The following is a 288,358-nucleotide window of genomic DNA, read 5'->3' as shown; positions in this document are numbered from 1 at the left end:
AATTAATAAAAAATACTGCCTTCAGTGTTAGAGTGGCTTATATACTCATTCGTTCATTCAGCAAACATCTAGCAACTTCAAAGGGTGGATACATTCATTTAGATACTTAGGGGTATATTTAGAACTAGAAGACTTGGATTTATCAGAAAACAATTTTTCAATACAATTTTTCAATTTCATGTGCTGGCAGCATTTGGAGATTTTTCTAAGGTCATGAAACAACATTATTTAATGTACTTTATTTCTAGAATAGCTTTAGATTGACAGAAAAGGTATGAAGATGGTACAGAGGGTTCCTACATACCCCTCACACAAATTCTCTCATTATTAACATATATATTAGTATGGCACATTTGTTTTAATGAATAAACCAATTGTTGCTGTTTAGTCACTAAGTCATGTCTGACTCTTTTGTGACCCCATGGACTGTAACCCACTAGGCTCTCTGTTCATGGGATTTCCCAGGCAAGAATATTGGAGTGCGTAAGACATTTCCTTCTCCAGGGGATCTTTCCCACTCAGGGATTAAACCCACATCCACTGAATGGGCAGGTGGAATCTTTACCACTGAGTCACCTGGGAAGCCAGTGAAAAAACCAATAATGTTACATTATGTTAATCAAAGTTTATACTATACTGATACTTTGTTAGTTTTTACCTAATGTCCCTTTTCTTTTCAAGAATTCCATCCAGGATACCACATTACAATTACTCATTGTACCTTAGCCTCTTCTCGACTCTAATCAGATTTTTCTTGTTTTTGATGATCTTGAGAGTTTTGAGGCATTTTGAGACAACAATTGAAAGTTGTCTGATGATTTTCTCATGATTAGGTTGGGGTTATGGATTTTCCAAATAACCATGAGTAGTCATCGAAAAGCAAAGGAGAAAAGGAAAGATATAAGCATCTGAATGCAGAGTTCCAAAGAATAGCAAGAAGAGATAAGAAAGCCTTCCTCGGCAACCAATGCAAAGAAATAGAGGAAAAGAACAGAAAGACTAGAGATCTCTTCAAGAAAATTACAGATACCAAGGGAACATTTCATGCAAAGATGGGCTCAATAAAGGACAGAAATGGTATGGACCTAACAGAAGCAGAAGATATAAAGAAGAGGTGGCAAGAATACACAGAAGAACTGTACAAAAAGATCATCATGACAAAGATAATCATGATGGTGTGATCACTGACCTAGAGCCAGACATCCTGGAATGTGAAGTCAAGTGGGCCTTAGAAAGCATCACTATGAACAAAGCTAGTGGAGGTGATGGAATTCCAGTTGAGCTTTTCAAATCCTGAAAGATGATGCTGTGAAAGTGCTGCACTCAATATGCCAGCAAATTTGGAAAACTCAGCAGTGGCCACAGGACTGGAAAAGATCAGTTTTCATTCCAATCCCAAAGAAAGGCAATGCCAAAGAATGCTCAAACTACTGCACAATTGCACTCATCTCACATGCTAGTAAAGTAATGCTCAAAATTCTCCAAGCTAGGCTCTAGCAATATGTGAACCGTGAACTTCCAGATGTTCAAGCTGGTTTTAGAAAAGGTAGAGGAACCAGAGATCAAATTGCCAACATCTTCTGGATCATGGAAAAAGCGAGAGTTCCAGAAAAACATCTATTTCTGCTTTATTGACTATGCCAAAGCCTTTGACTGTGTGGATCACAATAAACTGTGGAAAACCCTGACCTGCCTCTTGAGAAACCTATATACAGGTCAGAAAGCAACAGTCAGACCTGGACATGGAAAAACAGACTGGTTCCAAATAGGAAAAGGAGTACGTCAAGGCTGTATATTGTCACCCTGCTTATTTAACTTCTATGCAGAGTACATCATGGGAAATGCTGGGCTGGAAGGAGCACGAGCTGGAATCAAGACTGCCGGGAGAAATATCAATAACCTCAGATGTACAGATGGCACCACCCTTATGGCAGAAAGTGAAGAGGAACTAAAGAGCCTCTTGATGAAAGTGAAAGAGGAGAGTGAAAAAGTTGATTTAAAACTCAACATTCAGAAAATGAAGATCATGGCATCTGGTCCCATCACTTCATGGCAAATAGATGGGGAAACAGTGGAAACAGTGTCAGACTTTATTTTTTTGGGCTCCAAAATCACTGCAGATGGTGATTGCAGCCATGAAATTAAAAGACACTTACTCCTTGGAAGGAAAGTTATGACCAACCTAGATAGCATATTCAAAAACAGAGACATTACTTTGCCAACAAAGGTTGGTCTAGTCAAGGCTATGGTTTTTCCAGTGGTCATGTAAGGATGTGAGAGTTGGACTATGAAGAAAGCTGAGTGCTGAAGAATTGATGCTTTTGAACTGTGGTGTTGGAGAAGACTCTTGAGAGTTCCTTGGACAGCAAGGAGATCCAACCAGTCCATCCTAAAGGAGATCAGCCCTGGGTGTTCTTTGGAAGGAATGATGCTAAAGCTGAAACTCGTGTACTTTGGTCACCTCATGCGAAGAGTTGACTTATTGGAAAAGACTCTGATGCTGGGAGGGATTGGGGGCAGGAGGAGAAGAGGACGACAGAGGATGAGATGGCTGGATGGCATCACCAATTCGATGGACGTGAGTTTGAGTGAACTCCGGGAGATGGTGATGGACAGGGAGGCCTGGCATGCTGATTCATGGGGTCGCAAAGAGGCGGACACGACTGAGTGACTGAACTGAACTGAGTCATATGAGTAGCTTTCATAGTCAACAAAAGAGTCTGAAATGCAGTACTTGGATGCAGTCTCAAAAATGACAGAATAATCTCTGTTCATTTCCAAGGCAAACCATTCAATATCACAGTAATCCAAGTCTGTGCCCCAAATGCTAATGCAGAAGAAGTAGAAATTGAATGGTTCTATGAGGACCTACAAGATGTTCTACTGCTAACACCAAGAAAAGATGTCATTTTCATCATAGGGAACTGGAATACAAAAGTAGGAAGTCAAGAGATACCTGGAATAACAGGCAAGTTTGGCCTTGGAGTACAAAATGAAGCAGGGAAAAGGCTAACAGAGTTTTGCCAAGAAAACACACTGGTCATAGCAAACACCCTCTTCCAACAACACAAGAGATGACTCTACACATGGACATCACAAGATGGTCAATACTGAAATCAGATTGATTATATTTTTTACAACTGAAGATGGAGAAGCTCTATACAGTCAGCAATAATAAGACCAGAAGCTGACTGTGGCTCAGATCTTGAATTCCTTATTGAAAAATTCAGGCTTAAATTGAAGAAAGTAGGGAAAACCACTAGACCATTCAGGTATGACCTAAATCAAATCCCTTATGATTATACAGTGGAAATGACAAATAGATTCAAGGGATTAGATCTGGTAGACATAGTGCCTGATGAGCTATGGACAGAGGTTTGTAACGTTGTACAGGAGGCAGTGACCAAAATCATCCCAATGAAAGAAGGCATGTAGTTTATCTGAGGAGGCTTTACAAATAGCTGAGGAAAGAAAAGCAAGAGAGAATGGGAAAGCTATACCTATCCAAATACAGATTCCAGAGAATAGAAAAAAAGAGATAAGAGGGCAATGAACAATGCAAAGAAATAGAAGAAAACAATAGAATGGGAAAGACTAGTGATCTCTTGAAGAAAATTGGAGATATTAAAATTGGGAAAGAAGTATGTGAAAGCTGTATATTGTCACCCTGCTTATTTAACTTAAGAGCAGTGTACATCATGTGAAATGCTATGCTGGATGTCTCACAAGCTGGAATCAAGATCACGGGGAGAAATATCAACAACCTCAGATATGCAGATGATACCACTCTAATGGCAGAAAGCAAAGAGGAATTAAAGAGCTTCTTGAGCTCAGTTGGTAAAGAATCCACCTGCAATGCAGGAGACCCCAGTTCAATCCCTGGGTCAGGAAGTTCTCCTGAAGAAGGGATAGGCTATCCACTCCAGTATTCCTGGGTGTTTCCTCTATGGCTTAGCTAGAAAAGAATCCACCTGCAATGTGGGAGACTTGGGTTCAATACTTGGGTTGGGGAGATCCCCTGGACAAGGGAATGGCTAACCACTCCAGTTTTCTGACCTGGAGAATTCCATGGAGGTCCATGGGGTTGCAAAGAGTCAGACATAACTAGACTTTCACTTGAAGAGGGTGAAAAAGGAGAGTAAAAATGCTGGCTTAAAACTCAACATTCAAAAAACTAAGATCATGGCATCTGGTCCCATCACTTCATGGCAAACAAAAGGGGAAAAATTGGAAGCCGTGACAGTTTAAATTTTGAGGGACTCCAAAATCCCTGAAGATGGTGACTGAAGCCATGAAATTAAAAGACACTTGCTCCTTGGCAGGAAAGCTATGACAAACCTAGACAGAGTATTAAAAAGCAAAGACATCACCTTGCCAACAAAGGTCCATATAGTTACAGCTGTGTTTTTTCTAGTAGTTATGTACGGATATAAGAGTTGGACCATAAAGAAGGCTGAGCATGGAAGAATTGCTGCTTTTGAACTGTGGTGTTGGAGAAGACTCTTGAGAGTCCCTTGGACTGCAAGGAGATCCAACCAGTCAATCGTAAAGGAAATCAACCCTGAATATTCACTGGGAGGAGTGATGCTGAAGCTGAAGCTACAATACTTTGGTCCCTGATGCGAAGAGCTGACTTATTGGAAAAGACCCTGATGCTGAGAAAGATCAAAGGCAGGAGAAGGGGATGACAGAGGATGATATGGTTAGAGTATCCCAGACTCAGTGGACATAAGTTTGGGCAAACTCTAGGAAATAGTGAAGGACAGAGAAGCGTGGTGTGCTTCAGTACACCACGTCGAAAAAGTCAGACGGGACTTAGCGACTGAACAACAGCAATATGGTAGTTTTATTCCTAGTTTTTTAAGGGATCTCTGTAATGTTCTCCATACTGGCTGTATCAACTTATAGAGGCGAGGATGAATCTAGAGTCTGTTAGACCTAGGCTCTGTCATACAGAGTAAGATAATTTAGAAAGAGAAAAAACAAATATCGTATATTAAGGCTTATACAAGGGCTTCCGCGATGGCGCTAGTGGTAAAGAACCTGCCTGCCAATGCAGGAGATGTAAGAGACACAGTTTGATCCCTAGGTCAGGAATATCCCCTGGAGGAGGGCATGGCAACCCACTCCAATATTCTTGCCTGGAGAATCCCATGGACAGTGGAGCATGGGATTGCAAAGAGACATAACTGAAGCAACTTGGCATGCAAGGCACACATGTGGAACCTAGGAAAATGGTACTGATGAACCTATTTGCAGGGGCAGGAATAGAGACGCAGACATAGAGAATGGTTGAACTTGAGGACACATGTGGGAAGGAGAGGGTGGGGCGATTTGACAGAGCAGCACTGACATATACACGGCTACCGTGTGTCAAACAGATGGCTAGTGGAAAGGGGCTGTATTGCACAAGGAGTTCAGTTCGGTGCTCTGTGATGACCCAGAGAGGAGGGTGGGAGGGTGGGCAGGGAGGCTCCAGAGGGAAGGGATATGTGAATACATAAAGCTGATTCTCATTGCTATACAACAGAAACTAACCATTAACAGTGCAAAGCAATTATCCTCCAATTAAAATTAAATAAAAAAAAAAGAATACCAGTCACAAAAATGGAATGCACATTCAAGCACCAGAAGACAGATGTCACAAATCCACTAAGGGGATAGCGGGTATACAGTTTCCTAACTCAAATGGGGAGAAGGCAATGGCACCCCACTCCAGTACTCTTGCCTGGAAAATCCCATGGATGGAGGAGCCTGGTGGGCTGCAGTCCATGGGGTCGCTAAGAGTCGGACACGACTGAGCGACTTCACTTTCACTTTTCACTCTCATGCATTGGAGGAGGAAATGGCAACCCATTCCAGTATTCTTGCCTGGAGAATCCCAGGGATGGGAGAGCCTGGTGGGCTGCCATCTATGGGGTCACACAGAGTTGGACACGACTGAAGCGACTTAGCAGCAGCAGGGGCAGCAACTCAAATGGCCCTCAATGTCAGACACACGTCAGAACTAACTGGCAAAATGCCCACATGACACTCAGGGTGCAAACAGGAAGCTTGCCCGGGCGCAACTTCACTTAGGTTCGACACTCATCAGCTCGTCCAGATGCATGCTCCTCCACCAAGGAAAATCATGAGTTGGTAACCAGTGCCAAGCAGAGCAGGTGAGAATTAGGGAGGAGCCCAGAAACGAATGATTTCGGCAGCTACTAGGAACTACCCCACGATCTCCCTTTCAGGGCCAGCTAGCCGTGAGGCAGCAGGCTCTTCACAGCCCTCCTAGCGTGGTGTCATGGCTGTGGCTCAACCGGGGAAACCCGGGCAGCCAAATATCGCGAGAGAACAGTCGCCCCGTGTGGGGGCCGAAGCTGTTCCCCAAAGTGGGGTCCAATAAAGAGGCAAGGTTGGTTTGAAGGAAAATTTGCTTTATTTTAAACGCCGGCAAGAGCTTTTATAGACAGAGGGAGGGGGCTACATGCATAAACAGCACAGTGGGCTCTGACAGTCATGGGAATTATGGCAGCTCAAGTCATGGCTACAGTCTGGTCATTATGTGGTTAACTTTGTCCTCCTGGTGGGGTTTCAGTATCTATAACAGGGTCCCTAACCTCTGGACTGCAGACCAGTACCTCCTGTAAAATCAGTGGCAGCCTTAGATTAGAAATGAAGTGTACAATACATGCAATGCGCTTGAATCATCCTGAAACCATCCCCTTCAACCCCTGGTCCCCATGGAAAAACTGTCCTCTACGAAATCAGTCCCTGGTGCCCAAAAGGTTGGGGGCCTCTGATTTACAACATAACTCCAAGGATAAGGCTCAGAATATTATCTATAGCCCTTACTGCGGCTGCTGCTGCTAAGTTGCTTCAGTCATGTCCGACTCTGTGCAACCCTATAGATGGCAGCCCACCAGGCTCCCCCGTCCCTGGGATTCTCCAGGCAAGAACACTGGATTGGGTTGCCATTTCCTCCTCCAGTGCATGAAAGTGAAAAGTGAAAGTGAAGTCGCTCAGTCGTGTCCGACTCTTAGCGACCCCATGGACTGCAGCCCACCAGGCTCCTCCGTCCATGGGATTTTCCAGGCAAGAGTACTAGAGTGGGGTGCCATTGCCTTCTCCACTATAGCCCTTAAAGAGGAACGAAAGTCCCCTGACTAGGCTTAATGACTAAACTATTATTAATCTTGTTGGATTGTTTTCCTTTGTTTCTGCATCTTCTCAGTTTTCTGATTAAACTTATGCTTTGGTTTACGTTTTTCCACAGACAAAAGGCAGGCTGAGAACGTGGGAAGCAAGGGTCATAGAGTCCAGTTCCATTTAACTAAGACAGAAACCAAGATCTGGCTGAGAGTTGTGCTGATTGCTACAGAGGTGACATTTCTTCTATGCTCTCTCACTGACAGAGTATAGAAATATGTGTGTGTATACTGGACTGATGCTGAAGTTGAAGCTCCAACACTTTGGCCACCTGATTTGAAGAGCTGACTCATTGGACAAGACCCAGATGCTGGGAAAGACTGAAGGCAGGAGGAGAAGGGGATGACAGAGGACAAGATGGTTGGATGACATCACTGATTCAATGGACATGAGTTTGAGTATGGGAGATAGTGAAGGACAGCGAAGCCTGGCATGTTGCAATCCATGTGTCAAAGTGTCAGACACAAATGACTGAACAACAACAGTACTAATCCATGTATATACACAAATTGATACATTTTTCTGTATGTGACCAACCATATCTTTATTTTTCTAAATATGAGTTTATGCTCCAGCTCTATTTCATCACCATCATATGGATCATCCCAGACTCCTCTCCTTGTTTATCAGTAAACTCCCATTCCAACAGTGAGAATCCTGCTTGCCCATCTGCAATACATTTATCCTATTGTCCGATTCTAGGATTTATTTACAGCAGCATCAGAATTGTTAATACTTACCCCCATGGGAAGCAACTCTACCAGCTGGACTATAGTGCTCATGTATATTTCTTTTGCCCTTAGTTTTACAAACTCTATTCATTTGCAAAGTTACTTACGTTAACAACCTGCCCCTTCCATGGTGTTGTTTCACATACATTTGTAATACAGTTAGATCCTTTGGCCAAAATCTATATTCCCTTCTGGGATCCCCTGACCTCCTAAATGATTTCTTAAAATTTGCACACATTAAACTGTACTGTTACAAAATGAAAAAAGTAAAAATAAATAAGCTAAGTGATCAACTCATGCAATTAAATGCAAAGAAAGCAGAAGGAAGAAAGCAATAGAGATAACATCAGAAATTAACAAAACATAAAGAAACAATTTAAAAGAGGAATAAAATTAAAAACTGCTTTTGTGGGGGAATAAAACAATTGACAAGCTCTTGGGAAGAAATAAGACACAAAATGATAAAGATATAAAATATTTAAAGAACATAATACTATGAACAAATGTGAAACAGTGCATTTGGAAATTTAAGTAAAATGACAAATTTTAAAGAAAATACAGATTAAATTTTGCTTCAAGATAAAATAGAAAACCTGAGTGAATACTATAAGTAAATAGAATAAATAATCACATTGCTCCAAAAGAAAACAGAACCATATAGTTCACCAGTGTGTTTTATCAGGGAACCAATAACTCCTAATAGTCTACAGATTGTTTCTGAGGATATAGAGAGAAGGAAAGCTCTCTGATTAATTTTGTGAAGCAAAGAAAATCATTATAAGAAAACCAAACAAAGGCAAAAACATTCTTATTCTGGGACAATAAAGCATAAATCCAAGACAGATTTTTTTTTGTTTATATTCCATATATGGTTTTATAAATAACTTTATATCCTCTGTGTATTTATATAGATACACAAAGGTTTTTTTTTTTTTTTGCAAATATATAAAAATCAGGACTTGTAAAAGAAACCAGATGTTGGCATAAGTTTATATTTTATCTTACCCAAAATGCAGATTCAATAATCATTTTTATTATATAGTCTTTAAAAATACTCTCCAATTCTTAGTTCAGTCTTCTATAGATCCCTTGAGAGTAGTTTCAATTTACTTCTTATGGTTACTTCATTTAACCAGAATTTATAATGAGCATGAAATGGGATTTTTTAAGGTATTTGCTCAAGCTCCCAACAGAGAAGAGAGCTATAACATTTAATCCCGAGAGGATCAGACTCTGCCCTTGCTGGCCCAGTCTCTGCCCTCACTGATGCCCGCAGTTCAGTCCCCTACCTGAACACTCCAAAGAGCTGCCTGTGGAGGAGAAAGTCTCAAGATGGCTTGAAGATGTTTGTTGTTTTCCCTCCAATTGTTTAGGAGCGCTGGGTGAATACATAAGAGACATTTTCCTCGCTATTCTTACTCCTCACACAAAACTGATTAAAATTCAAGACACATGTAGACTGAAGCACTGCTTTGAAATGACTTGGTTCCTTGCTCTCATTGTTTTAAGTGGGTGGAGGTTTATGAGGGTGATCGCAAAAGAGAAGGCAGGCGATGACCTGCTTTTAACCCAACTTCCATGTCCCGTGGACTCAGGGACAATTTCTACATGGAATCTCAGCTTTCCTTGCTAATGTCAATTTGATTGGTATGAAGCAGGAACACAGATCCTCCCAAAGAGTGTTAGATATAAATGTTAATATAAAAATCACTTAAACTGGGCTTTAGAAACATTTCCTTTGAAATTACAATCGAATATAGTTACCCGGTTGTCAGTATCATGTGTGTGAAACCCTCAGCAGTATTCCACACTGTGGTGAGCACGCCCACAGAGACACTGATGAGGCTACAGAAAAGTCAAGGTCTGAAAGTACTTATGAGTGTTACAAACATTTATTCTGATACTTGTTCAAATAGTAGGTAGACTGTTTTCAGGACTGTTGCAGTAGATGTAGGGACTTCTGCAATGGGGTAGCGTAGTACAGAGAGAGTGCGCTTAACTCCAGATACAACAAAGACAAAACGGGATATACAGTCAAAGAGCAGGGTGGGAGGAGGAGTCAGGGGAGCAAAAACTGTGATGAGAGGATGGTGATTCTTGGGTTTCCCAGGTGGTGATAGTGGTAAAGAACCCTCCTGCCAATGCAGGAGACACAGGACGCGGGTTCCATCCCTGGGTCAGGAAGGGCATGGAGGAGGGCACGGCAACCCAGCCCAGTATTCATGCCTGGAGAACCCCATGGACACAGGAGCCTGGTGGGCTACAGTCCATGGGGTTGCAGAGAGTCAGACACGACTGAAGCAATTTAGCACACACGCATGGTGATTCCTGCTAAACTGATCTACTGAGATTCTTGTTGAAAGCAGGCTGGGGTGAAAAGTTATTATCTGGCAGGTGGTAAGGGATGAGAGTCTTCCCTAGTAGCTCAGTCGGTAAAGAATCTGCCCGCAATGCAGGAGACGTGGGTTCGATCCCTGGGTCAGGAAGATCCCTTGGAGAAGGGCATGGCAACCCACTCCAGTACTCTTGTCTGGGGAATTCTATGGACAGAGGAGCCGGAGTACAGAGGCTACAGGCCTTGGGATCGCAAAGAGCTGGACATGACCGAGGGACTGACTAATTAAAAGGCTGAGAAGTTTGGCCTGAGTCTTCCGATTCTAGAATGAGGGATTCCTGCTAAACTGACCTATCAGGATGCTGGCTAAAACTGGGCGATGCAGGCCCTCCTGGGATGGAAACAGAATATCCAGGACTAGGCAGCTCAGATAAGCCTAATGAGAGGTCAAAGAGAGAGTTTGTCACTTGGGAGAGGATGCCTATATACAATAATGAACACAGGAGACGTCAGTGATGATTCAGGCCTGAATTTGAGGATGGTTTAATATGTAACTGACAGAGGCCATCATTGTGTGTTCAGATTGATACACATTTCACACATCTGAGGAGAATGTCTGGGAAGAACCAATGTTTAAAGAAGAACGAGATCAGTACCATTTTTCTAGATTGTACATACAGCGTTAATATACAATAGTTCTGCTTCTCTCTCTGGCTTACTTCACTCTGCATGACAAACTCCGGGTGCATCCACAGGCAGGAATGGAGACGCAGATGTGAAGGGTAGGCATGTGGACACAGGGGCGGAAGGGGAGGGTGGGCGAGTTGGGAGAGGAGCACTGAAGTATGTGGTAGTGTTGATTTCGTCACTAAGCTGTGTCCAACTCTTGGCGACCCCATGAGCTGTAGCCCTGCAGGCTCCTCTGTCCGTGGGATTTCCCAGGCAAGAATATTGGAGTGGGCTGCCATTTCCTACTCCAGGGGATCTTCCTGGCCCAGGGATCAAACCTGAATCTCCTTCACTGCAGACAGATTCTTTATTGCTGAGCCACCAGGGAAGCCCCGCATGTGAGTGAAGTGAAGTTGCTCAGCTGTGTCCCACTCTTTGCATTCCCATGGACTGTAGCCTAACAGGCTCCTCCATCCCTGGAATTTTCCAGCAAGAGTATTGGAGTGGGTTGCCATGTCCTTCTCTAGGGGATCTTTCCGACCCAGGGATAGAACCTGGGTCTTGCATTGCAGGCAGATGCTTTACCATCTGAGCCACCAGGGAATCCCCTGTATGTATATTGCTGCTGCTGCTAAGTCACTTCAGTCGTGTCTGACTCTGTGCGACCCCATAGATGGCAGCCCACCAGGTTCCCCCGTCCCTGGGATTCTCCAGGCAAGAACACTGGGGTGGGTTGCCATTTCCTTCTTCAATGCATGAAAGTGAAAAGTGAAAGGGAAGTCGCTCAGTCGTATCCGACTCTTCATGACCCCATGGACTAGAGCCTATCAGGCTCCTCCGTCCATGGGATTTTCCAGGCAAGAATACTGGAGTGGGGTTCCATCGCCTTCTCCTGTATGTATACTGCTGCTGCTGCTGCTGCTGCTAAGTCGCTTCAGTCATGTCTGTAGGTAAAATAGAGAGCTAGTGGAAGCCGCTGTCGAGCACAGGGAGCTCAGCGTGGTGCTCTGTGGTGACTTCGATTGGTGAGTGGGGGTGGAGCGGGAGGGAGGGAGGCCCAATAGAAAGGGGATACATGTATGCGTAGAGCTGATTCACTTTGTTGTACAACAGAAACTAACACAGCATTGTAAAGCAACTATACTCCAATTCAAAAAAAGAATGAGATCGATAAGGGTGGGTCCCTGACCTGTGGCTGTGTTTGCAGACGATGTGGAAGGTTTGGCAGAGAAACTGTAGATGTAGTTGCAGATGCGCTACAAGCATGATGCAGGAGAGGTGTGGTTCTGTGCAAATATGATGGAGATTTGTGCAGATGGCTATTGTGTGCTTGAAAAGTGGTAAGCCCTAACTGAGGTGCGCTAAGAGTAACAGACACGCTGAATTTCCGAGCTGGGTATGATATAAAGAATGTACAGAATTTCAGTTGTAAAAATTAATTTCACTTGAAATGATAATAATTTTGGTATGTTGAAATAAAAATATGGCTAAAACCTAAAAAAAAAAACAAGAATGAGCTCAAGTTGACACAGAATGTGGGCCCAAATACCAAGTTCAATGAAAAAAGCCAGTTGTAAAACTTGTCTGTTTAGTACAATCCCATATTTGATAAAAATGAATGGTAATAATATTAGTTTATATACAGGGAAGGAAAAAGTATTGGAATGCAAATCAATGTAAACTAAGAATTGTTAAAAATAGTTTTTTGGGGGGAATAGAATTAGAGTGAAGTTTCAAGTTATGTTTTAGAAAGTTTTTAGGTCGTGTTTTATTTTTTATAACAAACCCTACCTTAGCAATTAGGAAAAAAAAATTTTTTTTAAATGAGGGAGGGGCTAAAGGGGCAACAGAGCCCTCATCTCTTCCTGGCACTGTCTAGGAAAGAGTTCAACCAAGGAAACCATATCAGCTAACTCACCGACCCCAAAAGTGATTCTGGAATCTTCTTATCAGGTGCCGTTTCCCCAGGCAGGACACAGTTCACCAGCTTCCAAACTGAGACTATAGTGGTGGCTGTGTGAGCTTCTTAAATGCCAAGTACGTAGGAAAAACTTATATGGGAGCCAAGGCATAAAGAAGTGAATCAGGAGACTGTCAGCAAATACTCAATGTGCCAATAAAGCAAGTCCTTAGTAGAATGAGCACAAGTCCAGCAAACTTTAAAAGTAAATTTGTACCAGTGGATTCCTGGCAAAGCACAATCAGGAGTTCTCTCCCAAAGGCAGGAAGTGAGAATTGCCTCTTCTCACGTTGGCATTATTTATAGCCCTGGGTCTGATTGTGGGCTGTGCTCCTTATCAGCTGTGTGATATCAGGGGAGTTACCTAACCTCTCTGACACCTGGTTTCTTCATCAGTAAAACATGGAAAATATCGACCTCAGAAGATTGCCCTGTGGATTATCACATTATGACTCAGCTCAGGGCCCTGCACATAATAACGGCCCAGTAAATATCTCCCATGAGCAGAGCACTGAAATACATACATTGCAATTGAGGAATAGATAGCTAGGGGGAAGCTGCTGTTCAGCACAAGGGGCTCAGCCTGGAGCTCCATGGCAGCCTAGAAGGGTGAGATGGGGGTAGGGGCGGGAGAGAGGCTCTAGGGGGACGGAACGTGTGTACACTTAGAGCTAATTCACGTTGTTATACCGAAGACACCAATACAACATTGTAATTATCCTCCAATTAAAATTAAAAAAAAAAACCATAACAAAAGAAAGAGAATATGTACAAAAGCCCAAACAACCACAGACAATTCTATATGCTAAAACACAAAATAAGGGTTTATTGGTCTCACATTACAGACACATTTTATCATATGTAAGCATTACAGCAAGTTCTGTATAATGAGATACAGAAACAAACACCAAGAAAGCTTGTGATATAGCATAAGACATCCTTAAATGGAGAAATTCTACACAGGAAGAGGAACCTAGAGATCCTTGTGTGTTATTTCTCTTCTGTCTCTAGCTCTTCATATGTATCCATGTCAAAGATAATTTGTTGATAAATGTCCAGGCTAGCCTTTAAATACATTTAAGCTTTCCCCATGTTTATGAATTTTCTCCTCCTTGTATTCTATTCTATAAGTTCACTAATAAGTATAGAGCTCACACCACACAGATGGAAATAGAAGGATGCATACAGTTGGAGCTAGAGGTGTATCCAGTTTTTATTCACTTTGTGACCTTGAGCACATTATGCAATTTCTTTGTTCTTTGTCTGTTCAAGGGAAATACAATAATGTCTTCATCTCAGGGTTGTTATGGGGATTAAGTAATTGTATTTCACATGCCTGGCACTCAGTAGGAGCTTAAAGGTTGTTAGTTTCCCTGCTTTTCCAAAAGGAATCTTAGAGATCATCACCCTTCTCGTTTGACAAATGAGAAAGCTTAAGACCACAGAAGTTAAAAAAAACCCACACATCTGAAGTCCCATTTCTACACTCTTTCCTCTGCTGTCCTTTCTCTTATTAGCTTGTTTAAATTCAATAGAGAAGAGAAAACTCAGTGGAATCAAAAAGTATTCTTTTCCTCTTTTTAATATAGGTAAGCCACCAAGAGACTTTTAAAGTAGGAGTCAGTTTTATGAAAGGTAATAAGTCGTCTAAGAACTGTTCTAAATCCTCAGAGATATTAAAAACAGAAGTTCTGTTCTTCCAAGATTTCCATAGCAGACGTAAGTATTCTGTGTGCTTTGGCACCAAGAACCCCAGCACTGAGTATTTATCTGCACATTTCAATTCAGGCCTCCGGAATTTCTTGCCCATGGAATTGGCAGAGGAACCAGGCTTCAGTATTCAAAGTGGTCAAGTTTGCGCAGACACAGCTGTATTTGAAGTCCAGCTCTCTTCCATTAGTCAACAGAACTTGCACAAAATGCAAGTAATTTAAATTTAAGTGTTGAGATCTTACCCTGCTTTCATATCTGTGTCATCTTTTCCCAAACCTGAAGATCACCCATGGATAAGCCAAGAGAACCCATGATCATGTGCATGACGGAAAAAAAGCAAAATTGGGCAACCTGTAATTTAGCTCTTGGCCTCTTCATTTAAGGAAGAATGGCAAGCTTTATTCAGCAGAAAGGAGATATTCAATACTGCCATTAAAAATAGCTAAAAGAGTCTGTTATTTCTTTAAAAACATGTTTTTAAAATAACATATTACCATAGTAAAATTGGTTGAATTTTGTTTTTTAAAAAATATGTATATTAATTGATCTCTCTCAGTTGTTTCAGTCTCCTCCTTACCAGTCTCAAGTCAAGTTCTTACTCTGTTCAGAAGCACCAGGAAGCCTTAACCATCACTAAGGCCACTTGTGGCCGCTGATACATGGAAACACAGCCACTGGAAATAGGCTGTATTTTTGACTATACCAGTTGCTCTTAGCAAATTGCTAACACAGAAAACTATATCGGTTCTTATAACTCTTAATGGTTCAGCCACAGTCTGCTTATTTTTGTCATAGGGATCTACAGAAGGGCACAAAATTGGTCAAATAAAGGCAGAGGCCTATGAGACATCACTGTGGCTTTTGAGGGTAACAAATGGCTTCCAAAAACTGCTTGTTGCTTTGGCATTGGGGAACTTTTACAGCCTGCATGGTAAAAGTAGCTATATGTTAACTTTCTTTAACAGGTCTAAGTTCATTTTATAGGAAGAGACAAGACTGAACAGTCAAACCTCTAACACTGCTATGTATTAATATACTTGGTTCTGTTTATCACAAATGATTTTTCTCAGAAGCAAAATCCTGTCCAAGTTATAACTAAATATGCACATTTAAGGGTCTTGTCAAGTGTATCTTAAAATAATTGTTTTTGTTATTCTGTGCTGCATATTTATGCAATGTAGGAAGATTACACCAAGGGCTAACTATCGACCAGAAATGAACATTTGCTCCTTTCCAATAGTCATTTGACTGGCTATTAATCTTGGCAGTATTTATACAAGAAGAGAGAGACTGGAAACATTTTGCTTCCTAAAGCTCACCAGTTTCTGACAATAATACTGGACTCAAAAACAAAACAATGTATTCATCGCTTCTCTTATTAATAGTTGTAAGATGGCTTTTTTTTTAACTGTTCTATCTGGATCTCATCATGCATAACAAGAACCCATATTCTGTGACTTCTCTGTTTTACACATTAGTCTCAATTTATAAAATTATTTCAAATTCTGAAGTCTCGGGACATGTCCACATCCTGGGAGGCTGCTTGACGTGCTTCTCCAAAATTTCTAGTCTTTAAGTTTCTAAAAGTTTCCAGAAAACCTTACACTTTTCTGAAAATTCTCTCCTGTAGAGCAATGGGATGAGGTGTTACATTCATTCTTGTTTCTGTTTTTGAAGGAATTCTTTCCAAGGACTCAAGTGTCTCACCTTGTACGAATCTCCTCCCCTCTAACAGTTGATGCCACACGATCTTCATCAGTATTTGGATAAAGACAACATAGAAACATAACTAGGGCCTTGCACTGTTCAGTCTTGGAACCAACTATTTTCCCATGATGGTGATTGATAGCCTTCAATTTCTTTTATACTTTAAAAGAAAATTAGAAAATATCTGAAAGAGGTATCAGAGTGGATATGAAAAGTCATTCTAAGTAACTTCATCTCTAAACTTTGATTACTAAACTTAGTTCTCAAAGATGGAGGAAGAGGAATGCAAATAAATAGAAATGAAGGACGTCTTACCCAGATACATGATCAATCATTCCTAGCAAATAGTGTGATGCGATTTTAATAGAGTGGGTGGTGATCTAAGTCAAATTTTCTAGTGTCAGGTTCTGTGTTGGACAGAATCCAAATTCTTAATAAAATTAAGCTATGTTAGCTCTCTCACTTTCCTTGATATCTCAGGCCAGTTAGAGAAAGAAAAGTACAGAAAAACTATACTCTTCTGGAAGGCTTACCTGGTGGCTCATTGGTAAAGAATCCACCAGTTAATGCAGGAGATGCAGGAGATGTGGGCTGATCCCTGGGTTGGGAAGATCCCTTGGAGGAGGGAATGGCAACCCACTCCAGTATTGTTGCCTGGAAAATTCCATGGGCAGAGGAGCCTGGCAGGCTATCGTCCATGAGTCACAAAAAAGTCAAACACGACTTAGCAACTAAACAACAACATATTTCCCTTCACATGCCGTTTCCTCTCTCTCCTCTCATCTCTCCCATTTCCCACCTTCAAAACAATAACAGATACCCAAATCCCAAGCCATTGCATATTTTTCTGGCCAAAACTCTCTGGGAGAAACACAATGATGAGTGTGCCCCGATGTCTCCCAGGTCCCCCAGACAACTTCAAACAAAGGACAGCTGAAATCTGGCCACGGTCACTCTGCTTGGTCCTGGGGGAGGACCCAAAGCGACTTCCCAGCTGACTTTACCTCCATTGCACTCTATCTCAGTGGGAAAGGAAGTGTATGGAGATGCTCCAAATGGCCTTGCTCCTCGAGTTAGATGCTAGTTTTATTCTGAAGCCAGTCAGTGAAGAGAGGCAAAAGCGTGTAGTCTGGGTAAGCTGTTGCATGCCTTGTGAAGACGTGCTTACAACGCACTGGGTGATCATTAAATGGAGAGTGCAGGGATCTGGGGTCTGGTCTCGGTTTGACCTCAACACCCTCATCTACATAATGAGAGTTGAACCAGATGATCTCTAAGAGGTGTTAGTAAAGTGTTGGAAGAGATCCCAATTTGTTTCCGGTCAAACAGATTCCTTGAATTGTATTTAAAACTTGTGTGTCCGTGTTTTCATTGAAGATGAACTATTCAGAACCATTAAAACCTGTTTCAAACTCTAAAGTTCCTCTAAGTGATTTTTTACTTGAAGTCACTCTTCATTTGGCTTTTCAGGATATAAAATCATAACTTTTTCAAGTTTATTCTTAGGAACTAAAATAAGCAATGCATATGTCCTTTCCAGCAGTAATATTTTGATGAATGTTTTAAAAATTAATCTAAACATTGATTATAAAGTATTTTAACTAGGAAAATCACCTGCTATGTACTTTTTAAAAATAGATTCTAAATAGTTTTAGGTTAAAACAATTGACTAATGATGTTACAGCCTCTGTTTGTGTGCACATGTAAACCTAGATTAGAATACTTTGTTTCTAAAAATAACAGTATTTTTTTTTACAAGTTTGAAGTTGTCAGTTAAGGTTACACACATATTCTTAAGGAAATTTGAAATGGTCTGTAAAAACAAGTGGCTTTGAAATCATAAATACAAAAAAATTTTTATTTCCTTTTGGAAAATGATCCTTAAATGACTTTTCCCCCCAAGAATCGGTGATTTATATTCTAGTAAGCATTTTGGAGTCGAAGCAATTCCACTACTGACTTGTTTTGACTATGAGAAATTTCTTTTCATTTCTCTGGTCTTCAATTTATTTTTGAGCCTAAAAAATAAAGATACTGAACTTGAATGAAGTATTCTCAAAGATCCCATCTACTCCATGGTATTATGGCTGTTCTTGGGATTCTAAATGCCCTATTCTCAATACAGCTATTCTAGAGCTTAATGGAGAAAAGACAGTGCTTTCATATTAGCTATGTTCTAGTTCTTTTATTAATTACGAACAAATTTTCCTTTCTTGTCCTGAGTTCACCTGAATGCTCCTAAAATCTAAACACATCAGGAAATAAGAGAGCTTTATTTTTAATAGGTTGCTCTCTTCCTTTATGAGTGAAAGAAGTTTCACAATGTGTATTTAATTTTCCTATAATTTTTAAAAGGCAAATTTCTCTGGGACCATGAAAGAATTTTCTGATATATCCAGACTATATAGAAACCACCATTCCATCTGGCTGAAAAGTAAAGGCTTCTTTAAATTGACTTGGCCCGGTTCCCAGGCCTTTAGCAATATCTGAGAATTAAGTCCATCACCTTCAGAAGCTACAATAACTCTTGGATTCACTGTGGTCCCATTTAGCACATTGCTCTATAATAACATAGTTGTGAATAATATGAGAAAGCTGATTCTCCTTCCAAAGGCACTGAATTTATAACTTAGGATAGAACGTCTCTGAGACAGTGTCAGTTTTAAAGTTCTTTCAAGTTGGTTAGTTACTAGCCATTGGGGACATGTTCTTTCTTCCTTTTCAAAAGTTATTTCAGTTGTCAAACTGTTTCATACAAATATGGTACATTTTGTTTTGATACCTTAACACTCACGAATTAGAGGACACATTTTTAGGGGGGATATTCTCTGCTAAGGAGGTCTTTTCATAAAGACCACCACTTACACTCCCCAAGCCACAGTGATTCTGTACGCACAGGAACGCTGCTCATGCATGCCCACCACGGGAAAGGAAGGCCAGCACGGAGGTGAACGGTTGTGGCTAAGGAATTACACCTGTCCCCCTTGTAGTTACAGAAACATTTTGTAATTTAGAATCACAGAATTCTACAAAAGACAACGTCATATTGTAGAAGGTATCCTATAACATCATCTTATCCAAATCTGCCACACCTAATTTTATAAACAGGAAAGAGGGACAATGGGAGGTAACAGGTGTACTTGAAGCCACACAGCCTAGTTGACTTAAATCCCAGACTCTTGCGAATCCTTCAAAGTTCTCGTGACACCTCATGTGGAGAACCTGTGGAGAACCTGTGCAGAGTGAAACTATCTAAAACTGCTCCTTGCGCAGAATTTTTGATGAATGGTTTCTATTATGATTTGCCTACATTTTACCTTATATCTAAATTACTTCTTAAAGATTTGTGAACAATCAAAGCTAAAAGTATGAGACCACTGATAACTTCTAGTTTTCTCATTATAGTCCTAATTGATGGTTGCTCCGCTGCTTCCACTAGAAATCAAAACAGTTATTTTGCTAACATTCAAGCAGTTGGAAAATTTTGTCATATCCCAAATTTTGTACTTAAAAGAGATGCTTATTTTTAAAATAGAAGTTTTTTTTTCTATTTCAGGTCATTAAGGAATACTTCTCGAGCTATAGTATTCGGGGCTTGTCCTTTTAAGTCCATTGGCGTGCTTTCAAGTCTCAACAACTAGCTCCTATTCAAAATCAAAATACAAATTGCAGTAACTCTCTAATGCCACAGTAAGTTTAGAGAGATGGAGCATACCTTCTGTTAGAAAAAAGTCAAATCTGGTGCCAAATTATAAAAAGGCGCAGTTTTGGGGACAGAACGGAAATTGAATACACCGAGGTTGCTACTTGGGAAAATGATCAGTATATAATCTAATATCTTTAATTTTATATACATGAATATAATGTATGTCAACTTTGTACATGAGATACATATAGTATTTAAACATTTTACTCAACAGATAAGAATTTACAATAACAATATAACTGACTAAAGAGCTGTCCACTCAATATACTTAGATCTGTACTTTAACAGGAAAAGAATTGAATAGTTTACAATCATAGAAACACTGACATTTGAAACAAGACTTTATAAAATAATTTATATATATATATATATTTATATATATATATCCTAGCATCTATTGAGAGGAATGATTTTCATTTGTGGCTGTGTGCAATGAATGGCATATTTTAAATTTTTAGGTAATAAAATAATTTAGAAGCAGTCCATGCAGTGGTCAAAGCAAGGGATGGCAGTTCCTTCAAGACGTCCTCTCTGACATCAGCGGACATCAGACACACACGCGGTACCACTGGGGCACACTCAAACAAGGCTCCTCCAGCAATTAGTTACATAAACTCCAACACACACCCGTTGATATCCTTCCTTCCGTAGTACAAGTATAGGTCACAACTTCTCTTAGCTGGGGGAGCAGTAGTCAGTTTCTGCTTAACGTGACTCTGTCTCTCCTGAAGTTCTACGTGATGCATCTCCATACGAGGTGACTAACAGACCTTTCTGGTTTTCACCACTTTACTCTGATACTTCACAGAGTGCCCTCCATGTCCTGTGACGTAAACATCCAGCAGGTAAGATTTTCCAGGCTGAAGACCTTTAATTGTTTCTGTGGTCACTGCTTTTTGCAGATTCTGACTGTGGAAATATTTACAGAGGACCTTCTCTGATTTCTTCCTGGTATCTGGGCCCAGGCATTGGTTTTGCTCTCTTTTCTTCTGGTCTTCATTGTAATTATCATCCACTTCCTTTTTGTAGATGCAAAACTTGTTCCTTTCCTGGGTGCCTAGCCAAGCCACCGTGACCGAAGAACAGGTGCGGAGCTTGTCGAAAGCTTTGATGCGCCTGTCTTCAGGAAGAGAGGGAAACGACTGCTTACTGGGCCGGGTGGTAGCCAGTATTTTCAGCATAGACGCGCCCTTCTTGTTTCCCTTCAGTCGGATGAGATATTTGGCTTTTGGTTTTCCTCTCAGCTGAAACTGCCGAATGCCTTCCACATTCTGAGACAAAAGGAGCTTCCCATCTCTTCTCACTTGGATTTGGACGGCGTCCAGACAAGAGTGAACGAAGAAGGTGACCTTCTGGTGAGACGGGACAGGGGCAAACCGTAGAAACTTTGCCCCCTTCCTTTTAACGAACACATCGGTGACTTTCCCGTCCTTCAGCTCCACCATCTTCTGTTTGGCTTCCTCCTTGGTCCTGGCAAAGGTACCCAGGTAAGCTGTGCTCATGTTGCTGTCGCTGTTAGCCACGAAGACGTCGAAGTAGTACTGCGTGTCGGGTTTCAGATCGGAGACGGTGAAGATGTTCTTGTTTCCTATGCAGACCTTCTGAATGTCCGCCTTGGGCCTCGAGTGAGCATGCCGCCCTAATTTTGGGGAAGGCTTCGTCAGGAAGCTGCGCTCTTTAGCTGAGTTCTCCAAAGCAAACCCGAAGTGAGCAAAGTCGAAAGGGCTGAAGTCCAGGCCGGGTTTGGGGGCCATCATGAAAGCGTCGTCCGCACTCAGCTTGGCTTCCACCGCGCAGAGACTTTTAAAGTTGTGCTCTCTGCTGACGACCACACAGTACTGAATGGGCTGCTTCAGCACTGAGGCGGTGGGGCTCGGCTTCCAAGCCAAGGTGACAGTGGTGCGTCCCAGGGACGTGACATCAACTCGCGGGTCGTAAGGCAGTTCAGGGTAGGGCTGGTCAGACTCTGGAGTTGTGGTGGCATAGACTTTGAAATGCGTGTCTTTCTCTGTTGAAAGAAGCTCCAACTGATATAAACCAGACGGAGAACTAGAAGATATGAAATACTCCACGTCGTTGCCTTTGTAGGAGAATAGCTCCGTGCCTTCCTCATTAATGATCTGCTGCTTCTGCTGATCTAGAGGCTCAGGATCACCTAAAAGACACAAAAGAGGCACAGGCTACACGTCAGTACGTATGCACAACCTTAAATGGTGTTTGTAACAATTCAATTTAGTTTTTATCCATTATAAAAAGAATACATGTTCCTGTAGAAAACTGGGAGATACAAGAAGATAAAAAGACTATCCATTAATATATGATCTGGAGACAGTCCTTTATTAATAGTTTGATTTCTTTTTTTTTTTAATAGTTTGATTTCTATCAGGTTTTCTTCTACATGTTTCATGCAATTGATACTATTCCATTTTTCTCTGTAACTTTATAACATTTATTATCATGTATATAGGTACCCAGAGAAACCTCCCTTTTTTCTCATTTATTATTATATAATAGAAATAATACAGTTGGTTAACTTTTGAGCATTATAATAATGCTCTTATATATGTAAGGCTTTCTGATTTTAAATGATTTCTTCAGAGTAGACTCCAATTAGTGGAATTTTTAGGTCAGAGGCTGCAAACCTCTTAGAGACTAATCCCTACTGTCAATCTGCTTACCAAAAAGATTCTACCAGTTTGCACTTGGATGGCTAGCCATTTAACTAATTTCACTTTTATTTGTAGGACCAGACAGTCTCATTAGAGATAGATTATAAACCATCAGTAAGAGGATATAATTTTCAGTGTGTAGAACACTTGCCCAGGAGGAATGAAGGGAAAGCATTGAAACTAAAATGTTTTCTTTATTTTTGTTATCAGATATCACACAGATATCAGTGTGCACATATGTGAGAGGACCCAGAAAATGACTGCATAGCCAGAGCAAGTAGATCTTTCCCAACCAAGCACAGGTTGAGAGTGAGGTATGTAGAATTTCATAGTCCTAAACCATGTGATGAACACAATCGTCACATGACTATTCCTTTTCTGTCTCATCGCTCCCCATATGCTGTTTCAATATTTTCCTAATTACAGTTCCCCCATCACTGTAAATATCCAGCTTGCTAACATCCTGTCACACCATCAATCTCAAGCCTTACTTAAAGCTAGGATGCCTTTGCCCCTTAAGTGGGGGTGAGGGTGGGGGGGAGCCGTGGGCAGCATCAACCCAGGGCCTCAGACAGACTCTACTTATTTCTTTGTATCTCGTTATTTGCTTTCCATCATCTGAATCTTCCTTAAATGCCTAACCGACTCCTCCTTCTGACTTTCTTTTCATCCTGGACTTTCAGGTGGTGCTAAATGCCCTTCTGTTCTCTCTTCCTATCTACCCTTTACTCCCCAGAGATCAGATACTCTCATCCTGGTTGCATATTAAAATCACCTATAGGGGCTTTTAACACACCAATGTCCAGATCACACACCAAGGCATTTAAATCACAACCTCTGAGGCAGGATCCAGCATCTAAAGCCCCACTGGTGATTCCAAGGTTCAGGCAGGACTGCAAACCACAGCCAGGGAAGCTAATCTGAACCTCTTGCCTTTCCCTGCACCTTCAGTCCCCACACCTGTCTCAGTCTTTTTTTTTTTTTTTTTACCAAATCATGGTCATCTGATGTCATCCCCATTTCCCACATCTCCTTCCTCAATGCCCAACTTCTCCTATGCATCCATGCTGTTCTGTCTTACGAAGAGAAGGCTATATGTCTCATGTCTCATGTCTTTCAGCCATCCATCTATCCAGAGGTCTGGGACCAGATCTGTCGGGGTACTCACCTGAGCCTTCCCCGCTTGCCTCCTCTGGCAGCTCCTGGAGGCTCAGCTTCCACTCTAAGGGTGCATCGCAGGGCGTCACTGTGACGGACAATGGAGTGTTGTCCTCTTCAACCACAAAGAAATACCTGTGTGAGAGTGGACCACTTCAGACAGCTTGTCCTCACACTGAACAACTAAGAGTACTGGAAAAATCACTTGGTTTAATTTGTGTTCATTTAACAGAAAATCAAACTGGCTATCTGACACAAATCATGATACTTTCAGCATTATTTGTGGAAGTCCATAGCCCAAAGTTCTGCAACCAGATTTACCATCAACACGGTATCACATAATTAGATGTTGAACCAAAATGTGTTGATTGCATGTTACTTGGGTTAAGAATAAACAATTAACCCAGTTTGGGGGTGTTATTTAGCCCAGGCCCTGCCAGTGCAATGTAAGTCACAACAAAGGAATTTCCAGGGACATTACCCTACAGGTACTGCATTTTCCATAAATTTAGTGATAAATTTATAAGATATGGAGGGCACTCTAAGGCACTAACTATTCCAAAAGATCATTTTTACAGCTATGCCCTTCTAGAATGGATGTTGATCTCTAGCAAAATAACACTATCATCATGTTTTTACATTGTTGATGTGGTTCTGTTGCTTAGTCGATCAGTCATGTGCAACTCTTTGTGACCCCATGAACTGCAGCATGCCAGGCTCCCCTGTCCTTTACCATCTCCTGGAGTTTGCTCAAATTCATGTCCATTGAGTCAGTGATGCTTTCTAACCACCTCATTCACTGCTGCCCCCGGCTTTTGACTTCAATCTTTCCCAGCATCAAGGTCTTTTCCAATAAGCCAGCTCTTCCCATCAGGTTTTTACATTAGTGACTTTTACTCACAGCTTGACTATTCCATATCTTTTTGGAGAGAGGTATCTAATCACCATTTGAGAAATATTTTTAAAAGGTAAAGATTACTGTGTTAGTCAGTGGAAAGACACGTTTCTCTATCACTAAGATTTTCTGTTAATGTAAATAACCTAGTGATTTTAAAATTGGACTTCCCTGGTGACTCAGATGGTAAAGAATCTGCCTGCAGTGCAGGAGACTTGGGTTATAATCTCTGGGTTGGGAAGATTCTCTAGCTAGGGGAATGGCTACTCACTCCATTATTCTTGCCTGGAGAGTCCCATGGACAAGAGAAGTCCCATGTGGGGACTCCAGTCCCTGGGGTCACAAAGAGTTGGACACAACTGAGCGTGTCATAAGAGTTGAGTGATTTTAAAACAACATTTTGAAAGATTAAAGCATTCTGCTCTACAAATTCTCCTTAGATTTTTTTAAATGATGGTCTCAAAAGAACTTTTTAGGGAGAATAAAAAAATATTGCCTATGTATAACAATGCTATATCTTCTTCTTCTGAATAATTTAGATGATTACGTTTATCTTTCAAAGCCCATAATCTTGCAAGGGCGGAAACAGTAGTTTCCTCACTGGTTTCACCTCCTAGGAATGGTACCTCCTCACTATCTCTTGCCTTTGGTTCTCTCCACATGCACCCCAATACCTTCTCCCGCCTGACCCCCACATCCGTTGGCTCTGTCAGCCTCCTTTGTGGCTCCTCTCCCCTCCCTGATCTCTAGCCCGCCAGGTGAGCCAAGGCCCCGTGTCAGAACACTTTTCTACCCATGCTCATGCCCTGTGTGAGCTCACCCAGGCTCACAGCTTTAACCTCTTGTATGTTAATGGTTCCCCAATTTAAACTGTCAGCCTGAATTCTTTTTTTCTCATATAATTGAATTAATGCATTTATGTCTGCTCTGGGTCTTTGTTGCAGTGTGTGGTCTTTGCCTAGTTGCAGCACAGTCTGTTGAGGAGCACAGGCTTCTCACTGAGGTTGAGTCTCCTGTTGCAGGGTATGGCCTTGAGCTTTAGCTCACTCGGGCTTTAGCAGTCGTAGCTCCCAGGCTCTAAAGCGCTGGCTCAGTACTTGTGGCGCACGAGCTTAGCTGTTCCATGGCATGTGGGATCTTCCTGGAGCAGGGATAGAACACCTGTCTCCTGCATTGGCAGGCAGGTTCTTTGCCACTGAGGCACCAAGGAAGCCGCAGCCTGAATTCTTAACTAAGTTTTAGAAATAACTATTTTCTTCTGAGTTTCCCTGGTGGCTCAGCTGGTAAAGAATCTGCCTGCAATGCAGGAGACCCAAGTTCTATCCCTGGATCAGGAAGATCCCCTGGAGAAGGAAATAGCAACCTGCTGCAGTATTCTTGCCTGGAGAATTCCATGGACAGAGGAGCCTGGTGGGCTATAGTCCACGGGGTTGCAAAGAATAGGACACAACTTAGCGACCAAACCAAATCTTCTTGCCATTTTTCCTTTCCTAGATAATACTGAAAATTTCAAACTTAGGGTGTCTAATCCAAACTTCTCATTCTCTCCCCCAATCAGCCTCTCTTGTCTCTTCTCAGTAAATGACAACCCTAACCTTCCAGTTACTCAGGACAAACATTTTAGAGTCATTCTTGATGTTTTCTTTCTCTTCCACTCCACATACACTGAATCAGCAGACATTTCTTGGCTTCGTCTTGAAAACATAGCGACTCTATCACTTTGTTCCACTTTCTCTGTTAACATCAGATCCAAGTCATCGTTTTTTCTTTCTTGAGCATTGTAGTAGCCTTCTGAATGGTGTTACTTCTACTTTGAGCTCCTCAGTTTATTTATCTCCTTCCAGAAGGCAATATCCTTATAAGCCTAAATCTGAACACACTTGCTACAAGCCCCCCAAGAGCTTGTTTCATTCAGAGAAAAAGCCACAGAACTTGCCGTGATCTGGGTCCCCAACCAAACCTCTAAACTCGGCTCCTCCATCCATTCCCTTCTTTACTCAGCTCCCTGCTCTCTTTGGAGTATTTATGGCACACTATTGCCTCAGGGCCTCTTACTTGTTGTTCCTCCACCTGAGATGTGTGAGTTGGTCCAAAAAGAAGTCTGAGTGTTGAAGAATTGATGCTTTTGAACTGTGGTGTTGGAGAAGACTCTTGAGAGTCCCTTGGACTAAAAGGAGATCAAAGCAGTCAATTCTAAAGGAAACTAACCTGAATATTCACTGGATGGACCAATGATGAAGATGAAGCTCCAATACTTTGGCCACCTGATGCAAAGAACTGACTCATTGGAAAAGACCCTGATGCTGGGAAAGATTGAGGGCAGGAAGCAATGGGGACAGCAGAGAATGAGATGGTTGGATGACATCACCAACTTGATGGACGTGGGTTTGAGCAAACTCTGGGAGATAGTGAGGGACAGGGAAGCCTGGTGTGCTGCAGTCCATGGGGTCACAAAAAGTAGGACTCCACTGAGCAACTGAGTGACAACCACCTGAGATGCTCATCCTCTGGCTGTTGATCTTACTTGATCAGTCACTGCATCACTTCCCTTCTCAAGCACTATCTCACCACAGACCTACTCTGACTCTTTATAGAAGATATTACCTTCCTACTTGTGAAGTTCTCCTACTCTTTTCTTCAAAGCACTTATATCACTACCTGATGTATTACTTATGCATTTGTTTATTTTTTTTAATTTTCCACCTCGCCTGACTAGAATGCATACTATAAGAGGGCAAAGCATTTGGTTCAAAACTTAGGGAACAAAATAATTCTTCATAAATATTTGTTCAGTTAATTAATGAATAGGTTTAGCTTTTTGCTTTCGGAAAAAAAGTGCTTAACTGGTCAGAGAGCCTGAAAATTCCTCAGTGGTGGGATCTCTGCCAATGTCACGGTCATGTCATTATCCCTTTTGCTTTCTGTGCTTGGACCACGTAGGGCTTCTTTTGTTTTCCAGACTCAATCCCATCTTTGAGCCACTGGGATGTTTTCTCTGCCTGAAACACACCCTTTAGTCCTTACTAATATATATGAAAAAGTAAATAATTTTAATTGAAATATAGTTAATGTACATGCCTTTACTCTGTGTCACTTCTTCACTTCACTTTCTCTTACTGGTGTGGCTCAGGTTCTCTCACATTCTCTGAGTGTCCTACACTTTTCACTTGGGGCACCTGTTTAATTTGTGTAATGTATAAACATACATTTATATTATTATTTGATTTATCATTTTCCCGACAAAGGCCCATTTAGGGTTCATTTTCCATGTCATTTTATTCCTAGCATTTAGCACAGATTTCTGCATGCAGAAGGTCTTGATAAACCTTTTTAATTAATGAATTACTAAACGAATAAATAGAACAGAAGAATCATAACACCCACCTTATTCTAGCCTGAAGATACCTATGCTTAGAATCTACCTGAAGATACAAAATCTGAATGGAAATATATGTCCCCCCCCCACCCCATTCAAAGATGAATTAGGAATTGGAGGGTGGACTTAGGGCTGTAGAAGGACAAATAAAGTGAGGCCCCTATAAAAGTAAAAACAACTTGTTTAGAATAAAGATAGATGATCATCCAGGCAAAATAACTAGATGATTGAATTGTTCACAGTATGGAAATTTTATGTACCTTAAGCATCCATAAAGATGGGGGTCAAATGGTTTAATTTTCAGTTCAGTCAGATTTGGACAGTAGAGTTTTGTTCCTTTGGCCAGGTTGCATAGGTGATATTAAGCACATAAATACAACTGAACCTATCTACATTACAAAGAATTAGGTAAGACAAAATAATTTCTTTAGCATCATGTAATATAAAAGGTATTCAAAATTTTCTGCTTTTGTTTTTGGTTTTTACGTGGGTAGCAGAGCTAACCCGTGCTGAAATCCATGTGCAAGTTCATTTATTATCCTTCTCATTTCAGTCAAGAAAGTAGTTTGTTTCCCAAAGTAAGCAACTGTGTCTTAGTAACTTGAATACAGGCCATAAGCAACCAATAACAAAGAAACAATGCCTGCATTCCACAAGGTAATCATTATACGTATAAAACTTCAGGGAGTCCCTCTAAGTCAACATTTTCATATGGAAACACTTATGATTTAGGGATAAAAGATAATCTGAATAAACTTCAGCAATTTGACAAACATGTATTGTCTACCAGGCACAGCACACTTGTGGAAGGGAGCTGCGATCAGAGACGATAGGATATGATTTACGAGCTTCAGGTATTCACTGGCTAGTGAGAGAGGCCGAAATGTGTTAAATATGCTCCAAATTATAATGCTGGAGTGAGGGATAAACACTCCATGCACCATTTAGACTCTGGAATTTATGTATAAACATAAGAATAATTAATGAATCTGTTTTCTTTTGCTGTTCTTTGCTGCCAAACTTTATCTGGAATTTCATCTTTAGCTGTAATATCAACAATGCCTATGCGTATCTCCTGTCACATGTTTTAGCTCTAGAAATGACTGTGGCTTCAACTCTTTAACTAGTGCAAGTTAACATTACATCCAAATGGAGATATCAAAGTCTCCAATCATTGTTTGTGGAGAAGAAAAGACTGAAAGAATGAACAAATGAAAAGACTGAAAACACAGGAGGAAAGGAGCATGTGTTGTTCTGAAATGTCTTATAATAAAAACTTGTTACTTGGAAGGAAAAAAATGTAATTTTAAGACAGCTCTTAAAACCAAAACTTATTTAATTTTTAAGAGACTGGAAGATCAAGGATAAACTATTTATTTGATTAAGTGATATGATTACATAATAAAGAATGCTGTCTTTTCAAGAATGCTGCAAAGCAGTGTACAAGTCCATATGGGAAATCAAAGAAATCGTTAAAGAAAAATTTGGATTCACTCAAAAATTTCAAGAGACAAAAGGATATAAAAAGCAAAATGGTTTGGCATGAATTCAGCTGATATTTAAGACTAATTTGAATCATTAGAACTGCCTTCCCTGCCCTCCCCTGTTTTCACAGACTAAATCTCTGTAAATACTAAGACATCAAGTTCCTTCAGTGTAATTATCCTTGCATTTTGTGCCTTTACTTATTCTTATGATGTCCTTGAAAGAGCCATAATTATTTTATGTATTACTGACAAATCAGTTCCTAATCTATTACCTTCATTAAAATGAATAATTTCATTCAGGTGGTGCTGAAATGATACCCAAACAACAGGTCACATCAGTCACAAGTAAACTTATTATTTACTCTCATTCAGACTGTCCAGATGGCAACATGACTCTGCCACTCGGTGGAAGGAGAGAACCACCTTCCATTCTTTGTGTCAATCAAAACTGAAGTGACAAGAGAAAAATGCCCTAATGATCTGCTATACCTCAATCTTTGGAAAATGAATTGTTGATGATGACATACAGTATTATCCTTTAGAATACCAAGGCGCCCCAGGTTAAAAGGAGAAATTGTTTTTGAAATATGATAAAAAGGAGTTTGGGCACTGCAAAATAAGTATCTTTAAATATATGTAGTTTATATGATATATATATATATTTGTATGATCTATATGTAATTTTTAAAGGTCAAAATATTTAGAAGCATGATATGAACTCAATTTGTTGATGTTGGTATGAAGATAAATGAGCAGTCACTTCTCATCACTGTTTGGTTTGATGCTTTCAAAACCCTATCATATTGATCAAAGAAATATCCTTATAAGACAGTGTAAACCCTTGAAGAATCACATGTATTAAACAATTTCATTTATCCTCCAGAGTCATGCTTAGAAATTTCCTACCACCCAGAAGAAAAGAAAATCTGCTCTCTCCCCCCAAAAGATCACAGTCAGTGAGAATCAAAGAGCTACCTGGTGACTAGAAGTGGTACTACCATTTTTTTTTCCTTCAGTTCAGTTCAGTCGCTCAGTCGTGTCCGACTCTTTGCGACCCCATGAATTGCAGCACGCCAGGCCTCCCTGTCCATCACCAACTCCCGGAATTCACTCAGACTCACGTCCATCGAGTCGGTGATGCCATCCAGCCATCTCATCCTCTGTCGTCCCCTTCTCCTCCTGCCCCCAATCCCTCCCAGCATCAGTCTTTTCCAATGAGTCAACTCTTCGCATGAGGTGGCTTTTTTTCTTACTTAGAGAAAAATACACAATGCTATTCAGACACTGGGCTTCCCTGGTGCCTCAGATGGTAAAGAATCTGCCTGCAACGCAGGATAACCAGGTTCAATCCCTGGATCAGGAAGATTCCCTGGAGAAGGAAATAGCAACCCACTCCAGGATTCTTGCCTGGAGAATTCCATGGACAGAGGAGCCTGGCGGGCTATAGTCCATGGGGTCACACAGACTCAGACACGACTGAGCGACCAACACTTTCACTTTCATTCAGAGATTGATTGCAAATCATCTAAACTAAGTAAGTCTAAACGTTTACTTTCTTTCTTAGAGACACCCTTTCTGAGTTTATTGATAAAGGAAGTACTGCAGGGAGAATACCTTTTAGGTGTGTCTCTAAAGAGATAACTGCTAATTTCAGCTCCATCTGGAATTACTGACGAATCATGAAAAAATGCCTTGTCTCGAATTTGCATCTGAAAGAGTTCCTCATCTCGAGTAGGCAACTTCTGGGTCCTTGAGCTGAGTGGTAACAGCAGCCACAGCATACACCAGTGGAGAGGCACCATCCTGGGGCGACAAAAATAATTGCTTATGTTAATTCTATAGGCAAAACACTTGGGCAGTTTGCAAACTTTCTGATGGTTAACACTATTTTGGTTTCCACAGAAAGAACTGTATTATGTACTTTGGATACATACACATGAGCTTGAGGGCAACTTTGCTGGTTTGTTTTTCAAAGCATTTCATCGAGTTGATGATGAATTCACCAGAATTTCAGATACTAAACAGATTTTGAAACACAAGAACTCTTGGTGCATTAACTTCATTGGGTATTGAGACAGAAAATCTCCCCTTCAGTATGGCAGAAGTGGTCACTATAGATATCTCCATACAACTGCCTCAAAGCTTGAAATTTGACACAAATCACAGAGACCCATTGAGAGCCAGAAAATTACCACTGCATGGTTATTTTTATTCTTCCTTAAAATTTGACTAAGGATCCTACATATATAGAAATATTCTTAGTCCGCAAATCGAATTTTCATAAATCAGAGATTTTAAGACATTGTAAGTTTAATTTTCTTATAGGTGAAACAATTTGTCCAAAATCACAAGGGGAGCTATTTGCCAGTGTCTAGTATTACAGATTTACCAGACTCTTAAACACAACATTTATATATAAACCTTCATCATATTAAAAAGCAAGCTTGGATTCCCACTTCAAATCAAGAAAGACCATTGGAAAGTTGTATAGTTAGGTCATCTGCCTTAATCTCTGGCAGAGTTATGTATTTACCATCCCAGTCTAGTGTTTTCATTGAGTTACATTTTGGCATTAATCACTGACTTTCCATTAAAAAACATAAACAGTCATGGATCACCCTCTAGGGCCCCTTGCTGGAGGGATGTTTTCAAGGACACCATCTTCTGCATGTTCTTCTGCATGCATCTTCTGCATCTTCTCCCATCTTCTGCATCTTCCTTCCCTGAAGGAAGCTTCAGGTAGGTGAGTTTCTTTTCACATCAAGTGCTTATGAAAGGCTTTGCTTCCTTTGAGGATTTGGTGCCAGTTTTCCTCAGGAAAAAACCTCTGAAAGGAGTTGTTTTCCCTTATCTCTTTGACAACATACATCAGCGAATTCAAGCATTAGGGAAATATATTATTTTTACATTGAAGTACTTTAAATAGTGCGAGAGTCAAATGCAAATATTTACGATAATTTGAGATGATTTGAATGCCAGTTTTGTTTCTAAAAGGCCATTGCTATAGCTATGAGGTCACTTCTACTTAAACCATCACTTGACTTTAATTTTATCTTTCATTGCTGTAGCTATGAGGTCACTTCTACTTAAACCATCACTTGATTTTAATTTTATCCTTCTTTGAGGGCTACCAAAAATATATTCATACAACTGAACATATTTTTTGAGGAGAATATGCTTTTCTTTTTTTTAAATGAGAGTTTGAGAAGTAATTTTTCCCAGTGAGCTTGCTTGCTCAGAAACTTCATGTAACTTGCTTTTTCAAAAGTCGTTATCTATCATTGCTCTGTAATTTTCCATATAAAATATCTGCAGTATTTAAGAGTTATTGTGTGCAAAATACACAGGCATCCCTGGTGGCTCAGAGGTAAAGAATCCACCTGCAATGCAGAAGATGTGGGTTTGATCCCTGGGTCGGGGAGATCCCCTGGAGAAGGAAATGGCAAACCACTGCAATGTTCTTGCCTGGAAAATCCTATGGATAGAGGAGCCTCGCAGGCTGCAGTTCATAGGGTCACAAAGAGTTGGTCAGATATGACTGAGCATACCCACCTGCATGTGCAAAACATGGTGCTAAGTCCATTAACTGCACTATTGCATTTAATCTTCACAGTAACCTTATAAGTATGTACTAGTCTTGTATAAGAATAAACCTCCTTTAACATAAGCAGAGAAAGGATGTAAACCCAGGAGAATCTGACTGCAAAGCCCAAACATTTATCCTTTATAATCTCTCTCAAGAAAGCAATAGAGGTTCTTATTTCCCATCCTTATTTCTCAATTGTATTGAGATTGAATGAAAATTCAATGTCACTAAATGACTGAACGTTAAGAAAGTTGGCTTTTTAGTTTCAGCTCCTAATTAGAAATGTAATCTTAGGCAATTCACTTCACATTCTGGACCTCGATTTTATGAATGGTTTGGATGGAAGGTTTTTCTAAAATCTGAAAATGAACAATGACTGAGCACTAAAATCCTCTTCCCAAATAGCTAGCAGATTCCCTGGTGGTTCGGACGGTAAAGAGTCTGCCTGTAAAGTGGGAGACCTGGGTTCGATCCCCGGGTCAGGAAGATCCCCTGGGGAAGGAAATGGCAACCCACTCCAGTATTCTTGCCTGGAGAATCCCATGGATGGAGGAGCCTGGCCAACTACAGTCCATGGGTCACAAAGAGTCAGACACAACTGAGTGACCTCACTTTCACTTTCGGAATAAAACTAGCCCTCTTTAAGTTTCATTAAATAATCTGTTCCTCAGATACCCAGCTGACTGTCAAGGAGGGGAGCTCCCAAGTGTGGCTGGGGGTGTTAACGGGAGCTCATGTGACTTACTTAGACAAATGTTATATCTATGAAAGATGGCTTGGCAGATCAAAATCAAAACTCAGTGAACCTATTCCAAATAAGTAGGGACATGGTGGAGAAAACTGAATGGAATCTCCACTCATGACACCTAATCCCTCCCCTTCCGATGCCCTTTGTTCTATAGCTAACAAATGTAAAATCCAAATGGGATTTGATACGCTGCTCCTGTAAAAGAGGTGGCAAAGATAAAGAACCTGATAAAGAACCCGCCTGCCAATGCAGAAGACATAAGAGACATGGGTTTGATCCCTGGGTCAGCAAGATCCCCTGGAGGAGGGCCTGGCACCCCACTCCAGTATTCTTGCCTGGAGAATCCCAGGGACAGAGTAGCCTGGCAGGCTACAGTCCACAGGGTCACAAAGAGTTGGACACGACTGAAGTAATTTAGCACACACCCTGTAAAGAAATACTCATTATTTCAACATATATTCAGTTTACTTTTCAGTGGCATCTCTGAAACTGTAGCAGAGGAGTCCAGATAACAAGATACATCTCTTTAGAAATGGTTAGAGTTTGACTTCCATGCCAGGGAAGCACTTGTGTGTGAGATACTCAGGTGTATTTGCCCTAGAACCACTCAAGGGCAGCCTTCTCTCATTAGCCCTGTATTTGCCCTGAAAGCTGTCAACAGCACACAACTGAGCAGGACAAGCTGCCCAATGCCCCAGGATATCTGGGATATTTAGGTCAGCCTCAGGGTTAGATGGCTAGCTAGTTATGACTGGTGGGAATTTTTCCAGCATCCTCAGCTGCCCATGGGAGGAACTTTCTCTTATTAAATCAGCTAATTGTAAGAGATGAATTTTAAATTAATAAGAACAATTTTAATAAATTTTGCTGTGTATGTGATTCATGCCAGGCACTCTTCTAAGTGCTTTATATCTATTATATAATGTTAGCAACAGCCCTATGGTATAGGCAATATTTTTATCTCTCCTCAAAAATAACCAAATTGAGGCTTGGACGAGTATGATCACATAGTGATTACAACACAATATGAGGAATGTAAAGTCTCAGAAGTGACTTTAAGGTAAATATGATTATTGTACATTCCTCAGCATCAGCTACTTAGCGATGTAATGCTAGGTAAAGTGAACAACTTCAGATGATAGGCTTATGCAGAGTAAGTGTTAAAGATAGTTCTCCATGGGACTCTGTACTTGTCTGTGCATAGGTGGGAAGCAGAAGAATTGACTGCTTTCGTTCCAGATTACCATCTTTTCAAGGATGTTTGTGTAATTCATAGCCTTGAAGATAACGCTTCTGGAGCCAAGAGCAGGTGTGATTATTACCCATTATGAAAACCTGAGTTCCCTTAGCTCAGGGCTGCTCTCTTGTAATAATCTCCACTGTATGTACTGGTGCCACAGGTGCCCTTTGAATCATCCTGTGAGATTCGGGGGTCAGGGAGCGAGTGGCAGAAAATGATGCTGCTGTGGATCTGTGGCTCCTGCTATTACTCTGAGTAATAAAGTCCTTTGTCACTGACCCAGGAGTCTCATGCCATCTAACATCCATGAAAATATGGCAGGCTAACTTGCTAGCTCGCAAGGAGGGTAAAATCTCAAACACTTTCCAGGTCTTGACCCCAAGCTTTTACTTGTTAAGTTACTTTACTGGCTTGTTGACTTTACTGGCTCAGGTAGACATTTGTATTTAGATAATCGCCCACAGAGAATAGACTAAACTTTATCTTTTGCTTTCTTTATACAAATATCATATTTCCACAGCTTAAATTTTATCAGGCCACACTTTCTGTTTCTGAAACAGTTTCAACCATTCTAATTGGTACATCAGTTATGGGAAAAACAGACACTTTTCAGAAAAGTGTTTAAAATCAGTATGCTTCCTTTTATTTTTATTGTACTTACAGGAGAAGATGGGTGTTAACTGAACTTATCATTTCACAAGGTATGTAAACCAAACCATCGCGCTGTATGCCTTAAACTTACACAGTGATGTATGTCAATCATTCTTCAACAAAACTGGAAAAAAGTTAGAATGATTCATCCAGACACTGGAATTTATATCTATAGGATTATTGTTTTCAGAATGTTACTAATAGCATTTATCTACTGCTGGGGGAAAAAACATACTCAGTTATTAGGGAAACCTAATAATTTGTTCAATTTGATCAGGTTATGGGCAGAATTTTTCTAACAAAATGTATTTAAAAGGAGCATTGAATATAGTTAACCAAAAAACTATTATGCAGACATATTGTGTATGTTTTTACAATTTATATTCACTGATTCAAGTTTAAAGCTTTATGTAAGCATTGTTTAAAGGATGAAATTTTATAGAATTTTTTTCTCTACCAAAAAAAGTTCTTAAACATTCAACTTAAGAATTAGTCACTTTAAATAAGTAAGGGAAAATACATTCTTAAGAATAAGCTGTGGGTAAGCAAGTCTATAACAGAGTTTTCTTCTAAGATTACAAAAGTGCCCTCTAATGGCATAACTATTCCTTTCATTTCTTTTTGCTCCTTCTAGGTACCTAGAGCTCATCTAGGTTTAAAGTTTAATGTAAATAATATTTCTCAGAATTTCTCTTTCAGAATTATTACTTCTGTAATGGGTAATATGGTGGGTAATCTAGTAAATGTGTCTGCACATCAAGAAATCTTGCTGTGTTTCTACAATCAAAGGTCTATTTCCAACAGAAGTACAATGTTGCTAAGATGACTGCAAATGTTTTTATTTTGCTAGACAGAGTAATCAACTTGGTTGCAAAATGATTCTCAGCCCAGAAAAACTAAGTGGTATTATACTATTAAACTGAGAAGATTGAAACTGTTTCAGTTGTAAAGTTCTGATGAATCAGGTACATGGATGTTAATTCAAAACTCTGAGATTGTTTGTTCAGGCAGAGGCTTTCTCCATATTTGACACACTCCTTCCTATCTTACCTAGGCTGAGGTGAAAAAAGAAAAATGACCTAATGATTTTATATACCTCGGTCTCTAACCTAGATTACTGTCATTTAGATATTGGAGATGAGAAACAGTTTTATCCTTTGGAGTGCTAATGCATCCTAGAGTCAAAGAAGAAATTATTTTTGAAATATAATTGTTCAATGAGGTGTATCATGTATTCTATACTTAGAAATACATAGAAAGGTAGAGAGAGGTTTGGACGCTGAAAGGTAAATAACTTTAAATGTTATTAGTTTATAGGATACATATACACACAGTTAAAGTAAATAATTCAGACACACTATATGAATCCCATTAGTTGATGCTGTGGGTGGGTGTGTGTGTGTGTGTGTGTGTGCGCGTGCGCGCACGTGTGCACGCTAAGTCGCCTCAGTCATGTCCAACTCTGCGATCCTATGGACCACAGCCCGTCAGGCTCCTCTGTCCATGGGATTCTCCAGGCAAGAATGCTGGAGTGGGTTGTCACGCCCTCCTCCAGGAGATCTTCCCAACCCAGGGATTGAGCTGCGTCTCTTAGCTCTCCCTCTCCTGCATTGACACATGTGTTCTTTACCGTCAAAGTTGATGTTAGAGTAAATGAGCAGAGGTTCTAAAAGAAGCACCTTTTATACACGCCATTTTACTTCTATATTTGCTGCCCACTCTCTGGAACGTGAGTGAGCACTACCGCTCTAGGAGGATGGAGAGGGACTGCTTTAAATGTCTGAGGATGTGATGACTGGAGCTGCTTCTCCCACTTGCTCTCCCAGCTTCTGTGCTGGGCCCTCTGTTGCCGGCCCTAAAGAGGGAAAGTGGAGAGTGGACCACAGAAGATGAACTGAGGGCTAGTTTTAAAGAAAATGCCAGTGAAGAGATAGGAAGCATTTGTATTCTTCTAAAAGAGGTAGGGAGTGGAGCAGCTGATGGGTAACTAAAGACACAGAAAGAATTCTAAGACTTTATTTCTGGCATTAACTTGAACTTTTTATTCTATGGGGCTTTCAGTATAGCTAAAAGAAATAGTCAAATTGACCTGGCATATCCTTTTCCCACACACCTTGAGAATTCTAAAATAGTCATATGGTAAGCAAGAAAAAAACTTAAAGGGACCTTGAACAATTTATCAATGTACTGACTAAAAACCCAGGATGACCCTGGTCACCACAGAAAAACCACAACAGGCCGAAAAGCAAATAAAATGCTCCCCAGGGAGTCAGTTGCAGCTCCTCCACTGTCGTTTTGCAAAATTTATCTCCAATTACATAGTCAACTTGGTTAAGCCACTGATTCACTTAGTGAAAATGAAAATGTACTATTGGAAATGGTGTAAACAAGGATAATAAGTAAATAAGTCTGGTTAATTATTTTTTCTTTGAAATATGTATTAAATGCATTTAACCACAAATCCTAATTGAGAATCTTGTCTTAGGAGTAGAGAGATATTTCAAACCACTAAAAAGCTTGCATTTAATATTTATAGACTACTGTTTAGTTACATTATCTTACTAATGTAATAAATTTGCAAGTCTGGTAAATAAAATGTTCTTTCAGGTTTTCGTGGAACTGTCCAAGGCTTTCTGAATAAAAGATGTCGTACAAATTAAGGCATCGTGACCTTTCCCATTTTTGTGGACTCCTCAGAACAGCAGCCACAGCTCTACCCGCCTAGGAGAAACATGATAAAAGCAAATTCCTCCATCACCTTCCCACCAACCAAGGTCCTGCAAATTCCCGTAGAACATGTGAACGTATTTGTAAAAAATGTCATCAAGCTCTTATAGACATTACACGGTATAAGACTTAATAAGATCAGATTCATCAGGATAAATAGGCCACAAGTAGTACACAATCAGAAAATTCGAGTCATTAAGATTCACTTAAAAACTATCCAGTGTGCCCAACCGTGTGTCTGCTACAAACATGAAATAAATTTACAGTGACCAAAAAGAAGGATGAGCATTCTGAATTTACTTGAGACAAATGCATCTGGAATAAATAAAATCTAATGTTTAATTACAGACACTGGAAAGTGCATGATTATAATTTAGTGAGGATAATTTTAAGGAAAGGTCTGCCGCGGAGATTTCTGTTCTTTTCTTTTCCTTTTTAAGTGCAAACATTTAGTCTTTTAACTTCTATTTTTAAACTCGAGGGCATTTGTTTTTGTTTGAATCATCCATGCCACATCTGATAATAAATCTGAAGCATCTGATCTAGCTGTAAAGAAAAAAATGTAGCTTTGGTCAGGGGAAAGGCCCCCCATGTCTGCCAGGATCTGCTCTGTGAGCAAAGAGGGGTGGGTTGTGGCGGGGCAGGGGTGCCAGGGGGTGCTCTGTCTTTGACAAAGTAAGATGCCCATCCTGGCTCTACAGATTCCCTCAAGACAGAAAAAAAAAAGGAAAAAAAAAAAAAACAACTGAATTTCCAGAAGCTGTTTTGTTCTCCTGTCTTTTGTAAACAATGAGAATATTAACTGAAATTAATCGGTTGTCCCTGTAAGTATAGACAGTGTCTGCCATGGCTGAAAATTTGAGGGAAACAGCATATTGTGGTTTGTATGTTTCCATATTTGGTAAGGGTGAAAGCAGCAAGTAGGAGTCAGGGCCCCCGGTCAGCACTGAATGGTTCTCTGCCCAGGCTGGGTAAGCTCCTGTTCCCTGATAACCTCAAATGCAGCTGCAATATTTCCAACTCCTATGGCCTTATAGAGCAGAGCCAGCCTTGGGCACAGAATTCATAGGCTAAAGCTCTCTAAATGCGGGCTGTCATTACAGAGTGGAATGATTATTAAGGGTTTTAGAGTTCATTATGTCAATAATCTATGGATTAAGGACCTTCACAGGCATTTCAATGGCAATGATTCCAACCTCCTCTACCACTTCTCTAAATGATTGCCAACTTTCATTCTGGAAGGAAATTAAATTAGTATGAAAAAGCAATGTAAAATTAAAACATGCCAAAGATCTGAATAAAGTTTCCATTCTGTCATCCCCTCCCCTCTGATCTTCATGGTATGCAGTTCACAGCAGGGCCAAGGCTGGGGCACTTTAATTTTAAAAGATAGCCAAGCCTACATAATAAGAATAGCTTGAAAGAGGATCAGGTTTTAAATGAAGTAACCTTGTACTCCAGCACCATTAATGCCAATAGAATAATGAACAATAGAAACGGCCAAAATAAATGTACTACAGATACAGAGTAGTCTTTGATTTAAGAAGCCAGATTCATTTTACCAAAGGAAGGAGTTAATCTCCTAAAATGCATCTGATAGGTGATTCAAAGGTATGATAAATTCAAAAGCAATTTAGAAGATAATGCAAAGTAAAACTGAAACAAGATTCTAAATCTCCTCCTCCAATCAAAATTTCCTCTGTAGTTACAACTGTAATAGCTGGGCTCATTTTCACTATCTTAGAAACTAATGATTCCTGGAATAATGAAAGCTCCTAAGGGAGGAATAATATGCTCGGTTGCTTTTCTTACTTTAGTTTGGCAGCTAAGCCTTATTTCCTGTTGATCTGCAACAAAATGGAAATGACTTCCCGTGCAATGTTCCCCAAAGTTGTTCATAAACGGCACACGCCATCCTCGACAGAAATTCAGCTGATGGAACGTGGCAATGTGCCAACAGCACCTAGCAGCATCACACATCAGCCTTGAAGATGGGATATGAACTGTCATGGTCAGCAGAGTCCCTGCCGTGTGGAACATGCCAAAAATACCCTGAAAGTATAATGACCTTGACTACCCCCCCATACCGGTCCACTGTTTAGCACTGAGTTGAGTTGATGTTAATTATGCATAAGAGTAAGTGAACATCTACCAAGAGGGAAAGGGTGGCTGAGATTATAAACAAGCGCTAATGAGAGCTGGAGTGAAAAATCCCTAAGAACTGGTGAGGAGAGAATAGGACTCAATGGAAGTAAGAGGAGAAGAATTAACTAGACTCAGGAAAGGGAGATGGAGGTAGGGAGGGCAGGGAATTGATTCAATGGAGAACCGCATCAGGAAGAGTTAAACAAACGTCAGCTGAGCCCCTGCATGCACTGGACGCTGAATGATATGCCACTTATACAAGACTTCCTCTCTTCTTGAGGTATTTACAGTCTAGCAAGAAGTGAGGAAGAAAATATTCTTATGCAGAGGCAAAGAGAGATCATTACGGAACTAATGGCAAAGATCTGTAAAAGCAAAATGCACCTTTCTAAAGGGTGTGAAAACTTAGCTAAAAGACTATAAAGTCCTGTGGTTTACAACCTATGTTTCTTAGCCATTACTGAAATTCCCGGGATGAGTTTTGAAGAGGGTCCTTAAAAGGTCACCTCGTGTGCCTAAGACCATGGAGAAAGACCCCAGAGGCAAGGACAAGTATTTCTTCAAGACAGGCTACTGTTTCAAAAATCACTATTTTCTTTTCCACACAAAATCTCTGTCCCCTGCCATCCCCAAGGTCAGGAAGCATGGTTCAGGGGAAAAACCACAGACTGAGAGTTAAGACACATCCGCCGCGGGCAGGAGAACTATCCATGATGATGGCTTGTTCTCAAGGTACCCTGCGGCTGTGGATCCATCTAGGGTGAGTCCATCCCATCTCTTACAGAAGCCGGCAGCACAGGGCAGAAGCGAGGCTCCTCCAGGACACACTGCAACTTGGGTTCCTCTGTATCTAATTCTCAGGCAAGAAAGAACAGGCTACGGACAGAGTGAAGGAAAACCAGCCTGCTTTTATGGAGACATGGCCATCCACTTTATGAAATGAATGGTTACTGCTGTAGGTTTACCTTGAGAAAGGTTAACCTTTCCACAACCACAGTAACAGCATAGAAGAACACCAGTGTGAAAGTCTATTGGCAAGTCAACCCGATTCTCCTTTCCTGGAGATGATCATTAACACACTAGAAGTGGGTTGTTGTAGACTTACTGGAGATTGGGACTATAGTATATCAGTTACAAATTTGATACTTTTACAGTTATTTCAGCCTATAAACGGAGAAGGCAATGGCACCCCACTCCAGTATGCTTGCTGGAAAATCCCATGGACAGAGGAGCCTGGTAGGCTCTAGTCCATGGGGTCGCTAAGAGTCGGGCACGACTGAGCGACTTCAGTTTCACTTTTCACTTTCCTGCATTGGAGAAGGAAATGGCAACCCACTCCAGTGTTCTTGCCTAGAGAATCCCAGGGACAGAGGAGCCTAGTGGGCTGCCGTCTATGGGGTCGCACAGAGTCGGACATGACTGAAGTGACTTAGCAGCAGCAGCAGCAGCATCCTATCAAATAAATTCCTGTAAAAGCTCCAGGAAAGGAACTTTTCAGGAAGATACTCCATAGATTTCTTAGGACACCAAAAACAAGATATGGTCAAAGGAGCTAAAACTCAAAAGAACGAGAATTTTCTAAATTCTGATTCTATATTCCAAACCAAAGTGGATAATGTGAGAGTCAAACTGTTAGTAGCCCAGCCATGTCCAATTCTTGGGGACCCCACAGCCTGTAGCCCACCAGGCTTCTCTGTCCATGGGATTTCCCAGGCCAGAACACTGGAGTGGGTAGCCACTCCATTCTCCAAGGGATCTTCCTGATCCGGGGATCGAACCCAAGTCTTCTGCATTGCAGGCAGATTCTTTACTGCCTGAGCCTCCAGGTTAATAATATGATTCAAAAGAAATATCCTAGGAATATATAATCTACTTATGAAGACAAAAGTTATATACCCAGACACCAGAGTCCAGTCACGTCCATATCACTCATTCACTGTCTTGTTCCTTAACATATATGCAATGAGTCCTTGCTGCATGCCTGGCACTCTTCTGGGAACAGGGATGACCTTGTGAATCTATGTTCTAGTGTAGGTGACAGCAATATACAGATGCATAAATAAGAAAACACTATTGGCTGGTTTTCATTGCCATGCAGAGAATTAAGAGGCCTGTGGGAAAGATAGCGTGGTGATGCCTACTCTAGATGTACATTTATTTAAATACTTTATTATTTTTCTGGCCGCACCATGTGGTATGTGAAATCTTCTCTGACAAGTGATCAAACCTGTGCCCCCTGCATTGGAAGCGCAGAGTCTTAACCACTGGACCACCAGGGAAGTCCTCTAGATAGTATATTCAGAGAAGATTTCTTGGAGGAAATGGCATTTACTCTGAGATATAAAGGAAAGGAAGCCAGTAAAACAAATGTCAGGGGAAAGAGCATTCCTGGCTCAGAAACAGCAGGTGCAAAGGCCCTAAGGTGGCACAGGTGTGGGTACCGCCGAAAGGAAAAGATATCCATGCAGAACAGAGTGGGTGACGGGGAAAGGTGAGGCAAAGGGAACACCACACACAGCCTTGCAAACCGTATGAACAAGTTAGGATTCTATCCCGAGTGTGATGGAAAGCCCTTTAAGCAGGCCAGGAACCACGATCATGGTTTTAGGACAAACTGTGTCTATTACATAGAAAATGGATTTGGGGGACGGGATCATCGTTAAAGCAAAGACCAAACTCATCTCTGTAAGAGCAAAAAGAACCGATGAAGGGAAAGCTACTACAGTTGTTAACGGTAGACATGCTGATGGCTTAAACCTCATGGCAGAGGTGGAAAGGAGTGGGGAGATTCAGGATGTGTTTAATATGCAGGGTCAACAGAATGTGCAGGTGAGCTGGAGGTAGGGAGTGAGAAATCAAAGGTAACCCCTTGATGATGTGAACCTAGATACAAGAAAAGGACAAAACATAAGTAATGGAGAGATGAAAGAAATCAGAGAGAAAGGAGATTAGTCAAGCAGAATTTCAAGCTGGCATCAAATAGTTTTTGAGGTGTTGGCCGTCTTAGATGCAGTTTTTAAGAGCTAATTTTTATACTAGATAAAGTATTAGAAAAAGGAGAAACATAAAGATACACAGGCCAGGATGGGAAGTAGCTGGATGTGCGGGTTGATTTCAGTTGTCAGGTTGGGAAAAGGTGGTAAGACATTCTGGGGAGAGGCAACACACACACACACACACACTGGGGAGAGGCAACACACACATATGCACACACACACATGCACACACCTGCGCACACACACACATACACGCATACACACTGGGAAGAGGCAACACACGCACACACACATGTGCACACACACGCTCACACACACTGGGAAGAGGCAACACACACACACACACATGCACACACACATACACGCATACACACTGGGGAGAGGCAACACACATGCACACACACACACATGTGTATACATACACGTTCACACACACTGGGGAGAGGCAACACACACACACACGCACACACACATACGCACACACCTGCGTGAACACATATACACGCATACACACTGGGGAGAGGCAACACACACACATGTATGCACACACACATGTGCACACATACACACTCACACACACTGGGGAGAGGCAATACACACACGCACACGCATGCACACACACACACACATACACACATAGACACACCCACCCACACCCACACCCCAGTAGTTGTTTCTTTGAACTTACATTTCGAATGGAAGCACACATGATATTTGAGGCCGCCTACTTTATCAAAAGTCCTGGTAAGGGGCTGTTTTTAGTAGTGAGCGGGAAACCAAGGAAGACAGATATAGAAGTTATGAAGAATATTTGACAAGAAAACACTGCAATTTGGCATATATGACCAGACCTCTTCATAAGCTGTGTCCAAATGCATAGACAAAATAAAACTTAGAGCTTCCTAATGCACCCAAATCTGCCAAGTGTCACCTAATGGATGCTCCCAGGCCCTTTTCTGGCACAGTACAGGAAGTGTAGAGGAATTCCAAGACAGAGGGATAAGATGAGGTGGACTCCACAGGTGTGGGCAAGAGAGAGGCAGGCTGTGCACTCACTAACAGGCAGGAAGAGGCAGTGGAGAAAGCAGCGATGTGACCCAGCGGGTCCCTGGACAGATGCCAAGCTCTGAAGTGTGCCAGTCTGAGGGAGGAAAATGAGCCCTCTTTTCAGACATCCTGTAATACACGTATTAAGCAGTCACTAACTACTGGTTGACCAATGGGCCAGATTTAATAAGGAGTACCTCTTCTGAACTGAGACCATCACTATTTGTTTGGTCCCTGCTGGGTCTCCGTTGCTTCCCCGGGCTTCCTTCCGTTGTGGCGAGCGGGGGCCACTCTTGCTGTGGAGCATGGGCTTCTCTTCGGGGCTGCTTCCCTTGCTGTGGAACCCAGGCTCTAGGGCAAGCAGGCTCCATAGTTGCGGTCTGCAGGCTTACTTGCTTTACCAGGTGTGGGATCTTCCCCAACCAGGAATCGAACCCACGTCCCCTGCATTGACAAGCAGATTCTTAACCACTAGACCACAAAGGAAGCCCCTTGTTGCTGGTTTTTTGTGTTAGTGACAGCAAGGATATAAACCAAAAGATGAAAGCAAAATACTGTAGCAGGATTCTAAAAATCCATCCATCTCTTGACTCATGCATCAGCAACAACCTTGAAACTTTCTGTCCTTCCCATCTATCCCAGGGCAGAAATACTACCTTCTCAAAAGAACTTCAAAATCTAAAAGGTTTTTTTTTAGTTCTACTCATCATACTAATAAAACCAGGTACTTCAGTTATCCGAGTTCAGAGATATTCCTGTTATCAGGACAAACCTGGTTTTAAAACTTGCTTTGGCAATTCTGCCAGCTCTGTCTGCTGAACACATGGGCTGCATCTTCTATAGGTTATGATCAAAGAAATCTTTTATACCCGAGCTTCTAGTGATGTAATAAAAAGTGATATTCATCCACAAGGCAGTGACAACAGAAACCTTTCTAGGAGAGCAAGCATGGTGGAATTGCAGAGCTCACTGGCTGATTCAACAAACAGTTATTGGGCACTTACTCTGTGCTAGGCACTCCTTGAAGTCTGGAAATATAGCAGTGAACAAGATACTTGCGTGAGGTTCTCATGCTTGCAAAGCTTACACTTTGTTGGATTTAAGAGAGGCTCCACATAAAGATTCCTGAGAGCAGGAGTACTGTGATGCAAATGAGAGCGGTGAAGAGGCTGGAGGAGAAGCCACAGAGAGGGGAAGGCTGGAGGGGACAGAGTTAGCTGAGTGGCCGGGAAGACCTCTCTGAGGAAGCGTTGTTTCAACAGTGACCTGATGGAGAGACTAAGCCCTGAAGAACCACCGAATATTGGGCCTAGAGGGGACCTTTACAGATAAGGAAACTGAGGAAGACAGGGGAAGGGCCTGCTTCGTCTCCCGGGCTTCACATTCAGGAATTTGCCTGCATGAACTGGGCTACCCTGTGGCTCAGTGTTAAAGAATCTGTCTGCAGTTCAGGACACTGGGGTTTGATCCCTGGATTGGGAAGATCCCCTGGAGAAGGGCATGGCAAGTCATTCCAGTATTCTTGCCACAGAAAATTCCATGGACAGAGGAGCCTGGTGGGCCACAGTCCATGGGGTCGCAAACAGTAAAACCCTCAGCCACCCAAAGGTTTGCACCCACACGGGCAAGCCTCAGGGACCACAGTGACAATCACATCAGGTGGGGAACAGCTGACCAATGTTAATCCCGAGGTGGGGGGGTGGTGAGGAAGGGCAACACCATGTTTTTTCAAGGTCCATTATCAGATGAAAGAAAGATTAGAAGCTCTGTGGCTAGCCCAGCTAGTCCAGGGGCTGGCAGGGCATGACAGGGAAGGAGACTGGAAAGTGGTGAATTACTTATCTGATAAAGCCGTGAAACTGAACAGAGCACTTTAAAAAGTAGGAGGTGTTCCGACAGAGAAAGGATGCTGCCTGACTTTCCCTAGGGAGATTCCTAATAGGATTGCAGCAGTGTGGTGTTTATTTAGATGGCTTGTTATCTGAGCTCTCTCTGTACACTGTCAGAAAGTGAGCTGGTGTTTATTAAGTGCCTATTGTTGAGTTCCTTCGGGACTTTGAAGGCGGATAAGGCAGAACCACAGTTCTCCTGTAAAAACCAGAGACTTTGGTTCTTCTGTACTTTCTTATCTCACTTGAATTATAGCTATTTTTGGTTTTTTCCTTGTCCCTAAAAAAAAACTCTTCATGAGGCTTATATAACATAGGTTTACCCAAGAAAGTGCCACTTAGACAGAAATTACCTTTTACTCTTTATATCCTCTATGTAGACTTTTTTAGTTCTTGCACAAATAGGCACTAAATAAATATTTGCTTAAATTTACTGCTTTCGAGAAGCTTATAGATGAAAGTAAGGCAAATAACCTCAGATATCAGATGACACCACCCTTATGGCAGAAAGTGAAGAACTAAAGAGCCTCTTGATGAAAGTGAAAGAGAAGAGTGAAAAAGTTGGCTTAAAGCTCAACATTCAGATAACTATGATCATGGCATCTGGTCCCATCACTTTATGGCAAATAGATGGAGATACAATGGAAACAGTGGCAGACTTAATTTTGGGGGGCTCCAAAATCACTGCAGATGGTGACTGCAGCCATGAAATTAAAAGATGCTTACTCCGTGGAAGGTAAGTTATGAACAACGTAGACAGCATATTCAAAAGCAGAGACATTACTTTGTGAACAAAGGTCCATCTCGTCAATTATGGTTTTTCTAGTAGTCATGTATGGATATGAGACTTGGACTATAAAGAAAGCTGAACACTGAAGAATTGATGCTTTTGAACTGTGGTGTTGGAGAAGACTCTTGAGAGTCCCGTGGACTGTAAGGAGATCCAACCAGTCCATCCTAAAGGAGATCAGTCCTGGGTGTTCATTGGAAGGACTGATGCTGAGGCTGAAACTCCAATACTTTGGCCACCTGATGTGAACAGCTGACTCATTGGAAAAGACCCTGAAGCTCGGAAAGATTGAAGGCAGAGGGACAAGGGAACGACGGAAGGTGAGATGGCTGGGTTGCATCACCGACTCAATGGACATGAGTTTGAGTGACCTCTGGGAGTTGGTGATGGACAGGGAGGCCTTGCGTGCTGCGGTCCTTGGGGTTGCTAAGAGTCGGAAGATAATTTGAAATGTCTCCCATTAGAAAGATCCCTAAACGTTCTGGGCCGTGCAAGGCCACTGGGGATGGTTGCTGGCTGCTTCCTCCAGGCTGATTGCTAGCTCCAGACCCATTTTCCTTCCTTTCCCAGGCATCTAACCCTCAACGTGTGGAGTGGCCAACCTGAATCTGGGCTCTGTTACCGGGAACCCTTCCATACCATCGCTACTGTGGGCAAATTAAATAGGTGGGACCACTCTGAACCTTGGTTTCCAAGTTTGCTGTCTGAAAGGGCACAGTACCAGAGACACAGTGCCATTTCAGACAACAGACCTGGCGAGACTGCTGAAGGGCTGCCTTGAAATCGGTGCACACTGGTATTACTTCAGCAGCACTCATCCTGCCAGCTGCTAAACCAGGAACCTCAACATTCCCTGAGGTTGTGATCCCCAGGTTGCATGACCCATCACATCCCGCCCCTCCCCTGCTATATCTCCTCTCAAAGGCGCTCTCTCTTCTCTACCCAAATGTCCAGCACCTTGACATCCACTTACTGACCCTCCCCTGCCTGCTCTCACACCCGTGTCCCCTGGATCTCTCAGTCCTTCTACACAGCACTGCTCGGTCCCCTTGATAAACGAAATCGATTCCATTCTTCTGCTGAAAAAAAAAATCATATGCTTCCCATGAAGCAGAGTCTGAAGGCCACGCCCGCGAGGCCCTTTGGGTCACAGCCCCTCTGCTCCTGCAGACTCACTTCTACACCCTCCCGGCTCCAGGAGGACCTGCCACCCCTGCGGCTGGGGCACCCCCGCCCCCTCTCTGGGGGCAAACTACGGCGCACTCTTCACTCCAGTGTCTGCAACCGCAGAGAAATCGAGCTGTGCACTTTTCTGCGCTCATACTCCTACTGCAAACCATTTTGCATTCTGTCTGTGTGTCTTCTTGAGACCCCAAGGGTGGCAAGCCACGCGCCCCCTCTATAGCGGTGACACAGAACCCACTCCAAGCAGAAGTGCGTGACGTTTCATGGGTGTGTCATGGACAAACGACAACAACACGGACAGTTGTTGCTGCTTTATGGAATCTGTTTCACAAAGGATAATAAAAGCTAAATAGGACACAAGTTATGAAAGCCTTTGACAATTTTCTTTTCCCCAATATCTGATGATCCTGAAGCTTTACTCCTTCCTCCCCGCCAGCAGTTGTTTTGGTAACGACAGCACTAAAGCCTGCTTGCTGCCAAAGAGGATTTGGCTTCTGTGCCGAAGCCAGGACAAAATCACAACAGTAATGTAAAAAAACTGTACTCACGATCCTGTAATCCAGTGATAGGTGGGTGAGACAGATATACCAGCGACCTTAAACAGTGACCATGGTTAAACACTAGATTAGTCTTATTTCCAGAAGAAAGGGGGCACACGAGTATCTTGTTCTGGTAAAATGAAGTAAAAGTATTTAAACTCTTTGGCCTTCAAATCCAAGGCCCAAAACAAACTGTACACTCAGAGCCACGCCTGTGGAGAGAGAACGTTCTTCAAGGACACCGAATATGTGTGCTCGGTCCTGTCTGACTCTTTGCGACCCCGTGGACGGTAGCCGGCCAGGCCCCACTGTCCCTGGAATTATCCAGGCAGGAATATTGGCGTGGGTTGCCATTTCCTGCTCCAGGGGTTATTCCTGACCCAGAGATCGAATCAGTGTCTGGCTCCTGACAATCTAGTAGCTTAGAGACTCTCGTCTTTCGCTGTCTCATTCTCCTGTCTCTTGCTTCTATCAATTCAGGATTATATGTTTCTACAAATACTTGAATTTAAGTTTTGGTTTGTTTTTCTACTCTCTTCCATTCTCCCCTGTCGTGCAATTTTTATGTATGTATTCATTTATTCATTCACATTTGGGGACTGTTAAGAAAGTTACCTAAAATAGAAAATAATCACTGGACTTAGAGGAAGAGGATCAGAATTGGAAAAGTTCTGACTGAACAGTTATTGGTTTTTGTACTTTAAGCAAAAGTGCAAGCCTCTTACTTAATCTCTTTGAGTTTCAGTTCCCTCATCTACAAAATGAAGACAATTATTCCCAGGATTATAATAAGATTAAAAATGGTAGACATGTGTGCTCTTTTAAAAGTAAAGAAAGTTCTGTTCATTAACAAATACTATAAGCCAGCTGTCCAATTTTATTCAACAGCAAAAGACACGTTTTGACTTGCTCTTAAAAGAGAGATATGAGGAGTTTCAGCATCAGATTATTCTACCTTTATTTACCTAATCGATCAGGTAAAAGGTTAGGTTCCTATTGAACAAGAGACTGACTAGAAACACAGAGGAAAGGGTGAGATGTTAAGTTTTTAACAATAATCACACAGACAGTAAGAAATGGTTATTATTCCTTTTGTTACCCTAGATATGCCTTATCTGAAGACATCAATATTGTTTAATAAAAAAAGGTGGGCTATAACTGATTCAAAGGTGAGTGTACGCAGGCTTTTTAGGCACTAGATCCAGCAAAGGCTTTAAGAGGCATGTGTTGAGATGAGAGAGCTGAGGATTAGGCTCAGTTCCCGGGATGTTCTGCATTATTATTTCTGGATTAAGGGATGACTGAAGAACAGGACACTCAAAAGGCAGACGATGCAGACAGGCCTCATAGTCACTTGTAATGAAGAGCTTATAGCAAATTATGATGAAATAATATAAACATATACCCCTAGAACCACTAGAAAGATGACAGCCTACAGAATACTGACCCAGTATGGGAGCTCACACCCACAATTGTTTCATTCCTTCCTCCCCACCTCAAAAGTAAGAGATATAGTTAGGTGTGGCTTTCAGTCTTATTAATATCTTTTTAAGGGAATCATTAAGGAAAAGCTGCAGCTGGTGAGTCTTGGGGGTCAAGGGTGTTCATTACAAGATAAAACCCACCAAGACAAAAGGATGTTTCCAAACTGCCTCTTTGTGGTCCTTGCTTTTGTAAGTGTGAATAAACTTTAAACATAGAGTTTTTTCAATTATAAGACTAAATTTGGTGGCTGAAGCATTAATATGGGTGTGTGTGTATAAATATTTTCATTCTTTGAATTTACTTATTCCTCATTGTGTTTTAAAGGGCTTTAAAAGTTTAGGATATTTGGAATATGTGGTATACATGTCTATAATAGCTCTCATTATTCCACTGAAATGTGCAATTCCATCCAACTTTCTTAGAAATCACTGTTTTTAAAAAAAAAAAAAACCCTAAAAGTTGGACTAACTTCAAATCTTACCTCTCAAAAATGTCACATTATGAGTAAAATAATAAAATAATTGTAGTGTAGAATTACTATTTTTTTTGCATGCTGAGTCACTCAGTTGTGTCTGAGTCTTTGTGACCCCATGGACTGTAGCCCACCAAGCTACTCTGTCCATGGAATTTTCCAGCCAGGAATACGGGAATGGGCTGCCACCCCCTTCTCCAAGGAATCTTCCTGACCCAGGGATCAAACTGGTGTCTCCTGCATCTTCTGCATTCACAGGCTCACCACTGAGCCCCAAATCAAGTTGCAGGGAGAAATATCAATAACCTCAGATATCCAGATGACACCACCCTTATGGCAGAAAGTGAAGAAGAACTAAAGAGCCTCTTGATGAAAGTGAAAGAGGAGAGTGAAAAAGTTGGCTTAAAGCTCAACATTCAGAAAATGAAGATCATGGCATCTGGTCCCATCACTTCATGGCAAACAGATGGGGAAACAGTGACAGACTTTATTTCTGGGGGCTCCAAAATCACTGCAGATGGTGACTGCAGCCAGGAAATTAAAAGAGGCTTGCTCCTTGGAAGAAAAGCTATGACCAACATAGACAGCATATTAAAAAGCAGAGACATTACTTTACCAACAAAGGTCCATCTAGTCAAAGCTATGGTTTTTCCAGTGGTCATATATGGATGTGAGAGTTGGACTGTGAAGAAAGCTGAGTGCTGAAGAATTGATGCTTTTGAACTGTGGTGTTGGAGAAGACTCTTGAGAGTCCCTTGGACTGCAAGGAGATCCAACCAGTCCATCCTAAAGGAGATCAGTCCTGGGTATTCATTGGAAGGACTGATGCTGAGGCTGAAACTCCAATATTTTGGCCACCTGATGTGAAGAGCTGACTTGTTTGAAAAGACCCTGATGCTGGGAAAGATGGAGGGCAGGAGGAGAAGGGGACAACAGAGGATGAGATGGTTGGACGGTATCACCGACTCGATGGACATGAGTTTGGGTAAACTCCGGGAGTTGATGATGGACTGGGAGGCCTTGCATGCTGCAGTCCATAGGATTGCAAAGAGTCAGACATGACTGAGCCAGTGAACTGACTAACTACTGATGTTAATAACGGACTTTGCAGCTTACTTATTTTTCAGTACTAAACCTACCATGGTTTTTTCTGTGGTCATGTATGGATGTGAGAGTTGGACTGTGAAGAAGGCTGAGAGCTGAAGAATTGACGCTTTTGAACTGTGGTGTTGGAGAAGACTCTTGAGAGTCCCTTGGACTGCAAGGAGATCCAACCAGTCCATTCTAAAGGAGATCAGCCCTGGGTGTTCGTTGGAAGGACTGATGCTAAAGCTGAAACTCCAGTACTTTGGCCACCTCATGCGAAGAGTTGACTCATTGGAAAAGACTCTGATGCTGGGAGGGATTGGGGGCAGGAGTAGAAGGGGGCGACAGAGGATGAGATGGATGGATGGCATCACTGACCCAATGGACGTGAGTCTGGTTGAACTCAGGGAGTTGGTGATGGACAGGGAGGCCTGGCGTGCTGCGATTCATGGGGTCGCAAAGAGTCGGACATGACTGAGCGACTGAACTGAATTGAAACCTACCATATATATTTGGAATATGTTTCAAAATTAGAGGGTATATGTTTCTAATACACTTATAACTCATTTTTTAATCTTTAATTTTCTCATTAGACTCCACTTTGTGAGGAAAATGTTTTATTGTTTCTTTTTCCAGACAACTTATTTCTAAAGTATGTTAAATCTTTGTCTGTTACACACACATATATACATCAGACACAACAAATAGTGTATCTTAGTGCATTTTAACATCTAGATTTGGATGGCTGGTCAGTGTAACTATTTAAGAGGAGGGCTAAAGAAAGGAAAAGAGATTTGTCTACAAGAATTGATTCCATAGCTATAAAATGAAAAGTGAAAGTGAAGTTGCTCAGTCGTGTCCAACTCTTCGCGACCCCATGGACTGTAGCCTACCACGCTCCTCCGTCCATGGGATTTTCCAGGCAAGAGTACTGGAGTGGGTTTCCAGTACTCCTAGCTACATGCAGACTTAATAAAGCAAAGTGATGAACTAGTTTGCCTTTTGTGATTGGGGTAGAATCTGTGCAGTGTTTGGGGATGTGGGGAGACAGGAGAGGTTTACACCAGACCTTATATACAGTCAGCAATTTTTACCCCATTTCACTTTCACTTTGAAAAATTCTCCTTATTGAAAAGAAAGCCCTTAGCCTTCTCAAAGGACAGGTGTGGGGCATTATTTATCTACTTATCCTTGCTTAAGCTTTGTGTTATTTTAAATTGAATGTGTTTGCTCTCAAAGAAAAGTTGTTTAGCATGACCTTAAACACAGATTTTAAAGTGGAAAATGTAATCATTTTCCCCTAAAAAATTTCCTAATAAGTTAAACTATCAAAACAAATATCAAATAAACAAAGAAACAAATAAAACAAATAAAGAAATGTAGCACACAGGCAGCCTATGATTGAGGCCTTGTGGACTTATACGATAATAATGCTATTTTTTAATCATTAAATTATTTTAAAAAATTAAGCAGATTGTGTCCTTGCAAATTAATTTGGCAATTAATCTAAATTTCCCTGCTGGCTCAGAGGGTAAAGCGTCTGCCCACAATGCGGGAGACCCGGGTTCAATCCCTGGGTCAGGAAAATCCCCTGGAGAAGCACATGGCAACCCCACGGCAGTATTCCTGCCTGGAGAATCCCATGGACAGAGGAGCCTGGAAGGCTATATATATAGTCCATGGGGGTCACAAAGAGTTGGACACTACTGATCGACTTCACTTTCACTTTAAAAATTTAGCTATTTCTATCAATTTTACTTCTGAAACCAAAGAGTTATCACTTTATTTTAAAAGTTTGTAAGTTCAGATAAGTTTATCTCAGTTTGTCTGAAATTTGAGTCTCAGATTTCTCAGTAGGAGGATATAATAACTTCCTCACTGGGTTCCTGTGAAGATTAAGGAAAATGATAGATGTGGAAATACCTTACAAACAGTCAAGGGCTATGATAATATTAATAAATAGAATCTTTTCCATTCACATTGTGAAATCCAAAGCACAGAAACAACCTTAATACATTAATAACTGACTACACTGTAAAACTTCTGAAAGTCCCTTGGACTGCAAGGAGATCCAACCAGTCCATTCTAAAGGAGATCAGCCCTGGGTGTTCTTTGGAAGGAATGATGCTAAAGCTGAAACTCCAGTACTTTGGCCACCTCATGTGAAGAGTTGACTCATTGGAAAAGACTCTGATGCTGGGAGGGATTGGGGGCAGGAGGAGAAGGGGGCCACAGAGGATGAGATGGCTGGATGGCATCACAGACTCGATGGACATGAGTCTGAGTGAACTGTGGGAGTTGGTGATGGACAGGGAGGCCTGGCATGCTGCGATTCATGAGGTCACAAAGAGTCGGACACAACTGAGCGACTGAACTGAACTGAACTAACACTGTAAAACAATAAAATTAAAAAAAATTTCAAATGGGGAAGGAAATGGCAACCCACTCCAGTGTTCTTGCCTGGAGAATCCCAGGGATGGGGGAGCCTGGTGGGCTGCCGTCTATGGGGTTGCACAGAGTTGGACACGACTGAAGTGACTTAGCAGTAGCAGTAACACAATATATGTTCTTATGAGCATGAAGATGAGACTTTTTTAACTCTTAAAATACTGAAATATTCAGAACATAATGGAGTACAATAGCTGATTATTGATAACAGGAATTATGAGATGTTTGCACAAATAAGAATACTTTTGAAGATTATGATGACTAATGTAACTGAGGCTTTTTCAGCTACCTGTTCACCTACTTTCAGTATCTCTGGCTCTGTAATGTGTTATCTCCAAATCTCCTAGAGTTGCAATTAAAAAATATATATATATATATATATTTCATTTATATAAAATAACTTAAGCCATTCCATACTGAGATAAATATCATAATTAATTATAGTGGATTCAATTGTATATTTTAATTTTTTTCTAGTTAATTTGTGAGCAGAACTTACTTCTTGTAAAGGCTGATTAGAATGTCATTTTCACTTCACATTATTTTTACTTCATAGAAGCTATCACCTTGGCTATTTTTTTAATTGTTCAATGGCCTTACGATAAGGTGAGTAACACTGTCTTTTTCAATAGATATATTAAATAATATTAACAAAACTTATTTTCCTTCTTTATACATAAAAGTAAATACAAATAAAGCATCTTCTACCTTCTCCTTTCATCATAATGAGACATTGTGTTTCTGTAAAAAGGAGAAAAGAACACATAGGGAATGCTGGTCTACAAGACTGACATTATTAGAAACTGGATAACTAACTAGTCAGTGTAATTTTAGAGGCAATGGGAATCCTCTGCCTCAGTGGTTTAAAAGAGTTTCCTATATCTTTTAGTTAAAATATTTTAAAATCAAATATTGATGTGTTTTTAAATCAAATATTCACTGGGTCTAACCTTGTAAAAACAATACCAAATGTCCTTTTCAATTCCTTGACATCAAGATTCTGTCTTAAATTCCCACCAAAGTAGGATGAAAGTGAGTTACACAGTTTGTGGGACCCAATATAAGATCTCTTATTCATAAATAAAGAATTTCAAGATTGCAACAACAGAATTTCAGCAATGGCAGAGCATTCAACTGAGCACTGCTGCTGCTGCTAAGTCACTTCAGTCTGTGCGACCCCAAAGACGGCAGCCCACCAGGCTCCGCCATCCCTGGGATTCTCCAGGCAAGAACACTGGAGTGGGTTGCCATTTTCTTCTCCAATGCATGAAAGTGAAAAGTGAAAGTGAAGTCGCTCAGTCGTGTCCCACCGTCAGTGACCCCATGGACTGCAGCCTTCCAGGCTCCTCCGTCCATGGGGTTTTCTAGGCAAGAGTATTGCAGTGGGGTGCCATTGCCTTCTCCGCAACTGAGCACTGGGGTCTCCTAAATGGAGCCCAAGAAGCTGGCCCTGGGTGTAACTTACACTAGAGTATAAGAAACCGAGCATGGATCACCAGAGGAAGAGAACATAGAAGAGGTATGTAAAGGTAGGCTGTCTAAAGGAGAGGCTGAGAGAGCGCAAGACACACCCTCTCTAAAATTCTGTCTTAAACTAGCCACATTCCAATCTGGCTTTATCTAGCTATTAACATCTTTGGAAGATATTAGCCAACTGCTGATTACCCTGTTTCCCATCCCAGGGATATTTTCATATTTATAGAGGACAGTGAAAAACAAAACTACTTTAAAAATGAACAATCAAATATTTTCAGGTGGTGTTTTAGTACCGTGAGAGACCTCGTTGAGGCAGGGTCCCCATTAGCTCTCAGGACATGTCTTGGAGGTCCTGTCTGTTACTTTATCCACTAATACAGTTAATTCTGCTACTGCAATTGTTAGAGTGTTAAATTTGCATCTCCCGTTAAACAGGCAATTTTATTTTTCCACAGAAAGTAATGTATTTTCATAGCGATTTTAGCAAACTCTGAAGGATCAGTGCTAGAACTGAGATGCTCTCCGGCTGAGACTTGGAGGGGCCAGAGTCAAGTGGCTGCTGTGTCTTCTGTTTGCCGGGTGTTATAGCCAGCACTGCTGTTTCTGATCTCTGACGCCACTGCTGGCTACAAATATCTCTTCAATTACAGGATCTAGTTACTTCTGAATCAACCTGATCCGAAGCTTTTGATAGTATCAGGGAATTTTAGTGAATGTTATTATTTAATGTGAAATTACAACACTTACTGAGTACTATCAACATATGAACAACATTTAGATTTAAATCATGATATATACACTAGTATTTATTATTTACCTTTAAATGTATTTTAAACAAGATAACTCAGAAGGATCAAGTACATTGATGATCATGGGTATGTGTTTGGTATGACCGATAATTTAATCAGAAACACATTTTATTGCTGGAATAAAATGCATAATGTTACACTTGGCAATGCCTATGGGCTTAGAGTACGTATGACTTGAGCAAAAGAAAATAATGAAAGCCATCTCCTAGGTTCACATGCATTGCTGCTGCTGCTGCTGCTGCTGCTAAGTCGCTTCAGTCGTGTCCAACTCTGTGCAACCCCATAGACGGCAGCCCACCAGGCTCCCCCATCCCTGGGATTCTCCAGGCAAGAACACTGGAGTGGGTTGCCATTTCCTTCTCCAATGCATGAAAGTGAAAAGTGAAAGTGAAGTCGCTCAGTCATGGCCGACTCTTAGCGACCCCATGGACTGTAGCCCACCAGGCTCCTCCGTCCATGGGATTTTCCAGGCAAGAGTACTAGAGTGGGGTGCCATTGCCTTCTCCGCACATGCATTGCTAGGGTTTACTTTTCATTGTGATGTGTTAAAGTTGTAACCATCTATCTACTCCAAGAGGCACCTACCTTGGAGAAATTAACCCTAAATAAATCAAGCTCTTTTACATTAGAGTTTCCCCTTTTAAACATAATATTTCCATGTAAGTACCACAGCATTTGTCATTTCATCAACTGTCAAGATATGATATTATCTATCTTTGCATACAAACACTTGTTCATAGTTTCTATAACTTTAAAAATAATCATGGTGATTTCCAAAAGAAGGTATCATGCCTCACAAATCTTTCTAATTACAGATTCAGTTTTTACTACTTATTTTAGAAAATGATAAACTTTCATATTTTGTCTAGATCTATATATATATGGAGGTTGCCACAGAGAGAAAGAGGTAGCTATGAAATCTTTTGTTGTTAGTAAAACACCCATTTGAATATAACCCATGTGTTTTGGCTATATCTTTTGATTGTGGAATACATTGCTGTTTGAGTGTGCAGCTGGAAGAAGAGGGCTTTGACCTCAATTTCATGTTAGAGAGAAGACAGACTAACAGACAAAAACTTAAAACAGTTATCAGTTCCTTTAGTATCGGCTGAAACCATTTAGACTATTGGTTGAAATCATTTCAGCTGGAAAACAGACACGAGTACATATTGCTAACTTGATTTTTGTTATTTGGTTATTATATATGCAGAGGCAGTGTCTAAGAGAAAATGGTGGACTTCCCTAGTGGCCCAGAGGGGAAAGAATCTGCATGCAGTGCAGGAGATTCGGGTTCAATCTCTGGGTTCAGTCTCTGGGTTGGGAAGATCCCCTGGAGAAGGAAACGGTTACCCTGCAGCATTCTTGCCTGGAGAATCCCATGGACACAGGAACATGGCGGGCTACAGTTCATGGGGTCACAAAGAGTTAGACACGGCTGAGCGTGTCTTACGAGTTCCACTCAAATGAGTTGATTTTCAATCCTGTATAATCAATTTTTGTTATCTTCCTTTCAAACTTTATATAACCCCATTATTTCTAAAAATGTTTTTCTTTTCTTACAACTATGCAAAAGGCAGCAAATTCTTTCAAAAGAATAATTTTAAGAGACATTTGATAATTTAACTATATACATTCTGCCACATTTTTCTTTCTCAAAAGAGTTGTTTCAGAATTTTTATAAGTGAAACTGAAAATAAATACTTCAAATATATGAAACATTAAATATGTGTCATTTCCAAATATGCTACAAGGAAAAATTAACAAATGAAAGCCAAAATCTATTCACCAACTTACTAAAATAAATCAGTTTCCAAAGGATCCGGAACTTACTGAAGGAATAACATGTAATCTTGGAAGTTTCTATACTTATAAACTTGAAGTTTGCAGACTTTAAAGCAAAGTTTAAATCAAATCTAGCTTGGTGAGTTCTTTAAAAAATTGACACTGTAATGGGACCCAATATCCAGCTGTTCTGTGGTCAAATCTGTTTCTTCATCCCAAAGGGAAAAATCTGCAGAAACATATTGCTAGTTTGCTTTTATTCCATACTGATCAAATGCCTTACTCTTACTTTTTAAAATGTAAAACAAGCAATGCCTTTTTTATTTTGGGTGAATTAATATTATATATTTCATATATATATATATATGCTCCAAATATTTCAAAAGACTAAAATGTCTGGATGTGTTGGTTTGCGGTTTTTGGTAAAAAAAAAAATCAAAATGGAGGGGGCAGATATAGATATAGCATCTTTGAGTTTAAGAAGTGTGTTTAGGAAGTAAGCAGCCAAGAAACCACCTGCTTCTGACACTGGCATGGGCATCGGTGGGACACAGAACCATACATTTTCAGGTGTCAACTCAGAAGTGGCAATAGATACACACACATCCAAATAAACACAGATTTCACACTAAAATGGTGCTGGTTTCCCAAGGAATATAAACTGAATTTATGGTCAATATACCACTGTGTGGCTCAATAAAATATTAGCAATTCTGTTTTTCCATGTCATACTATATGATTCTTTTTTTTTTTCTTTAACCACAATGACAACAGCAGCAGTATTTACTTTTCTTCCTAGGTAGAAATTAACGTGTGGAAGCACAATTGCATGCATCTGAGGTATCGATTTGCATTGCAATACAGAGGAAAAATAATGCAGAACTTAGACCAAATTCAGTATTTAAATTGCAAAGTATTTTTAAATGGAGCAATACAGAGGAAAAATAAAGCAGAACTTAGCCTAATTCAGGATTTAAATTGCAAAGTATTTTTAAATGGAGTATTTAAATGTTGGAGGACTTGAATTTTAAAATCTGTTTCAACACAGATTTGGTGTGACTGACTATCCAACTAAAACTTTTTAAGCTGTTGCTTCTATTAAATAATTGTGAACCAACGAGGAAGAATAAATTACATTTTTCAGAATAATCATTCCAAAACAAATATTTAGAGTATCAGATACTGTTTCAAGGTCAAATGAATAATCTGACTGATCTTTGCAGGTTATGCTTGCCTTTGACCCAGTACAGAAGATCATAGAGCACGCTCTCTTTCTGGTGTCTGCCTAAAGGCTATTGACGTTGGCAAGTTTCATGTATTACCAGGCTGCTACTATGAATGCACTGGTCCCCAAAGCAACACCTGACAAGAAGACAGGGAGCAAGTAAGTTTCAGAGAACACAACCTGGTTACTATAGCCAACCACCTAATCATGGGGAAGACTAAGGAAGAGGGATTAGAATAATTTAAATCAAGGCAAATTATGTGAAATCACACTACTCATACTGTTAATTCAGACATAACTGTTCATTCCTACTATCTACTCATCCGTCAGAGCAAAATGAAAAATAAGTTATCCTAAAAATGACAACAAAAACACAATTGGCTTTAAAATAAAAATTCTAATGTGTAGACAGACTGAATAGAAAAATGAACACAGGAAGATAACACAGAAACACTTTATTTCTATCTTTCCCCACCTTGGTTTCAAATCATGGAGCTTGACAACACATTTCCCCCACTATCACACAGTCTGGTCAGTAAATCCAAGCGACAAAATGAAAATCTGAATCACCAGGCTCATGAAGCCAACTGAAAAAGTTGCAACATTGATATCTGACCCACTGTGGCTACCTCAAATGTAGCATTCCCTTATATGCCATTATTCTTTACTCTTTAACATTCATACTTTACTACCTGAATGTTCAATAAACTCAGGACAAATAAACTGAGGAAGGGGGCTTCTCTCATTCACAGAAAGGTATTTTTCAATTATATAACTTGTTACATTTTAAAGAGATAAAAGCTGTATCTGCAAGTGATTAAAAGATGTTTTGTATTCATGGTTTCATCTCTGCTGAAATAAATGTGTAATTTAAACCACACATAATTCATAGCCATTGAGGCCCATTACAGAGTTCTAGCTTCTTTTTTATGATAGTTACTAATTAAGACAGTGCTACTGCCACGCTGAGCCTGCGACTTCGACTTCAACATACAGGTTTAATGAATAAAATGTTCTGACGTAAAAAAGGAAAACAATAATACAGACAAAGCTGCCAGCTGTTATGTTTCGAGTGTGTGGTAAAGATTAAGTACATTGACTGAAGTTAAGAACTGCGCAAAGGAAAAAACTTATTTCTTTTTTTAAGGAAGAAGTGAAGGGCTTTTGAGAGTAATACGAAATAGTATTTCTCAAAATTTCTGGGTCCCTCATTTCCAGCTCCCCACAGCCACTCCCACCCCGTCAAGAATTTAAACTCTTCAGAGTCACTTTTAAAGGATAAATGATGGGATATTTTAATATAATCCTGAATATAGGTTTAGATTGAAAATGGGAATTGGGACCATAATTAATTATGTTGCCAAGTTTTTTGAACTTTAAGAAGACAAATTGAGGCAAATGAGGACATTTATATGACTGCAACCTTATGAAAGTTCATGGGTTAAAACTTTGGTAAACTGACAGAATCTTTTTGACATTTGATTAATTCCATATGCAGAATGAGTGTGAGGAATTAATATCCTTTTGGTGTTTTCACTTTCTGAAACCACTGTAATAAGAGACTGACATAGAATCAAAACCAACTATAAACACAGCCTTCAGCTAGGGTTACGGGCCTTATTATCACTTTTAATAAACAATAATGAGTAATAAATACCGATAGCCCTCAGTACACTCTGGTCTATTCGCATCTTTGCTCTCGCATCCATCCGTCACGTCTTTCAGGATAATAAAACAATTCAATCCCATCAAATGCCGACAACCGCTCCCTCGGGAGGGATGTTTTATCTCTACTTCTGCGAGCCCGGGGAGGATTTTACTTGTTTGAAGGGGGCGGAGAATGGAGCGGGGTCCTATTTATTTCCATTGACGACTCCCCTGGTTCTCACAGGCGCTCAGGGATCGGGTGGGAGGAGAGGAGGAGGAGGTGCGGAGATTCCCTCCTTCAGAAAAGAAAAAAAGGTTCAGGAAGCGAGGCGGGAAGAGGAGGGGTGGAGGGGGGAAAGAGAGCTTAGTGTGTTCGGAGAGATCAGCAACGAAAATACATACACATGTATTTTGTGTGATTTAGCGGGATCGAAAGATGAGAAATAAAAAAAAAAATTACAACCCAACTAAGTTGCTAAAAAGAATTCTGTTACACCAATTAACAAACACACCCAGAAACATTTTCTCAGGTTCATTTCCCGCTCAAGGTCTCGGTTTCTGGGAGCGACTTGTACCCAGAAGAGGGAGATGGGCAGCGCCCCGAAGGGGACCGGGAGGGGACCCGCGACCCGCCCGAAGGCCAGCTGAGCCGAGCGCAGAGGGGCCCGAGTTGAGCTCCGCGGGCCTCGGGGACCCGCGCGCAGCGGGCGCGGGGGCTGCGCGGAGTCCTCCCGCCTCGACCTCCGCGGGAGGAAGTGTGCGGTGAGAAGGGGGCACCGAGGGAGCGGAGTGGACCGAAACCGTACCCCTAGAGCAGCAGTTTGCGAAGTGCCCCCAGCTCCAAGAGAACAGCTGGGACCTGGAGCCGCTCGTTCGGATTCCAAAGGGTCAGGGCCGGCCCGACTGCAGCCCGAAGGGCGGGCGAACCCCGGCTCCCGCACAGACGGGACTGGGGCGCTCCATCTGCGGCGGGAAGAAGCGTGCCCTCGATGGCAGTTTTGCTTTCCCGGCAAAAGTAGGATCGGGTCACCGGGCCACCCCGCTCGGCTCGGGGAAGTTTCTCTGACGATGCTCGCCTTAACCCGCCAAGGACGCCGGAGGAGCCGGAGCGGTGGGAGGTCCTCCGGGGCAAGGCCGGGCAGAGACCACGGGACAGTCCGCCAGGAGCCCGCCCCTCGCACCAGCCAGAGCCCTGGCTTCTCGCTTCACGCTGAGACGCGCCCTGCGAGACCCCGGGTCCCGCAGGCTTCCTGCAGCGGCGGGCGGAGGGCACGAACCCGGGGCTGGCGGGCCAAGTCGGGGGGTTAAGGCTCCGCGGCTCCCAGGACGCCGCCGCACCCCGGGCACCCGCTCCCGCGTCCCGGGCCTGAGCACGCTCTCCCTGCATCTCCGGGGCCGCCCAGCGCGAAGCCCGCCTGGGGCACCCGCGGGGACCTGCTCCACGCCCCTGCTGCCCTCAGCTCCTCGGGAGCCGGCGCCCTCGCCCAGCAAGGACCGAGCGCCCGGCGGGCCCCGGCATAAGCGCCTCGCCCTCTCCCCGACCAGCCCGCCGGGGTGGGCACTCCTTGCGCCAGGTCTCGGGTGGCGGGGCGAGGCAGCGGGACGTCGGCTTTTTCTTTTTTCCTCCTCGCTACTTACCTTGCAAAATGCATATTTTTCTGAGGGGAAGAGGAAAGATCCCTCCCCGAGGTGTGGTGTGCGAACAAGTCCACGTCCTAGGCTGCTCCGGCCAAGATGCTGAACACCGGTACTCAGGAACCACAAGGACTTGGAGGAGGAGGCAGATAAAAGAGGGGGGAAAAAATGAAATCGCCCGAAGTGTCCTAACTTTGCGGCCGGCGCTGCAAACTTCAAAGGCGGGCGACAACCGGCGGCGCGCGGCCGCCGAAGTTGCTGAGAAGTAGAGCGGGGCGAAGCGCGGGGCCGGGGGAAACCCCGGGGCAGAGCGCGCGAGCGGCGGGAGGTCCTTTTAAAAGGCCTGGGGGTGCGGGGGGCCAGGCGGCCGAAGGAGGCTGCGGCGGAGCTGGGAGCGGCTGCGGGCTCGGCGGACGGCCGCTCGGGACGCCGGCGCCAGGCTGGAGCGCGGCGCGGGGAGGGTCGGGCGCACCCGGCGGCGGCGGCGGGGGCGGGGGCGCGGCTGGGCTCGCTCCGCTCTCTCGCGCCGCTGAGACGGGAGTGCTGATCTCTCCCGAGTGTCACTGCTGAAGCCCGGAGCCGCTCCCCGCCCGCCCCGCCGCTGCCCGCCCGCCCCCTCCCGCCTCTGCCCACCGTCTCCCGCTCAGTTCCTCCCTCCCTCCCGCTGCGCGCCATCGCGCGCGCGCGCTCGCACACACACACACACACACACACACACACACACACAGACACACACACACACCCGGCGACCCAGCGCTCCTCAAACGGAGACCCTCGCGGGCGGCATCGCGGGAGACGTACTTTCCTCCTGACCTCCCAGCCAGCAGCGAAGCAGAAGGAGGCCCGCAGAGACCCGATCAGAGCTGCGAAACCCAGAGAGACGCGTCCAAGGGCATCGGACTGTCAGGGAGACCCGGGTGCACAATAAGGGGGAACTCGTGTTGATTTGGGGGCGGGGTGGGGAGACGAGCTAAAATCGAGGTTGGAGGCGGAAAGCATAGTGTGCAAACTGTGCATGCATGTCCCACTTTTCCCCCGGCCGCCTGCCTACCACAGTCTTCAGCCGGGGAGCGCTTCCCCTCGGCGCACTCAGAGCCTCCTCCGGTTGGAAACTCAGCAGCTGTTTTAACAATCGAAAAGAGGCCCTACGGGACCAGTGAGAGACAGAGCAGTGTGTGAAGCCATTAAGGCTGACTAGGCAATTATGATAAGAAGTTACCTAATTAGCAACCTGGCCTGGGCACAGGAAAACGTAGGGGAAGCGAGCGGGGTGGTGTGCAGAAAACCTGGGTGATTTAGTGATCTCACTTTCGCAACTGCGAGCCTAGTTTTCTGCAAACCTGGTTTTTAGACCCTTGGATTTTAAGTTCCTCAGAACATACAGTTTGTTAAGATATAGCGTCAGTAATGAAACCATGAAAAATACTTGCTCGCTTCTCATTGCCACGGAAAAACAAAGATAAGATGAAAATCAGCCTTACCCAGATCATATTGTTCTTAAATACCTGGTCACCAGAGAGAGCAGTCCAATGCAACTCCTTAAGTTTTGTGTCTCCTGGATGAGAACAGTGCAGTAGATGGATTTATTAAACTGATTTACTTCACAAAATCACTTTATAAAAGCCTTAGAATTTTTAAACGCTAAAAGGGACGCTGAGATCATTGCACATATATTTTTAGCACATGAGACAATGGAGGAAGTGGATCTCTGCTCAGAAGATCTGCAAGAATGACTTCTGCACTTTTGAGATATGGTCCCAAACAGGTCACTGGAGAACTCAGTAACACACCTTTATTAAGTGCCTGTTGGTGATGGGTTAACTGCTAAGTCAAATCTGACTATTGCGACCTCATGGACTGGGGCCCACCAGGCTCCTCTGTCCATGGAATTCTCCAGGCAAGAATACAGGAGTGTGTTGTCATTTCCTTCTCCAGGGGATCTTCCTAACACAGGGATCAAACCCTGGTCTCTTTTGTTTCCTGCATTGACAGCTAGATTCTTTACCACTGAGTCACCAGGGAAGCCACTGCTAAGTGCCTGCTGTGTACCATATATGTCTTGGTGCTGATATTTCAAGGTAGGAGATAATGCTAGCCTTTAAGAAGTTCACAGCCTGGTTGGGGGACAGAAGCATCAGTGAAAATGTGATTAGTTCCATAAGGTATGTTTGTGCCTGTTTCCGTAGGAATGTGGAAAAAGAAGCAGCTGACTCCCTTTTAAAAGTTTCTCTTAGTAGAGATTTTAGTTTAGAGTTCTGAAGAATGAGGAAGAGAATCCCAAGCAAACAAGGAAAGAGTTCCTACAAACTGAGAGAAGCAAATGAAAAAGTCAGAAAAGCGTCCAAGTACATGGCTCGTCCTGGAAAGTGGCAGAAGTTAGGTGTGGCTGAAGCAAGCAAGGCCAGGCCACACCACACTCTTTATGCCCAAAGAGCCAGAACTTTCTGTAGGTGGTACATGGTTGGGGAAACCACTAAGGGTTTTAAGCAAGGACAGATTTTAAGGTTTTCAAATGTCATCAAATCCCAGTTTTGAAAAGTTACCCCTGGAATCACTGTGAAAGACAAGTAGATAACAGTGAAGAGGTCTATTTCCAGAGAGAAACTTAGGCCCCAACTAAGGCAGTTGAAGCACCAGTGGGAATGTTAGGACAGCTCAGGAGATATTTAGGGAACTATAGCAGGACCTAGTGATTGATTGGACACGGAGCGTCCTGGAAAGGAGGAGGAGTCTAGACTGCCTCCCCGATTTCTGGCGGGGGCACACGGGCAGGCATTTGCCAACAGACACAGTGTGTAGAGAGGAACAGTTTGAGGAGGGATGGGATGAGTTGTCTTAGACTTGTTGAGCTCGGGAGGCCTGGGGGATGTCTGGATGCAACACCGTAAAAGCAGCCAGAAACAACATTGCTAGCACAGAGGGTCCAAGCTAGATGCATCCATCAGGCGTCAGCGGCGTTCAGGTGTCTCTTGAAGCCAGAGAGCAGGGGAACGCGGTCAGACAGGGAAGACTGAGGAAGGAGCTGGCAGAACACTGATGTTCTAGGGCTGGATGGGGTGAGAGCAGCCTTCCAAAGAACTAGATGGGAGACCTGAGAGGGAAGAGGAGGCCAAGGAGGGGCAGTGCTGATGGAGCCGAGGAAGCAGAGGACATTTGACGAGGGGGAAAAGTGGCAGGGGGATCAATGCAACCAGGCCGCGAGGGGACTGTGATCCCGTCAGCAAGTCTGAGATCTGGACGTAAGGAATCATTTCTGTTGTATGTGTGCCACGGGCCCAGGTTACAGCAGGGAAAGAAGGTGCAGTTCGTTATGAGGACAGAGGGTGAAGCTCACTTCTGGAGTACTTTGGCCCTGGAGGGAAGGCGAGAAATGGGTGGCGAGAAAAGTATTTTCCTAGTTGTACTTTTGTTTGTTTTCCTTGTGTGACACACCTGTTCCTAATTTCACAAAGCTGAGGGAGAAGCAGGTGGAGAGGGAGAGTCTGTGAGTTTCTCTGAGGATCAGCGCCTGCCTCAGTACGGTGGTGGCAACAGTACCTGTCCTGTGGACCTCACAGTATTGGTGGAGGGCAGATAAACACGGCATTGAGATGGTGCTTAAAACTGCTGTTGGGAAGGAGCCGAGTCCATAGACATCGAAGTGACTTGTCATCGAGTCAGCCAGTTAATGACCGAGTCTCTAGGGAAAGTTCTGTAAGAGCTTGGTGAAACATATTTTTTATGAAAGTTCTCCCAAATATCTCTGATTTTGAACATCAGGATTTGCATATATCAATGTAGCTGTCTTAAATATATGCTATTGGCAAATCCAATGGCATTGTATATGTTTATGTTTATATATGTACATATCCTCAGTGTGTTTTGAGACATTTGGGTGTGATAGTTAGAACATGCATTATTTAGTCAGACTGACTAGTATTTAATTCTAAACCCTAGTAATTATTTGCTATGGGACAAGGTTAATCTCACTGAGCTTCAGTGTTTATTTTTTTCAAATATAAAAATGGAACAAATTATAGCTGACTTACAAATGTTTTGTGAGGATTAGGTAGTAGACTGTATTCAAGTATTTCAAAGATATTTGATTATATTTCAACTTACTTTTACACTATGAAATTCATAAATATCCAGTCGTTGGGAAAAAATTAAAAGTCCAAAACTTCATAAACTTAAAAGTGTAATTAAAGACTTATCTAAGAGACGTCCTCGTCCAAGCCCATGTCTTAAGGCAGCAGTTCTCAAAGTGTGGTCCGCAGACCCCAGGTAGGGGCATGAGACCCTTTCAGGGAGGTATGTAAGGCCAAAGCTATTATCATATTAACTCTAAGATGATAATTTGCCTTTTTCTTTTTTTTGCTGTGTTGCCATTTCCATTAATAGTACCAAAGCAATGGTGAGTAAAGCTGCTAGCACCTTAGCACAAATCAAGGCAGTGACACCAAGATGTCCTAGAAGTTACTGTCAAATCCATCGTCACAAATGTCAGTATCACTTAGGAATATCTTCGATAAAGCCGTGAAAATTATTCGTTTTATTAAATTTAACCCTTGACCCTGTCTTTTTAATATTCTTTATAGCAAAGCTAGTGGAGGTGACTGAATTCCAGCTGAGCTATTTAAAATCCTAAGAGATAATGCTGTTAAGGTGCTGCACTCAATATGTGAGCAAATTTGGAAAACTCAGCAGTGGCCACAGGACTGGAAAAGGTCAGTTTTCATTCCAATCCCAAAGAAAGGCAATGCCAAAGAATGCTCAAACTACCGCACAATTGCACTCATCTCACACGCTAGTAAAGTAATGCTCAAAATTCTCCAAGCCAGGCTTCAGCAGGATGTGAACTGTGAACTTCCTGATGTTCAAGCTAGTTTTAGAAAAGGCAGAGGAACCAGAGATCAAATTGCCAACATCCGCTGGATCACGGAAAAAGCAAGAGAGCTCCAGAAAAAACATCTATTTTTGGTTTATTGACTATGCCAAAGCCTTTGACTGTGTGGATCACAATAAAGTGTGGGAAACTCTAATAGAGATGGGAATACCAGACTACCTGACCTGCCTCTTGAGAAATCTGTATGCAGGTCAGGAAGCAACAGTTAGAACTGGACATGGAACAACAGACTGGTTCCAAATTGGGAAAGGAGTTTGTCAAGGCTGTATATTGTCACGCTGCTTCTTAAATTTGTATGCAGAGTACATCATGCGAAATGCCAGCCTAGATGACTCACAAGCTGGAATCAGGATTGTCAGAGAGAAATATCAATAACCTCAGATATGCAGATGATACCAACCACTCTAATGGCAGAAAGTTAAGAGGAACTTAAAGAGGTTCTTGATGAGGGTGAAGAGGGGAGTGGAAAAGCTGGCTTAAAACTCAGCATTCAAAAAACTAAGATCATGGCATCCACTTCATGGCAAATAGAAGGGGGAAAAGTGGAAGTAGTGGCAGATTTTCTTTTCTTGGGCTCCAAAATCACTGCAGATTGTGACTGCAGCCATGAAATTAAAAGATGCTTGCTTCCTGGAAGGAAAGCTATGACACACCTAGACAGCATATTAAAAAGCAGAGGCATCGCTTTGCTAACAAAGGTCTGTATAGTCAAAGCTATGGTTATTCCAGTAGTGATATATGAACGTGAGAGTTGGACCAGAAAGAAGGCTGAGTGCCAAAGAATTGATGCTTTTGAATTGTGGTGCTGGAGAAGATTCTTGAGAGTTCCTTGGATTGCAAGAAGATCAAACCAATCAATCCTAAAGGAAGTCAACCCTGAATATTCATCAGAAGGACTGATGCTGAAGTTCCAAAACTTCGGCCTCCTGTTACAAATAGCCAACTCATTGGGAAAGACCCTAATGGTAGGAAAGATTAAAGGCAAAAGGAGAAGGGGGTGACCCAGGATGAGATGGTTGGGTATCATCAAGGCCTCAATGGACATGAGTTTGAGCAAAGTCCATGAGACAGTGGAGGGCAGAGAAGTTGCAGTCCATAGAGTCTCAAAGAGTTGGACATGACTTAGTGACCAAACAATAGCGAAGTGGGAGGCACACGTAAACCTCTTCTGCCACGCACCAAAGACCAGTATTTGTTCTGAATTAAAACTCCTGTGAAATTGAGTTGTGAGCTAAACTAGCAGTTTTTCTTTTAATTTTTTTTTATATTTTCCCCCACAAAACATGTTTTTTCTTGAGAGAACAACTCACAGACAAACTATGGTTATTCACACTTGGATATTTGGCAGACTTTTTTTTTTTTAATTATGTGAGCTTGTCACTTCAAGGTAAACAACTGGCAGTATGAGTTTTAAGTGAAAAATTTGAGCTTTCAAGTAAAACAATATAGAATTTAGAAAACTTGTGTCTGCCACCATGAACTTGACAGCTTTCCAATACATAAACTATTTTGATAATAGGATTGTGGTCTTTTTAGTTAATGTGATTTTTTGATATTACACCATGAAATGTGTTGTCATTTGGAAGATCTGCATAATGCAGTGAACCAGTATTTTCCAATGATCAATAATTCATGATATTCTAAAATCAGGCATGAGTTAAAGATCTATTCAAAACACAAGATAGACTAGTGAATTTGAATATGATAATATGAATAGTATGCTTGTATGATTTCACATTTCATATTGCAATTATAAAGCTTAAGAGACTACCCCTTGTTGAGTTTTGGTGTATTACCAAAGGAAAAATATACAGAATTATTTGAAAAAGTTATTAAGCTGTTACCTCATTTTCCAACTACATATCTGTGTGAAACCAGATTTACTTCAAACATTATATTGAAACAGGTTAAATATAGAAGTGATAGGAGAATTCAGCTCTCTTCTACTAAGTTAAGAGACTTGCAAAAATGTAAAACAATGCCATTTTTCTTACTGAATTATTTTCTTTGGAAAGTATAGCTATTTTCAGAAAAATGATGTTATTTATGTTAATGTAGAAGCTACTTATAGTTGTTTTAAAACAAACTAATACATTTTAAAAACTTTCCATTTTGCTTCCTCATATATTGAATACTGACAGAAATAACCCACATAAGAACTGCTTGGGATCCTCAATAATTCTAAGATCCTCAGTGATTTTAAGCGGTTCCTGAGAACCACTGCCTTAGGGAACAGGCCTAATCATGAAAATAGATTGAAAGATCATCAAAGGCTTATCATAGTATTCTGCGTAATGATTGCCCACCACCTCACGTGCATTTATTTGTCCAACGTATTTCTACTTAACACAAACATAAAATGGTAAAGAATCTGCCTGCCAATGACAGGAGACGTGAGTTGGATCCTGGGTCAGGAAGATCCCCTAGAGACGGAAATGGCAATCTACTCCAGTATTCTTGCCTGGGAAATCCCATGGACAGAGGAGCCTGGCAGGCTACAGTCCATGAGGCTGCAAAAGAGTCAGACATGACTTAGCCACTGAACAACAACAACAAATTTGTATCCTAAACTCAGTAAGTGCTGCAGTAGACATTTCTACACTGGCAACTGGAACCAATGAACTGGTGGAAACAGTCACATAAATCTTGAAGTTTGGGTAAAACAGTATCATGCCTGGGCATCCTACTGAACCAGTGCCAGGCATTCTTCTGTTAGCTGGCTCAGTTTCAATCCTTTCCCTACCCCACCCTCTGTGTGGCAGAGGTTACTTTTTAAATGTTGTGAAGCCGAGTGGCATCAGACAGAGTGGAAAGAAGACAGGCTTCTGAATCAGAGGTCTTGTGCAGTTTCCTACATTGCCCCTTAACAACTTGGAGACTGTGTGACTTGAGAAGTTGTTTAATCTCTCTCAAGCTCTGTTTTATCATCTGTAAAATGGGAATAATAAAATTTTCCCGAGAGGAATTTTATTGTCAGAATTACACTGTTTTGAATAGGTCAAGTGCTAGATACATAAATAGGCACTATATAATTGCCCTTTCTTATTCCCTGGATTCATCTTGCCTTAACATGCATAAAATATTTGCCCTGGCCTAATCAGAAAGCCATTTATAAGTGACAAAAAAAAAGAGAGAGAAATGAATGGAATCATCCAGAACCTGGTTATTAGGATGAACAAAATGAACAATTTCAAGTTTATAAAATGTGCTATTTATGGTACTCTTCCCTTTACAAATTTTACCTAGTTTATTCCTTAAAACAAAGACTGAAAAACATGATTTTCCACAGTTCACACATGAGGACACTGAAGTTTAGGGACACAAGTGACCTGTACCTCGCTCTGTCTGACCCTGAAGCCTCTGCTCTTTAACCAGCTCCTCTGACTGTCCAGGTACGTTACTTGGAACCTTTCAAACAACTATTTTCACATATTCATTTCTCTTTTTGTTTCTGTCATGTTAATAGGCAATAATAATTATAAAAAAAAGATTTTACCACAGAATTTGAATTGGTGGCTCCTCGGCACTCTATAAGAGCAAGTTTAACCACAAGTTCTGTTTTCACAAAGTGTACCAGTTCATCAGTTCCAGCCACAGACTTCTCACAAGTCTGGAAGATTACACCAGACGGAAGTAGCATGGTCCAACCTCCTTTAGCCGCCTGAGTCTCTTCCTTGAAAACCATTTACGCTCCATCCAGTTGACACAGTATGGGTCCTTCCTAATGGTCCTTGACAATGGCTTGCCCGTGAAAAACAGTGTGGCTAGGAAGGCTGACATGATTTTTCAGAACCTTCACATGTGCAGCTCATAGAAAGCACACGGATGATTATATGCACCTTTGATTCAACCAGCTTCCCTTACAAGGAACTTGTTACCCTAGAATTCTATTGCTTAAAGATAAAGGACGTTCTGCATTAAGCTTTTGACAGTAGCAGTCCCGTTATTAACTGGGTGGTCTCCGTGTGCCTGCTATTGTCACTGCTTACTAGTCCCCAAGAGCCATTCTTAGTAGGTTTCAACGTGATGCCCGTTTCAGAGAGGAGGCTGCTGAGACTGTCAGAGCTTGTCCTATTTCTTGCCAAGAATAAATGAGAACCCAGGCAGTGCTTTGGGTTATGACACCCCTTTTAGGATGGATTCAATGTAGTTCCCTCACAAATGTGGAGAATGAACTGAAGAATTTAAGAATAAGCCAAGTCCAGCCACATCAAGACCCATTTTAACTATTTCTTGACATGACTTGGCAACTAAAAAACAAAGTAGTGTGGCTTATTAAAATCTTTCCTTTGAAAAAATAAAACTTTTCTTGAATAGAATAGCACTATGTCAAAGTTCTGTTAGGTTTCTTGGTGTGCATTAACAAACTCAAACATATTAAATTCTTTATTGGATTAGACCACTTAACAAATGAAAATTTTGTCACATTTCTACTTTTAAATACCACATCTAGGAAACACATGTATTAATATGTACTGCATTGTGCCAAATCAGACTCTATTATAAAGCTAAATCAAATATGAATCATTACCCAAAAAATTCAAAATCTATATGTTCAAGGTAATGATAAACAGCATTGGTGCTTATGTCCTGAGCATAACTGCTCAGCTCTCATATGTTCAACTGAGGGAAAAAATTGTGGTATTTCGAGTCATTTGAAAGGAGTAAAGCCATTTTTCTAGATAACAAATTGTAAATGAACCACTGAAATTACTTTGGGAAAACGACTTTTATTCTGATAGATTCTGATATGACTTTGAAAACTCTAGGTGTTATAAAAGAAAAATTTGATTTTAACTAATGTAAATTTAGATTATCTAGTCTAAATCAACTTCATTTCTTCAGATTAATCCTTATATGACATATTCTCAGCATAAAATATTACCACTTTACAACCTTGAATTTTTCTCTTTTGCTTTCCAAGCATTTTATCAGTAACTATCTATATTTCCAAGCCCATAAATTTCTATTAATGTGATAATCATACTGGTATCATATCACTTCCAATCCCCAAACCTCAAACTTCTCAGTCAAAATCTAAGGGAATTCTCAGAGGGAGGGAGTGAAAACTTAGGGGTTGGACATTTTTCTGCAATTTGAAGAGACAAACATCATGAAAATTCAAACTGGTTGGAAACTCAGTGGTCATCTGAAACACTAAACTCCAAAGAATTCATTCGTACTTCTGTCAAAACAGAAAAATTATTCTGATTTTGAAAGAACTTTTTGAAGACCTTATCTATGTGGGGAATTTCACACCCACCTATGAGGAATATGTAATTTGTGTTGAACACAAAGTCTCATTCAAGAACTAAAGATAATCTTACATCTGATCAATTCTAGACCAGAATTTTTGTAATTTATTTTGAATGAGAATGTTCTTAAGGGAATAGGTGATACAAATCAAGCAGGATCCAAGTGCAAAAAAAAAAAAAACACACTTTAGAAGTTCTAAAAAGTCTGATTCTCTTCATCTTTACATATTTCCAAACTCCCCACTTTTTCTTCCTCTGTGTTTCAAGGCAAGTCTAGTGAAACACATGTCAGGGAAGAAAAAAATGAAGAGTAAAGGCAATGGGAGATAGGGATAAATGGGAGAGAAAAGAGTGAAGAGAAGAAGGGATAGTAGTTAAAAAATTAAAGATCGATGGGAAAATAAAGACAGGTAGTAAGATCATTAGGGTTAAGGATAGTCAGTAGTGGGCATGCAGACAGAGGATTTGAGACAAGAATGAGGCAGGAATTAGAGAGGAGCAAGTGTGTCAGAGGAGCTGAGAAGCCCAAAAGATACGGGATGGGGTATGATTAGCCCCCAGTCCAGAGTAACATCACAAAGTCATATTCATGTAATGAGAAAATAACAAGGTATAACAACATTTACTGGGAGGCAGAGTAACACCTTTCAAGAATTTCCATCTCACTACCAGTGAGAAAAGCTTCCAAGAGTTGCTTGATGTTCATGGACAATTTGAGTGAAAGGAAGGATGATGGAAACCTGAAGTGAGGAAGACTTTGAAATTAAAGGGGTCGTCTTGGTAAAAGGAGAAAAAGTAAATTGGATTGTGTATTTACACCAAGTGGAATTTGAGCCAATATGCCTTAAACCAGAATTTCTCAAAAGTTTACCATATTTCAACACAGTCTTTACTATTACTTACTGGATTTGTTTAAACTGTAGTCCTTTTTGTTTGTTTGTTTTTGTTTTTACAAAATAGCTTATTTAAAAAGAACCTTGACAACCTAAACAGTAATATCTGTTTCACATGCTAGTTATGTTTTTTTTTTCTCATACACATTAAAATAAATAAAATAATTGCTATGGAACCACTTAAAATAATATCTCATGCCATTCCTGCTTTGCGTGCTTGAAAAGTGAGATAGCCTAGTCTAGGGGAAAGCAGGAGGGACTCTTGTCTGATCTACACCAGTGGGAAGCTCCTGAAAGACCCTAATTCAGTTCAGTTCAGTTGCTCAGTTCAGTTGCTCAGTTGTGTCCTACTCTTTGTGACCCCATGGACGCCAGGCTTCCCTGTCCATCACCAACTCCCAGAGCTTGTTCAAACTCACATCCATCAGGTTGGTGATGCCATCCAACCATCTCATCCTCTGTTGTCATCCCCTTCTCCTCATCCCGCCTTCAATCTTTCCCAGCATCAGGGTCTTTTCAAATGAGTCAGTTCTTTGCATCAGGTGGCCAGAATAATGGAGCTTCAGCTTCAGCATCAATCCTTCCAATGAATATTCAGGACTCATTTCCTTTAGGATGGACTGGTTGGATCTCCTTGGAAGACCCTAACAAGGCAGGCAATATAGGAGAGCAATGGGCAGTGAGCTCCCAAGGCCTGAAAGAAAGGGGGCAGAGAGGAGAAAATAGCCCCTTGAGATCTGTCATGGAGGTCACACAGAGCTACTTCTGCCTCATTCTTTTGATCAAAGCCACTCGCAAGCTAGCCCAGAGTCAAGAGGCAAATAAGTAGACTCCACTTCTTGATGGAAGAATCTGTAAAGCATTTGTGGCCATTTTTCATCTACCTCAACTCACATAATCATAGGCTTAAAAACTCAAAAGAGAATCATCAGCATAATTCAAAAGAGTGATATTAATTTGGAATGTTATTTTTGTGTTCTTTTGAAGCTATAAAATATTTGGGGCTAAGTTTTACCAAATTAGGTCAGGTAAGAGAAGAATATAGCCACAGTTTTATTCAACTCTCACTTTTATTTTGGGATGCCAATTATTGTAGATCGTACACACACACAGAAACACACACACACCTCCAGGTCTATTATTGGTTTCTTGCACTATCTTTGTTCAAGTGGACTAGAAAATCAGTTTTATAATATGAATGGGAAGAACTAAATTAAAGGCCAACAATTTATTTAAGCAAAAGTAAACACAAAATGACTTATTTTTGTATGCTATCCCTCAATGGGTGAAACACCTAATTTGGGTATCTCAAGAGACAGATATTCATTTAGGGTAGAGGAATAGTCTGCTTCAGAGTGGAGATGGAGAGAGGATTTACAGTCCACCTAATTCATACTTAACTAAGAGTAATATTATGGTGTTTTATCAGACTTGTTTAATAGATTTTTGTTATCTCAAAAACATAGAAGAGAATAATTTATAAATTCTACTAACCAATGTTTGAGAAGCTGTAGAAAGTTCACAGGTCTTCCTAAAAATGATGAGGGACTTTTCAGTTTTCACCTCATTCCTAGGGTTTGGGAATGATTCTCTTTTCGAAGTCTTGTCTTGTATGAGGTTCCCCTCTGAATAGATAACATCTTGTGCCTGATACTGGGTTTTGCAGGTGGCACTAGCAGTAAAGAACACGCCTGCCAATGCAGGAGACCTAAGAGACGCAGGTTCAACCCCTAAGTCGGGAAGATCCTCTGGAGGAGAGCATGGCAACCCACTCCGTACTCTTGCCTGGAGAATCTCAGGGACAGAGGAGCCTGGCGGGGCTACAGTCCATGGGGTCTCGAAGAGTCGGACACGACAGAGCAACTAAGCACAGCACAGCATGCCTGATACTAAGCTCTTTTCACTCCGTTCCATCGCCCACCTTCTTCCTCTTCTCCACTTTGTGGTGTCGAGGTTGGGCTTGCTATCAGCTTCGGGCTTCGCCCTGCATGGATGATGGCGAGAGTGCAAGGCTGGAGGAGGGAGAAGGAGCACCTCCTTCCTGAGCGTTTCCTGTTTCACCCCCCCTGCAGCTTCGGCTTCAGGAGCCAGTCTTCACCACTTGGCCGTGGTGGTATTTTGCAGTAGCAGCAATGGATGCCCCTTCGCGGTTTCCCAGCCTGTAGAGCCAGCCTCAACACAGCCGATCACGGATACCGGTGTCCTGACCTCACAGGTCCAGGTCACAGGTCATAGGTCTAACACGGCAGCGCAAGTGTGCCTCTCATGCACAGGGGTCTGAGCTCCAACTGCACTGGGTCCTTTATGCTTCTGGCCCCAGGCTCGCAGGTTTTCACAGTGCCACTTCTGTGCTCAGCAGGAACCTCTGCCTTCTCAGTTGCTGCCTCTGGGAGACCTCCAGATTCCCTTTTTGCTCCTAGCTTGCCCTTTCAGTTCTCTGATTCATGGTTATAGTAAGATTTCTCGATGTAAAGAGCAGACAGAGTTTCTGTCTTCTGATTGGACCCTGACTGAATAAGTGATGGAAAAGTAACACAAATGATCAGTTAAAACTTTAATCTTGATAACTTTAAGTGTGATCGTCAAAATTCAGGATGTACCTACCAGAAGACTTTAAACAATACAATGTTTAAGTTTCAGCGTTTACAACCCTCATTTGAAATAGTTTAATATTAAAGAAGTTGTCTAGTATTAAAGCCACATACATAAGATAAGCAGATTTTTCACCTAAAAATGTGGAAGAGTTTGATAACAATGACACTTTTAGTTAATCTTCATGGTAATTTTGTGGATGGGATAGGATGTAAATATCGTGTAAAAGTCAGTCAAAGATTAAGATTGTTTCAAGTATACACACAACTATTTCAAGAAAATATAGGGGTAAATCCAAATAAGTCATTTCATATGTATCCAAGTTGAGCAAAGGCATGTAGGAGATAAAAGAAAATAAATTGATTTTCAATGGCTTGGGGCTTCAGATGGGATGTGCGAAAAGAGCGACCCTTTAGTTACTGTGGTTCTGAGCAGAAGACAGAGCAACTTTGGACTTCACTGTGCCTTCTGCTCCCTGCAGGGGATTGTGTGCTGAGAACGACGGCTTTTTCAGGCTTAGACTTATTCTCGGTGACTGCTGCTGCTGCTAAGTCGCTTCAGTCCTGTCCGACTCTGTGCGACCCCAGAGACGGCAGCCCACCAGGCTCCTCCGTCTCTGGGATTCTCCAGGCAAGAATACTGGAGTGGGTTGCCATTTCCTTCTCCATCTCCGTGACTAAGTACCTCTTAATAGTGAATACAGTCAGCAGTGCAAGTTGGGCAACCATAAGCGTCAGCTCTGGGCGCTGCCGGCTTTAAAAGTGTAAAGTTGAACCTTAAGCTGGAAGAAAGTACAGGGGCTGTTAGAGAGTTTAATAGAAAGTTACATAATATATTGCATATGACTACATTGGAAAGATAAACAAAAATGATAACATCTGTGCTCCCACTGTGGAAAGCTGCATGGCTGGGGGACAGGAGGGGGAGAAAGACTTGCCTTTCACTGTCTCCCCATTCGTATTTTTAAAATGGTGTACAAAGTTTATATAATAACTATCCAAAAGTTTTAAGAAGCCAATTAAATGTTTAATTTATATTTGTATTTCCCTTTACAGTTTTCAAAGAGCTCTCACTTCTGAAATTCTCTATACTTCTCACTGAAAGCCTGTGAGGCAAAATGGCAGGGTTTTTCTCATTTTATGCCTGAAAACCTGAGGGTATAAATGTCTGATTTCCTCAGTATCATATAAACAATTAAAGCTTAGGCTAAAAACAAGGTTTTCTTGCTCCAAGTAGTTTTTTCCATTATGTTGCACCGCCTTATATGTGGGCTTCTCTGGTGGCTCAGATGATAAAGACTTTGCCTGCAATGCCTGAGACCCAGATTTGATCCCTGAGTTGGGGCGATCTTGTGGAAAAGGGAATGGCTACCCACTCCAGTATTCTTGCCTTATGTGTGCTCAGGACTGCAAAACAGATTAGGTAGAAAGACAATGGGCCTAAACAAGACAGAGTTTACAGGTCAAGTACTGGCCTGGGTATCTAGACCTGTAACGTTTGTACACTTGGTGGAAAGACTTTCATTGCAGCCTCAGAGACCTGTGGACAGAAGCTATGCCATATGAATTAATTCACATATTCCTCGACTAGCCCAGGGCTGAGGACCCATATTGTATTATATGCTGCTGTTGCTGCCAAGTCGCTTCAGTCATATCCGACTCTGTGCGACCCCATAGACAGCAGCCCACCAGGCTCCTCTGTCCACCGGATTCTCCAGGCAAGAATACTGGAGTAGGTTGCCATTTCCTTCTCCGGTATTATATGCAATCTTAACCAAAAGATTATAAACAGGTATTCTCTCCATTTTGCAGATGGGGAAATTGAGATGCATAGAAGTTACCTAACCAACACATTAATTTAAAAAATTAAAAGGCAAGGATTTGTCTTCAGTTTATCTTTCCCAAAGCCCGTTCAATTTTTAAAAGCATTGGGCTAGTTTGTCCGATGGACACATAGGTAAGTAAGAAAGCTGGTGTCTCAGAAACAGCTTTCTGTGGGGTGTGGAGAGGAGTGGATGATGGGGCAGAGAGGAGACCAGTACTGTGAAAAGGACAAAAGTGATGAATCTAAGTATCGTAAGTATGTAAGTATCATAAGAGGCCTGAGCCAATGCCATAAGGGTTTAAAGGAACAAGCAAACTTAATCTTCAGGTGAGTTAGACATGTCTTCATTCATGAGAGAGCAAGGGTGAAATAAACATTGAGCAATTACTAGGACCTGAAATATGGAGTAGGCTAGGAGTTATGAAATGGCACCCCACTCCAGTACTCTTGCCTGGAAAATCCCAAGGACGGAGGAGCCTGGTAGGCTGCAGTCCATGGGGTCGCTAAGAGTCGGACACGACTGAGCGACCTCACTTTCACTTTTCACGTTCATGCATTGGAGGAGGAAATGGCAACCCACTCCAGTGTTCTTGCCTGGAGAATCCCAGGGACGGGGGAGCCCGGTGGGCTGCGGTCTATGGGGCCGCACAGAGTCGGACATGACTGAAATGACTTAGCAGCAGCAGCAGCAGGAGTTATGAATGGGAAGAAAGCAAAACAAGGCAACTGGAATGTGCGAATGTTGTAAGGATTAGCTGGTGTTTGTAACATAAATTATATTAATAGAAAATCTGTCTGTTGGCTCCGCTAGGACAGGTTTGTAAGTTGCAGGATCACTAACTGAGATGCTGGTGACCAAAGCCCCTCGAGGGAAAATAGTACCAAAAATAAATAAATAAACAATTTTTAAATTGTTGAATGAATGCATGTATGATGACAAGGCAAGAAAGCATGAGACCCTCTTACTCTCAATTTTCTATCATTTTGGATGAGCTCTGAATTACAATATTATCTTGTTGTAGTAATTATTCAATGCTTGATTGTGGTTAAAAAAATAAACACTACTGAAACACACAGAATGCTAAAGTAATGCTTTGCGATATCAACCAACTCTCTCCAAGTCCAAGGAGAATGGCAGAACCCAGAACTCCTGCTGCCAAATAGAAGGCTTTATGTAGGTAGTTTAGAAGAGAAGTTTAGAAGTTTAGAAGAGAAGTCTAGGCTGGAGATAAAAGAGAAATACAAAAGTCACTAGTCTAAAGGCATCTGAAGCTGTGGATTAGATGGCCATTCAGGGAAGTGTATAGACTTAGAATCTGAGAGGAAGGCCAAGGCCAGAGCACGGATCAAAATCCACATATTAAGAGATGGCTGAAACTCAGGAAGAAATCCAGGTTACAGAAACTCAAGGGAAGAGGCACTCGAAAGAGTACTGAATGGTCCATAGTATTAGGTGATGTGGAGAATACTCCCCTCCCAGAAGTTCTGAGATGTACCTATTGGATTTAGCAACCAGAAGGTCATCAGTGTGCCTTGTGATAATAGTCTCACTTGAGTGAAGGGGTTGAAAGTCAGATCACACTGGGCTCAGAAATGAGTGGAAATTGTGGACATGGTGACAGCATGTGAAGAGCGAGCTTCATGAAGTGTGACTGGTGAGCAAGAAGAGAAACAGGGTGCTAGTTGAAACTGAATTGGGTTGAACAGGTTTTGCAAGAGACTTAAGCATGTTTATATGCAGATGGGAAGAATTCAGTAAAGAAGGAAAAGAGACTAGTGAGTGGGTGGGAAGGAGGGGGTGAGGTATGAGATTCTGGTGGAAGCATTGGCCTTCACCAGGGACAGGCAGGCCCTCTGAAGATCAGGGGCCTGCAGGGGTGCTGGCCCAGCCCGTCTCAGGCTGGGTACTGAGAGGCAGTGTGATAGGAGCCTTCAAGACCCCAAGACGAACATGTCAGGACCTCAGCCCTCCCTCGGTTTGAAAGAGGGAGATAAAACATATGCTAATAATTCTGCTATTAAGTAGAAAGTGATAGATGACACGAGAGAGTTAGAAATAAAAGGCAAAAAAATGGTAGCTTACTGAATGGAAAGGCTGTTTCTGACTTGGGATGGAGTGGACTCTAATAAAGGAGGTAAAATCTTAGATAAACCTGGAAGTATGTGGGAACTCAGAGGCATAGGCCATTACATTACAGGAGAGTAGTTTAAGCAAGGGAAGTGAAGGTGATATTTAGGGAATGGAGACCACAGAAGATCTGAGTGAAATGTCAAATAGGTGGAATGATAGGTGATAAACCTCAAAAGGTGGAGCTGCATTGAGGAAAGCTACCATGTCAGACCAAGGAGTTTGGAATTGAATTTGTTGTCTGTAGGCAGTGGGAAATTATGGAATTTCTTTCTGTTTAAAAAGTAGAACATTTGGGAATCAAATTAGAAAGGCATGACAGTGTATGAAAATAAAGACTTGGGAAACATCAGGTACTAAAAAAGGTATATTAGGAATTTGATAAATATTGATTAACGAGTAGAGGGGCAATTGCATGGCTGAACAAATAAAGACCATGTAACCATTCAAACATTGGAGTCAAGGGCTCACACTGTCTTGAATTTCCCACTGAAGTTATGTGTAGGGGCTGACTTTGGTTTGCTCTCTCCCGTTTATGCCAAACATCAACAGTGTTGTCACTTATCAATATATGACACACTGGCCCACCATCTCACAGTAGATTAATTTAGTTTAATTTAATTTAGATTAATTAATTTTAGTCTAGTTTTAGAACTGGAAAATGAGTTTCTATTTTATAAGTGAAATACATAGTATGTGAACTGCTTTTGTACATATAAGATTAAATCAAAACCTAATGTATGATATCCCTGGGCTATAAGGATGGTTCAATATATACAATCAATATAGCACATTAATATAATGAATGATAAGAATCATACAATAACTTCAATAGATACAGAAAAAGCTTTTTGACAAAATTCAACACCATTCATGATATAAAGCTATAGTCATGAAAACAATATTATTGGAGTAAAAACAGACAAATATTTTAATGGAACAAAATCAAAAGCCCAGAAATAAATCCATGCATAGAGGGGCAATAGTTGACAAGGGAGCCAAGAATATAATAAGTAGTGCTGGGATAATTGTATATTCACATGAAAAAGAATGAAACTAGACCCATATCTTATGCTCAAAAAAATTAACTCAAAATGTGTTGATTTAAATCTAAGACTTGAAACCATAAAACTCTTGGACAATAAAGACATAAAGTTCCTTAACACGGTCCTTGGTAATGGTTTTCTGGATATAACACCTAAAGCACAGGTAATAAAATGTAAAAAAGTAAACAAGTGGGATTATATCAAACTAAAAATCTTCTGCAGAGAAAAAGAAACCATCAGCAAAGTGAAAAGACAACATTAAGAATGAGAAGAAATATTTGCAAACCATGTATCTGATAAGGGGTTACTATTCAAAATAGATAAAGAATTCAATAGCAAAAAAACAAATAATGCAATTGAAAAATGGGCAAAGGCCCGAATAGACATTTCTTCAAAGAATATATATGAAAGGCCAACAGAACTTGGAAAGATGCTCAATATCACTAATTAGAGAAATGCAAATTAAAACCACAGTGAGATCTTACCTATTAGAATGCCATTATCAAAAAGATAAGAGATAATAAATGCTGGTGTGGATGTGGAGGAAAAGGAACCCTTGGGCACCGTTGCTGGGAGTGCAGATGTTCCCTGAAAAAGTAAAAATAGAGCCACCATATGATCCAGCAATTCCATTTCAGAGAATATATCCAAAGGAACAAAACACTAACTTGAAAAGATATCTGCACTCCAGTGTTCATAGCCATGTTATTTACAAGAGCCATGACATGGAAACGACACACACCCTAAGTGTTCACTGATGGAAGAATGGATAAAGAAGTTATATTATATACATATATATGTATATATACTCACATATATAATGGGGTATTTATATATATAATGGAATATTATTCAGCTGTAAAATACAAAGAAATCCTACCATGTCTAACAACATGGATTGACTTTGCAGGCATTATGCTAAGTGAAATAAATCAACAAACAAAGACAAATACTATATGATCTTACTTATCTGTGGAATATATTTTTAAAAAATCATAGAAAAACAGATCTGACTTGTGATTACCCAGAGGTGGGAGGTCAGGGTGAGGAGGAGTTGGAGGAAGGAAATCAAAAGATACAAACCTCCAGTTATTAGAGATATAAATACTAAGGATGCAATGTACTATATGATAACCATAGCTAATGCTGATGTGTGATATACAGGAAGGCTGTTAAGAGAGTAAATCTTAAGAGTTTTCATCACAAGGAGAATTTTTTTTCATTTCTTCTTTTCTGTTTATCGTATCTATATGAGAAAACGGACGTTAGCTGAATATATAGTGGTCATTTCACAATATATGTAAATCAAGCCATCACGCTGTATGCCTTAAACTTATGCAGTGATCTATGTCAATTATTTCTCTATAAACTGGAAAAGCCCTAATATTTAAAATTTTATTTTGACAAATGATTAAGGAGAAGTCTATAAAACCACTTCTCAGGTTGACTCTGAGGTAGAGAATCCGCCTGCCAATGCAGGAGTCGTTGGTTCCATCCCTGGGTTGGGAAGATCCCCTGGAGCAGGAAATGGCAACTCGCTCCTGTATCCTTGCCTAGATAATTCCATGGACAGAGGAGGCTGGCAGGTTGCAGTCCATGGAGTTGCAAAGAGTCGGTGGCAACTGAGCACACGCGCTCCTTGCTATGTAACCGCTGCCAGTGTGTACCTCGATTTATTTGCTAAATTTTACAATTAAGTAAGTTATGTAGGGAAGAGCATTTACTCTCAAAACTTTAAAAGCATTTTTTAATCGTGAGAGATTTGAAGAAGTAATAAAGTATGACTATTTCAATTTTAAAAAGTCCCCTTAGGATCACCTGTATGGGGATGCATGGTAACTGGACTTATGGTAATGATCCCTTTGTAGCATATGCAGATGTTGAATTGTGATGCTGAACACCTGAAACTTACATAATAATGATAAAAATTCCCCCTAAGTTGTAATAGAGAAAAAAAAAGGAATCATAGTATTTTCAATGACATCATGGTGACTCAGATTTGCTTTATGAAATATGCACTTTGATGTCTCCAATCACTTCCTCAAAGAATTTGCCAAGGAGTTGATTGATTTCTCTTTATCAATTGTTTAAAACTTATACTTGTGGGATAACATGAGAGGAAACTTATCATCATGTTGAAGGTTTGAACTAAAATGCTTTTAAATTGGATCATAACTTCTCTTTCTTAGAACTGTAGCTCCTACAAGTAATAAGTTAATAGTTAATTCCAAAGCCATGTTTAATTATAAAACGTAATATGCCATAAAACATTAAGTAAATACTTTTAAAATATTACTGATAAACATTATAGTAGGAAAATGAATAAACTGCTTTATAAGCTTAAGCTAAACTAAGGGTAAATCATGACAAATTTCAGTTTACAAAGAGAATTTTTATATTCATGTCAGCAAATGCAAAAAGGAAAGGAAAGTAATCTACAATTTTACTATGCTATTTGCATTAGCAAATATTAAAATACGTGTGAATACAGTCATATCTTTTTTTGGAAACTTGAGAAACATAGAATAATCACTCACATTTAATCTTTTTGTATGTGTTTTCACACTTGAGGCTTTATTATCTTTTTGTTAAGCACTGTATTTACACCTTTATGAATTTTATTTTAAAATTTTTGACCCATTAAGCAAGTTCCCTCTGTTTTTAAGGCACATTTACAGCTAAGATACTTTTATTTGTTGCATTAAACTTGGTGAAATATATAGAAAAAAAAAGTTTTAAAAAGAGAACTCTGCATCAAGACAGCTTAAATAAATAAAGTCTTAGAGATGCAAAGCTTCAAAATATGTCTTCAAGTGGCATGTGCTTTAAATGATAATGTCATTTATTTAAAAAAAAAAGAGAAGAGTTAGTTAAAAAAGAAAGAAAGAAATGGCATTGTCTATCATCTACCAGTTTTTAGGAGTTCAGTGGGAAAGCTCTAGAAATGGATCCTTTACAAGACATCAGGCTCTTCTTTTGAAGCAATAGTTCCATCTAGTGGACATTAACTTAGAAACAAAGCTTCAATTCCAAAAATTAGGTTTTTTTTTCTTGAATGAAATCAGCGTTAAAGGAAAATAATAAGGATAATAGCAGAAATAATTTGTTTAAAATACTAAATTCAAGAGTAACAAAGTAGAAACCAAATAATTAAGCTAGAAAACAAAAATATCTGCTTTTAAATAAAACACTTTTCCTATGCTTGACACGCTAGAAGTTTGGAAAAAAAAAAAGAAAAAGAAAGATAATTTAATCAGTGCAGAGAGCCAAACTAGGTAACACTGGAATGACTATGATAAGAAACAAACTACAAACTTGAATTTTTAAAAATCTGGTACGTGTTTCCAAAAATACAGAGTAATAGAAATCATTCATTTATTCATTTTCAAAGTGGTTTTCCAGGTGGCTAGTGGTAAAGAATCCGCCTTCCAATGCAGGAGAGTAAGAGATGCCGGTTCATTCCCTGGGTTGGGAAGATCCCCTGGAGGAGGGCATGGCAACCCACTCCAGTATTCTTGCCTGGAGAAGCTCATGGACAGAGGAGCCTGGCCATGGTGTCCCACAAAGTTGGACGTGACTGAAGCGACTTAGCACGCATGCATTCATTTCAACAACAATATTTATTGGCCTTCAAGGTCAAATGTTTGCTGTTCAGTTCCTGGCATTTCTGATACTGACAATTGCTTTTGTCCCATAGCACAGAAGGGGCTTCCTAGCAATATCGGAGCCCATCTGAAGTGATCGATAGGCAATGTGCAAAGGTAACCTCTGACAATGGCTCTCATTTGCAATACAGTAGTAAGAAGGCCAGTCTAGTCAGATATTTCGTTTAAATATTAATCATCTGGATGATTCTAAGACATTAATGTGGCTGGATTCTTTCTTTCTTTCTTTTTTTTTTTTTTTACTGATTTGGCAGAGTCTTACTTCTAATCACAGTATGTCTATAAGCAGATTGGAGGCCTACAGAGTATACCTCTAACCACTTGGAATAAAGGAGGTCTGAAGTCACAGTTCTTGTTCCTGTTATCCTGTTCTCAAGAACTTGAAACCTAGCCTACAGATTGCTCGGTGTCAGTGGATTTCTTATTTCAAAAGACTAAAATGGTTGACTATTCAGTGAGTACAGTGTGGGGTGAGGAAAAATTCTGGAAATAGATAGTGATGGTTGTTATACAACACCATGAATGTATTTAATGGTACTGAGTTGAACACTTAGAAATGGTTAAAATGCTAGCTGGTACATCCAGAAAAGTCAGAGGACAGATCCTGAACATTTCGGGACACATTTGGGATTCAGGGGTTCAGCCCAGTCTGGGTACAGATCATCAAGGGAAAGAGGACAGACAAACTGCACATAACCTACCTGAGAAAGTGCATTTATTTGCCCAAAAGCCTGGTGAAGGATGGACTTGCTCCCAAATCGAGCCGGGAACAGGAGACATGTTTTGCTTTCCCATATGTTATAGGCTCAATTATATCCTCCCCCCAAATTATATATTAAGTCAGTAATGCCCAGTACCTTAGAATGTGTCTATATTTAAAGTTAAGACCTTTAAAGAGCTTATTAAGTTAAAATGAGGCCATTCTGCTGCTGCTGCTGCTGCTAAGTCTCTTCAGTTGTGTCCGACTCTGTGCGACCCCATAGACGGCAGCCCACCAGGCTCCCCTATCCCTGGGATTCTCCAGGCAAGAACACTGGAGTGGGTTGCCATTTCCTTCTCCAATGCATGAAATGAAAAGTGAAAGTGAAGTCACTCAGTCATGTCCGACTCATAGCGACCCCATAGACGGCAGCCTACCAGGCTCCTCTGCCCACGGGATTTTCCAGGCAAGAGTACTGGAAAGGGTTGCCATTGAGGCCATTCTAGTGGGCTCTAATCCAATCTGACTGGTGTCTTTCTAATAAGAGGAAATTTGGACACACAAGAGACTCCAGGATGCTCGCCTTTCGGGGAAAGACCACGTGAGGACAGCTTGCCATCTGCAAGCCCAGAAATCAAGTTTGCTGACACATTCTGCTGGGCTTCCAGCCTCTGGAACTGTGAGAAAGCAGCTCTCTGATGGTTAAGCCCCCCAGTCTGTGGGGTTTTGCAGTGGCAGCCCTAGCAAACTAAAACAAGTACAAAATGTGTTTCTCGAGGTATTCTTTTCTATGGTAGAATAGTTTTATAGGCACTAATTTTTCACGCATGTGTGCTAAGTTGCTTCAGTCATGTTTGACCCTTTGTGACCCTCTGGACTGAAACCCACCAGTCTCCTCTGTCCATGGGATTCTCCAGGTAAGAATAGTGGAGTGGGTTGCATTTCCTTCTCCAGGGCATCTTCCCAGCCCAGGGATTGAACCTTCCGCCCAGGGATCGAACTTGCATCTCTTATGTCTCCTGTACTGGCAGGTGGGTTCTTTACCTCTAGCGCCACGTGGGAAGCCCCTCACCCTTCACAGGCTGTGCTGAAGAAGACTAAAGGGGAAGTGAAGGGGAACAACCCTGATAAACATTGCCTTTGGGGTGACTTGAGGAGCAGTTGTCTAGACAGGAAGTTGTGAGGAGCATCTTCTACAGTTGTCACACATTCTCTCAGCCAGAGATCCACCCCTGTGAGGCCAGCTCCCCGTGTCCCTGTGCTCCTGCGGCTGACGGGGTGAGCATCCTCAGGACCCAGCCATCTTCATCCTCTGACCCTGTTCCCATGCATACCCAGAAACGGAAGCAAACGCTGCCCTAGCCACAAGCGGCTTAAATACCTGACAAAACCAATTTTATTATTAAACTAAAAGTATGCAAAACAACTGAACAAGGAAAAACAGCATATTAGTTTTTCAAAGATTCAAAGATCTTTTTGAACGGGTTTTTAATTGATTGGAATTTTTTTAAAGACATTTTTGATGTGGACCATTTTAAAAGTCTTTATTGAATTTGTTACAATACTCCTTTTGTCTTTTATGTTTTGGCTTTTTGGTCTAAGGCATGTGGGATCTTGGCCCCCCACCAGGGATTGAACCTGTACCCCCTGCATTGGAAGGGGACGTTTTAGCCCCTGGACCCCCAGGGAAGTCATGACTGGAATTTCATAGAAAGAAAGCTTCTAGCCCCTGGTCCTTTGGGGAGTTACCAGTTCCTAGCCTGGTGACTACTTTATTCTCTGCCTGCTGGTTTGTTTGAATCTTCCTCCTTTGCTTCGTTCTATGTGAAATGAGTCCCTACTGCAGACAAAGTACTATGTTGAGTTGCTACAAAATTGGAGTTCAGTAAACACAGTTCCTACCCAATCCTCCTTTTGAAGGAGTTAAGTCATGTGAAGAGCCAAGTGGTCCAGTGGTTTCCTGCAGGGTGTTTAATCTCCCTGCAATGCAGGGATGCAGGCTTGGCTGAGAGCAGAGAGTGGGGGTAGCCAGAGGAGATGGAGGCTCAGCGAGGCTCAGGAGAATGATGCTTGAGTTTGATTTTGAGGGAGACATTCTTTCACTCATTCAGCCAACAAACATTTACCTGTTATGTGTCAGGTATTTTTGCAGTGTTTCCAAACCTTAGTGTACATTAGAATCATCCGGAGGGCTTGGTTAAACGCAGATGGCTGCTTGCTAAGGCAGGTCTGCAGCGTACGTTTCTAGGTGATGATGCTATTGATCCAAGAATTGTACTTTGAGAACCACTGATTTAGGCAGAGCAATAAGAAATGGGGAAAAGATAAGCAGTGCCAACTCTCGGGTTTTGCAACGTTAGCATGAAACAAAGGCAGCAGCATGGGTCGTGGGGTGGCAGTGAGCTTGAAATCCAGCCCCAATCGCACTGGTTAAGCCCCTAGGGCCATGTAGACATAAGGGAAGGGCCACCTGTCTGTATTTTGTCCTCCCAGAAGGGCCCTTTGTTAAATGTCTGCCCTGTGGGTGTGTCTGCTCAGAGGGACCACTTTTTTTGCAACTTACACAAAGGCAGGGGTAAATCAAAGGCTGGAAGCAACACGCAAAGCAGGGCATGTGAGAGGGAAGTGGACGCGGCTCAGCGCGCCCAGAACGGAGCAGCGAGACGAGGCCATGGCTCCTGACTTCCGCTGTGGTCTATGTCATGCAAACGTCTCCATCCTTTTCCACACACAGATGGATTCTGGGGTCAGCTATTCCACCCACAAGGAGATTGTCTGCCTCTCAGCCTTTCTTGGGTCCATCCTGTCACTGTGGACAGCCCCTCAGCTTGCCTACATTTAGGCCAGGTGACGCTGCTGCTGCTGCTGCTTAGTCACTTCAGTCGTGTCCGACTCTGTGCGACCCCAGAGATGGCAGCCCACCAGGCTCCCCCTGTCCCTGGGATTCTCCAGGCAAGAACACTGGAGTGGGTTGCCATTTCCTCCTCCAATGCGTGAAAGTGAAAAGTGAAAGTGAAGTCGCTCAGTCGTGTCCGACTCTTAGCGACCCCATGGACTGCAGCCCACCAGGCTCCTCCATCCATGGGATTTCCCAGGCAAGAGTACTGGAGTGGGTGCCATTGTCTTCTCCGCCAGGTGACGCTATCAGATGCTAAATAGATGCCAGAGAAAGGCAGAGATGAGGGACTCAAAGGACTGATCAAAGGAAACTAACAAAATAATGGTTTGGGCTGAAGAGGGTGAATGGATGGACTGCACAGGAACAAGAAGCCTGACGATTACCGAGAACATCAGGGCTCAAGGTATGAGCCTGGTGACTAATGAGAAAAGAGGAAGGAGATTACTCACATGTCAAGTCAAGAAACAGCAACAGAAAAGATGATCAGAGTGGCTGCATTTGGAACTGACCTGAGAGGATTAGCAAAATGCTGCCTGAGAAGAAAGCCTATTAAGACAAGGCTAGAGTCCTTGGACAAAACAACATCTTAAGAGATCTAGCTTAGTAAAGAAGAGAGAGAACAGACACCGAGAAGCCCAAATAACCTACAGAGGAGGACTTTTTAAATACTTAAAAGAAGCACAGCCTGCTGGTTACTGTGTGGGAACCACACTCACTTACGTATCTAGAGCGCTTCCACTGCCTGGAATTATTCACCTGCTTCTTTTCAACAGGACTTGGTTTCAGGGAATAAGATTCATGTGATACAATAGATTGGGGTGAGAACAAGAAAATATTGAAATGTCAACCTTTCTGTAGTAGAGGCAAAAGGCTTCAGAAAGATGTATTTAAGGTCCTCCACAGCCTGCTTTGTTCAGACTTCTCTCAGCACGAGAGAGATTCTGCTCTGTGTTATCTAGTTACTGTGAAGGTAGAATCTGCTGTCTGCCCAGGATCCCACACGTGAAAGCTCAGCAGGCATCAAGGCCCTGGGATGATTGTTCTGACACCCTCTGGAGCATCTGATTCACCTTCCTGGGTATGCCCTGAAAGCTTGCATTTCTAACAAGGTCCCAGCTGATGCTGATGTAGCTAGTCTGGGGGCCACATTTTGAGAGCCACTGTTTGGAAACAGTAATAATATCACTTCTTACAAGCAACAAATCAATGCCTAAATGCCTGAAGTTTTAAGACAGCATCTCGGGGACTTCCCTGGCAGTCCAGCGGTTGACTCTGACTTCCAGTGCAGGGGGTGTGGGTTTGATCCCCAGTTGGGGAGCCAAGATCCCACATGCCTTGCAGCCAAAAAAACCAGGACATAAAACAGAAACAATTTTGTGCCATGTTAAGTCACTTCAGTCGTGTCTGACTCTGTGTGACGCTATGGACTGTGGTGACGTCCACAAGAAGGTCTGGGAGCCTGGAAATCAAAAGAGCCACCACTGAGATGGGTTATAGCTCACCTATGCATTATTTAAGCATGCCTAGATTAAGTGCCTTATTTGGCCCCAAAGGAATCACTGAAATAATTGGAAGCAGGAAGAGCTTTTGCACACTGTCCTTTATTTGATTCAGGACTCATCTCTTCAGTAAACAGATTCCACCCAACATAATGATAAATGGTTCAGAACTAGGATGGAGTAAGCTCAAACTGGTGAACCAACAGCAATGGTGACTCCAAAATAAAACTGTGTGGGCACTGAATAACTATTGCAGGAAAACATGCCCGGGCCTTATTAGGAATGCTGCTGGAAGTAGCTGTGACGAGAGGGTGGAGTTCCGTTCCTTTAAGAGGAAGGTTGGGACTACGGAGTTCGCTCTCAGCTTCTCTCATTAAAGGAGACTTGAATGAAGACTCCTGACTGTGAAGGGGAGGCCAGCCAGACTGGGTGAAGGAGGACGCTTCTGCTAACAAGCCTGGTGTGAAGCCTTACAGAGAAAATCATCACAATCGGCTTCCTTTGTTTCTTCTACGTGGACTGATGTATAGGAGAGAAGGCCCTGGTGGGTTTGTTAAGGACATCCCTTTGGAGGGAGCCCTGGAGAGGAAGCCAGATGGTGAAATAAAGACTAGCTGAGATCAGTGTGACAGAGCCCTCCCCGTGCCTTTAGTTATGGCTGTTATTCTGGGAAAACATGAGTTCCCTTCCTAGTTACACACTTTGCTTGTGTTGTGTGAGTGTCTTGAATGTGTCCCTGTATATGCAAAATGTCAAGACCAATAAAGAGTGTTGTTTTAACTTGTGCACACAGAGGCTTCTAATTAGACCTCTCCCCATGATTTAAGTAATATGATGGTTGCCATTCTCTACTCTGCCCGTGGGGTAGAGCTGGTTGTTCAGTCACTCAGTTGTGTCTGACTCTTTGTGACCCCATGGCAGCAGCATACCAGGCTTCCCTGTCCTTCACTGTCTCCCAGAACTCGCTCAAACTTATGTCCATTGGGTCGATGATGCCATCCAACTATCTCAGCCTCTGTTGCCTCCTACTTCTCCTGCCACTAGGTAACAGTAAATCCCAGATGGGCTGATCAGCAAAAATTCACTCTAACCCACTTCAGTCAAGCATCTCCTGTTCTTTAAAGCACTTACGAAGCGCTTACCACGCTTCTGTCCTCAGTGCTTTTGAGTATTTGGACTTCCCCCACATGGAGAATCGGAGAAGGCAATGGCACCCCACTCCAGTGCTCTTGCCTGGAAAATCCCATGGATGGAGGAGCCTGGTGGGCTGCAGTCCACGGGGTCGCTAAGAGTTGGACATGACTGAGCGACTTCACTTTCACTTTTCACGTTCATACATTGGAGGAGGAAATGGCAACCCACTCCAGTGTTCTTGCCTGGAGAATCCCAGGGATGGGGAGCCTGGTGGGCTGCGGTCTATGGGGTCGCACAGAGTCGGACATAACTGAAGTGACTTAGCAGCAGCAGCAGCACGTGGAGAATGAGCTGGTCCCTCCAGTGTGTTCCTACTGTGTGGCCTGCAGACAGTGTGCTTATTACAACTGAGTTCAACTCAGAGGCCGGATTTCAGATCAGACTCAAGGTTAAATGGAATCTGATTTGGTAAGGAAATATATTTACTTCTTAAATGTTAGCTCTGTCGTGTGTTTGTTGTTTAGTTGCTAAGTCGTGTCCAGCTGTCTTGCAACCCCATGGACCGTATCCCACCAGGCTTCTCTGTCCCTGGGATTTCCCAGGCAAGAACATCAGTGGTTACAGTGCATTCGAACAAATGAAAGTTAACTTTAATATTCTACTATTAATACTAATGGTCAATATTACCACATTTAATGCAATGGAAGTAATACAGTTTCTGAGGCTTTGCTGAAACATGACTGACTACTGCTAATAACTACTACTTTTTTAATGCCTACTATATGCCAGGGGATTTACATACATTTTTAATCATCTAAAAGCTCTATTAAGTGTGTAAACCTTGGAATTAAGAAATAGGGACTGGCAAAAAAACCCAGAAAACAAAAACAGCCCAAGTTAATTCCTTCCAACTGTCCAGGTAGTAAGCAGAAGAGATGGGTTCAAACTGAGATCTGTCTGACTCCAAATTCCATGAGTTTCCACAACACTGTGTTGTTATTTTGGAGTTTTTCTTTAAAATGAAGGAAAATTATTTTAATATATTTGACAAAATTTTTTTTATTTTAAAGTTTTGCAAGTCAGAAAAGGAACATAATCTATCATAAAAGTATGTTCGGTACCCCAAACTCTAGGAAAACAATGGACGCCTTTCCGAAGGATGCCACCGTTCTCCTCCGTTGACTCTGCACGGCATTCATCTATAGAAATTTTTTCCTAGACTTCTAGTGGAAAATATCCCAATTTTAAGCAAAGCTGCTTTCTGTATCTTCTACATTAATGGCACTAATTTTAAAATGTACTAATTAGCTGATGGACAGTGAACGAAGGTATTTTCACCTTCTAGTAAATTATGGGAAGTGGCGGCACCTACTGACAACATACGATATTGCCGTCTGGCCTCAGAAATTCTGAAGACTTTAGTACAGGAAGAATCGTTTTGTCAGGTTCTTTGAATTACAGAATGCATCTTCCTGGAGAAATAGAGTATGTCTGGAGTATAAGTAGTTACATAATATGCATGGAACAGCTTTCCGACATCTCAATTTTATTCAACATTTTTATATGAAAATAAATACATATTGTGACATAGGATGCACAGTAAGCCTATTAAAAAAAAAAAATCTATGATGGAAATTTTCTAACAGTGTTTCTGTTCCAAACACGTTCATTCTCATTTGCAACTAGAGGTTCTTCAGTGGAAAACTTTTAGAAATATTGGATCTAGCTCATTCCCTTTGTATGAAACATGAGAAAACCATGTTGTAGCTCTGGGTCTAGACAAGTTCATGAAAGAAAGAGTTCCAGACTCTTATTTTTCATTCTTTCCATCTGAACTTACCACAGGATCCCCATTTGTATTGCATATACCCAATCAAAGTAGCAAAAAAAATTCAATTTGGGGAATCACAAACTTGTGATTTTGGGTCAAAAGAATCTGGGAAGTATGAGAATTTCTATAACCTTAGAATCACTGAAAATTGTTAGCAGTGCTAGAATGGAAATCTTTCATAGGAGAAAATTTTCAAGTCCTTAAAGGGCTCTGAATGACATTAGTGATTCCAATACCAAGCATGTCTTCTTTTTGCTGGAAGATTTAAACTTCAATTCTTCCTGGAGGAATTTTTGGTTATGCATATATCTTTAATTTTACTATGTAAGACAGTTAATAAATCACCAACATTAACATTATAGCACAGTCTGCATTATGAAATACATCTAATCCATAAAATGAAGGACGCTCAAATTTAGGCCAAATTTTTAAGTTCAAAAAATAGTTTTAAAATAAGACTACCAATAACTATATTACTTGATTTGCAAATCACGATGGTGTGATCACTCACCTAGAGCCAGACATCCTTGAATATGAAGTCAAGTGGGCCTTCGAAAGCATCACTACGAACAAAGCTAGTGGAGGTGATGGAATTGCAGTTGACCTATTTCAAATCCTGAAAGATGATGCTGTGAAAGTGCTTCACTCAATATGCCAGCAAATTTGGAAAACTCGGCAGTGGCCACAGGACTGAAAAAGGTCAGTTTTCATTTTAGTCCCAAAGAAAGGCAATGCCAAAGAATGCTCAAACTACTGCACAATTGCACTCATCTCACATGCTAGTAAAGTAATGCTCAAAATTCTCCAAGCCAGGCTTCAGCAATATATGAACCGTGAACTTCCAGATGTTCAAGCTGGTTTTAGAAAAGGCAGAGGAAGCAGAGATCAAATTGCCAACATCTGCTGGATCATGGAAAAAGCAAGAGAGCTCCAGAAAAACATCTATTTCTGCTTTATTGACTATGCTAAAGCCTTTGACTGTGTGGATCACAACAAACTGTGGAAAATTCTGAAAGAGATGGAGATACCAGACCACCCGACCTGCCTCTTGAGAAACCTATATGCAGGTCAGGAAGCAACAGTTAGAACTGGACATGAAACAACAGACTGGTTCCAAATAGGAAAAGAAGTATGTCAAGGCTATATGTTGTCACCCTGTTTATTTAACTTACATGCAGAATACATCATGAGAAATGCTGGGCTGGAAGAAACACAAGCTGGAATCAAGATTGCCGGGAGAAATACCAATAACCTCAGATGTGCAGATGACACCACCCTTATGGCAGAAAGTGAAGAGGAACTAAAAATCCTCTTGATGAAAGTGAAAGAGGAGAGTGAAAAACTTGGCTTAAAGCTCAACATTCAGAAAACTTAAGATCATGGCATCTGGTCCCAGCACTTCATGGGAAATGGATGGGGAAACAGTGGAAACAGTGTCAGACTTTATTTTTTTGAGCTCCAAAATCACTGCAGATGGTGATTACAGCCATGAAATTAAAAGACGCTTATTCCTTGGAAGGAAAGTTATGACCAACCTAGATAGCATATTAAAAAGCAGAGACATTACTTGGCCAACAAAGGTCTGTTTAGTCAAGGCTTTGGTTTTTCCAGTGGTCATGTATAGATGTGAGTGTTGGACTGTGAAGAAAGCTGAGCACCGAAGAATTGATGCTTTTGAACTGTGGTGTTGGAGAAGACTCTTGAGAGTCCCTTGGACTGCAAGGAGATCCAACCAGTCCATGTTAAAGGAAATCAGTCCTGAATATTCATTGGAAGGGCTGATGCTGAAGCTGAAACTCCAATACTTTGACTACCTCATGCGACGAGTTGACTCACTGGAAAAGACCCTGATGCTGGGAGGGATTGGGGGCAGGAGAAGGGGACAACGGAGGATGAGATGGCTGGATGGCATCACCGACTCGATACACATGAGTTCGAGTAAACGCTGGGAGTTGGTGATGGACAGGGAGGCCTGTTGTGCTGAGATTCATGGGGTCGCAAAGAGTCGAACACGACTGAGTGACTGAACTGACTGACTAATCCAGATTTGGGGGATCATAGATGTGTTCTACTTCGCTATCAGAAAGCAAAAGAACTTAGATATGGCCTAACAATAGATCACTTCAAAATTTCCAAATGATCCTTTAAAATGAAATCATAGACTGAGGTTGGCAAAAATAAGAACTGAAAATATGTAAGGATCATTACGATAGCAAATAGCCAAGCCAGGCTCAGAAATGTGCAAATTAGCTGCTACCATATTGCTGAAAAGGCACTTTTTTCTTTACTTACGTTATATTATAAAAAATTAAAAAGTTATATTATTATCATATTTTCTTATCATGTTAAAGTTTTGTAAACCTTTTTGATAGTGACAAAATAGCTTACAAATTAAAAATTTATTAAATAAATATTAAACATATGAGCCAATTGTTCACCATATTTGATGTGTATGTGTTTTCCTAGTTTAAGTTTACATATTTATGCTATTTAAAAATATTTAAATATATTACATGTTAATACCACATATGATATTGTGGTGTCCACATGATTATGATTGCATTTGTAGACCAAATCTATGGATGTTTTTAGTTGTTCCTTTCTTCTATTATGTTCAATATCACTTTTAAGGTTTTTACCTCTCAATTCATCTAGAATATATTCTTCAGCTACAATGTAACTTGCAAAACATGTTTTAAAGATATGCCGTAGCTATATGGATATTATATAGATGCTGTAGCTGTACACACATGAGCATCTGCAATGGTATAAGATTTCAGCAGCTACATCGGTTCTCACCATTGTCTCTTCACAACGTGAGGATCCTTTTTGACTGCTGGGAGCCAGTCTGGCTCAGAGAGCTGCTCTCAGCCGTGTGGAAGGTTTAGGATTAGAGGCCTGACCCTGTCAGGGAAGACCACGTGGTCCAACACTGCGGTTGCTGGGTCGGTTGAGGCAGGTTCTTAGCCAAGAAATATCTTCAAAACACCAAAGACAGTAATTTCAAGTGGATGAAAAATTGAAGAAAGAAGAGAAGCTTTTTTTCTTAAGAAAGCTTGAAAAGAGTGGAAAAAGAAAGCCCAGTGATTTCAAGTGAAGAATCAGAGCAGAGGGAGCCCCTTTCTGTGTGGACTTTCAGAGCTAATAAAATGCTAGTAAGGAGCACAGAGAAGCATCTTAGGCCGTGAAATGTGCGCTAAGACAGAAACTTTGAAAAAGTACTTGATGACCGTTATCCCATAAAGAGCCATCCCAGATGACCTTTCTCAGAAAAGCGTTCCCTGCTGGCTTGGTTGATGATTATGACATAGTTATGTACGGGCTGCTAATTTACAAAGAGGACCTGAATGCTTCAGACAGTGACACTTGAGAATAAGGAACTTCTGGCTGTAATGTTCCTGGAGTTCCCGGTGAAGGGAAGGTGATTGGTTTTGCTCCTGCAGTGTCAGAGGATGGATGTTCTTTGAGGTCATCCTTTCTCCATTTCACTAATAAACCCTCTTTCTGCTAACTGCCTCCTTCCCCTTGTCAAAGTCTAGTAAAATCAGAAGATTGTGAAGAGGTCAGTTTAGATCAGAATGGGAGAACAGTGTTTTAAGGCTTAGCACACTCTGAGTTCTGCTTCTTAGTCCAGCAATTCTCAGTCCCAGGATGTGTAAATGCCACACTGGCATGGCTGTCGCTAACTTTTACAAGCTGCCGTGTAACATCCTTACAATCATTGCTTATAAAGAATTTGCAGTACACTCAGGTGGCATGTTTATTGGTGCAAAAGAACTTTCAGAAAGTTATCAGGAGAAAAAAAAGCCCACCAAGTTCAGTGCTCTTTCTACAAAATCTGCTCACTCGTTACATTCTTACTTGATAAAAGTGAATCTCTTACAAGACCTCAGATAAAAGCTTGTAAACTATCTCAACTATTCCTATTGGGAAGAAAACTTATTTTTACCTGATTTTTTTTTCATTTTACTGGAAAGCAATCGGTGGAGGGCGAAGGAAATAGATGCTGAATTATTTGGTAACAAAGCAAGAATTAGTGTCTAAAGGTAAATTAAAAATTTGCTAAATAATGTTAGTGATAATTTCTTTTGAAAAACATATGATAAACCTGGAAAAATTAAATGTATGAATATAAATAAAATTTATATCAGAAACATTGAACTGTCACTTCCTCATAGATAAAAATTCATTTTAACTTTGTAAATTATCTTAGTGACTAATCCATATCCTGGGGTCAACTTTAATGTTTTATGAGAAATATACACACACCATACTGTTTGTTAGAGCCCTATTAAACTAAGAATACTATAAAAATAAATTAAAACCTAGTTATCCTTTTGGGGAAAACAGGTCTACATTGCTAATTATTGAAATAATACATTTTGACAAAAATCTTACAAAATTTTACTAGCATATTTGAACATCATTATAGTTTGCTCAATTTAATTTGCCAAATTTTGACTGTCTCCTGTGATTTACGGAAGGAAGAGAATATTTATACCTTCTAGAGACATTGAAGGGCCAAGGAATAGGTTGGAAATTAAAAGGAGATTTAGTCTCCCCTGGCTTCAATGTATTCTCCCCACAGCTGCTAGAATATTTTTCCTTAGACCTCAGAAACAACAGGAACTGCCTCGGGTTGATAGTACCCTCCCATCATGCCACACACAGTACAGTTTTATGCAAACAAAAGAAATTTTCAGTAAAATGACACTGATAAATAATAGCATTCAAAATAGATAATTATCAAGATGTGAGTTAGGGTATGTGTAGAACTGGCCAAATGTCAAAAAATGTGTTGATGACAGAAAATTTTGAAACCATCGGGAATTTTACCTTACTTTCTCATTGAGGAGCTGCACTGTATTTGAATTAATGTTTTGCTACAGAATAACTCAAAGCTTACAATGCTAGAGTTTAACTTTGCTGGAATGTAGCACCATCATGTCACTGATTTTTAAAGCAGAACCCATTCGGTATAGTGCTTTCACAAAGGAATACTATTTCCTATAATTTATTTATTAACAACCTATTAAAATGTAATTATCAGTTATATACAAGCAGGTACTTCATTGAAAGAAATAAGGAAATTAGAATGGGCTTTGGTGGTTTTCTTTCATTGGAACTTTTCCCAAAGTTGCTTCATTAAAGTATTTTCTTAAGGGACTTTGTCAGATTTTGGAGGAAATTCAAATGAATAATTGTATTTTATTTGTATTACAGTGTTTTCCACTTTAAAATATATTAAAATGTACTGTGCAATCGTCCTAGGTAATATTTTGTCAGACTTGGAAGCATAACATTTGAATTAACTCATCTCATTATATTAAGGCTACCACCAATGCTACTTTTGATTTTCTAAAATATAATAAAGAAAAAGCAATTGGATATGTACATATATTCTTCACAAGACCATGGACTTAAACTCTGAGCTTTATCTTCCGCATCTGTGGTTAAGATTCTTTTGTTTCAAACTAGAGAAACTAACTCTGGCTGACTTAAAGAACTGATTGGAGAGATATGGGTTGCTGACATGAATAACAGGGAAGTTGTAGAGCATGGTCAATCTTAAGGGGCCAATAGAGCAGCTACTGCCTCCTCAAGGCACTCTGCTGGCTTGAAGATCAAATTCCAGCAAAGGAGAGTGCAACTGGCCTGGTTTGGATCACAAGGTTGTTCCTTGTCTAGGACAGGACAGGACACTTTCGATCAAACTGGGTCCAGTGGAGAAAAAAATAATTTTCCTAAATGATATTAATGCAGTATTCCAAAAACAAAATGGAAAATTTGTTTGGAAATCAAGGACAGAGACTGAATACTAAGTGCAAAAAGGCAGAAGAGAAAGTAAAATAAAAATAATAAGGCAAAAAGCTATAGTAGAGGGCAAGGCAGGGTACCTAAGTACTGGATAGGAACCTGTAGTGGGATGCTATGAACTCAATCCCTGTGACCCAACAAATGTTCAGAACAGACTGTGCAAACCATGGGAAACTCATGGCAGGGATCAGATTACTTGTGGATCCTGCGAGAGGTTCGAAATTTCATATCCAGGCTTACATACAGAGTGACATGAGGCTTGGAGGTCACTGTGAGCTGGTAAAACAGAGACGGCAAAATAGAGTCATCACAGAGGGTTATGAAGTTCACAGAAGCTGAGTGTTTTGGTCAAACTCAGAGTTACTATGCTGTGTGTCAGAGGTTTAAAAATAACCATGATACCTCTCTCTAGGAGCAAGGGAAACAGACACATAAACAGTAGTTTATAAAAGACTGTTACTAGTCTAATGCATGAAGCAGGTGTGGGTGGGGTCATAGAAGAGGAAATGAGCAAGACCAGTGGCAGACTTCTCTAAGGGAGGCTCTGTGAGAGCAGGAAGGGGGCCACTGATGGTTGGCAGTGGGAGGATGCTCCAAGAAGAATTGTTTGGGTGTGAATTGTCTTGGAAGCCATAATGAGGATTTCTGTGCTATACTACAGGCCATTTTTTTTTTTTTAAGCATTTTAAAATCAATTCAGTTCAGTCACTCAGTCATGTTTACCTCTTTGCGACCCCATGGACTGCAGCACGCCGGGCCTCCCTGTCCACTACCAACTCCTGGAGTTTACCCAAAACCACGTCCACTGAGTTGGTGATGCCATCTGGCCATCTCATCCTCTGTTGTCCCCTTCTCTTCCCATCTTCAATCTTTCCCAGCATCAGGGTCTTTTCAAATGAGTCAGCTCTTCCCATCAGATGTCCAAAGTATTGGAGTTTCAGCTTCAGCATCAGTCCTTCCAATGAACACCCAGGACTGATCTCCTTTAGGATGGACTGGTTGGATCTCCTTGCAGTCCAAGGGACTCTCAAGAGTCTTCTCCAACACCACAGTTCAAAAGCATCAAGTCTTTGGCGCTCAGCTTTCTTTATAGTCCAACTCTCACATCCATACATGACTACTGGAAAAACCATAGCCTTGACCAGATGGACCTTTGTCGGCAAAGTAATGTCTCTGTTGTCTCGGCTGGTCATAACTTTTCTTCCAAGGACCAAGTGTCTTTTAATTTCATGGCTGCAGTCACCATCTGCAGTGATTTTGAAGCCCCCCAAAATAAAGTCTGACACTGTTTCCACTGTTTCCCCATCTATTTGCCATGAAGTGATGGGACCAGATGCCATGATCTTAGTCTTTTGAATGTTGAGCTTTAAGCCAGCTTTTTCACTCTCCTCTTTCACTTTCATCAAGAGGCGTCTTAGTTCCTCTTCACTTTCTGCCATAAGGCTGGTATCATCTGCATATTTGAGGTTATTGATATTTCTCCTGGCAATCTTGATTCCAGCTTGTGCTTCATCCAGCCCAGCATTTCTCATGATGTACTCTACATACAAGTTAAATAAGCAGGGTGACAATATACAGCCTTGACATACTCCTTTTCCTATTTGGAAAACTTAGCTGTGGCCACAGGCCTGGAAAAGGTCAGTTTTTATTCCATGTTGTTCCATGTCCAGTTCTAACTGTTGCTTCATGACCTGCATATATATTTCTCAAGAGGCAGGTCAGGTGGTCTGGTATTCCCTTCTTTCAGAATTTTCTGCAGTTTATTGTGATCCACACAGTCAAAGGTTTTGGCATAGTCAATAAAGCAGAAATAGATGTTTTTATGGAACTCTCTTGCTTTTTTGATGATCCAGCAGATGTTGGCAATTTGATCTCTGGTTCCTCTGCTTTTTCTAAATCCAGCTTGAACATCTGGAAGTTCACGGTTCATGTATTACTGAAGCCTGGCTTGGAGAATTTTGCGCATTACTTTACTAGAGTGTGAAATGAGTGCAATTGTGTTGGAGAAGGAAATGGCAACCCACTCCAGTATTCTTGCCTGGAGAATCCCTGGGACAGAGGAGCCTGGTGGGCTGCTGTCCATGGGGTCACACAGAGTGGGATATGACTGAAGCGACTTAGCAGCAGCAGCAGTAGCAGCAGTGTGGTAGTTTGAGCATTCTTTGGCATTGCCTTTCTTTGGGATTGGAATGAAAACTGACCTTTTCCAGTCTTGTGGCCACTGCTGAGTTTTCCAAATTTGCTGGCATACTGAGTGCAGCACTTTCACAGCAAATAGTGCACACCTTTAATCAAATAACAAAAGATAGAGCTCTTAATTAAAAGATGTGTGTGTCAGTAGCTCTGGTATTTTGAAATTGTGGTCATGAAGTCCCCTGGCACAATCCTAAGAGCCACCACTAGGAACAATAGAAAGACTAGTTAGTGCTCAGGGCCAGGGACCCTCTACCTGATCCAGAGAGAAGTTCCAAAGCCTTCTGATAGACATGGAAACAGAGCCTTCTTTAAGAGCTCGGTTGTCGTTCAGTCGCTCAGTCGTGTCTGACTGTTTGTGACCCCATAAAGTGCAACACACCAGGGCTTCCCTGTCCTTCACCATCTCCTGGAGCTTGCTCAAATTCATGTCCATTGAGTCAGTGATGCAATCCAACTATTTCATCCCCTGTAATCCCCTTCTCCTCCTGTCTTCAATCTTTCCTAGCATCAGGGTCTTTTCCAATGGGTCAAGTCCTCGCATGAGGTGGCCAAAGTACTGGAGTTTCAGCTTTAGCATCATTCCTTCCAAAGAAATCCCAGGGCTGATCTCCTTTAGGATGGACTGGTTTGATCTCCTTGCAGTCCAAGGGACTCTCAAGAGTCTTCTCCAACACCACAGTTCAAAAGCATCAATTCTTCAGTGCTCAGCCTTCTTCACAGTCCAACTCTCACATCCATACATGACCACTGGAAAAACCAAAGCCTTGACTAGAGGGACCTTTGTGGACAAAGTAATGTCTCTGCATTTTAATATGCTATCTAGGTTGGTCATAACTTTCCTTCCAAGGAGTAAGCATCTTTTAATTAGGCAACCATTAAAAGACCCTTGCTCCTTGGAAGAACAGTTAAGAAAAACCTGGATAGAGTGTTAAAAAGTAGAGACATTACTTTGCCAACAAAGGTCCCTGTAGTCAAAGCTATGGTTTTTCCAGTAGCCATGTATGGATGTGAGATTTGGACTGTAAAGAAGGCTGAGCACCGAAGAATTGATGCTTTTGAACTGTGGTGTTGTAGAAGACTCTTGAGAGTCCCTTGGACTGCAAGGAGATCAAACCAGTTAATCCTAAAGGAATTCAGTCCTGAATATTCATTGGAGGACTGATGCTGAAGCTGAAACTCCAATACTTTGGCCCCCTGATGTGAAGAACTGGCTCATTTGAAAAGACCCTAATGCTAGGAAAGATTGAAGACAGGAGGAGAAGGGGATTACAGGGGATGAAATAGTTGGATTGCATCACTGACTCAATGGACATGAATTTGAGCAAGCTCCAGGAGATGGTGAAGGACAGGGAAGCCCTGGTGTGTTGCACTTTATGGGGTCACAAACAGTCAGACACGACTGAGCGACTGAACGACAACCGAGCTCTTAAAGAAGGCTCTGTTTCCATGTCTATCAGAAGGCTTTGGAACTTCTCTCTGGATCAGGTAGAGGGTCCCTGGCCCTGAGCACTAACTAGTCTTTCTATTGTTCCTAGTGGTGGCTCTTAGGATTGTGCCAGGGGACTTCATGACCACAATTTCAAAATACCAGAGCCCTACCACTTTTACTGGGCTGCCAGTCCCAGGGACAGGGGAGCCTGGTGGGCCGCCATCTATGGGGTTGTACAGAGTCGGACACGACTGAAGCGACTTAGCAGCAGCAGTAGCAAAGAGTGAAATATAAGCTATCTGATTCATTATTTGAAATCTATTATTTCCACTTTTTCCCTCCCCTTCTGTTCTCTGTGAGTGTACGTGAGTTGCATACAGATTTATTTTTTACCAACATGAATTCTATTCCCTAAGCAATTTCAGAAAATGGTGCCAAAAAATAATCTTTAGTACATAATGTTCTTCCCCAGTGGCTCTAGTGGTAAAGAACCCTCGAGCCAATGTAGGAGATGAAAGAGACGCGGGTTCGATCCCTAGGTCTAGAAGACCCCCTTATCTAATAGTGTCTTCACTGATCTCCCCAAGTATCTTATTGTGCACTCATGTGCATGTGAGGGATGTCAGAGAAAAGAAGTCAGGTACCCCGGCTGGACGGGGAGGGTAGCTCAGTTGGAGCAGGATTGGGATGATCCACAAGACCGATCTATCTCATTTATCAGAAACAGAAGCTCAGGGCCCAGTGTTGCCAAAAGAAAAAAAAGTAAGCTGCTCCTGGAGAGGTTAGGAGGGATGCAGGGTTAGGTCTCCGGCTGACATTTGAACTACAGGGGTAGCGTAGGTGAGAGCTGATGCAAGTATGAACAGATGTTGAGAGTGAAGGATCTGGAGAGGAGCAGAGAGATTCGAGAGACATGGGGGCAGTGAAATGGGCAGCTAGAGGAGGCAGAGGGGAGAGGCGCTGCTATTTCAGAGGCCTCTGGTTTGTGGGACCAGATGAATGGCAATTCTGTAGATGAAAATCAGGTATAGAAGACAGAGTGGGTTTAGAAGGGAAGATGTCATTCCTCACAGTTTGCAAAGTGTTAGGCTCTTAATTAGGAACCAGGAGAGGGATCTGGATTGAGAAATAGGAATCTAGAGACCCCCATATAAGAGAGAACTTGAGATCATACTGTTGACATGCAGGCTAGCATCCATCTTGCCTCTTTCAAACTTCAGTTACTTAAAAGGAATGTGAAATGAGTATGAAAAAAGAAGTAGAGGACACTGAAGGGAAAGACATGTTTTTGATTTAAGTCATTCAGAAGCAGTCAGAAAACAGGAAGACATTAGAGCCTCCACCCAGGACAGAGAGAAAGAACCCATGGAAGTTAAACAGAATCAAAGGAGGAGAGAAGGCATAAGTCTCAACCTTTACATGCTGCTGCTGCTGCTTCTGCTAAGTCGCTTCAGTCGTGTCTGACTCTGTGCGATCCCATAGACAGCAGCCCACCAGGCTCCCCCGTCCCTGAGATTCTCCAGGCAAGAACACTGGAATGGGTTGCCATTTCCTTCTCCAATGCATGAAAGTGAAAAGTGAAAGTGAAGTCGCTCAGTCGTGTCTGACTCTTCTCGACCCCATGGACTGCAGCCTACCAGGCTCCTCCGTCCATGGGATTTTCCAGGCGAGAGTCCTGGAGTGGGGTGCCATCACCTTCTCCTCCTTTACATGCTAGATTCTTTTTTTATTTTATTTTTAAACTTTACATAATTGTATTAGTTTTGCCAAATATCAAAATGAATCCATCACAGGTATACATGTGTTCCCCATCCTGAACCTGTTTAATGCCGTATCCCCTTGCTAGAAATGCAGTCTCAGCGTAGGTGGACCCTGAGAACTCGCACCCGTGTTCTCAGCCCCCCTTCCAGGGCAGGTGGACGATAAGGACTGAGCATGGCAAAGGCATGTGAAGGGACCCACTGAGTAGCTTCACCAGCAGGAAGCCCACCCTCCTGCCTGCAGAGGGGTGTCTCAGTGGAGGGGGCCTCGTGCTTGCCAGCTGCCTGTGCGTCTGTGTTGGCCGATGTGGGCTGTCATCCGGGGGCTGCAGAGGAGCAAGAAGGGAGCTGAGAGGCTTCCCTGCAGATATGCAAACGGGCTCACCAGGCCGCCCCAGCACACTACCCCCCCAGTCAAGGGCAGATTCCAGAAAGTCGGTTCACAGGAGGGATTCTCCCAGCCAATTAATTCTCAGTAATAAATTAAGGGCATTGGGAAGCCCTATGGGTTGGGTTTAGTTTACCCAAGTCGTTACTTCATGAACCTCATAAATTGGGCTCTTCTTTTGGATATTGGAATGGAATAAAGTGGAAGAAGAGCAGAGAGAAATTATTTTAACTTCTGAGTTCAGGACACAAATTAGTGAGACTCACACCTTTCCACAAACATTAAATTCCCCTCATATAACTTGCAATTACTGGCAAGTTAATTGGTTTTAGACCTCAATGTTATCACTTCCTGTAGGAAGCATAAGATAGAGTTTGTCAATAGTCCTGGAAATATATTATACACATGCAAGCATTTGAGGCAAAGGGAAATAAATAGCTTTATTATGGAAAATTTTCCATTTGAATCTATCTACCCAACCACAGACAGAGAAACCGGAGGCCCACAGTGTTGCCTGGAAGGATGGGGAGGCAGAGGTGGGGTGGGTGTGTGTGTGTGTGTGTGTGTGTGTGTGTGTGCACACGTGCACACGTGCCTGTAGTGTCTGTGGGTGTGTGTATGGCATGTGTGTATTAGCAGAACTTTCCTTTTTTTATGGAACCACAAAGGCTGGAGGTGTAACTGTTTCCTCATAATACCATTCTCCCTTGGAGAGGAGACTGACGAAAGTGAAGAGGTATATATACAAAAAAGAAAGTAGGCAAGAGAAATCATTTCTAAAATTATTGAAAAGTAAAAGTTAGGATTATAGCAAGTATTTTTCTTTTCTTTTGAGCTTGTACTTGAAGCTTAAGCCAGATCACAGTAGAGTTGCAGCAGCAATGCAACTGATTTTATATCTTCCCAGGATGTAATATCATGCAGGTGATCAGGAAGATCAATACAAAAGTGAGAGATGAGACAAGACAAAGAGATCTTACACTGGGGAGAATAATGGCTGCTAAATGAGTCTGTCCTCCCTTCAGATATGGACTCAATCAAAATTAGTGCAGAGAGAAAGAAGCGTGAGATATGTTGAGCTGCCTGGACATTGCTTAAAACAAGTGGGTATTTAAAGAATAATTGTTAAATTTAATGGTGGAATTGGGAGATACATGTCTTTTAGATTCAATTCTACCAGTGACTGAGGTACGTGAAAAAGTGTCAGTGTGTGAAAGCAACCTACAAGGCCCATACTTGTACCTTTAATGCATTTTAACATTAAACATTTATTTTTCTTTTTCTATGTAGGAGCTTAAATGAGATAATTCTCTTTACTCAGGGGGTAGCATAAATTCTATACAATATGTAGCATTTTTATAAAAATATTTTCTCCTAAGAAATATGCTCTCGTACTGCAACTTGATGAAGACCAAAAGAACTGTAAAACAAGTGGAACTTGCTGGAATAATTTAGAAGCAGGATTAGAGCATGCACAGAACCGGGCAGCCCTGGAGAAGATTTGAATCCTGGCTCTGTCATTTTCTTGCCACATTTTGATCAATCACCTGTAGCAAGAGGATCATTATGCCTCTTCTGCTTGGTGATGGAGCTCAGTAAATGAACTAAGGAAAATCATCTGGAAGCTAGCCCATGCTTAATAATATTAGAAATTTAGTCTGAAATAGTCTTTTCTGCAGATAAGGAAAGTGAAGTTAAAAACCTCTGAGCCCGTGAGTGAGCATTAGAAGCTGGCCCCACTCCCAGACCCAACTAGGCTCCAAGGAAGGTCTTCTGACATCACCCCACAACCATGACAAAGTGAATATGCTTTTCTTTTAATGTGATACCTTCAAGTCAAAGATCAAATTCTCTGTGATCATTGAAAATCTAAAATATGCCTGGTCTTACTTTTCCAAAGCAAGGGACACTGAGACTGTGAGCTGTGACTTCCTCTGCTTTCAAAGGAACAAGGCTATTCCTCATGGAGTTGCTAACATTGTGTGTGATCAAGAAGCAAGTGCATAGCCTAGGGGTATGACCCTCACAAGTAGTCCCCTCATGATTCAGGGAGAGGGACAGGAGGGGCTGGCTGGCTTGCAGATGACGGGTGTGGAAGTCGGTCTCGGATTTGCAGTAGTACTCTGAGCAAGGGTCCTCTTTGTACTTTTGCCGTCACCCACTGGGAGTTCAAAAGAAATTAGGTCTCACCTAAACTGGATTTTCTCCCAGTACATTAGCATTTGTAAAGTCTTGCCAATGTTTGGCAACTTGCTAATTAGTAATAGGATATCTTCACTAAATTAAATCATGTATTATTGCTGCTGAATTGACCTATAACAAGCCAATCAAGGAGTACTTCTTGTATATAGATTCACTTTTTATTCTGGTCGGAACACCTCAGTTAGCAAACATAATCCAGTACTAGAAGTTGGATTACAATGACTTTTTAACTAATTCAAGGAAATGGGAATTTACAAAAATATAGCAAAATGTTAGGAAGCAACTGTTGTTTTTCTGATTCACTTACACTCAAGTATTGGCCAGGAATGATTTGTCTCTTTAACAAGTAGTAGAAAAAACAAAGCTTTAGTAAAACAAAGCTTTAGTAAGGAAAGGATAATTCTTTCTCAAGAATCATTAAGAATTAAGCAACCAAAGACTGAGGTTGAAAGTATTTTACTTCATAAGAACCTTTAATCTTCCCATTATACAAAGCTTCAAGTATTTTCAGAAGTTTAAGTAGAAAACATTGAGCTGGAATTAAGCAGAATAACATCTGGAAGTTGGAGCTAGATACTCCCACGTGTATCTCTGGATTATTTATTTGACTGCAGCTTCAACTGATGCTCCTGGTGTTCTTTAGATATTTAGAGAAATACAGATATTCATGAATCTCACACTCTTGCTTTACACCTCCTCACAAAGAGGATCTCCAGTTGGTCCTAACAGAATCATTATTAAATGGATGAACTTAGTATTTTTAAATCTCTTTAATCTTTAGGGAGGCTTCCCTGGTGGTTCAGATGGTAAAGAATCCTCTTGAAATGCAGGAGACCTGGTTTCAATTCCTAGGTTGAGAAGATCTCCTGGAGGAGGGCATGGCAGCCCACTCCAGTTTTCTTGTTGGAGAATCTCCATGGACAGAGAAGCCTGGTGGGCTACAGTCCTTGGGGTCGCAAAGAGTCAGACATGACTGAATCACTAAGCAGAGCACAGCACAGCACAGCATACCTGTAAATATTGTTGATCTGTGTTTGCTGAAAAGTTCTCAAAGGATTGAATTCGGGGCTTCCCAGGTGGCATTAGAGGTAAAGAACCCACCTGCCAATGCAGGAGACGTAAGAGATGCGGGTTCAATCCCTGGGTTGGAAAGATCCCCTGGAGGAGGAAATGGCAACCTACTCCAGTATTCTTGCCTGGAGAATCCCATGGACAGATGAGTCTGGCAGGCTATCAGACTTAGCACAATCTTTAGACATCTGTCATGTAACAGTATAATTTAACTGCAATAAAATTTGGATACATCTGTTTTCCATTTTAATTAGTTTGAGAAGACAGAGTTATGCTTTTTGTTAGTAATTATGTAAATACACAGGAAGAAAACAGATTTAACTGCAAATTCATGTATTTTTGAACTACTTCTCTAAATACATATGTACACAGCAAAGCCATCACCATCACATTAGGATTTTATCCTTCATAATCTAGTCCACCTAAAACTGAAGTAGGCTCACAATTTCTCATCTTAAATGATTTGTTTATAGTTTCAAGTTTACTATTTTCTTTAGGTTGAATCCATTTAAGAAAGTATATACACCTCTTCAATTCTGTTTCTAGGTTCACTGAGGTGAACAGTCATGAACATCTAGATAAACTGGCTGAAGACCTAAGCCTCTACAAAAATAATGGGAACAATGTTAAAATTTTATAACTGCAGAAACTTTTCCCCCAGGGAACACATTTAAATCAACACACAATATCACTGCATCACAAATGGAGCTGAAAAATCATGAAATCATTCCTGAAAGTCCAACAGCAATCTACTGAAGAGAGTTTCGAGGCATCACCCATAATTCATCAGCCAAATCTCATTTCCAGGAAACTGGAAGCTGTGATAGGCTGTAAATTCTGGCTCCTTGGACTCGATCAGGATCTCAGCTGTCTCAGCCTCATCCTCCATTCCTGCCAAGGGGAGCCATTCCTGGGCATTCGTAGTGAAGGCGGGGTGTGCAGCGGTGGCAGTCACGAGCCCCAGCAAGCACCGGGCGGAGGGCCCTCCCCCAAGCTGTCCCCGGCCCGTGTGCTCCTCCGCCGGTGTGTGCGTCTACTGACTGGCTTTCTTTTCTGAGGGGAGACCTATGGAAACCAAAGGGAAAATGCTTCAGATTGAAAATTAAAGATTCATTTCTTTTCTTCTGGCTTAGGGCTAACATAAACTTTGAGGCTGGCAAGAAAAGAAATACTTTATTCATGAGCCCCCACAAGTTTACACTGCGAAATCAAGAGGTGGCAAATGGAGGGTTATTATTTTCAACATTGACATATGCGTACTATTTCCTGAAATCACTTGTGGCCTAGTTCTGATCATGCCTGAGGAGGAATGCTCTGGACTACTCCTCATTCTTGCTAGCATTTTTGTGGCTCTGGCATTTGCTTATGAAAGTGAGTTATATATGTTACTATTAGGTTCAGTACTCAATCCACAGAGAGATAATTGCCAAATATACTACTTTAAAAATATGATACTGGGTGCATTATTGCCAAGGCCATAGAAAAGATCAGAGTTGGTAAGATGTAAATGCATATCATGAAAACCAATATGAAAAATTTGGAATTTTAGTAGGAGCAGGAAAAAATGCCACAAACGATTGCCATAGGGAAGATAAAGAAGTTTACTCATGGCAACAGAATTAAAAAATCATATGAATGCCAAGAAATGGAGTTTTCTTGATTGATGATAACGATTTAGTATGCTAAATGTTTTATATTTGCTGCCCTGCATTTGGCATTTCAAATATATGCTAAACTAACATTTTAGTAACAGGAAGATGAAAAGTTACTTTTTCCATGTTTAAGAAATATTTTTCTGAGAACTGTGGTCATTATATAAAAAAATATCCACTGGAAACCACAAATCTTATAGAAGAAAACATAGGCAGAACTTCTTTGACATAAATCATAGCAATATTTTTTTTGATCTAAGGCAAAGGAACAAAAGCAAAACTAAACGAATGGGACATAATTAAACTGGAAAGCATTTGCGCAGCAAAGGAAACCGTCAACAAAATGAAAAGACAAGCCACTGAATGGGAGGAAAATACTTGCAAATGATTTGAATAACATGGGTTTAAAGCTAACATATATAAATAGCTCATATAACTCAATATTAACAAAAAACAATTGAAAATGGACACAAGACCTGAATAGACATTTTTCCAAAGAAGACAGACATTTGACCCATAGGCACATGAAAAGATGCTCACATCATTAATCATCAAAGAAATGAAAATCAAAACCACAATGAGAAATCAGCTCACACCTGCCCGAATGACTGTCATCAAAAAGACCACAGATAACCAGTGTTGGCAAGGAAGTGGAGAAATGGTAAACCTTGGGCACTGTTGGTGGGAATGTTAGTTGGTATAGCCACCGTGGAAAATGACACAGCTGCTAAGTCGCTTCAGTCATGTCTGACTCTGTGCAACCCCATAGACGGCAGCCCACCAGGCTCCCCCGTCCCTGGGATTCTCCAGGAAAGAACACTGGAGTGGGTTGCCATTTCCTTCTCCAATGCATGACAGTGAAAAGTGAAAGTCAAGTCGCTCAGTCGTGTCCGACTCTGTGTGACCCCATGAACTGCAGCCTACCAGGCTCCTCCGTCCATGAGATTTTCCAGGCAAGAGTACTGGAGTGGGGTGCCATTGTCTTCTCCGGAAAATGACATAGAAACTCCTCAAAAAAATGAAAAATTGAACTACCATATGATCTAGCAATTCTAATCCTGGGTGTATAGCCAAAGAAAACAAAAGCACTAATTCAAAGCAATATATGTATCCCAAAGTCCATTGCTTATAAAGATTAGTGTTTGTCTAGGAATGTATTTCGGAGAAGGCGATGGCATCCCACTCCAGTACTCTTGCCTGGAAAATCCCATGGACGGAGGAGCCTGGTGGGCTGCAGTCTGTGGGGTCGCGAAGATTTGGATGTGACTGAGCGACTTCCCTTTCATTTTTCACTTTCATGCATTGGAGAAGGAAATGGCAACCCACTCCAGTGTTCTTGCCTGGAGAATCCCAGGGGTGGGGGAGCCTGGTGGGCGGCTGTCTATTGAGTCACACAGAGTTGGACATGACTGAAGCGACTTAGCAGCAGCAGCAGCAGGAATGTATTTACTACTTGCATTTTCATATGTTCCTGCACATGTAAATGTACCTTTGCATTCTATTTAGTATTCTTGTAGCAAAATCACTTAGTTTACTGATAGGTTGACCTTTGGAGTATTAAAGATGAGGTGGCATTTCTCCTATAACTCTTTTCTAACACTCTAGAAACAGGCATAAAGTTATCCGTCTCTAAATTTCAATTAATTCTTCTCTATTCACTAAGAAAGTAAAATATTTTATAAAAGAAAAATATTGTTTTGTCCATTGGTATTGAAAATTGTACAATGCATAGTCTCTAAGTTTCTGCTGTTTCTTACATTTCTTGAGTAGTTTTTGCTATTTACACTGGTCTGTTATCTCTTTATACAACTGGGAACTGTAAAAGTCCAACTAATCCAATCCATTTACCAATGTAAAATCACCTGTAACTTTTAAATATAAAAACAGCTATTAAAGACACAAACTGAGAAATATAGATTCTGACTTTCAGGACAGACCATCAGAATTTATTTAAATACAATAGTGCAAAGTATGGTACTACTACATTTTACTTGATATGGCTTAGCGGTTACAATGTGGGCTTTGGAGCTCGACTGTGCGGGCGTGTCTGCGTTCCAGCCAAGTGGGGTTCGACAAGTTACATGATCTTTCTGCTCCTCAGTCTCCACGTTTGCAAAACAGGACAACGACAGTCCTCATTTCACACAGTTGCTATAAGGTTTTGATGAGATAATAAACATAAAGCACCTAAAATAGTTTCTGGCGTATAGTCAGTGTTATAGGGTGAACTGTGCCCTCTTTAAAAGATATGTTTAAGTCCTTACCCTGTAAACATGTCCTTATTTGGGAATAGGGGCTTTGCAGATTAACATAAGGCTATACTGGATTAGCCTAATCCAATATGACTGGTGTCCTTATATATATAAGAAGGGGAAAATCGAGACACAGACACAAAGGGAAGATAGCCACATGAAGAAAATAGACACAGATTCAGATTATGCTGTCCCAACCAGGGAACATCTGGGATGACTAAAAGCTGAAAGACGCAAGGAAGGACCCTCCCCTCCCTGCAGGCTCTAAAGGGAGCTTGACTCTTGTCAACACGTAAATTTCAGACTTCTACTTCTGAGAATAAATTATGTGAGAGCACAAATTTTTGATGCAATAAGACACCTAGTTTGTGGTATTTTGTTGTGGTCGTCCTAGGAAACGAATTCAGCCATTATTCTATTAATTACTTATTACTTGACATTGGTAAAGGCCAGTTAGAATGGTTGGGCTTTGATCTTCTGTATTATAAAGAAATAATGATGTTTGCTTACAACACAATCTTGCATGCCTATGTTCACGCGTTCCAAATATGTAAGGACTGAACAGCTTATTAGACAAACTTTAACTCTACACCATATGAGAATTTTGGAAGGTACAGAAGTGATCAGCATAAAATACAGTCAAAAACCATAGCCTTCTAACATTTCAGAAAGGAGGCAGCAATGTGTTTTCAAGGCTATAGTAACTCTACTGTGCCATAATTGTTTTGGAAACATGGAAATCATTTTGCATTCCATTCTGATAATGGATAAAATGAGATTGAAATATTCTTTGTAAAATCACACATTTAAACAGAAACTGTAACCCATTAACATCTGTGGACTTCAAAGTAGAAAAATGCCATTACTTAATCCTATGCAGAGAAAAAGCCAGGAAACTCTCAAAGATTTGAAACCTTTATTTAAATCTTTAGCTCTAAAAGATTTGCTTTTCAGTGTGTTCCCAAAGCACTCTAAAATAACCACGGCTGTAACTGAGAGCAAGGCTGAGCCGACGACTGTCCCATGTATACTAAATACCTGCTGACCTTACTGCTCAGCCAGGGAGCCCTTTCCTGTGTCTCCTCCCGTCTTCAGAGGACCCAGCTCTGGCCCTCCTCCAGCCAGACTCCCCTTCACTAAGGGAGCCTGCCTCCCTTTAGAACAAGCCCCAGCACCTGCAGGCAGACCCACAGGTTCTCTGCCAGGCGACCCTGGGTCTGCTTCCAGGCTCCATGTGGTCCTCTTCTGTTAAGTGAGGGGTATATGGATGAAGTTGGGATATGCCCGCTGGGCTGTTCTCAAAGTCACACTCCAGACCCCTCCCAGGGGGAGGGTGAAAGGGCACGGGTGGGGGCACTGCCCAGATCATTCCATGCCACTGTGTTCTGGCACAGAGCTGACTGAAATCTCAGGGTTCTAAAGTTGATACTGGCCTTCCAGCTTCATTTATTAATAGGAAGATCGACATATTTTGGGATTCCTTGGTGGCTCAGATGGTAGAGTCTGCCTGTAATGTGGGCGACCTGGGTTCGACCCCTGGGTCAGGAAGATCCCCTGGAGGAGGGCATGGCAACCCACTCCAGTATTCTAGCCTGGAAAATCCCAAGGATGGAGGAGACTGGCCGACTACAGTCCATGGGTCACAAAGAGTTGGACATGACTGAGTGACTTCAATTTCACTTTCTTTTGCACCCACTATACCTTTGAAAAATCAGAAGGCTCCATGTGTAAAAATCAGAGTCACTATTTAAGGTTAAATTATAATAAGAGGAATCACAAAGGAAGATGCTAAGATAAAAATATCCTAAATATATTGGGGTCAGAAAAATAGATCTGTCATGAGCATAAGAAATTAATAAAAACCAAGAACTAGGACAATCTATAAAGCACATGTACTAATTAACATTAATTTAAATATCCATATTTTTAAAAGGATCCTTTTTATTTAAACAAAATATTTAAAGTATTTATTATATGAGTAAAACTTAGAGCAATTTTCAGAAATAGTTTCTGTTTATAGATTATCAAAAAGAGTCTCATTTTTCTACTCAATTTTCTTCCTACAGCTTGAATTTTGGTATTTCTGGCCCCAAACACAGGCCATATTGACTAGCACTATATTCTTGAATAGTGGAGAATAAATATATTAGTCATATAATGAGACAATAGAAATATCTTTATAATAAAAAGATTTTAAAACCTATATATTTTAAACAATACCACAAAATTATTTTCAAGCATTCTGAGCAACTGCATTGGTTCTACAAAGCAAAAGGAGCTTTCCAATTAAATGAAACAAAAACTAACAAGAATCATTACTGAAATTAATTAATGGTACATGCAATGTCTGTGACAGGGTGATTTCAGAGCTTCTGCCAAGTCTCAAGACCTGGCTTGACCTTGGAAATAGCATCAGCTTTGGAAACTAGAAGAGGAGCAGGTAGATTTTTAAGTAAGGAGTTTCTCTCTATGATGGTCCTCTGGTCATGATCAACCCTTTCCCTGCTATAGACAAGCCACAGATAGCTGCAGAGCTGTGTTGGTATGGAGGTCAGGTTTCAAATGGTAATATCCCTTCAGTTTCTGCCAGGACTGCTCAAGCAAGATTTTTATCTTATGACACATTTATTATGCACTTATTCTTAAGTGGGCTCCCCTGGTGGCTCAGTCAGGAAAGAATCCGCCTACAATGTGAGAGACCTGGGTTTGATCCCTGGGCTTCGAGGATCCCCTGGAGGAGGGCACGGCAACCCACTCCAGTATTCTTGCCTGGAGAATCCCATGGGCAGAGAAGCCTGGTGGGCTAAAGTCCATGGGATTGCAAAGAGTTGAACACAACTGAGCGACTAAGCACATTCTTACATAGCACTGTGTCTTTTACCTGTGAGAGTCTAAATGTCGAATGAGAAGCACAGATAATGCACGCTATGACTTCCTAGGAAGAGGAAATTATTGAGGGTTAGGTACTAGTCCCATAACTATCCACGATAAGACCCCAATTGTCATTTTTATATCTATCATTTTAGAAAATGCTTAATATAGCGAGAGAGGTAGGTTTTCAAGGGCACTATAGGATGTGATTCAAAACACAGGTTTGGAAGTCTTAATGTACCTGAAATCTAATTCCAGGGCTAAATCTTCCTAATCAGTTTCCTCATCTGTAAAATGGTCACTTTATAGCATTGTTGTGAAGATTAAAACAATGTTTTAAAAGTACTCAGGTTGCTACATAATAAAGGCTAATTTTTCATTGTAATTTTACATCTGTAGACCATGTCACACAACATGTTTTACATCACAAAGCTCTATATTTCTTACCAAATAGACAAAAATCAGTTGGTCTCACACACTGACTATAAAATTATATATTTGCATATTATTTAGTTTCTGAAGGTCATCACAATTCATTCCTGTTTTATATAGTTATTAGGTTCTAGGATATTTGTCCAAGATGAATATAATAGTGATATATAAATGGCTTCATGATATTATTGAATTTTCTACTGTATAATTTTTTGTCTAGTGATTAAACTCCAACTCAGGAGAAAATGGAGAAGGCAATGGCACCCCATTCCAGTACTCTTGCCTGGAAAATCCCATGGATGGAGGAGCCTGGTGGGCTGCAATCCATGGAGTTGCGAAGAGTTGGGCACGACTGAGCGACTTCACTTTCACTTTTCACTTTCATGTATTGGAGAAGGAAATGGCAACCCACTCCAGTGTTCTTGCCTAGAGAATCCCAGGGACAGGGGAGCCTGGTGGGCTGCCGTCTATGGGGTCACACAGGGTCGGACACAGCTGAAGCGACTTAGCAGCAGCAGCAGCAGCAGGAGAAAACATGTTTAATATTCATTCCAGATCAATATCATATAAAATGGGAAATTATAATTGGGTGGCAACTCAGCTATTGTATAATAATGGATTTCAAAAACATAGACATTATGCAACGACCATTATGGTTAATAGCATGCTTTTCAATTAAAAGTTCTCCATTAAGACTTGAACCCAAGAACCTCATTAAAGACAATGGTTATATTAGTAGTAGAAAAGAAAAAAGAAAGTACTACAGTTTTCTGATAAATATATAGACATTTTATTACAGAGTTCTCACTCTTTACCTTTCTTCTACATAATGCTACTGTTAGTTATGGCCTTTGCCACTCCCACTGCTTCTGTGTGCAGCTGTCAAGGTTGTGTACTGCACAACTGTAGGGAGCTCTGTTTATGCAGACTACCATGAAAAGCCCCTGGACTTGTGAAGTTCCCAACCGGAGAAACTACATATGGTATCCCTGGCCCGTACTTCCACTCCCTACTGGACTCCTTGTACTGGAAACTAGAATTCTGTGCCCTCAGATATGAACTAAAGGAGAAAACATTTCAAGCATGGCCTGAAACTGGACTATGGCTCGTTTTCAGCTTTTCTAGATGGATTCCAGTATCTGGATACTAACTACTTAAAGAGTTCCAGGTGTGGGTCACGTTGCAATTTTTAAGCATGTAGCAGACATTGCTGAGTTTTGATTGCGTGTGATGAGAACAGAAATGGGATTATGATTATAGCCCAGTTTATTCAGCCCACTTCTGGGTGGCCTCATGAGAGCAGAGAAGCAAGAAGCAGAATGTCTAGCAGGTTCTGAAAAGAAAGAGGAGCGTGATAAACCAGAGAAAAATAAGACAAAAGAGTATTCTTATTTGTGAGTACTTTGTAAGTGACTTTTTACTGTTTTCAAGCACACTTAAGAGTGGGTGTTGTGGGCAACTCTGGCCTAAACTTGGAGTCTGACATTTAGTCATTAGGGAACACGGCCCTAAGCTTTTGGTTTCGTCTGTCTGTCTGTCTGCCAGTGACATTTGAAGTATGTGTCTAGCAACCTCAGCCTGAAAGAGTGATGTGCATCTGCACTTTGTAGTAGAATCACAGAACTTTGTGCTGTTATTGGTATAACAGAGCTCTGCTGGAATCTCTAACCCCAGCTGGAATACTGACTCTGAGACGGAATAGGAATAGAAGTCAGAACTGAGATCCATGCATTTCTGCACTCAAGCATTTTCTTTTTCTAAAGGAGTTTGATTTAACTCCAGGCGCATCATGTTAGAGTTGCGTATGCAACACAACTTTATAGTGGGTCCTCCCCAAGTCCAAGTGAATGCATGTCGAGTAAACATCCCCCCCAAAGATCCTATTGAAATGTAAACATGAAAGAATTCTCAATCCAGCTGTGGTCTTACCACTTGCCTTGTGCTGCACATCTGGCGGAAACTGGTCAGGAGCATACCACTGGTCGTCTGGCTGTGTGGAACAATAAACCATTATTATAGCAATATGCGCTGCAAGGCAAACACGGTGGCCTGTTAAAAATATAGCTGTTCTATGTGGCTTTATTACCCAGGCAACACAAAAGTAGTTGCTACCCAAACCTGTTGCTCCCTTATCTCCCTGATCACTGTTATCATCTCCTGACCCACCCCCCTCCTACATCCACTAAGTGTTTGGTCAGAATTTGGGATTCTGACTTTTTTTTTTTGAAACAGATGTGTTTTGAATATGTGCAGAAGTATAAACACATTTGTAAAAACGTACTATAGCCCATAAATAAAAGAATTTATCATCAACAAATGCTCTTTTTTAAAACCCTCACACAGGAGGTAACAGGAAGACCAAAAGACAAAAATGTCCAAGTTGAATGTTTTCCACTGGTTCAAGGAAGAAATCTCAGCCATGAGGGCATGGCTTATGGAGGCTCAGGATGGGAAAGCAGGGAAAAACTTTCCTTTGGTATGTTCCTCTGCAGAAACTGTTCTAAATTGCTTACATAGTTTAGACTAGAGAGGCAGTGAGAAGACAGGGCGCACTGGGATTCTTCTCTTGGAATTTCTCCTAGATGTACGCCAATTAAGAACAGCTAGATATTGAACCTCAGGAAACCTGTCAAATGAATTGCAGTGAAATAAATATAAACTATGGGCAGTCCTGGGTGTTCATTGGAAGGCCTGATGTTGAAGCTGAAGCTCCAATACTTTGGCCACCTGATGTGAAGACCTGATTCATTTGAAAAGACCCTGATGCTGGGAAAGATTGAAGGCAGGAGGAGAAGGGGACGCAGAGGATGAGATGGCTGGATGGCATCACTGACTCGATGGACGTGACTCTGAGTGAACTCCGGGAGTTGGTGATGGACAGGGAGGCCTGGCGTGCTGCGATTCATGGGGTCGCAAAGAGTCGGACACGACTGAGCAACTGAACTGAACTGATGGGCTTTCCAGGTGGATCAAGTAGTAAAGAATCTGCCTGCCAGTTCAGGATGTGGGTTTGATCCCTGGGTTGGGAAGATCCCCTGGAGGAGGACATGACAGCCCACTCCAGTGTTCTTGCTGGGAAAATTCCATGGACAGAGGAACCTGGTGGCTACAACCCATGGGGTTGCAAAGGTCGGACACGACTGAACACAGACAAACAAAATATAAACGATAGACCTGAATTTCAAAATATAGGTCCAAGGCCAGAATATTGTATTTACCCACTTAGAAAAGAGTAGTCTCAGCTTTACCCAGGAGGTTGGTCTGTCTTCCTGCTCCAGATGCTGGTCCCTGCTTCCTCTACCTCTCTCCCCAAGACACAGTGAACACAAAGCTTTTGTTCTATTATTCAATTACCACCTGAAAATAACTCAGGAACATTTTCTCTAACAACCAGCCAATAGGGAGTATTTTACAGGGCTGCCAGACCACTGAAAGTAGCCTAAAATTTCAGTTCCTGACAAGCACCCTGACAAGATGCTAAGAAATACTGGATCTGGTGCAGTCTGACTCCACTTTACCCTCACTCAGACACCTAGGCTCTTGGCTCCTCTTGGTCCATGAAAAAACTAAGAGAGGATATGAGATCATCTCTGTTTTTCATCTCCTCATTTATTTTTAAATGTCTCAAATAACACTGGATAAGTGACGTGAGCCTCAGTTTTATATTCCAGGGCAGCTGCCAAAAGAAGGTGAATATATCATAATTTTACAAACACTATTGCATGGGCTTTAATTCAGGCTTAGAAATAAGCATGAAACATGAAATATTATTTTTAAATGAACTCTATGAGTTTCTGTAATTTTTATCCTTATACTGAGATTTTGTTTAACTGAATACTGCTTGAAAATGTAGCCATTACATGACTTGGAATCTGGTTTCAAATACAGACCTTTATTTTGTGATGATTTTATGTGATCTGGACTGCCTTATTGCTTGTAATTGATAGGAAAAGACTCATGTGCTTTTGTAGTAGGTGAATTTCTGTCTTCCTGAAGATTTGAAGTATACAGTCATTTTTACTTCCAGGAAAATTTGAATGACTCATTGGTTTTCTAGTTAACCTTCCACAAGAGCATTTCCCCCCAATTCCCTAACCTGTAGACAACTAAACTCCTTAGTAAATTTTTATCTCTTTATGTTTCCCACAATATTAATTTCCTTCTATATTCTGAAAAAAAAAATTAGAATGATAGTTGTGTTTGGAGATTCCCAGAAATGTTTCTAATGAAAAGAAAAAAGTAAGTAAACAGGTAAAGAAAAAAAAAAATGGAGGGGGGAGAGCAGACAGAAGCAGCGATCATCAGCAACACAAAAAGAACCAAATTCTCATCTGTGCACTGTGTCACACCAGGGTCAAATAAGAGATGCTCATTAAATTCTGACATCCTTCCACCACCCAAACAGTAATTATCTCCTGATTTGGAAAAGGGCTTTTGAGTCAAAAGCCTCAAATACAAAAAGTGTGAGAAGTTTCAGGCAACTCTGAACTCCTTTACTGTTCTCCTAGGAAAAGCCCAGTTAAAATTTCAGATTCTTTGCATAATCAGAAATATGGTTAATAATAATTAAGGGAAAAGAGATTGTCTGAGCTAATCCAAAATGAAGAAAAACGCATGATTTATTTCCTGCATAATGATTCTGTCTATGTAGGCGAAATAGAGAATAGAGACAAATTTCCAGACCATGGGGGAGGGTGGGTGGAATACTGCCATTGAGAAGGAAAGGGAGGGTGTTTTGGGTCTGACTTATTCAGGTTGACTGTTCAAATCAATTCCACTCACAAATAATTGCTTCACTGTTCACTTCATTTTGCCTGGGTAGACACAGACATAGAAAGCAACTTAAGTGGGTCACTTTTTCTTGAATCCTTTAAGAATACCCTTTCAATTGGAAAATGTCAAAGACTATTTTGCACAGATGTAACCATATTCACAGTAGTTGAATATAAATTTACAACTGAAAAAGGCATCTCCCAGACTGTTTTATTGTGTTCACTTTGCTTTTCTTTATACACAGAAATGTCTTCTTTGGTAGAGTCAGGTGTGTCATTAAAAATGACCCATATCAAATGGTATGTTTGTTCATGGAATTTTAGCTCAATTTGATACCTTTCAGTGAATGTATTCATATCTATATGTCCTGTATATGCAGAGTTTCAAAGATACTTAGAGTGTACATTGACCACTGTAACTCTGCAAATCAGAGGCTAAGATAAATAGAGGCTCTTTTTGTAGAAAATAATATGTGCCAGTATCCCAGAGACAGACATCATTTCTATCAAAAGAGAGTATTAGTCGGAGAAGGCAATGGCGCCCCACTCCAGTGCTTTTGCCTGGAAAGTCCCATGGACGGAGGAGCCTGGTGGGCTGCAGTCCATGGGGTCGCGAAGAGTTGGACGTGACTGAGTGACTTCACTTTCACTTTCATGCATTGGAGGAAATGGCAACCCACGCCAGTGTTCTTGCCTGGAGAATCCCAGGGACGGGGGAGCCTGGTGGGCTGCCGTCTATGGGGTCGCACAGAGTTGGACACGACTGAAGCGACTTAGCAGCAACTTAGCAGCAGAGACATAGAACTTGATGGTTGGAATGGAGGCTTTTACTTACTGGGTGCTTCTGTAGGTTCTGCACAGCCCCAGGGTCCATCAGTAGGTATGGATCCCTCAGGTGGAAATTCCAGCCGCAGTTACAGGTTGGGAAACACATCTGAGGAGAAGAATGCTGTTAGTTTACCGAAAGCAGGTGCAACTGGGGAGTCACACTGACCCTTGCTTTATAAAACCCCGAGGTTTGGTTGAAATCTTAAGGTTTAGCCTAAATCTGGCATAATCTAAATTCAAGATAGGAGGTCTGTCAATGCAGATACTGAGACAGATGAAGCCATAGGCCAAATTTTATTCAAAGTGAAACTATAGTTGTTTTTCCATGTTGAAGATACTAAAAATACCTGAAAACGTATATAGAGTTAACTTTATGTTTCTGAGTTATCTTCACAGAGTCCTCACTTAAGAAGAACCAATCTTTAAGTCATAAAACAAATTTTCTTAAACTGCAGCCAGAGACTCCAATATAACTAATGTCCAGAGAGGAAATGAGGAATTAAGAGAAATAATATTCATTCCTAAGTCTACTAGAGAACCAATGGAATGGAATGCTCTAATGCCCAAGAAGATATTCTTTCTCAAAAGAAGGCAGAAGACATCTTTGATGTTGTTTTCAACTGTTTTGTAAGCAACTGTATGAACTATCAAGGAAATATATTTCTCAGGTATTTGTACTCTATGAAGAAATTTCTACCTGCATGAACACACACTAAGACGTGTGCTCCTGTTGAAACCTATTCTGTAAAGCACGTGCTTTTCTTGAGTGTTGGGGTCGAGAGGCCTTGGTACCTAAGTATTATCTCTCCACTGACATTTTAATTGATAATGAAAAGCATGAGTTGTCCTAGGCCCTCTGTAGCAGAACTTGAATTTGCCTTTAATTGGGACCACGAGAAACTGCTGCATTTGGGAATAAATGTGAGTAAAACTCAGAGTCGGCCCTTCTAACATGACAAGAAGTTGTGAGTAAGGATCAACATACCTGTTTTAATTGCCTCTCTAGTTTTTCTTTCTCCATCTGACAGGCTTTTATCTGTGGACAAGACAAAAGCATTTGTGTATCAGAAACAGCAACTCCTGGCCCAGTTGGCAGGGATCTGCTCAGAAATCCAAGGGGTGAAGCCCTAACAATAATACCAATAAAAATAGTTGAGTTTTGGATTTTCCAGGCATAAATTGGTTCTATTGTGAAATTTTCAAATGAAGTTTGCAAAGTTGGGTATTTTAAAATTGTTATTCCAAATTATTGTGACCACTGCAATTCTGTTTTAGGTTGATGTATTTGGATCTAGGTGTGAATGTAGATATAGACATAGATGTGGGTATATAAATAGCTTCTACTGCTTATTGAATGTAATTGTACAGTCAATTGTATAGTCAAAAGTTTCCACAATAAATTTTAGAAGTTGCACATGCACTTAATACATGCCAGACACTGATCTAAGTGCTTTATACTTAATAACTCACATTCAAGCCTCCAATACCTCTAAATGGTACTTAAAATTTATATTCCTATTTTGCAGAAGAGGTCACTGAGGTATGAGATGCTGAGTAACTTGTTCAAAGTCACACTGGTATACTTCATCTGGCGGAGTCATCTCCCCTGAGTTCCCCCAACATCTGACGCATCTAAGGAAAGCTGGTTTTTCTTGCACTCTTTAGTCATGCTGTTGTCATCCCTGAAGTGAAAGTGAAAGTGTTAGCCACTCAGTTATGTCCAATTCTTTGTGATTTCATGGACTAAAGCCCACCAGGCTCCTCTATCCCTGGAATTTTCCAGGAAAGAATACTGGAATGGGTAGCCATTCCCTTCTTGAGAGGATCTTCCAAACCCAGGGACTGAACCCAGGTCTCCTGCATTGCAGATGGATTCTTCACCATCTGAGCCATATGAATCCTTTCCAAGTCCCACCTATGGAATTATTCTCTCCTTTCAGTTCAGTTCAGTCTCTCAGTCATGTCCGACTCTTTGCAATCCCATGGACTGCAGCATTCCAGGCCTCCCTGTCCATCACCAACTCCTGGAGTTTACTCAAACTCATGTCCGTTGAGTCAATGATGCCATCCAACCATCTCATCCTCTGTCATCCCCTTCTCCTCCCACCTTCAATCTTTCCCAACATCAGGGTCTTTTCAAATGAGTCAGTTCTTCATATCAGGTGGCCAAAGTATTGGTTTCAGCTTCAACATCAGTCCTTCCAATGAATACCCAGGACTGATCTTTAGGATGGACTGGTTGGATCTCTTTGCAGTCCAAGGGACTCTCAAGAGTCTTCTCCAACACCATAGTACAAAAGCATCTATACGTTGGTGCTCAGCTTTCTTTATAGTCCAACTCTCACATCCATACATGACTACTGGAAAAACCATAGCTTTGACTAGGTGGACTTTGTCGGCAAAGTAACGTCTCTGCTTTTTAATATGCTCTCTAGGTTGGTCATAGCTTTTCTTCCAAGGATCAAGCGTCTTTAAATTTCATGGCTGCAGTCACCATCCACAATGATTTTGGATCCCCCCAAAATAAAGTCTGTCACCGTTTCCATTGTTTCCCCATCTGTTTGCCATGAAGTGATGGGACCAGATGCCATGATCTTATTTTTCTGAATGTTGAGTTTAAATCCAAATTTTTCACTCTCCTCTTTCACTTTCATCAAGAGACTCTTTAGTTCTTCTTTGCTTTCTGCCATAAGGGTGGTGTCATCTGCATATCTGAGGATATTGATATTTCTCCCAGCAATCTTCATTCCAGCTTGTGCTTCATCCAGCCCAGTGTTTCTCATGATGTACTCTGCATATCAGTTAAATAAGCAGGGTGACAATATACAGCCTTGATGTACTCCTTTTCCTATTTGGAACCAGTCTGTTGTTCCATGTCCAGGTCTAATTGTTGCTTCTTGACGTGCATACAGATTTCTCAGGAAGCAGGTCAGGTGGCCTGGTATTCCCACGTTTTTCAGAATTTTCCACAGTTTATTGTGATCCACATAGTCAAAGGCTTTGGCATAGTCAATAAAGCAGAAATAGATGTTTTTCTGGAACTCTCTTGCTTTGTCTATGATCCAGTGGATGTTGGCAATTTGATCTCTGGTTCCTCTGCCTCTTCTAAATCCAGCTTGAACATCTGGAAGTTCTTGGTTCATGTACTGTTGAAGCCTGGCTTGGAGAATTTTGAGTATTACTTTGCTAGCGTGTGAGATCTGTGCAGTTGTTTGGTAGTTTGAATTTCTTTGGTATTGCCTTTTTTGGGGATTGGAATGGAAGCTGCCCTTTTCCAGTCCTGTGGCCACTGTTGTGTTTTCCAAATTTGCTGGCATATTGAGTGCAGCACTTTCACAACATCATCTTTTAAGATTTGAAATAGCTCAACTGGATTCCATCACCTCTGCTAGCTTTGTTCATAGTGATGGTTTCTAAGGCCCACTTGACTTTGCATTCCAGGATGTCTGGCTCTAGGTGAGTGATCACACCATTGTGATTATCTGGGTTGTGAAGATCTTTTTTGTATAGTTCTTCTGTATATTCTTGCCACCTCTTAATATCTTCTGCTTCTGTTAGATCCATAACATTTCTGCCCTTTATTGTCCCCATTTTGCATGAAATGTTCCCTTTGTATCTCTAATTTTCTTGAAGAGATCTCTAGTTTTCCCCATTCTATTGTTTTCCTCTCTTTCTTTGCATTGATCACTGAGGAAGGCTTTCTTCACTCTTGTTTTTCTTTGGAACTCTGCATTCAAATGGGCATATCTTTCCTCTTCTCCTTTGCCTTTCACTTCTCTTTTCTCAGCTATTTGTAAGGCCTCCTCAGACAACCATTTTGCCTTTTTGCATTTCTTTTTCTTGGGGATGGTCTTGATCCCTGGCTCCTGTACAATGTCACGAACCTCCGTCCATAGTTCATCAGGCACTCTATCAGATCTAGTCCCTTGATTCTATTTCTCACTTCCACTGTATAATCGTAAGGGATTTGATTTAGGTCATACCTGAATGGTCTAGTGGTTTTCCCTACTTTCTTCAAGTCTGAATTTGGCAATAAGGAGTACATGATCTGAACCACAGTCAGCTCCCAGTCTTGTTTTTGCTGACTGTATTGAGCTTCTCCATCTTTAGCTGCAAAGAATATAATCAATCCGATTTCAGTATTGACAATCTGGTGATGCCCATGTGTAGAGTCTTCTCTTGTGTTGTTGGAAGAGGGTGTTTGCTATGACCAGTGTGTTCTCTTGGCAAAACTCTATTAGCCTTTGCCCTGCTTCATTCTCTACTCCAAGGCCAAATTTGCCTGTTACTCCAGGTGTTTCTTGACTTCCTACCTTTGCATTCCAGTCCCCTATAATGAAAAGGACATTTTTCGGGGGGTATTAATTCTAGAAGGTCTTGTAGGTCATCATAGAACCATTCAACTTCAGCTTCTTCAGCATTACTGGTCAGGGCATAGACTTGGATTACTGTGATATTGAATAATTTGCCTTGAAAATGAACAGAGATCATTCTGTCATTTTTGAGATTGCATCCAAGTACTGCATTTTGGACTCTTTTGTTGACTATGATGGATACTCCATTTCTTCTAAGGGATTCTTGCCCACAGTAGTAGATATAATGGTCATCTGAGTTAAATTTACTCATTCCATTCCATTTTAGTTTGCTGATTTCTAAAATGTTGATGTTCACTCTTGTCATCTCCTGTTTGACCACTTCTAATTTGCCTTAATTTATGGACCTAACATTCCAGATTCCTATGCAATATTGCTTTCTACAGCGTCGGACTTTACTTCCATCACCAGTCATGTCCACAACTGGGTGTTGTTTTTGCTTTGGCTCCATCCCTTCATTCTTTCTGGAGTTATTTCTCCACTGATCTCCAGTAGCATATTGGGCATCTACCAACCTGGGGAGTTCATCTTTCAGTGTCCTATCTCTTTGCCTTTTCATACTGTTCATGGGGTTCTCAAGGCAAGAATACTGAAGTGGTTTGCCATTCCCTTCTCCAGTGGACCACATTTTGTCAGCCCTCTCCACCATGACCCGCCCGTCTTGGGTGGCCCTACATGGCATGGCTCATAGTTTCATTGAGTTAGACAAGGCTGTGGTCCATGTGATCAGATTGGTTAGTTTTCTGTGATTGTGGTTTTAAGTCTGTCTGCCCTCTGATGGAGAAGGATAAGAGGCTTATGGAAGCTTCCTGATGGGAGAGACTGACTGAGGGGGAACCTGGGTCTTGTTCTGATGGGCAGGGCCATGCTCAGTAAATCTTTAATCCACAGCCCTGCTCATCAACAGAAAACTGAATTAAGGATTCTCTCCTTTGGTCCTCCCATATAGGGTCTCACATTTATTACATGTACTTTTTGTACTCCAGTGTGCACTATGTTCAGTCAATTCTCCTGATTCACAGTAGTTATATTCTATAAAGTAAGCATGAACACTGAAGTAGCAAATACTGAATCACTGCTCCCAGGGAAATGCAGGCTTAGGTTCCTACCAGCCACTGGTCATGCCATTTTTGTTAATCAATCAATACATAATCTTGTTTTATGTGTGTTTCTGTTAAAGATACCTTATTTGGTGTTCAGTCACTCAGTAGTGTCTGACTCTTTGTGACCTCATGGACTGCAGCACACCAGGCTTCCCTGCCCTTCACCATCTCCTGGAGCTTGCTCAAACTCATATCATTGAGTCAGTGATGCCATCCAACCATATCATCCTCTGTCATCCCCTTTTCCTTCTGCCTTCTATCTTTCCCAGCATCAGAGCCCTTTTCCAATGAGCCAACTCTTCACATCAGGTGGCTGAAGTATTGGGGCTTCAGCTTCGGCATCAGTCCTTCCAATGAATATTCAGGGTTGATTTCCTTCAGTATTGACCACTGTCAATACTTGCTGTCCAAGGGATTCTCAAGAGTCTTCCCAGCATCACAGTTCAAAGGCATCAGTTCTTTGGCACTCAGACTTTTTTATTGTCCAGCTCTCACATCTGTACATGACTACTGGAAAAACCATGGCTTTGACTATATGGACCTTTGTAGGCAAAATAATGTCTCTGCTTTTTAATATGCTGTCTAGGTTTGTCATTGCTTTTCTTCCAAGGAGCAAGCGTCTTTGAATTTCATGGCTGCAGTCACCATCCAGAGTGATTTTGGAGGTGAAGAAAATAAAGTCTGTCACTGTTTCCATTGTTTCCCCATCTATTTGCCATGAAGTTTAGTAAGTACTATAGATCCGTAAACAATAGCGCTATATTCATCCCTGAATGAAGCTTATCTGACACATATCTTTTCTCCAGTAGGCAGTTTGCAGCCTTCCTGCCCTTAGGAACACTGGATAGCACTTCAGCACTAGCTTGAGGGCCATTAAAAAATGAGATCCCCAACAAAAAGCTCAAAAATGTGAAAAATGTGGCACTAAATAGACCATGAAAAGAATACTTTTTATAGAACGAGAGCTGAAAGAAGAAGGCAGCGTCACCTTTTGGACTTCCACTGGGAATAAGTGTGTTAGGAGGTCAAGTATTTTGCTGCTCTGCGCAAGTTCACAAATGAACTTAAATGTGGTCCAAGAATTGATTTTGGGGGTGACAAATATATTTTAGCGAGTAGGTGAATTCACAAAATTGGAACCTGCAAACAACGAGGATAGATTATACAGGTTCCCCTCACTATACTGTGGGCCTTTTCGTAGCGTGGATTATTTTTTAGTTCCTTCAAAGCATATAGCAAAATGTCTTGCAGAAAGAAAGCATCAAAATTAGATATCACGAGGTGCTGAATGTGGCAGGCTAATTATAAAACTAAATGAAACTATTATAAATTCTCCCTTCCAATAAACTATTTATGAAATACCTGTGAGCCATGACTTGGGCTGGATGTTTTTGAATAGATTTTGTTTTTTTCACTTAATCCTGAGAATAACCTTGTGAAGTCATGAGGCAAGTATCATTATATTTTACAGGTGAGTATGGTGGTGGTGAGCGACTTCACTTTCACTTTTCACTTTCAGGCATTGGAGGAGGAAATGGCAATCCATTTCAGTGTTCTTGCCTGGAGAATCCCAGGGACGGCGGGGCCTGGTGGGCTGCCATCTATGGGGTCATACAGAGTCGGACACGACTGAAGTGACTTAGCAGCAGCAGCAGCATGGTGGTGGTAAAGAACCTGCCTGCGTATGCAGGAGGCTTAAGAGACTCGGGTTTGATCTTTGGGTTGGGAAGATTCCCTGGAGGAAATCGTGGCAATCCACTCTAGTATTCTTGCCTCGAGAAGACATGGACAGAGGAGCCTGGAGGGCTACAGTCCAGAGGGGCACAAAGAATTGGACACAAGTGAAGCGACTTAGCACGCATATGGTGAGAGAAGTTAACCAACTTATTTTAGAGACAGAAGTTTTGGAATTACATGAAACACTTTAGAGATCATCTAATTCAATTTTGTCATTTTACAGATGAAGAAAAGGAAGTACAGGAAAAAGTTCAATATTTACTCAAGGTCCTCACCAACTGTTAAAGCAGGCATGAACATCAGACTTTTTTATCCTTAGATTTCTCCTAAGCATCTTTCACTTTGCCACACTATTTTTACCAGTCATTGCCTTAAATGATAGGAGGCAGTGATAGTGAGAGAGTCAGTTCCTAGGCAGGTTGATAAGGAGTCTAGGGGTTCCCAAGGAGAGAGGGGTCTGGAATTCTCAAGGAGGAAGAAAGGACAAACTTTTTTTCTTTCTCCACATTCCCTAGGATTATATAACAATAATGTATCCTGCCTGAGGACAGTCTCTGGATTAAACCTTCTGGCTAATTCTGTTATCTTAAAATGTAAATTATGGGAGTAGGTCTGATGAGGTCTTTACAACCTCCAGACATTCTTTGGATTATATAACTTCATTGTTAACACTAGCAAGCAGGTACTCTTTCTGCCCCCTTCTGATGCCTATGTCAGAAGCTTTCTCTATCTCCTTTATACTTTAATAAAACTTTATTATACAAAAGCTCTGAGCGATCAAGCCTCATCTCTGGTCCCAGATTGAATTCTTCTCCTCCGGGGGCCAAGAATCCCGGTGTCTTCGTGTGATTCAACAACAACCTTTCAATAGGAGTTGATAGGAGGAATCACCATCCTCAGAGATAGGAGGAATACACTCTGGTATGTAAGCAACTAGGTCAAAACAGATGGATTTGACCTAAAAATTCCTTTGGTCAAGTGGTCCATTTGGACCACAGGTAATATACTACTCAAATAAGTACTCTATTATATAATATAATGCCATAATGGCATTTAATCTGCTGTTAATACATTTAACACAGATTGTTACATCATCTATTACATTTTGTGAATTCTATCATACTTTTACCTCAGTAAATGAGACTTTTGAAGAATAAATGCTTGTACTATCATTATAAAGAAAATTTTGATAGTTTTAACATATTACTAACATCCTCCTTTAGTTCATAAGCACAGTTATACAGCACTGTGATTAAACAACACATTCATTTTGTTGATATCAAACAAAAATTACAGATGACACAGAAAGTTACTGTGGATTATAGTCTATAACACAAATAGATGATTGTGTGTTTCTAGCTGTACTAGAGTTTCTATAATGGGAAGAACATTGCCAATCTAGGTAAATACTTATCATCAATCTGATTTAATGTAGTAGAATGAATAAAATTAAAATATGTCAGGTAGTAAAATGATTTGTGCAGTGACAAGTTCAAAGAAATTAAGACAGTACTGCATGTAAGACATAAAAATTGAGAGCAATTTTCTAAGAATAATCAGAACATTTCTCACCCACTGTTATAAAAGTAGGTTGCATGAATTACTTTTAGAAAAAGCATTTTATTATGTTTTTACCATTATTTTATTCCTTCCAATTTCTTAGAAAGGAAATGGTTGTTCCAAATAATTTTCCATGTGAAATTAGGAATTTAAAGTTAATCCTTAAAAAAGATGTCAAAGAAGAAACAAAGAATTTAATTCACAATCTATTTTGTATTAGGAAGAAGAGTATGACAAAAAGTTTAAAATCTCCTCTGAGACTAAGAATTTTGAACTTACAGAGCTGTCACAGCATGTCTCACAACAATTTCCTATCTATTGAAACACATTACACAATTTTGCAAATTAAAAATTTAGTGGTTCCTTTTATTATCTTACGGAGAAGGCAATGGCACCCCACTCCAGTACTCTTGCCTGGAGAATCCCATGGATGGAGGAGCCTGGTAGGCTGCAGTCCATGCGGTTGCTAGGAGTCGGACACGACTGAGCGACTTCTCTTTTCTTATCTTAAGCCTAAATTGTGTTAGCTATATTTCCCTCATTAACATCAATATTTACCCATTATGGCAACTTCTTGAGTCTGTGTTTAATAAATTCTATTGCACTTAATTTTAGCATGCTTACAGTTAATATTCTGTTCTAATAAAGTGGCTTATATTATCTGGCTTCCTTGAGAGCGCTCCAGTTACATTAAATCTGGGAACCCACTGAACAAAATTCTTGGTCTCACTAGATATATAAACGACATTCATTATGCATGTTTTTGGAAGATAGGAACATTCCAATGTAGTCCTTCAAAGAAAAATGGTAAGAATTTAGAAACAACTTTAATGTATTGGAGTATTTCGTCTTTGAATTTAAGTGTTATTTAGTTCCAACTCTCATTCTACCAAGATAAATATTATGAGAAAAAAGATCAAAAGAATTGGATTTTGTAAAAGACTTTGGAATCCAATTTCTTGGATAACTCTTTAATATACTTAAGTTCAAAGGAATCGCCAGTCATTTTCATCTCTTTACAAAATTGTTTACAAATGATTTCATCCCAGATGCTAATTTCTCAAAAAAAAAAAAAAAAAAAATGGCCATTAACAGAAGCCGAAATATCTTGATTTTTTAATGAGAAAATAAATATAAAATACATATATGCTGGCAAAGGTTATTTGAACTTATACCTGAGAATTCAGCCTGTTCAACTGGGATTGAGAAGTCTGAATAATTTGCTGTAGCTCCTCTTTTTCTTGCTTAAGTCTTTCTCGGTCTGATCGCTCCTTTTTGAAGTCTTCTTCATATATTTGCACCTAGGAAATATTAACATGCTGTTACTGCTAGCTTCCTTTTCTCTTAAGCCATTTAAATGAGTTCAGAAGAGATGCTGTCTGGGTTTGTCCAATCTGACATGGATGTCCTCTTTTCATGAATATTTCTTTATGGTGGGACTCCATCTTGATACCTGTGACTATAATTTTGTCTTTTAGTTTGTTTAGAATGGCACTTCCTCAACTTTTTTCTCATTGAGCAGTAATTCATAAGTAAATTCATGGATATTTTGAAAAAAATCCTTTCACCAATATTTCTATTGCATATTACGTGACTGTGAGGAAACCTTGACCCCCCCCCCCCCCCGCCCCGACTCCATCAATGTTAAGTGTCACTGTTTTGGAACAAATCATTCATCTCTAAAACAAGGCTTTGACATATAAATATTGCTTGAAGTTCTTCAGTCAGTTTACTGACAATAGCTAAGCGAAGCCACTGAATACTGACATGTCAAAGTTTCTAAACAGAAATTATAAGTTGAGCACAAGTTAAAAATGAAAGGCTCATGTATGTGGGAAAGCAAGGGATGTTTGTTAAAGGACATTCACCAGAGTTGCCCTTTATAAGTAACTGTGGGCACATATCATAAAAAAAGAGGAATATTTTAGTGGAATGCCTCTTGAGAGGTACTCCAAATATTGTAGAAAAGTAATCAAAACAACCCTGCCCCAGAACAGATTTAATTATTGTTTGTTTTAATTGGCATGGTGTTGATTGGTGGCTTGAAGACTAGAATGTGGAGTTATGAAAACAAATGAAGCTTAAGGAGTGAAGCAAAGGAATTCCTCTAAAACTAGATTTAAATTATAACTTACATGAGAACCTACCAGTTAGATGTTTGTCTATTAACGTTAAACCACATTGCACCATCATCACCAACAGTGCAACAAATTTTAACTAAAGTGTTATCAATTTTATGTTAATAATAATAGAACAAAGAGTAATAGGCAAGAGAGGAAAAAATGAAACATTTTATATAGCTCTATATGCAGATATACATATTTAATTTCAAGCCTTTTTTCATCAGAAGCATTGCAAAAGAACTACACGCAGTCAAGCTGACATTTTGTTTTCTGGTGTTGGCTTTTTTTTGTTGAGAGTAGCAGTCTTAGGCACAGATACAGTTTAATCAATGTATAATTAATAAACAATTACCAGAGGCAACTAAAGTGGGAGAAGCCCATTGATTAGACCAGAACACACTTATAGTGATGTCATCACTTAGGTGGCCAATTCAAGCTCAGTTTCTTTGTGAATTTAAATCCTCTGGAGTTTCATGCAGCACTTGGTGGTATAATGATGGTAGGTATCCAGTTAGAAATGTGCACAGTTAAAATATGAACGCAGAAAGCTATCAAAAGGGCCAAAAATGAAGGAGATTAATTCTGGTCTACTCTTGGGGGTTATGAAAAAAGAATACTTGCCACTGTCTCTATCAAATACAAACTAAACCATTGCTGTAAACACTGCACGTAAGAGCAACTCTCCTGCGTGAAATTTACATTATGTGAGAGCAATGAAGATGACTCGAGTGTCTGAACATAAGCAGTCCTTTATTCAGAGGAATCCTGGCTTGTGCCAATGATACTTCAGAGGTTGAGAATCTAGCAGAGTTTTAACACTCTGAGTGTACCCTTATTCTCTCCATGGGTTTATTTTTAAGCTGTGTATTTGATCCTGAATGTAATGAAGCAGATTATTCAAATGGAGTTGATAGAAGAAAAAGATCCAGTTTTACGTCAAATGCTCTGGATAGTTTAGATTTATAAATAGGTTACATTCTGTGAAGTAATAAGAGTAACGTGAATAACAATATCACAGTTGCTCAATTTCTCTATGTATTGCATCAAGATTTCCTTGTAATTGGCACTTGCTCAGAGAAAAACAGCCAAAAAGTTACTCCCAGGGACAGCAGAAAATCATACATATCCACTCTTCATTCTATGACATCCTGCCCTGCAACCTGCCATTGTTAATATATCACCAACAATGTGTGCTTCGAGGATTGGAATTCCTGTATTTATCAATATCACCTTGAACTGTTCCAGCCTTTTACCTATATTAGTTCATTTTACCTCTCATAGGAAAAGAGATGTGATATGCTTGAGTGGCCCCGTGGCTAAGCCAGTTCCAGCTGCTGCTGCTAAGTCGCTTCAGTTGTGTCTGACTCTGTGCGACCCCATAGACAGCAGCCCACCAGGCTCCCCCGTCCCTGGGATTCTCCAGGCAGGAACACTGGAGTGGGTTGCCATTTCCTTCTTCAATGTAGGAAAGTGAAAAGTGAAAGTGAAGTTGCTCAGTCATGTCCGACCCTCAGCGACCCCATGGACTCCAGCCTACCAGGCTCCTCCGTCCATGGGATTTTCCAGGCGAGAGTACTGGAGTGGGGTGCCATTGCCTCCTCCCCAGTTCCAGCTAGATGAACTGAATCTAGGCTCCGGTAGTTTAGGCAGTGCTATGTGCCATAGCCCTGTGCCCCTGATGCATGCAGGAGCTTATTAGAGCATCCTTGACTCTTGCTGTGTACTTGGCAACAGTGAGTGAAGCAGGGTGGGTGGAAAGGAGGAAGCCATAACTCGTCAGTAAATTCCCAGGCAGTGCCATCCATATGTGGGAGTAGATAAACAGATGTGCCTCCTCTGTGATCAGTGCAGAGTATTCCCTTTAAAACTGCCCTCATTGTTCCAAAGCCTGGAAGGTCTGCGGCTATGGAGGAGCACCCCAGCTGCTACCATTTTCTGAAAAGGTCCAGAGTTTGGGTTAATAGTGTCTTCGAAATAAATTGTGTCTGCGTGAAAATCTCTGAAACCAGCACTAATAGAATTTCAGTGAAAGGTTAATTAGCATGCCCTTCTTTTAAGTTGTGTGCTCTTGGGCAAGCCACTCAACCCATCTGAAATTCAATTTTCTCTTTTATAAAGTGTGAGAGTTGGACTAGTTGATCTAAATTTTCCCATAAAGCTTTAAAATTAGGTAATTATAATTAAATACATGCAAAAACCTTTGACACAATGTGAAAAGCAGGATTTCTAGAAATGTCTAAAGCAGCACATGAACAACAGGCCCTAAGTTCTCCTCAAGATTGCTCCACTTTCAACTTCTCACCTGCTGTTTGAGAACTTCCATTTCTGTTCGCATCTCCTCACAGCTGCACTCCATTTCAGACTTCCCCAAACGGTCCTCAGGAGATGAAGAACAATCCACTTTCAAGGCATCCTGCAGAGCCTGTGTTATAAGATAAGCACACTGTTGACCTAAGAGTTGCCACATATGTATTTCTCTGCAATTATTACAATCATTTCAAATGCACTCACAAGGTAGAAGTTCATTTTTAAAGGCCTCACTAAATAACATTATTCTGATTTTCTAGCATATATGCATTTTTTCCAGAATCTCTGTCTTTTTTCCATGATGGTGTTTATGTTATTCAATTCTCATTGTTACCTAAGAAGGTTTTTGATATTACAGACCCTCCCTCCCACCTGACTAATCATGGCTCTGCTTCAGTCAAATATATGCTCCATCAATAAAGCTCAAACTTTAGGAAGTGTCAGAATCACCTGGAGAGGCAGCATATATGCCCATCTCTGGGCATTGTTCCAAGGATCCTGAATCAGTATATGTGGGGGTTGGAACTGAAAATCTGCATTTTTCAAAAGCTGCAGCTGATGATCTTGGATGACATTCTGAGTAATATATTTCTGCTATATAACCATGTCCCTTACAGGAGAGGTGGGAATCCATGCAGATTCGTTACCATTAGATCTGTGGTACTGTTCTGCTCTGTACTTGTTCAGCATACCATGCCCTGGCCTAGCTACAGTTACATTTATTCTCCAATAAAACATCCATTAACCCACCACAGGGTAGAGTGTTGTTGTTTAGTCGCTAAGACATGTCTGACTCTTTGTGACTCCATGCACTGTAGCCTGCCAAGTTTCTCACCCACGGGATTTCCTGGGCAAGAATACTGGGGTTGGTTGCCATTTGCTTCTCCAGAGGATCTCCCTGAACCAGGGATCAAACCCACGTCTCCTGCACTGGCCAGGTGGATTCTTTACCACTGAGCCACCAGGGAAGTCCACAAGGTGGAGAGAGTGCTCTGCTTTCTTGACATTCAGTACAATTTGGTGCTTTCACCATGGCGTGAGGAAGTGGAAGAAATAAGAGACTCTTAGATTTGCCAACCAGATCATCATCCTTACTCATAAATCCATGGTACTCTTACATATACTACACTTTGTCAGATTATATAAAAGATACTCTCTCTATTCTGAAGACCTTTGCCTTGTGATGAGTTAAATAAAATGGCTGCCAAAAATGGTGACAGAACATATCTCATCTTGTTGTGATATCAAAGCCCACACACAATACGACTGCTTGCTCCTTATCGAATGAGTCCTCTATACAGATAGGACAAGTTCACTTCCAACGCTACAAGACTGTACTTCCTCTGTATCTCGTTCGTTGCTTCAGTGATGTTCATTTGATGATTCTACTAGTAACTCACTTCCCTGCATTACTATGTAATATGGTTGTAAGGTTAGAAAAGTAAAGTAAGTTTATGGTGTTAAATGTGTATATAATTAAGACTAGAAACTTCCTAATAAGATGTCATCTAGTCTATGGATGCTGTCTGCTGCTGCTGCTGCTAAGTTGCTTCAGTCGTATCCGACTCTGTGCAACCCCATAGATGGCAGCCCACCAGATTCCCCCCGTCCCTGGGATTCTCCAGGCAAGAACACTGGAGTGGGTTGCCATTTCTTTCTCCAATGAATGAAAGTGAAAAGTGAAAGTGAAGTCGCTCTGTCGTACCCGACTCTTAGCAATCCCATGGACTGCAGCCTTCCAGGCTCCTCTGTCCATGGGATTTTCCAGGCAAGAGGACTGGAGTGGGGTGATGGATGCTGTCTAGACTGATATAAATACCATTTTTCAGGAGGTTGAAAGAAAAACAAGAACTTTTTTCTTCCTCCAGGAATTCTTAAAACAACGGAAGTTGTTTAATAATTTGTGTTTTGTTAGAATGTATTGCTAATCTACATAGTTCTAGGAATTATCATGATAGCTATACTTCTGATTAAATACCATTTTTCAGGAGGTTGTAAGAAAAACAAGAACTTTTTTCTTCCTCCAGGAATTCTTAAAACAACAGAAGTTGTGTAATAATTTGTGTTTTGTTAGAATGTATTGCTAATCTACATAGTTCTAGGAATTATCATGATAGCTATATTTAAAAAAAAAAAGTGTTAGTAGCATCAGAGTCTAGGTGGGGTGAATGAAGTGAGTCAAGGTAATCAAGTATGCTGGCTCCTTATTCTACAGCTATAAATAGACTTTTTGTGGGTCTTGTAATATTTGAATTTCCTGATCTACCTATTCAGACTTCTAGAAATTTTGCAAATGAATCATAAATGAAAGGTGAGTTTAGCAGATATTTATTTCATCTTGGGGTTTTCCAACTTCCCTGAACAAATACCTGTAACTTATTCTAGAACAGCAGTTTACCATCAGTACAGATAAGATATACTAAACACATTGATGGTGAGATGGCAGACACGTCACTTCTGCCCATGGGTGGCACTGGTTGACTGCTACTGCTGCTGCTAAGTCGCTTCAGTCGTGTCCGACTCTGTGTGACCCCATAGACGGCAGTCCACCAGGCTCCCCCATCCCTGGGATTCTCCAGGCAAGAACATCGGAGTGGGTTGCCATTTCCTTCTCCAATGAATGAAAGTGAAAAGTGAAAGTGAAGTTGCTCAGTCGTGTCTCACTCTTAGCTACCCCATGGACTGCAGCCTACCAGGCTCCTCCGTCCATGGGATTTTCCAGGCAAGAGTACTAGAGTGGGGTGCCATTGCCTTCTCTGACTGGTTGACTAGCCCCAGGTAATTTTTCTCACTTAGATTAAACATTTGGATTCTCTTGTCCAGACTTCATGAAAACAATACCTTTAGGTATCTCCTTCAAAGCAAAAAAGTAGAACTGAGTACATGTAGCTGTGTGAACTTCTGAAAACCATCTGCTAATTGCTAAGCTGACATGCTATGCATTTCTGCTGAGAGACTGGGTTAGCAGGCAGTAAGTTTGAGCAAGCAGGGTGGGCCCCAAATTCCATCCTGTGATGAATGGTGTGCACAATTAGCTACCCAAATCATCATTTTTGAGTAACTTCTATTTATTACAGTGGTAAAAGAGAAAAGAAAAATCTACAGTATAAAACAGAATAATTTCTTACATTTCATTAGACACTAAATGAGAAAAAAATCTCTTTGTACTAAATGAAAAAAAAGAGAAAAAATTCTTTTTATGGCTCATCACTTTTTATCTGTGTTTAAAAGTGACAGTTGAAGGTATAGATGTGGGAGATGAAATCTCTTCTTGTTTGAAGTACACTTTTATGTTTTCTTACTACTCATAAATAAGAGTAAAGCATTATGCCTATTAAAGCATAAATGTCAGGATCACAATTGGCTATTGAACATATTACGTTATCAGTAAATTACATTAGTTAGTTAATTCATCCACTCAACAAATATTTAAGAACATATTATGAGCCAGGCCCTGTTCTAGGCACTTTGAATACAGCAGTGAACAAAAGAGAGACACTCAGGGCCCCCTTATGACTACTGTCCTTGTGTGTCTCCTCCTTCAAACAATAGGTATTGATAGTAAAGTTATATAATTGCATTCTTACAAAGATGAATATGTTAATATTAATACGAAATGTTTTTTCGACCTAAAACTTTCAGTTTTTTTCCCTCTGACCTTAAGAGAAAGTAAGCATCTCAATGGGCCACTAAAAGTATTGTGAGTACTCAACATTGGGTCTACCATGCCTAGCAGAGATGTCTGCCCTGCAAAAATCCTGCCCACATGGCGCTTACAATCAAGACTGGGAGATAGCAAGCAAATATGATAATAAACATGAGATATTTTGCATGTATTAAATAGCAATGAATTCCAAGGAAAAACTAAAACAGGAAATTTTAGAGGTGTAGTATAAAATTTTAGTTAGGATAACCAGAAAAATCCTCTTTGAGAAGATGACATTTGTATCAAACTCTGAATTTTACTCAAATTAATTTTTCTTATTGAGATTTCAGGATTATAATCATGAGCTATTAAGTGTTTACGTATTAAAAGTTTTTATTTTGTTGACTATAAAAGCAGATACACAGAAATTAAGGTTATATATGAGCTTCTTGAGTTAAAAACAGAGTTCTTGACTGTTATAATTTATACAGGCTTTATATCCTTATGTCCACATTTAGAGAAACAGAGAAGAGAACTAATAAGCGATGACATACCAAAAGTGGGAGAAATTTCAAGTATAATCTCAATTAATGTCAGTTCCTCTCATTCATTTGCAGAGAATTTCCAGCAGAGAATAAGAGAGAAAATCCACTTGCCCTGAATCTGTATCTCTGAACATTGATTTTCTCTCTTAAAGGATAGAGAAGTACACTGTTTATGAAGTCAACCTCCAATTTCTCACTTTATCCTGAATATTAGCTTGCCTCATAAACAGATCAAATACAGCATCACATTTGTAAAGCATCCCATTAGCTGTACAGGCACATCGTTAACACTCTGGGAATCTTTAAGTTACACCTCTGGAAACTCCTCAACTACAAGATGTCACACAGTCCAAAATGCAAGCCCTGAGCACGTGTTTAAGGCCAATCACCTGCTCACTTTAGCAGACAATTTCTGTTACTTTGGCCAAGAAATACCTAGCTTGAGAGATGAACATTTCAACTCCTACAGGTATTTCTATGTCCATGTATGAAAAAGTCAACAGCAAAGGGTTTAGTTTTTTTCCTCTGAACAAGTCAGCAGTCCCTTTCCACAGAAAATTAAGGTTTAGTCCATGAAACAACACACAGACACACACACTCACAAGTCATTCTTTTGCAGCAATTCAAAGGTGGCTCCTTTGAATAGTTAAGTTGGAGCGAAGGCATTAAAATCACCGGCATTTTCTTAATCGAGCTATCCCCACTCTCCCCCCTAAAAGGCTTTTTCTCGGAAAGGCCGTCATTCTTGGATTTGGCATTTAGCCTGCTTCCATATAGTCTGCTTCACACCTAGCAGCTCCACAGTGATGACTTTAAAGTGCAGTCTGTTTCCTCAGGAAACTTTGTGGTTGACCAAGACATACACTACTCTTCGCAACCACCCACTTGTTTTATTCGGTTCTTTGAACTACCAAAAAAGAAATTCTTACTCTCTTTTATAATATCTCCTTATCTTTTTCATGACAGTCTTTGCAGGGACACGAATTCACCAAAAAATCCTTAGCCAAGTATAGCTGAACGAGGAATATAGGAGAGATTTATAAAATTACAGAGACCTTTTGTGCAAGCCCCCAAAGCCTGTGAGCTGCATTGCAGCGTGAGTGGATTTTGCTGTGAGTTTCAACCCAGAATGTACTCTTTATACAGAAACCTCACATTTGACCTCTCCAACTTCACCTGGCTTGATACCTTATTGAGGCGTTTTATTTCACATTCATAATGTTGCTTCTTGTGGTTCATGAGGGCATTTTTTTCCTTCAAAAGGTTATTCTCTATCTTCAATTCATGTAATTCTCCATTTAGGCTCTCCTTTTCCTTCTGAAATAGAAAGCAAGAAAACAAATTCCAAATCAATAACATTCAGATGAGATGATTTTGTAGGACTACTACTGAAATTAAAACAACAAAACAAGACCTACTAGATTTTCACTTAACATCCCACTTGAGTAATATTCTCTGGGTGGGCTTCCCTCATGGTTCATCTGTAAAGAACCTGCCTGTGAATGCAGGTGATGTGGGTTTGATCCCTGGATGTTCAGGTGATGTGGGTTTGATCACCAAAGAAGGAAATGGCAACCTACTTCAGTATTCTTGCCTGGAAAATCCCATGGACAGAGGAGCCTAGCAGGATACAGTCTGTGGGATCTTAAAACGGTCGGATGTGAGTTAGCAACTAAACAACAACAACTCTGGGTGGAAGTCAGGATGAGGATAGAAAAAATCTTTGTATTATCCTTACTGCTACTAAGTTTTGTGGCCCCAGAACAATATGTCAAAATCCCCACTCCTCACTTCTAAGGATCAAATAAGTCTGCAGAATAAGCTATTCCCTATGCGATGAAAGACTGATTCACTGAAAAATAATTGAAAGTTTTAAAATGCAAAAAGTGTTATTGGAACAAAAAATACCAATATCTCAAAGCCCTGTTTCATTCTGGCCTGGAGAGAGACAGAAGAGGATAAAGGATAAAACCTCAGACAATAAGACCCTACACCACAGATAATTACTCAGAGTGCTGTATTTTTGTGATGATTACTTTTAAAATGTACAAATGGGCTGGTCCAACTGCCATCACTCCTCCACTTCTCAGAACACCTTCAAGCAATCCAGTGTTTTAAGTACCTGAAGCAAGGCTGGTGGCTTAGACACAGGTTCTGGATTCAGACAACAGCTGTCTCCTATCTCTTAATTTTATATTCTGGGCAGTAAACTTTTTGTTGAGTGAATTGGATTCTTAATGAGAAGAAAATTTTAACCTAATAAAATAAATATTCCAGAATTTAGGTAAATCTATATGTTGAAATATATTGTTTTAATAGCTATTATTTCCCAAAACAATGATTTAAGAAATCAACTTTAGGTGAGTTGTTTTCTTTAAAAGTGAAAACATTTCTATTTGCCTTTGTTTAACCAGACTAGATCTATATGTACACCTAGAAAATTCACCAATCTTTTTCTAATTTAGCATAGCTTAAGAGAAAATTATTTCAACTAGAAAATGATCCAAATGGCATAGGGAAGAAAATAACCATGATTCCTGTGCTGGGTATAGATGGAACAGAAAGGAACTTTTACATGGCAGAAAGGGAATTGCTAAACTTCGCTTTTTTTGGACACTGTCAAAGATATTCTTAGCAAGGTGGGAAATCTGAAAAAACGTTGTCATGTACTAATTTGTGAAACTGCCTTAAGACTGGTACATGTTGTAAAACACAACCACTTCATCACAATATCAGTCACAAGACTTCACCTGAGAAAATTAGCCTTATTCTTCTTTTTCCTGTCTGAAAAAATGAGAGGCCGTTAGAGCTCAAAGGCCTCTGCCCTGTTCCTACAATATCCATGAAGTCCCATCAGTTCAGTGAAATTCAGTTGCTCAGTCGTGTCTGACTCTTTGCGACCCCATGGACTGCAGCACGTCAGGCCTCCCTGTCCATCATCATCTCCCGGAGCTTGCTCAAACTCATGTCCATTGAGTCGGTGATGCCATCCAACCATCTTATCCTCTGTGGTCCCCCTCTCCTTCTGCCTTCAGTTTTCCCCAGCATCAGGGTCTTTTCAAATGAGTCAGTTCTTCGCATCAGGTGGCCAAAGTATTGGAGCTTCAGCTTCAGCATCAGTCCTTCCAATGAATATTCAGGACTAATTTTCTTTAGGATTGACTGGTTGGATCTCCTTGCAGTCCAAGGGACTCTCAAGAGTCTTCTCCAACACTACAGTTCAAAGGCTTCAATTCTTTGATGTTCAGCTTTCTTTAAAGTCCTACTCTTACATCCATACATGACTACTGGAAAAACTTTGACTAGACTGACCTTTGTCAGCAAAGTAATGTCTCTGCTTTTTTTTTTTTTTTTTAATTTAATTTATTTTTTTATTGAAGGATAATTCTTTACAGAATTTTGCTGTTTTCTGTCAAACCTCAACATTAATCAGAGGGGTGGGATGGGGAGGGAGATGGGAGGGAGCTTCAAAGGGGAGGATATATGTCTGCTCTTTAATATGCTGTCTAGGTTGGTCATAGCTTTTCTTCCAAGGAGCAAGTGTGTTTTAATTTCATGGCTGCAGTCACCATCTGCAGTGATTTTGGAGTCCCCCAAAATAAAGTCTGTCACTGTTTCCATTGTTTCCCCATCTATTTGCCATGAAGTGATAGACTGGATGCCATGATCTTAGTTTTCCGAATGTTGAGTTTAAATCCAAAATTTTCACTCTCCTCTTTCACTTTCATCAAGAGACTCTTTAGTTTTTCTTTGCGTTCTGCCATAAGGATGGTGTCATCTGTGTATCTGAAGTTATCTTGATTCCAGCTTGTGCTTCATCCAGCCTGGCATTTTGCATGATGTACTCTGCGTGTAAGTTAAATAAGCAGCCTGACAGCCTTGAAATACTCCTTTACCCAATTTGGAACCAGTCTGTTGTTCCATGTCCAGTTCTAACTGATGCTTCTTGACCTGCATATGGGTCTCTCAGGGGGCAGATCAGGTGATCTGGTGCTCCCATCTCTTGAAGAATTTTCCACAGTTTGTTGTGATCCACACAGTCAAAGGCTTCGGCATAGTCAATAAAGCAGAAATAGATGTTTTTCTGGGACTCTCTTGCTTTTTTGATGACCCAGTGGATGTTGGCAATTTGATCTCTGGTTCCTCTGCCTTTTCTAAAACCAGCTTGAACATCTGGAAGTTCACAGTTTACGTATTGCTGAAGCCTGGCTTGGAGAATTCTGAGCATTACTTTAGTAGCGTGTGAGATGAGTGCAATTGTGTGGTAGTTTGAGCATTCTTTGGCATTGCCTCTTTGGAATTGGAATGAAAATTGACCTTTTCCAGTCCTGTGGCCACTGCTGCATTTTCCAAATTTGCTGGTATATTGAGTGCAGCACTTTCACATCATCATCTTTTAGGATTTGAAACAGCTTAACTGGAATTCCATCATCTTTACTAGCTTTGTTCATAGTCCCATAACTATAAAGTCCCATAACTAAAAGTAAAACCAGCAGTCCACATTAAGAAAAGGCATCATCTCAATGCCACTTTCTAGTTCTCAGGAGGACTAAAGGACCGTTCCAATCTGGAGACTGGGGTCAAGTCCCATTTTCCCATGTGTTACTTATAGACATTGACAAGCCGTCTAAACTCTACACCTCAGCCTTCTCATCTCTAAAATGACAAAGGTAATATTTTGCTCACAGATGGGCAAAGAATGTTAAATGAGATGAGGAGGATGAGGCATTTTTCAAAAATGTTATCTTTTTAGGGTGACAAAAGTCATACTTATTTGTAAAGCTTCTTGTAAGGTGAAAAGCAGCTGTACAAAGATTTGTCAAATTATCAACAATAGCAGTAAAAATAAATCAGTATGAGTAAAAGCAAAAAAGCAAAATGAATTTTTTCCTAGGCTGCAATACCCTAGAAAAACACCCCCAAATCTGTGGCTTGGTTCTCCCTGCGGATGGAGCCTGCTGAACGGCAAAGGAGGAAGCGAATCCTTCTGATTCTAGAGACCTGGCCCCTGGTTTGGGCCCTTGCGAAACCAGTACACCCTGGCCAGTCGGTGGCAGGGGCCCCGCCCTCCTGGGGGCGGGGATTCGCTCCCGAGCCCTGCCCACCTCCGCACGCCGCAGCGGCTCACTGGTCCTGCAGTGCGGCGGGAAGCTCTCCCTCGGGCTCTGCAGCCGCTCCTTCTCCAGTGTTCTCAGGAATCTTTCTGCGGAATCCAGTTTCGATTTCAGCTCTGCGACCTGCAGGAGTGGTTCACAGACAGCTGCAGACACCTAGTCCGAAGCCCACCAACCCCTGTATTTTTCCCCAACCTAACACCCGGGGACAGAACTGGCTCACTCCTGGGCATCCCCTAGGGAGGGGCTCTTCTTCCCACTGTCCCAAACCAAGATCAGGTCTTTTGCTGTTTTAAAAAATGCTTCCTCTACAAGAGGAAAAAGCAAACACCAAAACAAATTGTAGGCCCCTTTCTCCAGACTACACCCCTTTGGAGGGAATAACCCCTTAGACCTTACGGGAGCCATCGAGCCTTGTCATTCTATTTTCAACTGGCAAGGTGTGCCTTGCCTGATCTGAAGAGGGCAGTGAAGGATGGAGATCAGTGAACGTGCTTACATTGCAGAACAACAGATATGGCCTTTGCTCCTCAGTAACCTACAGCACTTGACCTGCTGTGCGGTGCGTGCTAAGCCTCTTGACCTGCTATTAAATTCCAAATGAGGTGTCTGGGTGACAGGGGTCCAGCGAGAGAAGCCTTAGGATCAAGCACTTCATCAAAGATGGGGAGTGTGACCATTTTTAACCCTGGGTCTTCACGCAGCTGCAAGCCCTTTGGGAAGGTAACTAAATGTTTTCTCTGGGATCATGTGATTTAAAATTTGGAGACTCAAAAGCTGCCCCTCTGAATATTATTATATAAGGTGGCTTGGCCATGGCCTGGTGTAGTGAAAACTATCCTGCTTTTTCTAAATGTAATACTTTGAGTATCAAAATGGGGAAGAAAAGAGCAATTCTGCTGTATTTCTCACGTGTGGTCAAATTTCTTAATTTTGAATTATTTAGGGAATTTACTTTCTCTTCTCTCTCTTTTTGAAACATGAAATGATTTTAAATAATAAATTGACTTTTCCTCTTTAAATATATTTTTTTCCAAAAAAAAAAAAAAAGATTATTTCTCACCAAAACAAAAGTTTCTTGTCTGAGAACATGCTTTAGAGAGAAGAGGGTTTTGCCCCATTTTCCCTCACTCACTGTTGGCATTCTTTCCTTATCTGTGGGAAACAGCTTATGCTATAAAGAATTAGAGAACCAGCCTTGTATAAAACAGTATGAACTTTAAGCCATCTCTCACCTCACATATAACTTTGTGCTTTTATGGCTGCTAGTAACAGAGCCAGGATGCTCTGTGAGCTATGATAAATGTGCGTAAGAACTTCGAGATATTGCTGGAGGCTATTTTTAGTATCTTTATTTTTACATTCTCCAGACAATTCACTGACACCTTTGCTTCCTTCATTAATCTTCAGTACCAAGAGGCCAGTAATACACTCAGCACCCTCCCCCTTATCATTTTTCAACAGATGGCTGGCTATTCACAAATCTCCTGTAGTTGAAATCAATGAAAATCTTCACATACTTGGCTCACTCAGATTATTGATTTAAAGCAAATACCAAAAAGAGAGGTGTTTACCTTTCTTTCATATAACTCTTTCATGCTTCTAAATTGCTGATCCCATTGCTGGTTAACTTCCAGGAGCTGAAATTATTAGAATTTGGTAAATTAACAAAGGATTCTACCCAGTTGGAAATTTAGTCAAAATGAAATCACTTTTTGAGGTAAGATTTTGGAAGTCATTGGTGAAGACAGTATTCTTTCCACCAAATTCTGGTAGATCTGGGATGAGTTAACACATTCACTTTTCATAATTGGCTCACATATGAAAAACTAGTACATCTTGACTAGTCAGCCAATCAATTTATTAGAAACTTTTAACTTTGCATACTTATTTGAATTTTCATCTTCTTTGTTCAATCCAACTAGAACTTGATACAAATTGCATTAATGGTTTTCTGTAATATTTATTCATCTTTGAAGTCTTTTTTCAAATCTTTCCATATTTTTCTATGTGCTTACCTTGACTATTATAATGTAATATTTCTTATAGCTTTTAAAGGCAGAATTTACATTAAAAATTCCAAGTCTCATTAACTGATAATCATTTGCTTGCAATAATGTGTTTATTTTTTTAAAAAATCAGTACATGATTTGTATAATATACTCAACTAATAGATAATATCACTTTTTTGAAAGCTTAGATTATTCGAGGAATAATAGTTTTGTCATAAGACAATTTTAAAAGCAACTTAGGCTGCAAACAATTTGAAACTTTGTTTCAAACTTCAAAACTATGTGCTAAATAGATGAAAGGAAAAACACTATGACCTCTTTTTTGTTTTCTAGTCAGGGAAGTCTACAGCTTTCTACTTTAAAATTCCAACAACTATAAATATAGGAGAGACATGGAGAAGATAGATATAATGACTAAAAAGGTAACAAAACTTTCTCTTAGTTACAAAACAAAATATCTCATCCAGAGTGGCAATAGCTAGGTAACTCTGATGCTAGAAATAAATATGACTTTTTAGTATAAGACTATATAATACTAAAAAGTCATATTTATTTCTATAAATAAATATAGAAATAGCTAGGTAGCTAGGTAACTCTGATGCTAGAAATAAATATGACTTTTTAGTATAAGACTATATAATACATTCACTTTTTAAAGTCATATTTATTTCTATTTATTTCTTATATTTAGTATAAGACTATATAATACTATTTTATAAAGATCCCCGAGCTGCTGTCATTTTAGGGACTAACATTTCTGTGCTCTGGCAATATTACTTTGCTGAAGTTCAGTACTTCCTCAGAAGAGCACACTATTTTACGCAGTATCAAAGAAGGGTGGAGGACACCGAAGAAGAAGACAGAAAGGCTGTAATATAGAAAATGACTTAGAAAAGGAAGTACCAGATTGACAACGCGGTGCCAGAATTGTTAGTTTTGTACCTCTTCCTCTGTCAAGGAGAATAAAGAAGTTCTAATATTCATTAAACTCAGAAAAACAGGACTCAAAATAATATCCATTACATACCCAATGACGTTTTAAAACAAACTTCTTTTGTGATAATGCTCCTTAATCCCTGTTGGTCAGATGCCAACTCATAATGTCATGGTACCCAAGTCAGCTATACAATAAAGCCTTAGACAGTTTGAGTTTCAAGGTGTGTCAAGTTGCAGAGCATTAACAGCCCAGATGATAAACTCATCTGGCCCATGTGGAAGAAACATCTAATTAAAAAAATTAAATTATAATTATTGAATTTATGGGTTTGTCATTTTTATTCATTTGCACAAGCACTGAGAGACCGAGTAAGAGACGTGTAGGTGAGTAAGAAAGAAGCATTTGCCCTCAGTACAGTGCAGTCTGTTACCCTGAAGACACATACTGCAGCCAACAACAAAAACAAAAGGCACTAGGTGCCTCTTATTCTCAGCATTCATTCATGGCCCATGTGGCTCCAATTCATATTGCAAAATTACCTCTTTTCTCTGCTTTTCCAGACATCTTATCTTTTGTTCAAGAGAATTTAAGTTCTTTCTTCTTGACGATTGAGCACACTTTAAAAAAAAAGAGCAAAGCAGAATAGTCTATCAAGTAAACAGGAGAAATGCTGCCTTTCACAAGCTCTCATGTTGTACTTTATAAAAATTTTGCTAAAATATTATCTCCTTCATAGAGAGCTGTTGATGAAAAAGCTTTATATTTTAGAAACTCTTTTATATGAATTAACTACCTAGATAATTATTGAATAAATTACAAATGTATCTATATAAGAGGTAAGCAAGAAATTAGAATTTTATGAATTTGGATTTCAATCATTTTCCCCCTAAAATGAAAATACAGAATATAATGTATATAGAAATCAGGTAAGTTTCATAGATAAATGTTAGGTATGTACTTGGTAAAATTTTAAAAAATTTACATAGACATGCCCATGATTTGGAGTGGCCCTAAAAGTCAGAGGAATGATAGAACCAAGAAAAGGAGACTAACACAGTATGTTACATGGAGACAAACTGATTCTGAAGCAATAATAATACATTAACTACTTCAGTGACCATCATATGATTATCTTAGAGAGGTGGGCCTAGGTTATCTCGTGTTGTGTAATTTTAACCAGCCCTATGTATAAAGCTGCTAGGTGACAAACTTAGATTAATAATAAATCATTGGCATGGTGAAAAATTAATCACTTTTTTATTTTTAAGAAAATATTATTCATTTAAAGAAAGCACAAAAATTCTGGAAACTGCCTACCATCTGTCTAAAGTGATCACCAGCAAAGTTCCCTAAAGTACTGTTTTCTCGTTCTAACTCAATAGTCTTAAAAGCATTGCATGGCTGAATCATAAAGTAATGAAATGAATTGGATGGTGAGGGTAGTCTGGAAATCTGCCATTTAGTCTCAGGCTCAATAATTATTGTGGACTGAGAAATTGCTTAAGGGTATTCATCAACAATAAGAAATATTTTCAAAACATGTTGGCCTTTGCCAGAAATGTTACAAGAAATGCTGTTTTGTAATCTTCATGGAATTTCAAGGACTTTTTTCATTAGAAGTGATTTATACAATTATTTTTCTATCTTTGCTAACTCTTGTCTCAGTGTTTCGGGTTCCATGGTGTTTTACACCTCTATAGACGCTGTTCTTAGTTTTCTTAGTTACTTCCTGTTCAGACACAGGTGTAACTAAGACTGTGTTTAAAAAGAGGCATTCTTCTGCAGGTCAACAAAAATCAGGATGACTATACCTGCTTCTTGACCTCAAACTGGTTTGACCCAGTGCCAGAAGTGATATCGGTTTCCAGGGGAGAAGTATGTTGGGTCCTGCAATTGAGATTTCTGGTTTTTAGGAAGACTTCTAAGGGACAGAACTTATTCTGGATCAGAGCAGACTAAAAATTAGTCATAGCTGATTTGGAAAATGCTGTGAAGCAACCCTACTTAAGGTGTGCTGGGCTTGGGGAAGCAGGGATGCAGAAAGACTGGATTCTAGACTAGCGTTTCTCTCACCACTAGGGTGCGTTCACCTGGGGGCTTGATAAACATAGGGCACCCAGAACACTGATCAGAATTTCTGAAAGGTAGCTATAGCACTCTATCTTCTTTTTAATAGACTACTTTTTAGAGCAGTTTAGGTTCACAGCAAAACTGAGTGGGGAGTATAGAGATTTCCCATATAGCTATTGCCCCAACACATGGGTAGATTTCCCCACTGTCAGCATCCTCTGCTGCTGCTGCTGCTGCTGCTGCTGCTGCTAAGTCGCTTCAGTCGTGTCTGACTCTGTGCGGCCCCATAGACGGCAGCCCACCAGGCTCCCCCGTCCCTGGGATTCTCCAGGCAAGAACACTGGAGTGGGTTGCCATTTCCTTCTCCAATGCATGAAGGTGAAAAGTGAAAGCAAAGTCGCTCAGTCATGTCTGACTCTTCGCGACCCCATGGACTGCAGTCTACCAGGCTCCTCCGTCCATGGGATTTTCCAGGCAAGAGTACTGGAGTGGGGTGCCACTGCCTTCTCCAAACAGCATCCTCTACCAGAGTGGTATGTTTGTTAATAGATGAGCCTGCATTGACACAGCATTATCACCCAAATCCACAGTTTACATTACGATCCCTTCTTGCTGTTGTGCATTCTGTGGCTGTAGATGAATAGATAATGACATGTATCTATCATTATAAGATCCTGTAGAATGTCTTGTAGAACTGTCTTAAAATTCTCTCTGCTCCACCTATTCATTCCACCTCTATTTTTAATAAATACCACTGATTTTCATGATTCATATTAAAGTTCAAGGTTCCTCCATTCCACATCATGGTTCAGAATTTGAATTTGGGGTTCTCAAAAAGTCTTTTTTCTATTTATGACAAAGACAAAAAAAATTCTGTGACCAACAGACATTTGTATGACCCTGCCTTCTGGGAATTTAGATTGAGAGTAATCAGATAGTTTGCATTTTTTCCATATACAATTTTCTCTGAAAAATTGTGAAGTATTTTGACCCTTGATTTTCTTTTAAAAGTTATTTTTAAATAATTCTCTATAAATTTTATTTTGGAGGGCTTCCCTGGTAGCTCAAATGGTAAAGCGTCTGCCCGCAATGCAGGAGACCCAGGTTCGATTCCTGGGTCGGGAAGATCCCCTGGAGAAGGAAATGGCACCCCACTCCAGCACTCTTGCCTGGAAAATCCCATGGACGGAGGAGCCTGATAGGCTACAGTCCATGGGGTCGCAAAGAGTCGGATACGACTGAGCGACTTCACTTCACTTTTATAAAATTTTTATAAAATGATTTAGTAAATATATTAAATCTGCAAGACAGATAAAGCACAGCAATAGGTATAATTTACAAGTCATAGATATATCATTAAGAATTTCTGTGGAGATTAATCAACATTTTACCACCATTCATATGACATAGATGTGTATTAAAATGAAACAAAACAGTCAAATACAAAGTTTTGGAGAAACTTTTCACTTGTTTTTGCTGTGCTTCTTATTTGCTAATAAAGGCATAGAAAGATTTTTAGGTCACTGGTCCTTCTAAGGGCTCATTTAAAGAAAAATTACTCCCAGTAAAATGTACATCTATGTGCAAATTATTCAGACCTTGCTTTCTCATTTACCCTAATGCCCAGATCAGCTTTTAAGAGATTCAAGTTCTGGGACTGCTAAATTAAATACCTGAATGGACAAAAGAGTCTGTTTCCTATTATATCTTAGTTATCATTAAAAAATACTTTAGGAAAACACTTTCAATTAGTATCTGTTGCAGTAAACAGTAACAGATCAAAGAATGTGATATTAATTGCATGTATATAAGTATTTTACCACAGGTACTCTATTGCTATAATAGATTTTATTTCTAAGCATACCAATATAATATTCTCTTAAAATTTACATTAAACCAAATTCCTTTTTAAGTCAAGAGCGAAATGTGAAACATAGAACTGAAAAGCTGAAAGGGCAGGCTTTTATTTCTCACTTTGTAAAAAAAAAAAAAGAAGAAGAAAGAAATGAAGAAATGTAGCTCAGAGGTGCCAAAGAAAATGCAACCAGTCACCTAGATATTTTTTCTTTATTGAATAACATTGTTGAAATATGTAGAGCCTATCTTAGCTAAAGATAAAGCAAACTAGCCATTTCTGTTCTTATTAGTCATTGCATAATTAGCCATTAGCGATGCTGTTGATGCTACATATGGTCAATACATCTCCCAGAAATGTGTTCTTACCTCTGCATGATCCGTAGAACTTTCTGCACCACTCATTCTAGCTGTGCTCTGTAAGAAATGTGCCACAGAAGCTGTTTTTCCTGGAGGCTTGGAGAGCAGAAAGATAAAAAGAAGAAAATGTTGTGTTTTAAAGTGAGAGCAAAATATATGTAATTTAAAAAATAGTTAACTCGTGACAGAAAACAACAGTAGCAATATTTCACTGAAAATGTACAGAAGTGACTTTGTATGTGAATTACACAGAATAAGGCTAAAAGCAACTGTGACGATAACTTTTCTTCTCTTCCAGCTAGGGGCTTCCCAGGATGTCTCAAGCTGGCAGGCTGTGAGTAACACACGAGGCAGATAGGCTTGCTATGGTATGTAAATTTCCTTTCTTCCTTTACTGGCAGTTTCTCTCACTGGAGGAGGAAGTTACCACAGACTAGCCTAGGCACACCAAGTCTTTCCTCAGTAGCCGAACTGCCATAACTTCACTGTATTTCCCAGATCAATTAAGTAACTGATGACTTTTTGACAACTCGGGTTACTTGCTTCCCTAAGGGCCGGATTTTCTGGCAATGTCTTATGTGTATCAGCTTAACTGTGTGAAATTTAATGTCATGCATAATTCTGTAAGTGCTACTAATTCTTATGGAACTAAAAAAGAAAATAATTCATTACAAAGTTACTGGGTATTGTTTGTAAAATTCATCATCTATATTGGCAGGAAGTTTAAACTTGGTTCTCAAGTGTAAAGTCTCAAGACTGTTTTTTCTGTAGTTGGTCCACATTTTCTCCATAACTCCAGGGAAGTAAAATCTTTTTTTTTTTTTTTCACTGACATTCAGCTTTAATGAGTTGGCTTGTAGTTTTATGGGGCACTGAGATAATGGAGCACTTGATAGGTAGGGCAGTTAAAAGCAAGGAAAGGAGGTGCTCTGAGCTACACACAGGGGCCGTGATGGAGCAGAAGACCTCATTCTTGACTTGGATGAAAAGGAACAACGGGAGAGGCAAGAATATAGAAAGGAAAGAATGTGTGGCTGAAAGGAGAAAAGAAGTTAGTTACTTAGTTTACATTTTTCTTTAGACCTCTCTATTTAATATCAACATATATGTAGGATAAATCCTAAAACTCCTGAAATTCAAACTCTTTAAAAGGGAATGAATGGGTGGCTAGGATTTGACTTTCCTTTGTCTGCTTTAGCTCTTCATCTTTAGCTCTCCATCTCTGCTTCTTGTGTTCCTGCCACACTGAATTCCCTCTGCTTCCTGAACTGGCCACGCCCCTGATATCTGTGGCTCTCTTCATCTGGAATGTGTGTGTGTGTGTGTGTGTGTGTGTGTGCTTTCTGTTGGTTTCTTGGTCTGTTTAGGGGGTACACTTGAGTGAAATAGAATAATATTTCCTTAAGGCAATATCCAAAAGTACAAGTGGGAAACAAATTGTTCAGAGTTCTTAAGGTAAAACGAGTCACGTGTGATTTGATTTTAGGGAATATAAGCAGGGGTTTCCTGGAGACTGACACTTCATTAACTGTCAAATCCGCTCATCAGGAAAAAAAAGGCAATAACATAAAAATGTATTCTTTTCTCTCCCAACCCCTCCTCCCAAATACACACATACTCAAAGCATAGCTATATACGGTCAAAGTTCCCTTCAGCCTTATCTGCATTTTTAGTAAGAATAACCCAGTGGATCTGGTGGCACTGACCTAAAGAAGTGGTTAGAAAAAACACTTGCTTGCCAGGCATTGCTGTCTGTAAGCCCTGTCTGTATGGGTATCCTGTTGAACATTCGTTGTTGTAGCCCATCAGGGTGTGAGTGATTCTATTGAATGGAAATTCAGTATTTTTGCATTTTTCACTATATTATTTTTTGCCTCTCCTGCCATGGCAGTTTAACAACAAATGGATTTTCTATTAGATTCAGAGAGCCATGTGGTGATTTATGAATAAATTAATAACTCTTCTGGAGTGCCCCAAGTTTAGTGGGAGAAAAAAAGGAATGTGCATTAGTACAGTCCTAGGAATACACTGGATATTTTCTGTTATACCTGCTCTCTTTGCCTCACCTCCACTGCCTCACGTATGCTGTATACTTTCAGCGTCTGACTTTTAGCCAAACTCTGTTCCCTGAGAAGCCTTGCTAAGTCGCTTCAGTTGTGTCCGACTCTGTGTGACCCCAGAGACAGCAGCCCACCAGGCTCCCCCGTCCCTGGGATTCTCCAGGCAAGAACACTGGAGTGGCTTGCCATTTCCTTCTCCAATGCATGAAAGTGAAAAGTGAAAGTGAAGTCGCTCAGGTTGTCCACTTGAAAGTTATATAGTCGTGTCCGACTCCTAGCGACCCCATGGATTTCGGTCTACCAGGTTCCTCCATCCATGGGATTTTCCAGGCAAGAGTACTGGAGTGGGGTGCCATTGCCTTCTCTGTGAGAAGCCTTAGTATCTGCAATAACTTTCAGAGAAATGGACATGTCACTCCATGTTTCTAAAGCAAGCTTGAGGATTTCTCACTTCTCAAGTGACTAAAATAATATTAATATCTAGAGGAAAATAACAAACATACGGAAATACAGTGAAGTGAAGGACCAAGGAGCTACCAGTCAGTGGTCAGGAACAGTATTCCAGTTGATGATAACTCCCTCAAAATTAGTCTGAGAGAAATCATCACATTTCTATACATGCTTGGAGAGATTCTTTGGTAGGTGAAATAAACATGGATTTTTTTTCAATATCGTTTTAGAATGGGCGTTGTAAAACTTCCTTTGCTTTCTGGATCTATTTGCATGGATTTTAAGTGAATGTGCTATCTAAGTGGGCTTCCTGGATAGCACAGTTGGTAAAGAATCCACCTGCAATGCAAGAGACCCCAGTTCTATTCCTGGGTTGGGAAGATCCGCTGGAGAAGGGATAGGCCACCCACTCTAAGCAGGAGTACTTACCTACTCTAAGCTATCTAAGTAGGAGACAGAGTATCTGGTGGTGACTAAAACATCTGCCCTTAGAAAGCAGTCATCTGGATTCATATTTAAGCTCTACCATTCACTGCTTATAAATTTGGGAATGATGCTTAAGGCCCTTAAGTCTCAAATCTCACTAAACTAGGGATAGTAAAGGTGTCCTCTTCCTAGGGTTGCTGTTCATAATAACACATATAAGAGCTTAGATATTAATAATAATATGGCCTTAAGAATAGGGCCCATCAGCCATTTACATATCACTTACTATGCACATGGCACTAAGTGGGTTCAAAAGGAAAAATAAAAGTTCCTACTTTCAATGAAACATATATATATATGAGCATGCTTGTAAAAATTCAGTGAGAGCTCATTCTGAGCTTTCATAGTTATTGCAGGAGTTGGAATTTTTGCTGGGCCTTGAAGGATGGATCGAATGTTCATAGATGGTAAGAACTGAGCTTTATTACCGTTAAGGGGAGCAATTTAAAGGAAACAGAGATGGACAAGCCTAAGTATGAAGGATTCTTACAGGCCCAGTGTAACTAGAGAGGGGCTCATGTGCTCTGCCTAAAGTTGATTTGTATCAAATTGGAAAAAGCTTTTAATTTTAGACTAAGAAATTTTAACTTTATTACATAGACCATGGGGCACTACTGAAGACCTCTGAGCAAAGGAATTACATAATCAAAGTGGCTTTTTAGTAAAAATAAACCTGGATAGGCACATTATGTATCAAATGGATTAGATTGACAACTCTAATACCACTTAATAAATATTATCAAAAATAATATCCAAAATATTTAACAATTCATGGTAATCAAAGTACTTAATAATCAGTTCATCTGGGGCATGTAGAATTAACCGCAACTCTGAACTCCAAACACCTATATTAATTGCCTGCTCATCATCCTTGTTTGGATGCTTAATAGATACCTCCTTCACCACTTGTATGAAAGCTATTTCCTTATCTTCTCCGACAAAACTTGTCTTCCCCATCACAATCAGTGACAACTTTCATGCCCTTGACTAAGAATCTTGGAGTCATCCTTGAGTTATCTTTTTCCTCACAGCTTTACCCAATTCATCTGGATATTTTTTAGGGTCTCTGAAAATACATCCAGAAAGGAAAGCAACACGTTGCCACAAAAGCCAAGAGTTTTCCCAGTTTAAGGAAAGAATGAAATAAACATGCCTTTTTATAAATTTCCAAGATGGAAATGTCAGTAATTGCTTCCTGATTTTGTTCACATGAAAACTCTTAAAAGAGCATCAAGTAGTGACTGATGCCTGTCCCTGCATCAAATCCGAGTCCACCCTGTACTAGCTACCTGACCTGCATCACTGCTGTAATGTAACAGCTTCCTTGCTTCCACTCTTGCTCCTTTCACATCTTTTCTCAGTCCAGTAGCCACTGCAAGTCTTTACAATATGTCATTTCATGTCGCTCCTCTGCTCAGAACCTCTCAGTGGCTTCCTGTTTCACTCAGAGTGAAAGCAGAACACTTTATGGTTACAGTGGCCCGCAAGGTCCTCCCTGCTCTTGCCTGTGCTCCCTTGACCTCTTTCTCAGTATCCTCCTGTTTGTTTACTCCACCCTGCCCTGGCTACACCACTGGTCCATGAACCTGTCATGTACACATCCTGTTCTGTCTGCTCAGAACCATCTTTCTCCTAGATAACCCCATGGCTCATCCCCTCCCCTCCAGTGGGTAATTACTTCAATGTCATCTCTTCATTGAGATCTTACCTGGCCTCCTATTGAAAATTGCTCCCCATCTCAGCCCTTTCCTGCTTTATTTTTCCCATAGCACTGTATGTCAAACCTTATATGTTTTTATTGTCTTCTGCTGTGTTTATTCCGTGTTTCTTAAACCTAAAATGGTGCCAACTATTTCAGTACCCGTGCAAGTCCAAGCAGTGCTCAGACACATGTAAAGCCTTCTCCCCATCCCAATTAAATCTGCAATGCTGATGAAGTGGGTACCTACTCAAGAGTTTAAAAAAGATCTCAGGATCAGGAACGTCAACTTCTTGGAGTCCAAACTAATATATGACCTTGGTTTCATCCCCCAGATCTGGGCTTGGACTAGATGAGTCCCCTGAGAGGCATGTCCCAAATTCCACATCCTCTTGGGGGAGACAGGCTTGTTTTCCTCCAGCTTGGAGTTTAAAGCTCTTCTTCCATGCAGTACATATATGTCTATTTCCACTGCACACGTCTAGATTTTAGTGCATCTCAGTTACATCCTAGGGCAAACTGGACTTTGCCAACTATTCTCTAGTCTTTATGAAACTGAAGACTTTGTGAAACTTCCAGTCTAAAGGTTTCTCAACACTGCCCAAAGCAGTAACCCATCTGATCCAGTCTGACCACCAGCCCCTTTGAAGCCTTCTCTGGTTTGCCAGAGGAGTTAGTTACCTCCTCCTTTGTGATCCCAGGTTGCTGTGTGAGGCATCAAATTTCTGCACTTATCATAAAACCGTTATTTTATGTACCTTTCTCTCTCAAGGCTGTAACCTTCTTGAAGGTAGAGTCAATATCATTTTAGCCTTGGGAACTAACATAGTATCTTTAGAGCACAGGCTAGTGATATATACATTTAAAAAAAATCTGTTTATGTATAAATCTTTATTTAGTAGGAAATCATAGTACACTGCTACTTCTTAAAACACAGTCCAGAGGAGAAATACCACAGAAATAAACAAAGATATATATTTTGTCTCCAAATAAAGGATCAAGGAGGAGTATCTACCCATTTTTAAAAAGCTGTTCTGTTTGAATGTATTTTTTTTTTTGTTTATTTTATAGGTAAATATTTCACCTTTATTTTGTTTAAATGATCAACATTAACTTTCTCCATACAAACCCCTTAAATTTTTTTCTCCTAATCATAGTTAATATTTAATAAATACAAAGTATCAATGATTATACATGCTATGAGGGATTTTTTAAAGGTATAAGTGTGGTTTTCAATAATATTTCCTACATTTGTATAGTGCTTTATTATATAAGTTAATGTCCTGAAATATTAACTGGTGATTCCCCCAAACATACATGGTTCTTTGTTTCATGTAACTAATCCTTTTTTGCTCAGTGAGAAATAACCTTTTGTCTCAGGGCTGAACAAGTTTGTCATTGAATGCAAAAGGAAAAACAGTCCCTGTTCAGCCTTTGGATTTCAAAACAGACTCTTCAATAGAGGCCATCCTGGAAACTGAAGCTTTGAATTGCAAGGCTAGTATTTCTAGCAATATATTTTTAAAAATTTAAGATTAATTCCTTTTGTGTAATTTATTTTGAAATGTCTCAAAAAGCAACATGGATTGATGGATGAAATGAGCAGTAGGTAGATGGATAGATACATGATATACAAGTAGAGTGAGATTTTTAATGGTGAAATCTATGGGTGTACATCACAAAATCTTTTCAACTTGGCTATATATTTGAAGTTTTCATAACAAAATGTTTGAGAAAAAAAACAGAATCAGGGCATAAAATCTTATACCATAAATGATAAAGAGGGAAGATGAAAAGATGATATAAACCTATTCCTTTACCTCTTCCACACTCCCCACTCCCACCCCCACCCAGGGAATGGTAGATAAAAGTAGGTCATAATAGATAAAGGCCCTGAGGAAGAATGGGGAAGGGATCAGGGAAAACCTGAATGTTGTGCCTTCTCTTGGGGAAACTGAGCCCAACTCTTCTAGGAACTCACCCCTCATCTATCAAACTGCCCAGACTGAACATCATAGGGCCGAGAGGCCTTACCCCCTGAGTTAAACCTGGGGAAGGGGCAAGTCTTGAAGAGAATTTCTGCAGAGCCTCAAGGCACACAGCTGGGACTTTGTCTAGGTAGGGGGGTCCTTGGACAGACACCTCAACCCCAGAGTGTTGTGAAAGCACAGTCAGAAATTTCCTGCATTCCTGAGAATGATATAAAAATGGTTAACTTGGGTTCTGTGGATTTAAGAATGCTTGGCTGTCAGATTGAGGAAAACACAGTATTTATCACATGAATCTGGGGACAAGAGATGAGAAGAGGGACCTAGCAGCTTCAGTGATTGCCAGTGAAGATGTAAGCCAATGAAAAGACCAGAAGGATTAGATTATACTGCTGTTAATGGCAGTGTAAGATGATGGATTATTGCAACTTGATGCTTTCCTCCTAAAGTTGCCAAAACAGCATAAGACATCCAGATAAAGGAGTTTTAGATGCAGAGTAGTTTTTAAAAAAGTTTTTCCCATGAAATGTTTTGTTGTTTTTATGAAATTTAAATTAACTAGACATCCTATGTGGAGAAGGCAATGGCACCCCACTCTGGTACTGTTGCCTGGAAAATCCCATGGATGGAGGAGCCTGGTGGGCTGCAGTCTATGGTGTCGTGAAGAGTCAGACACGACTGAGTGACTTCACTTTCACTTTTCACTTTCATGCATTGGAGAAGGAAATGGCAACCCACTCCAGTGTTCTTTGCCTGGAGAATCCCAGGGATAGTGGAGCCTGGTGGGGTGCCATCTATGGGGTGGCACAGGGTCGGACACGACTGAAGCGACTTAGCAGCAGCAGCAGCAGACATCCTACAGGCATCCCAGGTGGCGCTAGTGATAAAGAACCCACCTGTCAATGAAGGAGACGTAAGAGACCTGGGTTTGATGCCTGGGTTGGGAAGATCCCCTGGAGGAGGGCATGGTAACCCACTCCAGTGTTCTTGTCTAGAGAATCCCAGGGACAGAGGAGAATCCCAGGTGGGCTACAGTCCATGGGGTCACAGAGAGTTGGACGTGACTGAAACGGTTTAGCATGCATGCAGACATTCTGTATTTTTATTTACCACATCTGGCAACTCTACTCCAGCTGGATTTCTTCACAAATCTGCTTCACAGATTGTAGGTGCTGCTATGGCAAGAAGACAGAGGAGAGAATTCCTTCGTAGGACTACACTGAAAATAGAAACTGTCTGAGCAAATACCAAAGTGGCTGAGATTTTCTGCAGTCAACTAAAATTATTCTCCAAAAGGTGGGATGGGGGTCCCAGATTGAAACAAAACAGTTTAAAAAATAAAGAAAATTACAATTTTGCACATGTGAGTTCTGTGGATTGCAGTATTTTATCTGCTTCAATTTGAACTTCATAATAGTTCTATAAGGCTGTCAGAAGAGGCATCTTTGATATTAGTGAAATGAAGTACTAGTTGCTCAGTCATGTCCGACTCTTTGCGATACCATGGACTAAAGCTCGTCTAGCTCTACTTCCATGGAATTCTCCAGGCAAGAATACTGGAGTGGGTTGCCCTTCCCTTCTCCAGGGGATCTTCCTGACCCAGGGATTGAACTTGGGTCTTCTGCACTGCAGGCAGATTCTTTACTATCTGAGCCACCAGGGAAGCCTGAGCTTCTTTGAAGTTAAGAAGGATTAAATTGAAGTTCAGAGATATGATGAGAGGGTGGCTGAACCCATACCAAAACTCAGCCCTGCTGGCTTAATCCCAACAAAGAGCATTTTACCTATGTGAGGAGACATGAATAACATGGCTAAAAAATCACTGGACAAAACATAATTTACTTTGTTTGATGCAGGAGCCTGAGCCATTAAGAAATATAATTCAGAAAACTTTTGAGGGAATTGAACTTTCTTGTGGGGTATATACAAACCAGATTGACCTTTAAGATCATATCCAAACAAAGTCTTACTACTTTCTATCACTACTTGCTTAGAAAGTAATTTCTATTGCCAATGAATGGTAGTCAGAAAAGAGAATTTTAGCCTTAGAATATTGTAAGCCTGCAATTGAATTTTTAAAAAATGTTCTCTGTTCTGCAAGGACTTTAATCCATGATCACTCAGATCAGATCAGTCGCTCAGTCATGTCTGACTCTTTGCAACCCCATGAATCGCAGCACACCAGGCCTCCCTGTCCATCACCAACTCCTGGAGTTCACTGAGACTCACGTCCATCGAGTCAGTGATGTCATCCAGCCATCTCGTCCTCTGTCGAACCTTCTCTTCCTGCCCCCAATCCCTCCCAGCATCAGAGTCTTTTCCAATGAGTCAACTCTTCGCATGAGGTGGCCAAAGTACTGGAGTTTCAGCTTTAGCATCATTCCTTCCAAAGAAATCCCAGGGCTGATCTCCTTCAGAATGAACTGGTTGGATCTCCTTGGAGTCCAAGGGACTCTCAAGAGTCTTCTCCAACACCACAGTTCAAAAGCATCAATTCTTCAGCTCTCAGCATTCTTCACAGTCCAACTCTCACATCCATACATGACCACAGGAAAAACCATAGCCTTGACTAGATGAACCTTTGTTGGCAAAGTGATGTCTCTGCTTTTGAATATGCTATCTAGGTTGGTCATAACTTTCCTTCCAAGGAGTAAGCGTCTTTTAATTTCATGGCTGCAGTCACCATCTGCTGTGACTCTGGAGCCCAGAAAAATAAAGTCTGCCACTGTTTCCACTGTTTCCCCATCTATTTGCCATGAAGTGATGGGACCAGATGCCATGATCTTCGTTTTCTGAATGTTGAGCTTTAAGCCAACCTTTTCACTCTCCACTTTCACTTTCATCAAGAGGCTTTTTAGTTCCTCTTCACTTTCTGCCATAAGGGTGGTGTCATCTGCATATCTGAGGTTATTGATATTTCTCCCGGCAATGTTGATTTCAGCTTGTGTTTCTTCCAGTCCAGCGTTTCTCATGATGTACTCTGCTTGCAAATCACTTTTTTCTTGTACTTAACATACATGTGTTGACTTCACCTTCATTCATGTACTCATTCTTAAATATTTACAGGTTATAGACTGTGAACTGGGTATATGTTAAGTACTAGAAAATCAAAACAGACATGTCTTTCATGTATTTTCTGGTTTTTGAACATAAAATCTGAAGATTAGAGGGACCATTCCATTAATGATGAAATCCTTTCTGCATCACTTGATAATCACCAAGTGATTAGCCTGGAGACCTCAGGTGAAAGATATCACTTTCTTCCTGAGACAATACATTTCAATAAGTCATAGATTTTGATACTGCTTTTAAATAGCAAAAACCATAGTTACATATAATAATTAAGAAAGGGGATGTACATATGAAGATGATGTAGGAATAATGGGAGACTATGGTGATGACTTCTGGAAACATAAGTGATCAAATAGTGTATATCAGGACTGTTTTGTCTGAAAATGAGCTTGACTCAAAGACAGTCTTTCAATATGATAGCCTGAAAAAATTGCAGATATTTGCTAACTGATCTTTAGTGATCATTTCGGTGTATGGCAGAACCAATGCAATGTTGTAAAGTTTAAAAGTGAAATAAAATTTAAAAAAAAAAAAGGACTTTTGAGGCATTGGATTCCCAAACCCAGGTTAGGTTTGGAAGTCCCTAAGAGAGACCCAAATTCCGTCAGAAAGCTGTTGGGTTGGCCAAAATGTGAGTTTCCATAAGATCTTGTTAAAAAAAAAAAAAAAAAAAACACACACACAAAAAAAACCCCCTGCACAACCTTTTTGGCCAACCCAATGAACAGATCTAGAACATAAAGAATACATAATCTGCTAAACAACTCTTAAATTAATGTGTTTATTCATGGTAATCTTCCAAGCCAAGAATTTTGCTTCCTTTAGTAGTGTCACAAAGTTACAAATTTCTGAATCAGGAGGCTGATGTTATTCTTCCTTTTGCATAACAAGAGAGACATCTTCTTTTTTTTTTTTTTCAAATGTGATTGCTGAAGTCATTTAAATCTAGGAGAAGACAATGATTCCAAAGGTGAAGATAATACCTTTAGCTCCAGAAGTCTGTTCAGTGGAAACCCTGAGACTCTGAATTCTTTTTCTTCTCTTTGCAGGCTCCTGGATGCCTTATGTTTTTTTAATGTTAAAGTGATAAAATCTATTCTAATTTCCATCCAGATGTCGCCCTTCCCTTCCAGGCTTGGTGCCCTCCTTTACCAACACCCTCTGGGGTTGTTGCACTCCTCCTGGGGCCGCCAAAGTGGCCTGGATTGGAGCTTCTAGGATTATTACTTTCACGGAGGCAGAAGGAATCCTTTTGCACCTATCACTCATATTTTCCAAAGGACACCCTGCATCTTCCAGTGTTCTCTAACCCCATCTCTTGTGGAACCTTGGGCAAATCCTCCCAGCGATGGAAGAGAAAACTTTTGAGCAGCAATCCCACTGCTGGGCATACACACTGAGGAAGGCAGAAGGGAAAGAGACACGTGTACCCCAATGTTCATCACAGCACTGTTTATAATAGCCAGGACATGGAAGCAACCTAGATGTCCATCAGCAGATGAATGGATAAGAAAGCTATGGTACATATACACAATGGAGTATTACTCAGCCATTAAAAAGAATACATTTGAATCAGTTCTAATGAGGTGGATGAAACTGAAGCCTATTATACAGAGTGAAGTAAGCCAGAAGGAAAAACATAAATACAGTATACTAACGCATATATATGGAATTTAGAAAGATGGTAACAATAACCCGGTATACGAGACAGCAAAAGAGACACTGATGTATAGAACAGTCTTATGGACTCTGTGGGAGAGGGAGAGGGTGGGAAGATTTGGGAGAATGACATTGAAACATGTAAAATATCATGTAAGAAACGAGTTGCCAGTCCAGGTTCGATGCACGATACTGGATGCTTGGGGCTAGTGCACTGGGACGACCCAGAGGGATGGTATGGGGAGGGAGGAGGGAGGAGGGTTCAGGATGGGGAACACATGTATACCTGTGGCAGATTCATTTTGATATTTGGCAAAACTAATACAATTATGTAAAGTTTAAAAATAAAATTAAATTAAAAAAAAAAAAGAAAGAAAGTGTCCTATTCAAAAGTATCTCTTACTTATCAAACAAGAGGAGCCTGAGTTTACTGCCCCATTTCTCCTTTCCTATAGATAGCCATCTTTGCAACAAATGGATGCCTCTCAAATGGGAGGAAATTTTCGTCCCTCTTCTTGTATAAGAGTTTTAATTCTTGTGTCTTAAAATTTGATCTTGTTTTCCTGCAGTTTCTGGTATTATATCTTATTACAAAAATAGAGTTCAAGGTGAACATACACAGCAAGATCTTCTTGTCTGGACATATACCTGATATTTATGTATAGTGGAAGCTTTTAAAACCTTCAAAATGAATGGAAGGAGTCATATGTCATATATTAGGCATGGTAATAGCTTGGGAAACACAGCTTGGTCTGTCTGTCGACCTAACCTGTTTAGTTTCGAGATTTGATTATACTTTTAGAATTATAAAGCTAAAAACTACTAGCTGAACTTAGAGCTAAGAGAAAGATACCTAGCTCATTTAAATGACTTCACCCAGGTTGCCTACTATGAGCTTCAAACACCACAAAGTACAGCAGCTGAGTTGAGACAGCTTCTTCTCAACTTCTTGTTGCCTAAGAACTTGCTGTTTTCCTAGCCAGCTATTCAGACATTTCCCAGGGAATAGTAAACAGCTGCTCATACAACAATGCTGCTTATTTTTCCTAACAGGAAAAAAAAAAAAAAAAAAAGATCAAAACATTCCACAGTTACCACGACTCAAAATTAAATAATGGGATTCAAAGAGTAAGCTAGTAATTGTATGAGAAAAAATAAGAAGGCTTTGAGGCTCAAGCTAATCTCACTACCATCATGATCATAAGAATTGTGTTTTACCCTTTTGGGCTTCCCAGGAAGCTCAGTGGTAAAGAATCTGCCTGCAAATATAGGAGATGCAGGAGATGTGGGTTTGATCCCTGAGTCAGGAAGATGCCCTAGAGGAGGAAATGGCAACCCACTCCAGTATTCTTGCCTATAAAATTCCATGGACAGAGGAGCTTGGTGGACCACAATCCTTGAGGTCACAAACAGCTGGACACCACTAGGCACGTATGTATGCAAGCAATTTAGCCCTCTATATTTAGAAAATGCTTTCACATTTTCACTCAGTTTATTCTTATCACATCCCAGTTTAGAGATGAGAAAAAAAGATTTTGATAATGAAATAGCTTAACTTTTGAAAAAAGGAAACAAGGAAAGGGAAATTAATGTTTTTTCCTAACAAATGTGGTTACAGAAAACGTTTGTCAACTTACTGTAGTTTCCAAGAAGTTTTTCTCTTATAATCTTTTAAAGTGTCATAAGTTCATATTGAAAGTGAAAGTGAAGTAGCTCAGTCATGTCCGACTCTTTGCAACCCCGTGGACCGTAGCCTACCAGACTCCTCCCTCCATGGGATTCTCCAGGCAAGAATACTGGAGTGGGTTACCATTTCCTCCTCCAGGGGATCTTCCCAACCCAGGGATCGAACCCAGGTCTCCCACATTGCAGGGAGATGCTTTAACCGAGATGCTTTAACCAGGGAAGCCCCAAGTTCATACTGGGATACTTTAAAAGATTATACTCTCTGAGCCATTCAAAGCATTTTACCAAGACTTTTAGCCTTAGGAAGAATGTCCAGAGCTAGAATTTGTCTCCAATTACTGGGAAATCGCTCCTCAACTGGTACCAAAGTTATTAAAAGTCAATTCTTAGTGCTGTGTCTTAGTTAAAATAAGAAAAGCAAAATAGAATCTAAACACATGACAACACTCTTAAGCAAATTCGGTTTTGGTAGATCTTAAAATTCAAACACTTTTCCTTCCCATCCCAGGTTGAACCCTTGTTTTTAGGCATTACTGGGATATATTTGTTTGTTCAAGAAAACATCTCAAGTCTTCTATCATTTCCTTTCATATTTGAAGACACACAATTACAGGGTAATAAATTAAGATTCATATATTAATTTTGTCACTGTATTAGTTTAATGTAAGTTCCATTTAATGTCCACTTTGGAATTGAGTATTATTCTCACTTAGAAAATGATTTGTTCTTTGCCTGCAAGACTTTCAATGTCTTCTGTTCACCAACTTTCTACTTTCAACTGTCTCAGAATATTAAAACCCGCTTTCATATTAATATGCATCATATTCATCAACAATGTTTTTCAGTGTTAACAGAATATTAAAACCCACTTCATATTAATATTCCTCATATTCATCAATAATGTTTTTCTGTTTCCTCAAAGCAATGAGTTAGTTTTCTCATTTCTATGGGCTTCCCTGGTGGCTCAGATGGTAAAGCGCCTGCCTACAATGTGGGAGACCTGGGTTCTATCCCTGGGTCAGGAAGATCCCCTGGAGAAGGAAATGGCAAACCACGCCAGTACTCTTGCCTGGAAAATCCCATGGATGGAGGAGCCTGGTAGGCTACGGTCCATGGGGTCCTAAAGAGTCGGACACGACTGAGCAGCTTCATTTCACTTCTTCCCATTTTCTCTATAGTAATTCTCCCTCTTACTTTTGGCAAAGGCAGACAATAAAGGGAACACGACTTATGTCTCAGGACTTTTCATTAAATCATATTTCTTTATGATTGGAAACTTACTTAATCTTTTAAAAGATTATACTCTCTGAACCATTTGAAGCATTTTACCCATCTCCTAAAGCCGTAATGAAATATGTTTCTTCCTGGAAAGGGAATCTCCCTGACTGTTCTTACGCTTGCTCCATCCAGTGGGAAAATGAGAGATGCCTTCCAAAGTTTGTCATTGACCCACCCTCGTCTTACTCCAAAAGAATTTTTCTTATCCTTTTTTTCAGTTTCATCAATATATCAGTGAGAATGGAAAAAATTTTTGTTTTGAATGTAGGATTTCCTTTCACGAGTGCTATTGTAAATAGTAATTCGGCAGAGATTTCAGCTGGAAATTGTGTGTACTTAAGGAATCAAATATTTGAAGATACTTCAGATGACAATTGAGAAGGAGATGCCAGAAGTCTGGGAGATGAAGAGACACTTCTGGGGATTTTTCCTGGGAGACCTTATCCTCAGAGAGAGAGAGAGTAGAGGAGCTGCAGCTTGATGCAAGGGTGATGCCACACACAGGAAAGCAGGGGTTGCTCTGACACCAGCGTCGTTCCTGGTAACGGCTTGAGTTCAGGCCCAGTCACTTCAAATGATTCTTATTTGAGGAAGAGGTCATTAAAAGCAGGATGTATAGAGCAACCCAGACAGATTTGGGTTTAGGTCCAGAATGCAATTCCTACAGCTATAGTAGAATCCACGAGAAATGTACTTAGCTTCACTGAACCTCAGTTTCCCCATTTGCAGAAGCATGAAAATCAAAAAGACGGCCACACGTATTTTTGGCAAACACTGGATGTGTAAAGTAGTACTGGGGGCCTGTGTAGCTAAAGTTGGGAAAGAAAGGTCTCTCCATTGAAATGGAGAGAACCATAGTGTTTAGCTCTGTTTGGGCTCTGGAGAGCATAGCCGCATAATAGGCTTACTTGTCACCATGAGTGGTACCACAAAGTGCCCCGGGAGTGGTATAGCTAACATCTGGGAGCAGCAGTGATAGGTGGGCATCTGACAATCACTGACAGTCAAAAGCTTTAGGATGAGAAACTGAGCTTTTAAGTGTATATTCAATATCCCTCCTGTAGACTTTGAGATTATTTGTGAAGGATTCTTAGAGATAAGGTGATTATAAGTCTACTTTTCTCATAGTTTAGGACAGAGCAAAAGGGGACCAGAGAACTCTGTGAGACTAAAGAGGGAGATACTATGATTTCACAATTCACATGAAAACACAGTTGGAAACACAGTGCATCCAAGGGGCATGGAGGCAAGGTTTCCATGAAGAATAAACAGCATGTGAGAAAGCACAGCACATGGAACTGCACGGTCTGGTAAAGGACGGTGGGGTGGCGGGACAGGGTGCGTCTTGGGAAGTGGGAAATGGAGAGCGGAGCAACAACAGTCGTAACAGGAAAGATACTGAGCGCATCTTTGAACATGCTGAGTGAAGTCGATATGAATCTAGAAAAGAACTACATGTTTAGTAAGTGTATGTGTCAGAAGCCATCGGCACGTGTTTTGAAGTTTAGTGAACCAACCACGACGTACCGATCCCTGGGTGACACTACTGTCACACAGACAGGTGATACAAGAGAGACTGGTGACGGCAAGCGAGACGGAAAGAGCGGAGGGAAAGGGAGGGTGTTGAAGGACACTTTTATAGATGTCAACGGAGAGAGACATTTTAAGAAAGTTAGTGAATAGTATCAAATGCAAATGAAAGGACAAGTGAAAAACCAGATGCAAAATGGCCATGGATTTATCAAGGTGGAGCTTGTGAATCCATGGGTTTATCAAGGTAGAGCTTGTGAGTGGTATGACAAGTGGTTGGAAAAACTTGGATGTCATGATCAACGTTGGCTAGGATGTGAAAGAGTGAATTAGAACATTGCTTATAATGTGCGAGGAGGGAGGGAGGGATTAATTAAGACTTTGGGATTTATAGATACACAATGCTATATATAAAATGGATAAACAAGAAGGACCTACAATACAGCACTTGGAACTATATTCAATATCTTGTAATTACCTATAATGGAAAAGAACCTGAAAAGAATATAGACATATAACTCTGCTGTACACCTGGAACTAACACAACAAGTACACTTCAATAAAAGTTAATAAATAAAATAAAATCATACTTAATGGTGAACAAAGAACATTACCCATAAAATAGTATGAAGTCTCAATATTTAAAAGTTGAGGAGAATTAAGCCGGTAAGAAGTGATGGGGAGACTGAAGATTTAGGAGCCCAAATGCTCGTTAGTGACTGGTCTTATACAGTGGTCCTCACTGTGCCCCAGGAACTCTTTTTAGCTTTGCCCCTCTCTCCCGTCTCTGTCTCTCAGTGGCCATTTCATGTGTGTGTGTGCTCAGGCACTCAGTTGTGTCTGACTCTCTGTCACCCCACAGACTGTAGCCTGGCAGGCTCCTCTGCTCATAGAATTTTTCCAGGCAAGAATACTGGAGTGGGTTGCCGTTTCCTTCTCCAATGGATCTTCCCGCCCGATGGATCAAACCCCCATCTCTTGAATTGCAGGCAGATTCTCTACCGCTAGAGCCACGTGGGTATCTTCCCTGTTTTAACCACTGGACTTCACCTTTACTCTCTCTTTCTCTGTAGATGACTTCACCTTACATTTCACAAAGCAAACAAGACAAAACAAGAACCAGCCAGATGCCTGCTCTCCTTTGCCTGGAAATGTATAGGATGATGAGCAAGTTTCATCAAGGAAGAGATAGGGGAAACAGTATCTTAAAGAGACAGAGAAGTTCCAGTCAAGTCCCCAGAAGACAGGGAACTAGTTGCCAAGAGGGTGGCAATAGGGCTGTGAGGTTTTTGCCATACAAGGAGGGATCCAGAGAACAAGTGAGCAGAACGTGCAGGGAAGCCAGTCATGAGCGAAAGAGTCTTAGGGGTTGATAAATAGAGAATAAGAGGATCAGGCTTCTGAGGGGATTCAAATTCTCATCATTAAATTTCTTTTTGGTGCTAAAGTAGATGGCCACTACAAAAAAGCATTTCCATGAAGGAAGGAAGTCTTAACTGGGAGTTAGAGGCATGTGTATGAGAGTGGGGGTGGGGATGAAAAGAGAAGGAAGGAAGCGGAGAGAAAAGCCTTTTTGGCCCCTCATCATTAGCAGAAAGGCATTTCTCACTTTGAAAACAAATGCTTCTTTTTCAGGGAGAAGTGGAAAGAACGTACACAATACTATTTGTTCATTAAGTGAATGAAAGAGGTATAGGAGGATCCATAACGAATTACTAAGTGAGAAAAGTGTTTGACAGAACAGTGTGCATGTGTGAGTATGTGTGTCAGAGAGAGTATGAATGTGTGTGTGTGCGTATGTGTGTCAGTGTGAATGTGAGTGTGTGTGAGTATGTGTGTCAGAGAGAGAGAGTATGAATGTGAGTGTGTGTGTGTGTGAGAGTATGTGTGTCAGTGTGAATGTGAGTGTGTGTGTGAGAGTATGTGTGTCAGAGAGAGTGTGAATGTTCGTGTGTGAGAGAGTATGTGTGTCAGTGTGAATGTGAGTGTGTGTGTGTATCTGTGTCAGAGAGAATGTGAGTGTGTGTGTGAGAGAGTATGTGTGTCAGTATGAATGTGAGTGTGTGTGTGAGAGTATGTGTGTCAGAGAGAGTGTGAATGTTCGTGTGTTAGAGAGTATGTGTGTCAGTGTGAATGTGAGTGTGTGTGTATCTGTGTCAGAGAGAATGTGAGTGTGTGTGTGTGAGAGTATGTGTGTCAGAGAGTGTGAATGTTCATGTGTCAGAGAGTATGTGTGTCAGTATGAATGTGAGTGTGTGTGTGAGAGAGTATGTGTGTCAGTGTGAATGTGAGTGTGTGTGTGAGTATGTGTGTCAGAAAGAGTGTGAATGTGAGTGTGTGTGTGTGAGAGGGTATGTGTGTCAGTGTGAATGTGAGTGTGTGTGTGAGTATGTGTGTCAGAAAGAGTGTGAATGTGAGTGTGTATGTGTGTCAGAGAGAGAGTGTGAATGTGAGTGTGTGTGTGTGTCAGAGAGAGAGTGTGAATGTAAGTGTGTATGTGTGAGACAGAGTATGTGTATCAGTGTGAATGTGAGTATGTGTGTGTGTGTGTCAGAGAGAGAGAGAGGGCCAGAAGGAGACACACAGATCTCAATGCTAAGCAAGGCTCTCTAGGAGCAGTGGGCATGGAGGGGATTTCAGAGGCTGATCCACGTTTGGTGAGGCCTGAGGCAACCTCACAAATTAATTATGAAAGACAATGTTTGTTTAGGGGACTGCAAACTCCATTAGCTCCACAATAAATTTCTCTATACATGATTTCTATAGTTTTCTCTATGCTTAGTGTAGCTTTTCCACAACGAGCCTGGATCATTTTAGAACTAAGAAACCAAAGCAGAAGTTATGTAAATATTTTTAAGGTCAGCCACATTCTCTAATTTACTTAATTTAGATTTATTTTGAAGTGATCATCAGAGACAGTTTCTAATTGGAAGGACTGCAGAGCTTAAGAGTTTGTGATGTCATTCATGATGTATTTCTAGAAAGGTATCTGCAAAATTCCTAGCTTGAGCTTACCCTTGAATTCTATTTGTTACATAAAGCACCATAGATAAATATCCTGAAACAAGAGAAAATTCAAAGAACTTATCTAATCAGGAAAATCTTGTTTTTTTTCCTTTAAAAAATGGGCATGAATTGTGTGGATTTTAGTAACCCAAGGTAAGTGAGTTTGCATACATTAGGTTAGCTCCTCCCAATAAAAGAGTTGTTGCTGCATTAAGCACTCTTTCTAATAGCGTGAGCTCCACCTCCCTTTCCTGTAATGATGGTCCCTTGATATCACACTTTAAACTGGAAGGAGCTTCTGTGGAGGGTTTTTTTAGTAACAGGAAGTGACTGTGTAAGAGAAGTTTGCACGGGCTCACTTTGTCCTCTCAGTCATCAAGGAAGTGCCTTACTGGAAATGATTCAGGGACTCTCCCCGTGCGTTCTTCTCAGTGACCACACTGCTGAAGGGTATATTGAGAAAAAGCAGAAGGTTTTCCTTACCTTCACAGAACAGGGACTTCTATGACTCGACGTGGCCCCCAGGCTGACCCCTCTGGGATCAGAAGTATTCCTCTCAATCAGACTGAGGATTTTATTATCCAGCTCCATGCTTTCACACCTGCCCCCGGGGGACATGGGAAAGCCACATTTTACAAAGGTAATTAAAAATTATTATGTTCGTGAGTGACATGGAGGTGTTATTTATGTATGATGCCCCCCACCCCTAGAATTTCCAGGTCTCTAATCTCATATTCATTAGTTGCTGCTGTTAGAGAACTTTAAAGAGTATTGGAGTTTAAGTTTCACTTACCCGCACATTTATTCTAAGTAATCTAGTAAGATACAAACAAGTTGAGGGATTTTTCACAGGCTGATAACAATGACCAGAACTAAACACTCCCAGGAAGGCAGGTGCTTTACATTCATTTTCTTATTCAGTGGGTACAATTCATTACAGTAGTCAGCATTTACCTGCATTTTACGGATGAGCAAACTTGGATTTAGTAACTAACTTACTGATTTATGCGAAGTCAAACTCCAAAACAGTGGCAGGGCCAAGATCACACTCAGATGTGTAGGATTCTATAGCTTGTCTCTTGGCCATTTTTGCTCTATGTCTTCAATGAACTGACAACAAATCCCTAGGATTATTTGCCACCAAATAGAAATATCATATCAGAGTCAAAGGGTATCTGGAAGTTACCTTAAAAAGAAGCTAGTCCAACCTGCAACATTTATCTGAGAACCAGAATGAATTGCTTACATTCCCATGACTATTAACTGATAATGTAAAAATTTAAATCAGATTTTCTGACTCTAGTCCATTTTTCTTTCGGTTGTATCATGCTGACATGATGGAGAAATCGTCTCATTAAAAACAGAATTCAAGAGAAAAATGTATTCGTTATGTTATTTTTCTTTACATTTGTTTTGTCTTCCTCATCATTTTTCATCCCCTGAAAACAACCCCTTGAATTGGGGTAGGGATTTTTTTCAGGAATACTTCTCAAAGTTGTTTCCAAGTAAAATAAATAGGTGGATGATCTAATCACATGATGTGGCAGAGGTTACTTGGGCTGTCTGTCCAACCCTCTACCTTCTTTGAGAGTGGGTCCCAGGCAGAGGCTTTGACAGCCATGCTTGTTGATACTACTTGACCTCATTTCCTTGGTTATAGCTGATTGGACCAAGAGTAAATAACCAATTCCAGCCTGGCCAGTGAGATTCTCTTCTGTGTGCAGAGGGAGCTAAGAACGAAGCAGCTGGGTAGGGAAATGCAGAGCTGTGAGATGGAAAGTCTTCGCAATTTTCTAGTCTTGAATCAACCCTAAGCCATGACTACCTTCCTACCCTATATTCTGCTAATTACCCCATATCTTTTATAATGAATTATTTGTCTTTTCTTAAGCTAGCTTTTTGGTGTCTGTTATTGGTACTAGGAAAAAACCCTCTGAATAATACACCTGAACCCTCATATTTCTATTTATACTTTCCTCAGGCTGTGGTATATCTGTGCCTCATGGCCCACATGCGATGTCACCATATAGAACTACTGGGTGTAACCCTTCATGGCCCCAAAGCTTATATACATGTAGTATCAAGTTTGTTAGCCTATGCCCAGCGTTTCCTGCAATCCTCTGAGTCTCAAAATTCCTTTAATAAGTGCCCCAAATCCTTCAGGTTAATTACATTACCAATTAATTAATTAGTCCAATGGAATTGGACTAGACTGATTGTTAAGCCTCTGAGGCAGCTTTCCTGACCTATTCTGAACCAGACTTGCCTGCCAAGAGGTCACAACTCTTTCTGGTGTTACATTCCGTTGTGACAAACATGTTATTGAGCCCAAACCCCAGAGGGGATCATTTTGATACGACCCTCTGTGACCTCCAAAACCCCAAATGACCAGCTCCTGTGCTCTGTTTCTGAGCTCGTATCATCCACTCCCCTCCGCCTTGCCTTTCCAGGCGCACTTAGCCCATCACAGAACACGCCAGTGTGCTTCCCACACAGGAGCTCGGTGTCTGCACTTTCCTCCATGCGTCTTGCTTCCCCCACGCCCTTCAGAGTCTGTCTCAAATGTTACTTTATTAAGAAAACCTCTGCTGATGAACTTATTTAAAATGGCTTTTCATACCCATTACTACTGGCCTTTAATTCTAATTTTCTCCTTATAATTTTTTATGATCTTGATTTCTTATTTGTTTACTGTTCTCCCCAGACCCCATACAGGCTTCATATATGTCCCATGAAAGAAGGGCATTTGTCTGCTTTTATTTGTTGCCCTGTTTCTTGGCACATAGTATGACCTCTCTCCATAAATATTTGTTGTTGAATAAATATGACTGTGTGATGAAGTTTAATTCAAAACATTAACTCAAATCTAACAGTAAATTAGATGCTTATTTAAAATGTATGCAAATAACCTCAAAGAACTGATAAAGTTGGGACACAAAGGAAGCATTAACAGAGGCTCTAAAACTCTGCTTTCCTCTCTAGTTCACTAAATAATTGCATGCAACAAAGTTATAGTCTAATATGACATTATGACCCAAGGTTTGGAGTAGAGTAAAAAGAAGAAGCCACCTAAAAGGCCATCACTACCAAACGTTTAAACACAAACAGAACAAAGCCTTCGAAACTTTGCATTAGTTTCACTGGGTATGTATTATCCTCACCCGGGATCTGTTCACTGATTCTGTAATACTTAGCTGATTAGGTCAGGAGTATGGCTCCAGATGTCTTTGCTCAGGGCCCTACCCCTTAATCATCCTGATTTTTCAATTAAACTTGAGCCTTAGTGAAGTTAAATACCTTTTCTTAAGGTCACTTGACTTATAAGGGGCAGGATAAGAATGTGTTCTGAGACCCATGACTTTTTAATCTACTTTTGAGTTGCTAGTGAATTGTCACTACAGCAGGACTATAGAGGACTATTTTATTCCCAAATAACTGGGCTCAGGTTTTCCACTGTGAGGGGCATTTCTGCTTTAGTTCCAAAGAAAACAACCTATCATTGTCCACACTGAAAGTCAGCTGAGTTACAGAGTCAGATATCAGGAGAGGCTTGGGAGACAAGCTATGAGGACCACGTGCTTCACCAATGGCCTTTTAGGTGGCTCCTTGTTTTTCTCAGTTGGGAACTATAGATCAGGAGCCAGGATGAGAGGCAGGGGTCCATGAGTTACCCCAAGTCAAATTAAGTACAAAACTATATTATATCTGTTATATGTTCAATGTCTCTTTCTGAAGAGAGGGTCAAAATCTTTTTGACCTTCCTAAAAATGTCAAAGAATGCTCAAACTACTGCACAATTGCACTCATCTCACACCCTAGTAAAGTAATGCTCAAAATTCTCCAAGCCAGGCTTCAGCAATATGTAAACCGTGAACTTCCTGAGGTTCAAGCTGGTTTTAGAAAAGGCAGAGGAACCAGAGATCAAATTGCCAACATCCGCTGGATCATGGAAAAAGCAAGAGAGTTCCAGAAAAACATATTTCTGCTTTATTGACTATGCCGAAGCCTTTGACTGTGTAGATCACAACAAATTGTGGAAAATTCTTCAAGAAATGTGGATACCAGACCACTTGACTTGCTTCCTGAGAAATCTGTATGTAGGTCAAGAAGCAACAGTTAGAACTGGACATGGAACAACAGACTGGTTCCAAATAGGAAAAGGAGTACATCAAAGCTGTATATTGTCACCCTGCTTATTTAACTTATATGCAGAGTACATCATGATAAATGATGGGCTGGAGGAAGCACAAGCTGGAATCAAGATTGCCGGGAGAAATATCAATAACTTTATATATGCAGATGACACCACTCTTATGGCAGAAAGTGAAGAAGAACTAAAGAACCTCTTGATGAACGTGAAAGAGGAGAGTGAAAAAGTTGGCTTAAAACTCAACATTCATAAAACTAAGATAATGGCATCCGGTCTCATCACTTCATGGCAAATAGATGGGGAAACAATGGAAACAGGGAGAGACTTTACTTTTTTGGGCTCCAAAATCACTACAGATGGTGACTACAGCCATGAAATTAAAAGACACTTGCTCCTTGAAAGAAAAACTATGACCAACCTAGACAGTATATTAAAAAGCAGAGACATCACTTTGTCAACAAAGGTCCATCTAGTCAAGGCTAAGGTTTTTCCAGTAGTCATGTATAGGTTATAAGAGTTGAACTATAAAGAAAGATGAGCACTGAAGAATTGATGCTTTTGAACTGTGCTGTTGAAGAAGACTCTTGAGAGTCCCTTGGACTGCCAGGAGATCCAACCAGTCCATCCTAAAGGAGATAAGCCCTGGGTGTTCATTGGAGGGACTGATGTTGAAGCTGAAACTCCAGTACTTTGGCCACCTGATGCAAAGAGCTGACTCATTTGAAAAGACCTTGATGCTGGGAAAGATTGAGGGCAGGGGGAGAAGGGGACAACAGAGGATGAGATGGTTGGATGGCATCACCAACTCAACGGACATGGGTTTGGGTAAACTCAGGGAGTTTTTGATGGACAGGGAGGCCTGGCATTCTGCGGTTCATGGGGTCGCAGAGTCGGACACGACTGAGTGACTGAACTGAATTGAACTGAAAAAGGTAATAATCACTGACCCATCTTAAGTTATCGCCATGAGCGGCCAGTTTAAATTCAAATCTTACTGTGGCTTTCTTTGTCTAAGAGTACACTTTGATTTAAAAAAATGTATTTTTTTTTTTTACCATGGAAAAACTATGAAAATTTTAAAAAATGACCCCTTGAATTAAATACTATTAAGTAAATCTTTATTTGAGGTGGCCTCCTTGTGACATTTCAAGTGAACAGAGAATTATAGAGGCAGTATTCTTGGACTAAGAGTTTTCCAAGTTGATGGTGACAAAGAAGTCTAGTAAGTCCCTGTTAGACCCTTTGCTTACTCATTGCTTGCTTTAAACTTACATGGATATAAACTTCCTGTGTTACTGTTGTTCCTTCTTACCCATCACTCAAAGAATAAATCAGCCTAGAAAGCTAATAGAAATGATATTAATATGAATTATTTTTTACCTATAGGATAGTAGGTTAGGCCAATGTGACTATGAAGCTTATTTTACAAATAGTTTTCCCTAATTTACGTATGATTTCTGAACTCTTTTTCCCCTAGACTACCACTGAGAGGTAACAATCTGCCCAGTAACCCAGCAATTGGAGGAATCAGAGAAAGAGGTGTATCAGAGAAAGTATATTTGGAGCCCTCAGACTTTTATTACACATTCAAGGGTCTTCAGTGCAAACGCCTCCCCAAAAAATTATCCGATAAAGTGAAGTCTTTTTATGCCATTGTTTAATAAGCTCATTTAAGGATAATTTAATTATTTAAATTCTACTATTTGATTAGAGCCAAGACATTGTTAATTTGTAGAATCCTCTCTGATAGAAAAGAATCTCAAGTTTATGGCTTACTGCCTCTTAGGGCATTACCATTTTTGTATCTAGTCTAGCATCTTATTCTAACATTCCTTTATTAAATTGCCTGTAAATCCCCAACTCTTCAAATGTTCTTTGAATGGAAACCTCATTAATGAGCTGAATTAAAACTGTGGACATATGTTCATTTTATATTGTAGAACAGTCGTGGTTTTAACTCTTTGTGCCTGTATATTAGCAACGCTGGATATCTATACTTTAAACCATGGAATGTCCAGTCACTGAAAGTGACTGCTGGGGAGCACACAGCCCCAAAGCCCCAGACTTGGTTTTTATGGTTACATGCTATAGTTGCCTCATTAGTACATGCAAGAAGTATAAACTCCTAAGGAAAACAAGTACACTCAGCAGAGAAAACAGAAGCCACAATCTTGGGAATAACCTGAAGATTATTTAATTTCTCTCTTGCATTTGGAAGACAGAGAAATGAGACTCAGAGGGGTTAAGTGGCAGATAGCAACGCCAAGGCAAGAATTAAGGAGACTAGTGTTCCTTTTTCCTCAAATGTCCACATTTCCTCCCAGCCTGCCACCAAGGTCGCATGTTATGCTTTGATGTTAAATCATAAGCCAAGTCTTTTTAAGGAAGATTCTGAAGAACAAAGCATATTTTCAAATATAAGACAAGGATCAATCAATAGCATGTTCTTCTATCATGGAAAAGTTTCCATATGTTCAAAAACCGGGACTGCAACCTCTAGAGACACAGAATGAGCAGTGTTGTCTGAAATACTACAATCAAGCCATGACTTTTAGGTTTTACTTTTTGTTACTGTGATTAGTAGTCTGAGCATGCTCCTGGCTATTGGTGGGAGGAAGAAATTACTCAATAAAGAAATTACTCGGTATAAATGTGTTTTAGATCCAGAAGGCATGGTATCTGAATTATTTTAGTAATTAGGAGCTCTAACAGTTGTGTGGCTTAAGGAGGTAATAGAAGAGAAAAGGTTTGCTCACAAAATTTTCAAAGTAGCATTGGCCTTAGGCAAGAATGAATATTTCAAGAGTTTAACCCAAGGTTATGTAGCTTAATAATTTTTAAAAGTGTCTAAATGTGGTTTTCGCATGTCTGAAAAGAGAGCCTAGAGAATGGCGATATTGCTTACACATGAACTCTGTGACTGCCCTCAGCCTGCATACCTGTCTATTGCACCGCTGCTTTTGTGATGTGCCAAGTCGCTGAGCTGATGCCACAGCCCTCTGCCAAAACTCTTGCGGCGGTGCTCTGGGGGAGCGCGCGGGCAGGGGAGCCAGATTGGACCAAGATAAAGTGCGGCTGCAGGTGCTGTTCAGACCACGAAAGGTTACAGGTGAGCACAGTTCTGGAGAAACCACATCCTCTTTCAACTATCCTGCGGCGATGAGGTTTGGCCTTCTTACTGGGACTGCTCTGAGCAAGTGAAACATTCTCGTTCACAAGGGCAGAATGACAGGTTGAGACAGGATACAGCATCGATGACTATACACTGTTTCGATAAGAGATACTGTGATACATGCAAGCCTTGGCATTTTTTTTTCTGGCTAAATGTTAGCCATGGTGCAGTTCTCACCTTAAGTATGGGAGGGTGACATAAAATGTTCTAACTATGTATTTCCATAGCAACCTGCATTTGCTACATTAGGCTGCTAATTACACTTGATTGTAATTGCGCGTTTGCTCTTTTAGATTAGAAACCCTGAAGGCAGGCACGCGTTTAGCTTGCTGATATCACTGTGCCTCCAGAGCCTCACAATGATCATTAAATGTTTGACAAGAGAACAAGTAGTCAGGAACAACTAGGACTGAGGTCAACAAGGATACCAAGGAATCCTGAAGGCAGGGATGCTTGGAGTACAACGTCATGGGTAGGTTGCTCATCAGTTCTCTCTAGATGCCTTCTCTCCATGGAGTCCGTGTGATTTCTTCCCTCCTCATCTCAGTACTTCTGCCTGTGGGAGAAGGAGCTGAGGAAGTCCTAACAGCTATGAAGACTGTAAGAGGAGACCTTTCTGCTGCAAGCCATAGAGCTTTAGGCATCAGCAAGCAGGGTGCATGCGTGCTAACATGCTTCAGTCGTGTTCAACTCTTTGCCACCCTAGGGACTGTAGCCTGCCAGGCTCCTCTGTCCATGGGATGCTCCAGGCAAGAATACTGGAGTGGTTGCCATGCCCTCCTCCAGGGGATCTTTCCAACCCAGGGATCAAACCCATGTCTTACATCTCCTGCACTGGCAGATGGGTTCTTTTTGGCTTCCCTGGTGGCTCAGACGGTAAAGCCACCTGAAAAAAGGGAGACTCTGGCTTAATCCCTGGGTTGAGAAGATCCCCTGGAGAAGGGAATGGCAACCCACTCCAGCATTCTTGCCTGGAGAATCCCATGGACAGCGGAGTCTGGAGGGCTACAGTCTGTGGGGTTGCACAGAGTGGGGCACGACTAACACATACACAGTGCCACCTGGGAAGCCCCAGCAAACAGGGTCCTGGAGGGACTTCAGAGCTGAGGGGTCCGTTCCCTGGAATCAAGCTGTAGTCAGGTAGATGCTTGAGAAGTATAAATAAGGATAAAATCTTGCCCAAGAGCAAGTAGTAAGCATGATTCTCTCCTCTCCTAACAAGCTCTGAGTTTTTAAGAGAAAAATGACCCCGTTTTTAGACATTAGATCTGCTGGATAGGCTGACATTGGAATACCAGAGTTTGTTACAATGTGACTTTCTCTATAGGGACAGCAGAAGAGCAAAGAAGTCATCCAAATATTGCTATGCTACCATTTATTACAGGGTTGAAAATACACAAAATAACACCCTCTAACCGGGCTACAGGAAGGAGGTAGCTTGAGAATTTTATGGGTCAATAGGAGTAGATTCTGTGGTGTTTTGTTATTATTGTTGTTTCAATATGGCATATTACCATCAAGATTGTTTTTTATTTATATAAAATTCCATTCTTTTGAAGAAGCAGAGAGTATAAAAAGTGAATACTCTTATTAAAGATTCAGGTGATAGGAAACATAATTCTCAACCAGCATTGTAAATAAGTTAAACCTCTGTTTTTATGTCAAGAAAACCTTGGCACTTACTCTAACATTTGTATCATGTGGTTAATGCTTTGGTACACTGTCTGCAGAGGAAATATGCTCATATTGATTTATTGAAAACAAAATTGAACATGCAGAGCAAAATTATAAATTTTATTGTGAATGTGGAACAATGGCAGAATATGCCACCCCAAAATATGTCACTTCAGCATAACGATTATTTTGAACAAAAGATACTTGAAAAACAGCAGATACAAAAAATCATTCTGATCTCCCCCCTTTCTTCCTGCAAACAGGAGATAAAATTAGCTTGTGAAAGATGCCCTCCCTATACTAGGAAGAAAGAAGCATGTTTATGATCAAGGATGGGAAATTAAGAAGAGGAATCCATATGAACAGACTTCATTAAAATAATTCTTATCTTCCTTTAGCCTCTTCATAAGTTACAGTTACTTTTCCACAATTGTCTTTCTCTGATCAGTTTAGTACAAAAGTATTTAGATTTTGCCACTTCTTCAGGTCTTCATTTCCCAAGAGGGCTCCCATGTCACAGAAAATTTGTGAGCTTGTCTCCTATTAAGCTGTTTTTTCTTACAGAGCCCAGACAAAAATTTTCCTCCTCTACACTGTTCTTGGAAATAAGCATTTCAGCAGGAACATTATATATTTTATAATTGTGTCTATATCAAAAAAGCAAAGTAGAAAATTAGAGCAGGTTATATTCATATGAATATAACCACATTTTGGTGTCAACTATAATTTTCCTTTAATTTATCAAAATGTATTGCTCAGATCTGTACATAATACCAAGTTATGACATTCTCTAGGAAGATTCGGAGAAGGCAATGGCACCCCACTCCAGTACTCTTGCCTGGAAAATCCCATGGATGGGGGAGCCTGGTAGGCTGTAGTACATGGGGTCACTAAGAGTCGGACACGACTGAGCGACTTCCCTTTCACTTTTCACTTTCATGCATTGGAGAAGGAAATGGCAACCCACTCCAGTGTTCTTGCCTGGAGAATCCCAGGGACGGGGGAGCCTGGTGGGCTGCCGTCTATGGGGTCGCACAGAGTCGGACACAACTGAAGCAACTTAGCAGCTAGGAGGATTGGAAGACTAAATTTTAGGTCATGTCCAATAATTATAATAGTTTCCTCAGTATCACATTGCTATTTAATATTGACTGTGTGGATTTAGGTAAAAATATCATCAAATAAAACAATATGATCTTAAAATTATTCTCTAAAATCTATATTGTTAAAGTTGAATTTCATTGGGACAAATATTTGAAAGGACTTTTTTCTTAAGGAACAGCCATTGGCAAAAAAGACTTTATTCAAATTATTTTAAATTATTGCAAAGGAGGTGAGAAAGTGATACTTCTAATAACTATATCTGAAGTATTGAATACTTTAGACACCATATTCTTGAGAGCTATATAAAATTTTTATGATAAGAGAAATAGTTTACCTTTCTATTTGATTGCTCATTAAGTAATATTTATTTAAACTCTATCAGTTTAAATGTGGATTTTTTACACCTGTGTTGGAGTTTCAAGACGTGACTACAGTTCTTGATTTTAATCCACCAGCAGTTTTGAAGTTTGCGGCAGCACATATGAAGGTTCAGAGCCAAGTGGAGACCTCCCAGTGAGGCAGCTTCCAAGCTGAATCCACAATGGATTCATCTATAGATGGTGAGGAAATAATGGGATAAATTATGGAGGCATTTCTTCTGCATGAAATTTTGGGGAGATTTTGAATTTGCTAACAGCTTTACCAAAAGTCACAAACTAACATATGATAATTTGATGTTTTGTCTTGTGATCACATGTCCCAATTCTTTTGTTTAGCTGATAAAATGGAAGCCACTTTTTTTGTTGGATTGCTTGCATTAGTTTTGTTAGAGGTGGCACACAATACATGGAAATCATGATGAGTTATTAGTATGTGTACAGTTGTTTAGTGGCTAAGTTGTGTCTGATTCCTTTCTGACTCTATGAATTCCAGTCTGCCGGGGTCCTCTGTCCATGAGATTTCCCAGGCAAGATTACTGGAGTGGGTTGCCATTTCCTTCTCCAGGGGATCTTCCCGACCCACAGATTGAACCCGACCCACAGAACTCATGGAACTCACCTGTATTGACAGGTGAGTTCTTTAACCACTGAGCCACCAGGGAAGCTCATGTGCAGAGTAAAGCCTACATATTTAAAGAGAACTGCTTCTGAAAACTTTACACGGAGATACAGATAGGTTCACTTGCAGCTGGAAACATTGGATTGTATTGATTAAATGGTGCCTCTAGAGGGCAGTCTGCATTCAGTTCAGGTAGAAACTATAGTTTTCTGACGTTGCCCACATTTTCTGTTGATATTGACTTTGAATTTTGAGTTCAGGAGAGAGAAATGTGTGGTGTGCACATTTGTACCAATTGTAGTTTGCTTCCTTTTTTTTTTTTTTTTACTGAATTTAAAACTTAAAAATAATTTTTAATTATTTTTTAATATGTTTTTAAACTTTGCAGTCATTGTTTAACATTTATATAATAGACTTACACCAAGTAGCTTTCCTCCTATAGTGGTACATAAGTTTTGTTAAAGATTGCAATGATCTATATTCCTTCCTTCCTTCATGTATTTCTTTCTTTCTTTCACAATGTTCATATGCAGGTGAAAATGATGAGCCTAGAATTTCTTTTTGTGCCAGAATTAGGAAATATTAAAGAACTGGTTAGATTTGGGACAATTTCAGCATCAAAGTAAGTAATAATAAAATGCACTGTAACTCATTAAATAAAATAGGATTGGTTAACATATACTGATAAAAATTTAGAAATAGACATAAATAGGGACAGAAGAAATCTTTTCTTTACATTAGAATAGTGACTAATAAATGTAGAAGAAATTATGGTATTAAAAAATCACTATTTGGCAGCCAGCACAGTATAATTTAAATAGAAATCTCAATGGATGCTAAAACTCGTGCCTGAAATTTTGATGAGGAATGGGATCTTTACATAATTTCACAGGATCTCCCTCCCCCAGTGCTTAGTGAATACTAAAAGAAATACTGAAGAATAACTTTACATTGGAGAATCTTGGCAGATTCCACCTGAATGAAATGATTAAGATTAAAATCACCTGTAGTGAGAAGAATCCAGACATCTGATAAGATGCCTTCAGGAACACAACTTCACATTGTGGTATTCCTGCTGAAAATGTGTAAACTGTCAGGTCAAGAAAATTAAGCAAAGACTGGGGAGCTGTTCCAGATTGAAAGAGGCTAAAACTCATGAAAGACTACATGCAGTCTCTGATCCTGGGTTCTATCCTTCTTTTTTCTAGGAAGGACACGAACAGAATAATTGGCAAAACATTGAATTTAGTATTATATGGTAGTATTTTAGCAGTGTTCATTTTCTGATTTTGATGTGAAGGGGATCAGAATACACCACCCTAAAAACACACTACTTTGATACGAGGATTGTTATGATCTCCCTGAAAGCAGGGTATCAATTTCCTTTTGTGAAGGTAGCATAAATTTGGTCTTTTTTCTGTACCAGGATGAGAAGAACAACTCGTCTCTGGAGATGAAGCATTAGCAGGCACAATGAGTCTGCGTAAATAAACCTTATATAAAATACTCCATTCATCTCCTAGTTACTGGCCTACAATTTACTGCCCCCTGAAGCCAAACCTTACGTTATTTGCTAAGAAGGGTACAGAACTTCCTGAGTCTGTTTCTTTGAATTTCATTTCTTTTCTGTGAACTCTCATGCAAATAAAAATATTAATGTGTGTATTCCTTTTCTTCTGTTAGTCTTTGTCAGCTAAATCAGCAGGCCCCCTGACAGTGACCCTGAGAGGGTAAAGACAGTTTTTTCTTTCTTGCGCTTACATGGGAGAATGTCCTTGGTTGTAGGAGATGCACACTAAACAATCTAGTAGTAATTTATTTCTGAGTAATTCACTAAAAATATAAAATGTTGTTATATTTAGAAATTTTTGAGAGTTTGAAATTAAAGTAAAAATACATAAACATTAAACCTAAAAAATCTGATTTGACACAAGTTATCTTATATTCAATACAGAAATCATCTTATGAAAATGAAATTAGCATTTCATTATGGTACAGAAACCAAGACACAGGCCAATAAATCTTCTCTGAGATTTGCAAAATTAGTGCGAACCAGAACAGAGCAAAGATGATTTAGTGTTTTGCTTTGCTTTTCTAAAAGAATGTGGAAGAGAGTTTGTGTGAATCAAATGATTTTGATATTCTCTTCTAGCCCAAGGATTCCAAAAATTAAATGAGCTATTTTCATCATAATATTTAAAGCCCAGATAGGAAAATACACAGCATAAGCTAACAGAATCCCCAAGTCTTGAATGTCTTCATCTTTACTCTGTAATATCTGACATTTCATATCCCTGTGGACTTCTCATAGTAAATTTATTGAAAATTGTTCAAATACTCAGATTGTAGAAGACTGCTTTTGGAGACGTAGGTTAGTACCAAAATTGATTACCAGTGATAAAGAATTCGCCTGCCAATGCAGGAGATGCAGTTCAGTCCCTGGGTCGGGGAGATCCCCTAGAGGAGGAAATGCCAACCTCCTCCAGTATTCTTGCCTGGGAAATCCCATGGACAGAGGAGCCTGGTGGGCTACAGTTCATAGGGCTGCAAAGAGTTGAACATGACTGAACATGCACGCATACTATGCACAATAGAACAAAAACTCAAACTCAGAAAGGCTTTTTTCTCATTTAAGTCAACAATTATTTCTTTAAAATTTCTTTATGTAGTAAAGTCCATTAACTTTCAAAAGCCTATGTCCTCATGATTTTGAATGAGATTCCAAAAGAAAGAAATGTGCATAAAAGATTTTTATTCTTTTATTAACTACATTTTTAAAACACAATGATATGACTCTGAGCATTGAAGAATATCACAGGGATTTAAAATGGACTTTTATCACAGCATTATTTTTAGATACAAAACCTATAAAATAATGCTACTGTTGACCTTGTCTATTTCTGATTATAGAGAATGGATCCTTTATCCTTGAGTGAAATGGGAAAAAGAAACACTGGTTCTCTTTGTTACAAAACATCAAACCACTGTATTCAGTGGAAATTATCAAGGGTCATGATAATGTGAGAAACCAGTAAAGTGAAACAGTTATTTGGTATAAAATTGTTTTTTGTTCTTCAAAAGTCTTTACAGGGTTGACATAAAAATAACTCAGGTGCTTGTATAAATGCAACCATACAAAAACTAGAGGAGGAATTCTAAAAACTGGGTAAGTTGGAATATCTGACAGAAGAAGCAAATCTCACATTTAACTGGCATTTCCAGGATCAAGTGAAAAACAAAAAAATCATCTCTAAAGGCCAGGTAGCATTCTTCAGTGAAAATAAGACCAGCAGGTGGGTGAGGTGACATTGTTCTTAGGCGTGATGACAGAGTAGATGGAAACAGTGGCATGCTACTAAAAAATGACATTCACCCTTGCTCGGCTGACTTGCTGAAATCTGTACAAGCACGCAGTCCCCTGAGAGTGATGGCAGTATCTACTGAGCCCGGCACTGGACTAAGTGCGGCAGATGCGTGATTCCATTCACCTCATAGAAAGCCTCCTTGAGTTAGGAAGTGCCTCTGCTGTCTTTCAGGTGAGAAAACTGAGGTTCACAGAGATGAGGTAACTTGCTCAAGGCAAGTTCTTCTCATTGCACTTCTTTGAGCAGAGCTTTTGTGTAGATGGCCAAAAGTAAAGAATTAGAACATATCAACTGTTCTAATCCTGGAAGAGACAGATCTTTTTAATAAGTAGTTCTTTTTTCTTTAAGACTTCCCTGGTGGCTCAGATGGTAAAGCGTCTGCCTATAATGCGGGAGACCCAGCTTCGATCCCTGGGTTGGGAAGATCCTCTGGAAAAGGAAATGGCAACCCACTGCAGTACTCTTGCCTGGAAAATCCCATGGACCGAGGAACATGGTGGGCTACAGTCCATGGGGCCGCAAAGAGTCGGATACGACTGAATGACTTCACTTCACTTCTTTTTTCTTTAATAAGGACTTTTAAAAAAGTAAGAGAAAAAGTACCATGAACAATGTTCAGTTTTTAAAAGCTAAAAATTAGGAATGAGTTCAGGAAGTAATTGTGTGTGCTTGCCAGTGTAATGGAGATCATAACACAATTAAGTTCAGAATGCCAGTGAAATTTGAAAAACTAAAGCATTGGTCAGACTTATTTTTTAAAAATGGGATTATAAATAGGCAGTATTTAGTTCTGAAGATGGAAAAATTAATAATTAATAGTATTAAAATTAGTAATTAATAATTGCTTAAATATTCATTCATATCAAATATAAGTATGCATATCTAGGAAAATTTTCTGTAATAAGTGTTTTTATAATTGTTATAATACTAACACAGCTTTAATATAGAAAATTTAGGATAAAATCTCAGTAAATTTACCCTTTTCCTTTATATGCACATGTATATTTTTGTAAATTGGGACTAGGGGTATATAAAGTACTTTATTTTTTCTAGTCAGAATATTAAAGACCTTTCCTTTAGTAAGAGATCCATGAGTAGAATAGAAATTCAGTGTAAAACATTCAAGAACAAACATGAACGGACTTGGCTCAAAGTATTAGGTTTAATGAACTTTAATAAAATACTATGCATTTAAAGGACATCAAAGACTGGAAAAAAACAGAAAGCAGTGAGGCTATCAGGACATTGTCCTGATGTGTGATAAAAGTAAAAGTTGTCCTCATCAAGTGGATGGCTGTTCAGAGTTAAGAAACTTGATTTTTGGCTTAACTGTTAAAGGTTTTGAGTCTTCCTTAACATCTAGGTCCAAGCTTAAGTACACAGAGGGTCTATTTTAAGCCTAGCTATGATAGTGGGACTCACCCAAGAATTCTGACAGAATATGGGACAAATTTAGGGCTTTTCCTCAATATATGTTAGCCACCAGAGACACAAGGATTGCTAATACTATTTTAATTAATAATAGCCATATAAGAATTTCAAAGACCTTGTCAGTGAGTAGTATAATTTATAATATAGTTTTAATAACATGAAAGTAACAAGCTGTGGAAAGAAAAGTTTCTGTAAGGACAGATCTTGCTTGATTGATTAAATACACACATAAAATCTCTTCACTAAGATTATATGCAAAGGCAATTTTAAAAATTGAGTACATGTAAAAATTTTTTGTCATGTTTTAAAAAATAGATTCTAGAAAAGAACTAAAGGATGTAAGATTATAGACATTCTGGGTAAGCATAGGGATCTGGTTTCTCTTAGGATCTGGGCTAGGAAAGATTTCATTTTGGTTTTCTTGTAAACTACAGGAAAGAAAAGATAAACAATAACAATGATAGTACAGGAGCCTTTTCAAACCAAAAAGCTAAAACAAAAGGAATGGACTATGGGAAAGATACATAAATTTAAGGGAATAGGCTGAAAAGTAGTATATCACCTACATTGTAGAGAATCACAATCAGAGAAACTATAACCCAAAACATAGGAATTTGATCTGTGTATATGTTAATTGCTCAGTCATGTCCGACTCTTCGTGACCCCATGGACTGTAGGCCACCAGGCTCCTCTGTCCATGGAATTTTCCAGGCGAGAATACTGGAGTGGGTAACCATTCCCTTCTCTAGGGATTCCCAACCCAGGGATAGAACCTTGGTCTCCTGCATTACAGAAAGATTCTTTACCATCTGAGCCACCAGGGAAGCCCTGAGAATTTGATATCAGGGGCCTAAATTTTTAGTTACAAAGAGGTTTACATGGCATCAAGAGCATTGAAGATTTTTTGCCTATGAAATCATCCTTACAGTGCTACAGAGGTAAAATAGTGAACTAAAAAATGACCCGATTTTATCATTTATCCATTCAACAAATAACTATTGAACATCTGTTATATGCCAGACATTCTTTCTAGTGGTTGGCACAGGATATAAAGGAGCAGAAGAGAAAAAAAAAAAAAAAGCCCACATGTGTGGAGCTTACATTCTAGGATTTCTTTAAAACAGCAACTTTTCCTGCCTCCAAACAAACTGTAGAGAATTTGCTGTTAAGTTCATTAATAAACATGGCTTAGAAGACCCAGTGAGGGCCAAATATGCTGATCAAGAAGATTAATTGCCTTAAGATTATCAAGAGTCCAGTATACCTGCTTAAAAAACATGAGTTTGGGGGGCTTCCCTGGTACCTCAGTGAAGAAGGCAATGGCACCCCACTCCAGTACTCTTGCCTGGAAAATCCCATGGACGGAGGAGCCTGGTGGGCTGCAGTCCATGGGGTCGCTAAGAGTCGGACACGACTGAGCGCCTTCACTTTCACTTTTCACTTTCAAGCATTGGAGAAGGAAATGGCAACCCGCTTCAGTGTTCTTGCCTGGAGAATCCCAGGGACGGGGGAGCCTGGTGGGCTGCCGTCTATGGGGTTACACAGAGTCGGACACGACTGAAGCGACTTAGCAGCAGCAGCAGCAGCTGGTACCTCAGTTGGTAAAGAATCTGCCTGCAGTGAAGGAGACTGAGGTTAGATCCCTGGATTGGGAGGATCTCCTGGAGAAGGAAATGGCAACCCACTCCAGTATTCTTGCCTAGAAAATCCCATGGACAAAGGAATCTGGTGGGCTACAGTCCATGGGCCCGCAAGAGTCAGACACAACCTAGTGACTAAACCACTACCACTATATCTGCTTAAAAAACATGAGCAGGTCCAGAAAGAGTGTTAACAAAATCGTGGAATATGTTATGAGAAGAACCCATCCTCTCAAAAGTGACATCAGCTGTGATCCTAGAGTTTTTCCTTGTAAAAGAACTCTTACACATCTGAGGTATTGAAATAAAAAAAAAAAAGAATTATGGAGTATACTAAGAAAGAGATTATCTTTAACATGTAACATTTTTAAAGAGGTCTTTTGAAAAGGGTGTAGATCTTCGATGATGGCTGGAGATACAAAGTTGGAAGAAAATTAGAAAGTTCAGTGAAATTGGAAAACAAAATCTTGAGGGAATCCAGATGCCACACAACAGGCCCAGTTGAGAGCACTGTGCAAGGAACAGGGAGAGGAGAGAGTTCAAACTCAAAACAACAAAAAAAGGAGAAGAAAATCTAGAGGCAATCCAGAGAAAAGGAAACCCGAGACACAATCAGGGAGATGGACATGGCACAAACTTAAGGACCCAGTAAGTGATGAATACAAAAGCCAGGAAAAGTTTAATAAAATATTTGTAACATTGGTAGGATACTGAGCTCAAAGATACATAGATAAAGCTCACTGTTACTTTGACAGCAGTTTCCACTGAAAAGTAAAAGAAGTCAGGCATGGGGCCTACAAGAAAGGAGTGGTGATATTTGTGTAGCTTGGAAATACCCCTGCCTGGTAGAAGTAAGTGGGCAAGGAAAACAAGGACTCCAGGTGCCCTGGCCACAAGTCAAGGTCAATGGATTAGAAAAGGAAGTGGCAACTGGGAACCACTGATTGAAGATTTCAACCATGACAAGCTGAGAGATGTGAGACTAAACTAATAACTGAACTGATTTTTATCTTCCAAATTCCCCTACGCTGAACTGGAACTCCTTGTGTGTACCAAGCTGCAGTGGCTGGGGAAGAGGAACGGATCATGTTAACCCAAGTCACAGCGTGCCACCCTCAGATGAGACAGGAAGCTTGCTTCATTCTTTTGAGGTGATAGAGCGGGTACCTTGCAGGGCAGCTCAGTGACAGAAGCTGCGTGGGTGGCTGTGTCAGGGCACCTGGCAGGCCCTGGGAGGGCTGGGGTGAGGACCCGTCCTCCTCCTGCCAAGCTGGGCACCCCTGTGTGGGGCTGCACATACCCAGAAGAACGAACCCCTGTTTCTCAGTCACACAGAGGCAGTCTCTGGGCTAGCGGTGCCCTGCTAACCCTGTCTCCTCTTAAACCATCGTCACAGGCCAATCTCTTAACCTGGCAGTTGGGGTGGCATTTGGCATTTCTTCTGTCTGTGTGTTGAGACATGGCAACCACTTGGAATCAGTTCCTTTACTGCCCCCAAATGGACAGGCACACTAAAGGAGACTCCTCTTGCCTTTGTTCTCACCCCAATAGGTGACACCTTGGACAACAAGGAGATCACACCAGCCCATCCTAAAGGAAATCAACCCTGAATATTCATTGGAAGGACTGATGCTGAAGCTGAAGCTCCAGTCCTTTGGCCTCCTGATGTGAAGAGCCGACTCATTGGAAAAGGCCGTGACGCTGGGAAAGATTGAAGGCGGGAAAAGGGGACGACAGAGGATGAGATGGTTGGATGTCATCACCGATTCAATGGAGATGGGTTTGAGCAAGCTCTGGGAGATAGTGAAGGACAGGGAGGCCTGGCGTGCTGCAGTCCACGGGGTGGCAAAGAATTGAACACAGCTGAGCGACTAAACAACAGCAACAAGAACCACACCTGAGAGTATTAAACAATTGGTTTACGGGGACAACAGCAGAAAAGGGTTTTGATGAAGGGGACACTATACAAATTATGAATTCCCTTTGCATAATCTCAAATTAAGAAGAGGACACTTTAGAGTCCAAGATTTCTCAAAAACTTCACAGTAGGGGCCTCAACTGTCTTTATTTAGACCCAATTTCTCAAAACTGTACCTAGTTAGAACTTGCTAGGCTCAGGGGGGTTTCCAGACTTCTGAGCAACGTTTTTCATCTTTACACAAAGTTCTGGCAGTTGGCAGCTATTGGATCACTGGCAGTCTCTGGATGCCAGAGGGGATCCCTGAACACACATGCCCTGACCAGCAAGCTCCCAGCTCCTGTGGTGCTGTAGTAACCACCACCAACTGCTGATTAAAAAACATCCTTTTCCTATGACTGAACAATCCAGTTCAAAGAGAGCTGTGGCTGACACTGACTGTGTGGTTGATTTAATGATCAGGGAATTACTGCCAGTGAACAAGCCTGTTGTCTATCTTTTTTTCTCTCAACAGATTTGCATTTGTTTGTTTCTGCTTCTATTCCCTCGGAGAGCCTTTTGTTCCTTTTCATCCAGAAAATTTCTGGAACGCCCTGCCCAGCTGGCCATTTTAAGACCTCTGCTCAGATTCCATTTAGAGAAACAAAACAAAACAAAACAAAACTGCTGGAAAATAACGTACCTTTAGGTGGAACTAAACCCAGAGGGAAGTAATACAAAGTGAAACTGGTTCTTTGGATCTGCTAGGTGAGAGTGAAAGTAAAGGTCACTTTTTGGTAAGAGGCTCTGAATGTTAGTAAAAGCAGAACTATGTGTTGGGGAAAAGAGTAGGAGTTGAAGGTCAAGGGGGAAATTTGGTGGCTGCAATAACTAGGGTTAATTTATGAATGGACTCTAAGCCACGTCAGTGGACACTTCTGACGAGCTTGAATGAATAGAGGGCAAGAGAGGAAGTTTTGGGGTGGGAGGAAAGTCCAGAAAACACGCTAATCAAATGTTCCACAAAAGGGAACAACTGGGTAGCCACACTGATGCTTTATTTAGTGCTTGGAGGGAATCAAGGAGGACTCAGCACAGAACCACGAGGCCGTTCTGCTGGCCTGCTCCTCACAGAGCGGCAGGCCCCAGAGCAGGGCATCTGGCTGACAGGCGTTGTTTCGTGTCTCCTGTGTTTAAAATGAGTTTCTAAAGCATTGTTCATATGCTTCAAAGAGCAAAACACAAAAGTAGAAACAAAAAGCCTTAAACAAAGAGTAATAAGCTTTCTAAGAGGAAAAGATAGTCATGGATCTTTACTATTACTATGATTTTTGCCTTAGGCAAACTTAAAGCCAGAGTTTATCACTGCCCTAGGCAATACACACACAGCTTTCTCAAGATGCTTTCCCAAGTCTATGTCCCAAGGGAAAGAGCCCTGCAACTGGAATCTGAAGATCTGTACTCTAGATGCACCTCTGCCCTTAACTAGCTGGGATTTAGGCAAGTACTTTTAGCTCGTGCTTTGTCTAGTGATTAATGCATCTATTCATTTATTCAGTGGCCTTATACTGTGAACCTACCTTGTGCATGATAATCTAATTTTCTTCATATGTAAATTAAAGGAACTACCCTAGATCAATTCAGCATTGGGATCATAGAGTTAATTTTAAATGTCACTTTTTTGGTGAACTGTGATAAAAATCTAGGTTCTCTGATATGGTACATACACTTATTCTGCATTTATCAAAGTATTAGCCTATGTATTTTCAAATAATAGCCCATTTTATTTTTTCTTTATTGGATATTTTCACACTGTAAAAGTTTATTCACTTTAACAAGCCAACAACTTGTTAAAGAGAAGATTTAAAAATAATAATCTTACTCTTCCCTCAGTTCCACTTTACTGTGATAATTAGTATTAGCACCAATATTTCACATTTTTCTCTATGCTCATGTAAATATGTGTATGCTAGTATGACCTTTATTTAATTATATTTGATTAGTTTAATTATTTGCTAATTATAATTATACATAATGATATTTCTTTCCCTTTAAAAAAAAATAAAAATATAGTCAGACATCACTCTGTCGATTATTTGGTTATTTTGTATTTTTCTGAACATTTCTCCAGGTTCATACATATTTTTATAGCCAAATAATATTGAAAATTATAAATGGGCCAAATTTATTTGTTTCTCTATGTTGGAATATCAAGTTGTTTCTAATGATTTTTTCTTTTAAGTGTCACAATAATCAGTGCAGTAAAAGAAATACTTGTCTAGATATATTCTTACACACTGGTACTTTATTTACACAGGATAGACTTATCAAAGTTAGGTTGATGAGTCAAAGGGTATAAAAGTATAAACTTCTAATAATGCTTCTAGATTACTTCCAAATTGGTTGCAGCAATTTTCATTTCTATGAGCTACATATAAGAACTCTTATTTTCCTACTACTGACGTTGGCTCTAGATATATTAATATCTTTGCCAACAATGAGTGTTCCATTGTTATTTTAATTTGTATTTTCCTAACTACCAATGATGTTGATCGTATTTCAATATATTTCTTTTTATTTGCTTGTTCTCTTCTTAATTGTTAATTTTGGTTCTTGACTGACTTTTCTTTGTGGGTATCTTTTCACTTTCCCATTTGCAGTATTTCTTTGTCTAGTCATCATTTTAACAGCAAGAGGTCTTATAGAAAATAATACAAATCAAGGTAAGTGGGGTCAGAACTATGGAGTGTTGGCCTGGGGAGGTAGGAATTGCAGCTTTATATAGAGTGATCAAAGGCAGGAGTTATTGAGAAGGCGACATTTGAGCAAGCCTTGCAGGAAGTACAAGAGTGAGCCATGATGTGGTTTGCTTGGAAAGCAATATTTCATTCTCTATTGAGGTAACTAGTGCCAAAACTCTGAGGCTAGAGCTTGCCTGGGTGTACAATGAACACCAAGGAGGAAGGCATGCCTGGAGTAGAGGGAGCTTGAAGGGGGAGTGGCAGTCAATAATACTAGCAGTAAAAGACAGCCAGCTCGTGGAGGTCTGTGGGTATGAACAAAACCTCGACTTTTAGTCCGAGGATATGAGGATTTTGAGCAAAGGAGTAATAGGATGTGACTTATATTTTGGAAAGATCATTGGTTGCTGGGTTTAGAGTTGCCTGCAGGGAGGCAAGGATAAATGCATGGAGACTAAGAAAGCTAGTCAGCAATCTAGCAGAGATGGTATTAGCAGTTCCTCTTTACTGAGACAGAAGACTGACAGAGAAGCAAATTTGGGTAGTTTGAGAAATGAGAAGTCTACAAATTATTCATTTTTGTCAGAGGCACTATATCATACATTACTTAGTGTTCTGAGTGTTTAGATACAAATTTACTTAAAGGTTTGAAATGTTAGACTTGGATATGATCTGGATTTTTTTCTTGTACTAAGCCCCTGAGTTGGACTATAAAGAAAGCTGAGCACCGAAGAACTGATGCTTTTGAACTGTGGTGTTGGAGAAGACTCTTGAGAGTCCCTTGGACTGCAAGGAGATCCAACCAATCTATCCTAAAGGAAATCAGTCCTGAATATTCACTTGAAGGACTGATGTTGAAGCTGAAACTCCAATACTTTGGCCACCTGATGCGAAGAACTGACTCACTAGAAAAGACCCTGATGCTGGGAAAGATTGAAGGCAGAAGGAGGAGAAGGGAACGATAGAGGATGAGATGGTTGGATGGCATCACTTACTCGAGGGACATGAGTTTGAGTAGGCTCCAGGAGTTGGTGATGGACAGCGAGGCCTGGTGTGCTACAGTCCATGGGGTCACAAAGAGTTGGACACGACTGAGTGACTGAACTGAACTGAAGCCCCTTAATGTACAGAGCTAACTAATTTTATATATATGCGGGTTGCTTCTTAACATTTTACTTCAAAATAGAAATAAATTTAAGCATTGACTTCAAAGGGCAAAGAGCTCAGAGCAGAAAACGGTGGTTAGGTAGAGGAAAATCTTCTCACTGGAAAAATGGAGAGTCACATTAGTGAGACTGGAATTTTTTTTTTTTTTGCTGTTTGTTTGTTGGTGTTATTAAATACCCACAACTGAAAAGATGAAGAGATCATGGAATTTCAGAGAATTATTCATAAGAGCAGAGTAAAACATCCTTAAGATCAGTTAAAAAAAAAATCAATGGTATATGACAGAGAACATAAAGAAGACATTCAGCTTTGATAGCGGGAACTTCTAAATCACAAAGATAAATTAATTTACAAGTCTCAGGAAAATAAAAAATTTTATTAACATTAAATCTATTCAAGTTTGTAGAAACCAATTAGCATATACTAATACAGACCTGCCTCAATTTACAGTGGGGCTGAATGTCAATAAACCCTTCATAAAAAAGCATTGAAAATACATTTAATATACCGAACCGCCTACCTTAAAGGTGCTCAGAACACATATATTACTCTACAGTTGAATCAAATTATCTAGCACAAAGCTTATTTTAATGAATACTTAAAGAGAAACACAGAATGATTGTATGGGGATGGAATGGTTACAGGTGTATTGGTTGTTTATCCTCATGATCACATTGCTGACTGGGAGCTGCCACTTAATGCCACTACCCAGCCTCACAAGATGGTGTGGTACCACATATTGTTAGGCAGCCCACCAGGCTCCCCCGTCCCTGGGATTCTCCAGGCAAGAACACTGGAGTGGGTTGCCATTTCCTTCTCCAATGCACGAAAGTGAAAACTGAAAGTGAAGTCGCTCAGTCATGTCTGACTCTTCCCAACACCAAGGACTGCAGCCTACCAGGCTCCTCCATCCATGGGATTTTCCAGGCAAGAGTACTGGACTGGGTTGCCATTGCCTTCTCCACCACATATTGTTAGGCAAGGAAAAGATAAAAACTCAAAATTCAATGTATAGTTTGTACTTAGTGCATATTGCTTTTGCCCCATCATAAATGAAATAAATTCTAAATTAAATCATCATAAGTTGGAGACCTCTGCAGATGATTTATTAAATGTCAATTAAGCAACTAATTCTATGTAGATGCTATATTTCTTTAAATCTCTCTACCTTATTTCAAAAGCCTAGTTATTTTTAAATGTTCTATTTAACTGCTCTAACACTGAGTTAAAATTCTAGCAAATTGAAGAATTTGAGGAGAGGGTTATGGGACAACCCCCCCTCCCCTGACCCCCACCCCCCTGGCCCCAAATTGAAAACCAGTCAGTCAGAAGTACAGCTGGCCTCTGTGACTGGAATTCAAAGTGAGACCAGCCTTGTGAGACTGAGCCCTTAACCTGTGGGGTCAGTTCCAACTCCAGGTATCTAGGGTCAGATTGATTTGAATTGTTGGACACTCAGTTGGTGTTGGAGATTTGGTTATGGAAAAAGTCACTCATTTGGTGTCAGAAGAAAGTGTTATTACACGGGCAGAAGTGATGCTTATATGAACACAAGCAGTGTTACACACTGAAGGGATATGGAGCCCAGAGGAAACAGCAACGCTCCACATCAGCCCTGTGAGTTCAGATGGGAAAGTTACAGAACGCGCTTGTGCTCAGTCACATTTGACTCTGCGACACTTTGGACTGTAGCCCGCCAGGTTCCTCTGTCCCTGAGATTTTTCAGGCAAGAATATGGGAGTGGGTTCCCATTTCCTCCTCCAGGGGATCCTCCTGACCCAGCGTTCGAACTTGTGTCTCCTTCGTCTCCTGTATTGCATGCAGATTCTTTACCCAGTGAGCCGCTGGGGAAAGGAAAGTATGGAAAGTCCTACCGGTACTCATGTGTGGCTCTGAAGCTCTATAAAATAATTGCAGGAGAATCAAGGTCCTCTGTACTTTGATCCCAAATGGGGTGACATAAAGATCACTTACATAATTTATTATGTGATTTTAATTCACTCACTCAACAAATACTTATTAAAACTTATGATAGGCCAAGTACTGTCCTCAATGCTTCTTATATTTCTTATTGTAAGAAAAAAGTCAGTGACACATTTGGGAGTATTAGATAGACTTATACCTAATTTTACATGACTGCTTCTAAGAAGAGAAAACTATTGACATTTAAAATATTTTTAAGGTAAAACATTTTATGTAACATACCTAAGTTGGTTGTTTAAATACATCTGAAGGATGACTGAATGCTTCCTATGTGTCAGAAGCTCTCTATATATTATCTTATTTAATCCTCACAACAGTTATTATCCCCATCAGAAAGATGAGAAAATGAAGATTTTTAGAGAGATAAGTTACCTAAAAAATGTGATTTGAACTCAAGCAGTCTAACTCAAGAAACCACAAACCTGTCTTTAAAGGGTGTCAGTGAGATAGTGGATGCTCTTTACTTGTCAATAAATAAGAATTTCTACCAGTTTCCCTAAGCCATTGATGAGGTGTCTCATCATCCTCTAATAAATTACACCATATAATAAAGAAGGATTACTACTGTATGCAGAGTGTGGGGCAAGTTGAGCCAGTAGTATTGACACATACACAGTACCATGTGTAAAATAGATAGCTAATGGGAATCTGCTGTATAGCATAGGGAGCTCAGTTGGGTGCTCTGTGATGGCCTAGAGAGGTGAGATGGGGGGGCGGGTGAGAGGGAGGCTCAAGAGAGAGGGGATATATGTATACTTATATCTTATTCATGTTGCTATACAGCAGAAACTAAACAACACTGTAAAGCAATTATACTCCAATTAGAAAATAAATTTAAAAAGATCGCCACTATATAGAGATTAACTAAATCCTTGTACTCTAGAATATTTCTAATAGTCTTAAATTGAACCAGGTTTGGTAATTATATTTTTGATGATAAAAGTCCATGTGTTTCTTTAGGGCAATATTTGTTAATACATTGCCTGTAATTCTAGCTTCCTCTTATATTTTAGTAGTTTCCCAATCCAAATTCTTTCATGCATCCTCCAGAGTTCTCACAGATCAACAAGAAGGGCAAATAAAACCGCAAATAGGTATCTGTAGCATAAAGAAGTGTCTCAGCCCGCTCGAACTTTCCTAAGAAAATGCCACAGAGGAGGTGGCTTCAACAACGGAAATGTATTTCTCACAGTTCTGGAGGTTGGAAAGTTCAAAATCAAGGTGCCAGTGAAGTAAGTTTAGTTCTGAGGCCTCTTCTCTTGACTTGCAGATTGTGCCATTGCTGGGTGCTCACTCGATCTCTTCTTTGTGTGTGTGTGTGTGTGTGTGTGTGTGTGTGTGTGTGGAGAGAGAAAGAGCTCAAGCCAGCTTTTCTCTTCCCAAAAGCACACTAATCCTATCGCACTAGTACTCCACCCTTATGACTTTGTGTGTGCTGTGTGCTAAGTTGCTTTGGTTGTGTCTGACTCTGTGTCCCTGTGGACTGAAGCCCGCCAGGCTCCTCTGTCCTTGGGATTCTCCAGGCAAGAACACTGGAGTGGGTTGCCATGCCCTCCTCCAGGGGATCTTCCCCACCCAGGGATCCAACCTGCATCTCTTACGTCTCCTGCATCGGCAGGCAGGTACACTGCCACTAGTGCCACCTGGGAAGCCCCTTAAGACTTCATTTAACCTTAATTATTCCCTAAGGGCCCTATCTTCAAATATAGTCACACGGGCTTAGGGATTCAACATAGGAACTTGGAGAAAATACAATTCAGTCCACAGCAATAGGGGTCAGAGAATACTACAAATTTTAACCTCAAACAAACAGAGCTAGGTTTGGGAACCATGCCAGATCAGGATCTGGTGAAGGATGCATTGAAAACAGGAGCACTGGGGTCTAGCGGTGATGAACATCAATAAAATTTTCCTGAGGAAAAAAGTCCTCATTATTTAAAAAACAAGTACATGACAGATTCAACTTGTTTATATTGCCTCTCCTATATGATCTGTATCTCAGAATAGTCATATAGTTTTTGGGAAAACTTTTTAAATAGAATTATTCTACAAAATAAAGAAGAAATGGTAGAATGTTCTATGGCTATTTTAAGATCATAATGATAAATGAATGGATCTAGACAAGTATCAGAGGTTGATAGTAATCCAAACAAGAGATGAGCAAGCAACTATTTTCTGGCAGAAGTTGTGTGATGTCACCTATAAAGTAAAGAAATCTTGCCAAATGGAATTGTTAGTTGCTCACTCAGGTCCAACTCTTTGCAACCTCATGGACCCTTTGCAACCCACCAGGCCCCTCTGTCAATGGGATTTTTCAGGCAAGAATATTGGAGTGGGCTGCCATTCCCTTCTCCAGGAGATTCTTCCCAACTCAGGGATTGAACCCAGGTCTCCTGCATTGCAGACAGTTTCTTTACCATCTGAGTCAAATGAATAAATAAAATCTGATTCTGACCGAGCCTTTAGATCTAGGGAGCAATTATAGTAAATACAGTGGACAGAGGAACATCTATTATATGATCAACATGATTGCTACTGGCAAACTGTACAAATTACCCAGTTCCTTCAAGAGACAACAACAGTAAAACAAAACAACAAAACTGCAAGAAAAACTAAAGAGGAAGATAGAGGAAGCTATAGACCAAAAGGTAATTAAGAGCTATATAAATCAAATTAAATATTTGATCCTAGTTCAATAAACTGTAAGTAGAAACAAGTTAATTGGGAAAAATCTTACCACTGGATATTTTGTGATGTTAAGGACTTGTTAATATTGTTAAATACCCATTTGAATGCAGAGTTCCAAAGAATAGCAAGGAAAGATAAGACAGCCTTCCTCAGTGATCAATGCAAAGAACTAGAGGAAAACAATAGAATGGGAAAGACTAGAGATCTCTTCAAGAAAATTAGAGATACCAAGGGGACATTTCATGCAAGATGGGCTCAATAAAGGAAAGAAACCATATGGACCTAACAGAAGCAGAAGATATTAAGAAGAGGTGGCAAGAATACACAGAAGAACTACACACACAAAAAAGATCTTAATGACCCAGATTAACACGATGGTGTGATCACTCACCTAGAGCCAGACATCTTGGAATGTGAAGTCAAGTGGGCCTTAGAAAGCATCACTACGAACAAAGCTAGTGGAGGTGATGGAATTCCAGTTGAGCTATTCCAAATCCTGAAAGATGATGCTGTGAAAGTGCTGCACTCAATATGCCAGCGAATTTGGAAAACTCAGCAGTAGCCACAGGACTGGAAAAGGTCAGTTTTCATTCCAATCCCAAAGAAAGGCAATGCCAAGGAATGCTCAAACTACCACACAATTGCACTCATCTCACACACTAGCAAAATAATGCTCAAAATTCTCCAAGCCAGGCTTCAGCAATACGTTAACTGTGAACTTCCAGATGTTCAAGCTGGATTTAGAAAAGGCAGAGAAACCAGAGGTCAAGTTGCCAACATCTGTTGGATCATCGAAAAAGCAAGAGAGTTCCAGAAAAACATCTATTTCTGCTTTATTGACTATGCCAAAGCCTTTGTCTGTGTGGATCACAACAAACTGTGGAAAATTCTTAAAGAGATGGGAATACCAGACCACCTGACTTGCCTCCTGAGAAATCTGTATGCAGGTCAGGAAGCAACAGTTAGAACTGGAAATGGAACAACAGACTGGTTCCAAACTGGGAAAGGAGTATGTCAAGGCTGTATATTGTCACCCTACTTATTTAACATACATGCAGAGTACATCATAATAAACACTGGGCTGGATGAAGGACAAGCTGGAATCAAGATTGCTTGGAGAAATATCAATAACCTCAGATATGCAGATGACACCACCCTTATGGCAGAAAGTAAAGAAGAACTAAAGAGCCTCTTGATGAAAGTGAAAGAGGAGAGTGGAAAAAGTTAGCTTAAAGCTCAACATTCAAAAAACTAAGATCATGGCATCTGGTTCTATCACTTCATGGCAAATAGATGGGGAAACAATGGAAACAGTGACAGACTTTATTTTCTGTCTCCAAAATCACTGCAGATGGTAACTGCAGCCATGAAATTAAAAGATGTTTGCTCCTTGGGAGAAAAGCAATGACCAACCTAGACAGCATATTAAAAAGCAGAGACATTTCTTTCCCAACAAAGGCCCATCTAGTCAAAGCTATGGTTTTTCCAGTGGTCATGTATGGATGTGAGAGTTGGACTATAAAGAAAGCTGAGCACCAAAGAGTTGATGCTTTTGAACTGTGGTCCTGGAGAAGACTCTTGAGCATCTCTTGGACTGCAAGGAAATCAAACCACTCAATCCTAAAGGCAATCAGTCCTGAATAATCATTGGAAGGACTGATGCTGAAGCTGAAGCTCCAGTACTTTGGTTGCCTGATTCAAGAAATGACCCATTGGAAAAGATCCTGTTGTTGGGAAAGATCGAAGGTGGGAGGAGAAGGGGATGACAGAGGATGAGATGCTTGGACGGCATCACTGACTCGATGAACATGAGTTTGAGCAAGCTCTGAGATTGGTGATGGACAGGGAAGCCTGGAGTGCTACAGTACATGGGGTTGCAAAGAGTCAGACATGACTGAGTGACTGAACTAAATAAAGATATTTTGGGTGTCTTTTAAAAAAGAAAGTCTTATCTTTCAGGAATTCACAGATGACATGAAATGACATCTTCAATTTTCTTCAAAATAATCCAAAGTTGGGGGTTAGGTGTGGATAGAGTTTGAAATAAGATTTCCCATGTATTGAATATTATAAAAACTGCTATGATGATTAAGGGCTTCAATATAATGCTTTCTCTGCTTTTGTATATATTAGGAAATAGTCATAATATATTTTTAAATGTAATATATCAGAATTTTGAGAAAAAAAAAAGGTGGGGAAAGTCCCATTCCAAATGGGAAAATACTCAGAATGTGTCTGAGAACTGGTTTCTGGGCACCCAAAGATCAAAAGGCCACCATCAAGAAGTGTGAAGAGGCTGACGCTTTCTACTTGCAGGCTAATAATTTAGCCCGTCAATGTTTCATGGATATAGCAGCAATGAGACTTCTATTTCAGAAACAAAAGACTTGAGTGCTCACAGAAATATCAGCTCACAGAGTATCAGTGTTTTTGATAAATTGGGCTAGTCCCTCAAGCTCAGTTCTCAGAATGAGATGCAAAGGTGGACTGATGACCAACTCTATTGCACTACAGAGGAGGAGCCCTGATGTTAGAAAAGTGAATATTTTATATTGGACAGTAAATATGCCTGCCCCTGCTATTAAGAGAGACACTATAATCTAAAATTGTAAGCAATTGTGCCCTTTAGTTCAGAGAAGACATTATTTTGTTCGAAGAATTTTTTAAAATGAAAAGTTTGGAAAGGTAGCCCAGAACAAAGGCAGTCAGTGCCTCTGCTTGTAAGACATGCATGAATGTGGGAGCCTCATGGAGAATTGTCTCCTGGCAGTGACAGCCTTGAGAAGGCACTATTGTGAAGAAGAGGATGAGACTTGGAAGAAGGAAGCATTCTGTGGAGTCTAGTGGTGAAGGGATATACGAAAGAAGGCTGTGGAATTCAACCCGATAAAAACAAAACCAGAAGATACATCAACTTTGACAACATAAACTAGCAAAAAAAACCCCAAAAAGTATTTGTCTTATCAGCATCCTCTTGAGCTAAGAAACCTAGTAAGAAATTCTCAGCATCTATATATAGACAACTGCTATTCCCAGTCCATGAAATGATTATAAAATGGACAGTTGACAACCACTAAAAACTACAAGAAGAAAAACAGAAAGTAAGAATCAAAAGATTTTAGCTGATTAAAATATTCTCTAAAAAGCCAAACATGAAGTTCAGGAAAACTGTAATAAAACAGCTATCCCAACAAGCATTAAACATCTCTAAATAAGCATTTTTAGATATCAAATGGACCTTAAATCATGAATTCAAGAAAACCCAGAATAGAAGTGAGCAAAATAACAGTGTAAGGTGAGATATGACCAAATTCAGGAAAAAAAAATTGGAAAAAAAAAAGATAAAAATTATCTCATAGGTAAAGGCCAAATTACATGGTATCCAAGGAGGGATAGATCTGACTACAAGTCTCATAAGAGATTTTGAGTAGAGAGACAAAAATATAATGAAATAAATAGTATCCAAAAGAAAGTGCTCGATATAGAACAGTGAAAAAAAAATTCAGTACATATTTGATTTTTCTGAACAAGAAAAATAAAACAATGAAATAAAACTAGCATTTAAAGTATAATGAAAGTAAAAAAAAAAAAAAATGAAGTCTTAATCTTATTGTTGAAAGATTCCCCCTGCCACCATATACCTTCAAAATTACAAGATAGAGTCTAGTAAGACTATTCAGTTTTTAAGAATCAGTCCTCTGGGGGAAAAAGGAAATACCAAGAAACTAGTTTCTTGACTGAAACAAAGAAGAAAGACAAAAATGACACAGCATTTAAAAAAGAATAAGGAAAATATGAGTAAAGAATCTTATATCCAACTAAGCTGTTTTACATGTATCAAAACTAAAGGAAAATTTGGCAAAAGGACTGCTGATGAATATTAAAATAGTAGATCTAAGAATATACTCAAGATTAAAACAAAAGTGAGAACAAGTGTGGAAAAGTATTATCTAAATATGGGTTCTGACAAAATAAAAGTAATTTTAAAAGTTATAGGAGAAGGAAAAAAGTAAAAATTAGAATAAGTTCATTGCTGCATAGACTATAGAGAGGAGTCAAAGAGTATAATTTAAATCTAACAAACCAGGGAGGAGAAACCTAACTCAGGCGGAAAAGAGATCAAGGGAATTTTAAGAGTTATTAGCAAAGAGTTAGGCACCTACTAGAATCAAAATACAAGGTTTTCTAAATGCAAAAGTAAGTACTAAAAACAAGCAAAGAAGACAGATCAAGTGGGGAAAGAAATACAGTAAATCTAAAGTTAATATTAAATAATAAGACAGAACTGACAACAAACATACTGATCATATCGACAAATGTAAATGGGTTTAACTCGGCTGTTTCATGAACAAGATATTGATCATGGCTTACAAAGCAAAACCCATCTCTGTGCTGAGTAGAAAAGACACTCCAAAACCAAACGATCCTGAGAGGCTCACAGGGTTTGGGCTAAGAGAGAAATGGAAACAACAGTAGGAGTGCTGGGTTGATTTCAGCAAGGTAGAATTCAGGTGCCAATCATTAAAGGAGACAAGTTAGTACTTTGTGAAGTTAACTGGATATAAATACACTTGATGACATACCAAGTCTCTGGCCATTGAACTGAAAATGTCAGAAAACATTAAGCCTCAGTATCTAAACACAAAGTCTCACTTATGAAATTATTCTCAAAATTGATCTTGACTTGCTCTGTTTCAGTAATGGGCAGATATTCCATCAGGTATATAGCACATATGAATTTCTCTTTTTTTCTTAAGTCCCTATTAAAGTACCAAGAAACAAACTCTTTAAACCATCATTAATCCACAAGAACACAGAGAATTGGGAGAGAAGACAACTTAGATAAATTTTTTTTCAATCAGTTTTTGGAAAAAGAAAAGCAGAAGTTGTAACTGAACAACTGGAGCCGAGGAAGTTAAAGCCCACGTCTTTAGACAGAGACGCTGCCAAGAAGTGAGGCCAATTTGCTGCCATAGAATGAATCTCTGAGAGGCTGAGCATTTGAAAGGAGTGAAAAAGTGTTGAAACAAGGGAACTGATTTGCTCTCTGATTTTGGAGCATTTGAATCCCTGAGGTCTGTTTTCAGGAGAACCTGGGCAGCCAGGCAACTATCTTAATACCCACACCATGGCCAGAGGCTGATTCTTTTGGGACGATGAAACCCAAAGTCTCTGGATTCAGGGACAAGAGGCACAGAAGAAGTCTGGGGTGGGGGCGAAGGGTTGCATGAAAATCTACATAGTAAATAAACTGTAAATAGTCTGAGAGCTGTTCCCTCCCTTTTGCTCTAAATAGTACAGCCATTTGTATATCTCAAGATTGGTAGTTGGAAAAACCCTTACTAGAAAAACTGAACAGCCAGAAAAGACCAATGATTAGAAATTCTGAGGTAGTAAAGAAGGTTCTAGGAAAAAGACTGTATGGTTGGCCCTTTGGCCAACAATCCAGATTGGAGATTGGAGAAGGAAATGGCAACCCACTCCAGTGTTCTTGCCTGGAGAATCCCAGGGACGGGGGAGCCTGGTGGGCTGCCGTCTATGGGGTTGCACAGAGTCGGACACGAATGAAGTGACTTAGCAGCAGCCAGATTGGAGAGAAGGACAGGGAACCCAAGAAGTGAGGATGTTATCTGATGGCGTTGACTGTAGAACAAAAAGCCTACTATGGGTAGGTTTTCTCTGTGAGAAGGGCTTCTAGAAAGACCAACTGAAGTGGCAGAGCAACTTTAACTTCAGTAAGGGATAGTATTCTTAGGAAAGACATTTTGACTGGACTGAATTACTTGGTTCAACAGTGAATAATATCTGGAGCAATAATAACAGTGTAGAAAAATTACTCTATTTCTGGAGGGAAAGTGTTATTTTGCTTGGGTGCATATCAAAAGTTTTAAGTTCTTCTGTAGTTTCACTCAATATTCCACTTTTAGGAATTTACCCTAAGAATATAAAAGCGAATGTGTACAAAGATTTAAATATAAGCCTGTCTGTTGCAGCGCTGTTCCTAATAGTAAAAAATTAAATATAACCGGAATGTCTCAAATAGGAAATCAGTTAAATCAGTAGTGATATGGCTTAATAATTGGATACTGTAGAGATGAATATTTACTCAGGAAGATATACCTACTTAAAATTTTTCATAAGCAACTTTTTCTCTATAGTCTCATTTTTATGGAAAAAGGATAAAAAAAGAAGTAGAGAGAGATCTGGAAACTTCAATTAGTAGACATTTCGAGAGTTAGTACTAAACTTGAGTTTTCTTTTCTTTCTTTTCATCTGTATTTGCAAACACTAAAGCTGTCTGCATAATTGCAGTGACTGTTAAATTTGACACACACAGAAAGAACTGACTTATAACTCATGTTTTAATGTTATAATTAGAAAATAGAAACTATTTTCAAAAAGAAAGAGAGAGACAAGAATAAGAGGATGGCATGGCAGCAGGTTAATTTCTAATGATCAGAGAAATTTTCTGCTTAGCAGAGGAGTAATCTTTCAGGCTAAATTAATGTCTACTCAGTCATTCAATAAATATTTGAGGGCATTTACCACATTTACTCACTATATCAGCTCTTTTCCTATAAAGAGCAGTTAACCTTTAGGCAGATAAGACAGAAGCTATTGGAAATAACCAAGAATCATATGCTGAAGTTAATATTTCTGCATAGCTTATAATCTACTTTAAATTTAGATATGAGTGAAAGGACTATCTAAGCTGCATAAAATACTAAGTAGTATAAATCTGATTATGAATAAGGGCACCCTGAGTGTCATATTCAAATATTGATAACAAGGACAGTGTAGCGTGGGAAACTCATCTAAGTTTTGTTGCGATTATTTACATTTCCTTTCCTGTTTATATTCTAAAATTAAGTATACAGAGTAAAATTAAAAAATTTTTAAAGACAAATCATCCAAATGATTGGAGTCTTACATTTTATTTCACTTTAATATTTTCTGCAATAATTGAAAATACTGAGCTGGTAATATAAGGAAAATAATGGAACTTACATGCTTAGAACAATGTAAATAATTGAGTTTGGAAAGCAGATATCTCCAGCTTAGAAATATATCCTAGATATAAAACGGAAAATTGATTCTATACTGCAGTTGCCTTGGAAAGTGAGGTGATGCAACTTAAGTAATTACAGTCCTTCCTTAACAAAGCAATGTATTCAGAATATAAAGTGAGCACAGCATTTCAATATAAAAATTAGCAAATGACATAAATGACTAAGAGCAGGGAAAATACATTTTATTTCAAACAAATTCTGAACATAACTTCCCTACTTTCTAAAGTAAACTTAGGTTTGAACAGAGATGTACATAGTATTTGAAATATTAATAGAAGCCTACCAGCAATGAAAAAACCCAATTCACTAAGGGTATTAAACTTAATGGACAGAGGAACCTGGTGAGTTCCAGTCCCTGGGATTGCAAAGAGTCGGACATGACTGAGTGAGTTTCATTTCATTAAACTTAAAATTTCATTTATATGAAGGAATAAAAGAGAAAGACCCAAACCAAAACCAAATCGAATTTTCCAAACTCAAGTCTCTTCATTTTTCTGTGTTCTTTCCTCACTTAGTGTTTTGATACAACTTCCTGTCAGGGCAGCATAAAGACAGTTGTCAATTCATTACTTCTAAATTGCCCTGAAAACTGGAATTTTGCTAACGCATATCTTCCATTCTGTTGCTTGCCTTTGAACTGCGTCAAATTCAAGCCACGAAAACTAAATGTGCTGCCTTAGAAGGGTCCATGTATTTAATAACCACATCGGAGGACAAGCCATCAGCTTAAACTCTGAAGCCTTCTGCAAAAAAAGGCAACTCTTAAGAGTTGCCACACACAGAAAGTACAGACTTGTAACTCATTCAGCTGGCTGTATGTTTTTTGTGGCCTGACTGGGGCCTAGTTAGACCTCCAAGAGAGCTCTGTGCCTCCACAATTAATAGCAAAAATGTTTCCACTGAGGTAAATTCTGGCAGATTCAATCTCCAGAGAGAAAATTTCATGCTGAGAGGCAGTATCAGTTCTTCCTAGAAAACTGACAAGTAGCTCCTTTGGAGAATTCTAACTTGCTATTTTTTCCAACACTATCTCCCCAAACACCTCCTAGCATATAGTGGGAACTTTAGGAATGATTGTTGCATTGAATCAAATAAAAAGTTATGTAGGCATAAAGTATTAAAAACATTCAGAACAAAAGATATACTGTGGATGTCTTCTTGGGCATTTTGTTTAAGCTAGGCCTTAGTAAATGGGAAATCTATGTTCATCCCATGGGTGCTGTTTGCATGGAAAAAAAAAACAACAAAAAACCTTTTCTGAAATGTGCTTAATGGAGTCTGGCTGAGAACACAAGTTTTCTAAAAACCCCCTGTCTTAGGTCTCTGTGAATGTATCCATCCAATAAAAATTAATTTTATGCAATATATTACACATAAACACATGTTCAAGATGCTACTTTCTTATTTTGGAAAGAGAAGAGATTTAATTAGACTGTTGTCTAGAAGCCCAATGTAACTTTGATGTTTATTAGTTTGAAGAACTATAATTTCTGAAAAACTGACAGATCTGTCTCATGAATTTTAATACTGAAACTATTTAAATTAAACCATGACTAAGAGTTAGCAAAATTTATGAGAGAAAAATAGATGGTGATCTGTGAGGTTCAGTGAGTCTTTAAAATACTTATTCAGCATTTCAAAATTAATTTCTCTTTTATCTGACGAACCAATTTGAATGGATAGAAAATATGTCTGTCTGAGCAAGTAGATGATACCATTAACTTCTCTCTTCACCATGTGGATAGCAACTCTATAACTGGGCTTTTATTCTGTCCTTCCAGAACAGTTTAATTTAGAGTCAGGTAAGAAGTAAGTGAAAAACAGAGGCCAAAAGAATTGTAAAAATGCTGATAATATCATAAAAATGATCGTGTTAGCTCTTGCTTACCACATAGTCTTGCTCCAACCAAAACATCTGCCTATCACCCCATAAACGTCCCTATACTACTCTTCCCTTTATAAGCAAAAAATGAAGCTTTTTAGGGACCTTTAATAGTCAGCAGCTGTTTGGCTGCCAAATACTATATCTGGAGGGGAGTGTACTATTCATGTGGCAAAAAAGCCTATTGTTTAGTTTTCTTTAAGCCCACCAGTGTTTTACATAAAGACATTTAAATGCTTCGAACATGGGGAAAGACACAGGACGTCCTTAACCAGTATATTGTTCCCAGAAGACAATGAAAAACAGAGATTGTAGTCGACCATGTTCAATATATAGGATGAACGAGTGCTAACGTAAATGGGTTTGATGCCAGTTAAAGGGCGTACGTCATGGGAATTTAACATTCATTTTACTCTACTGAGCTTATCTCTACTTGAGTCTACAATGAATCATAATAGTTTTTCTTGCTAGGTAATAATTATAATTTCTGAATACATTATTTTAAAAAACACTTACATTTCTTAAAATGAACATTAGAACAAGGGGAAAAAAAATCTGCTTTAGAAAAATTCAAACAGGAGCTGGTCTTGTAAGAGAACATCAAAGCCAGGATGACCCCAGGATCATCATACGTTGAGTGGGATTTTTTTTTTTTTTTTTTTTTGATGTAGACCATTTCTTTCCAAGTTTTTATTGAATCTGTTACAGTATTGTTTCTGATTTATGTTTTAGTTTTTCGGCCTGGAGGTGTGTGGGACCTTCGTTCTCTGACCAGGGATCAAACCTGTACTCCTTGCATTGGAAGATGAAATCTTAACCACTGGGCCACCAGGGAAGTCCCCGGCTTGCTTTTTAAATAATGTGACTTGAGGTTCTGTTAACAGGAAATATAAAAACCATAAAATATTAATTTACTGTGATAGTGTCTCACTGGGATCAAAGTTGTTTCCTCCGCTCCTTTACTTTAAAAAGAAGTTTGGTATGACAGCTAGTCATACCAGTGTATCACCTTCATGAGGTGGCAAATTTTACCCTTGCAGAACCTAAAATGGTTCAAGTAGAAAGGGTTTGGTTTAGGAGAGAAGTAGGGGAAGATGACCGGCACTCACTATTCAGTTCCCACCCTGTGGTCTCTCACAGCCCTCCTTTCTTCCTGTCTCTCTCACCTCCCCTGAGATGAAGGCATGGGCTGCAGCCTTCATCCACCTATCCTTCTTCTGGACCCCAAGTCGTATACACTAAAAACATTAACCTGTAAACCATCTCCTGAGCATTTTAAATTACTGTCAAAGGACCTATCTCTCTCATTCTCTTAGAAAAACAAAAATTTTACTACTGTAGAAAAAACTATGTTAACTACTAAATTCTGAGTAATTTTCATCATAGGTAAATGGACAGAATCTAAACATTAATTTGGGTTGCTGAGGAGAGGAGGCAACAGAATGGGACTCAGGAGCTTACAGTCTTTATAATTCTCCACATGGAAAGAAATGGTGTGTGTGTGGGAGAGGGACAGAGGGGATCCCCAAAAAAGAGATACCTACCTTTTTGCATCATGGTTATACAGAAGGAAAAGCTTCATAGCGTATATAAAGATACGTAGGGTATACGTATCTTCAAAACGCAGAAACAATAGATTTGTCTGCCTTCCTTCCTTTTTTCCTCTCTTCTTTTTTCCTTTCCTTTCTTCCACTTGTTTAATTTTAAACTGGTAAAATTTGCCACATATTGACCTTTGCTACCAAAGGAGAATGGGGTATCATCTTTCCGAGAAATCATTCAATGTCATATTTTGTCTTCTACACTTCTATAATATTTACAGTATCTTAGAGGTTGTCAATAAAATCAGTTAATATTCAAACTACTCCTGTGAAGTGAATTCCTATTTTACTTGCACATTTTATAACAATTTATATGAAATTGATCAATGCTTATTGTAGACCTACTGCTAAAGTGGGTTCAATGCCAATTTCTTTTCCTTGAGGTAGATAAAATCTTATTAAGAAGATAAGACTTATACATACAGCATAAATTATAGAATAATAAAGAGTAGTACATAGTAAAATGTTTGTTATATAATTAAAGGCTAAAATGCTTGTTATTGATACTGAATACAACTGGTAGAGAGGAATGGGAGAAATCAGCATTTCTACATATATTCAAACTTCTGGTCACCACCCCCTTCCCTGCCAATTTCAGACACTGTGACTGGATTAGCTGATTGTGAACCCTTGTTCAGAAATCTTAATGGCTTCCCTTGTGCACAGTTGTGATTTTCACAGTGGAAGTACACATGAGCTTCTTTTAATGAAAAAATTTCATAATCTAAGAATCCTGAGACTATGTCTCCAGATGCACAGGTTATGAGAATCCAAGTTTGAGTACTCCTGAGTTGAGAACCTGAGGGTAATTATTTCTTTAAATTACCCTTCACTTGAAAGAAGTTGTCTTCATAGCCAGAGAAACATTGGCCTGTATAATTAACCCTCAGCTATTTAGTCTCTCACTCAAGACGTAGTTTGTATCCCATACTGGATGTGGAAGTCAAGCTGAACTACTCACGGGTCCAATACAAGTCCTCAATTTACCTACACGACTTTTCTGTATACTTTGTGCCTTCAGCCTGGAATATTCTTTCATTTTTCTCTTTTTCCATCAATCCCCCTATTTTTTTTTTTTTTTTGCCAGAAATTAAGTCAAATAAATCCTTCACACACATCCTAATGCTCATTAATAGGATTCTTACCTTCCTCTCATATCTCAGGGCAGATTATCTGTGCCTCTTTTATGAGACAAAACATTCAACATACATTATACTTAGGGGTATGTGTGTATGCGTGGTTTTTTACTTCTAAACTGCAAACAGCTAGAGGAAAAGGACTGGATCCAATTCACCACCTAGAAGCGACTGGCAGAACATCTTGTGCCAAATAAGAAGTCAAAGAAATAACTATATGAGTCAATGAATAGATTGAAGCTTGAGAAAAGCCAGAAACGATCATAGAATATAGCAAGTGACTGAAAAAGGAGTTTTTTGATAACGGGCTTAGTAAATTTCTCACCCTATACCTGAGCTAAGGATTTAATAACTCAGGAGAGAAGGTATAGCTACTCTTCATCTTATTAATGAAATAGGTTGCTTCCTAGGAGAAAACGTGTGCTCTTCAAGAGAAATTATCTTAAGATCCAAACTTGTCAAGGGAAATTTACCAAACATGTTAAAAAATATCAAATCTGTTCAAATACTCCATGCTGTTATCTACAATGTCAGCTTTCTTATCAACTAAAGAGTTGATACCTGTATCTGGATATCTGTATCCAGATAAGTTCCAGGGCTTCCTTGGTAGCTCAGATGGTAAAGAATCTGCCTGCAATGCAGGAGACCCAAGTTCGATACCTGGGTTGGGAAAATCCCCTGGAGAAGGGAATGGCAACCCACTCCAGTGTTCTTGCCTAGGAAATTCCATGGACAGAAGAGCCTGGCAGTCGAAAGTCCATGGGGGTTGCAAAGAGTTGGACATGACTTAGTGACTAACACTAGATAAGTTCTCATCTACTCTTAGTAGACTCAAACATTTTGTCTGAAAGCTGAAGTGCTCCAATTAGAATATTTCTAGAAGAGGCATACATTCTGTAAATAAAGTATCTGCAATTACCTTTCAGAATCTTCTGACTGATTGGTGAACATGACCAGTTTCTCTTCGTGTTTCTTGTTTTTATTTAAGAGTGGTCCACATGGAATCTAACAAAAAAAAAAAAAGAAGGACTTGAGACTTGGCCATATCTCAAGGGAAGATAAATATATCCATCAGTGGAGGAGAAACCATCTATTAAACACATATTTCCCAAAAGCCATGTTTTTATTCTCATGTCTTGTTTTCAGCACTGCCAGTTAAGAGAAGACAGACTGTGAACTTGCCTTCTGTCTAGTTTCTATCAGAGGTAAAATACTGGGTGTAAACATGAGGACCCGGTCTTTCAGTTAAGGAAGAATCTCTTGACAGGGAGAAATTGTCCAGGAGCAAGTGAAGAAAGATGGACATTCCAATGTACGAGTCATAAACTGTTAATGTTGTCAGACTGACATGTTTGTAGTGCAATTAGCCACAGTCTAGGAATGAGTTTTCCAGGAGAGCCTAATGACCAATGACACCAAGAGCTTTCTTCTCAGAACCACATTCATTCCAACTTTTTATCCCATAGGAGTTAGTGATTATTTCCATAATTTTTAGGGTAAAAAGAACTAGTAATGTGATTATTAAAAAAAAGAAGAAATTTAGAGATGTATGTAAGACACAAAGTTTTTTCCATTTTCTACTGTTTTTCTTATTTAATATTAATTGTAACTTAAGCACCAAACTGTGGCCAAACATTGTACAGACATCATAGTCCCTTGTGGGGATAAAAGTAGATTCTTGAGACTGAAGCACTGGAAGACTTGTGTATGTTTTAAAAGCCAATTCCTGCAGGCACTTTACACATTTGAAATGCATCTGGAAACCACTAATTGCTGTGATCCCATTAGAAATGTTAGGCAGTTCAGGTCTGTGGGAAACATGAAGCCCCTTTGTTTGAGTTTTATGAGTTTCTATTTAAGTGTAACAACAACCAAAAAAAAAAAAAAAGTTTGTTTGTTAAAATGCTCCAAGAAGGATTTGTTTTAGGTATTGGCAAGCTGCCTTTACATAGTGTGGGAGGGTGGCTTTGAATTTTGTTTTGTTTTCAGCTTGGGACAGCTGTTTAAAAGTCATCCGTTACCACCATGGTCGGACATGACTGAAGCGACTTAGCAGCAGCAGCCAGTTACTAGATGAAAGCAAATGCCTTTAAGGACTGCTATAGGAATCAGGCCACCAACTAGTACAGCTATCTTTTATCTATATAAAATTGCAAAATTGCCCCATTTCTTCATGTGGCATTTTGGAAATACCGTACAATTCTGCAAATGCTTGAAAAGGCATGCAAGGGATATGCTACCTGACAAAGCATGACTTGCAATAAGGGTGCACTCTGAAATTTCCGGAAGATGAGGTTTTTAAAAGTTAATTCATTAATAAATTACAGTTGAACTAAGGTTTAAAAAATATCCTCAATTGTTTCATTATTCCTAAAATTACTTTTTAAAAAAATGTTAATTTTCCAGCAGACCTGAAATGGCACATGGAGTCTGAGTTTCAGAGAATTGTAGAATTTGAGACATTGGAGAATACTGAGAATTATGACACCATCATTTTTACAGAGGAAACAGAAGCTCAAAGAGGACAAATGATTTGGCTAATTAATGACTGACCTAGGATTAGATGTTAAGCCATTCAACCCCTAGTCCATGAATTTCTATTGCTGTCCCACAAGTGAACACTATACAGGTATAAGTCACATGTAATTTAAGTTTGAAATAGGTGAGATCTAGTGTTAATGTTAAAATATTTAAAAAGTAATATATAAATGAAACCTCATTTAAAAAAACATTTCTTAGGCAAGGACATTGCATTATTTGAATTCTGGTGCCGTCTATGGGGTCGCACAGAGTCGGACACAACTGAAGTGACTTAGCAGCAGCAGCAGTAGTAAAAAAAAGAAAACCCCAAAATAGCCTGTGGATAGGCAATTTCCAGACTTAAAAATATTATAGTTTAACACTCACAGATAATACCTCCAAGGCACTAGAAACAGATGAAATAGATAGTCTCAAATGTGTAATTTACTGAACACTGTATTTTCTTCTAAAGAGCCTTTTCATAGGCTGGAATTTTACACTTCTTATGCTTCTACCCAGGAAGTCAAAATATCAAAGAGTGATAATCAGAAAAGTCACTATTATGGGAATAATCATAATTTCTAATAATTGATCCATTTCTCCCATGGCGGGTATTTTTCCATTGGAACAAAAACAAGCAATCAGAGAAAGACACTCAGCAATGAAACCGATTCTCTTTCGAGTGGAAACAAATTAACCAAGTCAACCCTGAAGACACAGGGTCTTTCTCAGTATCAATGCCTCACTTTTTTTTAGTTGTAGAGAAAATGAACCACTTGAGAAGTGTCATAAGACTTGGCAAACATGTGTGTGCCTCTCTGCACTTTACTCATTACAAGTTATGGTGGTGTTAAACCATAAGATAAGGAATTCTACTGAAGTTCTTGCTCCTTTAATTTTTTACAAAATCAGCCTGGGAGGCCATGGATTTCATGGATTTGAACTGGCTAATGTGGAGACATGAGAACAGGCAGGAACAAGGCATCTGTTACATGGAACTAGGAGACACAGTCTTCAGAACTCCCTATTCTAGAGCAGCACACCTCATCCTTCTGCAGCTCAACTGAGGTTCATTCATTCCTTGTAAAATGTGTAACTCAAACTTTTTGCTTTGCTAAACATGTTCAATATTTGAGGCAGATCCTAATTGGGATAACTAAATCAGACACAGAGCATGGTGAGCTTTCATTAAAGAGAACTGTACCTATCAAATAGTGAAAAGATAAAGAAAAGATAGGATACCTCTTAACCCTGGTCTTGGCCCATTCAATGTGAATTTCTCAGATAGCTTGTCCTGAAGTACTTAAAATATAAGCCAGTCAAGTTTACACTGCTGATTTTGATGTCTGCTTTCTATACTCTTATTTCTGTTAACTTTCAGGTAGAAATTAACAGTTCTTTCCTTTCTTTCATACTGTGACATTTGTCTCTACCCTGCAGGGACATCTGAGAAGCCATGGTTTCTCCCAGATATGTTGACATATGTGGTCCATGAAACACAGAACCTTACACTATCATTCTTGATGAGAAGTGTAACCATAATATGACTGCTCCCTGCAAACAAAGCTACTATGCATTAAATACTAAGACTTCTCTTCTGAAATTACTTCTAGAATCCATGGCACATTCTTTTGGAAATTTTTGGAAAAAGCCTAAATTATTTTGGCCTTTAAAAGTTTGGTAAATAAGATGAAGACAGTAAAGCTAAGTAATATCAGTGGTTTAAATATATTAGTTTGTAAACTTTATATTTAGTGAAAAATATTAGTTTGTAAACTTTTTTTTTTTAACTTTTAAAATTTTACAAACTTTTGTGTTTTTTTTGCATCTACAGGAGCAGAGTATAGCACAGTGATTAAGAACAGACTCAGAAACAAGACTGCCCAAATGCAATCCTTTCCCCTCTGATGACTGTTGACTAAGGTGTTACAACCTTTGTATGTCTCTGTTTGCTCTTAGGTAAGGTGGGGATAATAGTATCTGCCTCATTTAGTAATGAGGCTAAAATATGTTGATACATGTAATATTTATACAGTAGTGCCTGGTGTGTAGCTAGCACCCTATACTTGTTTATGGGTGTCATTGTAATGGAGTCTTAGGATGAAGGAGGCAAATAATTGTGATCATTTCACCCCCTTGACTCATGGTGGGTGAAAGGATCTCATATTGGGAGAGCTTGGGGTATGGGGATAGGTATAGATGATATCTTCTAAGGTTCATTTTGACTCTAAGCTTCTCTCTTCTAAGATTCCAAGTAAATAGGTATTTGCTTTCAAAGAATTCATCATCCGGTTGAGAAAATAGGATGCTAAGTCTTAGAGGCCCAAATCTAGGTGTTACTTATTTTCATATAGCCAGGATCCTACCTGGTACTTATATCACAGTGAGGATCAAATATTTTAACAGTAGAATTAAGAAGGATACCTAATTGTATAAAAGATGTGTGAAATGTGAAAATGTGAGAGAGATGTGAAAATAAAAAGTGACTGATATTGACAAGTAAAAATTTGAGGATAATAGGTTTTATTATGGCCAACAGCAGTTGCTCAGATATTTTTGGTGGATTTATTTTTACCATTTGCATGAAAGAAATTTGAAAACAAAATAACTTAAATTTTTACTTAAAGTTGTTTTATACTTTTGTTTTCCTAAGGGAAAATTAGTATAAGCCATGTGTAATTTCTGGAAACAAAAGATTTACAATTAAAGACCACGGAAGTTAGAGTACCTAACTGGTTTACAGCATCCTCTCGGCTAAAACCAGAAACATTTGTTTACATAATTTGGTTAATTTTTTTTCCTCTTCTCTTCCCCTACCAGTTTTTCCTCTTTTCAAGGAGTTTCTTACTGCTCAAGAAACAGCTGTTGCTTTCTGTTTAACTAAACCAAAAGATGTCTTAGATTTTTGGATGGATTTCAGTACCTCAGTGAAGATCATAAACTGATTGTTTAAGCAGAAGTTTACAGAATTCACAGTTCCAAAATAACCCAACTTTAGAGGATAAACTTACTTTTGGAAGTAAACCAAGTTTTATGAATGTTTTGCCATTTGTGGTGACAGCTTTTAATACACTTGGCTTTTTTAAAGTCAGGTTCAAGGACTAGGGTGTGAGCATTACTAGTCATAGTCAACAATGCAGAAACGGGTTTTACAGATCTTGAAAATATCACATTAAAAAATTGCCAAAGAATTCTTCTACCACTGTATAAGTTTGTTTTGTTGATCAAGACTATGCTATAGCATTGAAATGTGTCAAAATAAATGTGCAATTAAAGGCACGAAAGTTTAACTTAAAACAGAACCTGAAGCTGACAAGTGATTTTTATCAACATAAAATATTCTGCCCTCTGGGGTATATAATTTAGAACTCATAATTCTTACTCAGAAAATCTGTTTCATTCCAGAGCCCACCTTAACTAAATTAAAAATTAAATGTTAACCAGGTTCAAATACATTTAGGATGAAATGTCCTAGGCAAGTACTAAACCATCATGAAAATGATTATCCTTAACATTTTATAAGACAGTATGCTGAAAAACATACATATACATACATACACTCATACTTACATATTTTAAATCAGTTATATTGATTTAAAAAATGATATATTTTAGTCTAATATACATAAATGCTTTCTCATCATCACATAAGAGACTTACAGGTACTCAGCGGATCAAAAACTTGGTTAAAATTGAGACTCATGAAGAATAATATATTAATACCATATTCATTCATTGTCACTTAAGATACACAAGTGTGCACGAGTTGCCAAGCCTTCTTTTCTCAGAAGGGGTCTATTGATGGTATTTCACATAGACAGTCAGGCCCACAACAAACCCTCCGTGAATTCTAGTTTTAGTTTCTTTACAAGGGAACTAGAATTGTAAGCCATTTCAATGCTGTCTGAAAATAGAATGCTTTTAGAACTTTATGATCTTTTTCCAATCTTTTAAATTTGCCTCACCCATATTTAATTTAAATTTGGCAAGTTACCTTCATTGGATGTTTCCAAGGTACTCAAATTAGCTTGCACTGAACAATTCTTTTATCCTTTTTTGTACTCATGAATCATCAGCTTATACACATTTTATTTAAATTATGTAATTACAAAAAAAAAATTTTAACTGGTCACACATTGCTTGGGGAAACAAATAAGACCTACTCTTGGTAAATGTGCCACTCAACTTTTAGAGGCAGAAATAAGTGAACGATGTCCTTAGCTATGAGCATGCAGTATGCCTTGAGTGCCAGTCTACATTTTTAGAGAATAGACAGCATGGTTAGTCCATGCTGAGCTGGTTAAGTAGAATCTGGAAAAAGAGCAATGATTTCAGTCAGGAGTGGGAAAATGCCTGCAGGGTCAGGAAGCTAAGATAAATTGATGACATTAGGTGGTGGAAGGGCCTGTGGAGAACAAGCAAATAAATGTCCTGCCTAAAGGCTTTAAAATTCATTAACACACACACACACACACAAACACACACGCACAAGCAAAGTGAACAAACAAAAAACAATGCTCTTAAAAAATATTTCTGTTGACTTTCCACAACTATTAGGTCTATTTTTCATAGCCGTTTATAATTTTCAAAGCATCAATTTATTTGTTCCCAATATGCAGATAATCATGCATACTTTTTTAGATACTTGCAATTACTAGTAAGAAAGAAACATAAGAAAAACACTAGATTAGAAAGCAGAATTTGAAGGAACTTTTATTATTTTTTTCTGGCCCCAATTCCTAAGTTAACTAGATGTAAAATTTTAAGCATTTTAATTATTTTGTCTAGATTTCAGCCCTCTTCTGCAGAATCAGGGCCCAATTGGATTACCTTTAATGTCCCTTGACTTCTAAAATTCTGTGATAATCACTGCCAAATACGCGCTGCCAGCACTGGGGACGCCGACCAGAATCACTGCTGGGTGAGCCTCTGCAGTGGGAAGGGGACACGGGGCTGCTCTTCTGTGTGTGTGTGTGTGTGCTCAGCCACTCAGTCGTGTTCAACTCTCTGGGACCCCGTGGATTGTAGCCTGCCAGGCTCCTCTGTCCTTGGGATTTCCCAGGCAAGAATACTGGAGTGGGTTGCTATTTCCTGCTCCAGGGCATCTTCCAGCTCAGGGACTGAGTCTGTATCTCTTTTGTCTCCTGCATCGACAGGTAGATTCTTTACCACTGCAGCACCTTGGAAGCCAGTCTTCTGTGTTTGGTTCTCCTTAAAATAGAATTAAGTGACTTGTACAAAACTCAAGAACAAATTGGGGAAAGAAGGGGCCAAATAAACTTCTGTTTATGCTTACTATTCTATTACGTTGGCTGGTAAGAAATTATTTCAAGTATTTTATAGCTTCTTACCAAATGCTTGCAAACTACTGATGATATTTCACCTGGACCACTAAAATTGCATCCTAACTAGTTCGCTTCATCCCGGTTTTGGCTCCCTTCAATCTGCTCTCTAAATTGTAGACCTAGTGATCTTTCCAAAATATATATTTGAGCTTGTCATCTCCCTTCTCTCTACCCCTAAAATAAACCACCCTCATGGCTTTCCATTACAGTGACCAAAGTCTTTATTGTCACTGAAAGGCTCTGCTTGTCTCAAACTGGTCACTATTGGATGTAGGAAGAGATGGTTCTTTCTTGTGGGGCAAATCTCCTGGTTTTGCAAGATGCTTGACATCACCGGCACCCAGTCATGATAACTGAAAATGCTCCCCTCTCCCCTATTGACCCAGAAGCACCTTCCAACCAGTTTTCTTATCACCCACTAGACTTTTTGTCAGTTCCTTGAAGGTGCCGTTCTCCCTTCTGCTGTAAACTTTGAAGCTGCTGTTGCTTCCTTTTAGATGGCTCTTCCCCTCAAAGTAAATCTTTCCTGACTTCTGTTGCACAGATTCCTTTAGCATGATTCTTAGAGCTGTATGCATCTGTCCTTTGGAGCATTTATCATAATTGTAATTTCACTATTTTGGTGTGTAAGCGAGTATCTGTTTAAGGCCATTCTTCTCCACTAGACTGTAAATTCTGTATTTTTTCATGTGTTTTGCGTACCTTGAATTCCCAGTGTCTGGTACAGTGCCTGTAATATGCTAAATGCACCACACTATTGAATGAATTGAAGAATATTAATTATGCCAGAAATTAGCTGAACATGGAACTGTAACATTTTTAATACAAAATATTGAATAAGATTTCCTAATACTACCTTGTGTGTGTGTGTATCAGTCACTCAGTCGTGTCCGACTCTGTGACCCCATGGACTGTAGCCCACCAGGCTCCTCTGTCCAAGGGATTCTCCAGGCAAGAGTACAACCTTAGTTTAGTCTAAATCACTCTTGAAACCTTTTTCTGTTCAAGTTTTACCCCCAGAGCTCCCTATTAAAACCATTTTATATTGAAAAAGGAATTCCCTTAGCCTGGAAAAAGGTCTATAAAGCATACCAGGTGTTTAAAAGAACAACCTAAATTTATAAGCAAACAGCTAATATTTCACTGAAATATTTCACAAAATTTCTATAAATTATAAATAAATAAGACATATGCTCAAGGCTTTTAAAGAATACAATAATGCCATTCAAAAAAAAAATAAGCATTTGTTCTAGGTTTTCATTCATTTACTTTCTCTGGTAAGAAAGATTCCTATATCTAAACAAGTATTTAAGGCCCTTTGATTGTAGATGTGGAAAAAATTGGAAGAGAGGAAAATTACACTTTACTCTCATTTACAGTAATGATGAGGGAAATTAAAAATAAGAAAGAGATTTTGGGGTACCCATTGTTTGGCTAAACCAAAAAAAAAAAATTTAAAAGAAGGGCTGTGTTTTTTTTTTTTTTTTCCACTTCATATTTCTGAGAAAGGTGCCAAATTAGGGGACTTTTATCATCTATTTCCTTCTAAGAAGCCTTCTTTGCTTTATGGTAGTAAAGTAAAATTCTTCACAACCACAGATTCTCTATTGTTCAAGCACTTCAGGGCACCTACACTACTTCTATATGAAAAACTAACATTTGAGGACTGAAATTGGAAAAGTTCTTGAATCAGAAGTCAAGAGACCAAGTCACCAAGGCTGTCACTAAACTTGCTCATCCCTGGATAAGTTGGCCCCTCAAGTTTCAAGAGATTGGATATCACAATAGTGAAAGTGAAAGTGAAGTAGCTCAGTCGTGTCCAACTCTGTGCGACCCCACAAACTGTAGCCTACCAGGCTTCTCAGTCCATGGGATTCTCCAGGCAAGGGTACTGGAGTGGGTTGCCATTTCCTTCTCCAGGATACCACGATGGCTCAGAGCTTTTCCAACACTTAGGTGCTGTGAAGTTGGTCATCCTAGAATGACATATATTGCAGTATCACTTGTGACCCATAAATCTTAAATGCTTGCTGAAATATGACCAATGGCCAATTCTTACCCCATAGAGAGGAACGTATTGTCCATAGAATGACCCTTCATTCTACAGTAGGACAAAAATGTGCTTACTCTGGGTCTTTATCCAATTCTGTCTAAGGAATTATTCTCAAACTTCGGATTTCTGTTGAAGAACTTCACTGAGGTCCCCTAATTTATAAATTCACCTTTCTTAACACGTATATTCTTTACCATCTGCTACTGCTACTGCTAAGTCACTTCAGTCATGTCTGACTCTGTGCAACCCCATAGACGGCAGCCCACCAGGCTCCCCCGTCCCTGGGATTCTCCAGGCAAGAACAGTGGAGTGGGTTGCCATTCCCTTCTTCAATGTAGGAAAGTGAAAAGTGAAAGTGAAGTCGCTCAGTTGTGTCCGACTCTTAGCGACCCCATGGACTGCAGCCTACCAGGCTCCTCTGTCCATGGGATTTTCCAGGCAAGAGTACTGGAGTGGGATGCCATTGGCTTCTCCATTACCATCTGAGCCTATTACAAAAAATATTAGATTAAGTAAATGTCAAAAGATGTGAGTTCCAGTCTATCTCTAACACTCAACAAACTTTGTGACTCTTGGCAAATTAAACTCTCTGAGCCCCAGTATCCTCATCTGTGAAGTAACAGTAATACTTCCTATCCTCAAATGGAAAAACATAAAGGTTAGACAAGAGGTTACTCTTGAAAGCATTGCCAGCTTGCCTCCACTACAAGATTTGCCCTGACTTGTCTGGTGAATACTAAGTTCTAAATAAATACTGTAGAATTTAAATATGCTTTAACATTCAAAACTCACTAGAAAACTGGCAGAGAAAGTGTTTCTAACGGGACATGAATGTTTTATGTATGTTATTATTTATGAAGGTTGATTGTTTTGTTGATAATCATGAAAGTGGGAGATAAATGATGTATTGTTTTATGGCAATATGCACCAAATTTTTAGCAATAGAAGCCATATCAGTGACTATACTTTCAAAAGAACAATAATAACATGTTATTATCATTATTATTAATATCAAGGAATTGTGATAAATCTAAATATCCATGACTACATATAAATTACCTTGGAATTTTAAAGTCCAGGTAATTATCACTAGATTAACAAACGTATATATAGAGAACTAAGCTATCTCAATATGACTCAAATGAAAATAAATTACCGTTTAACAAAAATACATGTATAATAAAAATTAATAATTACTAAGCTCAGTTCTGAGATTTTAATAAATACTTTCTGATTTAATAAGAAGTTGAGATGAAACCTGACCCCTGGACAGAGGATTTCAAATAGAAAGAGAATCTATCCTTTCATTTCACTATGAAATTCAAGATCCTTTCAGACTAATTATACAGTCTCTGTTATAGCCTTATCTAATGTTAATATTTATGGTTTTATTTTTTTGATATTCTTTCTTGTTTTTATATGCAACAGAATAATCTCTAATTAGAAATCTATGTTATTTTTAACACACATTTAAGTAGGATTAAATTTGTCTACATGAAACATCTTAAGGTTAAGAATCTTCCTACTCATATTTTTCAATTATAAATCAAATTTGATTTTTTTGATACTCTTCCAATATTTTATGTTCCTCTCTACAAGAAAAATTCAAAAAGGGGAGCACATTTTCCTATAGTTAGACTGAACAGTTTTTTTGTATGTTTTAATAAATACAGTTGTTTTGCCTTTTGTAGTTAAAAAAAAAAGGTAAGCTTTCTTCCCAGAACACTTTTGAACACTTTTCTCCTAGTCAAGAGTTAGTTAAAAAGTGATAATGTATTCCTTAAAACTGAAGGAAAAATAGCAAATATGGCAAACTACTGAGAATCTACTGATACACCTTGTAAGCATATAATCTGTCATCTGGACATAACTGTTTATCAATGTTTATTCACATCAAAAGGAAACATTTCACCATCTTTGTAATTTAAGATATATTTTAAAACTGTGAAAAAAGTAATTTACTTTCAAAAGTTTTTTTTTTTTTTTTAAACATCTATTTCTGCTTTATTGACTATGCCAAAGCCTTTGACTGTGTGGATCACAATAAACTGTGGAAAATTCTGAAAGACATGGGAATACCAGACCACCTGACCTGCCTCTTGAGAAACCTACATGCAGGTCAGGAAGCAACAGTTAGAACTGGACATGGAACAACAGTTCAGTTCAAAAGTATTTTATGAATTACTCTACTTAATATGTTTCTTCTTGAAGAATTTAGTGTGTCAGATTAGCAAAAGCATAGAACAATTACCCTTAGCCACCCCATGGACTGCAGCCTACCAGGCTCCTCCATCCATGGGATTTTCCAGCCAAGAGTACTGGAGTAGGGTGCCATTGTCTTCTCCATAACTTTAAATACTTACATAATAATCTACTTAAACTGTGGACTAACTGCCCCACTCTGACTCTATCTGTCACCCAAGGTTTTTTACATTCTTAGATCAATTAAGGGATCCATTTGTTGGAACTGTGCTTTGCAGTCACTAGAATAATTTCCACTCATATGTTGTTTTCATTTTAAAACCTGGGAATGCTTCATGTTGGTAGTGTTTTCAAATAAAATTGATTTTTTACCCATTCTCTGGGCAATTTCAGTAGAAAGACATTTTTAAAATTCTGTCCTCTTTCTTAAAGACTTGAGGACATATGTGGGTAAAATACGTTATTTTATTTTAAATCCTTCTTCCTTCATGAAAACAATTTTTGAAATATCTAAACTGTCACAACTCCAAACAGATGGCAGAACAACTGTGACTAACAGGTTTTCCTCTGAGATTTCTTCATTATCTAATCTTAATGAGGAAGCAATGTTTACAAATGGATAGCTAAAGCACTTAAAACATGAAAAAGCAATTTTTTAAAGCTAACAGTTAAAATAAGGCCTCAGGCTTTATCCTTGGCAGGAAGTATTCAGTTGACAAAGAACTTAGTAAGCATCTTCATCCCCTCCTCCCCCTACCCCCTCACTATGTAGGTGAAGACGCTTAACCCCAGTGGAAGAAGGTGATCAAGGCGTCAGTCAGGACCTTGACTGATGAAGCACCTAGGATGGTGCCTGTCTCTTCATTGTTCCTTGGGTCCCTCTGACGTCTGTCTTTTGGGTTCCTTTAGAAGGGGGAATTGAGTTTAATACTAAATTTCCTATGTTTAAGAGATACTATTTCTTTCCCATTCATGCCTCATTTATCTCATTAAAATTGGGAAACTATTCAGTGGCTAAAAATCTCAATGGAAAAATTATACAAGAAGCCAATGATGTATTAATTAAAATGCAAACTTAGTGAAGAGTGAGGGAAACCAGCTGAGAAGGAGGCAGAGAGGAGAGAGAGACCAAAAGACGGGAAAGAGTCAGAGAGAGATGTAAAGAAAGTGAAAAAGAAAGGAGAAAATAAGAAGATTTGTTTCTCTTCATTTTCTGGATCTTAGAAATGTATTACAATTCTTATTTAAAAAAAAAAAGTAGATTTCAAAATTTGAGGAGAACATTTCTGAAAATAGCCTGTGTTAACCCTGATCCATTTTACAAATACTTGCTTGTCACACATGATGTAAAGATCCTATGCAGGCCTTCTGCTGTGAGAGCAAGTCCTTGGATGCTTTGCCATTTTAAAAAGGTCTTTCCAGGTTTCTGTAACAGGGCATTGCCTGAGATTCCCAGGAATGAAGTCCCTTAGTATTTCACAGTAGAAAATTTTGTAACTAAACCAGACACTTAATATTGTTACATCAGTGAAAAAATCATCACTCTGTCATAGTCATCTTGAGTACATTTGTTCACTGTTAGCTTTAAGAATGAATGTTCCTGGGATGTCAATCTGATTGCTGACATTAAAATTATACCTATGAAAGTCTGTTTTCCACTCTCCTTTGGAAAATTTGACTAAATAAATCAACCCAGTGACTTTATATTTAGAACTTTTTATGCTTCCCATCAACACGATGCTACATGAATCATACATGAAACGTATAATGAAGGCTATCCACCACCGTGACACACACTGCCTGGATCCTTGCACTGATTACAGCATACTCAAGATTGCTGAACCTGCAATATCACCTAAGAGGACAAACGTAGTAAAACTATTCATGAATGCCTAAATTTAGCTATTATTTAAAGATTTGTTAGAAATAGTAAATAGGATACCGTCACTTAGTTAAATGTGTCATTTCAGAAGCTTCTCTTATCTGACATGCCCCAAAGGACTAACGGGTGAAAGCTGTAAAAATTTTGAAGGAGAACACCACACAATACTACATTTTATAAATCCTATCTCATTTCCCCTGGAATACATGAAACCAGATCTTAATTGCTAATATTACCAAACTCAAATATCAATCATACATACCAGTTTGACATGAAAGCTCTAGGCATTTTAAAAAGAAATTAAGTTACAGCAAACTCTGATAAGTAAGCAAAATGAAAGTACAGGCAGGAGGGTACGTTACTTACCTTGTTCTATACTGAAAGTTCCTCTCAGATCTAGGGGAATGTACTATAAGCTCTAATAGAGACGTGGAGAGGGTGTCTTTATGACAGCCTTTGAATCAAACAGTAACCAAGTGGTTTAAGTAGAAACATATATTTTGAAAGGTTAATCCACCCATACACAGGGAAACCCCGTTTTAAGAAAGTCACTCTGCTGCCAACAGGCTATTAATATACTCACCTCCCAGATACAAACACAACCTACAGATAAAAGATTCACAACCTATGTGAAAATACCACAGAGGATTCCCTCTGAGTCGCTATGTTGTAATGGAAACACAAGAAAACAATATACCTCTTCAGGCACTTGGGGTACTACAGGAAATCCACCTGCCCACTTAATGGAAAAGTTATATCAGCTTAATAGGGCCACAACACATAAACATCAATGTAGAATTAGTATAATTTACTGTAAGGACCACATAGGTCACACACTCATTTCTAGGAATGTTCCTCTGTTTCATCTTCCTATTTCTTTCCCTGAGAGAGCTAGCACCCAGGTTAACATTTAAATACTTGTTCTTTAAAGTAATTTAGAAATAAACCCACTCCCTTTAAAAAAAAAAAAAAAAAGAGTTGCTGAGTGTTTTCTTAGAGGAGAAATTATATTTACGGCCTCTGTGTTGCTTCACCAGCATTACAGGATAGGAATTATGTATATTTTTTCTCATCATACAAGAAAATACTTTATGTAATTATTAGCAGTGGCAAACCTCTCCAAAGTAATAAAAAGTTTGTCTGAGTTCAGAAATGAAATCATTGTGGATAAAATACCCAACAGGTATTATTAGTGGTTATTTATATCATTTGATTATATTGATGTATTAATTTATCTGGTAGTCATGGTGAGAGTAAGTAACAACCAATAGCATGTGGGCAACAACTGGAGAAGTCAGACTGTATCAGAGTTTGACTGTTGGTATATTTCAGCTTTTATCACAACAGGCATTATACTTCAGAAAAACAGATTGACATCATGAGAAGATCCCACTTTTATAATTCCACTTCTACAAACACACTTTAGAAAGTCAATGAATTTCAAAGAGGACTTTGACTTTTTTTAATGACAAAAATGTTAAAAATATCAATTTTGAGTGGCAAAATCATGACTGTTGTATTTTTTTTCTTTTTTCCCCTGTATTTTCAAAAATTTTTAGAAGAAAAAAATCTATAATGCAATGTAGATTGCATATACCATCAACTTAAAAAATCTAAACAGAAACTAAGAAGTATGCAATCTGTCTTTAATCTGAGTTACTAAAGTAAACATATTTGATATGAAAATACCAATATTGTTATTTTAAGATCTCCTAAAGTCTTTATAACATGTCTTCTAAAAGGTCTTTCGAATTAACACAAAATTACATTTACCCAGTCAGTTTCTTTCCATGTGAGAAAAATAATTAGTATTTCACAAGAGTATGCCATTTTAGTGTAATACCAAAAGAGCAAGGAGACATTTATGAGGTGACAGCAATAAGGTGGAAAGTCAAGTTTTTCTTATAGACTGGAAGTTTTAGATCTAACTGATACTTTCATTTTCTGAAATTTCTTTTAAAACTACAGAGTGCTATACAAATGCATACACAATTGCTGTTATTAATTGCCAACCTAGATAGTATATTGAAAAGCAGAGACATTACTTTGCCAACAAAGGTCCCTTTAGTCAAGGCTATGGTTTTTCCAGTGGTCATGTATGGATGTGAGAGTGGAACTGTGAAGAAAGCTGAGCGCCGAAGAATTGCTGCTTTTGAACTATGGTGTTGGAGAAGACTCTTGAGAGCCCCTTGGACTGCAAGGAGATCCAACCAGTCCATTCTAAAGGAGATCAGCCCTGGGTGTTCTTTGGAAGGAATGATGTTAAAGCTGAAACTCCAGTACTTTGGCCACCTCATGTGAAGAGTTGACTCATTGGAAAAGACTCTGATACTGGGAGGGATTGGGGGCAGGAGGAAAAGGGGAGGACGGAGGATGAGATGGCTGGATGGCATCACTGACTCGATGGACGTGAGTCTGGGTGAACTCCGGGAGATGGTGATGGACAGGGAGGCCTGGCGTGCTGCGATTCATGGGGTCACAAAGAGTCGGACACGACTGAGCGACTGAACTGAACTGATTAAAACTTTGAAGTATTCCCAGAATGAGTCTCAGGACCAACGTTGGGATGATCCTATAAATTAAAGTATGTGGAGAGAACATAGAAGTTTCTTTCAGAATTTATTGAAGATTAAGCAAGATTATTTCCATTTAAATCTACGGGCTAGAGGACTTCCCTGGTGGTCTAGTGTTTAAGAATCTTCCTGCCAATTCAGGGAACATGGGTTCGATCTCTAGTGTAAGAAGATTCCACATGCCTCAGGGCAACTAAGCAGATAAGCTGCAACTGAGCCTGAATGTTGAAACTAACTAAATAATTTTTTTTTTAAATTGAAAAAAAAACACACAAAACTATGAGATGGACAATGGCGGTGGTGGTTCTAGTCAATGGAAGATGGAGTAGACATCATTTTCATTTACTTCATGAAAATGTTGGAGAAGGGAGAGTCTCTAAAACACAAGGACAGATCTTCTTATCTCAACCTCCCACCACTCTGACTGTGAAAGGGAAGCTGGACCTTCCCTAGAATCCTGTCCTGAAGTAAAGGTATTACTGGTCCATAAAGCACTGTATTGCTTAGGGTACACATCTAAGCCAGTTAACATCAACTGCAAGCAAAAGGTGGTGATCTGCTGACCAAACGATTTTTACTGTTCACAAAAGAGCATTTTGTTCAGAGGTTTACCTTCAGGGAAAAATAAGGAAATGAGCTAGACTAGTACCTAAAGTGATTGATCCAAAATTAATTTCACATGGTTTGAGGGCACAAGTGTCTGAGGGAAAAGGCGAGGAATGGAGAAAATGAGACTTGGTTAAGAAAGACAAGGCCACTGAGAGTTGAGTTTGGGAAAAGAAAAGTTATATTCAATATTTCATCCTTTGTCTGGAAGTAATATGAAGAGTATTAAAGAGGCTAAGGAAAGGAAGTTTTCCAGCTTTAGGTTTGAGAAAGGACAAGTCCAATCTGTCTTTAAAGATGAGCTGAACGTGTCACTCAATAATCAGGCTCCCATGAACCTCAGCTGCACCTCCTGTGCAGCCGTCCACAGGCGTCCTCAGGAAGACAAAGCGTTTCCACATGCTTGCTCTCTGGCGTGATTCCAGACTTCTCTCCCTCTCTACCACTTACTCATGTTCCTTTTCCTCTCAACTTCTTAATTTCCCAAATTCTCAATCGTAAGATTGGCGATTGAATGGAGACAATTCATGTAGGTACCACCGTTGAGAAATTCACGTCTGAAGGCTTTATTGTCATAAGGTTTTTTAAGAAATGTGGTAAAACCAACCCAGCAATGTTTGTCCCATTAAAATGCAGTGTCCTTGGGAGTTGTTCAAAATAGATTCTGTCTGTTGGGTGAGAGCTTTCTGCAGGTTGGAGACTTTTGATAGTCCTCCAGAGTCCTTCAAGAGGGAGGCCATGGCCTCTTGCCAAACTTTGGTCATCGTTTCCCTGAGAGATTCAAACCAGAGAGTTTATTTCCATTACAACTTCAGGACGTCACCTGCGATATTACTTACAGGATGGGGACAGTTGTGCCAGGAGCCCCAGCTGGATGGCTATCAAACCAGAAGAGTAATATCATGACTTCTGCTCTACTGTCTCCTAGCGTAGTTTATGAAGAATAGACATTAGTATTAATTTGGGCTTTTGTATCTCTGTTCATTCTGTTCTAGTGCCAGTTGTCTCACTGTTTATACTCTGCACTGTTCACTGAACCTAGGGTAGGCAAGGCGTGAGCTAAGAGGGTGGAAGGAGACTAGAGGAGCTGTAGCAACTGCAGGCACGTTTGTTCTCTCTTGGCAGCGGCCACAGCACAACCTAACACAACACAACCTCTCTCCTGACTGGCACAGCAGCCACACTTGTGTTCTCTCCTGGCTAACGCCAGCTGCAACAGTAAACACGCTGTATTCTTTCCTCTCTGGTGGATTGAAGGGACGCAGCCGTGAGGCAGCAGTAATTCCCGCCATTTTATGGGTGGGGCTCATATGTCTGTATCACCCAGAGCAGCTCCTCACCGTAGTGCTATAAGCGATCTCAGCCGTTGTATAATTATTTACAAAACGTGGGAGGGGAGAGCCTGAACGTGCCATCTTCGCTAATTTGCGCTCTCCCCACAGCTTTCTACTTCATACAAGATGGCATTTTTTTCCCTCTCAAATTCCCATAACAACCAGGATTAGAGCTGAAATTAGAGCTAATTAGAAATTTGATAAAATTTCACCTGGGTAAAAACTGACACAGAAAACAATTTTTTTCATCACTTGGTAAAATCGAATACTTTTCCATGAAGCTCTAGGAACAGCTATACTCATGGGATAGTGGTAAAATTTGGTTTTTGTACATTTTTTTTTTTTCAATAAAACTATCATTTTAAGAAAATGAGTAGTTCCATACATTTTCACTGAGTTCTTCCTCATTACCATGTGTATGTATGTGTGTGTTTGCGTGCTGTTTTAAAAAAAGACTCCAGTATAGATAATAAAGGGTTGAACAGCAAATAATATAAATCATTAAAATATCACAGATCTACTTTTTCGTAAGGTTGAGATTCAACTTAAAAAAAAAAAAATTCTGCCAAAAAGAAGATATATCAGGCAAACAATTGGGTGGGAGAAGAGGCATAGATCTCATTTCTAAAGAGAATGAAAGAATGGATATGAATCATGGATCTAGATAAATCAGAAATGCAGCTGTTTGGAACCTAAGTCTCCTTATTGCTCTACAGCAGGCCTAAAGACGTGATGATCTTTAAAGAGCAACCCCTTTGTTGCCACTGCAGAGACATCTCAAGGGAACTCTTTGACACTCGGCCCCTTAGACTTTTACCCTCAACAAGACTGTACCCCTTCTGTTTCTGATACTCATGAGTAAAATTTCTCATCCGAATTCAGGAATCATACCTGTTTTCAACATTAAACTTGCTTTGATCATTCCTATCTTAACAGGAATTACCACCCAAAGAGCATTCACTTAGAAATCAGGCATTTTGGACCAAATTTTATAAGACCAACATGAATATACATTCTCCATCTGTGCAAAAGCTGAGTTTGGGTATTGGAAGGCCTACACATCCTATTGAAGAGACATTTTTCTTATAGCAGTTTCTTGTTTACAGTTGAAAATCTAAAACAGAAAAATAATCTCTGATCATAAGTTCTGATTTCCACCTTCTGTGACCCTCACTTAAAGCCAATTGGTCTCATGTGATCTTCAGATCTTAACTCCAAATCCATAGCATCATGGGGTTCACACACTTGGGAATAGACAGGAACTTTTGTAGAAACAGTTCCTAAAATGGATATTTCAAGGAAAAGTCATTTACTTTGCTAAAGTTTGGGAGAGGCCATAAGTGTTTTATCCCATAGGACTCAGAAGGTTATAAACAAATGTAAGACTTTACCTTCAGCACTTTGAAACTCACAAAATAATTTTGAAGCTTGTATTGGAAATAATTTTGTACACAAAAGAATAAAATGCTAAGATCTGTTTATAGAAGTTTAATTTAAGCCAATGCATTATTCTGTGGCATTAATCCTAACAACCTCACTACAAACTGCATTCATTTAACCCCTGGAGATTCAGTTCCTTTACCTAAAAATGAGATTGAACCAGATGATGCCTGAAAATCCCATTCAGGTCAAAGATACTATAATTTGATATCACCCTAAATAGTAAACAATACATTTCCATTTTGATTGGTTTTATGCTTTTTCAATTCTCTTGTATAGTTGAGGAAAAAAATTACAAAATTTTAACCCTCCTACTGTTGTGCAATGTGTCTACTCTGAGTTGATTTTACTCATGGAATTATATTAACTCTTTCAGCTTTTAAACCAAAGTATCAGACAGAAGAGTTGAACTCCCAGCACAGTTAAAACGCTTTATTCTGGAATGCATAATCTACTGCCAAGGAGTAACTAGGCCTTGGGAAAAATTATCATGTCCTTCATTGTTCTGTAAAAATATTTAACTGTAAAGGATCACTTTGAAGGATATTTTCTCTATTTTACAAAGATGCTAATTTGAGAAAGTCAAGAGTAAACAAGGAAAATAATACTTTTTCCTTGAATTTAAAAATTACAAATGTCAAACATATGACTTACACAAAGTTTAAGAATAATAAAACTACATTAAAGAAAGAAAAAAATGGAGAGGTAACTCCTGATACAAGGCTGTGATTTCCAAATATAATGCATTTTTAGATGATTTAGGCCATGTTCCTCCAATTTTTTTCTTGTTGGTACATGTAACAATTGGTGTCATTATTGAGCATAATATTTTGTTACTGAATGAAATCAACCAGTATTACTATTGACAATAATATTTTTTGATCGGGTAAAGTAGGAACTGAACTTCCTGCAGTTCAATAATTTATATTTTCTTCTTTATATACTAGAATGGACATAGATAATTAACCAAATTATAAGTTAAAGATATTTTCATGGTCATTCTCTCTGGTTTTTAAAATTGTGCATAATGAGCCATGTGATATGAAAATGAACACATAGAGACAGAGACTGTTGCTGAGATTAAGCCAAGTTTATAAGAAAAATTATCTTGGGTAATTTGATAACTTATCTTTGTTGTGTGGCATGATAGTTAAATATAAATGGAAGCAGTTTACATTTATGAATTTGATGAGGTTAATTGGGATAATGACTAGTAGTAATTTCAGATCATCAGTTACATCCCACATGCTTTACAAACATTTAACGTAAGGTCTTTGGACCATCAAAAAGCTTGTAAGAAAGGCAGAATCTCAGGCCCCATTCCAAACTTACTAAATGAAAATCTGCATTTTCACAAGATATCCAGATAGGTATGAGAGGGAATCTTATTAATGAATGATAAAATCTGAGATGATGAAAGTGAAAGATGAGAGTGAAAAAGTTGGCTTAAAACTCAGCATTCAGAAAACGAAGAACATGGTATCCAGTCCCATCACTTCATGGTAAATAGATGGGGAAACAATGGGAACAGTGAGAGACTTTATTTTGGGGGGCTCCGAAAATCACTGCAGATGGTGACTGCAGCCATGAAATTAAAAGATGCTTGCTCCTTGGATGAAAAGCTATGACCAACCTAGACAGCATACTAAAAAGCAGAGACATTACTTTGCCAACAAAGGTCTGTCTTGGCAAAGCTATGGTTTTTCCAGTAGTCATGTATGGATGTGAGAGTTGGACTATAAAGAAAGCTGAGCATCAAAGAATTGGTGCTTTTAAAATGTGGTGTTGGACAAGACTCTTGAGAGTCCCTTGGACAGCAAGGAGATCCAACCAGTCCATCCTAAAGGAAATCAGTCCTGAATATTCATTGGAAGGATTGATGCTGAAGCTGAAACTCCAATACTTTGGCCACCTGATACGAAGAACCAACTCACTGGAAAAGACTCTGTTGCTGGGAAAGACTGAAGGCTGAAGGAGAAGGGGATGACAGAGGATGAGATGGTTGGATGTCATCATCGACTTGATGAACATGAGTTTGAGCAAGCTCTGGGAGTTGGTGATGGACAGGGAGGCCTGGTGTGCTGCAGTCCATGGGGTCGCAAAAAGTCAGACACGACTGAGCAACTGAACTGAACTGAAAGTCTGAGAAAGAACACATTATCTCATTTATTCTTTTCAGTAACTAGCCCCCTGTTGGCTTCCCTGATGGCTCAGTGGTAAAGAATCCACCCTTGATGCAGGAAAACCTGGTTCAATCCCTGGTTCAAGAAGATCCCCTGGAGAAGAAAATGACAATCCCCTCTAGGATTCTTGCCTGGGAAATCCCATGGGGAGAGGAGGCTGAATGACTAAGCACACACACACATATGGGAAGATGCAAGAGCTTAGGCTCATTGAAATCTCTTCTTTGATGAGCACCTTAGCTATCTTGGGCCAGCGTCTTGAATCCCCTCCAATTGGAGTGGGAAGTTGAAGCCATGAGAATTCTAGTCACTGTACTTTGAATCACTTGTTCTTGGGAGTTGAGATCATTCTACACGGTGTTCATGTCTCTGAGATCATGAGCCTGAGACTTCCATACTGTCCTGTGTCACTGATAAAGCTTAACAAGACTCAGTCTTCTCCTTAGGCTCTTAGAGATACATACTCTCTGAATTTCTTTGGTTTATGGTGAAATACCTTATGCCCATAATTCAAAGCTTGCTTGATTACAAGTTACATGGTAATAGCCACCTCCATGAAGAATCTGGGATCAATTAGTGAAACAGAGCCACAGGTCTACAATCATCAAATCAAGAAGCATACCCACATAGGTATACGTTACTTCTCAGGAAACAGAGCTTCATGGATGTTGGGTGAAAAGTGATGACAGCTCGACAATTTCATAAGAGAAATACTGAGTTTTCCTTAAGTTATTGAAGCAACACAATATCATGTAAATTTTATTCTCTATCTGACGGAGCCAATTTTGAACTATGCATTTATCTGCTTATTGCAATTCCGATTTCAGTAACATCTCATTAGTGTTTCATTGGCTTCCCAGGTGGCTCAGTGGTAATGAATTTGCTTGCCAATGCAGGAGATGCAGGAGACGTGGGTTCAATCCCTGGGTTGAGAATAACCCCTGAAGGAGAAAATGGCAACCCACTCCAGCATTCTCGCCTGGAAAATCCTATGGGCAGAGGAGCCAGGTTCCCACCAGGCTCCTCTGTGACTTGTGTGACTTGTAATCAAGATTCTACAAAAAGAGAGCAAACAGGCTTAGAAATGATACAACTTGGCTTCCTACCTGTTAAATCAGCAAAGCAAGGTACACAGTCCAGACGCAGAGCACAGAGAAATAGACTCTACCCTGCTATTGGGAGAAGAAAGGCAACTTTTCAGTCTTTCCCAATAAGAGGAAGGACATGCAACTTAGATGCCCCATCTCCTGCCTCATTAAGACCAGCAGCCCCCCAAAGCTTGACTGCCTTTCTCGACCGGCTGCTGACTGCCAACATACATGAGTTCCACTGACACAAAAGTTGCCTGTCTGAGCCCAGGACAATGCACAGAAATGTGAGTTAAACAATTAGCCATTTTATTCCATCACTAAGTTTTAGAGTGATTTGCTTCACAGCAAAAACTAAGTGATAGACTGGCCTATGAGATACTAAAGAATGTACACTAACACTGAACTTTAAATCCGTTTTTATTTTTGTCTTTTGAGAAACATGAAAGGGTATCCAACTCACAGCTCACAGCCCCACTTCTGAGAAAAATAAACAAAACAGCACAAACCGTCCCCTATCCTTCACTCTGTAGTCCCTCAAGCCGATCTGAAGCCCCTCTTGCCTCATTCTGAAACCACTCCTCAAAATTCTGTCGAAGGCCCTGCCCACCCACGCTCCTTACTTCCTGTCTCTCAAAAAGTCACCCTCCATGAGTGAGGGAGTGACTGCGGACCTGCTCTGCCTGCTCAGCTGCGCCCCAGGGCCCAGTAGCCTGCCTCCTGTCCTTGCCTGCTCCCAGAGACAGCCGTGGCCCAGGCTTCCTGGAAAAGCTGGGCTCCTTCCTCACTCTGATGACCTTTCTCACAGAGAAACTCTTTAAAATGTTTCCAAAAAACCACCTCATGTCCACATTTGGAGATGAGATGTAGAAGGAGCCTGGAAGTGGGAAACTCGTTCACACCTTCACCTGGGGGCTGGCTAGACTCTCTACTGGACGTATGGCCACGGTCACCCCTCAAAAGCATACCCAGACTAGGAACTTGACTGGGGAAAAAAGGGTGAGTTGAGGCTATGAGCAAACAGAATTCCCAAATAGAAGATAACTTTTTAAGGTGGCTCAGATGGTAAAGCGTCTGCTTGCAATGCCAGAGACCTGGGTTCAATCCCTGGGTGGGGAAGATCCCCTGGAGAAGGAAATGGCAACCCACTCCAGTATTCTTACCTGGAAAATTCCATGGACAGAGGAGCCTGGTGGGCTATAGTCCATGGGGTTGCGAAGAGTCGAACTTGACTGAGCAACTTCACTTTTAACTAAAAATGCATAGTGTCTTCAAGTGGGTAAGTATCTCCAAAACAAGTCGAAGTTAGAAAGCAGTGGTTATCGTAGTTGCCAGAACTTTAATGGAAATGTCTCAGCGTGGATTCACCTTTAGCTGCTAGCATTGCTAGACAGTATTAATTCTACCATGTAGTACTGGTAGTACTAGAGTGCTGTACAGGTGAGCTATGGGGATTGCGGGTTTCTGTGGTAGACTGGGAGGTCTGACTTGCCAATTAGTACAGGAAAAAAACTCAGTCAACACAACAAATCAGGATATTAAGTTACTGGAGAAATTCAGAAACAAGAACCAAGGGATACACAAGCCAAAGTATTCAGATAGGGAACTGGGTCAGAGTCCATTATCACATTTTGGAATCAGCCATGAAGGTCAGGAGTAAGAAAAACTATTGTAATCCAAACCTCATTGAGATGAGACGCTGAACTTTCTTACTTGGTTCTTTCCTTCCTAAAATGGATCTGTATCTGTGAGTGGAAAGTTGTGCAGAGCTAAACAAATGTTCCTGCCCACTGTTAGGAAAGCCCCAGGGGGAGACTGAAGTGAGGCTTTAAGCTTGCTGGGCATGAGCAGAAGGTGGAAAAGGTCAAAACCTCAAGTGAAATCATCCAATTCCCAGGTCCTTTCTTTGGGTCCACCTCATCATAGTCATGGAACAGAAGTGCTGGAGCTTAAAGGTCTTATCCTGGACTGAATTCTTTTTTTGACTCTTCATTTGATGGTTATAAGTAGATGGCAAAACTAAGTTGGCCAAAAATGATGAAGAATAAAGGTAGACATAAATGAAGCAGTTAAATGGAGTTGAAAATATTTGAAAGGGATCAATGAAATAATTGTTTACTTATTAGAAATCACATATATGTACTTGTTAGGAATTATATATGTGTGTTATATATGTATATATATTTTCTAATAAGTAAACAATTATATATAACATATATATGTATTCCCAGGTGGCACAGTGGTAAAGAGTCTGCCTGTCAATGCAGGAGATGCAAGAGACGCTGGTTCCATCTCTGGGTCAGGAAGACCTCCTGGAGAAGGAAATGGCAAACCACTCCAATATTCTTGCCTCAGAAATCCCATGGATAGAGGAGCCTGGTGGGTTACAAAGTCCATGGGATCCCAAAGAGCTGGACATGACTGAACATATATACATATATGAAATGAGAATCACAGTCTATCGCTGACTTGGAGAAATTCTCTCAGTATGATTTCATTCATTTGCCATTTTTTAAGTAATCTTGACCAATGAAAGCATGACTTGAGATCATGCATGTGGCTAGTTGAACAGAAGCACTAAATTGTATTGATTCAGAATCTGGAAAGTTTAGTAAAACTTAACTTCCAGGGGAAGGTCATTTTAGGTAGGGTAGATTCTAGTGTTAGCACATGGACACTTTTCTTTAGGCAGGATTGTTGCTTGGCTGTTTGAAAGATGCTCTTCGACTGATAGTCTGAGAATTTGGATTGTAGTCAAGTTTAGGGGGGGCTTCCCAGTTGGCTCAGAGGTTAAAGCATCTGCCTGCAATGTCAGAGACCTGGGTTTGATCCCTGGGTTGGGAAGATCCTCTGGAGAAGGAAATGGTAACCCACTCCAGTATTCTTGCCTGGAGAATCCCATGGGCGGAGGAGCCTGGTGGGCTACAGTCTACGGGGTCGCAAAGAGTTGGACACGACTGAGCGACTTCACTTTAGTTATACTTAGAGGGAGAGCTAAAATATGTTGTTCAGGAATATCTGTATATCATTAGTAATCATCTATATAGCCTGTCTGAGGAAGAAGTGTGCTATTTTGTTCCTATTTTAATCATCTTGAAGACTAAATATTATGTTGTTAGGATAGATTTCTGCAATAAAATCTCATGAAGCATTCTACTTTCTCAGCTCAGATTTTAACTTGAGCACACACTCCTCAAATTCTACAGTAATTGTTATTACTATAGTTGATACTCAGTGCTTGCGAAATCTTGAAGGTAACAGTGCTGTGACTTGAAAGCTGTTGCATCAATTAATTTGAGAGAGCAGAGGAACCAAAGTAATGAAGCATTAAAAGGGCTATATTTTCAGAGTAGTTGTATGCTCTACACGACAATACAAAGAATACCATCTCCAGTGAGTTTAATTAAGCCAAATGGGCATAACTACAAATTGCTACCCATATTTTTGAGGAGGAGGGAATGTGCATTCTTGCTGTCACTGATGAATATTTTGCATTGATCTTATTGCTTGACTCCTGACTGTCCACCAGGCATAGACCTACTGTTTCTTGTTCACGTCTGGCCTCTGTTCTCTCCAGGGGTGATCATCCTTTTGTGGAGTTCACACACCATATCCTTAGCCTTTGCCTTTGGCTCCCCAGGATCTGGTTTTTGGCTCTATAGCATCCACATCACTTTTCATGTCTCTGCAAGATAGCACTGTAACTTCTGATGTACACATATATTCACCTTCACAGTCCAAGCCAGCAGATGGATCATGGCTTACTTGTTGCTTACCTATAAGTATCTTTCTATTCTTTGGAACAAGAAGGAAGCTTTCTCAAGGAGAGTAGAAATAACCCCCTCATCTCTTTCTCTTTCCCCCCTGATACTCATGACATTGGGAGTGGAATATTAGGATATGTTGTGATTTTTGTCACAAGGTAAGGCAGATGGCGCTCAGTTGTGTGGCTAGAGGAAGCTCTTTTCCTCTGGATTCAGAGTGCATACTTTAACACTGCAAAGAGTGGAGGGCTGAAATAGTAGGTGCTATTTCAGAGTCAGTGCTTCCTCCCAGCCCATCCAGAGTGTAGGGGGTTCCTCTCCCCCTCTCCTGGCTCCCTCCTCATGGCCAAGTGCCCCCCTCATTCCCTTTACCCAATAATCCATCAAAATTTCAATAAATCATGTTGAGGTTAGCTCTCTGAACACTGCCAGAATTGCAGTTGCTGGAGGAGCCTGGTGGGCCGCAGTCCATGGGGTCGCTAAGAGTCGGACAAGACTCAGCGACTTCGCTTTCACTTTTTACTTTCCTGCACTGGAGAAGGCAATGGCAACCCATTCCAGTGTTCTTGCCTGGAGAATCTCAGGGACGGGGGAGCCTTGTGGGCTGCTGTCTATGGGGTCGCACAGAGTCGAACACGACTGAAGCGACTTAGCAGCAGCAGCAGCAGCAGCTAGATTCCTGAAGTTAGGGAGTCAGACACTTGGATTTCAAATTCTGGCTTTATGATCTTGAGTAAGATGACTTTTAATTTATTTTTACTTGATTTTCCTCTGTTGTAAAGAGGATTGTTATGGTGGTGGTTATTACTATTGTCATTATTACATGGTTGCTATGAGGATCGAAAATGGAGCATAAAAAATAATCAGAACACAGCAAACATTCTGTCAACCAGCCTGGGCCTGAGAGAGCATGTCCCTTCATCAGGGCCTGGAGCCTGGAGTGCCCAATGTTTGAAGCTTCCTGTGAGTCAGGGGCTACACTGTCCTCAAGAGCAGGCTCCCTAGAGTTATAAAGGGTCATCTCTGAGGTCTCTAGTGGCAGCTGTAAAACACATTGGGAGTTATGTGTTTGTTATCTTTAACTCTTCAGGAGATTCTTGGAAAAATCACATCTTAGTCTTCGTTGGTGCTGAAAGTTAGGGAGACGAGCACACTTCCAAGGCCGAGAAGGGAGCACCGGCAGAGTCGTGCTGCAGGACTGATCTCAAAGGACCACAGGATTGTGAGGGCCTCTCCGTCACGGCCGCTGAGTGACTGCAGGTCAACTCTGTAGGAATCTGGAAACCCGAGGCTCTCATTGTGGAGGGCATGTGACATGATTCCCTAGGGCTCTCAGATATAACTGGACTGGTAATTGGAGCTAATTTCTGGAAATTAGGCCAAAGAAATTTGTGCCATAATTGTGGACAAATAGGGAGTGCCACCTTACCTCCTCAGGCTGTGGTGACACATCAAGGAAGTAAGCGTGTATTCAGTTGAAATGCCCTGTATTGATGAGGAGCAAGACAGCTCCTTATGACCGAGGGGCATGGCCTCACCATCATTCAAAGCTCTGGGGAAACTGTGGGTGCATGCAGTCATCTCCATCTGCTCAGTTCTCCATGCCTACCAGTGATCTTTTCTGGGAGTGGTAGGCGTGCAAAAATAACAGAAAAGTTGTGAGAATGTAATGTTCTAATTTGACTTGTTTTATTTTTTATTTCATTTACCTTTCTCTTTCTCTATGTGTGTGTGTTTACATATGCAGAATAGCAGAATACATGTAAAGCCATAGAAATTTACACATATGAACACATTTACATAAAACACACATAATACAAAAGGTTGAGATTGGTTTTTGATAGAATAAAAGCTAACTTACATTTTAAATCAAGATTTAAAAACTAGTTCTTTTAAATTTTGACCCAAGACCTTGGAGAATTTCCCATTTTAAGAGGTAAAAATTAACATTCAGCATACCAGTTCCTGTTCGATAAGTGTTTCTGTGGAAGAGTGCATTCTCTGCCAAGGTAAATTTGAGCCACAATCTTAAATAGAATGATACAAAAGACAGACCTTATGTCCTTGGCAAAAAACAAACAAACAAACAAAAAACAACAACATGAACACTATGACCCAAGACATTGGAGAATTTCAGATGAAATGCTGAGTTTAATATGTTGAATGACACAGCATCTTTATTTCTTTATTTCTCAATGGAACAACTCAATAAGAAATTTACAGGAACACGTGGCTTGAATGATAAAATGTGTGTGAATAAGCTCTTAATAATTTATTCCACTTGCTGATGCAGGTTGATTACAAACACAAGTGCTTTAGTGAGAGCTGTTAGGTGTTTCCTGAATGTCTGTGTTGAATTCAAGGGACACACAGAGAGAGAACAGACCAGCCAAGCAACTGAACGTAGCTGGGAACTGCTAAAGTAGATGAGAAGGAGTACCCTCTTGGACTTTGAGGCGTCCCCAACCACCTACAGCTTCCCACAGAGATCGGAACCTCGTCCCACGCTGCCCCCACCACTACTTTGTGTAGGAGTTTATCTTTTCTAGCTATCACTACGGGTAGAGTAAAAACTACTTTTATAAAAACTACCTTCATGGTTACTGAAAACTGAGGAGGAATGCTTCACTAATCGTGGCTCATGACTCATAAAGACTGAACTAGTAAGCATTTATAAGGTTTCTAAGGGACTAGATTTTTTTCTCATATAAAGATTACTTTCATTTCATTTCATCCACATCACAGCGACACTTTCTGGATGAAGTACTTAAGTCTCCGAGTTCAACCCTTCGCAGGGGCACAGAGAATTTTGATGGCTATTTCATTTATGCTTTCTCTAAAAAGTAGTTTTCTTTTTAGAAAAGGTCTTTCAAGAATGGCCACTGTGTGTGAAAGACTCAAAGACTATAAAGAATTAAAAAAAAAAGACATTTAGTTAACAAAAATTAACAAACACAGTCCACTTTGGCTGTGTATTAACTAATTCATGTATCAAAGACAGTGCTAGAACTTAGGAGACTTGATGCATGAAAAAATTAAGAATGAATGATGATTTTGTGGGAAACTTTTTTTATGACTGCTTTTCCAACGTGTGTGTGTGTGTGTGTGTGTGTGTGTGTGTGTGTGTGCATGCTCCGTTGTGTCTGACTTTTTGTGACCCTATGGACTGAGCCTTTCAGGCTCCTTTGTCCATGGAATTTTCCAGGCAACAATACTGGAGTGGGTTTCCATTTCCTCCTCTAGGCGATCTTTAGGAATCCGGGGTCAAACTTGCATCTCTTGTGTCTCTTGTATCAGAAGGTGAATTCTTTACCACTGCTTCATCTGGGAAGCCTCTAATACTTTAATTTGGGCAATTAAAATAAAGGGAATTTTACAAAAACCTGATGAGAAAGGAGCCTAGTCGCTAGATGTGAAAATAATCTGTCTGCATTTTCTTCCAAGGGTGAGGATGTTCCCAGGGACGTAGGGAACTTCAAATTGTCCTGAGGTTAGAACTTACCCTTTGCCTTAGAGAAACAAACATTCTCATGTACACTTCCCTGCTGTGATTCTCTCCTTTCTCTCACAAGCTATTGGATTAAAAGTTCCCTGATAGCTCAGTTGGTAAACAGCTGCAATGCGGGAGACCTGGGTTCGATCTCTGGGTTGGGAAGATCTCCTGGAGAAGGGAAAGACTATCCACTCCAGTATTGTGGCCTGGAGAATTCCACAGACCGTATAGTCCATAGCGTTGCAAAAGTTGGACACTACTGAGTGACTTTCACTTTGCTAATATATTTATATATTTGTTGTTGTTTTGTCGCTCAGTGGTGTCCTACTCTTTGCGACCATGTGGACTGTGGATTGAATAAAACATCCATTTCTACAATCTCCAGGAGACAAGGGATACATTCAAAGGAAAAAGGGGCGGGGGTTGAAATCCCATTAACTAGAATAATAAGATAAGGAAAATTTAGAAAGTGTTAGTCGCTCAGTCGTATCTGACTCTTTGCGACCCACGGACCCATAGCCTCTGTCCATGGAGTTCTCCAGGCAAGAACACTGGAGTGAGTTGCCATTTCCTTCTCCAGGGGATCCTCGGGACCCAGTGACCGAACCTGGCTCTCCTGCACTGCAGGCAGATTCTTTACATCTGAGCCACCAGGTAAGCTCCAAATAACTTCAACAAATAATAGTCTCAAGCAAATCATAGCCTATCACTTATCTTTGTACCTTCACATATAACATTTCTTCAATTATTTGACATCAGTGAATTATATATAATTAACAATCCTATTAAATCTTTATTTTTCTATGTGAAATGAAGTATTTTACTTTTCACAGCTTTGTTGAGGTATAATTGACAAAATGGTAATAGATGTGGATTTAATATTTCATTTTTCAGCTTCCCTGGTGACTTAGCAGTAAAGAATCTGCATGCCAACACAGGACACATGGATTCTGTCCCTGATCCAGGACAACCCCATGTGCCATGGAGCAGTTAGGCCATGTGCTACAACTAAGTCTGCATGCCTAAAGCCCCTGCTCTGCAATAGGAGAAGTCAGCACAATAAGAAGCTTGCTCACCGCAACTAGAGAAAAGCCTGCACAGCAATGAAGACCCAGCACAGCCAAAAATAAATGAATACATAAAATTTTGCAAAAAAATTTAAATAATGTTTCATTTTTTAGCTTCCACCCGTGTTGGTCTTAAGGTCTATAAACTAGTTTGTTGGTACTGTTGTCTATAAGTACCATATATTGTAGTATAAAATGTATACGCATAGGATAAGACGTGTCTGTGTGTGTGTATGCATGTGCGTGTGAAGGAAGGGGTTGTGTATGCATCGCATGCTTGCATCTGTTTAATTAAGAGTGCTTCTGGAAGTTGATTCCAGGAGATAGGAGAAGATGTCAGGAGCGCAGGCCAAGGTTGAGAGAAAAGAGGTGAACAGGGGAAGAAGGGCACTGCCGCATGGATTCCTCGGGTATTTTTAGCTTTTGGAAGCCTCGGGTTGGTAGATACAAATATTATGCAATGGGTTTGGCAGTAAAAGACATTTACAGATTTATCTTTTGGTTTATCTGTCATCTTCCCCTCAGTGTTCCTCCTCCTTATTATCAAATTTAAACCTGCATTCCGCCATCTCAGTCTCCTGGATTCCTGGCATTAAGCTCATATTATTGAAAACCAGTCCCTTGAGGATAATCTTAAATACTCCCTTTGTGAAAGAAAAATAGGCTGTAGGATATATTTTACAAAAATATATTTGAAAAAATCTCAAATTTAATTCATTTCTAGGTAAGCTATTCCCTAACCTGCTTTTAATTTAACAAAGAAAATTTCTTGTCCCCAGTGATTAAAGTGATACTTCAATGGAACTTCCCCATTTAACACTGAACTTTTCCTTTGTTCAATGCCTTGGCGTAGATATCATTAAGGCTTTAGTAGGAAAATGGTGTCTTAGACATATCGTCACACTGTGTTAAAGTTGGTCAGAGGCTGTTGAATGTAATAGTTTCAGGGCTCTTCCAATTGGCATTATGTGGATGATGCAGATTAAGCAAAGCCTATTTTGGCTCCAATTACTATCTTATCCATAATCTAAAGATTTCATAGCAGATCAACAATAGGAATAAAAAATTATCATTATGTAAAGTGTGTTTGGAAAAAAGCTTTCATTTTCACTGATAAACTATTCAGGTGTCAGTTTTATCAGAAGCTCTAGAAAAAGTAGATACCAAGCTCCTGGTATTTTGTTTGAGGGTTGAGAGTGTAGACTTTAGAAGTTAACTATTTGATACCAATACTTTAAGCAGAGACATCACTTTGCCAACAAAGGTCCATCCAGTCAAAGCTATTGTTTTTCTAGTAGTCCTGTATGGATGTAAGAGCTGGACCATAAACAAAGCTGAGTGCTGATGAATTGATGCTTTTGAACTGTGGTATCGGAGAAGACTCTTGAGAGTTCCTTGGACTGCAAGATCAAACCAGTCAACTCTGAAAAAAATGCCTTTGGACTGCAGCACGCCAGGAGTCCCTGTCCATCACCAACTTCCGGAGCTTGCTCAAACTCATGTCCACATACCAAATTCTGCCTTCAGTCTCTACTTGGCATCTCTGATTCTTTGATTGGCTCTTTATTTTAATCAAGTGGAGATATAGTCATTTGTCCACTCAGTGAGCAGGGTTGAGAAAACATTGGTTCTGCTTCCTCCAAATACTGACTTCCAACCAATCCTCATGTTATGTCATTTAATTTGTCCCTGTACTCTGTTTCAAGCAGCATCTCTGAGATGGCAACATCTTTTGGATTCAGTGACTCTAATTGACTTTCTTTTCATTCATATCAGTATGATGTGAAAAGTATATTCTATACCTTCCTCCTCTCTCTAGCTTCATTTGTACAGAAGTTTATGAAGTCTCATCCACACATTCTCAGTCCCATTTTATCTTTTATAAATTTTCATCTTTATATATTTAGAGTACTGAGTAAACTAAGAGAGAAACTTATGCAGTCAATCCACATAACCAGTAAACAATATATTTTAGATGACATATGGTATATTTATACAACAAACAAAAGCTAAGTTTAGCTGAAGGTATATAAAAGATAGCAATTACAATGTGTTCTGAAATGCTTATCTTTCTATGGATATGGATTAGAGAGTGCTTACTTTAAAGAGCCAATCTGTTTCTTTCTTCCACAGAACTTCTAATCAGTTTTTTTTTTTTTGGGTTTGACTATTTTATTATTAAATATAATGGATGAATCAGTGGTTAACAAACATGTGAATAAACCCTTGAACATGAGCAGCAGAGATTATAAAAATAGAAAAATGTAAGCCATGAATAAATATTGTTATCTTTCAGAACAAAAGAAAACTTCCATTCTCTATACTACAAAAATGCAAGAAAGTCCAATCCTCACATGTTAAGAGGTATATGAAATAATTGCATATATAGAAAATAATATCACCTTATTTAAAATAACAAAGAGCCCTTAGAAGTTTAAACTGTGATGTGACCATAATGAAAAAAAAAAATCCAGAAGAAAGATTAGATAAAAGCAGAGAAATCTGTTAGGAAAAAAGGATAGAAAGATAACAGCTATGAGAGAAAAAATAAAAACTGAGGTGAGATTCTGTAAGATTCAATATCAGATGGATGAAACAGAGAAAATGGAACAAAGATAATCAATATATATGATAAAAATTTTTTCAGAATTGAAGCATGTCAGTCATTTGAATGGATCCATTGAGAGCTCAATGAAATGAATAAAATACACTAATCATTAAGTGCATCCTGTTAAATTTCAGGCAAATAAAAATTCTAGCAGGAAAAGCTGCATAAAAACAAAGTATAAGCATATATCTTTTATTTTGTTCATTTTGTTCAAAGGCTGATTAGAAATTTCAATGAGATAAATGATATAACCTACTGGGGAAGTTAGAGATATGGGATTAAATGTAGCCAAATTATCATATATAATATTGGAAAATTATAGTGTCTAATATTTATTATTAAGAAATATTATAAGAAAAAAAAATTATCATCTGACTTCAATTTTTAAAAACCTATCTGTAGCTACTTGTTTAATTCTTTAAATACTTGCTTTCACTTTATATCCCCCCAGTGTCATTTTCCCCCCAAATCTTTTATAATCATTGTGTATTTAAATTTTTGTTTATATTTAGTCTCCTGGAAACTTAGGTCTCATCAGATTTTTTTCCTTATCAACTTCATTTTTTAAAAACACTTAAATGTCTTTAAACATATATGATAAAACCATGATAAAAAACAAATGGGTGGAGAGAAAATGTGTCTTTAAAACTGCCTACGCAGAGTAACATTATTAATTGAATTTTTCTCTTTGGAGAAAGGGGGAAGGTCATGCAAAAGAAATAGCAATTTATTTTTGTCATTCATTCATTCATTCAACCAGTCTCCATTAGCACCTACTCTGTGCCAGACATTGTTCTAGGTGGGGACCAGAAGACAACAGAACAAAATTCCATGCCTTAGTGGAACACAAGATTAATTGGAGAGACAGAAAATTAACCGGAGAGATAGAACAGGCAAGTAAAATATAGACTATGTCAGATGGTGATAAATGACCCACTGACAACGTGGTATTCAAGCCAAGACACCGAGGAAGTGAGGTGGGTGAGCATGTGGCTTTCAGGAGCAGAATTTTCCAGGAAGACGGAGCAGCAAGAGCAAAGGTCTTGGGAGGGTGTGGGCCAGAGCGAGAGAAGAGGCCAGACAGGTATGAGGAACAGATTGTGTAGGGCTTCTTGGCCTTTGAAAAGCTGTTAGCTTTTACTCTGGGAAACACTGAATAGTTTTGAAGAGGGGAACAAAATAATCTGATTTTGAGACTATTTCTATTGGTAGGTGGTTGTATATATTGGCTGGGAGTTAAGGAGAGATGTCCAGGTCAGATATATTAATTAAAGAAGCATTCGTATATAGAAAGTACTTAAAGCCCCGAGACTAGATGAAATATTACCAACATAGTGAGTGTAGAAAAAAAAAAGTCCAGAGACTAAGCCCTGTGTTGAAAGAATGAGAAAGAGGAGGAGTCAGGGAAAAAAACTGGAAGGAAGCACTACTTGGGGCAAGGAGGAGAGGATTAGAGTGTGTGGTGCCCTGGAAGGCAAGTGAAGAGAATGTATCTAGGAGGAGAGAGGAGTGAATGCCTCAACATTTCCCACTGGATTTTTCAAAAGTTCATTTTGGTGACTGTGACATGAGCAGTTTTTTAGAAAGCTGAGGTGAAGGACAGATTGGAAGGAGTTACAGAAAAAATAGATGTGGGGAGTCAAAACAAGTTTTAATACTAACAGCATTCTGCTGTTCAGTTGATCCTATGAAAACTGATGAAAAGAAACATCATTTAAGATGGAGTCTCTAAAGGGGTGCTCCCAGGCACTACCCATCATTGACATTCGAAGAGGGCAAGCAGGAAGAGACCTGCATCTCCAAGAGGAGAGAAAATTTACTCCTTGATCAGCAGCAGCCCCAGCCAGTGAGAAACTGTCAGCAGCCTGAACTCTCACTTTCTTCCAATGGCCTTTGTTTGAAGCATTTCCTCCCAACTTCCCCCTTTTCCTATAGCAACTAACCTTCCTCTTTGCCTGTGGTTTTGCCATAGTCTGCCTATCCCCAAAGGCAGTTCCTTTACTCTTCCCGAATAAACACACTTTGCTGGTGGAATAGCGGGCTGTTTTATTTTTAAAGTCAACAGTCTTCTCTGCTCCAGCCTAGATGGGCCAGATGATGAAGAGTAGAACCATCAAGGCAGCTCACCATCCTGAGTCGCTGGTGAATCATGACTAGAACTCTCCCACTAATCTTGGCAGATAGAATAAAGGAAAGCAGAGGTCTTCCTTTCATGGAGAAAAAGTGAAAATCCATACTATTATCTTTAATTCCACTTTCCCACTCTCTTCCAAGCTGTGACTTCTCTCCATCCTTATATTTTCTCCCGGACTGAAGCTTTAGTTCTTACCATCCACTAGTTGGTAAAGAATCTGCCTGCAATGCGGGAGACCTGGGTTTGATTCCTGGGCTGGGAGGCTCCTTTGGAGAAGGGAATGGCAACCCACTCCAGTGTTCTCGCCTGGAGACTCCCATGGACAGAGGAGCCAGACAGGCTACGGTCCATGGGATCGCAAGAATCCGCCTGCCCAAGCAGGATATGAAGGTCCGATCCCTGGGTCAGGAAGAAGGAAATGGCAATCCCCCTCCAGTATTCTTGCCTGGAAAATCCCACGGACAGAGAAGCCTGTCAGGCTACAGTCCACAGGGTTGCAAGAGAGTCAGACATGACTTAGTAACTAAACGACCACCACCAGGCTTTACAGATAACTTTCACATCACAAGATGGGATAAAAAAAATCTCCAAAAGACAAAATTTAGTGCCTGGATAAAACTTGTGAGTGTTGGCTTGCATACTGGCCTGCAGGATAAGGGGGCAAACAGTAACAGTCTAAACCTTCAACCACAAACACAGAGAGGGAGGCATGGTCAGCCCAGATTCAGCAGTCTCCAGGGGAGTTATGCGGAAGGAATGACTGTGCCAGCAGGGTCAAGGATGGAGTGGTGGCTTCAGCCAGGATCTTGAATGGGAAGTAGGTGCAGTTAGGTGGGAAAAACTGGCTGAAGTATAGCCAAGGTAGTAAGGTCAATGTTAGCTCAGTAGTAAGACCCAGACCCAGATGTTTAGACCATGAATGGCCTTCGCAATTCATTGTACACCTTTATATGGAATACTCACATCTTTCCTCCTCAGCCAGCTTAACCCCATTCCTAAAGAACTTTCTCCCCAACTGATCCTCCACATCCAAGTCGACAGCTGGCTAGCTCCTCAGTACGTAAGGCATGATTGGCGTTTAAGAGGACATTTCTCTCATTGAGCAGTCCCTAGATTTCTTCCTCTTGTATTATTAAGCCTGGTGCTGAGACTAGAGGTTGATACCGGTCAGACCCCAGTAGATAGGTTGGCAAATTGCCTCAGCTACCACATTCTTTCCTTTTAACTCTACCCTCTCTAGTCCCTATGACCCTCCTTGTCCTGACTGACCTACTGGTGATAACTAGAAGTGTCCTTCGGGTCAAATACAGGAGATTTTTCATTGCAAGGGACAGAAATCCAAAGCAAACCAACTTGCTTACATAATTTCAATACTGTGGGTTTAAGGCAATTATGGAACTGTATTTATAGATTCGACAGTCCTTGCCCCCTGACAAACCCAGGGCAGGACACACTGAGCATTCTCTTTAAAATACTATAAAGCTTGCTTTCCTTAGAACATTCAAGATTTTGCTCTGTCTATACAAATTATGAGAGATTCTGAGCCTTAGGTAGGAAAATGATTCGCTAACTTGAAAATCATATCCTTGAAACACTTCCTGGGACTTTCCTGGTCATCCAGTGGTAAAGACTTCGCCTTCCAGGGCAGGGATGGAGGTTTGCTCCCTCCTGGGGGAGCTGAGACCCGGCATGTCCGGGGGGCAGAAAGCCGAAACATGAATCAGAAGCAATGTTGTAACAAATTCAGTAAGGAAGCAAGAGCTAAGATCCCCCAGGCCTCTAGGCCAAAAAACTAAAACATAAAACAGAACCAATATTGTAACAAATTCAAAATAGACTAAATTTTTTTCCACATCAAAAAAATTAAAAAAAAAAAAAAGAAAGAAATCCTTTCTCACCTCATCAGATCAGATCAGTCGCTCAGTCGTGTCCGACTCTTTGCGACCCCATGAATCACAGCACGCCAGGCCTCCCTGTCCATCACCAACTCCTGGAGTTCACTCAGACTCACGTCCATCGAGTCAGTGATGCCATCCAGCCATCTCATCCTCTGTCGTCCCCTTCTCCTCTTGCCCCCAATCCCTCCCAGCATCAGAGTCCTTTCCAATGAGTCAGCTCTTCACATGAGGTGGCCAAAGTACTGGAGTTTCAGCTTTAGCATCATTCCTTCCAAAGAAATCCCAGGGCTGATCTCCTTTAGAATGGACTGGTTGGATCTCCTTGCAGTCCAAGGGACTCTCAAGAGTCTTCTCCAACACCACAGTTCAAAAGCAGCAATTCTTCAGTGCTCAGCCTTCTTCACAGTCCAACTCTCACATCCATACATGACCACAGGAAAAACCATAGCCTTGACTAGATGGACCTTTGTTGGCAAAGAAATGTCTCTACTTTTGAATATGCTATCTAGGTTGGTCATAACTTTCCTTTCAAGGAGTAAGCGTCTTTTAATTTCATGGCGGCAATCACCATCTGCAGTGATTTTGGAGCCCAGAAAAATACAGACTCACACTGTTTCCACTGTTTCCCCATCTATTTCCCATGAAGTGATGGGACCGGATGCCATGATCTTCGTTTTCTGAATGTTGAGCTTTAAGCCCACTTTTTCACTCTCCACTTTCACTTTCATCAAGAGGCTTTTTAGTTCCTCTTCACTTTCTGCCATAAGGGTGGTGTCATCTGCATATCTGAGGTTATTGATATTTCTCCCAGGAATCTTGATTCCAGCTTGTGTTTCTTCCAGCCCAGTGTTTCTCATGATGTACTCTGCATATAAGTTAAATAAGCAGGGTGACAATATACAGCCTTGACTCCTTTTCCTGTTTGGAACCAGTCTGTTGTTCCATGTCCAGTTCTAACTGTTGCTTCCTGACCTGCATATAGGTTTCTCAAGAGGCAGATCAGGTGGTCTGGTATTCCCATCTCTTTCAGAATTTTCCACAGTTTACTGTGATCCACACAGACAAAGGCTTTGGCATAGTCAATAAAGCAGAAATAGATGTTTTTCTGGAACTCTCTTGCTTTTTCGATGATCCAGCGGATGTTGGCAATTTGATCTCTGGTTCCTCTGCCTTTTCTAAAACCAGCTTGAACATCAGGAAGTTCACAGTTCACATATTGTTGAAGCCTGGCTTGGAGAATTTTAAGCATTACTTTACTAGCGTGTGAGATGAGTGCAATTGTGCGGTAGTTTGAGCATTCTTTGGCATTGCCTTTCTTTGGGATTAGAATGAAAACTGACCTTTTCCAATCCTGTGGCCACTGCTGAGTTTTCCAAATTTGCTGGCATATTGAGGGCAGCACTTTCACAGCATCATCTTTCAGGATTTGGAATAGCTCAACTGGAATACTATCACCTCCACTAGCTTTGTTTGTAGTGATGCTTTCTAAGACCCACTTGACTTCACATTCCAGGATGTCTGGCTCTAGGTCAGTGATCACACCATCGTGATTATCTGGGTCGTGAAGATCTTTTTTGTACAGTTCTTCTGTGTATTCTTGCCATCTCTTCTTAATACCTTCTGCTTCTGTTAGGTCCATATTATTTCTGTCCTTTATCGAGCCCAGATGTCTTCTGTGGACAGCTGCTTTCAACCTCACATCAGACTTGGAGCTGAATTCAGTTCTTGTCCAGTTTCCCCTCAAAAGAATTTTCTATAAAGCATAAGTGAGCACTGCAAATTTACTAACGGTTTTGTAGAGGAGAAGACAGGAGAACTTGCAGCAGGTAATGTATGACATTTCACTACAGAATCACGTTACCTTTTTCTCCATCTCTGTTGATTATCAGCCTTTGGGTCTTCCTCGTCCATCTTTCCCCAGTGAAGTCTCAGATCTCTCCCTGTACTCTTTGTCTTTTTTTTTTTTTTCCCCCAAACCTTTTATCTTTGGAAGGACTATAACAGATTAAATTTTTATTTTTTGTAGAATTTTGTATGTATCTATGTACATATTTATTTATACTGATGTATAGTGTATTCTGAAGGAGATCAGCCCTGGGATTTCTTTGGAAGGAATGATGCTAAAGCTGAAACTCCAGTATTTTGGCCACCTCATGCGAAGGGTTGACTTATTGGAAAAGACCCTGATGCTGGGAGGCATTGGGGGCAGGAGAAGGGGATGACAGAGGATGAGATGGCTGGATGGCGTCACTGACTTGATGGACGTGAGTCTGGGTGAACTCTGGGAGTTGGTGATGGACAGGGAGGCCTGGTGTGCTGCGATTCATGGGGTTGCAAAGAGTCGGACACGACTCAGCGACTGAACAGAACTGAACTGATAGTTGATTTGGGGCATCGCAACTTCACTTTCACTTTTCACTTTCACGCATTGGAGAAGGAAATGGCAACCCACTCCAGTGTTCTTGCCTGGAGAATCCCAGGGACAGTGCAGCTGGTGGGCTGCCGTCTCTGGGGTCGCACAGAGTCGGACACGGCTGAAGTGACTTAGCAGCAGCAGCAGCAGGTGGTGCTAGTGGTACAGAACCTGCCTGCCAATGCAGGAGACGTAAGAGTCATGGGTTTGCTCCCTGGAAGGGAAGATCCCCTGGAGGAGGGAGATGCAACCCACTCCAGTATTCTTACCTGGAGAATCCCATGGACAGAGGACCCTGGAGGGCTACAGTCCATAGGGTCCCAAAGAGTTGGATACTTCTAAAGTGACTTAGCATGCATGCACACATAGTTGATTTACTATATTAGGTATGTTTCAGGTGTATAGCATGGTCATTCAATTATATATGTATGTGTGTGTATTATTATGTATATTCTTTTTCAGATTCTTTCCCTTATAGATTACAAAGTATTCAGTGTAGTCCCATGTACTTTACAGTAGGTCTTTGTTGGTTATTTATTTTATATACTGTAGTGTGTTCATGTTACTCCCATCCTTCTAATTTAATCTCCTAATCCCTCTCCCTCTTTCCCCTTTGATAGCTATATATTTGTTTTCTATGTCTGTGGATATATTTCTGTTTTGTAAATAAGTTCATTTGTATCCTCTTTTCAGACTCTAGACTTCTCTGTCATTCCTTTCAATTCATCTCCTGTGCCAGCCAACCTACAACCCTGGAAACTCCAGAGAGGGTTGTCCGAACATTGACTCCAAAACCTAATCTGCCCCAGTGAGAAACTTTTGTAACATGACTAAGAAACTTTTTTCTTTGTTATTTACATTCATATTGATATCCTCAAATCAATCTCCAAGTAGTACTTTTTTTTTATTTCTTTAGCTAAAGCCTGCATGTGAATAATTTAATTACTCTCTATGTCTGAAAGAACTTTCAGTTAAGAGGCTGGTATCTATAGTTAGTGGACTACCAAGAATCTTTAGGAAGGGTTTCCAAAGAGTAAATCTAAATCGTGAGTAAGTAAGGAACTCACATAAACACTTTCTTTTTACTTTTATTCCCAGAACAAAAAACTTGAAGTGGTGGAAAGGGGTTTCATGGATATATTTTATGATGATAATGAAAATAATTAATTGAGTCAAGAGTGGAATATGCATGGTTTGGCATGAAAAATGCAGCATCTCTCCCAGCCAAAAGAGTGAGAGGGGACAGAAGAAGAGGAAGAATCCTTTCTTGTGATTCAAGAATTTTCACTGAAGAAGACAAAACTGAGAAAACTTGTTATATAAATTTGCATGGATTTTTAATATTTACCATTCAGTCCAATTTGATTAAAAGGAGTTAAGGGTAAATGAGCAAAAGTAATTGGATTTGCATATAATTTAAATTTAATTTTTATTAAATTGTTGCTAGCAGGGCTATTTTTAGTAACACTTGCTTGCTTTATTTGTGCCCATCCACGTTCTTTGCTTTCTTAAATATACTATATATTCAAAGTTGCCATAGGAAGGAAAAAATGAAAATCCAAGCAATATACACAGTCTGAGAATACATAACTTCACTCAGAGGGCCGTTCAGTAGAATATAGTGGACTCTTGATTTTTTTTCCCCAGTTTTATTGAGATATTGTTGACATGCAATACTGTGTAAGTTTATGGTATACAAAGTATGATTTTTGTGTACACTGTGAAATGATTACCACCGTAAACTTAGTTAACATACATGGCTTCATATAGTTATAAACTTTTCTCCCTGTGATAAGAACTTTAAGATCAACTCTCTTAGTAACTTTCAAACACAATACAGTATTGTTAACTATAGTCATCCCATTGTACACTACATCCCCCAAGCTTATTTATCTTATACATGAATAAGTTTATATCTTGACCACCTTCACCCAATTTTCCTGCTCCCCTAAACCCAGAGTTTTTAGGAAAAGAAACTTCTAGGGGAAGTTAAGCAGTTTGTGAAAAAAGCTTTCAACATTTTTGTCTATATTTACATCATATTTTGAACTTTATCACACTAATGAGACTCATTTTGAAGGAGTGGAAGATGAAGCAATGTAATAAGTAGCAGCCCATCTACTGACTGAAATTAGTACTCCAGATATTAGCAGGTTCTGATACTGAGTCTTGCTAGCATCCAAATGTGTCAGAGCGGAAATAGCGCCATGGTTGTTGCTCTGAACTCTCAGAAGACACAATGCCTTAGCCACAGATGCCCTATTCCTCATTGACAATATGAAAAACTTGGGAAGGACACTTGGATTCGCAATTTAAATTGTAGAAAATCAACTGGCTTCCTGAGAAGTGTTCCTGTAATCAGGAAACATGCGATTTTCTAAAATCTGCTTTTTTCTTCCTTTGGAAACAAAAAAGATTTTGGATGCTGTGGGTTTTTTGGACTCTCCTCCATTCCTTATAACTGTAGTCAAATGAAGTAGACTGCTTGAATTCTTTAATAAATTAATATAAATTCTTATCTGGTTTTAACAAAAGTTACCATTATTAAAAGATCATCTGGACTGCAAGAGACTTCTTTTAGTTATGAAGAAAGCTGATCGCCAAAGAATTGCTGCTTTTGAACTGTGGTGTTGGAGAAGACTCTTGAGAGTCCCTTGGACTGCAAGGAGATCCAACCAGTCCATTCTGAAGGAGATCAACCCTGGGTGTTCTTTGGAAGGAATGATGCTAAAGCTGAAACTCCAGTACTTTGGCCACCTCATGCGAAGAGTTGACTCATTGGAAAAGACTCTGATGCTGGGAGGGATTGGGGACAGGAGGAGAAGGGGGACAACAGAGGATGAGATGGCTGGATGGCATCACTGACTCGATGGACGTGAGTCTGAGTGAACTCCAGGAGTTGGTGATGGACAGGGAGGCCTTATGTGCTGTGATTCATGGGGTCACAAAGAGTCGGACACGACTGAGCGACTGAACTGAACTGAATAAAATCTTGTTATAACTAGATGTGTGTGTGTGTGTGTGTGTGTGTGCTCAGTCATGTCCGACTTTTTGGGGTTTTTAAAGAGTCAGGATTAAAATGCAGGGTGGCATCATTTAAGGTTTGTGACTTACCTCCTGTTGGACCTATGCATGCAGCTGGCAAGACATCTGCAGGCATAATGCATATCTCTCCAGGTCCCAACCACAGAGTGGCGCCACCTGGTGGCAGCTATCCATAACAGTTTAACTACGGAGCAATGGGCTTTCCAGGAGAGGTCCAGTGATTTCCAGGAATCCTCTGGTTGTTTGGCCCCTGTTTCCCTGGCTGTAACTAGGGGAGCCTGGGGTAGGAAGATGCTGAGGCTGCAGGGATCCACTTAGCACCCACTTCACCAGAAAACGTTGCCTATCATCCCAAGGTAAGAACTTCCACCTGTTCACTGAGAAAATAATGGGAACCAATTATCAGTTGTTTTCTTTCAAAATTTGCACTATCTTGGTACCATCGTGTGAAAGAATTTTACTTTAATTTAAAGGAATGAAAAACAGCAGAGGGCAAGAGAAAAATCCTGAGGCTTGATTCCAGATGATCTTTCCATGTATTCCCAGTTTTGATATGTGAAGAGAACAGGTGTTCTGCAGGTTGTCAAGAAGTATGCTGTGTCATTGCGTGTGGATTCCTCATAAAACTGGAATGCTTCCCCACTTTTCTGCCATGTGAAATAATTGGGTTAACGCTGCAGCTCAGTGCCTGCAAAGACTGAGCACAGGGGAGACCTGAATACCGGTACCAGATACCAGGCCTGGCAGGCACGCCTGGGTGAGGGACACTGTGAAGACTCAGTAGTAGAATTCTACATGCAGAGAGGCCTCCACTCATGAGCTGCCCCTGTCCCCACCTGGCCCACCCCCGGGACTGTTACTATGACAATCCTAGTACGTGCCCTAGTTATGCACACCTCACTCTGTGGAATCAGTCACTCTTCCAGGAGTCTGGTCCAGACCTCCTGGACCCGTCTGGTCATTGCCGAAGTCAAGGTGTTTATTGTAGAGCCACTATTATACTTTTAACACATAAAATTCAAAGAGAAATTTAAAATTCCCATCATCTTACCATTCCCCCAAATTTATTCCTTAAAATAATACATACATGTGCTTCAAAAATTCAAATAGTGTAAGAACAATAAAAGGAAAATTCATAAGCCTACTTTTTCCCAACTTCTCCCTCAAATAACCACCATCAACTAAGTTTCTTTTATACTTGTGCAGTTATATGCACATACCAGAACAGTTCTGAATTTTACTTTTGCACTTAATAATATATTTTGGAAATCTTTCTGGATCAGCACATGTTCATACAGATTCACCTCACTGAAAAAAAAATATGGAGATCATTCATGTCATGTCTGACTCTTTGCAACCCCATGGACTGTAGCCCTCCAGGCTCCTCTGTCCGTGGGATTCTCCAGGGAAGAATACTGGAGTGGGGTGCCATTCCCTTCTCCAGGGGATCTTCCCAACCCAGGGACAGAACCTGCATCTCTCACATCTCCTGCATTGGCAGGCAGGTTCTTTACCACTAGCACCACCTGGGAAGGCCTAGCTGTCTCCCAAGACTGCCCAATGTCTCCACCTCTTGGTATTCACACTCCTGTGTGGTCTCCTCCCACACACACCAGGGTTGATCTATCCCTTCCAAAGCATGATAAACCACACTGCAGCTTCCTACTTGCACTCTCCCCTGCCCTCTCTCTTGGATCACTCACTCTGGGGACAGCCAGCTGCCATGAAGTGAACAGCAGTCCTCACTGGAAGGAATGGGGTGCTCCTGCTTATGACCAAGTTCATAAGTGGGTCCTCCAGCCACACTCGAGCCTTCCGATGAATGCAGCCCTGGCTGGCATTGAAACTGCATCCTCGTGAGAAGCCGTGAGCCAGAACCACCCGGCTGAAGCTGCCTCTGATTTGTCGACCATGGAAACTGAGAATGAAAATCTGTTGTTTCAGGTCACTAAGTTTTGAGGTAGCTTGTTACACAACAGTAGGTAACTGTCAACCAGAAAGGGAGGAAAGCCAACCAGAAAGGGAGGAAAGCCAACCAGAAAGGGAGGAAAGTCAATGTAAGGTTGTGTTCGTTGCTGCTATGATCAATGGCTGTTCCATTCAGCAGGACTTTCTGAGGAGACTTATGAGGGAGGCTTATGTCGAGAGGAAACATTCATTCCATCAGCCCCATCCTTCAGGGGTCAGTCATACTCCATGTGTATGGACTCTCCAGCACTTCCAGAAAACACATATGTGAGTGCCATGTGCGTTCTTACGGGCGCACCCTGGGACACATGACATGGGTCAAAGCAAGACGGTGCCTGTGTAAACATGCATGAAACCTGCTCCAAATTGCAGGCTTGGTAGCTCGAGGGGTGTATAAGATCTTGCAACCACACGCTTGTAATCATAAGGTATTTCCCATCCTCTTTATTTCTGCAAATGTGTGTTGTGCTACATCTCATTTTAAAATTTCATTTTGATGCATCATTTATTTTTATTTTTGGCCACACTGGGCCTCCGCTGCTCCTTGGGAGCTTTCTCTGGTCTCAGTGAGCGGGGATCTACTCTCTCGTGTTTGTGGGCTTCTCATCATGATGGCTTCTCTTGTTGCAGAGCACAGGCTTGAGGGAGCCTGGAACTAGTTGTCCCATGGCATGTGGAATCTTCTGGACCAAGGATGGAACTCTTGTCCCCTGCATCGGCAGGCAGATTCATAACCATTGGACCACCAGGGAAGTCCCACATGTCTCATTTTTATCAGATTATTCTTTTTTGGTGTGTGTGTGTGTGTATGTCTGTGTATGGTGTGTTTAATACTGATATGAAATACATTTGTCACAATTTTTCCTTCATGTGATAAGTTAAGGTTTATTGTTAATGTGTCTCTGCTTAACTGTATATGAATTTATAAATTAACTATTTTCCTTTCAATTTGCAACCATTAAATTAATAAAGAGATGTATTTTCTAATTCATAGAACTAAAAGGAATCAAAAGAATTTCAAGTCTCCACAGTATTCATCCACATCTCTGAGATTCCTTTGGAGTCTGTGATGAAGTAAAGCAAGAGAAATTTTGCAGGTTGGGGGCCCATTACGAGCTGAGATGAATCACCACTTCCTTTAACACATCAGAAATTGCAGTTAAATTCAACTGTGAGAGATGTTGAAATCTTGATATTTTTCTCTTAGTTTGAACTTTGTGCAAATTTTCTTTTCAAAATAACCTTTCTATTTTGTGGAGGTCAGTCTTAAAATTAGGAAGGCATTTTACCTGTACCAGGGAAAACAAGATCCTGCTTCAGTGGAGACACTCTGACTTCGCAAATCTTTCTCTTCTGAAATTGGATGGAGAGATCCGTCGGCAGAAACAGCCTTTAAAAGAAAAGCAGCAGTGACTCACCTTCTGAAGCAGAGCCAGGTTCTCAGGCTGCAGGGTGCTGGGTTGCCTGAGAGAGAACTCATTTCAGAGCAGAGGAAGTCACTAACGCTGCTTATGAGTCAGAAGAGAGTTGGATCGGTGGTGACTGAAGTCTTACCCTGTTACATGTATATGCAGATAGTTTAGTATGTGTGTGTAAAACATGTGTGTGTATTTCTATCCATCTTGGGTTCTGTGTTTGGCTTTGATAGGAACCCCCCACTCTCACCCTTCCTCAGGTCTTTGAACATTTTAGTAATGAGTCCATGCTGCCATTTGTTTGAAAGTGAGGACTTTCTAGGTCAGAGGATTTTTGTTTGTTTGTTTGTTTAAACAGTCCCCTTAACTCACTCCCCTCAGTGGGATGTTATATAAATGTATGTACTTCAGAGAATGCTTGAATGAGAAAAGAAAAGTTAATCTATATTCACAAGACATCTGCCATGTGCTAGGCACTTTATACATTATTTTACTTAATTCATAAATAGGTATTATGCTTTCTTCTGAGAAATGTGAAAATGCAGCAGACCCTTAGCTGTGCCAAGAGACTTCTCCAGCATCTGCTAAGATGTGGCAAGCTGCAGCTGGAGTCAGGGTTTCCTGAGCACCTAACTCATTTTCTTCCCACCACTCCACACTCTCTTTGCGTCTTTGTAGTCAGGCCTTTGTCAAGGTCCAGTGCTGTGACATTGGTCAGGTCACTACCTCTCCGTATAATTGTTTCTTCTGAAAAATGATATGCTTAAGGAACTCTAAAGCCAGTTCAGTTCCAGCATTGTTTAACTTCATTTTGTTTTCTATCAGGGGCTCTTAGGGTCTGGCCACTGATAATAAACATGCTGAATAACACTCATAAGCCACATCTGGTACTACTATGTCTGCCCTTATTGAGATGCTGACCCATTTTCAGAAATCTGTCCGTTTGTTCAGATGTTTGGATATAATTTTGTTAGCAGAGAGCCTGCAGATAGTCTGCACTCAGTTGGGAATCAATTTAGGTTTTCTTTTCTTTTTTTAAAGACTTTTTTTAATGTGGACCTTTTTTTTTCTTTTGGTCTTTATTGGATTTGTTACAGTATTTATTCTGGGCTTTTTTTTTTTTTTTTTTTATGTTTTGTTTTGGCCAGGGGGCCTGTGGAGTCTTAGCTCTCCAACCAGGGATGGAACCCACACCCCCTGCACTGGAAGGCAAAGTTTCAACTACTGGACTGCCAGGCAAGTCCTGGTTTTCTTTAATGAACTGTGGACCTTCAGATCACAATGTCTCTGGAAAACGGAATTCTGCTAGATAAAACAATTCCACCAGTGAGAACAGAGTTTCTCTTTGGCCTCTAGAGCCCTCTTTCCATCTTTGGCAGCAAAGAGGAATAGGCAAGTAGCTGGAAAAAGCAGGATTTCATCCCAGTATTCTTGCAGTCATCACTGTATCTGTATATTGTGCCCTCTTAATTCTAATAGGTGCTCCTGTGTACAGAAGTTAGATGACATCTCTGACAGTTTCAAAATAAGTTATTTTGTTGGAGGTGGTCTTTGACATAGTATTAAAAGATAATATTTCCAGATGCCATTACTACTTTAATAGGACTTTAATAATTTTATTTTTTTTCCCCTGGAGGCGAAAGAGCCCATCTTACAGGAGGCACTCAGGTGCCTTCTTGCCAAGAAGCCTTCTTGTTGATATGAAGAGCTCTCCTGAAAAAAATTCTGATCAACTCCATTCCTTTTGTTCTGTTAGTCAAACCACACTTTTAAGGATCCACTTTGAAAATCAAAGAAATAGAAAGTGCGATCATGTCAATTTCTGTTTGATAAGCCAGGAAAGAAAAAGGGCAAATGACAATAAGTGAAAACTGACAGGACACGACCAAGCGACTAACATACACACACAACATGGGACAACTGAACGCAGAGACTGTTTCTTAAGTGTGTGTGCTTGACACTCTCAGCTTTGTTGGGCTTGAACAAGATCAAGTGTCAGGCTTTGCACGTATTTTGTGCTTTGCAGTCACCTCTCTCTCCCTGAAATTAGAAGCCAGAATTCTGTGTTCAGGTTGTGAGGGCAATCTGGCTGAAAACAGACTGGAATCAAAGACAACTTTCTGCTAAATAGAACTGGTCAGATTCCAACAACAAAAGCTCTTCTTTCTAAGTAAAATTGGGACAACAGTTGAGACAACAGTAATTAACTTTCTCATAACTGGATTTTTAAGAACTCAATATGGTCAAATAAAGGAGGAATTGAACAGGTTTACTTTTATTTAAATTAGCCCCCAAATAATTCTATGACACAGATGAAAGAGCCACAAAATAAAAAACAGAATCACTATCACAGATATTGCTAGTACTTAACTACTAATAATTGCAATTTCTTATGCCCTGTCCATGTATCAGACACTCTGTGTAATGAAGCACTGTTTCTTGGCAGGGTTGAGTGCTTTACCTTTTTTCTACTCTATGTGTTTTAATCTGTGCTTCTGGAGGTATTTACAAATTAGACTGATGTTCTCAATAGTGGCACATGACTGGTGAGTAGCATTTTGTTATATTAAACAATTCATAGTCATGTGTGAAATGCAATACTAATATCTCACATCTGAAACTTGCAGAACCTTGACCTCTAGAATTGTGGGGTATTTTTTTAAGAAAAGGAAATTTAATTATATTTTCAAGCAACCAAATAAACAGTTCAGTTCAGTTGCTCGGTCATGTCTGACTCTTTACGACCCCAGGGATTGCAGCACTCCAGGCTTCCCTGTCCATCACCAACTCCTGGAGCTTACTCAAACTCTTGTCCATAGTGTCAGTGATGTCATCCAACCATTTCATCCTCTTTCGTCCCCTTCTCCTCCTGCCTTCAATCTTTCCCAGCATCAGTTCAGCCTGATTTAAATAATTTTGATTTGAATATTTGGTATCACTATTTTTACTTTGCATTTTAATTCTCATGGTTGTGACTATCTAGAAGAAAATAACTTGAAATATTTGTTAAAAATGATTTTTATTCTTAATTTTTGCATTTCTTATATTTGTATAAAGCACATTAAAGTTTTGTACAGCTTGAATATGATTATATTTATTTTTAAATCATTTAGATCTCATCAGTAGAACACAAATTATGAAGAAGTATTGATGATGATAGCATAATTAGTAGCCTTATTGAAAAAGCCAAAAAAATTAGAATTAATATAAAATTGATAGAGGAAAGCATTCAAAGTGATCTCAGGATGAAAGAGCTGTGAGAAAAATTCCCTAATTTCCCTCACCTAATTTTCTCCATCTCTGGCCAGGGCCCCCATGGGTCAAGTCCAGCTAGACGTCATAGGGCACTGAAGCTATAAGGATGTAATTCCTATCAGTCACAGCCAGAGCACATGAAAAGGGGCAGAAGTGAGTCTATAGGGCAAATGGCTGAGATTTGGCAGAGAGGGAGTCATTTTATCATATCTTGGATCTTTTGATTGTCTTGCTAAGCAGAATCAGTACCAAGAAGCAGTAGCTGGAGGGACCAGAACACTCTAATACCTTGGCAAACACGCTGCCTGCTCAGATTGCCTGTCTCAACAGTTTCTAAGACCCTTCTGGTGGTTGGGACCAGGGGAAACCGGCAGAACCACCTGGGAAGCACTCCAAGAGCAGACCAGGACCCGTGTGGGCCTGGTGTTTGTTTTTTTCCTTTATTGCACTTTCTGGTGTTCTATTACACACACAGAGGGCGTTAGAGAGTTTGAGGAGCTTAGAGACTTGTGCTGTGGGGTTGCCTCCAGTCATCCTGGCCAGGCCCTTGCTGGAGGAAGGTAACTGGACAGGAGGCTTACTCTGCTTGGTGTATTTCTCTTATGGGATGACATGAAATTGGGCCAGCAGCATGGTGGTAGCAGATGGACCTGATGTGATTCTCACTCAGGGTAGACACAGGGTGAGCTGGGGACACCGCTCCATTGCTGACCCTTGGTTTCCAGCCGCAGCTGTGGCCTGGGATGTTGCTCTCACTTGGCTAGGTTTCTGCCCGGGAGCTGCCTCCTATCTCGAGAACTTGTGGGTGGTAGCGTGGCAGAAGGCTTCCTTTGGCTTGTGTATTCCCCACCACTGCTACCCAGAGAGATCTCCCACCCTGCTGGTGGGCTCCATGGCACGTATCAGTCAGGGCCCCAGAACTGGCCACACCTGTTGGGCTGAAAGTGTGCAAGACCAATGCACCGCAAGCCATGGGCCCTCCCACCCCATGCCCTCTCTTGTCTCTGACTGGTACCGTGGCAGGCTCTCAGGTCTGTCTCAGACTATGCCAGTCAAGGGCGACAGTCCTTGGCAACGGGACCACTCTTCTCGTGTTAGTCCCTGGCCTCTTGCCTGTCCTTACTGGCAGCATTGTACGGAAGGCAGGGCTTTAGGCCACAGTGAAGAGAGGACGCTCTAAGAACACAGGCCTAAAGAGTTCAAAAGAAGATACTGTTGGAAAATGTGTTTGTTTTGTATTTAAAATACAAAGTTCTGGATGGTAAGTTAAGCATCATCATGCATAAATTATTGCTTTAACTTTCTTGTGTAGGTGGAGTAAGACTCACATTTGTGGGCTTCTACAACAAAGCACAGAAAAAACACAATTTCTAAGAGTCACTGGAAGCCAGCATTCGTGGGCAGCATAATTGGTAACAGAGCGTTTAAAAATGATAATACAACCAGCATCAAATAAGCGGTATTAAACAACTGCAAAGGTGAAAGTGAAAGTGAAGTTGTTCAGTCCTGTCTGACTCTTTGCGACCCCATGGACTGTTGCCCACCAGGATCCTCCGTCCATGGGATTTTCCAGCAACAGTACTGGAGTAGGTTGCCATTAAGAAGAACTTTTATTTCCCTCATACAAACAGGTTCTAAAGAGCCATGGCCTTGTGAGTTACAACTGCATTGCTACAATTTGCTTGTGGTGAGAGATATGAAATTGGCCAGAAACTTCACATTTGTCAATAAAGAACATGAAAAAATGGCTCCTGGACCTAAATGAAAAGAGATGGTGCCTGGACACCGCAAAGAATCTTTATCGAGCCAATTAGTTAAAAAACAATTACATAACTACTATTCTCCTGATTATTCTAAATCTTCATCAAGAAAATACTATTTCTCCCATGGGCCCATGACTTTCATTTTTTAAAGATTTTTTTTTTTTTTGATGTGGCCCATTTTAAAAATCTTTATTGAATTTGTTGCAATATTGTTTCTGTTTTCTGTTTTTGTGTTCTGATTGTGAAGCATGAGGAAACCTAGTTTCCTGACCAGGAATCAAACCTATACCCCCTGCATTGAAAGGCAAAGTCTTAACCACTGGATTGCCAGGGAAGTCCCTCATGACTTTTATAATGCATTCTAATCAAAATGTGTATAAGGACAAAGGATCCAAAAAAAAAAAAAAAATTATTTGCCTAGAAGGAGCTCTGTGGAGGGATCCTATAATTAGCTTTCTCCGTTAGTATCCAGGAACAGTTGATGTAATGTTGATGTCATGAGATGATCGCTGGCCCAACAAACTGAAAGCTAAATTTAAGTCTGGGCTTTAATTTTTATGAGCTGTGTGGCCTTTTTAAGTAATATTGACATCACAAATTCTCAGGTTATTCATATACAAAACTGTGGTATTAATAAGTGCCCTACTTACTGAATAGGTTTATTCTGTTGAACACAGAAATTCATGTTTATGAACAAATCTTGTCAATTTTACAGTGATTTGAAATATATATTTTGGAATAGCAAATTTTGTATAAAGACAATGAAAAAATTTTCCCTTAAAAGTAATTCAATACTCTGTTATGCAAATTGTATTTGTTTTATTCTAATTAGGCAGAAAGAAGTAGCCTCTCTAAGGTCACCTTTTCCTTTCAGTGGTTCAAAGCCGCGTTTATTATGCCACTTTATGTAATGGAACCAGTCAAAATTGTATTAAAATTATTAAAAAGCCATTTCCCCTCAAAAGCTATTTGATTTGGGCTTTCCAAACCACTGACAGTTTCACTGCCGTGTGTTTTCAGCAAACTGTGTATTTAAAGCTTAGATAGGAGCTGAAATTCTCCCCCAGGCTATCAAAAACACCACAAGTTTCCTTTGGTGTCTTTTGTATTATGAACTTGATTACTTCTTGACATTTCAGAAGAGAACACTTTGGCCTCCACACTCTATGCCTTCAAAAGATGGAACCCATTAGATCAGTAAGTGGGCCAAGGGACTGAAGCAGTATTTCATACTGCCATTGCCATTCAATTTCCTTTCCAGCCTGGGGTCTCTTTTGCTCAGGAGATGAAGACAAAGAGCTTCAGTCTAAACAGAAAGTCAAGTGGAGAAAAGACTGAGCTCCATTTTCATTACTTGGCTAAAAAAAACAGAGATAGTGCCTCTCTCTGTCTCTGACTTATTACAGCTCTTCATTGCAAAGATGAAAGTCTACAGCCCATTTGTCATTGTAGAATTGGAGTGCGTAAGCCTTTGTCTCCTTGGAACAAGTTTATCTGGTTTAGACCTCATGTCAAAAACCATGAACACACAGCCATGAACTCTGGAATGGAAGTCATGGTGATATTGACCAACTCACCCCTAAATTCTTGTGTATTGTGAAGTGGCCAGGTGATAAAAATGATGTTAATTCATCATCACAATAGCATAGATGTAAACACACACACCACTGTGGTTTACTGATAGAAATAAAGATCTCTCTCTTTTTCTGACCTCAATTGGACCATTATTTGAAAGTTGTGAAACAGACTCATTTGGAGACACTGTAATTAAAAATAAGAAAACCTAAGAAGTAGTCAGAGTTCAAAAGCTAGGAAGGTCCTTTGATGAAGGCCTAAAGGTCTACTTTGGGTTAATGTATATATATTTAAGAGATTTTACAGTAACCTTCAAATCAGAGAAGGTTTTTAACAGAAGGCAATGAATTTCTTTCTCATCTTCTTATTTTGCCTTTATTACTTTGAATTTACTCTTTCCATTTTCTTCCTAAGTCTCTGTTCTTTTAAAAATTAGTTCCTTCTTAACCCTAAAGACATTCATTTCAAAGTTATAATAAATTTAACTCACCATCACAACAAAGGGCCTTATATATATTTGACTCTATTCCTAAAATCTGTAATTTTTGTCCTTTCAACCCACCTTTTAATCACTGCTTTATTCAGCTCATTGTCCTGTCCTTTCCTCTGGACTACTTAATATGACTCCTATCCCAGGGTCAATCATCTTGCCACAGGACTTCTAGGTCCTGCTAGCTTTCTAGTCTCTGAGTCTCTGCCCTCCCATAATTGGAGATCTTTAATCCATGCCTGCAGATAGTCCTAGTTGAAACTCCAAGTCTTCCTCACCAATTTACCCAGTTAGCAACAACTTAGTCATTCTTTCTTCCAAATATTTCTTGTTCCTTCTTCATTATGCTTAACTCCAGTTCAGGTCATGGTAAATCTTTTCCTGCAGCAAGAGTCAGCATATTAGAGTGTCAAAAATGTTCACACCTTGAATGTAGACAGTTTGCCCCTTGCTAGCTCTGTGACTTGGGACAAATTACTTACTCTCTTTAAACTATAAAGAAAAGGTATTGGTGCCATAAACCTACAGAGCCAGACAACATGAAACTAAGAATGCTTTAGCTTTAGGGTTCTTCCCTTGCAGGGGTTCCTTTCAAAGTCTCTGGTGAGGGAGCCTTAGCAATGTGTTTTACTTAGTCATATCTTCTTGAAAATTTTGCAATAGTAAGATGTGTTTGATGTCTGTCTCCCTCTGTTGTAATTCCCATTATTGTATGGTATCTGGAGTGGCCACAAACATTTCTGGGATCCTGATACTGGGAAATTCAGTTTGTTATACATTTTATTTGCATATGGAAAGATATAAGTATGTGTTTCACAATTACTTTGTCATATATGATTAAATGTTACTTGCTTCCAGGAATATTCTTACTGCAGAGTATGGCATCAGAGGTATGTGGATACAGGAGAAAAATCAAGATTGAAATGTACAAAGCCAGAAGATAATTTGCATAAAACTCTTCCAGTTAGTTTTATAAAATTTTAATTAGAGGATTCTCATCCTGTAGAGAGCTATTTAAAGTGGAATAGGAATATATTCAGTAAGGCAGCAAATACCAATAAGAATGTGTCATATGCTTTTTGCTCTATTTTGATAAATGTTGTTTAAAATAATAATAAATAAAATAAATATAAATAAATAAATAAATAATATAAATAAAAAAATAAAAATAAAACAGAATTCCTGTGTTTGTAGGACACAAACCAATATAGCAGTTATTAATAGAGAAGGCAATTATGTCTGTGACAAGTATTAAAGAAATTTCAGGTGTTTCCTGATCAGGCAGGGACTCATCTTATCCTCAACTCTTAGCACTCATCCTCATTCTGCTTTTTGTTTTTTTTTTAAATCAAAGCCAACAGACCAAACAAGGGGAGGAAGGGGGCTTTCCATCCCCGAACTGTCCTGAAGTATCTTGCTGCTGGTCACTTGGGCATATCTTGCCTTCTGCATGAAACAGCCTCCCTCCAACTCCCACCCTCACTCTGCTCTGCACCGAGCATGTGCATGTATTTCCATCCATTACCTGTCCTTCCTATTCCTCCTTCAGGGCTAAACTCAGATCATACTTTTTCCAGAAAGTCTTTCTGGAAAGCAGCCCTTCTCAAACTGGCTTAGGGTCCACCCTCTGGGAGTGCATTGACCTGTGTATTTAACCCCATTGTAGGCTTAATCATTTTGAAGTTGTCTCTATGTTATATATTTCTCCTCTAGGTGCGAGACTCCTATGGCCAGGGACTGTGTCCTCCCCTAAGGATGGTAATCCAAGCATCTAGCACAGTGCCTGACACAGAAGAGGGACCAAATATTTGTTGTTTTAAATTTAGCACCAGCAGAGAAAAATAGGTATGATTTCATTTTTATATTATTGTAACCAGAGATCTTCTGAATGCAGTTAAGAATCAGTGTTACTCTAAACCCTTCTTGCTTAGTCATCTGTTCTTTCAGTTTTTTAGGACAAAATGTCATCAGTATTCTAAGGATAAGCAAACAGACATTGTGCTTTTTTCATGCCTGAGGATGCAGTGAGCCATAACAGGATGCTAATGTTTGCTAGGAACACCGTCTCTCTGTTCTGTTAAGCCATTGTCCTTTGTATTCAGTTGTGTTTTCTCTAGATGTGCTCTTTTGCTATAAGCATGGATAGCTTCATCTGGGAAGCACATTTATTCTCTCAGACTACCTGTTCCTGGAACAGATCAGATCAGTTCAGTTCAGTTCAGTCGCTCAGTCGTGTCTGACTCTTTGTGACCCCATGAACCACAGCACACCAGGCCTCCCTGTCCATCACCAACTCCCAGAGTTCACCCAAACCCATGTCATTGAGTCAGTGATGCCATCCAACCACCTCATCCTCTGGAACAGATCATATTCAGGGAGTTCTTCTGTAACTGATCTCAGTATTTCTTTAGATCCAGGTTTTAAGTAATTACAAAAATTAGAACGTGTGTGTAGTGTTAGAAAGACAGAACATGTAAAGAGGAAAGAAATAACAGAAAATCTATGCCTTCTATCATTACAATAGGAAAAAAATCTATTATCTATTATATCAGATTGAGGGTTAGGTGGTGTGTTACCATTTTGCATTCCTGGGTAAGGAATTACCTCAAAACAAGTATCTCCTTGATTGCAAATGGAATTGTGCATTTTCCTATTGTTATGCTAACCAGCTGTATTTCTTATAGTACTCAACTGTTATTTCAAGACCCGTTACTCCCTCCCCCGCCTTCCACGCTGGGTCTTGGTTGTGGCAAGCAATCTTGGAATCCTTCCTTGAGCTAGTAGTCCTACAGTGGCCTGTGGGATCCTACTTCCCCATCCAGGGATCTAACCCTCTTCCCCTGCACTGGAAGGCAAATTCTTAATCACTGGATCATCAAAGAAGTCCCTATACTTTTAAAAGTATTGAGGACCTCAAAACTTTTGTTTATGTGGGTCATATCTTCTATATTTTTACCATATTAGAGATAAATAAATTTATCATATTAGAAATAAAAACTATGAAGTTTTAAAATATATACTTATTAATTGGTTGAAAAAACTTATTACATGTTTTCATATATAAAATTTTAATGTAAAAGAATGATTTCCAAAACTAAAAAAATTTGAGAAGAGTTATACTGTTTTATATTTTCACATTTCAATGAAACTTGTTAGAAGAAAACTGAATCTTCATCTTTGCTTTGGTATGCAATCAATCAAATGTGTTGTTTTGGTTGAATTATAAGAAGAAAATTCAGTATCTCATAGATTTATAGTTGGAAAAGGGAGAATATTTTATTTAATAATAGCCTTTTCTAAAAAAATTTATTTTTGATACTACACAAGACTCATCGAGTGACTGTTTCTTTTTTTTTTGGTAAACCATGCATGAAAAATGCAGTGACTGCTTAATAATTACCATAACTATAAAAGAAGTAAACATTTTATGCTCATCTCCTTTGAAGACGTTATTTGGTACAATGACAAACAACTTAAGATTATGTGATTTATTTATGTTAGAGTCTGACATAAATTTTATAGTAACAGAATAGAAAATGAAAGGTTTGAAGGACACATGTGGTAGTCAGATTGATAATTAAGCCAGTTGATACTTTTTTTTTGTAAATATAATTTATTGGTTTTTTTGTATTATATATTTTTAATATAAATTTATTTTAATTGGAGGCTAATTACTTTACAATATTGTATTGGTTTTGCCATACATCAACATGAAACCACCACAGGTGTACACGTGTTCCCCATCCTGAACCCCACTCCCACCTCCCTCCCTATACCATCCCTCTGGGTCATCCCAGTGCACCAGCCCCGAGCATCCCGTATCATGCATTGAACCTGGACTGGCGATTCATTTCACATATGATATTATACATGTTTCAATGCTATTCTCCCAAATCATCCCACCCTTGCCCTCTCCCACAGAGTCCAAATGACTGTTCTATACATCTGTGTCTCCTTTGCTGTCTTGCATACAGGGTTATCATTACCATCTTTCTAAATTCCATATATATGCATTAAGTAAGTAAGTAAGTAAGTGAAGTCACTCAGTCGTGTCTGACTCTTTGTGACCCCATGGACTGTAGCCCACCATGCTCCTCCATCCATGGGATTTTCCAGGCAAGAGTACTGGGACGGGTTGCCATTTCCTTCTCCAGGGGATCTTCCCGACCCAGGGATTGAACTGGCATCGCAGGCAGACATTTAAGCTCTGAGCCACCAGGGAAGCCCTATATATGCATTAGTATACGGTATTGGTATTTTTCTTTCTGGTTTACTTCATTCTGTAGAATAGGCTCCAGTTTCATCCACCTCATTAGAACTGATTCAAATGTATTCTTTTTAATGGCTGAATAATACTCCATTGTGTATATGTACCACTGCTTTCTTATCCATTCACCTGCTGATGGACATCTAGGTTGCTTCCATGTCCTGGCTATTATAAACAGTGCTGCAATGAACATTGGGGTACATGTGTCTCTTTCAATTCTGGTTTCCTTTGGTGTGTATGCCCAGCAGTGGGATTGCTGGGTTGTATGGCAGTTCTATTTCCAGTTTTTAAAGGAGTCTCCACACTGTTCTCCATAGTGGCTGTACTAGTTTGCATTCCCACCAACAGTGTAAGAGAGTTCCCTTTTCTCCACGCCCTCTCCAGCATTTATTGCTTGTAGACTTTTGGATCGCAGCCATTCTGACTGGCATGAAATGGTACCTCATTGTGGTTTTGATTTGCATTTCTCTGATAATGAGTGATGTTGAGCATCTTTTCATGTGTTTGCTAGCCATCTGTATGTCTTCCTTGGAGAAATGTCTGTTTAGTTCTTTGGCCTGTTTTTTGATTGGGTCATTTATTTTTCTGGAATAGAGTTGCGGGAGTTGCTTGAATATTTTTGAGATTAATTCTTTGTCAGTTACTTCATTTGCTATTATTTTCTCCCATTCTGAAGGCCGTATTTTCACCTTGCTTATAGTTTCCTTTGTTGTGCAGAAGCTTTTAATTTTAATTAGGTCCCATTTGTTTATTTTTGCTTTTATTTACAATATTCTGGGAGGTGGGTCATAGAAGATCCTGCTGTGATTTATGTCGGAGAGTGTTTTGCCTATGCTCTCCTATAGGAGTTTTATAGTTTCTGGTCTTACATTTAGATGTTTAATCCATTTTGAGTTTATTTTTGTGTATGGTGTTAGAAAGTGTTCTAGTTTCATTCTTTTACAAGTGGTTGACTGGTTTTCCCAGCACAACTTGTTAAAGAGATTGTCTTTTCTCCATTGTATATTTTTGCCTCCTTTGTCAGAGATAAGGTGTCCATATGTGCGTGGATTTATCTCCAGGCTTTCTATTTTGTTCCACTGATCTATATTTCTGTCTTTGTGCCAGTACCATACTGTCTTGATGACTGTGGCTTTGTAGTAGAGCCTGAAGTCAGGCAAGTTGATTCCTCCAGTTCCATTCTTCTTTCTCAAGATTGCTTTGGCTATTAGAGGTTTTATGTATTTCCATACAAACTGTGAAATTATTTGTTCTAGCTCTGTGAAAAATATCATTGGTAGCTTTATAGGGATTGCATTGAACCTATAGATTGCTTTGGGTAGTATACTCATTTTCACTATATTGATTATTCCAATCCATGAGCACGGTATATTTCTCCATCTATTAGTGTCCTCTTTGATTTCTTTCACCAGTGTTTTATAGTTTTCTATATATAGGTCTTTTGTTTCTTTAGGTAAATGTATTCCTAAGTATTTTATTCTTTTCATTGCAATGGTGAATGGAATTGTTTCCTTAATTTCTCTTCCTATTTTCTCATTATTAGTGTATAGGAATGCAAGGGATTTCTGTGTGTTGATTTTATATCCTGCAACTTTACTATATTCATTGATTAGCTCTAGTAATTTTCTGATGGACTCTTTAGGGTTTTCTATGTAGAGGATCATGTCATCTGCAAACAGTGAGAGTTTTACTTCTTCTCTTATTTGGATTCCTTTTATTTCTTTTTCTGCTCTGATTGCTGTGGCCCAAACTTCCAAAACTATGTTGAATAGTAGTGAAAGTGGGGACCCTTGTCTTGTTCCTGACTTTGGGGGAAATGCTTTCAATTTTTCACCATTGAGGATAATGTTTGCTGTGGGTTTGTCATATATAGCTTTTATTATGTTGAGGTATGTTCCTTCTATGCCTGCTTTCTGGAGGGTTTTTATCATAAATGGATGTTGAATTTTGTCAAAGGCTTTCTCTGCACTTATTGAGATAATCATATGGTTTTTGTTTTTCAATCTGTTAATGTGGTGTATTACATTGATTGATTTGCAGATATTGAAGAATCCTTGCATCCCTGGGATAAAGCCCACTTGGTCATGGTGTATGATCTTTTTAATGTGTTGTTGGATTCTGATTGCTAGAATTTTGTTAAGGATTTTTACATATATGTTCATCAGTGATATTGGTCTGTAGTTTTCTTTTGTGGCATCTTTCAGGTTTTGGTATTAGGGTGATGCTGGCCTCATTGAATGAGTTTGGAAGTTTACCTTCCTCTGCAATTTTATAGAAGAGTTTGAGTAGGATGGGTGTTAGCTCTTCTCTAAATTTTTGGTGGACTTCAGCTGTGAAGCTGTCTGGACCTGGGCTTTTGTTTGCTGGAAGATTTCTGATTACAGTTTCAATTTCCATGCTTGTGATGGGTCTGTTAAGATTTTCTACGTCTTCCTGGTCCAGTTTTGGAAAGTTGTACTTTTCTAAGAATTTGTCCATTTCATCCAAGTTGTCCATTTTGTTGGCATATAATTGCTGGTAGTAGAAGTGACTGTTTCTTAAAACTTATTTTCAAAACAGAATCTGAAACCATATCAATGAAATTTTGATGTTCTTTTCATTAAAATCCATTGGTGCCTCTAGGACTTTGCGTATCAGATTTTTTACCCATGCATGATTTCAAAATGTCTAAGCTGCTTAGAAAATATTAGCTCACTGAGGTGTACAAAACTTCCAAATATTATCATATTTCATTACAAAGAATCAAAAAGTCAAATTTGTTAATATCACTAAGCTCATCAGAAAAGTCTTGAAGAACTGGAAAGCAGTTCAAGTTTACATTTTTCAATATTTTGATTTTCATTGAAAACTCAGACTTTTGTTACTGGCAACAAATACAGTTGTTTTCCTTAAAGTGACAACTTACTTCAGTTTCAAGAAAATGTATGCCAAACACCTAAGTTTGAATAACATTATTTGCCTATCAATTCTTTCAAGTACAAATGTTCCATGAAGCAAAAAATGGATAGTTCAGCTTTTCAGACAGTCATGAAGTTCACGTTCAATTCAAACAGTCATGAAATGCTTTCTCTAGACACTATTGTACTTTAGTATTCAGCAAAATGCTTTATTCATGCTTCTCATTTTGTCACAGAGAAAACAATATATGTCTTCAAGGACTGAGGTTTAGTAAAATTCATAACATCATGCTTACTGGTTCTTCAAGGACATTATTCAGTAAAATTGGCCTTTTTGTTTTGCTTTGTTAAATTTTTGTCTTATTTCCCACGAGTGCAGAGTGGTGAAAAATAGTGACCACAAGTTTGGTGCTGCTGTCTTGGTTTATGCTAAGGCACCAGCAGGTTGCCCACCATTGCTTTTGCACAATGTCAACACAGAGGGTCTAGTATCAAAAAATATACATAGCTCATACAATTCGGTAGCAGAAAAGCAACCCAATTAAAACACGGGCAGAAAATCTGAATACACACTTTAACAAAGAAGACATACAGATGGCCAACAGGCACAGATAATGGTGCTCATCATCATTATTCATTAGGGAAATGAAAATCAAAACCACAGCGAGGAATCACCTTATATCTGTCAGAATGACTATCATTAAAAACACAGGGACTAAAAAGTATTGGCAAGGACTGGAAGAAAAGAACCCTTATGGAAAGCAGTATGGAAGTTCCTCAAAAAATAGAACTTTCATATGATCCAGCAATTAGACTTCTGGGTATTTCATTCAAAAAGTGAAAACATTAATTGGAAATATATATTCACTTCCATGTTTTTTGCAGCATTATTTATAATGGACAGTATATGGAAGCAACCTAATTGTCCATTGATGGATGAATGGATAAAAAAGATGTGATACACACACACACACACACACACACACACACACTTGGCTGATATGGCTTGGAGTGAAAGTCGAATGACACTTGTAGTTCTCTCTACAAGCTTTACCTGGGAATATACATTTCTTTCACCAGGGGAGTATGAACTTGCAGAACAGAAACACTTATCCAGGCTAGTGGCATTGTGTTAGTCTGCAGTTATGAGGAAGAAAGAGATGAAGCCCAAGACTTCTGATAGGCTACCTCCAACCACCTGAGAAACATGGACCCAGGCTGTTAACAATCAAGGAGGTAAATTTCTCAAAGATTTGAGGGATAAGTGCTTCCTGACTGGTAATGATTATTGCTGCTGCTATTATTAATAGTTGTAAACTATTTAAATAAAGTTAGAACTCATATTGGCCTACTGTATAAGGTAAGGATGAAAGTGAAAGCGGTAGTCATTTAGCCTTGTCTGAGTCTTTGTGACCCCATGGACTGTAGCCCACCAGGCTCCTCTGCCCATGGGATTCTCCAGGCAAGAATGCTGGAATGGTTTGCCATTCCCTTCTCCAGAGGATCTTCCAGACCCAGAGATGGAACTAGGGTCCCCCACATTTCAGGCAGATTCCTTACCATCTGAGTCACCAGGAAAGTCCATAGCTGACAGGATTTATTTGCTTTTATGTTATTATGACAGTAATTGTATAAGTGACACGAAAGTTAAAAACAGGGGAAGTGTTAGTCATTCAGTCTTGTCTGACTCTTTGAGAGCCCATGGACTGTAGCCTGCTAGGCTTCTCTGTCCATGGAATTCTCCAGGCAAGAATACTGGGGTGGGTAGCCATTCCCTTCTCCAGGGGCTCTTCCTGACCCAGGGATTGAACCTGGATATCCTGCATTGCAGGCAGATTCTTTACTGTCTGAGCCAGCAGGGAAGCCCATAAGGGAAGGATATGACTAGATTTTTCTTCTAAATTGCTAGTCAACCATACCAATTCACAAATTATTCTCCTTTTCCTGACACATATCTTATAAGTCCCATTTTAAAAAATACAGTCTGTTTTAGGGCTTAACTATCAATTTTGTGACTCTGTCTCCAACTGTGTTGCAAATATACTGTACTCTTTATTTACTTTTATGTGTTTTATTAGCTTGTAAAACTAGTTTCTTCCACCTATACCCACTACTTGTTGCATTATTTCTTAAGAAATTTCTTTGCTATCATTTCCTGATTATTCTTTCAGATGACATGTTTTTATAAAGAATATAAATTTCTATTATTTGAAAAAATTATTTTCTCTTTTTAAATATATCTTTGACCTCTTGAACCAGCAAATGTATTGGGACCCAAAAGAGGGTACTGGGTCTTTTAGAAGAAAGTTGAAGATAAATTCCATTTGTCTCATTGTCATAAGCTGCTTTTTACAACTTTGACATATTTGTATGGGCTTTTTCATTTAGAATGTGAACTCATTCACCACTTTCTTACACTTTAAGGAACGCTCAATTTTCTCTCCTGCCAATGTTTGAGGTCATTCTGCCACACAGAATGTCAAAGCTACTGTGACAATTCAGAAACAATTACCACTTGCAAGCACTACACAGTTGAGACCATGATAAACACTAGCTATACTAACTCTTGCAACAATTGTGTTAGGTAAGTATATGTTAATGAAGAGGAAACTGACTCTCAGAAAGATTCATTTACTTATAACTCAAGAATTTCTGGCTACTATTTCAGTGGAGTGATAATAAGATGGACTATTAATCATGCACCTCAGGTAAACTTGAATTCCTATTATCAATGAAACTTGTAAAAATGTCACTGCAGTAGGCAGAACTCTAATTTTATCCTTAATAAGTCTTGCCCTTGTGTAATTTCCTCCCTTTGAATTTGAGTGGACTCTGTAAATGTGATAACATATCACTCCTGTGATCCTGTGATTATCATGGTTTTTTTTTTCCCCAGGAATCTAACCAAGTCTTAACAGTGAGGAGTTAGGGGAGAAAAAAAAAAAAAAAAACCAAAAACACAAACCCTTGTGGTTCTGGCTAGGTGAAGGGAAATTAACTATTTTGAAATGTGCTTAAAAAGAGTATTCTCCAAAAGAAAAAGCTGTTCTCCAGGGGCAAATACATTACCAAAGCCGTATTCAATCTTGGGAGAAGAACTTTTACCCTCTTCCAGCTCCCTTTCGCTTTCCTGTCTTACTTTTAAAAAGTGGAAAAAAAAAAAAAAAGAAAGAAATCTAAAAAGCACTTGTGAAGCTACCAGTCTGGATCATTGGTTCTAAAAAAACTGAAATTTAATCAGAAGAGTATCAAATTCTTCCCCCTTACCAATAGCTTATCATCACATCAACAGGGCTCTAGAAAAACAAGTGGAAGAGCTGTAAGGCTCAGACTTTATTTTAGAAGGAATTTCTAGGAAAGTCTAAAGACAACAGGGGACAAATACAAATACACTAGAGAAATGTAAACCCTCTGTTACCCACAGTTACAAAAAACATTAAATATAGCCCAAGTCCTAGTTGTATTATGAAACCACACAATAAAGGCCTTTAACTTAGTTCTTACTACTCAGTGAATCACTAATCTAAGCATGCTTCAATAAAAAGACATATTAAAAGGCACAGTCTAAAGAGACAAAAGAATCATCAGAACCAGACTCAGATATGCACAGATATTGAAATTATCAGGAAAAGAATTTAACTAATTATTAACATGCTAAGCATTCTAATGGAAAACGTATAGAACATTCAATAACAGATAGCTAGCTGAGCACCGAAGAATTGATGCTTTTGAACTATGGTGTTGGAGAAGACTCTTGAGAGTCCCTTGAACTGCAAGGAGATCCAACCAGTCCATTCTAAAGGAGATCAGCCCTGGGTGTTCTTTGGAAGGACTGATGCTAAAGCTGAAACTCCAGTACTTTGGCCACCTCATGCGAAGAGTTGACTCATTGGAAAAGACTCTGATGCTTTGAGGGATTGGGGGCAGGAGGAGAAGGGGATGACAGAGGACGAGATGGCTCAATGGCATCACCGACTCGATGGGCATGAGTTTGAGTGAACTCCAGGAGTTGGTGATGGACAGGGAGGCCTGGTGTGCTGCAATTCATGGGGTCGCAAAGAGTCAGACATGACTGAGTGACTGAACTGAACTGAACTGAATGTAAATAGAGAGAAACTCTAAGAAGGAATCAAAAGGATATACTAGAAAAAAAAACTGTAACAGAAATAAATAATGAATTTGATGGGCTCATCATTAGACAAGGGAAGAATCAGTGAATTTCAAGATATATCAATTGAAACTTGCCAAAATGAAATGCAGAGAAAGAAAAATGGGAAACAAACAAACAAACTCTGGAACATCCATGAACTGTGGGACAATTTTTAAAAATGTAATATGTATATAATTGGAACACACACACAAGAAGAAGAGTGAAGAGAGGAAATATTTGAAATAAAAATGGCCAAGAATTTTCCAAAATGAATGACAGCAAACCATAGACCCAGGAGGCTCAAAGAACATCAAGCAAGATAAATACCAGAAAGAAAAGAAAAAAAAAAAACTCAAAACAAGCCTCACATAGGCATATCATATTCAGAAAGAAGAAAGCCAAATTCAAAGAGAAAGCCTTTTGGGGAGGGGAGAACAGAGCAGGAAAAAAACACTTTAAATATATAGAAACAAGTATAAGAATTACAGTGGGTTTTGTGGAGCCCTGTATCAGGGTCACAGGATAAAAATCTCTGGAACTGACCAAGTCCCATAGCAACTGTTGCCATGAGCCTCTGGATCCAAACCAGCCAGTTCCCTTATCCCATATCAGGTAAAATGCCCACCCTATAGCACCCTAACCAATCACCCAATGCCGCCATTCCAGTAGGAATTTTCTGTCTTGAGGCTATAAAAACTGGTTGCTAACCTGCGAAAGGTTCAACTCTCCCTTGAGCTGACCTGCTGCTCTAACAGTGTCTCCACTCTAACAAACTTTATCCTCTTTTCATTCTGCCTCCTGGCTGGAAATTCTTTTCCAACTCGCACACAGACCACTACAGATTTCTCATCAGAAACCATGTGAGCAAGGACTACAAGAATGAAATACTTATAGTCTTGGAAAAAAATTCCTACCAATCTGGAATTCTGTATCCAGGGGAAATTATTCTCCAAAAGTGAAGGAAAAATAAAAGCTTTCTCTACTAAACAATTAGGACTTCACCACTAGCAGAGCTGCCTTAAATGAAATGTTAAAAAGGAGTTATTTAGGGGAAAGGAAAACTAAGTAGGTCAGAAACTATAATTACAAAAAGGAAGAGTGTTAGATGAGCATAAAGGTAAAATAAAATCTTTAACTTTAAAATTTTTAACTGATATAGAAGATTACCATCTAAGGTAATAACAACAAAGAATTGACTGGTTATAACATATAGATAAGAAAATTAATGACACCAATGTCATAAGATGTAAGGTAGGAATTGAGAATAATCTGTTATGTTACCTTCTCTACCTGTGAAGTGGTATTTAAGTGTTTTAAAATATACCCTGAGAGTATTTGTAAAGGCAAATTGCAAACTCTAAGGCAACCACTAAAAAAATTTAAAAATAACTATAATATATATGACATAAAAAATAATGGACTTATTTCCCTTTCATGCACTGGAGAAGGAAATGGCAGCCCACTCCAGTGTTCTTGCCTAGAGAATCCCAGGGACGGGGGAGCCTGGTGGGCTTCTGACTATGGGGTCGCACAGAGTCGGACATGACTGAAGCGCCTCAGCAGCAGCAGCAGCAGCATAAAATGTTCAATTAAAACTAGAAAAGGCAGAAAAAAGGGGGAAGGAAAAAAAATACAATGAAATAAAAAATAATTACTAACATGATAGGTATTTATTCAACTATATCAATACACACTTTAAATGTGAACGGCCTAAATTTACCAATTGAAAGTCAGAGATTGTCACAGTGGATAAAGAAATAAAACCCAATTATCAGTTCAGTTCAGTCAGTCAGTCGTGGCTGATTCTTTGTGACCCCATGGACAGCAGCATGTCAGGCTTCCCTGTTCATCACCAACTCTGGGAGCTTGCTCAAACTTACGTCCATTGACTCAGTGATGTCATCCAACCATCTCATCCTCTGTCATCCCCTTCTCCTGCCTTGAATCTTTCCTAGCATCAGGGTCTTTTTAAATAAGTCAGCTCTTCACATCAGGTGGCCTAAGTGTTGGAGTTTCAGCTTCAGCAACAGTCCTTCCAATAAATATTCAGGACTGATTTCCTTTAGGATTGACTGGATTGACCTCCTTGCAGTCCAAGAGACTCTCAAGAGTCTTCTCCAGCATCATAGTTCAAAAGCATCCCCTCTCCACCTCAGGATCATGAGGGAAAGGAATATGGTCATTTTTTTTTTTTTAATTTCCTAGTGCTCTGTATGCTTTTCTCTTCCATCATCTGAGTCTTCAGGGTTGAGCCTGATGAAGAGAAGCTTAAAGGAAAAGGGTCAAGAGGAAGATATTCAAATACAAGCAGTTTCTCAGGCGTAGATGTAGGTTCCTTGGGAACCTCTGAACTGCAGTTTCTCAACACAGGCCATACACTCCCTAGCTGATGTCTTGTGATCCCTACTCAACTACTGTCTCTCGTGGTTTATCCCATAGTCACGTTGTCCTTGTAGGAGACCCCACTGGGAGAAATGGTTTCCAGAGACTTGAGGCTCTCTACCTTTGGAGATATCTACTTGGCCAACGGGAGCAGTTTCTTGCCATAAACTTTTCTGTAAGTGGGGCTGTTCACACCACTGCTGGGCTCATGTCCTTCCCTTCACAAGCTATTCCCACTGGCTCCCTGACTTTAGAGCTCTTCACACAGGAGAAGGGACCAGTCCTATGCCCACACTTCCTAAACCAGAGGAAACTCCATCGCCTTCTCCTTGGAGCTCTTCCACTGCATTCACTCCCAACCTGCGGGTTGAATAGAGATGGTCTACAGATTTCCAGAGTTTAGCTATTCCTTCTTTAGGAGGTCCCCAAAGGTTTAAGGCATGAAAGGGAGAAAAGGCTAAGTATCCTCCACTCCCACGTAAGCTCTTTACTGAATTTTCTCCAAGAATCTCCAGTCCTTGCTTATAAAGACTGGCGGTATTAATTCGGGTAGAGAGCAGATGACAGGTTAGCTACTTCTGAGTGGGTCCATAGAGATAACATCTTTCAACTGTCTTTAGAGAGTGAGGGTACTTGTTACCCATCTCCACAGCTTTAGAGTTGGACAAGTACTCTAGGGTAACAGAATAAATTTCATTTCCACAGAGTTTTCTCTCCCTGAGTAATGTCTACAACTGCTGAATAAGTAAATATATGTAATACATATTGCTAGATATATTGCTAAGAGCTTAACATGTGTGTACCAATTTAATCTTTACTATAATTCTATGAAGTAAGGATATTTGTCATTTTACAAATGCATATAATAAGACAAATGGATTAAGCAAGTTGCTCAAAGTTAACCAGGTAGTTATTGCCAGAGGTGGAATGCAAATCCCTTTAATCTGCCTCAAAAATTCATGCTCTTAACCTATAAGCCATCCTGCCACATCAACATGCCACTGTAGTTCCCAGGATTTCTCAGTCCATAAAGAATTATGGAATTTTTCTTACCACTGACAGGAAGCATGAATTAATGGAAAAGATCATAGGAAAGCTGAAGTTTACCTTTCAGTTCGGTTCAGTCTCTCAGTCCTGTCTGACTCTCTGCGACCCCATGGTCTTCAGCACGCCAGGCCTCCCTGTCCATCACCAACTCCTGGAGTTCACTCAAACTCATATCCATTGAGTCGGTGATGCCATCCAACCATCTCATACTCCGTCATCCTCTTCTCCTCCTGCCTTCAATCTTTCCCAGAATCAGGGTCTTCCCCAATGAGTCAGTTCTTTGCATCAGATGGCAAAAGAAGTTTGCCTTTATAACAGTTATTTAATAAAAAGCAACAGTGTATTGAGTGGTACTGTCACCTGGGAAGTTATAGAACTGTAGGGGAAGACCAAAATAGACATGGAATCTATCCTGATGGAAGTTATATTATGAGGCGGTCTTTCTCAAACTGCTGGCTATAACAATTACTAGGTAATAAATCAGTTTTGTGCAACAAGATCTATATTAATTTGTTTTTAAAAAAAAACACACAAAAACTAGTATAGAATGAAACATAAATTATTAGAGTGTGTCATATCTAGCAAGGGTAAATTTTGTTTGTCATATACTTGTGTATGTGTACAGGATAATAATACTGGAAAACTATTATTTCTGATTGTGGCCGTGTGTCAGAAAAGGGCACTGGACTTCACAGGGTGGTCTTGAAGATTAAAGATGTCATTTTATGTACATATGTATATGTACATACATACACATACACCACACCCATGCATATATACACATGTAAAGTTGATGCCTTCTTTTCCCAAAATATAAGGATATAAGGATTCGGGTCATTTTATAGAAAGAAACAGAAAACAGAAAGATAATGTCAATTCAAAAATGATGTAGAGAGACAAGAAGGTAGTGACATGTATTAGAACCAGGAATGAGGGTGCGTGCATGCTAAGCTGCTTCAATCGTGTCTGACTCTTGGCAGCTCTGTGGACTCTAGCCTGCCAGCTTCTCTGTCCATGGGATTCTCCAGGCAAGGGTACCAAAGTGGGTTGCCATGCCCTCCTCCAGGGGACCTTCCTGACCAGGGGTCGAACTCAAGTCTCTTATGTCTCCTTCATTGGCAGGTGGGTTCTTTACCACTAGCGCCACCTGGGAAGCCTCAGATGTGAGAGTGAACTTTCTCAAATGTATTCCATGGAGTTCTAAATACTTATGAAGTGGAGGACTCAATTTTAGCTTTAATTTTTGTAGTTAAAGAACAAGAAAGGGAAGCATCAGCTCCACCGGTTATCTAAAAGTGCTCAGGGTTGCATGCAGCACACACAGGGAGACCAGGGTTCTGGTTAAGAGTAAACTCTAAAACGCAATGCACAGTTTCACCACAACAAGTAGACACGTAGCTCCATGACTAATTCAGGTCATGAATTAAGGCTATTGTTCTTCTTCCTATCCTATTCTATAATACTCTTCAAGCTCAGATGCACAAAAGAAATAATTGCCTTATAAGTCCTAAGAAAAGCCAGGGAGAGTGACATTTGAACACAAATTAAAATCAACACAGAAACTACTCTCCACAATTGTCAAGTCTAAATAAGCTCTCTTAGGAATTTGTTCTTCAGGTAACAATTTTACAAGCTGTCATACAATTGTAATATATAAATATAACTTTTGCCTCTTAAAACTTTAAGCAAGTATTTATACTCATAGGAAATAAAACTTCCTTAAAACACATTTACCATAAATTGCGTAAGAACAAAAACTTACTACTTAATAAATATGCAAAAATATAGCAGTCTTCAGGTAACACAAAATGAGATATCTTTGGCTCGTTATGAGTATTTCTTAAACCCATTTCCATAGATAAAATGTCAAATTACTAACCAAGGTTACTCATAATCAAATTTAAAAATGATGGAAATCAATTTCCGTAGAGGTCAAAATGTTTGAAAGTTTTACTGGACGCGGAACAAATCTATTGAAATCAGCTGCTCTGGGGCTGACTGGTGGTTGTTATGATCTAAAGAAAGGATTTGACAGGATTTTAACTTTCAAATCTTTATCCTGTTGCCTACAAATATACCAACTTTCTGAGAAGTATTGACAGTACGTAGTTAGAGTATATTTTAAACAGATGCCCTCGCTTGATCACTAGCTGTCATGGGTCCTAAATCAGTTCCTCATGCCAGTCCTAGTGACATTTTGGTATGCCAGCATAGGGACAATACCAGATTACTCACTCCATGGTTGCACTCCTCTGATTCCATCTTAGTTCCCTCTCGGTCTTCCAAAGACCAACCCAGCAACACAGTGGAACTGTCTGAAGGAGCAGAAGTTCTTTTACATAGAAGGGATTCCCAAAGGAGTAGGGTTTGTCCTACTCCAGTTTCATAAAACAAACAAAAAACCAAGTTCTATCTTCTTATGTGGTTGTCTTATTGAGAGTCCCTGAAAATTCTATTTTCTTTGACTTGGTTGAAAGAACACCCCTTGCAAGATGTGGTGAGGGGGTGGGAGAAAGACTAGGGTGTGCCTCACGCATGTTGCCAGAAGGGCCTCGTTACAGCATCTGCCAGCTTGCTGTTCAGAGCAGGACTCTGATAAGGGCAAGTGGCAATAGCATTTAGATTCCTTATGTACCTGGTGAACAGAATGGGTTTATCTTACAGAACATTCAGGGATTGACTGCATTGTTCTCTTATCATGCCCTGTAGGCATTTCCACCATCAGACATTCCCCTCAAAATCATCTTAGGTCCTGAAGTTTTTCATTATGCCTCTTTCCAGTACTTAGGGCTTGCTTTCAGGCTTTAGTCTAGCTCAGTCTAATGTAAAATGTCAGTCTTATACTCTATAGTCAATATAGTAATCTTTTGATGGCTTGGAAACTTCAGTGGGGAGGAGGGATGGCCGGTTTCCCCTCCTGCCATTCCAGTTCTGCTGTTTCCACACTTTGCTCCCTTCTCTGGCGTGCTGCAGCTGGAAGGTAGGTGTGGGGAGAGGCACAGACCTCCGCGTCCCTTCTGACGGGTGCGGTCGTGGGCTGACAGCAGGGGCCTCTGTGAGGCGGGCAGGGCCAGATGCTCTTGGAGCACATCGTGAGTCTCTATGGGAGGCTTCCCGTGCAGTCTTCTGAAATGGTGAACGACTCTTCCAAACAGGGCAAAGTATAGTCTTCCCTTTATTTATTGAGGAATTGTATTCCCTAAATATCAGAGGATGTTAAAAAGGCACCCAAAATTCTAGGCGTTTTCATGTACAGTAAAGTTAAGTTCTGGGCCCAGGGAGGTGTAAAGAGTCATTTCGCCAATGGGCCATCTGAAGGGGTGGGGGAAGTGGGACAGCTCTCTCCTGTGTGGGAGAGTCCTATGTGTTGCAGGATGTCATGCATCTCCACCTCCTCCCACTAAACGTCAGGGGCGGCACCCCCACCCCCTCATCATTGTGACAGACAAAATTACCCCTTCAAATTTCCAGAAACACCCCCACTGGGGGTTGCACTGCCCTCAATGAGACCTCTAGCAGTTGCTTTTTGAGCATGAGGACATATTACCACCCCTTCTCAACCCTGAGCCTCTAGCTGAATCTTGAAGACAAGGTCCTGACTAAGGAAATTACTACAAGGAATTTCAGATTAAGCTACACTTACTGTGATACGTACGCACTAAGAATACAGGTTCTCACAAAACTGTGATAGGGTAAACATTTGCAAATGAGGAAACTCAGGACAGTTAAGTAATTTTTCAGAGGTCATTCAGTTCACAGGTGGCAACATCAGAGTTTAATTCACAGTCTTCTGACTCCAGTGTATCACAACAACTCAGCTGGATTTATATGAGAAAGAGAAAGCAAAGAAAAAATAAAAATCACATTATAACAGGGAGCCACAGATCAAGTTTATACTCATAAAACACGTGCCATAAAGTTCCATAGACTGCCTAAGGCTGGACTACAAATTGTCTTGAAATAAAAAAGGGAAACATTTTCAGCGACATGATTCACAAAATCTAAAAGATAAAGAGAATCACTAGGCTTAACTTCATTCTCACCATTCTTTCTAAACTTCTCTTGTCCTAATTATCTATTGCCCTCACTTAGCATTTAGTATGAGGTAGTTTGTAGTTATTTTTCTCTCTGTACATGTTCTCTTAACTGTAGACTTCTCAGAGCGGAGACCATTCCTTATTGCTTTGCAGTTTTTAGTGCATATATCATTTGATTTCTGCAAGTCAATGAGTTTTTTTTTTTTTTTTCATTTTGTCATTTTGATAAGAAACTCTAATAGAATATAGATTGTCCTAATTGAAGCGGAGGTAGAGGTCCAAGTTCCTTTTTCTCACCATCCCCTACACCTTCCTACACACCCATGCACACCATGCACACCCAGGCCCCACCCACAGCCCAGCCCTGCTGCGAACACACGGAGCTCTGTGGAGCACACTTTCAGGAGGGGGCACAGTCAGTTTTCCTGGAGAAGGCAATGGTACCCCACTCTAGTACTCTTGCCCAGAAAATTCCATAGACGGAGGAGCCTAGTGGGCTGCAGTCCATCGGGTCGTGAAGAATCGGACACGAATCAGCGACTTCACTTCACTGCCAGTTTCAGCAGGACGATGAGCAGCTGCATTCCATGTGCAGCCTCTCCAGAACACCAGGCATTCCTCGCTCCCCTTGTCTTTTCTGGCCAAGGTGGGGGAAAGCATTTTTCCTGTCTCTCGCAATTTCAGGGGACCTTGTTGGTTTGAACTCAAGCCCACCCCTTTCTAAACTGTTCCTTCATTGAATTCCCACCAGTTCTACCCCATGACTGTGCTATTTGCTTCCTGACAAACAGCAATTCACTGCAAATCAATAAAAACCCACTTGCCAAAAACTAATTTGTGGACTTACTGTAGTGGTTTTCCTGAAGATTTTCTCTCTGCTCTGGTTCTTCCTCCCCTCTTCCTCAATTCCTCTCCAACCACTGCATCTTCCCAGCTGCTCCCTCTTCTGCAAGTTCAGGCTGTCCTAGACTCATCTTAAATTGTCCTTTGGGGGAAAATTAACTTTCAGTTGGCTGGCTTTAAATAAGTTTGCCTTTGGCTAATGATTTTCAGTGAACTGAGCATTCAGAATCTTGCTCTTTCTGAAAATTAGCTGTCAGTAAATTTGACTTTTGAGAACTTCCTCCGAACTCGCTTTGAAAAACATTGTAGAAGGTTGATTTTGTGAAAAAAAAAAAAAAAGATGATGCTGTTGATGACAATCTTTCTCTTCACAACACATTCAGTACTTTTGGCTGTACTGGGTCTTTGTGGTGGCACACGGGCGCTCTAGCTGTGGGATCTGGGCTCAGTAGTTGCAGCATGTGGGCTTAACTGTACCACGACATGTGTGATCTTAGTTCCCCAACCAGGGATTGAACCCATGGCCCCTTCATTGGAAGGCAGATTAACCACTGCACCACCAGGGAAGTCCCTAACTTCTCTAGAGCCTGCATTCTCCTCTCCATCCTCATCAGTGCTTGTCGGTATCCTGACTTACCTCTTGCCTGGCTCCAACCCAGTCCCCCATATGCTAACTACTTCTTTCTAAAATACAGATCTAACTATATTTTTTTATCTGCTTTAACTATTCCAATGGGTTCTTCATACCTATTGGATAGATGGTAAATGCTCATACTTGGCAATGAACTCTTCTTTGACATTCTGGTTCCTGATTATTCCTGTCTAACCCCACACCACACCCATACCCTGCGTTACCACCTATTGATCGACTTGCAGCACATAGCAGCATTTATAGAACGGAAGGAACTTTTTTGTGCTGTTCTTTCTGCTTGGAAATCCTTTATACTCTAACTTCCTGATGCCCAGGTCTTCCCTCTTTTGATCAGGGATCATTGTGGTAGCCAGGTTTTAGTTGCTATAGGCTAGTAATAAAAAATCCACAAATTTTGTTTGATTGCAACTGTCATTTATCTCAAGCTCACAAGTTTGAAGGTCAGCTAGAGAAGCTCTGTTTCGGGCTGTGGCTTACAGCTACCCTTCATGTCCCTCGTTATGGGAGCTGTGGCTACCAGGTGGCTATTTTTCTCCTGGTGGATGCCAGGGCAAGAGAAGCAGTCAATCACTAAAGCACATTTAAAGCTCATTAGCATTCCATTGTTCAAGGTGAGGCATATTGCCAAGCACAAAGTCAATGGGATGGAAAAGTTTACTTTGCCTATTTCATAGTCAGAGTTACAGTTATGTCCCATGGATATGTAATTCTGTAAGAGAGAGGTAGTAAAGCCCCAGGGACTATAATTCAATTGGTCCTAATCATCTTGGCACGAAGCTTCCTTTAACTACCCCTAGCCCTCAACAGAAGAGCTGCTTCTTTCTCTGTGGATCCACTCCACCATAAATTCTATGATAGCATCTTAACAATAGACATAATTCTGTGATAGCATCTTAACAGTAAATATCTGTCTTCTTCTGTTAGGTGATAAATTCTTATTTTATTCCTCTTTTGCTTTTACAGTTTATCACAAACCCTGGCAGACATCAATAAATTGTTGTTGAATCAATTATTCAATTTTATCACTAAATACATTGAGCAGAAGAGCATAAAGAGTCTAAATGGATTGTGGCAACCTTCGACCAGACACAAACAAGCTGTAGGTCATTTAATCAAGTTCATAAAGAAAGGAGGACTTTTATAACCCATCTGTCTTTGAATGATGTTGCTGCTGCTTAGTCACAAAGTCGTGTCTGACTCTTTGTGACCCCATGGACTGTAGCCCACCAGGCTCTTTTGTCCATGGGATTCTCCAGGAAAGAATACTGGAGCGGGTTGCCATTTCTTTCTCCAGGGGATCTTCCCAACCCAGGGATCAAACCTGAGTCTCCTGTGTCTCCTGCATTGGCAGACAAACTCTTTACCACTGAGCTACCTGGGAAGCCCCTGTCTTTGAATACATACAATAAAGATAGCCAAAGCAAAGAGGTGACACTTGGGACAGTGTGCTTGGTTTCTTGCCAGGAATGGGGCAAATGTTCAAGATTTTTTTAATCCAGACAGTGGGTGGACATAGTGGAAGAGAGGGTCAGGGAAAATGTGGTGAGGGGCTGTCAGGAGGAGGAAAACTCAGATAAGAAAACAGTCTTGAGACTGTATTTATGAGAACATTTTGTGGAGCTCTTTAAATAGGAAAATAGCTACTTTTAAAGCAAAAATCAGTCTGCTGACAAAAGAAAAATGTTCATTGGTTATAAGGTTTTATAATTAATGCACAACAAACTTAAAAATATCTCAGAAATATTGTACAGTGTTTATTTGTAAGATGAGATTAAATATATTTGTAAAACCATATTTTAATTAACATAACATTATGTTTTCAAAAGGCCATAATATGTCTTCACAGGAATGTAATTTTCAGTGTTTACTCAAGCTCTTTAAAGTGAATATTGATTCTAATTTCTGCTTTTTTTTACCAAGTAATCACTCATTATGCCTCATTTAGTTAGATTGTGCAAGATGGGGGAAATATTGCCAAATCAAAAAGAAACTACAGTTTTAAAACTAAAATATCAAACTCTTCTAATTTCTTATTCATCATAAGACTATTTTTTCACTATCTGCCTCCCAGGTCCAGCAAAAAAGGCATAAGAGTAGAATTAACTTACTGTAATTCTCTGGATTCAGCATTTTTTTTTTTTTTCCATCATCTCTAAACTTGCAGAGTTTTCTCTGTAGAGTTAGGTCCCTTAGAGGCTAAGAAAGACCTCAAAGTAAGAGTTCAGATTGCCTGACAAAAATCTATTTTCCTTTGAGCTTTAATTTTTAATCTTTCCTGTTGGAAGATAAAACCTATCTTAAAGTCCTAAACTTCTACGAAGGGTTTGCTTGCATTTAGTGTCATTTCTTACTGACCTCAACCTGTCTGGATCCAATTTTCACCACCTTCACTTCACCCAATCTGCTTTCATCAGAATCACCAAAAATCTCCCTGGCCTTCTCCAAGGTCAGCACTTAATAATTAGTGATCCTCATTCATTTGGCTTAGCATGTTTTCTCCTCTACACACTATTTTTCTGATGACTTAACTTGACCCTCAACTGTGCCCACATGGCTTCTGTTCCCATCTTTTTGCTCCTATCAAATTCATCATGGCAACTAAGACAACCTCACCCCCGGTTGCCCAGTCCCCCAGCCCCAGATCAAGGTAGTTACGGCCAACCAGTCATATCCACGTAGTAGTTTCCAATGAGGAGAAGGCAATGGCACCCCACTCCAGTACTCTTGCCTGGAAAATCCCATGGACGGAGGAGCCTGGTGGGCTGCAGTCCATGGGGTCACTAAGAGTCGGGAACGACTGAGCAACTTCACTTTCACTTTTCACTTTCATGCATTGGAGAAGGAAATAGCAACCCACTCCAGTGTTCTTGCCTGGAGAATCCCAGGGACGGGGGAGCCTGGTGGGCTGCAATCTATGGGGTCGCACAGAGTCGGACACGACTGAAGCAACTTATCAGCAGCAACAGCAGTTTCCAATGAAACTCATATTCAATTTGTTCCACAATTGGTGATATCACCATCCACATACAGGTCAAGTCACAAATGTGAAAGTCTTTCTTGACTCCTTTTTTCTCCTTTGCCCATTACTTCCAATCAATGATTAATGAATTTTTGCCCCTTAACATTTCTTGAATAAACCTATATCTTTTTGTCTTAGCTGCCATTGCCTAAGGTCAGGCTCTCATTAACTCTCACCTGACTTGTAAAGATCAACTCATCCCCAAATCATTTTCTATGCTGCAACTGGGATTTTTTTCTTTAATACAAATATGACTTTATTACATTCCTGCATTAAGCTTTCCCATAGTTCCCTACTGTCCTCACAATAATTCTTAACAGTACAAAAGACTCTGATGCTAACAACTCAAATATGTCCCTGGTCTCATCAGATATTATGCTCTCCAAGCCATTTCCACAAAAAATTAATTTATCCAGACATAATGAATGGCTTTCCTTTCCTAAAATGCATCGTCCTTTTCTTTCCAGGCTCTCAATGTGCTGCTTCCTTTGTCCTCCAAACAGCACCTCTTCCCGCATCAACTCAAATATCGTCTCCTTAGGTTCACCTTCTTGACTTCTATGAAAGCTCTTTACCTTACCATCTCCAAAAAGTAGCTTATAGAAATCAATCTACCTTTGCTTAAAACAACACAGGTGGTGCTCTTAATGCATCCCTTTACTTGGCCTTCTTCTCTGTAAAATTTTTGCTTTGATTCTAGATGTGAGATCAATCTTGTGCATTGACCTCTAGTACCTAAGTTTCACTACTGTCTGCTCTGAGCTCCTGAGGTCCTTGTGCATAGTGGCCAATTGATGTAGCTAGTTAGGAGCCCAGACCCTGCAACAGGGTCTCGCCTTCCCCACTATTGATTTGTAACCTTTCACAAGTTGTTTGAATTCCTGTGTTTACTGTCCTTACCTGTGAGATGAAGATAATAGGGCTGTTTAGAGGTTTAAGTGAGTCACTAGACATAAATACAGAAGAAAAACAACAGAAGCTCATACCTGGTAACTCTATACATGCATTGTTATTATTTATGGACAGTTCAGTTCAGTTCAGTTCAGTCCAGTCACTCAGTTGTGTCCGACTCTTTGCCACCCCATGAATCGCAGCACACCAGGCCTCCCCGTCCATCACCAACTCCCTGAGTTCACTCAAACTCATGTCCATTGAGTCGGTGATGCCATCCAGCCATCTCATCCTCTGTTGTCCCCTTCTCTTCCTGACTCCAATCCCTCCCAGCATCAGGGTCTTTTCCAATTAGTCAACTCTTTGCAAGAGGTGGCCGAAGTATTGGAATTTCAGCTTTAGCATCAGTCCTTCCAAAGAACACCCAGGACTGATCTCTTTTAGGATGGACTGGTTGGATCTCCTTGCAGTCCAA

The 288,358-nt window shown here is 40.0% G+C and overlaps 2 protein-coding genes across 2 annotated transcripts; both read right to left on the bottom strand.

The window, feature by feature from the left end:
* Positions 1-13,695: 13,695 nt before the first annotated feature.
* On the bottom strand, positions 13,696-63,684 carry NDNF (neuron derived neurotrophic factor). Its single transcript, XM_070791011.1, has 4 exons — positions 63,212-63,684; positions 31,215-31,403; positions 23,853-23,977; positions 13,696-22,170 (listed from the first exon to the last, which is right to left on the bottom strand). Exons 1-4 carry the CDS (start codon positions 63,223-63,225, stop codon positions 20,777-20,779), a joined length of 1,722 nt encoding a protein of 573 aa, XP_070647112.1. The 5' UTR covers positions 63,226-63,684; the 3' UTR covers positions 13,696-20,776.
* Positions 63,685-117,369: 53,685 nt separating this feature from the next.
* On the bottom strand, positions 117,370-227,166 carry TNIP3 (TNFAIP3 interacting protein 3). The gene is made up of 13 exons (XM_070790986.1): positions 227,104-227,166; positions 210,504-210,589; positions 170,368-170,485; positions 150,980-151,066; positions 147,226-147,303; positions 145,312-145,377; positions 143,729-143,860; positions 139,812-139,940; positions 134,428-134,547; positions 131,178-131,303; positions 122,215-122,265; positions 121,237-121,335; positions 117,370-117,619 (listed from the first exon to the last, which is right to left on the bottom strand). Exons 1-13 carry the CDS (start codon positions 227,164-227,166, stop codon positions 117,422-117,424), a joined length of 1,353 nt encoding a protein of 450 aa, XP_070647087.1. The 3' UTR covers positions 117,370-117,421.
* Positions 227,167-288,358: the final 61,192 nt, after the last annotated feature.

The sequence above is a fragment of the Bos indicus genome, chromosome 6, assembly GCF_029378745.1.
Source record: "Bos indicus isolate NIAB-ARS_2022 breed Sahiwal x Tharparkar chromosome 6, NIAB-ARS_B.indTharparkar_mat_pri_1.0, whole genome shotgun sequence".
Classification (NCBI taxonomy): domain Eukaryota; kingdom Metazoa; phylum Chordata; class Mammalia; order Artiodactyla; family Bovidae; genus Bos; species Bos indicus.
The sequence above is the reverse complement of the archived record's forward strand: the minus strand, read 5'-3'. Positions and strand labels throughout refer to the sequence as shown.

Coding starts and splice junctions, on each gene's coding strand:
- NDNF (XM_070791011.1), bottom strand. Junction 23,978..31,214: donor TTTAGAGACACACCTAAAAG/GTATTCTCCCTG, acceptor ACTCTCACACAG/GTATTTCTTTGTGGTTGAAG. Junction 22,171..23,852: donor GGCAAGCGGGGAAGGCTCAG/GTGAGTACCCCG, acceptor TGTGTCTTTTAG/GTGATCCTGAGCCTCTAGAT.
- TNIP3 (XM_070790986.1), bottom strand. CDS start 227,166: ATGTGGAAACGCTTTGTCTTCCTGAGGACGCCTGTGGACGGCTGCACA. Junction 145,378..147,225: donor TGGAAAAGCAGAGAAAAGAG/GTAATTTTGCAA, acceptor TAATAATTTCAG/CTCCTGGAAGTTAACCAGCA. Junction 134,548..139,811: donor AAATAAAACGCCTCAATAAG/GTATCAAGCCAG, acceptor CTTATAACACAG/GCTCTGCAGGATGCCTTGAA.